Genomic DNA, 276,594 nt, shown 5'->3' with positions numbered 1-276,594 from the left:
AGCTCTTATCCAAATTAATCAAATTATGAATGTAGAAAAGTTCCACCAGATTTTGATCGACCATGTAATACCACGTAGTGTCTGATTGGCTTCAACTTCATTTTTCAGTACGACAATGATCGCAAACATACTGCCAATGTAGTCAAAGTATGCCTGGATGAAACAACGCATCAGTCATGGATTGATCTCTCCAGGGTTCGAACCTCAAGATAATCGAAGCAGTGTGGGATCATCTTGACAGAAAACAAAACAAAAGGCAGCCAGCATCCAAAGAAGAGTCTCGGATGTCTTTCAAGAAGCCTGCAGAACTAAGAAATTACAAGAAAGCTTACCTATTAGAGTTTAAGCTGTGTTGAAGAATGAAAGGCAGCTTTAACTGGACAAAAGGGGAAAAAAATCCCACATTGACAGCTAACTCAAGAGACAAAAAGCATTAGAACTCAAGTCATTACCTTACTTAAGGATAAATAAGTTAATTAATTACATTAATGCATAAGCAGAAAATAACCTACAGTAACTGCTTTGCGATATGGAAGTGCAAAAGACAACTGAAAGGGAGGATAGTTTCTATATATGTGGTTTCTATTAAGGGACAGAGGAACGATAAGAAACGATAAGAAATCAAGGACAAGGAGTGTGGTGTAGATAAGTGAGGAAATCCGATCATTACTACAAATTTAGTTGAAATTTAAATATTTTAACTATGGTGCCTCCTGTGAGGGCTGTCTGTTTTCCACATTCTGCAACGGTAAAATACGACTTAGAGGCGGATATTTGTTTTACTTTATGGGCAACAGTTGTTCTTGCTGTTGACAAAACTCGCCTCATGGTTGACTCTGAGAAAAAAAACTCTTTCCCACAGAGGGGAATAAACTTATTTGAATATGAGCTTTTTTCCACTAAGGCTTATTTTATGGGGAGATGTACTAAATTATTTACCGGGTTACAAGCAACGATAATATCGACTGTTGACTCCTCAGCGTCATCATTTTCTGTCTATTGAGAAAACCCATTGTAAAAGTATTGAAGAAAAAAACTCTACCGCTGTCTCATTCCTCCTTGACCCGCTGTGTGTGTGTGTGTGTGTGTGTGTGTGTGTGTGTGTGTGTGTGTGTGTGTGTGTGTGAAACAAGATCGCCTGTCACGGTAATTATGGTTTGTTTTTCAGTCCCTTGTAAAAGGGACTCTCAAAAGGAAAAGTAGTATTCAAAGAAAAGTATTCACTAAGGGATATTTATTCATTTTTACACATACGGGGTAGGCAGCCTGTAGGTTACAAGTGGATAGAAAGTTCTTCTTTTCATCACAAGCTATGGTGTAGCCTAAAAATGCAATTTGTTGCTAGGCTGATCATCTTAAAGGTTTTTTACTGCGTCTGTATTATAGGAAAATAAAATACTATTGAAAGAAACGGTTCTCTACAGGAAGTCACTCTTTATTCCCATTACAAGCGCCGGTGCAGCTTAAGAAAGTAAAATTACATCCGCTATTGTAAAAAAAAAAAAAAATACAGAGAAAATTGTCATAATATTGAAACAGAATTCAAACTATGAGTTTGCGGAAAACTAACTGCCGCTCTGTCTCTCTATACAGCACAGAGTCAACTGCTGCTGGGCTGCAGAATGAAAGAATCCATCTTGCGTCTCTGCCTTAGAAAATGTGACGGCCTCCTCTCTGCTTTTATTCTCCTCCCTCTAAAAACGTTTTTCTTTTTTTCCAACAACAGGTGGCGCGCTTCTGGGGATTTCCCCCTCCCTTCTCCGGATGCACCGGGGATTTCCCCCTCCCTTCTCCGGATGCAATTCGCCACGCTTAGGGACAGGTGGCGCGCTTCCGGGGTTCCCCCTCCCTTCTCCGGATGCTGGGGGTTTCCCACCCCTCCCTTCTCCGGATGCAATTCGTCACGCTTAGGGGATTAAATTATACACTTCTGGGGGGAGGGGGGAGGTCAAAAGGTCATGATTTGGGTCATCAATCAAATCGGATCAAATTTTGTCATAAGCTGTATGGGAGTATCTCTCTAACCTGAAATGCACTCAGTTTCACCTCTCACCTCACCAGCTAAACCTTGTAACCTTTCCACCAGACCAGAGGCTCATCCTTATGTGTAACAACCTAACTGAAACTATATGTGTAATATACTGAATAAATGTTTTAATCAAGAATCTCTACTAAAAGCTTAATCAAAAGATATAAATGAATAAAAGACAATAATGAATAACCTGGTTATTCAAATAGCATCCTCCCAACAGCTCCTCAAAGTAACTTACACTTAGACTCTGCGTTAGTTTCACTTTCACAAGCACGCTCTGCAAAAGCCTGCGCTTCCTGTCTACTGTGGCACAGAGTGTACTCAGAGTTAGGCCTTTCTTTTATAATGCAATATAATCTGCATATAAACATTTAAGATTATAGATTTAACTCAACAGTTTAAAGTGGTTATAACTGCACCTGTAATAAAGGCTAATTGGGTACCAATATGTTTAAACATCTGAATGCAATATCAATATTAATTATTAATGCAATGGTAATGATGATGATTATAAACAATAGCAGCAAAATATTTCTCTAATCCCCACGCTCCCTCTCTTGGTGACCCTCTTTCCTTGAAAAGAGGACTGTGTCATTGTGAAACTTTATGAGCAGCGTCCTCCTGAAATGCGCTAAAAACATTGTGAGTAACGTCCTCCTCTCTGCTTCTTGATGCTCTCTGGTCGCTATGGTAACGCGTAAATAGTTCTTTCAAAATTAGACACTCGACCACAACACGGGAAAAGACCCAGGGAAACCGACTCAACGGTGTACAGGAGACACTGTACTAGGTTGGTCTACAGCAATCAGAACGTACAACACAATGTACTGTAAAAAAATAAAATAAAATAAAATAAATCAGTGAAACAGTCCGCAAAAGGTGAACCGGGTTATAGTGAGGGACCACTGTACAATAATTTCTAGTAGCACTGCTGATATATGAAATGGTGAGTTTTGAGGTTGTCTTCAAACACGTGCATTGTACTAGAAAAAAGTGTTTGAAGGATTAAAAATGTAAAAAGTAATGACTAGTTTATATTTATGAAAAAACCTTTATGCAGAAAAAGTAGCAAACAAACAAAAACATAACACATGGACACTTTTGCCACAAACAAGCTGAAGGGATGGTGATTTTTTTTTTTAATAAACCCAGAGTGTTAAAAAAAACACTTAGAAACAAATTTATTTATCAGCAGCATGAATAGTAAAAAATACACAATTTCATTTTAGCTGTCAAAGTCGATTTAACTGAATTACGTGTTTCCGGTTAGTGTGGAGGTCGCAATATGGCGCTCCCCAGTGGCTGCAGCCAGATGCTCTTGAAACGAACCCTGACAGCCGAGTGCTCATCTTAGCTAGCTAGGTCTGAGGACCGAGCTAAGGACGGTAGTTACGGATTAGCTTACAAACATGTTTAACTTACCGAAAAAGTGCAGCGAGGTCTCGGGTCCTTCTGTCAGGTAGTCCAGTTTACTGAAGAACACCTCAGGCTGTCAGGTAAAAACACTCGGTCGTGTTTTCGTAAAGTAAACGCTGACCCCAATTTAACATCACGGCGGTAGGAATTAGAATCAAACTTATGGGAAAGGAGACCTCTTGGACATAAATCAGCGTGATGAGAACTATTGAAAACAAAAGAAAGAAACTTTTGAAAAAAATTATCTGAGGAGAATAAATTAATTTTAGTCTGACCCCAGTCCCATCCGCTAACATGGAGAAGGCGGGGTTTATGACCTATACTGCAGCCAGACACCAGGGGGCGATAGAGACGTTTTGGCTTCATTTTTGGGGCGCTGTCGCGTCGTCCATGTTTTCTACAGTCATTGGTCTGTAAGCCTGGAGGCCATTTGTTGAGTTTGCCATGGTCAGGCTGGAGTCATTTTCGAATTCTCTAAACATGAAGAAACAGTTTCATGCAGTGTGTTTGCAGCAGCTTCCTCGTGGTGTGACTGCAGTTAAATTTATTTTTCACCTTTATAGAGGTGACACATTTTAAAACTCGAGTCATCAGTCAGGAATTGATTGTTGTTTATAATTAACCTGCCGAGTGTGGCCTCATTAAATCAGTTTTCAGCAGGGCCGTGCAGAGATGTTTGAGGGGTGGGTGCTCGACCCAGGCTGAAGAACAACAACACACATTCATCAAGACTCTAACATGAATCAGATCACACTGTATCACTGTCATCAGGTGTGTTTTACCTGGTTGGTACACTGTTGGAGGGCAGGCTGTGTTGATCTGAGGCCGAGTCCACAGGAGAGACGCGAGCTGTCAGACAATAACATGCAAAGGTTGGTGACAGCGCTCGGAAACATAAAGATTAGAAAACTGTGGGAAATAAACTGAAACTGGAATATTAGTAGGGATGGTCATGGTATACACACACACACACACAATCCAGTATACTGTATATACTGTAGCCACAAGTTTGCATCATGGTGCTGATCCAGAATCCTTCCCTTTATTCCTACTGCTGTAATAATAAAGTCATAAGAATAAAACAACTAAAGTGTTAAATATAAAATAGTTGAACATAGGCAGAAAGCTGATTAAATGTTTAAACTGTAGCGATCATGTGGCTGCTGTAAAATCAGCATTTTGTCATATTTGAAATATAAATCTAATATAAATCGTAATGTATTTTCTTTAAAAATAGTGTTTTTTTTAATAGTTCATAATTATATTGATGAGGATATTAGATAGTTTTTAGTGTAATATAAGCCCCCCCCCCCCCCAGAAAGTCAGGGAAAGCCCTGTAACTTACTTTAAAACTAAATATGTTCCTGAGACATGACAGGCTTACCCAGTTAGCTAGCAGCTAATGACCCAGACACCTGTGCAGCTAATAAAAGGTAACAGGTAATGTTTGTCGCGCTGTTGCACACACAGCACGCTCATTTGAGTCAATTCGTCAGTCTACACAACACAACGTGGCCATAATAAGCTGATACTGCTGTGTGCTATAGGCTACAGTGTTGACTGGTTTGTGTCGCACCAGTCTCCCAGTTTTTTTTTTGGGGGGTTTTTTTGGGTTTTTTTTTTAAATATTAAACTTTATTAAGAAACAGTATACAGAACATGTATACAATCAGAACAAAATTAACATATGCCAGGGGGTGTAATACAAAGAATTACATACATTCAATAATTTGTAATTACTACAAACAGTAATAGTTTTCACAGCCTTTTCGTTAATTGATCCACGAATCAATTTTATGTAACATAAAACATCATTATAGTAATGTTTAAAATTAGGCTCTTTGTTACTGTATTTGCATTTGTGAAAATAAAATTTAGCTAAGATAACTAACAAGTTTATTATAAAGTAAACATCTTCTTTTTTTTTGCCTTCAAAAGAAACAAAATACAACATTTTCCCGTTTCACAGTAAAGTCTTTGTAGAGATGTCCAGCAATGAATCTACTGAAGTCTTTCCAAAATGTTCTAGCGTATGAACAGATCCAGAAGAGGTGCTGCACAGTCTCAGGATGGCTTCCACAAAATCCACAGTTCACATTTATGTCCCTTTTGAACTTCGTCATGTAATGATTAGCAGGATAAAATTTATGCAGTGTTTTAAATGAGACTTCCTTCACTTTATTCGTTACCAGATACTTGTTAGGAATTGTCCATACTCTTTTCCAGTTAATGTCACTGACAAAGGAATCCCAGTAAGAGACCACATGTGGGATAGTTAGAGATTCTGTCTGGAACAAAGCACGAATATTCTTATTACTTTTACTGTGGTTTGTTAGACAGATTCTTCCTATGTGTGAATCTAAAGGGTTGGGGAGAGAAACAATGATATGCAAGGTTGAATACCTTTAAAAAGCATTATAATACCCGTAGGTATTGCATCAAATAATATGGCATATTCTTTGGGCGTGGCTGGAAATTTATAGGTGTTTAAAAATTCTGAATAAGACATAAGCTGCTCATTAGGATTAAACAGCTGATTCACTAAAACAATCCGTTTCTCAACCCACCTAGAAAAAAATAATGATTTATTTTTATGCACTATGTTCCTGTTATTCCAAATTGGACACGTATGGGGTGTAAAGTTGTGTTTATATATAAGGGACCAAGCTAATAGAACTTGTTTGTGAAACATCGAGAGCTTTTCTGGAAGCTTATCTATATTACAATCACAACCTAAGACAAAACTTAGACCCCCAAACTTAGAGAAAATGTAGTGAGGAATACAATTCCAAATGGATACCGGATTTTTAAGAAAATGTTTAGCCCAATTAATCTTAAATGTATTGTTTAGAGTAGTAAAATCCAAAACATTGAGACCACCGTGTTCATAGTCATTCATCAATACACTTTTTCTGATGTAATGTGTCCCGTTTTTCCAGAGGAAGTTGAAGAGCATTCGGTCGATATCCTTACAAGTTTTGCCGTCCACATGCAGAGAAATTGCTGCATAAGTCAGTCGAGACAGACCTTCTGCTTTTGAGAGCAATACCCTTCCTCTTAAACTTAAATCTCTCTGCAACCATTGATTTAATTTGGTTTGAGATTTTTTAATAATTGGGGGAAAATTTAGTAAAATTCTGTCTTTTGGATCTTTGCAGATAATCAGACCTAAATATGTTGCTTCATTTTTAACTGTTATATTACAAATACTCTGAACATTACACTCTTTGACAGGTAATAACTGACATTTATTTAAGTTTAGGACCAATCCAGACCCTTTTGAGAAATCCTCTATTACACGTAAAGCAATTGGCACTTGGCTGGCATTTTTAAGAAAAATTGTGGTATCATCTGCCAATTGACTGATGACAATCTCTCTGTCTGCTATGTTTATACCTTTCACAGGGCTATTCGAAATATGAGAGGCAAGAATTTGGGTGCAAAGTAAAAAAAGATAAGGGCTAATCGGACCAGTCTCCCAGTTCACAGCTCTACACCAATCAGGCAGTATGGAAATGCGCATGCTCTTTGTGAGCGCGTTCCCAGTTAACCAGTGTGCGCTGACGTCAAGGGTGATCATTGGTTAATGTTAGTCATGTGACTGATGCAAGCCAGATCCTTTTATTTAGTAACACTGTGATTAATAGTGAAATAGTAATAGTATAATAATATAATAATAGAGGACACACTGTTGACCTACTGATCTCCAAGGGCCTGAGCATTTCAAAGGTTACTGTGTCTGATGTGGGCCTGTCTGACCATTAGGCTACTGTGTTTTTGTTGAAAGTAAAATTTCAGCCCACACAAATATGTCAGCAGCAGTGATCACAAAACGGTGTATAACTGAATACAGTAGTGAGATCTTTAACCAGGTCTTCCCATTAGCATCTGGCCTGCCCAAAGGTTCAGTCAATGAGCTTGTCAATAGCTCCCCCTAACAAACTCCCAGAAAGCCTCAGATCAGCTGAAACACTCAGTTTATTTAAATCCAGGTTGAAGACTCACCTGTTCTCAGCTACATTTGAATAAAGCACCAAATCCGCACTGTTCTACTTTTAAGCTTAAATTTCAAAACTTACATTTTAACTACTGATTCTATCTACTGCTCCTTTCTTCTTCTTTTATCCCATTTTAAATGCTTTTTATTTGTTTTTGTTTTTTAATGTCTCTGTAAAGTACTTTGAATCACCTTGCTGTGTTGTGCTATATAAATAAACTTGCTTTGCTTTACACCAGGGGTCGGAAACCCGCGGCTCTTTAGTCCTTATTTTGCGGCTCTGGGTGGTTTGGGAAAATAAATTAGAAGTATTTAGCTGAAGTGTATTTTATTTGTGTTTAGTTCTTTTTAACTTGTAGTTCTAAATTGGGAGATTACTGTGATTTTGAAATATAAAAATAAAATTATATCGTATTATTTTTTTCATCGCTCAAAATAAGCGTCACACTCGCGGAAGCCGGTGTAGCCGCCGAAACGCTGTGCATTTATCGAGACTTTCAACCCCAGGTGGGCCAGTTATGGATCTTCGGATCCACATTATGTCAGCAGCTGTTCTCCACCGTGAACTACGTTAAAAACAAACACCGCTCACGCCTCACAGATGACAGCTTACAGTCCTGCGTGAAGATGAAAGCCTCGTTTTGCAGATGCTGTGCGCAGAGGTTCAGGACCACAAGTCTCATTGTAAACATATCACAGCAGACCCGACGATGCTTGCATGAACAAGCTTTTCAGCATCTCTTTATTGACCGCTTTTCACACACGGTTGCTGTACACATACAGCCGGCTGTAGCTTTGCAGCTCACAGCCCGACACACACCAACACAACAGCAGAGAGAGCACAGACTTTAAGGCGGCGAGGCGTGATTGCGGGTGCCGCTCAGGTGCGTCCGACTTCCATGCAGCGGCACTGCAGACCACGCCCCGCCACACACATTAACCAGGTAAAATACATATTTAGGCAGAATTTTGCAAATATCCATTTTTCATTTTTAGCAGCATAGTACTTTTTTCCAGTTATTTTTTAAAAGTCAGGTCAAGGCTCCAAAAGCACAAAGGCGATATGAGGGTGGCTCACAGCAGCTTTTGTCTGCTGGATCATTTTAGTTCAGCGTCTTTCCTTTGGTTATATTTCTTTAAGAGTTCAAAATGTGTTAATTACATAAATAAAAGGTAATTTTCTCTGTAGCACTTCGTGGATTTCATAAGCAACACACCTTAGTTGCTCCGTGGATTCTTTTAAAAAGCAGTTAAAAACTTTTCTTTTCAAACAAGTGTTACACCCCGGCCTAGGCAACCGGGGTGCAACGCAGGAAAATAAAAATAAGGCAACAACACACGAGAAAAAAACTAATACGGGCTTCCACAAATCGTCCCAAAACGAAAGTTTCCTTAAAGCAAAATATGATATTTATTTACAACACACCACAAGGCGCCAAACTATTTACAACGGGGGGGGGAAGATCACGACCATGACATACAGAAACACAGGGCTTAAATACATAGAAGGAGCAATTAGGGAATGGACCACAGGAGGGAAACACAGCTGGGGCAAATTAGAACTGACGAGACAGGGAAAATGTAAACTGAACACACTACGATAACACAGATTTTCAAAGTAAAGCAGGAAATACATGACAGTCACGCAAAAACAAAACACTGACACACCGAAACGTAACACAAGCCTTTTGTTGTACGTATTTTATATTCTTTACATTATTTACATTTGATCTTTTACATTGTGTATAATGTCTATTGATTGTATTGTTTATTTTAATATTTGTGTGCAGCGCTTTGTGACTGCCTGTCTGTGAAAAGCGCTTAATGAATAAACTTTACTTACTTACTTTAGTTGTTCACACAAAGCATAAAGGTAAAAATAACAACATATACAGTGTTATTTTCACTTAATCAGCTCTGTAGTTAAGGGATCTTTTTATCATTTACGGATTTTAGCTAAAGTCAAGTCTTACCTTTGCAGGAACGATCTAGAAAGAGTGGTCCATGCTTTTATTACTTCACGGCTGGACTACTGTAATTCCCTCTATGCTGGCCTAGATCGTTCCTGTCTACATCGCCTTCAACTGGTGCAGAACGCTGCCGCTCGCCTGTTGACCGGTTCAAAAAAAAGAGACCACATCACTCCGGTTCTCTGCTCTCTCCACTGGCTCCCAGTTGCTTTTAGGATTGATTTTAAAATCTTACTGCTGGCTTTTAAGGTTTTAAATGGCACTGCACCTTCTTACCTGTCAGAACTCCTTAGTACTTATCGCCCCAGGAGATCTTTGAGGTCAGCCGATCTGATGCTTTTAGATGTTCCCAGGTATAAATTAAAGACAAAGGGAGAGAGGGCGTTTGCTGTGGCTGCACCCAGACTGTGGAACAGTTTACCTCCTCACGTCAGATTCTCCAAAAGCCTAGAAACTTTTAAAACTGCTCTTAAAACTCACCTCTTTTCATTGGCTTTTAGAAAGGTTTAATTTATTTGTTTATTTATTTTTTATTTGATCAGCGAGGTGTTTTACGAAATTGTGTTCTATTGTATTTTTATCTGTATTTACTGTACAGCACTTTGGTCAGCCTTGGTTGTTTTTAAATGTGCTCTATAAATAAACTTGACTTGACTTTAGATTTCAAAAAGTATTTGCGGCTCCCAGTTTTCTTTTCCGTGGAAACCGGGTCCAAGTGGCTCTTTGGGTGTTAAAGGTTGCTGAGCCCTGCTTTACACGGATATGAACAGAACTGTTCACCCTGCGGTCCGCTGAGCGGCGCTGCAGTCTGTGGGCGGAGCTGAAAGCTGTGTTTCCGGTTCCGGCCTCCTAGTGTTTTGTTGTGTTGTTCGTCGTTCTGTGGCAGCAGTTTAATTCTCCTCTTCCGCTCTTTACCCGTTCACATGTTCCGCGCTCCAGACAGACATCAGCGGAGTCCCGGAGCTCCACGACCGGCGTCCGGCTGGGGCTTCCCCCGCTCCCCATACGGAGGCTCCTCGCGGAGCTACTCCCCCTACTCTCCGGGATCTCCAGGCTACTCTCCGGGTTCTAATCGAGGATACAGAGACGGATCTCCAGCCGGGTTCGGAAACGGTTCCGGGGGGTTCGGAGATTCTCCGGCCGCGTTCGGCAGCGGCTCGCGCGGTTTCGGGGGTCCGATGCGGCGCAGAGGGGACGGTTTCCGGCGGCCACAGTCCCTCAGTCCAACTTCAGCTCCGAACTTCAAGGTAAGGATCCGAGGCTGGATCAGAACTGGCAGCACTCCCAATCAGACAGCCTGATCGGTACAGATGATCCGTGAGTCATTCATAAGTCCGCCTGATCATTAATAAGATCGATTTCAGGTGACTCTTCTTTGTCTTGGGTGGGGGTCATGATCAGCAAGAGGTCGTCCACCTGAGGACAGGCGGAGGTTGCGGGGAGGGGGGGGGGTCACTCTCACTGTAATCTCAGAGCAGAGAGAAGCAGATGTAGTGAGTGTTTAATAAATAGATGTTAAACCAAAACTTCCTGCAAAGCTGACTCCGTTAGCGAGATTTGTCACGTGACCGAAGTTCTTCAAACAAACTGGGACATGTGAGAGACGTGTGTCTGTGACGTGTTTTAAACGTGTCATTGCTGTGTGTTTCAGTCTTCAGACGCGCCCGTGCAGAAATACTTCAGCCCGTCTATGATGCAGGATCCGTGGAAAAATCTGCAGCCCGTAACCACCGTGGATGCCGCTGCTGCCAGGCAGATCACATGACTGGAAATACTACAAGTGGTGACCACATGACATCACCAGCAAGGATCAATAACTGATGAGACGAACTGAAGTTTTTAGTCAGATGTTTTAACCTTTTTAAAAACTGTTTTTAAACTGTTTGTGAAAAGAAGTTTTAAGTTTTTAAAATATAAAAAGTTAAAATTTTTCTTCAAATCTTCGTTTGTTCTTTAAGCTCTGAAAAGAAAAGGAAAAGGTGATCCGCATCGACTCTGTGCTCTGCATAATTTAAAATGACAAAAGTATGTATGCACATACAAGGAACTGGGCTCTGGTTATTTAAAGAACAACGAGCACACACGATAGCGACAGCAGCAACACTGGGTGTGTAGTGGCAAGAATATGCAGTATGTATGACAGTACAGGGGAGACAATACTAAAAGCCAGGCAATATTACGTTAAGACTGAATTTAATTGTAGGAAAACTCACAGTTAACAGTCCAAACTATGCTTAAAATGAAACTGAGGGGTACGTGGACAAGTTCACATCTGCCTTATCAGAAGTCAATCAAAAACTACATTCATGAAAAATCAACTCTTCTGTTTAACATGAAAAATATGTAAACAATTTAACATTGAGCTCTTACTTATTGAGTACTTTGATTTTAAAATAATAATAATAAAAATGCTCTCTGCAACTTAGAAATAAATCCAAATGAAACAGCTTGAAGGATTCATCCACGTAAACACAGCAACAACATAAAGTGCTAAAAACTACACATGCAGCCCTGCAGTGGAACACTTTGTGCAACCTGAAAAAGGGAATTTACTTATTAAATGTTACATGTTGGAGTGTTTTCTCAGTGCTTACCTTTCAGTTTCCACATTAGTGTGCAGAAATACAAGCTTGTCCATGTGGTCGGCTCTCAGGAATAGGGCAGGGCAATATGGCCAAAAATATTTATCACTAGATATATTTGAAAATTTGTGATAACAATATGACTGACGATATAATTGATGTGAGACAAAATAGATAAACAGACGCAGGAAGTTAACGTGTTGGCACCGTCATACGTGTTCCTGCAGAGCAGGGCTGTTTACCTGTTAGGTCACCACGGTAACCAAATCAAATCACTTTTATTCAAATCAAATCACTTTTATTGTCACATCACATGTGCAGGTACATTGGTACCTGCACATGTGAGTGAAATTCTTGTGTGCGAGCTTCACAAGCAACAGAGTTGTGCAAAATACAATAATGTAAACAAGCAAAATACAAGAATGGCTACATCTGAAACTAATAAATATATGTACAATATATAATAGTATATGCATTTCTGGATGTGTATACTAAATATTTTTCTACGTGTGTGTGTGTGTGTGTGTGTGTGTGTGTGTGTGTGTGTGTGTGTGTGTGTGTGTGTGTGTGTGTGTACACATATTTTACAAATTAAATAGAGTAAACAATGAATAGAATATATAAAATAAAATATACAGAGTGAGACATGTGCAAAACAGTGGCATTACTGTACAGTGTGGAGTGCATAATGTTAAAGTTCCAGTAGTGAAGCTGAGGTGTCTATGACGTGTTCAGCAGTCTGATGGCCTGGTGGAAGAAGCTGTCTCTCAGTCTGCTGGTACGGGACCGGATGCTGCAGAACCTCCTTCCTGATGGAAGCAGTCTGAACAGTTTATGGCTGGGGTGACTGGAGTCCTTGATGATCCTCCCCGCTTTCCTCAGGCACCGCTTCCTGTAGATGTCTTGGAGGGAGGGAAGCTCACCTCCAATTATCCGTTCAGAGCACCGCACTACTCGCTGGAGAGCTTTGCAGTTGTAGGCGGTGCTGTTGCCATACCAGGTGGTGATGCATCCAGTGAGGATGCTCTCAATGGCACAGTGATAGAAGGTCCTGAGGATGCGGGGGCTCATGCCGAATCTTTTCAGTCTCCTGAGAAAGAAGAGGCGCTGCTGCGCCTTCTTCACTGTTTTGTTTGTTTGTGGTCTGCGGTGTGCTGGTTTTCCCTCTAAAGTCTGTGATCGTGTTTAGTCCCTGCCACATACTCCGAGGGTTGTCAAACTGTTGCTCCACCCTGTCCCTGTACTCACGTTTGGCTGCTTTGATCGTCTTCCGGAGTTGGTAATGTGCGTGTTTGTAGTCCGATGTGTTCGCGGAGGCAAAGGCGGTGCTCCGTGCCGCGCGAACATCTCCGTTAATCCAGGGTTTTTGATTTGGGAAGGATTTAACTGTTCTGGATGGGACGACATCTTCCACGCATTTCCTGATAAATCCGCAGACTGAGTCTGTATACTCATCAATGTCCCTAGCAGCCACGTAACCAGTGCCCATCAGCATTTTAAATGAGCTGATTCAGTGTGCCGAACACCAAGCCAAACAGGAAGTCATCTGCTTCAAAGTAAAGGTTCATCCTAACATTCACGCTGGTCACATCATCGATCTACCCGCTGAGGGACGGCTCGAGCTGAACATTGATCATCCTTCACATCAATCACATCTTAAGTGTGATTTCATAGCAGAATGAACACCGTCACTCTCCGTCAATGGTTTAATTGGAATGTTTCCGGGGGGTTTTCTTCTCCCCCGCCCCCCCTCTTTTTTATGCTGCTCACCATTGTCCTTGGTTTCTTTCTTTTTATTTTCTTTCACTACTTCGATCACCTGCTTCCAGACTCATCCACAAACAACATCCTTTATTTCGACACATACGCACAGCACGATCATGCATAGTCATGCGCTCAACAGCAGCACATTTGCATCAGTCAGACAGCGCACACAGTCGTTTAGGATACACACACTTAAGCCAAGCGTACTCATATTAGTAAATATGCATACACATAGTCAAACTCAGGGAGCATCTCGCCACACATTTTTTCTCTCTCTCCTTCTCTTTATTTACGAATAAGTGACGTATTCTCTCCACCTGTCTAAGCAACGCACACAGCATACATCCCTAGTTATACACAGTCATCTATGGGGGCACTGAGGTTTGTTACATGGAATATAAACGGAGCTGGCTCCAGAGAAAAGAGGTTAAAAATATTTAACCAACTCAAAAAACTACAGGCAGATGTTGTCCTATTACAAGAGACCCACAGACCTCTTAGAGGTTCGAATGAACTTAAAACACCTCAGTTTCCTAATGTGTTCTCAGCTTGTTATAATTCTAGACAAAGGGGAGCAGCAATTTTAATACATAAAAATATTAATTTCACAGTACTCGATACAGTTATAGATCCAGAGGGCAGATTCTTAATCATTAAACTATCTATACTTGATAAAAAGCTATGTATTGCAAGTGTATATGGTCCAAATGTTGATGATCCCTCATTCTTTCACGGTTTTTTCAGTGCACTCTCTGAACACTTAGATGGCACACTTGTTCTTGGAGGTGACCTCAACCTTGGACTAAATGAAGACATGGATAGGCTCAATACAGCGGGAACTCAGCGTAATTGGCAGTCCACAAATATAATCAAACAGTATATGAGCGACTTTGGTCTTTGCGATGCATGGCGCTCCCTTCACCCCACCAGTAAGGAATATACTTTTTTCTCACATGTCCATCACTCTTACTCTCGTCTGGATTATTTTTTGGTCAGCAGCTCACTGCTGAGCGAGATTTCAGACACTGAGATTCACCCTATAGCTGTCAGCGATCATGGTCCTGTATCTTTAACACTAATGCACAAGAATAATACTACACCAAGAAAAAACTGGAGATTTAATATATCACTACTTAAAGATGAAGACTTTATTAAATATTTTAAAAAAGAGTGGACTTCATATTTGGACTATAATGACACTCCCGGAATATCTGCTTCTGTTCTATGGGAAGCAGGGAAAGCTGTGATGAGAGGTAAAATAATTTCTTTCTCATCACATAAAAAGAAAAAAGAAAACAAAAATATTCAGGAATTAGAAAAAAACATCAAATCACTAGAAGAAGCCTACGCGTCCCACCAAGATCAGGAAACATTGAACAAAATACGCAAAACAAAACTAGATTTAAATGAGATAATTGATAAAAAAATAAAAAATAAAAATTCTTTGTACAAAGACTACACTTACAAAATAATGAACATGGTAATAAATCCAGTCAATTTCTAGCAAACCAGCTAAAAATAAATAAAGAAAAAAACAACTATATGTGCTGTTCAAGATTCATCTGGGAACACAGTATACAGGGAGTGCAGAATTATTAGGCAAGTTGTATTTCTGAGGAATAATTTTATTATTGAACAACAACCATGTTCTCAATGAACCCAAAAAACTCATTAATATCAAAGCTGAATGTTTTTGGAAGTAGTTTTTAGTTTGTTTTTAGTTTTAGCTATTTTAGGGGGATATCTGTGTGTGCAGGTGACTATTACTGTGCATAATTATTAGGCAACTTAACAAAAAACAAATATATACCCATTTCAATTATTTATTTTTACCAGTGACACCAATATAACATCTCCACATTCACAAATATACATTTCTGACATTCAAAAACAAAAACAAATCAGCGACCAATATAGCCACCTTTCTTTGCAAGGACACTCAAAAGCCTGCCATCCATGGATTCTGTCAGTGTTTTGATCTGTTCACCATCAACATTGCGTGCAGCAGCAACCACAGCCTCCCAGACACTGTTCAGAGAGGTGTACTGTTTTCCCTCCTTGTAAATCTCACATTTGATGATGGACCACAGGTTCTCAATGGGGTTCAGATCAAGTGAACAAGGAGGCCATGTCATTAGTTTTTCTTCTTTTATACCCTTTCTTGCTGTGAAAACTAAGGTCTCTAGTCAGAAGTACCTGACTCTGTGGTATAATTCTCAAACACATAGCCTAAAGCAGATGACTCGTAAGCTGGAGAGGAAATGGCGTGTCACAAATTTAGAGGATCATCATTTAGCCTGGAGAAATAGTTTGCTGCTTTATAAGAAAGCCCTCCGCAAAGCCAGAACATCTTACTATTCATCACTGATTGAAGAAAATAATAGCTCTGTAGCCAGGCTGACAAACAGTCAGAGCTCTGTTGAGCTCTGTTGAGCCAACCATCCCTTTAACGTTAACGTTAACTAGTAATGACTTCATGAACTTCTTCACAGCTAAAATATTTATCATTAGAGAAAAAATTACCAGTAATCATCCCACAGATGTAATATTATCTACAGCTACTCTTAGTACCATTGATGTTAAGTTAGACTCTTTTTCTCCAATTGATCTTTCTGAGTTAACTTCAATAATTACTTCCTCCAAGCCATCAACGTGTCTTTTAGACCCCATTCCTACAAAACTGCTCAAAGAAGTCCTGCCATCAATTAATGCTTCGATCTTAAATATGATCAACCTATCTCTAATAATCAGCTATGTACCACAGGCCTTCAAGCTGGCTGTAGTTAAACCTTTACTCAAAAAGCATCTCTAGACCCAGCAGTCTTAGCTAATTATAGGCCAATCTCCAACCTTCCTTTCATATCAAACATCCTTGAAAGAGTAGTTGTCAAACAGCTAACAGATCATCTGCAGAGGTTTATTTGAAGAGTTTCAGTCAGGTTTCAGAGCTCATCACAGCACAGAAACAGCTTTAGTGAAGATTACAAATGATCTTCTTATGGCCTCTGACAGTGGACTCATCTCTGTGCTTGTCCTGCTAGACCTCAGTGCAGCGTTCGATACTGTCGACCATAATATCCTATTAGAGCAATTAGAACATGCTGTAGGTATTACTGTTGTGGGATTCATCGGGAAACTAGCGGATGATACCGTGGAGACAAAGACTATCACAACGTTTCCCAACCAGAAGCCGTGGGTGGATAAAACCATCCACGACGCTCTGAGATCCCGCACTGCTGCCTACAACACGGGACTCACGACGGGGGACATGGACCTGTACAAAGCCGCGTCATATAACGTGCGGAGGGCGGTGAAAGAGGCGAAGCAGCGCTACGGGAGGAAACTAGAGTCACAACTCCAACAGAGTGACTCTAGGAGCTTGTGGCGGGGACTAAGGACAATAACGGACTATAAAGCACCAACAACCGGTATGACGAACGCGGCCGTGACTCTGGCAGACAAGCTGAACACTTTCTATGCTCGCTTCGAGGCTGCAGCTAAGGACTCCAACAATGCTAGTGCTAGCGGCGCTAACGGCTGCAGACAGGAAGATACTGCCAGCACCGGAAACGTGCTCGTCATCTCCGAGCATGAAGTAAGGAGAGCCTTCAAAAGAGTGAACACCAGGAAAGCAGCAGGACCAGACGGCATCCCAGGTCGTATCCTCAGAGACTGCGCATACCAGCTAGCTCCTGTGTTCACTGAGATATTCAACATCTCTTTATCTCAGTCGGTGATCCCCACATGCTTCAAAGAGTCCATCATTGTTCCTGTCCCGAAGAAACCCCACCCTGCTTCTCTCAATGACTATCGCCCTGTAGCCCTCACCTCAGTAGTGATGAAGTGCTTTGAACGCCTGGTCAGAGACTTCATCATTTCTTCACTACCAGACACACTGGACCCACTACAGTTCGCTTACCGTCCAAATCGTTCCACAGACGATGCAATCTCTCATCTCCTCCACACATCACTCACTCACTTGGACACTAGAAGGGGGAATTATGTTAAAATGCTCTTCATAGACTACAGCTCTGCATTTAACGCCATAATTTCCTCCACACTCACCACCAAGCTGGAGCATCTGGGACTCAGCTCATCTATGTGTCAGTGGATCTCCAACTTCAATTCAATTCAATTCAATTTTATTTATATAGCGCCAAATCACAACAAAAGTCGCCTCAAGGCGCTTCATAGATACAGAGAAAAACCCAACAATCATATGACCCCCTATGAGCAAGCACTTTGGCGACAGTGGGAAGGAAAAACTCCCTTTTAACAGGAAGAAACCTCCGGCAGAACCAGGCTCAGGGAGGGGCGGCCATCTGCTGCGACCGGTTGGGGTGAGAGAAGGAAGACAGGATAAAGACATGCTGTGGAAGAGAGACAGAGATTAATAACAGATATGATTCAATGCAGAGAGGTCTGTTAACACATAGTGAGTGAGAAAGGTGACTGGAAAGGAAAAACTCAATGCATCATGGGAATCCCCCGGCAGCCTATGTCTATTGCAGCATAACTAAGGGAGGATTCAGGGTCACCTGGTCCAGCCCTAACTATATGCTTTAGCAAAAAGGAAAGTTTTAAGCCTAATCTTAAAAGTAGAGATAGTGTCTGTCTCCTGAATCCAAACTGGAAGCTGGTTCCACAGAAGAGGGGCCTGAAAACTGAAGGCTCTGCCTCCCATTCTACTTTTAAATACTCTAGGAACAACAAGTAGGCCTGCAGAGCGAGAGCGGAGCGCTCTAATAGGGTGATATGGTACTACAAGGTCATTAAGATAAGATGGGGCCTGATTATTTAAGACCTTGTATGTGAGGAGCAGGATTTTGAATTCAATTCTGGATTTAACAGGAAGCCAAAACAGGAGAAATCTGCTCTCTTTCTAGTCCCTGTCAGGACTCTTGCTGCAGCATTTTGGATCAGCTGAAGGCTTTTCAGGGAGTTTTTTGGACTTCCTGATAATAATGAATTACAGTCGTCCAGCCTGGAAGTAATAAATGCATGAACTAGTTTTTCAGCGTCACTCTGAGACAGGATATTTCTAATTTTAGAGATGTTGCACAAATGGAAGAATGCAGGCTTACATATTTGTTTAATATGTGCGTTGAAGGACATGTCCTGGTCAAAAATGACTCCAAGGTTCCTCACCGCGTTACTGGAGGCCAAGGTAATGCCATCCAGAGTAAGAATCTGATTAGATACCATATTTCTAAGATTTTCAGGGCCGAGTACAATAACCTCAGTTTGATCTGAATTAAGAAGCAGAAAGTTAGCGGCCATCCAGGTCTTTATGTCTTTAAGACATTCCTGCAGTTTAACTAATTGGTGTGTGTTATCTGGCTTCATGGACAGATAGAGCTGGGTGTCATCAGCATAGCAGTGTAAATGTATGCTATGTCTTCTAATGATACTGCCTAAGGGAAGCATGTATAATGTAAACAGAATTGGTCCTAGCACTGAACCCTGTGGAACTCCATAATTAACCTCAGTGTGTGAAGAGGACTCTCCATTTACATGCACAAACTGGAGTCTATTAGATAGATATGATACAAACCACTGCAGCGCAGCACCTGTAATACCTACAGCATGTTCTAATCGCTCTAATAGGATATTATGATCAACAGTATCGAACGCTGCACTGAGGTCTAGCAGGACAAGCACAGAGATGAGTCCACTGTCAGAGGCCATAAGAACTTCCTAACTGGCAGACCACAGGCAGTAAGGATGGGCGGACATGTCTCAGCCTCCACCACTCTCAGCACTGGAGCCCCCCAGGGGTGTGTTCTGAGCCCCCTGCTGTACTCTTTGTACACATGACTGCGTGGCCACTACCAGCTCCACCACCATCATCAAGTTTGCTGACGACACCGTCGTGGTGGGCCTGATCTCTGATAACAACGAGACGGCCTACCTGAAGGAGATTAGGAATCTGGAGAACTGGTGCCAGAGGAACAACCTCCTTCTAAACGTCAGTAAGACAAAGGAGCTGATAGTGGACTTCAGCACTAAGCAGGAGAGGAACTACCAGACCCCCGTCATCAACGAGTGCCCAGTGGAGAGAGTGGACAGCTTCAAATACCTCAGAGTTCACATCACGCAGGACCTGTCATGGTCCTGTCACATCAACACCGTGGTGAAAAAGGCCCGTCAGCGTCTCTACCACCTCAGACGCTTGAGAGACTTCCAACTGCCCTCCAAGGTGCTCAGGAACTTTTACTCGTGCACCATAGAGAGCATCCTGGCGGGAAACATCTTAACCTGGTTCGGGAACAGCACCATGCAGGACAGACGAGCTCTACAGAGGGTTGTGCGGTCAGCTGAGCGCACCATCCGCTCCGAGCTCCCTGACCTGCACTCAATCTACAGCAGGCGGTGCTGGACCAAGGCCAGGAAGATGGTGAAGGACCTCAGCCATCCCAACAACAGACTGTTCTCTCTGCTGAGGTCAGGAAAGCGATTCCGCTCCCTGAAGACCAACACAGAGAGACTGAGGAGGAGCTTCTTCCCGCAGGCGATACGGTCTCTCAATCACACCACCACACAGTACTGACCCACACATATGGTTCTTACACACACACTGGACTTTCTGGACATTGTTTTCACTTCATCACTTAAATAACTTTAAGCATATTTGCACTGCACAACACATAATGTGGATTGCACAACACTGGACACTATATTCTTCATTTCCAGTTAATACTTGTACAGCTGCTGTTATTGTGTATATATTTATTTATATTTATATTTCTTCATACATTCTTATATAGTTCTATATTGTGTATTTTGTTGTACAGTTATTTTATTTTCAACTTTAATTTATATATTTTATCTTATTCTTTCCCAGTTAAATTTACCCTTCATTCTAATTTGTGTTGTACAGTTATTTCATTTTTAACCTTAATTTATATTTTATTCCTTCTTAGTTAAATTTACCCTTTTTAATTTTTCATATTTATTTCCTATCTTATTCATAGCCTTTTCCTTTTTTGTTTTCTTTAGGTCACGAGCAGTTGTCCAAGCATTTCACTACATATCGTACTGTGTATGACTGTGTACGTGACAAATAAAATTTGAATTTGATTTGAATTTGTATTACAGGTACTGTGCTGCAGTGGTTTGTATCATATCTATCTAATAGACTCCAATTTGTGCATGTAAATGGGGAGTCCTCTTCACACACTGAGGTTAATTATGGAGTTCCACAGGGTTCAGTGCTAGGACCAATTCTGTTTACATTATACATGCTTCCCTTAGGCAGCATCATTAGAAGACATAGCATACATTTACACTGCTATGCAGATGACACCCAGCTCTATCTGTCCATGAAGCCAGATAACACACACCAATGAGTTAAACTGCAGGAATGTCTTAAAGACATAAAGACCTGGATGGCCGCTAACTTTCTGCTTCTTAATTCAGATCAAACTGAGGTTATTGTACTCGGCCCTGAAAACCTTAGAAATATGGTATCTAAGCAGATTCTTACTCTGGATGGCATTACCTTGGCCTCCAGTAACGCTGTGAGGAACCTTGGAGTCATTTTTGACCAGGACATGTCCTTCAACGCACATATTAAACAAATATGTAAGACTGCTTTCTTCCATTTGTGCAACATCTCTAAAGTTAGAAATATCCTGTCTCAGAGTGACGCTGAAAAACTAGTTCATGCATTTATTACTTCCAGGCTGGACGACTGTAATTCATTATTATCAGGAAGTCCTAAAAACTCCCTGAAAAGCCTTCAGCTAATCCAAAATGCTGCAGCAAGAGTCCTGACAGGGACTAGAAAGAGAGAGCAGATTTCTCCTGTTTTGGCTTCCTGTTAAATCCAGTGAACTGGACATGTGTGTGCTTAATAAACTGGCAAATTACAGCAGGATTTTCCTATTCTCGGTCAGAAGGCACAGGTGACTTATATGATGAAAGAGAGGGTCCACAGCAATGAGAATTAGGGTTCCTTTAATCCAAAACATCTCCAGAAGTAAATTCGTGTGAGTATATGTATGTGTGTGGTTCTGTAAAATAACAGAAATTACAATTAGCAAACAATTAAAGTCAACCAAGCTGGTCTAAATAATACAGAAAGGGTTGAACAGAAAGTCTAATTCGAAAATGACTAAACACCACCCCCTGGTGGACACAAATGGGCTGCTGCACAGGGATAGACTCCATCTTTACTTTGGGCAGCTCAGTTCACAAGGGTAGCACCATTTTGGTCAAATCAGCGTGAATATACATTGTCTCGTGGCTACACAAACCGCTGGAAAACTCTATAAAAGCATCACACAATGTACATAGGCAAGTATATGATAAGTTACAACCATAGAACAAACAAATACAAGGCACTTACTTATCATCACGCACACGCACGACACATGTTCAGTACAACAGCCCAGCTCCACCAGCGCTATCACGGTGAACCAGCGCAAACACAAACAAAGGATGGGAGGAATGTACCATCTTAGCAGTGGTTAGAGGGGTCCGTGGAACAGTCTATATACACAAAATCACAGGGGTTTTATACATCCAGAATTCAAAATCCTGCTCCTCACATACAAGGTCTTAAATAATCAGGCCCCATCTTATCTTAATGTCCTTGTAGTACCATATCACCCTATTAGAGCACTTCGCTCTCGCTCTGCAGGCCTACTTGTTGTTCCTAGAGTATTTAAAAGTAGAATGGGAGGCAGAGCCTTCAGTTTTCAGGCCCCTCTTCTGTGGAACCAGCTTCCAGTTTGGATTCAGGAGACAGACACTATCTCTACTTTCAAGATTAGGCTTCAAACTTTCCTTTTTGCTAAAGCATATAGTTAGGGCTGGACCAGGTGACCCTGAATCCTCCCTTAGTTATGCTGCAATAGACATAGGCTGCCGGGGGATTCCCATGATGCATTGAGTTTTTCCTTTCCAGTCACCTTTCTCACTCACTATGTGTTAACAGACCTCTCTGCATTGAATCATATCTGTTATTAACCTCTGTCTCTCTTCCACAGCATGTCTTTATCCTGTCTTCCTTCTCTCACCCCAACCAATCACAGCAGATGGCCCCGCCCCTCCCTGAGCCTGGTTCTGCCAGAGGTTTCTTCCTGTTAAAAGGGAGTTTTTCCTTCCCACTGTCGCCAAAGAGCTTGCTCATAGGGGGTCATATGATTGTTGGGTTTTTCTCTGTATCTATGAAGCGCCTTGAGGCGACTTTTGTTGTGATTTGGCGCTATATAAAGAAAATTGAATTGAATTGAAATAAACGCATTGCTTACACAGAGCATCGTGCCTGGGTCCTCCTTTTCCCACATCCCCACCGTTTGCCCTGCCAAACCGCGACAGAATGATCCCGCCCAGCATTGACCCAGCTGTCTCTGAGGAGAGGCTCAGGAGGGAGGTTATGGACAGAGTTTACAGACTGTGTGAATTGTGGTGGGAGAAACCCGGGGAAGTGGTGCGTCGCGCCATGGAGAGACGGCTACAGGAAACGCTGTTTAAATTCCCCTGTCTGGTGGATTCCCATAATTCAGTTGTCCTGGACTTACTGCTCTCAACCCTCCACCTCCACTCTCCAACTCATCAGCCCAGACAGCTGGTGGATTCACAGCCTGACACACGGAAACGACATTCGCGCCGCCGGCGTTCCTCACCGCAGCCGATTTCCCGGACGTCTCAAGAGCCGGCTGTGGTAATACGTAATAATACAGACAATTTTTCATTTTCCTCACCATCTGTTTGTGTGTCTGCAGTGGACGCTGACGCTGGTGTAAGCCAGCAGGTAGCATCGCCGCCGTCGTCTCATCTGCCTGCAGCCACCATTCTGCCATCTTCTTCACCGCCTGCTACGTCGCCACCCGGACCTGCTCAGCCGCTGCCGCAGGAGCTCAACAAGCCGGAGCTGGAGCTCAGTGAGCCGGGGGAGCCAGCGCCACTGCCGGAGGAGGTCAGCAAGCCGGAGCTGGAGCAGGGCGAGCCGGAGCTCAGCAAGCGGCAGGAGCCCGCACCGCCACCGGAGGAGGGACATGCGCCGCCAGCTGAGGAGCTCGGAGAGCGGGACGAGCCCGCGCTGGCCGCTGAAGACCTCTGCAAGCCAGAGGGACCAGCACGTCCTCCGCAACCAGCAACATGGCTGCCACGTCTACATCCGGCGTGGCCACGTCCTGCACGGCCAGCACATCGGGAATAGTGGGTTGTTACGTCTCCTTGAGGGCAGGAGGGGATAACACAACAACTCCGGAAACAGGTGTTATGAAAAAGGTTTAATGGCAGCGCTGTCACAAAATAAACAACCCAGATTCAAACAACAAATGTGGGGGGAAAAGGGACAGTTAGGTTGTGCCAAAAAAAACACCAAAAAGACAAAACCAAAACTTAGCTGAGCTGAGCTATTATCCTAGAAAAGCAACAAACAGGAGAGAAAGACCCTGAACCTTAACTTAAAACAAGCTCAAAATTACATGGGTGGCACCAACCTACTTACCTAGTGTTTCTAACAAAAAGACTCTATGTGAGTAAGTGTATGGGGTCCCCAAACTTACCTAGTCCACTTTACTCCTACCACAATCATCAAACAAAAGAAAGCCGGCAGGAAAAACGTCACACATGTGCCAAACAATTCAAAGGAGGGAAGAGCACCACACCCAGCCACAGGTGAGTCTCCTTATCAAGGTGTTCACTCCTGGTTTGTCCAATCAGGGCCTCCCTCCTCTAATTAGTTGGACGTCCCCAGATTGACATCAGCCTGCAGTCTGCGACCTAAGGGAACGGCAAACAAAAGGAGAGGGAAAGAAAACATGCAGCCTGCAGACACGTAACATGGGTTGTGCTAAATTGTCGCCTCCCGGAGCTGCCATGCCGCTGCCGCCGGACCCGGGACAGGTTGCCGGAGGAGCAGCGTCGCCGCCACTGGACCCGGGCCAGGCCGCCGGAACCATTTTGCCGCTGCTGCCGGACCCATGGCTGCCCGCAGGAGCTTCAAGGCTGTCACAACTGGACTCAAGGTAGGCCCCCTAAAGCGTCCTACTGCTGTCACGGGACCCGAGGTAGGCCTCCTGAACTCTGTTATTGTTGTTGCCGCCGGGGACTGTTTTGTGGGGGGGTTTCTTTTTTTTTTTTGCACCGCTGTTGGATGCGCGGTCTAACTTTGGGACTGTGACCTGGGAGGGTTTGTTATTTTGTTGTTTTTGCTTGTTTTGGTTCTGAGAGAGAGAGAGCACGGAAAATGGAAGAGCAGCGAGCACGGGGAGTCCAGACACACGGGAGCAGAGACCACAAGACACGGACTTATTGGGAAGGAAGACACGACACGGGAGTCGCGGGAGAGCACGGGGATTTACTGTTATTGTTCCTGTCGTGTTATTCAATTATACGCGGGTCCACTGTACGATTCATAACCCTTGTTTATTTTTTCCCATTCCTGCTCTGCTCCCCACACACCATACCATTACATTCCAAACTCCCCGGTCTCGCCCTCTAGCTGCCGTCAGCCTAACTACACTAACCGGCTGCATTAATATCTACTGTACAATGCAATTACACCACAGTTCCATTCACTATAAATAAATGCACTGCTTATACACAGAGCACCGCGCCTGGGTCCTCCTTTCCCCACATCCCCACGGTTTGCCCTGCCAAACCGTGACAGTTGGGAAGGACTGCACTGAAAAAAATATGTTGTTGGATTTACTTAATTCAATGGTGGACATTTGTTGCACACAGATGTTTTGCTTTGGCAGCAACTTAAACAATTGAGTTAAATTAACACAATTTATTCATGTTCAATAAACCTGTGCAATTTGTGTTGATAAAATGTGACTTAAACATGTTTTGATGAAGTAATTTGAGCTCTTGGAATATTTTAATCCTTCACAATTTTCTCACGTTATCCCAACACGATTCAATAACTTTTACCCAATACTACTTGGTCACTTAAATACTACATGTTATCTTCAAATTACATTTTGCTATTATATTCTAGTATCAAATACACAATTTTCAAATGGAGGCCTTATAACAGATTGTATTGTTCTCTTCCAAGATGGTTGCTGGCATCCACCAGTAACCTTTAAAAACAACATGTCTAATTTCACTGCATTGACAGTAGGTAAAGAATTAAACTGACATTACTCCTCTACTGAATCTATATAAATCAACAGTTAAATAATGTCAGTTCTTCCGTGTTCTCTGGAATCAATCACAGCAAAGAAATTGGACTGTTTCTTTTGAAAAATGTTGGGAAAGAACAATACAAAACATTCTATTTAAGGCCTCTAACGTCAAGATTCAGTTAAACAACAATTATGACTAAACAATTTGAGGTAATGTTAGTTTCCATTAACATTAAATTAGGTTACTGAATTGGCAAACACCTTCCTATTAACACTACCCATTTTACCCCAATAACTAAAGAAATTAGCACTTGCAGGTCAAAACCTTTATTCAAGAGACGCAAAAATAACATTGATACAGTGACTGTCAAAAATTACAGCACTGATCATACTGTGACATCTTGGTTCAAAACAGCATACTTAGAAATATTCAACGTTCTTTACTTCAACTGAATGAAACTGAAAATACCATTTCACACGACCCATATGGGATATTTAGACTGTATAACTGTTCACGCTACATCTCTTCACTAGTAAAAGAAAGAAAAAATACAAAGAGAAATTTAAAAATGCTGCCAAACAGAACTTGTACAGAGCAAAAGGAAAAACAAACAACAACAAAAAACGGCTCGTCCTCATGGCAGTTGCAGAGTATATAAAAATGAACCCTGCGATCCGTTCCTGGAATTGAGCTTCAAAAATGCAGCAGAACAAGTGTGAGATTTAAATGTCCTCTCACCTAGAGCTGGTCACCTCACATGCATAACAGTGAGCTTCGTTGCAGGAGCAGTTTTGTCTTAGTTGTGAGCTTTTCTTGAGAGCTGAGTTGCATCCAACTCCATTACCACCCATTGAATCACCTCAAAAGTGTAGCAGAGTTGTGATGGGTAACTCATGTTGAAGGAATAAAAAAGGTCCAAACAGCATGGCTACTGCAAAGGTCACGTTATCCAGATCTTGAAGAACAACATCAGAAAAGTCATTGCCTGCCGCATCCTCTGGAGACAGATGTTCATTGTGGTTTTCTCAATCTGTGCAGTGGCCTCAGTCAAGTCCTGGTTAAACACAAAACATTTCTTTAAGATTCCTTTTTAAACTCATCTCTTTTGAATCTACCAGTTCTAATGTTAGAGTAATTTAAACCAATGCAAGCAACATAGTAAATAGCTATAGCCAAAGAGTGGCCTGCCATGCTGCCATTCATGGTCTAACAGAGTTTCTAAGAGAGGGTGAAAAACATAATAATTTCAAATGCTTTACATTAGTTTTTGTTAGAAAGACACCGGCCCATCAGAAATCCAGGTTATGTCACTCAGAAGATGTTAGAATTTAGACTTTCAGCCCCACAATTTGGTTAGCTGTTGGTCAGTTGGTCATTTTTTCAAACAAAAGCTAATATAAATATTGGTGGGATTTTCCTTTGTTCATTAGAATGACAAATTTAAAGTTTCTTCACACTGATGTGACCCCTAATACAGGGGTGGGGATGGGGCCTCAAGGGCCGGCGGCCGAGTTCACTACCAGGCCTCATGTGAACTTCAAATTATTAAAGAGGACTACTGGTCCTAACCAGTCCAATGAGGATCAAGTGGATAACTAAATGCATTTTTAAATGTTGCAAAGCCACAATCTACTCATAAAACACTCACCATGAACTCCTGCACCAAGATGTTGCAATTGTCTTTCACACAGATGCGGAGCACTTTGATGAGGGACTCCGAGCATTAATGTCATCCTTGACTATTATAACAAAGAAAACAGAGATTTGTGAACTTTTCAGTAGCACAGAAGAAAATGATCCCAGACAAAAACTCTTGACTTTTTAAACCAGTCAACATGCAACACCAGCATCTACAAAGCAATATCAAAAGTTCCTGTTTGACATCAACTTTATGGATATATAGTTTCCAGAACATTTATTTTTAAAAAAAGATAATTTTTTCTCAGTGGGCCAGTAAATGCATGACGAAAATTATGGCATCCTTTTAGTGGAATCATTACTCACAGGTAATAGTTGACTGTTTCAATGGATGTAGCATAAAAATCTTTTACTGACCTAATGCAATACATATACACTTTGTAGTTAAAGAATTTTAAAGTTCTTACTGTCATTATGGCAGCTACATCCTTTAGCTTTGTGCCCTGTTCCCCCGATCACTTTGCAAACACTTTCAGCAGACTGTCAGAGAGAAACTCAGCTCCGTCAGAAACCTTGACTGTAAAGGCATGGTTGGGATGCACTGGAATGCTGCATTTTATCTGAAATGACATAAAATTATTTTGAAATAACAGCAGGCACTGTGCTTGGTTAATCAGTAATGTTTTGTTGAATAAAAACTGTGTTTCCAGATCTTATGGGATTAAAAAAAAATCCAAAGATGTTTGTTTCTGATTTGCAACCCAACAACCCACAAGTTACAACCTCATTTCAGTTCAAGTGTGCATTAATGCGAGTCCAGTAATCACCTTTCTGGCAATACATACAGGTATAAGTTAAACCTATGGCAGATTTTGGATCTCTCAGTTGTATTAATAGGGTGAGTATGCATGCACCTAATAATTATAAAAAACCTATTATAATTAAGTTACAGAAACGAAAATAGAATATACTTTCTTACCATAACACCTTGAACCCACAATCCATCAGCTGACTCCTGGTGAAATGCAGAATAGAGGTCATCTCTCAATGTGCAGCAAAAAAAACAAAAACAAAAGGACAGCAGGTGAGGGCAGGAGGGGTAGGGATGTAAGCTAGCATAATGCCGCTGATGATATTAGCTAAAGCTGTTCAATGTCCAAAATCTCACTAACACCACGGTGCAGTAAATACACAATGTAACTGAAGAGTCAGTTGACAAATCTATTCACACAGAAAACCAAATTATGTTATGAGTGCCTCGTAATTAGGTTTAATGTGATATTACGGCTCTTGTGCCAAAGACAAATTCAAATGAAAAAGCGCCAATTCTTTGACAACAGATAAAACAGCAAATAAGCTAACGGCTCTTTTTTAGCATGTTACATGGCGACACTCTAGACGTTTAACTACATTTGGCTGAATTATGGTAAAAATGAATTCAAAAAATCAAGACATACCAAAAACGTAGAGTTGGCTGCTCGACTTGACTGAGATGGATGCCTTTTTTAAACCACGATCCAAAGCCCGCGAGATGAAATCACGCGTGGTTTCACGAGATTTAACGTTGCTATCTTATTGACTTACGTCACCTGAACATGATATGAACAATTTAATACACCCTTTCTGCATATCATGTAGTTTTTACACTATATAGTTACATTTAACTTTAAAACATGAGGCAATTGTGTTAAATGCATGCAAGATGCTTACATAAATCCAAGAGATGGCCAGTCCCTTTTTTTCAGTGTGGTGTAACGGGGCGTTTTAATCGTGTGATGTTCCAAGCGGTAAGGACCCACGGAGACTATTTGGACCTCGCAGTCATCTTTTTATTACCGGAACTGGGTCATAAAGAAAAACACTGTTGCCCCCTGGTGGTCAAAACGCTGCTAACCTACTGTTACTTCATAACAAATCATATTACAAGATCCTTTATTCTCCACAGCACAACATGTCTTTGCAAATAAAAACAAGTACTGACTGCTTTATTTTGGTTGCACGAGCTAAAGTTGCTGCTAGTTTCCAAAAGTGAACTTCTTCTGTTGTCTGTTGCATGGGATCACCTGTCTTTAAAGTTAGCATTTGATGCTATGTTGATCTGGTGTCTAGATACATGTGCTCGCAAAAATGTCGTGTTACCCGAGTATTTGACCCTGGCGGTGCAGATTTTACAGACTGCATAGCTCTTGTCATAGTCTTTACTGCCTTCTTTTGTCCTGAATCCAAAAAAGCTGCTGGGGCTGCTGCATCCTGTCCTCTTCAGTCATCAGTGAGCTAGCACTATTTGTCACACATCCACTGTTCTACTTCTCCGTTTGGCAAACTAGCCAGGAACCTCGACGTTCCATCAGAGTGAAGGTGGTGAAAATTGCCAACAACTAGCGGTTGCACCACACAGAAATAAGAAATAAACAATAAATGGATGGACATTCTCAATGAAAATACCAAAACGCTGCTTTTGAACATTGATTCAGTATGACAACACAAAATATGGAGATATTTCTTACATCCCTAGTACCAACACGTACAGCACTTTTAGATTTATGGTGCAAAAGTGGTGGAATAAATTGGTGGTAGATAAGCTGCTACTATAGAGATAGAGCATACACATGAGGACCTGACCATCTGTGAGGGTTCTCAGTCATCCCTGTGGGAGTGTTCCCAATAGGGTCTTGAATCCCCTACCCTTACACAGTTGAGCAGAAAACATGAATCTGTGATGACTCACAGTTTCAGAGACACAGATGATGTCACACAGTCACTATCAAGGTTTATTTATTTATGTGTGTCAATACGTTTTAATCAGCTGCATCCCAGACATGAAGTCATGTCACTTCCTGTCAGCTGGTAACCACCTGATGGTATGCGTGTGTGTGTCACCCCGAACTGCAACCTTTAGGCTGAAGCAGGACACTCTGAAATGCCAAACCTCTGAAACTGTCACCTGATATTACACTGACTGTGTGTGCGTGTGTGTGTGTGCGTGTGTGTGTACTCATGCTGGTGTTGTGCTTTTAAACATCCAGACGTTCTAACAGTCAATAATCTGAAATCTGCAGTCACACCAAAGGCTTGAACACTGAGCAAAACACAAGATGACAGATTAGCGATTTTGAAGCTGAAAGCATCAGGTCCTACATCTTGTTTAAAAACAGTTTCCAGCAGGTCAGCGAGGCGTCGGGATCGTCCCGTGGTTCAGAAGCTGAACTGTGTCAGAGTCTGAGCTCAGATTTTGGTGTTAAAGACTAAGGCTACGTTCACACTGCAGGTGAAAGCGCGTCAAATACGACTTTTTTGACCCTATGCGACCCATATCCGATCATGGTGTGACAGTGTGAACGGCGCAAATCCGATATTTTCAAATCCGATCTGGGTCACTTTCGTATGTGGTGCTGAATCCGATACATATCTGATGTTTTAGAAAGCGACTGCTGTTTGATGGTCACGTTGCATTAAATCCGTCTTTTACATCACTGACACAAGACAGACGCCAATTATCAGCGCCGGAGAAGCGCTCGATAAGACATCGTGAACGCTTCCTGTCCATCCAGTGAAACTGTTGGGAAGACAATGTTGGAGAAACGTGAACATTTTATTTGTACTCTATAATCTGCAGAGTCTGACAGAAATCTGCAACTATCCTTCGAAGCATCGCTCCTCTCTTAAACAGCAATAAGGATCATTATTAGGCCAAATGTAGATAACACAAAAACTTTATAACTTAAAGCAAAACTGGGAAATGTAAACAAGTCTTTATATTAAGGCCATCAGTCAAACATTGTTTGCTCTGGGTCTAAACAGAGTGTGTTGTGTGTGACGCCTTCTTTTGTGCATGCGGCTGCTTTGAGGGTTCACACTAGAGCGCGTTTGCCGTCGCATTTTATTTATCGTGTGAACAAGCAGATAAAAAAATCTGATTTTTAAAAAAATCGGAATTGAGCATTAAAACCTGCAGAGTGAACGCAGCCAAAGTCAGCTTTATTGTCAGAAACCGCATGTACAGATCATGCACAGGAATTTGAAATTGCAATGTTACCACGGCCCTCAGTGTGACACTAAACAACATAAAGATAAAAAAGTAAAAATCTTATAGAGTCCAACACAATCCAAGAATTTGTGTGCACATGGTGTGGGGCAGTCAGTGAAGGGTGGTGGTGGTTCAGAGTGTGTATGTTTGGGGGTTCAGAGGGAAGAGGTGGATGCAGGTCTGGAGTTCATGTGTGAGAGCAGGGAGAGACTTCAGCATCCTGACAACCTGATGGACGAAGTCTCTCAGTCTGCTGGTTCTGGCCTGGAGGCTCTTCAAATTCAAATTCAAATTCAAATTTTATTTGTCACGTACACAGTCATACACAGTACGATATGTAGTGAAATGCTTAGACAACTGCTCGTGACCTAAAAAAAAAAAAGGCTATGAATAAGATAGGAAATAAATATGAAAAATTAAAAAGGGTAAATTTAACTAGGAAGGAATAAAATATAAATTAAGGTTAAAAATGAAATAACTGTACAACACAAATTAGAATGAAGGGTAAATTTAACTGGGAAAGAATAAGATCAATAAATATATAAATATATATATAAATATATATATAAATATATACACAATAACAGCAGCTGTACAAGTATTAACTGGAAATGAAGAATATAATGTCCAGTGTTGTGCAAAACCAAAGTCCAGAAAGTCCAGTGTGTGTGTAAGAACCATATGTGTGGGTCAGTACTGTGTGGTGGTGTGATTGAGAGACCGTATCGCCTGCGGGAAGAAGCTCCTCCTCAGTCTCTCTGTGTTGGTCTTCAGGGAGCGGAATCGCTTTCCTGACCTCAACAGAGAGAACAGTCTGTTGTTGGGATGGCTGAGGTCCTTCACGATCTTCCTGGCCTTGGTCCAGCACCGCCTGCTGTAGATTGAGTGCAGGTCAGGGAGCTCGGAGCGGATGGTGCGCTCAGCTGACCGCACAACCCTCTGTAGAGCTCGTCTGTCCTGCATGGTGCTGTTCCCGAACCAGGTTAAGATGTTTCCCGCCAGGATGCTCTCTATGGTGCACGAGTAAAAGTTCCTGAGCACCTTGGAGGGCAGTTGGAAGTCTCTCAAGCGTCTGAGGTGGTAGAGACGCTGACGGGCCTTTTTCACCACGGTGTTGATGTGACAGGACCATGACAGGTCCTGCGTGATGTGAACTCCGAGGTATTTGAAGCTGTCCACTCTCTCCACTGGGCACTCGTTGGTGACGGGGGTCTGGTAGTTCCTCTCCTGCTTAGTGCTGAAGTCCACTATCAGCTCCTTTGTCTTACTGACGTTTAGAAGGAGGTTGTTCCTCTGGCACCAGTTCTCCAGATTCCTAATCTCCTTCAGGTAGGTTCTAGGTTCTAGGTTCTTTATTATTTGTCACATGCATAGTTATACAAGTATAACACACAGTGAAATGTAGCCTGACACGCTCCTCGACATGTGCAAAAATTGGGGTGTGGGGGGGGGGGGGGGGTGTAGAGGAAGAACATTATATATATATATATATATATATATATATATATATATATACACATATAGTATATACACTGGGTGAATGTGCAGTAGTAGCAGCAAGCAGGTGAATTCTGTACATTAATATGAATAGACATCTGACTATTTTACAGGATAGACAATATAAACATATTTAAAATGAAAGGAATTGAAATGTACATTGTGCCTTGGTTTAGTGTCTGGAAGAGTCCTGACTCAGTCAATTATAGATAATGTGAGAGGGCGTGTGTTTAGGGCACGGATGGCTTGGGGATAGAAGCTCCTCTTGAGTCTCTCTGTCCTTGCCCAGAAGATGCGGAACCTTCTACCAGATTGCAGAGGTTGGAACAGTTTGTTGCCAGGATGGGACGGGTCCTTCAGTATCTGCGCTGCTCTAGTCCGGCATCTCCTGGTGTAGGTGTCCTGAAGCGGGGGGAGAGCAATCCTGCAGCAGCGTTCTGCTGTACGGATCACTCTCTGGAGAGCTTTTTGGTCCTTCACACAGCTGTTCCCGAACCACGATGTCATGTTCTGTGTGAGGATGCTCTCCACAGCGCCTGTATAGAAAATCCTGAGGATCTTTGGAGAGACCCTGAACTTCCTCAGTTGTCGTAGGTGATACAGGCGCTGCCTAGCCTTTTTGGTCTGGACCTGAATGTGGGCAGCCCATGTCAGGTCTGAGGAGATGTGGACACCAAGATACTTGAAGGACTGCACCCTCTCCACTGGAGCTCCATTGATGATGATGGGCTTGTAGTCTCTGTGCTGACCCCTTCTGACCCACCACCAGCTCCTTGGTCTTGCTGACGTTCAGCTGGAGGTGGTTGTCCTGGCACCACGATGCCAGATTCTTCACTTCATCCATGTAGGCCGCCTCATCGTTGTTGGAGATGGCACCCAACACCACTGTGCCGTCAGCAAACTTCACAATGGTGTTGGAGCCATGGGTGGCCACACAGTCTGAAGTGTAGAGGGAGTAGAGCAGTGGCGAGAGGACACATCCCTGAGGTGCTCCTGTGTTGATGGTGATGCTGTTGGAGAAGCACCTGCCCACCCTCACCACCTGAGTTCTGCCAGTGAGGAAGTCCAACACCCATGCACACAGACGGCTGTTAAGTCCCAGATCCCTCAGCATTGTGAACAGTCTGCAGGGCACTATTGTGTTAAACGCTGAACTGTAATCAACAAACAGCATTCGCACATAGTTACCCTGTTTCTTGTCCACGTGGCTGAGAGTGGTGTGTAGGACGTGGGCGATGGCATCCTCTGTGGATCTGTTGGATCTGTAGGCGAACTGCAGCGGATCTGTGGTGTCTGGGATGGAGGAGGAGATGATGTTCTTCAGCAGCCTCTCAAACACCTTCATTACTACCGAGGTCAGTGCAACTGGCCGGTAATCGTTCAGGGATGAGGGTTTGCTGTTCTTGGGCACAGGGATGATGGTGGATCTCGGTAGTCAGGCGGTAGATAGCATTAGCCACCTGGCTAACCTCGAAACGGGCGTAGAACCGATTCAGCTCGTTGGTGAATGCAGAGTCGGCGTTGATCGGCGCAGTGTCCCTGGCTTTGTAGTCCGTAATGGTGCGTAGTCCGTGCCACATACTCCGTGTGTCACCCTGGTGGAAGCGGGAATCCACACGTTCCCGGTACCTGCGTTTGGCATCTCTCACCGCGCGCCGCACGCCGTATGAGGCCGCTTTGTAGGCGCTCATATCGCCAGCGGCGAGACCCGCGTTGTAGGTGGCGGTTCTGGCGTTCACTGCAGTGCGGATCGATCTGTCCATCCACGGTTTCTGGTTTGGGAATGTGGTGACTCTCGCAGTGGGGATAATCTCCTCCGCTAGCATACTGACGAAGCATACTGCTACTTCCGTAAACTCGTTGTTGTCGACTGCGCATGCTCTGAACATGTCCCAGTCTACGTCGTTGAGTGCGTCCTGTAGCGTAGCTTCTGATTGGGCAGTCCACCGTTTTACCTCTCTCGTGGTCACGTCTTCCCTCCGTATGCTTTGTTTATACTGGGGGATGAGGAAGATGGCGTTGTGGTCAGACTTCCCAAAAGCCGGGTGTGAGACAGCTTTGTAGCCCTGCTTGTATGGCGTGTAGCAGTGATCCAAAATCCGATCCCCTCTCGTTGGACACGAGACATGCTGGTAAAAGTTTGGCATGACTTGTCTGAGGTTCGCTTTGTTAAAGTCTCCTGCTACAATGAGGGCTGCGCCCGGGTCCTTGTTTTGAAGCGAGCTCAGCACATCATGTAATTCGGACAAAGCCATACCTGTGTCCGCTTGGGGTGGGATGTAGACCGCCGTGGCGATGACCGAGGTGAACTCACGGGGCAGATAGAAAGGGCGGCACTTAATGCTCAGGAACTCCAGATGTGGCGAGCAGCCGCTGGAGAGAGTAGAAATGCTCCTGGCATCACACCACTTTCTGTTTACCATGAAACACACTCCTCCACCTTTGGTTTTGTTCGACTCTGCCGTTCTGTCCGCGCGGAGCACAAAGAATGAATCCGACGGAGTTACGGCCTGGTCCGGCACGGTGGGGGTCAGCCATGTCTCCGTGAAGCACAGAATGTTGCAGTCCCTCATGTCACGTTGGAAGGTGACCCTTGCTCTTAGGTCATCGAGCTTGTTCTCCATGGATTGTACATTGGCCAGTAGGATACTGGGCAGTGGTGCGCGATGCGCCTGCTGTCTCAGTCTGTTCCTAATACCAGGTAGGCTCAGGTTCAGTCTCTTTCCTCATCGCAGCAAAGTGAAGAAGCTGTTGAATGAATGGGTGGAGTCACCTGTAATGCAGAGGGCTTTCTGGGTGAGGTGGGTGCAGTAGATGTCCTGGAGAGAGGGAAGAGAAGCAGCTGTGAGGATGCTCTCCATGTGCTCATTATGGGGGTTGAGGCTCTCGCACACCCAGGACTTTGGTGCTGCTTACCCTCTCCACAGCAGCACCATTGATGGTTAGTGCAGGGTGTAAGTTCTCCTGAAGTATATGATGATCTCCAACCCAGCATCTGACCAATCACAAAGGGGCATTTCACAGGTCGCATGACCCCTCCTCCACAGAAACGATCCTCGTGAATGCCACCTGCTCCACACGTTATCAAATGGTGACAAAAGAGATCATGAAAATATAGCAGTAAAAATTCTTCAGTTAATCACAACAAACCTTTTAACTCTGGTTAACGGTTTTATCACTGAGCGCACTCAGAGCTGCGGTTGGTTTCTAAGGCGACGGCTGCACAACCTCCCCTCGCAGCTTTGCGCGCTCTCAGCTGCAGACTCGCTGCTGTTTGACAGTAAAGAACAAAGTGAACTCAAATCTGATCTGAGCTCAGCCGGTGCAGCGGACCTGTTTCAGGAGCAGATATTAATGCTGCTCACTGCTGCTGACAGAAATAATAATGAACTTATTATTTATTAAAACATCACACTAGTAAAAACTTCACAGCCTCCGACTGTTCACACACAGAGCTGTGAGGGATCTTCCAGGAATGGCGACAGTATTTTCTGGAGAACTGATTGGTCAGCAGGTGGTGATGGAAACATCAGTAAATCGCCATGTTAAGAAATGAACCACCTTCACAGTCCAGAAGCCCCAAGCTTAACCTTGAAGGTATCCGGATAAGACGAGGTCCTGCGTCACAGTACAGCCTCCAGCTTCAGGTTCAGACCTGTCACAGGTGTTACTGCAGCACAGTTATTATACAGAAATGCATTTAAAGCACTAAACACATTGAAGCCCTGTCAGTTCTGTCTTTGTCTGTAGTCGGAGACCACGGCGAGTTCACAGTGGGAATCTGTGACAGGAAGCAGGAAGCACTTCACAGTTCTCATTCCTGTTCTTGCTTGTTGTTGTTGTTGTTGTATGTCATTGTGTCCACTGTCGTGTGTCAGTCTGAAGGCCAGCTTCAGCTGCTCTAGGGCAGTGTGTCCTCTGCTGTGGTTCCTGCAAATTTCAAACATGCAGCAGTGCAGCCGCTGCCTTGATCACACAGCCTTAGCTAATTATGTTTCCAAGATGCCTTTACTTTCCAAGGCTTTAGAGAGAATTGTTTTCAGTCAACTGAGATGGATGGAATTTTTTTTGTGTGATTTATTTAATTATTTTATTTATATCTTATGTAATTTTATTATTTAGTTCAAATCTACAGCACTTTGTGCTTTATGAATAAAAGTGATGATGATGATGATGCTCTGCTGTTTGTGGATGAGCTGTGTTCATGTTGAAGGTATTCAGGCATGGTCCACAGCTCTGAGGGTATGAACATCACCAACCTCTGAGCTCTGCTTCATGAATCTCTGAATCATCAGCACAGACGATGGAGTCACTGACCTTGTTCTTACCTGCTGACCTGTCTGTTCTTGGCTGTTTGTGTCACCTCTCTCTGTGTCTGTTGATCTTGTTGTTCAAATAAATGTGAACTGAAGAGTCTGGGCCTGTGTAAATTTAAGTTTGAAGCAGACGTATGACCCTTTGTTGACACCTGAGTAACTCTGCTGTGGTTTGAACTGCTGCAGAAGTGTCCTTAAGTCAAACCTGCAGAGCTCAGCTGTGAGTTCTTGTTTGTCTGCAGGACTTGTTTATCTCTGGAAACAATCAGCTTGTCCTCCGCTCCACTTAGCACAGCGAGGAGATGTTTCCCAGCATGCTCTCTGCCCGGTGCAGTCCTGGTGACATCAGCTGTCCTCTCACTGATGTCATGGTTTCATGCGGTAGTGTTTTTTTTTTAGCTGTGTGTGTGTGTGTGTGTGTGTGTGTGTGTGTGTGTGTGTGTGTGTGTGTGTGTGTGTGTGTGTGTGTGTTGCCCTCAGTAGCACTTGATTCACTTCCTGTGAACACCTGAGCTCAGAGCAGCTGCAGGCTGTCACAGATCAGAACACCTGAGACTCACGGGTCTCTGTGGCTCCGCCCCCACCCCTTTAGACAAACGGAAGATTCACATTAGGTACCTATTACCTTGCAGTACTGACCTTTGACCTCTGAGACAGTTTTCTGTCCTATATCAGTTGCTTGTCCACTTAACAACAGCATAACCACAGCCTCACCAAGCTTTAAACTGTGCAGCACTGTCATCGCTCAGTTCCTGGCTGTTCCTCTCAAAGTGGAAACACACACTTCTTCTCATTCTAAATATAAACAGCTGTCCTGTGAGCTGCATGTCATAAACCTGCAGATGAACCACGGCAGAGTTTGATCTGCTGATGAACTGCTGAGACCGACATGAGAAGATGAAGAGGATAATGCTGATGAAGGTGGCGTGGTGGTAGACTTCCTGTGATGTTTGACTTAAGCTTGATAAAATCTTGTGGCAGCTCCTGCAGGCAGACTCCCACTCAGTAGACAAAGTCAGCCTTTTCTCTTTCTCTCTCTCTCTGTTTACTCAAGTAGCTCAGGAAAATGTACTGGTTCATTTCCAGTAACTGATCAGCTGACCAAGAGCAGCGATCATTCAGGCAGGTGATGAGCACAGGTAGGACGGAAGTTTGGAAACGAGGCTCAACAGAACAGTTCCCTGTGGTTTTTTCTTCTTCACCTCTGATTTGGACTTCCTGCAGCTTATATGTTATTTATTCTTATTTCCTGCTGTCTGGTGTAAATGTCAAACAAGCATCTTCACACTGGGCCCTGCAGGAGCCCATCAGAGCTCCTTCAGACCTTTATCAGTCCTTATTCGTCACGGTCCGGGGTCTGTGACCCAGCATTTTGTGTTTTTGAATTATGAATAGTCTTTGATTTCATTGTTATTTCGTTTCTAGTCTCTTAATTTCTGTCTCTGTGCTTCCCCTGAGTTCCTTGTGTCATGTCCAGTGTTGGGACTAACGCGTTATTAAGTAACGCGTTACAGTAACTACGTTATTATTGTGGTAACGAGCACGGTAACTAGTTATTATGCCAAAATCAGGAACGCGTTAGTCGTTACTGGGATTTAGATAGGGTCGTTACTCGTTACTTCGTGTGGTGGCTATCGCGGAGCTTCCACAGATTCAGTAACATTAGCAAGTGGTGGAAGCCAGCAGGTGGATGAGAGAAAGCAACACGTTCTGGGGCTGGAGAAAGGGGATGCAGAAGGAAAAGAGACCCGAGGCAGCCGCCGGTCCAAGTGTGAACTGAACTTCAGGTAAGAAGTTATGACCTGCAGTCTCTCTGGGTCAGATATAAACCAAGTTTAGGTGGAGTACGTAGCACTTTCTACGTAGCACTCATAATTCTTATTCTCATGTATATATCTCATGCACATATCTTTCTTTCTACATAGCACTTTAATTCTTATTGTCTGCACTGAAGCACCGCAGCAATTTCCTAATGTTGTAAACCTCAACATCTGGCAATAAACCCATTCTGATTCTGATTCTGATTCTGAGTTTATTTTCGTTGTGCTGACTTTTTCCGTACTGCGTGCTAGCTAGCATGACGGAGTTTCTATACAGCTGGGTGGTGCTATGAAGTTAATGATGTTGAACTTTATTTTGTTCATAAGTTATTAGAGTTGCCAACCGTCCGTCTGGTATTCAGAGAAAATATTACGCGTTTCTTATTGAGGTGAAAAGGAACAGTTTGTCCCGTAATTCAGCTGCAATGAAAAAGGCACAAAGCTGCAGTTATTCTGTGTCTTTGCTGCACAGCTGCCTCTTCTTCTCTCATTCTCCCCCTCTCTCTCCCGTTTCTACTTCAATCATGAAACTGATCAATGATCAGCTGATCGGCTCTCTTGTTTATTTATCGCCCACTTTGCGCCAGAAAGAGGAAACCAGCGGATGTCGCGCTAAACAACAGCAGCACGTTTAAGCTTGATCAGCTGTTGTTAGAATTTATTTAATATTAATTTCTAGTATCAGCTGATGTTTGCTGGAGCCACAGCTGTAAAGCTGCTGGTCAGGATGTCGGTTTGTATATCTGGTGAGAGGGAAACATGAAGATGAAAGCAGGAGATGTCCTTACTGAATCATCAGAGCTGAACAGGTGATGGAGAAACAGGTTTACCTTTTAGGTGACATGGATGAGTTGAAGTTATGAACTGTTTCTGAGAGACAAATAACACCAGGATCCTTTTCTAAGCAGCTGACAGCTGGTAACTGTGCAGGTGCGGATCTAGCAAAGTTTTGCCAGGGGGGCCAGGTAGGGCATTAACAGGGAGAGGTGGGCACAAAGAAATACTTTTCTATCTTATTCTCATTTCAAATGTCTAGCTTTTAAAAAATAATTATCTGAATCTTACAACAAACGATTGATAGATTGATGCATATATACCATCAAAACAGTGTACATCACTGTCACAACAGTGTTTATTTTCATTCAAAGGCTTTATGATTTTTCCTATAATGGTGTCTAAAATTTCCGGGCCAATTTTCTGTCCCAGTCCAGCCCTGTATCCAGCTCATCTGCAGTCTGGTGTTACCTACATCTTCCTATTCAGAAGGCAGAATTTCCGAGTTCTGAGTACAATCAAAGCACCACGACTGCAGTTTTTGTGTTGGATGTAAAAGGCGCACATGACGCTGTGATGTAGGCTAGAATCATGGCAGCAGTCAATGACGGTCCAGGTGTGGGATTTCTCTCGTGGAAATATGCACAGTATCTTTTTCTTTCTATTGGTAGGTGGCACAGTGCACTTGTGGCAGGTAAGCAAGCTAGAAGACTGCAAAGTTATGGAAGAAACACATTAACAAGAGAATTCTGAGTAAAACCAAAGTTACTTTCCCTAGTAACTAGTTACTTTGAAAGTAACAAGTAACTTGAAGTAACTGAGTTACTTTTGAGAGAAGTAACTAGTAATGTAACTAAGTTACTATTTTAAAGTAACTTACCCAACACTGGTCATGTCTGACCCAGTTGTGTCATGTTTCCTGTTTTACTTTGACAGTCTCGAGTGCCTGCCTTACGTTTCCTGTTTTACTTTTCAGTTTTGCTTCCCCCAGCCTCGTTGTGTGTCATTTCCTCGTTATCCCTCTACAATCATATGACCCCCTCAGAGGGGTCAATTGTGTGTTTAAGCCCTCGTGTTCCTCTGTTTGTCGCCAGATCATCTACGTATTTCCCAGTGCATTTCCTATTTTTCAGTTTTCACATCTCAAGGTTTTAAAGTTGTTTATACATGTTTCTAGTTTCCTTCCTGTTTAGCTTTTGTCAGTGTAGTCATTATCTTACTGCGCTGTGTTTGTGTTTCTTCTGCCTCAACAAAAGGTGTGTTTTCAGTTTAAGTCCGTTGCCAGTGTTTGCATTTGGGTCCACACTCTCTCCACTCCACCCCTTTGCTACTACAGTTAGGTGGAGTGGAGAGTATTGTAATGTAGACCCTACAATAATACATACAGAGAAAAAAACCCAACAATCATATGACCCCCATGAGCAAGCACTTTGGCGAGAGTGGGAAGGAAAAACTCCCTTTTAACAGGAAGAACCAGGCTCAGGGAGGGGCGGGGCCATCTGCTGTGATTGGTTGGGGTGAGAGAAGGAAGACAGAATAAAGACATGCTGTGGAAGAGAGACAGAGGTTAATAACAGATATGATTCAATGCAGAGAGGTCTATTAATACATAGTGAGTGAAGAAGAAACACCCATTGCATCATGGGAATCCCTCAGTAGCCTACACCTATTGCAGCATAACTAAGGGGTGACCGTGGCTCAGGGGGTTGGGAAGCGCATCTGTAACTGGAAGGTTACCAGTTCGATCCCCGGGCTCTCTGTCCTGGTCGTTGTGTCCTTGGGCAAGACACTTTACCCTACTTGCCTACTGGTGATGGCCAGAGGGGCCGATGGCGCGATATGGCAGCCTGGCTTCTGTCAGTCTGCCCCACAACTGTAGCTGCCTCCACCAGTGTATGAATGTGAGAGTGAATGAATAGTGGCATTGTAAAGCGCTTTGGGTGCCTTGAAAAGCGCTATATAAATGCAATTATTATTATAAGGGAGGATTCAGGGTCACCTGATCCAGCCCTAACTATATGCTTTAGCAAAAAGGAAAGTCCTCCATCAGACATCCATCACGATCTCTTCACACCTCAGGACTCTTTTCAGTCATTTGATCCACAGTCTGATTAATCACACATCAGTCAGTAATCAATAACAGGCCCTGATGCCCTTTAATTCAATTTTCTGAACATTGTTTTGTGTTTAAGCTTTGAGTTTTGACTTGAGGCCTCCCCTGTGAGTTTTCATTCTCACTGAGAGTCTGTCAGAGGTTCAGCTTCTCCTTGCTTTCTGTCATCTATCTCCTGTTTCAGTGCTGGATTTTCATATTAAAGCGAGAGTAACAGCATCTTTATTAGAGATGGCACGATACCACTTTTTTATGTCCGATACCGATATCATAAATTTGGATATCTGCTGATACCGATATGAATCCGATATAGTGTTTTTTAATCAACAAAACTGTTTTTTAAATATCTTGCTGCATTTTGTATAAGTTCATACTCAAGTTTAAAACAACAACTACACTAAAGCTATTCTGTTATACCTGTATGCAAAAAAAAATATTTCATAGTTCAGCAATACTGATCAATCTAATAAACTTAAACCTACACCATCCTCCCTATTCTGGTATTTTAAAGAGTACTTAGCATAAATATTAAGCAACCTAACTAATAGGGTTCCAACTCCCAGCAACAACAAAAATAAATAAATAAAAAATAGGGAACCACCCCTCACGCTCCACCTCATGATGCTTAATCGACGTAATCAACCTTAATTTGATGCAGTGTGAAAAAAAAATGCACAGAAATCAATTATTTTTCAAGAAATATTAAATAGATTCAACATCTTTCTTCAACAAAATTGCAGACTGCACAGATGGTACCTTCCCAAAGGAAAAAGTACTATAGCTTACTAGGGTATATATATTAGACTTAATAGTTACTATATACAGTAATTGACTTCTATTCATTTTACTTCAGATTAAAACTTTGGGTGTCAGATAATTATTTATTAAAAGCTAGACATTTTAAATGAGAATAAGAAAGAAAAGTATGTCTTTGTGCCCCCTTTTCCCTGTTAATGCCCTATCGGCCCCCCTGGCTAAACTTTGCTAGATCCGCCCCTGCACAGTTACGTCAGCTGTAGAAAAAGATCCTCGAGTAGAAAGTAATATTAAATACATTCTAACAACAGCTGATCAAGCTTAAACGTGCTGCTGTTGTTCAGCCGCTGGTTTCCTCTTTCTGGTGCAAAGTGGGCCAAAAACAAACAAGAGAGACGGACTCACGACAGAAAAGCCGATCAGCTGATCATTGATCAGTTTCATGATTGAAGTAGCAGCAAGAAGAGGCAGTCGCTCCATATATCGCTTGTTAAGCTTAACGCAGGAATGCTTTACAAACATTCAGAGATGGACTTACACACTTGCTTTACTTCTCTCGGGATAACTTTGTCGGAGATGAAATGCCGGGTTGCTAGCGAAGCTCCAAATGCTATCCAGACCACCACAGGTCCCGCATGCCACAGCCGCTCTATCACGTGATGCATACTGCTCCGACGTGCTAACGTTCTGAGGCGAGTTATAGCGTGTTGCAAGTTTTGTGAGGTGCTTTTGTGATATTTAATGGATCGATTACATTTTTTATTTTTCTCCGATATCCGATCCAGTAATTTAGGTCAGTATCGGACCGATACCGATACGTAATATCGGATCGGTCCATCTCTAATCTTTATGTGGCCATCTCAGGCACAGCAGCCCCACCCACCTGTCCAAACCTTCAGTCAGAAGAAACTGAGTGGAGAGTCAGTATCAGAAGGATCATTTTGAACTGTGAATCATACAAAGCTGCTCTAGAGACCTGGGACAAACATACAGCACTTAAATGAACATGTTTGAGGAATGCTTTGCTGTGATCTATCCTTGTTAGGAACTTGTTCCTATTAAAAATGATCTCTTCCAAAAATATCTCTGTAAATGTCAGCGAGAAACTGTGAGGAAGAGGAGCAGGAGGAGTTTCAGACAATGAAGATTTTTGTAATGGGAGGAGAAAATGTTGCATGACGGTGAGCTGAGGAAACCTGGAGGGTTAGAAGTTGCAGGGATAACGTTTGTGCTCCATCTCCGTCCAACACAGAAACTCGGCAGGGTTCAAAAACCCGTAAAAACTTCAAAATGACAAAGTCCTCATTACAAGTGTTCAGGCTTATTGAGGAGCACTTATTGAGAAGATGTTCATTAAAACAACACATGAAGAAGCTGCCGTCCTCGGTCCAAGTCATTTGACTCCTCCCCCCCTGCTGATGAGGCGGAGCCTAACACCCCCTCCTCAAAGGGAGCGGGGTTTGTGTGACAGACAGAGAGTGGCAGAGAGGGATAGAGCGTCGGAGCTGCTGCTACTCTTTCATCAATAATCAGTCATCGTCATCTGATGCAATTGCTGTCAATAACCTAATAACCTACAGATCCACAGGGGACGGTCTGATCAGCAGCTGGAAGGTAAGACTGCTGGTTTGTGTATTTAAGGTCAGAGTTGGCAAAAACAGCAGATTTAAGAGTGAGGAGAGTGCTTTCAGATTACTAGAGCAGATTTAACGGGATGAAGAGGAGCTTCAGATTAACAAAATCCTTTAAACTGGGCTAAAATATGTTTCTATAATCACACTTCTCCAACGTTGTACGTTTGCTTCATAAAAAGTTCAGAGGGTAACACAAAGAGATGCTCTGCAGCAGCACTCTGAGATAAATCCTTCAAACTGAGCTCATTTACATCGCAGTAATGTTACCAAACTGATCATTGGAAAATGACTGAGTTACATTTTGATTCATTTGTCTCAGGATTTTGTTAAAAATTCAAAGTGAGCTGAGAACTCATTCATGCCCTGATAGAGTTTAATGACATCATCAATATTAAAAGAGAGGACAGGTGCTTACCGTAAACTTTCATTCTCTTTGGCTCAAACGATCCCACCAGCAGCTCCTGCCACTGACATCTTTTTGCTGGCCACGCCTGTTAACCTCAGAGATGAGCTTTCTGCGTCTCCCGAGCATGCTCACTGTAATCATCCTTTCCCTGTGGGAGACGTCCGGCTGCGGGGCAATGACGCTGAACTCCACGGCCCTCCTTCAGGTGTCAGCAAGAACACGAGGAGGGGGAGCGGGTGTCTACTCCACCCAGAGCAGGAGGAGGAGAAGCTGGGTGTGGAACCAGTTCTTCGTCCTGGAGGAGTACACGGGAGACGAGCCGCTCTACATCGGAAAGGTACGAACTGTAGATTTACAGATTTAGTTTAAATGATGGCTCCAGGCCCAGGGCCCGTGCAGGTGCCCGTGCAGGTGCCCGTACCGGTCCGGGCCTACGTCCTGGCTCTGCATCATAGATGTGGGGTTCAGATGTGTCGGTGCGAAGGAGATGTTTCTGTGCAGCTTTGTTGCAGCAGATTTAAAGTGTCTCTGAACCAGAACAGAAACTCGTTTTTGTTCCCAGCAGCAGTTCATAGCTCATACTTTTGTTTTGGATGAGAACTTTAAGCATGTCACAGACCCAGAAGTCCAAACAGAAACCAATAATGAATAAACAAAATTCTTCAGGGAAAAAATTAAGAAACATAAAACTAGCGGTAATTCTACTGAATCTAAAGTGGATTAAAAATATGACAAACTTTAATCAGGAAGTTCTTCTGGGTACTGGATTAGGACTTTTCCAAGAACATCGGATATCAAACTGGTATTTGGAAAGCGTTCATTTGGAGAAAGCCCAAAGACGAAAGGGAACAGAGTGAGGGAACTAAAGGACATCAGGAGGAACTCCACTCTGAGTTTATGGTGTGGATGGATGTACCTGGTGAACCTGGTACAGTGTGGCTGTGGTTCAGGAGTAAGAGTGGGACGTCTCCTAACTGGGAGGTTGATGGTTTAATCCCTGGCGTATACTGAGCTCTTACTTGTCCATTGTACTGTGTGAATGTTAGCAGCACTGAGTCAGGCTTGTAGTAAGAAATGTGGCATAAAAACACCAGTTTGTTGATTGTGCAGTTCAAAGGTCAAAACAGTGAAACAGGTGATGCTTATTTAAAGTGAAACGGGCACATTTGCTTTGTTTCACGGCGAGCTCCACCTTTGAAGGTTCATTTTCTCGAAAATAACAATAAGAAATATTTGTTGTACTCAACTGGTTTCCTGCAGCTCCACTCTGACCTGGATAAAGGTGACGGACAGGTGAGGTACGTCCTGAGCGGCGAAGGAGCAATGTCCATCTTCTCCATTGATGAGGACACCGGAGACATACACACCACCAAAAGCTTGGATCGGGAACAGCAGGCGTACTACACACTGAGAGCTCAGGCTCGAGACCGAAATACCAACCTGCCGCTCGAACCCGAGTCCCAGTTCATCATCAAGGTCCAGGACATCAACGACAACGAGCCCAAGTTCCTGGATGGACCGTATGTGGCCCGGGTGGCTGAGAGGTCACCTGTAGGTGAGTCCAGAACCAGCTTTTGTCTTCACATAGTCCCGTGTGAACAGGCAGATTTCATGTGTGAGTGGAGTTAGCTTTTTTACAGTCCACTCGTTTCTATCTGCACTGAAGTCACCTCAGCTGAACGTGAATTAGATCAGCAGCAATTCAGCAAGCAGAAGCCATTTTCATAGACTTCTGCTTGTAACGTGAAAACCTGATGTCATGCAGGCTTTTAATGTGAAAGTCTGAGGTTGAACAGGCAATGTACAAACCAGAGCTGAGCAGGTTCTTGTTGTGAAACACCTGGATAGGTTTTCTGTCCTCCAGGTGAGTCTCCTGTTGTTGGTCCCATTGCACATGCTCACTAGTGTTGATCCTGAAACGTTAAGACTTCAGTTAAGTCCCTTGGTTTGTTTTATGAAGACACCATCTCAGAATTCACTAGTTGGAGCAAATCCAAATTTAGGTTTGACAGCGTTTCTACGAGACGGCAGCACTCCCTGTTTGAATAAAGTTTGATTTTGTACAGGTACGTCTGTGTTGACCGTGGTGGCGACAGACGCCGATGATCCGACCTATGGAAACTCCGCCCACCTGGTTTACAGCATCCTGCAGGGGCAGCCATATTTCTCTGTGGAGCCAAAGTCAGGTGAGCGTGTGGCTGTGAAACGCAGAGAGCACTTGGTGACGCCACGACCAGTTGGGATTAAACTGCTACAGACCATGACTGACTTTACCCATGAGCGTTTGGCTGCAGAGGTGTCTGTAACCACCTTCGTGTTGAAGGTGACACGGTCACGCCTCCTCTCTGAATCCTCCTTTGCTGCTTCACACATCAGATGTAGTCAGATTGCAGCAGATTAAAGCGGATTAAAGCAGCTTCGGCCTCTTCGCCTGAAGCCGCTTTATTTACTGTGTGTAAATGAGGCCACATGATGTCACGTTCACATCGGTTTGTGTCGGCGCCGCACAACACCTGTGACCTTTTTAATGTCAGCATGTGGATCAATTATGAATGCGTCATGTTGATTATGTCACATTCCGATGTTTGTCATCTGGGCGCTCATGCTCACCTTCAGACTGTGCTAATGTCTCACCTGTCTGCAGGTTTGGTGCGTACAGCCCTGCCCGACATGGACCGGGAGCTGCGGGACCATTACCTGCTGGTCATTCAGGCCAAAGACATGATTGGTCAGATGGGAGGTCTGTCAGGAACCACAACGGTCACTGTGATGCTGACTGATGTCAACGACAACCCACCTCGCTTCCCCCGCAGTGAGTCTCACCTGAGAGCATCCTGTTAACACCTGTTCATTGATATTTGACTCTCTCCTTTTCCTGTCCTTCTGGATTCAAACCTAACAGAGTTTCTTTAGAAATCACAGCTCCTCCCTCTGCCTGCTGGATTTTTAACAGTGAGCCTGCAGAGCGTCGTGACCTTATTCCAACATGATGTCCTGAGATTGCGGAGTGTTACAAGTATTTAGGGTTGTTCTTGACCACAAACTGTGTTTTGAGCCTCATGCTGATGCCACTACCAAACAAGTTCAGCAAAAACTGTTCTTTTTAAGGCAAATGAGATCTTTTAATGTCTTATCTGAAATTTTGTCCTTGTTTTACAGAAGTTTTATTGAATCATTTATCTGCTTGGTTTGGTAACATGACTCTGAAGAACAAGAATCGGTTGGGACTTTGGGTAAAAACTTGCAGCGAACTCTCAGGGCGTTTGGCAAGACGGACTTTTGACCATTTGTAACAAGCATGTGCTGAGGAAGGCTCATTCTGTTAACCGTTTGAACCATCCACTTCACACTGAGTTTGACTTGTTGCCCTCTGGCCGTTGTTTTAGAGTACCTGTGAGGACGACCAAAGACTCCTGGTTTCTTTTATCCCGACTGCAACCTGTCTTCTTAATGGAAAATAAATGTCTTGTGGCTTTTTATTATTGTTTTGTTTATTCTCATTGTTGCACTGGTCACAGGCTGCCTCTCTGACCCAGTGCTTTATTTTGTATTTTTGAGTCTCTTATGTTAAGGTTGTATGATAAGTTCCTTTGTTATTCTTATTTAAGGTTTAGTTGAGTTTTGGTTTGCCATTATTATCATCTGTCTCATGAGTTTTTTAAATTCTGTTTCTTGTCTTTCATGTGTTTTAGGGCTGTATATTGTGTTGTCATGTCTACGTCTCCATGTTTCCTGTTTTATTTTGAAAGAGTCTGGTGCGTTCTTGTTCATTGTGACTTTCCACCTCGGCTGTATCCCAATTCAGGGTCTGCAGCCTTAAAGGCCGCATTTTAAGGCCGATTACGTCACAGCGACGCGCCGAAGGCTGTCCCAATTCAAAGGCTGCTCGAAATGCAGCCCTCAAATGCGTCCTTCATTCCCCTGAATTTTAAGGACGTGGTGGTTTAGACTTCGTGGCCCACCATATCCCAGAATGCATAGCGCGGCGGTGGGTGTGGATAATTTTGCCGAAAAAAACGGCGGATGAGGGGCGGCCGAAGAGTAAACTTTAAGTAAGTACTGAATATGATGTCACTTATTTATGTGCAAATGTTTAATAACGAAGAACCTTAAACATTCCTGTTGGCCACATGTCGGCAAAGTTATGTGACATCAGTGACGTTTGTACTAACTTGGTTTTAAAGCCTTTACTTTGAAATATACGCCGTTCAATAGCTGAGCTTAATCTCACAGAGAATGATCAAAGCTCATGTAGAAACAAACAAATGAACAAAAGATTTTCTCCTTCATTTCTGTCAAACACAGCTGTATGACACGTTTCCAGCTGTTAGTATCATGGTTGCTAAGCAACCTGGGCAGCGCAACGGAGGCTAGACCGTCCCATTTCACAAGCCTCGCACTTCCGGCCTTAGCGGTCTTTGAGTACGCGGCCCTTGAGGATCGTTGAGGCTGCAGACCCTGAATTGGGACACAGCCATTGTGTCAGCTGTTTCCCCATGTGTCCCCACTTCCCCTGATCACCTCCTGTGTATTTACGTCCTCTGTTTTCTGTGTTTCATTGTCAGGTCATCTGTGATCCCCACCATAGTCTCTCATAGTTTTCATGTTTATCTCCTGCCACCAGCCAAATAAAGGCTCGTTTTTTTGTTCACCTGACCTCTCCCTGCTTCTGGGTCCTGTTCACAACACATACCCCGCTGTGACTGCGCTTGCTGTTGCACTAATTTCCCCAGAGACAATAAAGAATTGAATTGAACTGAAGGGGGCGCTGCAGGCACTCATTCAGGCTTCATCCTCTGTGACCCACAGAGAGTTACCAGTTCAGCGTCCCAGAATCCACACTGGTGTCAGCGGTGGTCGCGAAGATCAAAGCTCTGGATGCGGACGCGGGTCCAAACGCTGAGATGGACTACAGGATCCTGGACGGGGATGGACTGGGAACCTTCAGGATGCTCACAGACCCCCACACACAGGAAGGACTGGTCATCCTGATCAAGGTTCTGGATTGTTTGTAGGTCACAGAAATCTCCAGTTTTTGGTTCTGATGTTTCTGTCCACTGTGAACTCTTCCGAGTCTTCTCGGGACGCGTCCCTGTGATCGTTGCATCATCGCGTTAGCACTGGCCTCGTGTGCGTCCCAGAGGACGTCCCTGCTGCTCGGCAGCTGCTCACAGCTGTTTAAATTTAGCTCGCTGCGTCTCTTGCAGATGACATTTTTTTTATTGTTCTGATTTTAGATTCATCGCTCAGATAAAGGTTTCCTTTCTGTTCTCTTCTGTCAGCAGTCGTGTCTGTTCCAGCACAATGAGAATAAATGTGGGTGTCACCTTCACATAATCGCATGACCACGTTTTACTGATGGCCACGCTAGTTTATTCAACCCAGTAACATGACTTACAAAGGAGAACAAAAGTAGATAGGTTTCCAGCTTCGGTCAGTCTGACCTCCATGTGTCGCTGGCTCCAGCGGTGGGCAGCAGATAAATCATCTCCCCGTGTGTAGTTTCAGATCTGGGCACCACTAACTGAAAGCCCTGCTGATATGAAGTCAGATACATCAGGGCCTGAGCCATCCTCCGACTTTTAAACCATTAGCAATACTTCTTGGAAGCTAAGACAGGGAGTTGGAGTGATGTGCTCTGTTTTCTAACTGCAGCCGTCTTTCCAGCCTTAGAGGAAGCCAGTAAGTAGAGCATCGTCATCCCTGTACACACGAATAAGCCTCTCAAGTCTTGCTGGACACATAAAACATCTCAGGCTTGTCTCTGTTAAAGTGCCAACTGTCCACAAAAAGGTCTTTTTGTGACAGAGCCAACTCGTCTGTGTAACCCACCCTGCATTCATGACATAATGGACTGGAGGACTGACCCTCGAGCCTCCATGAGGCATGGAGCTAATTCCTGCCTTCTACCTGTCTGAGAAGCACACCTGAGTTCTCACCTGTACTGAGGTGTAACAGTAACGGGGTCTGTTTTCAGGTGACCATCTTTTAACACATTTATGAGAGCAGCTTCTGTGCTGTGACTGAAACATTCAGCAGTTTGATTAAAAGTCACTTTCCCTTACTGGTAAATTTCATGTTAATGAACACTAAATGCAGCAGGATATAATTTCTGTTCTTTAGCGATGCAGAGAAAACGCCAGCAGGATGTGTAAGACGGCAGAAACATCCTGGTAGCTTCAGTTTTCTTTATACAGAAAATAACTGATTTGAGTTTGTAGGTGAAATAAGCTCCTGAGGTTTTTACCTTCTGATTACGTTGGAGAGCCGTGTTCTCATCTGACTCGCAGCTCTCTTAATAATTACGCTGTAGTTCTTTTCCTATTTGCTGCCAATGTGACGTTTCTAATGTTGTAAGCTGGACCGTGGTGCACAGACTCTGTCATAGCTCTGGCCTCCATTCCCATGAAGGCCCCTCTTGATGAGGTGCAGCTCAAACATCTGTTGGTGTGCTGTCAGGCGGCTCAGCTTTGTAGGAGCATCCACAGCGCTTCAGAAACAGTTAATGCATCGTGGCGTTTTTGTTACGCTAAATATTCAGAAGTACTCGGATCTCCAGGGCGAACAGCCTGCACTCAGAGGCACCTGTGATGTCATGTCCTCCCTCCTCCTCAGACTCTGGACTTTGAGACCAAGACCAGCTACGCTTTACGCGTCGAGGCATCCAATCGCTACATGGACACCCGCTTTCTGTCAGCTGGGCCGTTCAGCGACGTGGCGACAGTCCGGCTGCAGGTGGAGGACGTGAACGAGCCTCCGTGTTTTTCCCCCCGCATCAGCCAGATGGCGGTTTCAGAGGCAGCGCCGGTGGGAACTGAGGTGGGATCGGTTTCAGCTCACGACCCCGACGCCTCAAATTGTCCCATCAGGTAAGACGCGAGGCGGTAAAATCACTGCAAATACATTTCCACCAAAACGCAAAGACAACACCTGTGCTCCTCTGCAGGTACGCCATCGACAGGAAGTCGGACGTGGAGAACTACTTTGACATTGACAGACAATCAGGCGTGATCCGGACGAGCAGACATCTGGACAGAGAGCTGAGCGCTCTGCACAACATCACTGTGCTCGCCACAGAGAGCTGTAAGTCACATGACATCAGTTTGTCTTCCTGCGAGCAGCAGGTGTATCTGACAGGTGTGTCTGTCTCAGTGGATCACACTCAGGTGGGCAAAGCCGTGGTTCTGGTCTCTGTGACAGACGTCAATGACAACGCTCCGAGCTTTCCCGTCGAGTACCAGACATCCGTCTGTGAGGACGCCCAGCCGGGACAGGTGAGGCTCACTTGTGGCTTACAGACAGGTGTTCACAGAAAGGTGAGCGAGTGAGCAGAAGGCGAGTGAGCAGGTGTGTAGACAGACAGGTAAATACAGCTGCTGTGGCTGTGATGTCACTGATATCCGTTATTTAATGAGCATCGTCTGTGAAATCTCTGTAATCTGTTACTGAGATGGATCCAGAAGTCCCTTCTCAGGTCACATGAGCGTTGGTGACTGGATGTGCTTCTGATTTTCTGCCTCTGTTTGACCTTTGACCTTTAGATCATTGTGACGCTGAGCGCCGTGGATTTGGATGAACCTAAGAATGGACATCACTTCCTGTTTTCTTTGGCTGCCAAGGCTGCCTGGAACCAAAGCTTCGTCCTGAGAGACAACAACGGTACAGTCCACCTTAATCAGTATACAGCAGAACTGTGCAGTCCACCTTAAAACCAAAGATAACTTCAATGAAACAGAGCAGCTCTGTGGTGTACATGGACCAGCCTGAATTTAAGGTTTAACGCCTCCTGTGTCAGTGATGTTGTGGCTGGTAGTCACATTGGAACCTGTCACTCATTGGTTCATGAGGAAAATAAGGGCCCTTAAACTGGGTGTAAGGGGATCACTTTAGTGCTGCAACAGTGAATTTTATGTTAACAAGCTGACGTCATGCACCGCCTGTCCTTGTTGTTCACTGGTGGCTACCTGCACTGAAACAGGATCCGCCCGTTAGCCGTAATATTCCCTTTGGAGAGACTTTGTGAGTGAGGACTGTGTGGAGGACGGCCCGTTTGAGTTGTGTGACCTGTCGGTTCAGCGGACCGCCCGGTTGGTGTCCCACGTTGTCCCGTCTGTGTGTGTTTGTCCCTCGTGGTTTCAGCGAACACACTGAGCGGTGCCATCTCTTTCTAACCCATTACCACAAAGCAAAAACCTTCACAGGATCTCCAGCTGCCAATCATCCATGAGCTTCTCGCTGTAGCTCCTCCCACACGTTTTAGTTCTTTGCTTGGCATGGCACCCCCTTAGATAGCACTCTGTGTTCCACCTTAAAAGCTGCTGGTGATGACGTCGATCTGTCTGTCTGTCCTCAGACAACACGGCGTCTGTCCTGACGTGGCGGGCCGGGTTCCTGCAGCGGGAGCGGCCGCTCTACTTCCTGCCGGTGGTGATTTCAGACTGCGGGACTCCGCCTCTCAGCAGCACCAACACGCTGACCGTCACCGTCTGCGAGTGCGATCTTCATGGAAATCGTCGCAGCTGCGTCCAGGAGATGTCAGCGCTGCTGCTGCCAGAAGGCCTCAGCCTCGCCGCTGTTGTCCTCCTCACCGGTCTCCTCACACTGCTGGGTATGACCTGAGACAACGTCGCGCCTCTTCAAGTTAAACTCAGTAAAGTCAGAAACAAGAAGTAGAACCTGGTTGGCTTAGAGCTGATCCAGAACCTCTGTCCATGAGGTAGAATAAAAAAACTAGCTGAAGCTGGAGTAGATCATCAAACTGATGAAACTAGAACCAAATCTGAAGTCACCTGAAAGCAGCGAGCTTTTAGTTTTTCTCCTGTTTTTTATTTTATTGGGTATATTTTATGTTTGTTTTTTATTATTTAGTTCCAGTGTAGAGCATTTTGTGTCAGCTGTGGAGTGCTCTATAAATGATGATGACTTCATTGGGACACTGACGGGCTCAGCTTTCACGTGTCTGCCAGGAACATTACCCCGACCAGCTGTTCTCAGCGTCACCTGTACCATCTTGTCAGGGTTTGGTGGGGTCTGTGAAAACGATCGAATCAGCTGCCAGTCAGACGCTGCATAAGAAAACCTGTAGTGGTCTTTGGAGAATTTCTGACATAGAAAGGGTTACAACAGACGACCTTTTAATGCTCGTCTCTATGGAGATGGGTTTGGGGGGTAGCAGGAGGAGAGAAGCTGCAGAGAGGCGTGTAAGACTGCAACTCTGCTTCCTGGTCCCAACTCTGGATAGTCATATTTTGGGGGGTTTAATAAATTTGTCCATATTTCTAGAAATAAGAGCTGCTCCATCCAAAGTGGGATGGATGCAAGACCAGGTTTCCTCCAGAAGGCTTGCCAATTATCTATGAAGATAGCTGGAAGCTGTTCGTTGGTCTGTAGCAGGGAAGCAAACAACTCTACCAGTGCAGAGAACAACAACAAATATCACACAAGGAGTAAAGTAGGATTCTGATATTGTGTGTGTGGAATTCTGAACCCATGTCACTTTCAGGAAGATGAAAACTTCCACATCCAGGGTCGTGCTGCAGAACTTCATTTAAAATTACTTGACTTTGCCGCCATCACCTCTGCCTTGTAAACTTTTTAAGATGACTCCACCCCTTCGTCTGCCCTTAGGTGTCGCTATGGTAACAGGGGCCATCAGACGCAGAAGGAAGGAGCCTCTGATTATTGACGATGAGCGAGATGTTCGTGAGAATATTGTTTGTTATGACGATGAGGGCGGTGGCGAGGAGGACACCGAGGCCTTCGACATGTTCACGCTGAGACACCTGAACGAGACCAAACAGAGCTACCATGTCACCGCCCCTGAGCCCCCGCCATCCAGGGAAGATAAACACCAACTGTTCCAGGAGTTCATCGAGGACCGGCTCCGGGAGGCCAACCTGGACATGACGGCACCACCCTTTGACTCTGTGCAGACGTACGCTTTGGAGGGCAGCGGGTCAGCTGCTGTGTCGCTGAGCTCGTTTAGCTCGTTAACCTCGCTGGAGTCGGAGCAGAGCTACCACTTCCTGAGTGAGTGGGGGCCAAAGTTTCGGAAGCTTGCAGAACTCTACAAAGACCGCAAGGGAGGTGGTGCCTCATAGAGTGCACGCCTTGCGGCAACAGGTGTGTGGTCTGTTTAGCCCATATGAACTGGATTAGTCCTCACACCAGGAGCTCTGAGCACCCTGAACCAGAGCAGAACCTGTAGAAGTACCGGCAGCTGGACCTGGAACCAGCCAGCTCGAGCTTGAGCTGCCTGACTGGACCTTTACGTAGTTACTGTGAAATATTTCCTGCTGTTGTTATTTCACAATAAAAGCTTGCCAGTGGTGCTGCTTTTATTTTGTAAGCCTGAATGGGTAACAACAGAAATAAAACTGAATTTATGAAAACTGCAGCTGCTGTTTTTACTGCTGTAACACGTCCCAAACGCTCAGCCTCTCCATGCTGACGTCGTCCTGTGACGTATGCACAACTCTGAATTTGGAGGAAAAACTTTTCAGCAAAAATGTTTTTAGTTTGTGACTCACTTTGATTTATTTTTTTTTAAGATTCTGATGAGTCCAGACTGAACCACTGATGGTTCTTCACGTGTGCTCACGTGTGACAAGCTTAGTGGGCGGGGCACAGAGATGCTTTCCACCATACAAAAAACATCTGGTATGTTAAATGGAAAGAGTGTTTGCTGTCCACTGAAACTGAAATGAGTGACTGTGAGTCGCTGCTGGAACAAACCAAGTATTACAGATATAATGCATCTTTTTTTTACCTCCAACTTTATTTCAACAGAAACTTTTAACGACCACCAGCATCATACAACTGTAGTGTAAAATTATCATACAGACAAAGATGGGTGTGTATAATTAAACACATAGGAAGAAATACCGATTAAAGGGGAAAAACAGTGAGAGATACAGTGACGCCAAATAATTAAATAAAGACATTAAAAATATTACAAATATGAATGGTTTTCAAAGTTTTCTTGTTGTGAGGAACAAATTGTAGATTTCTGTTTCTGTGCTGAAAGTCTGAGAACTTCAGATGAGCGAGTCTCTCAGTCAGTCGTTTTGATCAGACGCCGTCAGAAACGAGCGACTTGTTTCCACGAGACCGGAGTAAAGCTAAATGTTTCTATATCGCTCTCATGGGTTTAGAGGTGTTGGATTGTGTGTCCACAGGTGTTTGTACTTTGCGTCGTAATAAAATGACGGTAAAAGGCTCCGCCCACTTCCTATCCATGTCTTACCATGCAACGACTCTGTGAATGGACTGGAGAAGTGTAGTGGTAGAGTCCTCCGTCAGGAATGAGATATGTGTGTCGACTTTTTATTCTCCCTTAAAATTATTATGCCATAACGCTGCCCAGAGCAGCTCTGCTAACAGGTTATGGGCCCAGAGCAGCAGTAAAGAGATCCTGTAACTGCCAAAGGAAGGGCAGCGTTTCCTGAAACCGCAAGTTACCGGCAGGTGTTAAAAGTTTGGCACGATTGAGTGAGTAAGCGTTTTTGTGCATCATGAGCAGACGCACGGCAGAGTCGGGCAGTCGATATTCCTGTTTGCAGTTTGATGGAGATGAAAGGAAATATGAGATATGGGAAACGAAGTTCCTTGGTCATCTCAGACTACAAGGTTTGAAAGATGTCATCTTAAAGGCTGAGGGTGATGAAGAAGCCGATGGTGAAGATGATGACAAAAATGCAGAAGCATATGCAGAGTTGATACAATTTCTGGATGACAAAAGTTTATCGTTAGTTATGAGAGATGCAGTTGATGACGGACGGAAAGCCCTAAAAATTTTGAGAGGTCATTATGCAGGAGTGGGCAAGCCAAGGATCATAAGTCTGTACACCGAACTCACTTCTCTCATAAATGAAAAGAATGAAAGTGTGACGGACTATATTATCCGAGCAGAAGCAATTATCACAGCGTTAAAAAATGCGGGTGAGTCATTAACTGATGGACTTCTGATCGCAATGATAATGAGAGGTCTACCAGAGACGTTTAAACCCCTGATTGTGCACGTTACACAGAGCGAAGCAAAAATCACATTTTCAGAGTTTAAAGTAAAACTCAGAAGTTATGAAGAAACCGAGAGAATGCGTGCGGCTGTAACTGATGACAACGTAATGAGGACAAAAGTGCAATTAGACCAGGATTCTACTTCATGGCGAGCAGATGACCGAAGATCAAAGAATAATGAGATTGTGTGTTTTAAATGTGGACTAAAGGGACACACTGCAAGAACGTGCCGATCCAGAGTATGGTGCAGTTTTTGCCGGAGTAGTACACACAAAGATGCGACCTGTAGAAGGAAGCTAAGACGGGATGAAGCGAGAGGGGTTGTGGAGAAGGACTACGCGTTCAGGACGGGCTCCGAACCCCAGAGGGTCCCGGACGGCGGCCAAGAGATGCTGAATAACCAGCTACTGGTGGATACGGGAGCGACGTCACATATCTTTACGAAGATCGAGAGTTTTAAGACTTTTGATGACACATTTCGACCCGAGGCTCATTGTGTAGAGTTGGCTGACGGAAGGCGGAGCAGAGGAGCTGCAAAGCGGCGAGGAGATGCTGAGATAAGTATGATTGACAGTAAAGGACGCAGTCACAAGGTAACATTGAAACAAGCACTCTACATTCCATCGTTTCCACAGGACATTTTGTCAGTAAAAGCAGCTACTAGTAACGGAGCCACTGTGGTTTTCAAACACGGGGACAGTTTTCTTAAACATGTTGATGGAACAAAATTCCCTATATATGAACACGAGAGACTGTTCTTTATAAACACTGTGCAAGAGTTTGAAGAGAAATGTAATGGATGTTTTGATATGCAAACGTGGCATGAAATTCTAGGACACTGTAATTATGAGGATGTTCAAAATCTGCAAAATGTCGTTGATGGAATGGAAATTAAGGGTAAAATCAACAAAAATATGCAATGTGAAGCCTGTATACAAGGGAAGTTTACTCAAACTAGGAACCGAGAACCAGATGAAAAGGCCAGGGCAGCATTAGAGTTGGTACATACGGATTTAGCTGGTCCGATTACGCCAAACTCTAAAGAAGGGTTTAAGTTTGTTTTGTCGTTTGTTGATGATTATTCAGGTGCAACATTTGTATATAATCTGAAACACAAAAGTGATACAACTCAAGCAACTGAAAGATTTATTGCAGAGGTGGCGTCATATGGGAAAATCAAGTGCATTCGTTCTGATAATGGAACTGAATTTACAAGCAGACAGTTCAGAGATTTATTAAGTAGACACGGCATTAGGCAGGAAACTTCGGCGCCATATTCGCCTCATCAAAACGGAACAGCAGAGAGGAACTGGCGTACACTTTTTGACATGGCGAGATGCATGTTAGTTGAGAGCGAATTGCCAAAGTCTTTATGGCCATATGCAGTACAAACCGCGGGAGTGATTCGGAACCGATGTTTTAACAAACGCACAGGTCAGACAGCGTATAAGATGTTAACTGGAAAAAGACCTGATCTTTCTAGAATGAAAAAATTCGGATCATTGTGCTATGCTTATAAACAAAATAGGGGAAAGCTGGATCCAAGATGCAACAAAGGTGTTTTCTTGGGATATGACAAAAACAGTCCAGCATATTTGATCTATTTCCCAAAAACCGGGAAAGTTGAAAAGCACAGATTGATAAAAATACTAAATCCCGCGACAATGGATCAACAAACACAGAGTGATCAGATGTATGAAGATGAGGTTTATGAATCCAGAAAAGATGGTGAACCCAAACAGACGAAGGATGAGGATATTCCAGATGGTAGTGAAAGCAGTCAAACTGAGTCCGAGGTTAAAACTGAGGATAAAGTAGATGCTGGAGCTACACGTTATCCATCCAGAATCAGAAAGAGACCTGATTATTTGAGTGATTATATCACGGATGTGAAAGAGTGTGAAAATGAACAGATGCAAACCAGTGTTGATTATTGCTACAGATTGTTGTGTGAAATACCCACATCATTTAGCGAAGCTATTGTGTCAAGTGAGTCAAAAGAATGGGAAAGAGCGATGAATGAAGAAATTCAATCCCTTAAGGAGAATGACACATTTACTTTAACCACTTTACCAGAGGGTAAGAAAGCAGTGGGGGGTAAATGGGTTTATGCCGTTAAAAAGAACTCAGACGGATCAGACAGATATAAAGCTCGATTTGTGGCTAAAGGTTTTAGTCAAACAAAAGGAGTTGATTATGAGGAGACTTTTTCACCGACTGCTAACTTATCGAGTGTGAGAGTTTTGATGCAGAAAGTGGTTCAGGATGATATGTTGGTTCACCAGATGGATGTAAAAACCGCCTATCTACACGCACCAATAAATGAAGAAATATATATACAACAACCAGAAGGTTTTGAGACAGAATCAAGTGAGACTAATAAACTGGTGTACAGATTAAAGAAATCACTTTATGGGCTGAAGCAATCGGGTCGTAACTGGAACCAAACCTTACATGACTATTTAAGCAGTTGTGGATTTAGACAAAATATTGCTGATCATTGTGTGTATTCAAAAGAAACTGAAAGTGAAAAAGTAATCATCATAGTGTGGGTGGATGATTTACTCATTGCAGCTAACAATGAAAATGTGCTTTCAGGCGTGAAAGAAATGCTCTCTTCTAAATTCCAAATGAAAGATCTGGGGAAACTTAACCATTTTCTAGGAATAGATTTTATTCAAGAAAAAGAATGTGTCAAAATGTCACAGAAAATATATATTGAGAACATTTTAAAGAGATTTAACATGCAAAACTGTAAGCCAAGGTTAACACCCTGTGAACAGAAATGGACTCATTCTGATAAATCCGAGACATTACCAGATGTGAGGAGATATCGTGAAGCGGTAGGATGTCTTATTTATCTGAGCTATTGTACGCGACCTGATTTAAGCTATGTTGTCAGCAAACTGTCACAACATTTCAATGCGCCAACTGTTGATGATTGGACAGCAGTGAAACATGTTCTGAGGTATCTAAAAGGTAGTCGAGGAAAAGAACTGTGCTTTAGGAAATGTTCAAGTGGAAAACTAGGTCTACAAGCATACAGTGATGCAGATTGGGCATCCGATGTTTCTGATAGACGCAGTATGACAGGTTATTGTGTAAGCCTAAATGAAAATGGTCCTTTGATATCATGGAAAACCAAAAAGCAGACAACTACAGCACTATCAACATGTGAAGCCGAATACATGGCATTAGCAGCAACAGTTCAGGAATGTATGTATTTGACTTATTTGATTCAAGATCTTGATGAGTTTGAGTATGAAACACCTATGATATTGGAGGACAATCAGGGAACAATCGCTTTGTCAAAAGATCCAGTGAACAGACAAAGATGTAAACACATTGATGTGAAATATCATTTTATAAGGTCAGCTGTACATGAAAGGAAAGTGCTCATTGATTACTGTCCAACTGAGTCAATGGTAGCAGATATGATGACGAAACCAGTTTCAAAGTCTAAGTTAGAAAAATTCTCTGTATTTGTGTTTGGAATGTAAGATGTTTTTTCCGGAGGATTGTTTTTCCCCAACCTGTGTACAAGTGGGGGTGTTGGATTGTGTGTCCACAGGTGTTTGTACTTTGCGTCGTAATAAAATGACGGTAAAAGGCTCCGCCCACTTCCTATCCATGTCTTGCCATGCAACGACTCTGTGAATGCACTGGAGAAGTGTAGTGGTAGAGTCCTCCGTCAGGAATGAGATATGTGTGTCGACTTTTTATTCTCCCTTAAAATTATTATGCCATAACGCTGCACAGAGCAGCTCTGCTAACAAGAGGAAGCTCCAACAGGGTAAAACGAAATGACGTCAGTACTCCAACGGGGCGGAGCATAATCACGTGATTGAAGAGGCGCGCGGAGCTGCAGCGGGCCCGCGCGGGGGCGCTGCTCCTCGCAGCCATGAACGCCACAGACGAAGAAGAAGAGCCGGATGTTCCGGACCGTGTGAGGTGGCTGTCGAAGCGATCGGGTGCCCGGGTCTCTATGGTCTCTGTAGCCGGATCCAGGAGCGGGTCCTCGGGGATGGGGCTCCTGCTGGTCTGCTTGGCCCTGCTGGTCTCCGCGGTCCCCCCTCTTAGCGCATGGGACGAGGACCTGGAGCTGCTGGACCTGGTGGAGGAGATCCCGCAGACCTTCTACCAGTTCCTGAACGTGGAGCAGGTCCGTGCCGAGCCGGGTCTGGTTAACTCTTGTCATAATGAAAGATTATTGCGACGATCACAGCTGATAGATCCGTTAGAGAAGGTGATCGATAATCAGACCAGATGTTACCTGATCATGTGTTTTTTAACCTGATCAATAGAACCTGCAGCAGGTGGAGCCAGGTGGGTGGGGAGGCTGTTATTGGTCCGTTATTGGTTGCTTATTAATGTAATGCTGTGTTTCTGAGCATGTGCAGTTCGCACAGCAGCAGGTTGCTCTGTGATGCAGACGGCGGCGGACTCTGACATCAGGCGGCGTTGAGCTGCTCAGAGGAAGTTGGTGTTTTTAAGGGCGATGAAAAAAAAACCACAATGACTCTTCTTCTTCTTTTAATAAACGGGCTGAAGAGGCCTTCTCTGATTGGTCAGCAGGTGCCTTTATCTAGCTTTGACTGATTCTAATGCAGGTGCTCAACATCTGTGACATCACAGGAACCCTGGTGGGAATCAGCTGCGAGAAAGTAAATGTTCAAATAAAGACGAGTCACAGGAAGTTCATCATGTGCAGGTTTTCTCTTAGTTATCTCAAATGCCATCAGAGATGATGTCTGTGGCCACGGTGGTTGTCCGCCGTCTCCGTTAACCCGGGCTCTCTGCCACAGGCTCCGAGTGCCGCCGCTGTGTTTCCTCAGCCCCGTGACAGAGACTCAGCAGCAGATCAGCGTCGTGTTCTACACCATCACACGGGCCTTCATTCACTGCTGTCAGAGCAAACATCACCTGGTCTCAGGTGTCCAACGCTGACCTCTGACCTCTGTCTCTCTTCAGGAGGCGTCGGGAGCAGAGATAAAGAAGGCGTACCGCCGTCTGTCCCTGATTCTGCACCCCGACAAGAACAAGGACGAAAACGCAGAGACACAGTTCAGACAGGTGGGAACAACGACAAACAACAACAACCTTAAACACAACAGCAGCACAAACGACACTCGTGAGACCTGATGACTGTTAGCGTGTGTGTCTTTGCAGCTGGTGGCCATCTATGAAGTCCTGAAGGATGAGGAGAGGCGCCGCAAGTGAGTGTTTACATCTGTTTACGTCAGTCAGTGAGAGCCAATCAGAGCTTGGCGTTCTGACAGGTGTGTGACTCCTCAGGTATGATGACATCCTGCTGAACGGGCTCCCTGATTGGAGGCAGCCGGTGTTTTACTACAGACGGGTGAGGAAGATGAGCAACGTCGAGCTGGGCTTCCTCCTTTTCGTCATCCTCACCGTGGGGCACTACGCCGTCATTTGGTCCATCTACCTGGAGAAACAGCTGGTGAGTTGGCCAATCAGAGCGAGGTCATGGTATATCTGCTGCAGCCAATCCGAAAGGAGCAGATAGAAATAGCCAATGAGGGCCGGTCTTCTGTCTGCAGGATGAGCTGCTAAGTAAGAAGAAGAAGGAGAAGAAGAAGAAGCTGAACTCCAAACCTGCAGAGGAGCTCAGGTGTGTCAGTCAGGAGCGGGCTGACAGGTACGGTGTGACATCATCACCTGTGGAGTTCCTTTGTGTGTGTGTCTGATGTGTGTGTGTGTCTGATGTGTGTGTGTGTGTGTTTCAGAGACCAGGAGCGACCTCATTGGCAGGACATCCTCCCTCTGAAGCTCAGCATCTGGATCTACCTGTCCATTAAGAACCTCCCCCAGGCCGTGCAGGTAAGAGTGGGCTGGTCTCCTCAGTAAGCCATAGCCACAAGGCCTCTGCCTATCAGGACGTGAGGGGGCGCGGGTATGGCAGCAGTCTGGGCCAATCACAAAGCTAGATGTAATTAGAGCGACTGCAGACTGAGCAGCGCTGAGGAAGGAAAAGCTCCACTATAACAATAAAGTTTGGCCTGTTTGAATCCACAGCTGTGAGATGTGCCCACACTGATCAGGGTCACATTTGTGATCTGAGGGATTCTTTAAAGTTTAACGCTCTGGATTCAGAGCAGATCTGACCCCAGCTCAGCCGGTGTTTTAGGACCAGAACAATTAAACTGTAGCAGGATCGTGTCAGATGCTTCACACCCTAATGCTCTAACCACAGTGGGATCTTCCAGGAATGATGACACTATTTTCCAGTGATACGATTGGTCGATGAAACCCCGTCAGAGATGACGACCGTCAGCACAGAACCAGCTGAGCCCCGAGGGCCCTCCTGGGCTTCCTGCTGAAATCAGTGGAGTGTTTCTCTGCAGTTACAAAGCTGTAAATATCACAGCAGATGTTACGGTGTCAAAGAGGCTGGGACACAGGAAAGTAGGTCGCCTCATTGATTTTTGCATTTTATTGCATAGAGCCTCTTTGAAAATATGCTTCAGTCGACAGGAAATATATTCATCATCTGTGCAAAGATTTGTGCTGTGAAGCAGTGAGAGATTACTGTTGATGATAACCAAGCGTTTGGCACATCTGTCAGTTACATTTAGAGATGAAAGCAGAAATGATGGAAGTTTATTTACACACCTAAAAATGTTTGGTTTGAGTGTTTGTCAAGAGTCGCCTCCACTCTCAGGTACACCTTTTCCATTTAAAGTCTGAGCGGCTGTAACTCTGGCTTCTATTGGCCGGTTTGCATGATTGACACCTCTTTTTAATCGTTGAGCCAATAGAATCACGGTATCGTTGTCGTGTTTACGTCAGTTCCATCAATCAGAAGTTGCAACACGAAAAGTACACGTGTTACTAAATTTAAGATCCTCGTCCAATCAAATGTCTGTAACTGGGCAGAAAACTGGATTTTTTTTTAACAGGAAACGGCTCTGAGGCATTGTGGGAGATTGAGTTATTAAGGAAACAAGCTGGATGTTTATTCTGTGAAAGCAACAGGAAAAGTCTGACTTCATGAGCGGTCTGCTTCTGCGGCTGGTTCGGTAAATCTTCGTTGGAGCGTGACGAAACTCGCAGTTTAGGAATTTGTGAAATCTCTGCTTTCAGAAAATGTACTGTTCGCTCGGGTAGCTCGTGCTATCGAGGCTCTGTTCTGCTTGTTTATGGACATTTCATGAAATGATGTGACCGTTAACTGTTTGTTGTTTTCGCTGTTTGGTGTTCGTAGAAACAGTTCATACGAGCTTGTAGCTGAGATTCAGAGGTTCCTGTGGATGCCACACACGCCGGGACTTACACAGCCTGTAACTCCTGTTACAACCGATGTAACGGGAACACACCCTCGGTACCGGTACGCTTTGAGCTGGTTAATGTGGCGATCTTTGGCACAGAGCGGGAAAAGGTGACAGCTGCAAGATAGCGCTGTATCCATGGAAATATGAAAGCTTCCTGTCCCACAGCCTGATGACGTAGCAGTGGAAATCCCTTCTGGTCCCGGCTCTGGTGCTCCTGGTTCTGACCCAGTCTCTCTGTTGCAGGAGGTGAAGCAGTACTATGAGGACTATCAGCAGATGAAGCAGGAGCAGAGAGAGGCTGAAGCTGAGCAGGAAGTGGCTCCACGTAAGAACAGCTGATCAATAATCAGTTTTCAAGCTGCCAGTTTGCCTTCAGAGTGATCAGTAATCAATCAGTAATCGCTGACCCGTCCTCCTAGGAGAGAAGCGGCCGAAGGTAAAGAAGCCGAAGGTGGAGTTTCCCATTTACGAGCCATCGGCAGAGAACCAGAACCACACCCAGAGCTATGACCCGGCCACATCTATCGAGGACATCGAGGAGCAGATGGACGACTGGCTGCAGGACCGCAGAGCCCCCAAGAAGAAGGTTATTGATCGCGTATTGATTGCTCACATCAGGTGTTAAAGAGGACCTGTTCTGGTTCTGTTAAACGCGATCCAGCCTCTGTGAACGCTCTTTGTCTGTCCTCAGGCTGCCGATTGGACTGAAGACGAGCTGAGTCTCCTTAGCAGGTTGATGGTAAAATTCCCAGGTGGAACTCCGGGCCGCTGGGAGAAGATTGTTCATGAGCTGGGTCGATCTGTCAGCGATGTAAGTGTGTTTGGTCTTCACTCTGCTGTGAAGGCTGTCCTGTCATCATCTTCTCCAATCAGTTCAGTTCAATTCAGTTTTATTTACACATAAATCACAACAGTCACCTCAAGGCGCTTTATATTGTAAGGTAGACCCTACAATAATACATACAGAGAAACACCCAGCAATCATATGACCCCCATGAGCACTATGAGCAACAGTGGGAAGGAAAAACTCCCTTTTAACAGGAAGAAACCTCCAGCAGAACCAGGCTCAGGGAGGGGCGGGGGGAGGAAGACGTGCTGTGGAAGAGAGCCAGAGATGAATAATCACTAATAATTAAATACAGAGAGGCGTCATTTAACAGGGACATACTCTCCTGGACCTTCTCTGCTTCCTGTAACAGAGTCTGTTTCTTCTACAGGTGACGGCTAAAGTCAAACAGATGAAAGACAGCGTGAGCCACACCTCAGGTAACTCCGCCCACCTCCAGCTTGCCTTCTGGACAAAAATGTCGCTGCAGTTCAACGTCGATAAACTTTCCAGGTCGTGTTTCTGTGGCGTAGCTTTGATTACTGATTACCGTGAACAAAGTTTGTAGATGACCAAATAAGACGCTGTAAAAATATGTTGTTACATTTTTGACACCAGTGATAATGTCAGTCGTCTCCATATGTGTCCAAGTTCCTTATAGGACAGTCACGTTCTATTCTTTGGTTCTACTGTCGGTTCTGTCCGGTTTCATCAGTCGTACTCCGATTCTCTCGTGTTTCAGGTCTGGTAAAGCTGTCGCAGCTAAAGGCGCCTCCTCTTCCTGTGAAGTCACATAATGTGGACGACAGCATGATGACTCAGAGGGAGGGCGAGGCTTGTGAGGAGGAACAAGAGGAGGAGGTGGAGGCACCGACGGTTCGCAGGAGGAACAGGAAGTGTTCGGATGGGGGGGGGGTGAAGGTCAGAGGTCGTCGGCAGAGAGATTTTGACCCGGCGACGGTGGACGAGGAGGACGCGGAGCCTCAGGCGGAGCCCACCGTGTGGACTCAGAACCAGCAGAAACTGCTGGAACTCGCTCTGCAGCAGTTCCCTCGCGGGACGCCCGAGCGCTGGGACCGCATTGCCAAGGTGGTCCCGGGAAAGAGCAAGGTGAGGTGGGGGCGGGCGAACTTTCGACAAGCGATTGAGAGGCGATCAATAACTTTTATTTTTTTTTATTTATTTATTTTTTTTAGAAAGAGGGGCAATACATATTAATGAACATTTTAACAAATGTAAATATGCCAGATTATAGCCTTGGGCTAATTTCCATCTGCAGACCCTCTGGCAGGTTGGTGTTAAACACAAGTTAGTAAAAACATACAGAGACACTATTTACAGGTCATGTGACAAGGACAAAAACAGTGATCACATTATACTAGAACAAACAATGACAAGGAGAGTGGACACAGGACAGATAACAATAACGGAAACACATCAATTATATTGCACAAACCCCAGTATTGCACATGCCCTGACCGTCGTGATATTGCGTTCACCCATTGCACTAACAGTTGTTTCCCTTTTTGTAATACACTAACTCTTTTTCCCGTCCAATATAAAACATGATTATTAAACATGATTACATGTTTGTGTGTCCCTCAGCCGCCCTTTTAAGTGACTCTTAAAAATGGGTAGACTTGTACTTTCCCTCACTGACAGTGGAAGACTATTCCAGAAGCTCACTCCCTGATATGACAGAGCATCTGTGAAAAGGTGGTCCGCCTGAGTGCCAGTTCACAATCACCTCTAACAGTGGCTCGAGTCAGTCGAGACCCGGCAACACTGCTAGACTTTTGTTTAATAAAATCACTCATTGTTGGAGGCACCAGACCATGTATAACTTTGTATATTAGACAGGCAGATTTAAATAATTTGAAATTAGTAAAATTTAAAAACTTGTATTTTTCTAAAATTTGACAATGGTGACTGACGGATTGTGTGTATCGATTACAGGAGGAGTGCATGATCCGGTATAAGATCCTCGCTGAGCTCATTCAGAAGAGGAAACAAGCCAAGAGCTGATGCAAGGTTATGACTCCACCCCCTCTGGTCAGGTGACCTTCCGCTGCCTCCTGATTGGACAGAATCACAGCACTTAGAGGATTGGACAACGAGGCGACACACACACAGATAACTGATCAGAATATTGATTAGACGTTCTTCCAGACTGAGCATGCTCACAGCATTGATCAGAAATTCTGTGTGATATCAATCGACTGATCGATATTCTGATTTGTGATCATCAGCCGGTCACGCCTTTGCTTTTGGGCCCCACCCTCTGCTGTGTGTGTGTGTGTGTGTGTGTGTGTGTGTGTGTGTGTGTGTGTGTGTGTGTGAAACAGGAAGTGACCTCACAGTCTGATGTGCCTTAATCTCTCTTCAGCCAATCACGTGTTTACTCATCAATAAACAGTATTTATTAGCTGCCTATTTGTTTTTCTTTGACTGAAATATTTACAATAAAACCTTGTTTCGTATTGATTGATTGTCATCGGCACTGATCAGCTCATGAAATAAACGTCTGATTTCTTTTCCTCTTTACCTGTGGTCAATAGTTTGAGTTCTGCTCTTTAACACGTTTTTAAAATATTGATCAAACTCAGTTGATAATGTTGTATTACAATATTATTTTATTGATCATTTTCACAGATCAGTGCCCTGTAGATGCTGAAGTGATCAATAAGGTTATGCTTATTCAATTCCACCGTCAGGCCGCGGTCTGTCTGTGTGTGGTTAACATGTTCCCGTGTCTGAGTGGCTAACTGCCCACAGGTGTGAATGTTTGTCTTCCTCTCTGTGCTAGCAACACCTGACCAGGGTGTTTCTACCTAAGACAGCTGGGATAGGCTTCAGCCGCGAATCAGAATGGATGGATGCATATTTCCATGGTAACCAGGTAACCAACTGACAAAGAAATGAAGCAGCAGGAAGCGCTGTGGAAAGTACAGCGTTTATAGAGATTGACAGACCACGTGACTTTCGCGCATTGCATTGTAGGTACGAGTGGCAACAAAATCAAAACACTGCATCAAGCGCTAGCACCGGTAATCACCTGGGATCACATCCATAACAGCAGCAGTGACCGGAACCTGGTCTGTGCAAGCCTCTCTTATTACGAGCTCTTATTTTCTATTTAAGGTTTGAACTCCGCCTTTGTTCTGAAAATCCTGCCGGAAGCGGCCGGGCTCTTCCTGCCAGCTGAGCAGAGCCGCAGAGGAAAAAACTGCTGTCAGTTAGCGTTAGCATTAGCCTCGCAGATAGCACATTTCTGCCGCGCACACGTCACTGCTGCCGTAAGTAACGTCAAAGTTTCCTTTTAGCTTCTGGACTTTTTAAAAAATATATATATTTAAATGAATTACGTCACAGATCAACGTTTAATACCGGGCTGACGTCATGTTAGCATCATAGCTAACGTTCAAAGGTATGCGAGTTTGTACAGGTGAGTTCATACCTGTACAAACTTCAGCTTTAAGGGTCAAGTAAAGGAAAACCCAAAGCTGTCCAATCAGAGCACCTCAGAAATATCGCCTGCATTCAGATCACGTGGGTAGCTTCAAGAAGAACAAGCCGCACGGTCCAGGTCAAAGGTCACGGGACAGCGATCAATTATCAGTAGTGAATAGACCGGATCAGCAGCGTGTGTGATATAAACACCTGTGTAAGCAGCATGCAGCAGCTGTACAACAGCTGACGTCATCAAACTTTCCTGACCTCTGACCTTTAGGAAGAGCTCTGTGAGTAACGCTTACAGTACAGTATAGATGGGTTAGTCACGAGGTGAGGAAGAATTTGGAGAACTGCCCGACCTTTGATGGGGTGATGCTGAAGGCGCGACCCTGCAGAGGGTTCATGTTTGTTCAGGTTAGCTGAAGTCGACAGATGTGTCTCAATTGTGACGTGGTCGGAGAGCTGCTTCGTTCATTGTAGTGTTTGAATAAGAGGACAACGTCATCAGACTTCATGTGTAATCCACTCAAAGGGTAGAGTTGGGATTATGGCAGCAGTACAAGCTCTGTGCCCCAAAGCTAGGTCTGCGTATCGCTGGTTTCTACAATCTGCAGTTCTGATTCACAAGGTCCTCATTCAATTTAGCCTCAGACAGAAATATTATAATTCATTTATCAGTTATATCCATGTATACAAACAAAGCTGTGAGACTTCATCAGAGGTGTGAGCATCACAGCTTTGTGTCAAAGTAACTGAGGATAAAACATGAAGCAGATGTTCCTGGCCTGGCTTTTTATAGCAGATGACCTTAAAATATTCTGCAGTAGAACAAAAACTGAAGAAAACCATGAATCACCATGTGAACATGAACTGGTGCTGCTGAAGGGAAGCAAAGTTACAGAGGTTTGATTACAGACACAGCTGAGCAGTCATTGAGGTTTACGTGTGTTCAGTACTGTAGAGCAGAAATGGGGCTGTGACGTCAGAGGCCGACACACTGAACACAGCAGCGACTGGTTCATGATGATAGCAGAGCTTTGATGGTAAACTGGTGTGTGAGCACACTGAGAGAGAGAGAGCTGTAGGGCTGTGCGATATGACCAAAATCTCATATCCCGATATAAATCATCTGTCGTCCGATAACGATATAAATCACAAAAATGTAACATATTCTGTGAATCTCGGGCAGCTCGACTTGCATGAAGTGTTTCCAGCTGGGCTTCTAGAGTCCAGTGTTTTAACCGATGCATGAAACGATACATTTTTAGACATAAGTTGTAACAGCCGCCGTTTTCTTTGTGAGTATTTATTACACGGCGTGCTGCGGGGAAAAGCCTGCTCTAACGTTTGAGTCTAAGGTTTATTTTTTTAGCACCTGGCGACTCTTTTTTACTTCTCATCCGTAAACACTCTGCATCTTTCACGTGATTCAGTTTATTTTGAAAAGTCTCAACAGGATCTTGAGCTTTATTGTGAAAGGTGTATGTGGAAAATAAACAAGCGGACACGCGATGGTTGTACCGTTGTTGTTGCTAACGACAACGCATAAAAACAAGCACTTGTCTGTCTGTAGGGTGGTTATATATAAGAGAAAGAGAGAACTTTAAGAAATTAATATAGCCTCTACAGTGACATCAAAGCCATGAAAAAATATTACTGTAAACAGTTTATTTTGCGACACCACGAAACAAACGATAGCGTAAAACGAGAGATGTTTTTATATCATCATCCGATATATATCGTTATATCGAACAGCCCTAGAGAGCTGTGCAGGAAGTAAGAGCCAAACTCCGAGGGGATGAATGAGGATGTTTGAAGCGTACTTTGGATCTTCTTTGGCTGCTGGTTCAGTCAGTTTAGCTCAGCGTGAGGAAACCTGCAGAATCTGTCAGATGTCGACTTTCAGCCCGTCTGTGAACGTCTTTGTGTGGAATGCGTGTACCTGCTGTTTGCTGTTGTTGAAGTAGTTTTGTGAGCTTTAAGCTGAGAATCAAAATACATTTAAAACAGATTCAATGAGTCGATGTCACAAAAACAAACTAAAAATTTTTACTTTTAAACCCACTGTCCCCAACCGTGACAGGCGGTGAGCGTAGAAGGATGGCGATATCAGTGCTAGGTGAAACGAGGCGGAGCAGGTGGTGTCTCGTCAGACGGGCGCCGTACAAAGGTTTTGGGTGTAAACAGAGAGTGAAATAAACACTTACGATGACATCATAAAACAGGTTAGACTGGGTTTAGTCACTGGCTACCTGACTTCCTGTCACTGCAGGTGATCTTCCTGACCTGTGCAGATGAATCGGGAAGATGCACTTTGAATGATTCGTTTGGAGTCGTTATCTTGGCTACAAACAGGAAGTGACCTCTCTGATACGCTCTTTGTCCTCAGGTGTCCTCAGGTGTGATGCAGATGCCATGTCCCTGCAGGCTGTGCTCCAACAGAGGATTAGCTCTGCCCAGCAGCTGCTGCAGCGGGCGGAGACGCTGTGTCTGGGTGTCGAGGGTCACCAGAAGCTGTGTGGGAAACTGCGAGCCGAGCTGCGCTTCCTGCAGCGGGTAGAGGCAGGAGAGGTGCACGTGAAGGAGTCTCACCTGCACAGCACCAACCTCACCCACCTGACAGCCATCGTGGACTCTGCACAGAGTCTGGATGACATCACAGCGCTGCTGCACGTCTTCACCTACCAGGACTCTGCCGGGCACCGCCGCACCCTGGTGGTTGATGTGGTCGCCAACGGGGGACACACTTGGGTGAAGGCAGTGGGCAGGAAGGCGGAGGCTCTTCACAACATCTGGCAGGGGCGGGGCCAGTATGGCGACAAGAGCATCATACGGCAGGCCGAGGACTTCCTGCAGGCAAGCCGCCAGCAGCCTGTACACTACTGCCACCCGCACGTCATCTTCGCCTTCTACAACGGCGTCTCCAGCCCCATGGCTGACCACCTGCGGGACATGGGCGTGTCCGTCCGCGGTGACATCGTGGCTGTGAATGCTGTGGCAACTGAGGAGGAGGAAGAGCAGCACCAGGAGGAGGAGGAGGAGGAGGAACAAGCTGAGGAAGACAAGGATGGTGAGGTGGACGAGGAGGAGGAGGAGGACACGTCAGAGCTCACGCGGGTTGACCGCGGCACAGTGGTGGCCAGCCTGGCGTTCCCAGCACAAGTGCATGTGGAAGAGTGCCGGCGGGTGAATCTGGACATCACGACACTCATCACGTACGTGTCATCGCTCAGCCACGGCCGGTGCCACTTCGCTTTCAGGGAGCATGTGCTGACAGAGCAAGCCGCCCAGGAATGCCGCCAGCAGGTGCTTCCGCAGCTCGACGCTTTTATGGAGGGCAAGGAATTGTTTGCCTGCCGTGCCGCCGTCCACGACTTCCAGGTCATTCTGAACACGCTTGGCGGGCCTGGTGAGAAGGAGCGCGCTCAGAAGCTGCTGGCCCGTCTCCACGTGGTGGATGACCAGCCGTCGGAGCGCACTCTGCACCTCACGCCCAGTGCCAAGATCAACCGCCGTTCACTCATGATCTTTGGCACCGGAGACTGGCTGAGGGCCGTTACCATGACAGCAAACAGCCGCTTTGTGCGGGCGGCAGCCAATCAGGGCGTCCGGTACAGCGTGTTCATCCACCAGCCAAGAGCGCTGACCGAGGGCAAAGAGTGGAGGGCCACACCCGTCTGAGGCCACGCCCACAGTTGACTCATCTGCGGCAGACGGTTTCAATCAATCAGGCTGATCAGACATCAGTGTCAATAAAGCTTGGGTTTAAATTAAAGTTTACATTGTGGAGAAAAAAGGTTTAGTTCAAAGAAAGGAGAGAAAAATGGAAAACTTTAGTTTGAGTCTTTGTGTGGTCACGTGCTGCCTAAACTTCCTGTATATGTATCTGCTCAATAAAGTATATGTACTGATCAATTCACTGAAACCACGAGCCTTTTTAAATAAAGTAACCCTCCAGCTGCGAGGCTATGCCTTTACTCTGAAACTCTGTGGGCGGAAGAGGGCGCGTCTGTTTTTCCAGTCGGGTCAGTTAGCTTGTTAGCATGTGACTGTGGGAGCGGCTGGATGTTCAAGCTCTTCCCCGCTTCTGAGAGGCATTTGTGGGGGAGATGCCGCAGGTCGAGCGGGAGGCGGAGCTCCGCACTCTGACGGAGGTGAGAACGAGACCGTGAAGCTGCCCCTGAGCTTCAAAATCAAACTTTATAAGTCTGATAACAACTTTCTGCTGCTGCTAGCCGGTCAACTGGGGTTAGCTCGGCAGCTACATGCTAAAAGCAAGCTCCTCCTCTTCCTCACTCTGGCTAATGTTTCTTCCTCCTCTTCCTCACTCTGGCTTATCCTTCCTCCTCCTCTTCCTCACTCTGGCTTATCCTTCCTCCTCTTCCTCACTCTGGCTTATCCTTCCTCCTCTTCCTCACTCTGGCTTATCCTTCCTCCTCTTCCTCACTCTGGCTAATGTTTCTTCCTCACTCTGGCTGTTGTCTCTTCCTCACTCTGGCTGTTGTCTCTTCCTCACTCTGGCTGTTGTCTCTTCCTCACTCTGGCTGTTGTCTCTTCCTCACTCTGGCTGTTGTCTCTTCCTCCTCTTCCTCACTCTGGCTGTTGTCTCTTCCTCCTCTTCCTCACTCTGGCTGTTGTCTCTTCCTCCTCTTCCTCACTCTGGCTGTTGTCTCTTCCTCCTCTTCCTCACTCTGGCTCATCTTTCCTTCTCTTCCTCACTCTGGCTCATCTTTCCTTCTCTTCCTTACTCTAGCTAATGTTTCTTCCTCACCCTGGCTAATGCATCCTTATCACTGTGGTTTAATCCTCCTCTTCCTCACTGTCTTCCTCAGTGTGGGTACCTGCATCCAGGTGAGACCCTGTGTGACCTTCACTCGGTTCAGTCTCTGTTCCCTGATCTTCGTCTCTACGTTGATTTTTACTGTGAGTACCTCAGAAATGACTTCCTGTTGTTTTATTTTGTCAGGCCCTTTCTCAACTCTGAAGCGCACGAGTCCGTGATCGCGTTCTCTCGCGATTTGTACAATTGGAACGCCAGCGTACTTGATGATATCACAGGTCTGGAGCCTCTTAATTTAACTGTGATTAATATGTTATGAAGCTTAACTTCAATCACAGCCAAACTGATTTATTCAGGAACAAATAAAACACTGAAATAAACCGAACATTAGTATTTAGAAGTGATCCAAGTATCTTATAGATCGTGTTTAACCTGAGTAGTGAAATCTCTATTAATAAAATCAGTGTACATGCATGCCTTAATAAAAAGCAGGTGAGCTGTTAGAACACTTTTATTTTAGTGGACACTCAAACATTACAGACAGCTGCTGGGGTTTGGAAGAGAACTGAACAAATATTTAAATTATAATCTGATCATTTTGAAACAGCCTTCAGAATCTCCACATATTAACATGCTGGTGAAAAACTTTCCTCCTGAATTGAAACATATCTCAGCCAAAACACAGGAGCAAATAAAACACTGAAATAAACCAAAAAATTGACATTTTGAAGTTACCTGAGAGACTTGTATATCATGTTTAACCTGAGTAGTGAAAGACCACGGGGGGGGGGAACGATGTGCCGGGAGTCCGCTGTTCTCGCCGGCTCTAGTGATCCTCGACCTCGCTGTCTGCTATGGAGCTGGCGGGTCACAGACGTCTCCGAAACGTCGCACGTTCGGAAATATGATATCGTGATAAACCGAGCAGATATTTGAAGCTTACACAGCTACATTCTCGCCTGAAAATAACTTGAAAGTTTATTTTGTGACCCAGAAAGAGGAATATTTAAAAGTTTTTAGCCGCGCTCGTCCACCATTGCCGCGTTTCAGTTTTGGACGAAATGCATTCTGGGATATTTAACTGTACCAAGTCCACACAAGTCACCACCGATGCACGCTCGATAAAACGGGCGGAGCGAGAACACATCCGGGACTTTTTCGCGTTCTCGGCTTGATGCGTACTTTAAATAGGAACAGTACTTGGTCTCCGACTGATGACGTATCACGAGTACGCACAAGTACGCATATTGAGACTTGGCTTGGTAAATCAGGGCGATTTCCTGTTTCAGAATAAGAGTTTGTGTTTCAGGTTTCCCAAATAAACAAAAGAAGAAGTTGTTGTTTCTCGCCGGGACACTTCCTGTTCAGTACGAAGGTGAGCCTCCGAGCTGTCAGCCATGTTGTCTGTTTACTGTTTGTAGTGACATCATGAAGGTCAAGCTGGCGCTTTGGTTTTTATACAGGAAGTGAGTATAATATCCCAGTATGCATCTGGCTCCACGAGACGCACCCATCATCGAGGCCTCGCTGTTATGTTTGCCCATCGGTCTCCATGGTGATAAACCCGACCTGTCCGTGCGTGGACGCTGCCGGGAACATCAGGCTGGACGCGCTCACAAACTGGGCTGAGGTAAGATGTACTGAGCATGCTCAGTGGGGCTGAGTCAGCTGGCTCAGTGGACAGGTCTGACCCAACAGAAAACTAACTATTAGTGAAAATATACCTGAAAACACATGTTTAAGAAGGTGGAGCCTCCACACAGGCAGAAGGTGGAGCTAAAACACACTCTAAACATTATGTTTATGCCACTTATTGCTAGGGCGTGTCCAACCTGTCACTACTCGTGTCAGAGATGAGGCGGGCCTTCCAGAAGGATACCCCCCTTTATAGCAGGTGCCCTGTGCAAACTCCGCCCCCTGCAGGTGAACAGGTGTCAGCTGACAGGTCAGTTCCTCACTGTGTGTTCAGTCAGTGTTTCGGTTACGTAGATGGACTGACGAGAGTGGTTTCTCCTTCTGCAGCCTCCAAAGTCCCCTGCACATCTGCACCTCCTCCTCCCCGCAGCGTCGCCAACTTTCTGAAGTCACCTTCCAAAGTCCCGCCCACTCCAGCCAGCGTGAGCAGAGTGGGGAGGTGAGGGCAGCGAGGTCATACACCGATGAACTGCTGGGGATTGACTTCAGTGCTCTGCCTCTCACCTCCAACCGCCACACCAACCCCTTCCTAAACTCCTCCTCAGGTGAGTCTCAGAAAACACGAACAAGCTCCAGGTGAACGTGAGAAAAGTTGAACCCACCTGGTTCTGGTTCCCGCAGGTACAGAACCCCTCAGCAGGATGATGGGTGAGCTGAGGCTAGATGGAGACTCGTCTGCACGATCTGTCCAATCAGAAGCAGAGCGACGCCGTCCAGTTACGAGACGGCCATCCGCCGCAGCACCCGAGCTACAGCGTCCTCAGAGATCTCAGTTACAAGCGGACCAGGTGAGCCAGACTCTGGCGTCTCGGCAGCTTCTCCAGTCTGTGTCCCGGATGGCGGCGCGGCTCCCTCCGGACCAGGCGGCGGTTTTTCTGTCTCTGATGGCGATGGAGGGGCGGAGCTTCAGTCTGGCCGATGTCTTGGAGGCGGTCCAGATCAACAGAGACTTCGCATCAGCTCTCAGGTTCCTGAGCCACAGCTGCCCCATCTGTCAAGAGCAGGTGTCTTTCAGCAAGGTGAGCCACAGGTTTGAACCGGCCAATCAGAGCGCGCGCAGCCGGCTGATGTTCTTCTTCTCTCTCTGTGTTTCCCCGCAGATCATCACAATGACGCACTGCTCCTGCTTCCTGTGTCAGACGTGCTTCAAGATGTTCTTCACAACGGCCATTAAGGAGCGCAATGTCGATCAGCTGGTCTGCCCTCAGTGTGGCCGACCGGAGGTCAGAGGTCAGGGCGGGCTGGAAGAGTCCATGGACTACTTCAACCTGCTGGATACACAGGTGAGGTGCGTTCCGGCCTAGTTTACGTGGCGATGACCAGTTCTGACACGTGTCTGTTTGTCGGTGTAGATCCGCCACTTTCTGCCTGCCGACGTCCACGAGCTGTTCCAGAGGAAACTCAGAGACCGAGCTCTGCAGGAGATGCCCAACTTCTGCTGGTGTGCTCACGTAAGAACCCGAACGATCTGAGCCTCGCAGTCCAGAAGCTCACAGAAGCAAGAAATGAATACCGCTGCTAGTATCGATACAAACTGTGATCATCTGCTGCGTGACGTTCGGTCCTCAGACCCGCTGTGGGATACTTTTTGTCTCTGCAGCGTGGCTGTCAGAGCCTGTCCTGAGCCATGACTTCATGACAAATAAAATCTTAACCATTAGAGCAGCGGTCTCCAACCTTTTTTGTGCCACGGACCGGTTTATGCCCGACAATATTTTCACGGACCGGCCTTTAAGGTGTCGCGGATAAATACTACAAAATAAAACTAGTACCGGTACCGAAAAAAAGAAGATTTATTCATAACACACGTGAAAAGACCCAGGAAAACAGAGTTAACGATCAAAACGATAACAAAATAACGCTGAAAACCGATAAAAACCCTGAAAACTATACATTTCACACCTGAGCCTCAACTTTCGCGGCCCGGTACCAAACGACTCGACAGGCCTACTTGTTGTTCCTAGAGTATTTAAAAGTAGAATGGGAGGCAGAGCCTTCAGTTTTCAGGCCCCTCTTCTGTGGAACCAGCTTCCAGTTTGGATTCAGGAGACAGACACTATCTCTACTTTCAAGATTAGGCTTCAAACTTTCCTTTTTGCTAAAGCATACACCCAGTGCATCATGGGAAACCCCCAGCAGCCTAGACCTATAGCAGCATAAATAAGGGAGGCTTCAGGGTCACCTGATCCAACCCTGGGTGTTTCTTCTTCACTCACATGTGTTTATACACCCTTCTGTATTTAATCATTAGTGATTATTCATCTCTGGCTCTTCCTCCCCCGACCCCCAACCAAACCCCTGAGCTCTGCCGGAGGTTTCTTCCTGTTATAAGGGAGTTTTGCCTTCCCGCTGTCGCTGAGTGCTTGTTCGTTGGGTTTCTTTGTATTACTGTGGGCCGTTGACCTTACAGAATAAACCTTGTTGAGACGACTGTTGTTTGGTGTTTCAGTGTTCATTCGGGATGCTGCACGAGGCCCAGCGCCTCAGGATGGACTGTCCAAGCTGTAAGAAGAGCACCTGTTCTCAGTGCAGATCACCTGTAAGACACTCTCTCACGCACACACACAGGTGAACCAGCCTCAGATCGGGTCCTGACCACAGTCCCTGTGTTCTGCAGTGGTCCCCCGAGCATCAGGGTCTGTCCTGTGAGCAGTTCCAAGTGTGGCAGCAGCAGAACCAGCCGGACCCTCACAGCACCTCCCAGCTGTACAGCAGCATCGGTACGAACCCAGAACCAGGTCCAGGAGACTCTGAGGGCCTCCTGCAGGACCTGAACCTAATGTTTCACCCCATCACTCAGGTGGTTATAAGCAAGCAGGTAGAAGTGGAAGCAGTCAGCATGTGACTGAAGGCTTTTTTACTCTTGCTGTTTACAAACTAACACACGAGGCCTTCAATCACCGAAAGCGTGACGCTCAGAGGACTTGACCCGGTCCAGTCAACGATCGGCGTGGGTGTTCTCGCCAAAAAACCCAGAAAGCAATGCCTGGGGGCTCTGAGCTGACATGCCGGGACCTGGTCTGTCCTGGTCTCCAGCTGTTCCATTAACGTTTAGCATCCACGAACAGAGGACATGGTGGCTGCTCAGGCGGTAGAGCAGGTCATCCACTGACTGAATGGTGGTGGTTTGATTCCTGGCTTTCCCGTAGTCTGCATGCCAAATATCCTTGGACACCATGTTGCTCTGCGACGCATCCATCGGAGAGTGAATGTGATGCATGTTAGACGCTAACGCTAACAGCTCAGAAAAAGTGCTTGTGTGAATGAAGTATAAGAACATCCGTTTACAAACTGTCCAAATGTTGATTGTGTCCTTCTGGACGTTTCCACCATCAGGTGACTTCTTCAGTGTCAGCTGACTGCAGGTTTCAAGGTTCAAGGTTCTTTATTTGTCACATGCATAGTTATACAAGTATAACACACAGTGAAATGTAGCCTGACACGCTCCTCGACATGTGCAAAAATTGGGGGGGGGGTGTAGAGGAAGAACATTATATATATATATATATATATATATATATACACACACACACACACACACACATTGGGTGAATGTGCAGTAGTAGCAGCAAGCAGGTGAATTCTGTACATTAATATGAATAGACATCTGACTATTTTACAGGATAGACAATATAAACATATTTAAAATTAAAGGAATTGAAATGTACATTGTGCCTTGGTTTAGTGTCTGGAAGAGTCCTGTCTCAGTCAGTTATAGATGATGTGAGAGGGCGGGTGTGTGTGTTTAGGGCACGGATGGCTTGGGGATAGAAGCTCCTCTTGAGTCTCTCTGTCCTTGCCCGGATGATGCGGAACCTTCTACCAGATTGCAGAAGTTGGAACAGTTTGTTGCCAGGATGGGACGGGTCCTTCAGTATCTGCTCTAGTCCGGCATCTCCTGGTGTAGGTGTCCTGAAGCGGGGGGAGAGCAATCCTGCAGCAGCGTTCTGCTGTACGGATCACTCTCTGGAGAGCTTTTTGGTCCTTCACACAGCTGTTCCCAAACCACGATGTCATGTTCTGTGTGAGGATGCTCTCCACAGCGCCTGTATAGAAAATCCTGAGGATCTTTGGAGAGACCCTGAACTTTCTCAGTTGTCGTAGGTGATACAGGCGCTGCCTAGCCTTTTTGGTCTGGACCTGAATGTGGTCAGGTCTGAGGAGATGTGGACACCAAGATACTTGAAGGACTGCACCCTCTCCACTGGAGCTCCATTGATGATGATGGGCTTGTAGTCTCTGTGCTGGCTCCTTCTGAAGTCCACCACCAGCTCCTTGGTCTTGCCGACGTTCAGCTGGAGGTGGTTGTCCTGGCACCACGATGCCAGATTCTTCACTTCATCCATGTAGGCCGCCTCATCGTTGTTGGAGATGGCACCCAACACCACTGTGTCGTCAGCAAACTTCACAATGGTGTTGGAGCCGTGGGTGGCCACACAGTCTGAAGTGTAGACTTCAGACTTATATTAAATATATTATATTTACATAATGGCTGAAACCAGCCCACTGAATGACCAGTGGGCTGTGAGGTCAGTTTATGATCATTAGTAATATGCAGATTGCCACGCCCACTGATCAAAGAGTCCCATTCAACGAGAGTTGGCTGCATTCACAGCATTGTAGGTAGGATGGTGGCCCCCTCCTCAACTCTGAGATGGCCTTACGTCTTTTCACTCGACTCCTCGCTCAAACCAGCGATTTCCCCACCTGGACGAATGAGGTTTAGTCGCACTAAGGCTCAGCCTGGTCCGTCCTGGTCTAACGTTTCCCTCTGTGTCCTCAGAGTGTCCAAACTGCCAGCTGGTCTTCAGCCTGTCCAAAGGGGGGTGTCTCCACTTCACCTGCAGTCAGTGCGGTCATCAGTTCTGCGGCGGCTGCAGTCAGCGCTTCGTTCTGGGCTCGGTGAGTTCCAGCTGTGCTGTGTGTAAGTGGAGCTCCAGGTGTTTGGTCAGAGAGAGATGGATTGTGGGTAACGAGTGTTAGACGACTGAAAGTTGTTCCTCGGTTTCATATTTACATCGTTATCAAACGAGCCAATCACAGCCTCTCACCTTATAAACGGTCTGATTATGAGTAAAGGCACCTGCTCTGATTATTCATCGTGCTGATAATTTGAGTTCTTTAATGTTTTTGAAGTTAACAAGAAAATGGTTCGGCTTCCAGCACCGAAGTTGCCAGGTGCACGAGACAGGTGTGTTAGAGACTTGACACCTGTGTTGTTTAACCTCTGCAGGCCTGTGGCTTCTCTGCAGACTGTACGAGCAAAGGTCTTCATGCTCACCACCCCAGAGACTGCCTGTACTACCTGAGGGACTGGAGCCTGACCCGCCTCCACCTGCTGCTGCAGGTGAGAGCCAGCAGATCAACCTGAGGTGTTCCCAGCTGTTCTGTGATCAGTACTTTACAGGTGTGCTGTCTCCTGTCTCAGCATTACAGAGTGTCTCCCTCCTGGTTGGAACCGCCCAAGGTCAGCTCACCTGACACCGCTCTGCCAGGTGAGACCTCTACCTGTCTACCTGGCATCTCCTTTGTCCTAGAGTCACTGACAGGTGTGTTCCCGTTCCAGCATCCTGTCCAGTGCTGGAGCTGAGAGACGATGGCAGCCAGAGGGAGGAGCCCTGTGGTCGACCTGCGTTACCTGAACACCGAGGATACTGCCAGTAAGACCACAGCTCCCAGTAAAGATGTTCTGCCAGATGTGCGTGGTCTTAGAGGCTCCGCCCCTTTCTCCTGACAGGTCACACTATAAGGAGCGTTTGGTGGAGCTGATTAACCGTTACCATGCTGACCCAGCGGTCCTCTTCAGTCTGGCAGAAATAAAGGCGGAGCTTCAGCGTTGGCATGTTACCGTTCCGACCAGAAAACCCGAGGAGCCAGAGCCACTCTACACTCATCGCCTCCGCATGGTCAGTGACATCACCAGATGGTGTTGTTCGTCATCAACAATGACGTCTGAGATTTATTTTGAAAGTCTGATGCGCTGTTTCAACCATGTTTCTTTTCAGCCAATCACAGTGCAGAATTCTGTCTCTCTGCAGACGCTGACCAATTGCACTCCTCTCAGGAAACAGCGCTGCTCTCCGGTTAAACGCATTAACAACCTCTGTCCTCTGCCCGTCACCGTGCCTGCTGGAGCCCCGCCCCCTCATGTGCTGCTAAGCGATTGACTCCACCCACTCCTAAAGTATGACCTCCCACTACACCCATCAGTTGCTATGACAGGGCGGCCCTGTGTTTTGATTGGCTCAGCACAAATATACTAATTAGGGACCAAATATGAGCAGCCAATCAGAGTTCAGCTAACAAGCTAACGATGGAAGCTGCCAGTTTTAGCATCTGTTAGCATGTCTTGAGCAGACTTCAGGAGGCGGAGTTTGAGCATCCTGTTTTTGTTCGCTGCACTTTACCTGTTTAACCAAGTTTAATGAATAAAAGCTGTCCTAACACACCTCGGCGTCCTGTCTTCCGTTTCCATGGGAAGTTGAGTTTTAACATTAAAAAAAAAAAAAAAAAATTGTTTGAACATTTTTATAGAGAACAGAATATACTGGAGTTTTCTGCCCCAACTCAGCAGGAGCAGATAAACGGGGAGCCAAGGTCGTAGCTTAGGCGCCGTGTGAGAGAAAAGCATGTGAATGTTTAGGCTTTTATGATAAGGTGGAGGCACCAGAGGCTATAAGAGTTTGATTAATGCTCCACCATTTTGAGATCTGAGGCTGTCTGCATACAGTGTCCATCTCCCGCGTGTGTTCATTAAAATCATCGTTTGACTTAACCCGGCCGGACCAGTGTTGTTATTGTGGTTTTTTCTCTTGTCTCCATCCCCAGTATTTTGAACCTTAACAATGGTGACCTGCCGTCAGTCACACAAACACGCGGGTGCTTTCATAGAAAACTTTTATTTAAACTTTCCAAACAGGAAGGTGTGCTCCTCACACCTGTCAGTGTGTGTTTAGCTCTTCTTCGGTGGTGTGGCGTCGTCTCTGGGCAGACTGAAGGGGACGATCGCTTTGACGAGTCGCTCTGTGATTGTTTTGCTGTTAGCGGCGATGATCCTCCTGGACATCAGGTCCACGTCGCCACCTGAACACGGAGACACCGTTAGCTGGAAACACCTGAGCAGGGAAATGTGCTGTTGATGGGTTAGCTTACCATCGACGTCCATCAGCACGCCGCCAGCCTCGGACACGATCAACGACGCGGCAGCCACGTCCCAAACGTGGATCCCGATCTCGTAGTACGCCTCCACACAGCCCGACGCCACCAGACACATGTTGATGGCGGCGGAACCCGCCCCGCGCACCCTGAGACGGATGGACACGTCAGCTATGGGAAAACAAGCGTGCAGTGATGTCAACGTGGCGGCAGCCTTACCCGTGAACGGGGAGGCAGAGGATGTTTCGGAGGCTTTGGAAGATTTTATCAACAACGTCGGCGTCTCTGTCCGATCCAAACTCCGTGGCCACCATCGCCTGTTCCACGGCTGATGACATCACACACAGATAAACAAACAGGTGATCGACCGCCCGCATAAGTGATGTCACTGATTTATTGGTTATCGATTCGCTGAGCGCTGACCTTCCTGCCGGGACACCTGCAGCGGCTCGCCGTTACAGAATGCTCCCTTTCCCCGCCTCGCCGTGAACATCTTGTCCTCCACACAGCTGAAGACAACGCCAAACTCCACCTGAGGGAGGGGAAGAAGAGTAGAGGCCACTGTGAGGTCAACAGGTGAGGTCGTTCATGCTCATCCTCAGGTGGCTTGAACACCTGAAGCTACCTGTTAGTGTTTAGAGAGCGCTGACGTTTTGCCAGCAGGCTCAGTAAACTGATCGCAAGGCCAGTAATGTTGTGGGGATGGAGCTGGACTCGTTAGGGTGGTGTCAGAGAGGCAAAGACAATGATGGATAATACCTCCCACCCACTCCATGACGTGCTACCTACAGGAGCACGCTCAGTGAGAAGCTGAGATTACCCATAATGCACCACACTCATCTGCCTGTACAACTCCATCTAACACACTGTAAACACTGCAGTAGTTACAGCCTTTTGCACACGCTCTTTCTACTCTGATGTTGCTGTTAATCCTTGATATTTATTATTGAGGGATTTCTATATATTAGGGCTATTTCTTAAATCTGTAGCAGTTTCTGTACTGGAGCAGCTGTAACCCACATTACCTGAGGGATTAATAAAGTATGCTGATTCTGATTTTCTCTTTTTAGCTGCCAAATCGCCATGGTAACAGATGCTGAGCACCTCACCTAGTCAGGAGCAGGTGAGGTGCCGCGTTTACTCTTTTGGTCATTTTATATGCTGCAGCAGGTGGAGCACCATCGCTTGCTAACGCGTGTGTGGGAACAGCCACGCCACCTCTCCACCTAAGGAAACACTCCCAGGTGAAGCAGACAGTGGTGATGCTGCGCCTGTGAGCCAGGGCGAAGCTCAACTGAAGAAAGATAAAACCAGAAATGGCGCCACTCTGAAAAGTTTCCACCAGAGGGATGAGACCCGGGCTCAAGTAACCGAGGCTCACCTGAGGCTACGTCTGCACGTACACGGGGATTTTTGAAAACGGAGATTTTCTGTTTTCTTTTCTTTTTTTAAATCCCTTCCACAGACGCAAAAATGAAGGAAAACGCAGCTAGGAACATGCCAAAGCAGCAGTTGGCGATATATTCCTAACCGTGTAGGAATGTTGACCAATCAGAAGCCTGGGTGGGAAAGAGTAAACAAAGTCGGGGCATAGAAGCAGAACTGAGTCCTATGTGTGGAGGGACAGTAACTGTTTGTAAGCATGTAAACTCTGCAGAGAGTAAAATTAACAGTATTTTGTCCAAGTCTGCCATTGTAGAAATTCATTTCACAAAAACATGGCGCACAGTGTGATGTCAAACGAGGCGCACACCTTTGACGCTGCGTTTTCTCCGTGTTCCTCGTCCACATGTAAACGCAAAATCTGAGTTTTTAAAAATCTCCGTTTTCAGTGACCGAAAACGCCGTTTACGTGTGGACGAAAGGTGCAAACGCATAGAAAAATCTGCGTGGGGTTAGCGGCCCCGTTTTCACTTTTCAGTATTTATTGCTGCTCATTAATAAGACAGAAGGATTTCTTATCTGATTAATCGACTACTAAAGTCAGGGCTGCAGCCCTGTGATGTCGCTGCTGATGTCAAAGGTCAGGAGGATGGTGCTGATGTGGACTCAGACCTGTTTGTTGATGGCGAATCCGATGGAAATGGCAACAAAAGGAAACCTGTGAAGGAGAAACAGACACAGGAAGTTAACGTGTTGGCACCGTCATACGTGTTCCTGCAGAGCAGGTCTGTTTACCTGTTAGGTCACCACGGTAACCAGTGCCCATCAGCGTTTTAAATGAGCTGATTCAGTGTGCCGAACACCAAGCCAAACAGGAAGTCATCTGCTTCAAAGTAAAGGTTCATCCTAACGTTCATGATGATCACATCATCGATCTACCCGCTGAGGGACGGCTCGAGCTGAACATTGATCATCCTTCATCGATCTCTCAGTGACTCTCTGATCGATTCCCTCTGAGTCAGTTGGACCAAATAAACCTCAGATCTGGAGGTAATCGATCAGAAGAGCCGTAGACCCCGCCTCACTCTCTGAGTAGAGCAGGGCGATATGGCCAAAAATATTTATCACCATATACATTTGAAAATTTGTGATAACGATATAATTGACACGAGACAAAATGCTTTACAACTCCACAACTTTATTAGTGCAAAAACCCATCAATGTATTTTCACTTCAACAAGCAGCTGTTTTATCTGCATTAAAGTTATATAAAATGTAACAGTGCAAACTCCTCGCTGACAGTTTAACCAAAAAGCATTTCCAGTGGAAACTGGCCGACACATCCTCAGCATAACCATGTATAACATCCACAAAACTTAAAAAGAGGTTAAACACACACAATACGGTAACATTATGTTGAAGCACAGTACGTATCACTCCGCGAGGCTCCGCCTACGATAGCCGTTGTTGTGCCAAAGTAGGTATCCCCGACAGAATTTGTTTCCCCTGTGCTGGGAGCAGGAAGTACTGATGTTTTCATTTTGTGAAAAATTAGCATCGTTACATTACCATTCAGTTTGAGGGTTACAACAGAAAATGATATATTTATTGCTCACGGGGTATCAGATGGGATTATTTTAATAAACCATTAACATTTTGGCTGATAACTATTTTTATTCTCCTGTAACTTCACTATATAAAGAGATAAATCCTCCAAAGTTTCAGGAGTAATGCGTCATAATAAGAAGTGTTTGTGAACGAAAAATCAGCAATGTGGGAGACTGTTTGTCCGTGAGTTACACAGGGGGAACAAATTGTGGCAGGATCAGCCTGATATTATTTGTGTCCCACTATAACTTCGTTGTATAAAGAGCTAAGATCTCAAAAATGTCAGGAGTATCAACAAAATCAACAATGTGGGATACTGTTTGTCCGTGATTTGGACAGTCCAGCGTGTGCTCCCGACGCAGGGGAAACAAATTCTGTCGGGGATACCGAGTTTGGCACGACACCGGCATGTGCGTATGAAAACAAAGGCACTGCGCATGCGCGTTTTACCCATATTCTATCGCCATCTTTCATTTTCCTATCGTTGCCCGACATTACACCGGTGCTACCGTGAACAGTATGGCCCAGCACTATCTCTGAGCGCCCACAGGAAACAAAGAAGCTGCAATGATGATGTCAGAGAGTGCAAACTCACGCGTGAACGAAGTTGGTCGTGCCATCGATGGGGTCGATGATCCAGGTGGGCGAGTCAGAGAGGACGCAGGGCTCACCTGCAGCCACTGACTCCTCCCCTATGAACCTGAATCGCACAGAACAGGTGAAGCCGTTACACGCTGAACGAGGAAGGGCCACGAGACGGCAGCCAGAGATGTTCCAGCAGGTCATCTCTGCTACTCCTCAGCAGCACACAGCTGGATCCCTGAACATCTGGATCTGATCATAACGCTTATCTTTGTAAACTGATGATCAATAATCCGACTGGACATGCACAGAGGGGGTGGAGCTTCATACCTGTGGGTGGGGAACTTTTCCTTCACTGACTGGATGATGAGCTGCTCCACCTTCTGGTCGGTCTGCGTCACTAAATCCACCACCGAACTCTTCGTCATCACTGCCCTGTCACCACGCAGAGCGTCACACACCACCTGATCAAGGCACCAATAACTGATCAATATTTACTCCTGATCAATGCACTGATAGCTTATCAATCAGAAGCTGATCAGCCAATAGTTTCAGTTACTAAGTCTGTCATCTGGGGTTAACCTGAGATTTCAAGATAAAAGCCTTTGTTTCCTCTTTGCGCTCAGAACGTTTCAGAGAAGAAGAAAGTGACTCCACCCCCTCTGTTTTGGAGCGTGCTCAGTAAGTGAAGAAATGGCAGGAAGCGGATTCTGCAGTCGTGACGGCCGTGCGGCTCACTGTCAAGCAGTCGTCAGCTGACCCTGAAGGTCACATGGGCGAGTGACGTTCAGGTGAAAAGAATGAACTTCCTGAGACTCCTCTGTTTCATAATGAAATCACCTGTAGGCCCTGACAGGTGAGTCTCAGGTGGGAAAGAAAAAGGAAGATGACGACTGACCTCTCCAGCTTTTCGTGCCACGGCGACAGCGTGGTCCATGGCGTTCTGCCAGGGGTCAGCCATGTTGGAGGAGGAACTTCCTGTGGAAAGAGGAAAGACTGCGTGAGGTGTGTTCCAATATTCCACTTTGATCAGGAAGGTTCCTCACTGACATACGCTTCAGTTGTCCATACACTAGGGGAAGCAGCTTCAATGCTTCCTTTATGACCTCCTTTAGTAGAGGAGACACTGGACCGTCTTTATGAAAAGGGAGGAGAAAATGGCGTCCCATAATTCGTTATCCATCCGACCATTCATGAAAACATAATCGCAGTAGCCAAAGCGGAGCAGATCATGTAAATTCTAAGTGTTTTTTCTTTTCATTCAGAACCTGTATATATATTTATTTATAGCTTTAATCAGCAGCAGTGAAACTCACAGCTGAACCCTGAGCGTCACATGAAGAACACAGAACGCTGTATGAGCGCAACATTATGATCTATACGAACTGATCAAAGTGTGCTTGTATGATCAGTGATCGTTAGTAATGTCCAGTGTTGGGAAGGTTACTTTAAAATGTATTCCACTACAGATTACAGCACTGCTGAGAAACAGAAGCTGAGTTCACTTCATTTCTGCTGTTTCATGGAAACAGTTACTGAGGACCAATAAGTGGGCTTGCCTCTGAACGCTCAGCGTGACACTGATGAAGCGTTTTGGGACACAAGTTTTAGTAATATCATCATTTTAGCAGTATTGCAGAAAATGTTCCTCCTCCTTTAAAACACCAGAAAGATATGCTTTACAGACTGTTATCGTTTCTATGACCTCCATAAAACAAGAACACACACTGTGGTGAAGCTAGACCAGCCTTTTGTAGTTCGTCTTCTGCACATTGTAGTTTCAACACGCCAGACTTCCTGTTAAAGAGACACCAGTGTAAGGTTGTTCATGTTTCTTTAAGTTCCCCAAGAAGTATGATAAATGTTTTTTCCTGATAAATTTGTTAATACTTTTAGCTAAATTTTTTATCCATAAATGTAAGTTTACTAATAAAACACCATATTTCTGTCATTAACTTAAGGATGTGGAAATGTACATACAATCAATATCAGACTCCACCAACAAAAAGGCTCAAAACCATATATGTATGTGAATTTTTGCGTGTATTCTTATAATTGTTACCTTTTTCTTTACCCCTGGCTTTGTGTGTTCATGTTCTGTTGTTTTGTATACTTCATCTGTTCGTATGTTGTATACTCATTGTTTGTTAAATAAAGTTTAAAAAAAAAAGTGTAAGGTTGTTCCGGTTCTAAGTGCACGCCTCTTCCCTTTTCCTGAGTCCTCAGCAGTTCTCCTTCTCACCTTTGACCTCAGTGACGTTTTCATCGAGGTCAAGGAAGAGCGTCAGGAATAGGAGACATGAGGGACTTCTGGAATGCACCAGGAATGCCCAGAGTCCTCATCATAAGAACCACATCAGTAATCAATAACATCAATCTGGGAGGTGATGGATCGATAATCCAGTAACACCAATCCTGACCTATCACAGCGGGTCCTGAATTGGCCACAGGTGACCGCTAAGTGGCTGTCTCAGCGCGTCCTCTCATCGAGTTTACGGTCACTAACCGAGTATCTACTGATTATCAATGAGCGTTACCTGGTGGCACGTGACGAAGTGTCAAGCGCGCCGACACCTTTCCGTGCGCGTGCCCACCGGCACTGCCGCGCCGTATGAAATCAGCTGATTTCTGAACGGAAGTACTACGCCGCTGATTCCCGCCACAAATTCCAAAACCGGAAGTAAGGCGGCGGATCAACGAGACGTTTCGAAAACAAGTAAAGAGGAACAGCGCGAACCCTGAAAACGCACCTGAGGCTCTCGAGGTCGGTCTGAAGGTAATCCGTAACGGGTTAGCAGCTCCACTTTCGGGTTTCTTCTTCTACGTTCTACGACTGAGCGCTGCCGCCTCCTACTGGACATTGACTGTCACAACAACAACACTAGAAAAGGTTGCATTTCCTGCGAAAATGCAGTGAACGCCGTGTAGTGGAATCTGAAAACAGCAGGACAGCTATCTGTTGAAAACAGGTGTAGAAGCTGAACTCTGCTTTATTTGAAAGACTACACTGAAGACTGTCAAGAAAGCAGATTACATGCAAGCAGGGGAGATGTCCAGCATCTGTCCCATGTAGTGCTCGAACCCTTGCCACCAGATCTCACAGCAGCTGCGCATCCCACTGCGCCAAACCAGTTCTGGTCCCAAACAAAGATATGATGAGAGGAAAAAAACGTGCACTGTGCAGAAGAAGCTAAATGCGCAGAAAAGAGGTGAAAATGCTGAATGTTCAGCAACAAAGAGATAAGGAACCTGAAAATTGTGCTGAAAAGAGGTGAAAAAGCTGAAATTTGTGTGGAAAAGTTTAAACAGTTGAAGTGTTAACTGAAGAAAATGTTGCCATAAGCGGGATTCGAACCCGCGCCTCCTACTCTGAGAACGGCTGCTCATCTCACTGAGCTAAAACACAACTCAGCAGCAAAACTAGTGATCACACTGATAATGTGGTACCTGTCAGCAAAATGGGCCAAAAAATGGCATAAAAAGCTGAATATCTCAAAAAGTATAAAAGTTATCATCACCAAAAGATATAGCAGTGGAAAGCAGAAATAGCAGAACAGTTTAAAGTTTGAATGGTGAAAATCGACTGAAAACTGAGGGAGTAGTTAAGCGGCAAAGAAACGGAGCAACTAGAATAATAAAGGATAAAGAATAAAGAGAAACAGGAACTCAACAGTGTGCCTTTGAGGCATCCACACAAATACACCACTAAAGCCTACTACTACCTACTGGCGTGGCACGGTTTTCAGGGTTTTGCATTAGGTCATAGTACCTGGTACTTTTACGGTACCTGCACAGCCGTAGCTCCGTACTTTATTTCAAACACAGAACATTACAGATCAAAGATCTTGTACATATCCAGATAAGCAATGTTAGAATCACAATCAGCATACTTTGTTAATCCCTCAGGAAACGATGTGGTTTACAGTTGCTCCAGTACAGTAACAGAAACAGACTATTTAACAATACAATATGTTACAGATTTAAGAAAAAGCACAATATATACAAATCACTCAATAATAAATAACAAATCAAATCACTTTTATTGTCACATCACATGTGCAGGTACATTGGTACAGTACATGCAAGTGAAATTCTTGTGTGCGAGCTTCACAAGCAACAGAGGTGTGCAAAATACAATAACGTAAGAACAAGCAAATATAAGAATGGCTACATCTGAGAGTAATAAATATATGTACAATATAAGAGTGTATGCATTACTAAATGTTAATATTAAATGTGTGTGTGTGTGTGTGTGTGTGTGTACACATATTTTACAAATTAAATAGAGTAAACAATAAATAAAATATATAAAATATACAGAGTGAGACATGTGCAAAACAGTGGCGTTACTGTACAGTGTGGAGTGCATAATGTTAAAGTTCCAGTAGTGAAGCTGAGGTGTCTATGACGTGTTCAGCAGTCTGATGGCCTGGTGGAAGAAGCTGTCTCTCAGTCTGCTGGTACGGGACCGGATGCTGCAGAACCTCCTTCCTGATGGAAGCAGTCTGAACAGTTTATGGCTGGGGTGACTGGAGTCCTTGATGATCCTCCCCGCTTTCCTCAGGCAGCGCTTCCTGTAGATGTCTTGGAGGGAGGGAAGCTCACCTCCAATTATCCGTTCAGAGCACCGCACTACTCGCTGGAGAGCTTTGCAGTTGTAGGCGGTGCTGTTGCCATACCAGGTGGTGATGCATCCAGTGAGGATGCTCTCAATGGCACAGTGATAGAAGGTCCTGAGGATGCGGGGGCTCATGCCGAATCTTTTCAGTCTCCTGAGAAAGAAGAGGCGCTGCTGCGCCTTCTTCACTGTTTTGTTTGTGTGTACTGACCACGTAAGATCCTCAGCCAGATGTACACCAAGGAACCGGAAGCTGCTCACTCTCTCCACAGCAGCGCCGTTGATGGTGATGGGGGTGTGTACTTCTCTGCACCTCCGGAAGTCCACTATCAACTCCTTTGTCTTTGCGACGTTGAGGGTGAGATGGTTGTCTTGACACCAGTGGGTCAGGGCGCTGACCTCCTCCCTGTAAGCCGTCTCATCACCGTTGGTGATAAGACCCACCACTGTAGTGTCGTCCGCAAACTTCACAATGATGTTGGAGCTGTTAGTGGCTGTGCAGTCGTAGGTGTAGAGTGAGTACAGGAGAGGGCTCAGTACATCAAGGATTGACAGAGGTGATTATAAATAAGCATCAAGAACACTGACAGGAATATTACAGTAAAATAGAAAAGAGCGTGTGGAAAAGGCTGTAACTATTGCAGTGTTCACAGTGTGTTAGATGGAGGAGTTGCACAGGGAGATGGCCATGGGCAGGAACGACTTCCTGTGTCATTCCATGGTGCATTATGGGTATCTCAGTGAGCGTGCTCCTGTGGCTGACCAGCATGTCATGGAGTGTGTGGGAGGTATTCGCCAGCATCACCTTTATCTTGGACAGCATCCACCTCTCCGACACCACCCTGAGAGAGTCCAGCTCCAGGCAGGTGACATTAAAGATGATATGACACTGATATGAGAAATAAAGGTAAGGGAATGATGTAAAGTAACGCTCTTCGTGGTCACACTCATGAATGTTGTAGTGGAGGAAAAAAGACAAACATAAACAAGTAAAATAAAATAATTCTATTCAAAGAGCAGTTTACAGCAGGGTTGTTTCGCACTAGGGGGCGATAACAGACTAGAGAAAGAGGCTTCTACAGCTTTAATTGCCTTCAGGTTTTGTGATGGTTGAACACACTGAATGTGCTGTTTGAATTCATCTTTAGAGAACATAATGCAGGGTTAGTGCCTCTGAATGTACACTTATGTATATAAAACTTGGCCATAATCAGGTCAGTTATATTTACTGTGTCAGGCTTCTTTTGTAGATCTGTAGTTTTCTGTAAGATGTCCTTCCAAAATAAAGACTTCAGCACTTTGTTCACACTTGTTAATATTCAGATCTAAGCCAGAAGCTCCAGAGAACGCTTTCACTGACTCCAGAGCTGCAACATTTGGTTTTTGTTCTTCAGAATAAGGGTTAGGGTAGTACCACCAGCCAGCTGAGTGATGATCAGACTTCTGTCCAGCAGAGAAATACATTGAATTTTACTGGATCTAATATGGTCTGCTAAGAGTTGGGCGACTAGTAAAAAGAGGTACGGAGAAACAGGCCATCCTTGCCTGATGCCTGTCGACAGATCAGATCTAGGACAGGTTCCACCAGCTAGTGTCACTGAGCTGTTAGCGTTTCTGTAGTCTCTCTGCGGATGAAGTCACTTCCAAAGCCAAGTTTATGTCAGGACTGTGAACTGGTGTTTCACAAAAACCTAAAATAACACGACTCCATTGTCATCAAAAAGTTGACAGTAGTCTAAAATGTCCAGCACTGATCTGATATTGTTGGTTATGTCTGTTAGCCACAAACCTGATTGTGTTCATCTATGAGGGAGCTCGGGACCATTTTGAGCCTCTTTGCTAAAATTAGAGCAAACGTCTTGTAATCATTACTAAGCAGACAAATAGGCGCCAATTATCTCGAAGTAAACGATCTTTATTGGGTTTGCGAATGAGAGAGGGCAGTCCCAACGCGGGCCCAGCTCAGCAGCAAAAACCTGATAAAACTGCAGATAGACCGTCTGTTCCTGGTGATTTGTTATTTTTGAGAAGATTCATCTTCAAAGCTCCCATCGCTTTCTGACAGGTCGTCTAATTTAACTTGAAGATTTGCCAATTCCATTTCTTCTTCCTCTAATAAAGTTTCTGGTCTTTTATTGGAAATAGTGAAAATATTTGCTACAATATTAGCCTCTTAGGCTTTCCTTGAACTTTTTAACAACCATGTTTCAAATTTACAAAGTTATCAGTTCCTTCTAAAATCAGTATCTTTTGTCCAGAACGTGGAGATCAAGTCTTTTATTTCTGTCTGAAACTGATTATTGTTTAATAGTGAGCTATTGGGTTTCCAGTAACCAGAGTTAGTAGCAGGTTCAGAGATGGTGGATATGTTTATTTTAATTGATATAACTTTGTGATCAGTAAATGGTGCAGGGCAGTGATTCTTAACCATGGATATGCCGCCAGCCACACCGTGAGTTTAGTTTTACACCTGTGGACCGCGTGATATCATAAGTTACTAATCAAAGACACCGGGGACTACTCTCACCCATGAAAATCTCAGTTACAATACAGCTCCCCACTGCTTGGTGAGAGGTGTTTAATCAGCTCAATAAGCAAGCAGAAGAAGACGCTGTCTGCCATTTACAGTTAGATATGGAGAAGTTCTTAAAACAAAAGATGAAGATGAAAGTGACAAACGACACTGAGCTGCCGTATCACAGACAGGGCCTGAGACATACAGCATCGGTTTCTGGGAAGAATAAAAAGAGTCCATTTGTCTCTTTGCAACTAGGCGAGTCCACTGATGTCACCATTGCCACCTGACACTGGTTTCTGTTCGTTATTGCTGGGACAGCAGTTTGCATGAAGACTGGCTGTTTTGGAGAGCTACCAACACTCAGGATGTTTCACTGAGAATGACCTGGACTGGCAGAACTGGTGTGCAGTGATGCTGCAGCTTCAATGACTGGCAGCTGTCAGGGCGTCATTATGCTGATTCTTGATCGTGCACCAGAAGCTAGAAACGATGTGACCAGAGTTCCACGAGATGATGGAAGTGAAAACAATCAACTTCATTGAAAACAATGCTGTGAACTCCAGATGTTTTGTGAGGACATGGAAGCAGATCATGTCCAGCTGCTCTACCACAGTGAGGTGAGATGGGACAGGACTGGTCCTCAAGTGTTTGTTTGAACTGAGGAACGAGGTCTTCTCTTATCACACGGAGAAAAGAAAAGAAAACAAAGAAGAAAGGAGTCTCCTCTTAGACATTATCATGCCAACTCAAAGGTCACAGCTGAGCTTGTCTACCTCTGTGACGTTTTCTCACTGCTGAACATCTCACTTCAAGAGAGAAACTTGCTTTGTGGACTAAGAGGGCCCAGGAGAAAACGATGGACATCTTTCCACTTTTGTCCCACACCTCAGAAAACTCCCCTCAGGTGAAGGTCAGTGACTCAGCCTGTCAGCACCTTTCACAACTGACAGAGTCATTTGATGATCCCTGAGAAGGGCATGTGTGGATTTATGGACCCATTTTCTGTGAATACCACGGAAAATGATGTTGCTTTGCCCTCACATCTGGAATCCCAGCTTCGGGAAGTTTCCACCGACAGCACTCTAAAGTTGCAGTGGGGCAAACTGGACCTGGGCTGGAGTCCTGTCTCAAAGGAGTACCCATGTCTGGCACTGAGAGCTGTGAAACGCCTTCTCCCATTCACAACTACACATCTGTGTGAATCAGGATTTTCCATTTAATTCAGTTTTATTTACACAGCGCCAAATCACAACAGCAGTCACCTCAAGGTGCTTTATATTGTAAGGTAGACCCTAGAATAATACATACAGAGAAAAACCCAACAATCATATCACCCCCTGTGAGCAAGCACTTTGGCGACAGTGGGAAGGAAAAACTCCCTTAAACAGGACGAAACCTCTGGTTCAGGGAGGGGCGGGGCCATCTGCTGTGATTGGTTGGGGTGAGAGAAGGAAGACAGGATAAAGACATGCTGTGGAAGAGAGACCGGTTCCATCCTCGACCGTATCGCTCCACGTCAGACACGGTTCGCCACTTTAATGGCCGACTCTGAACCAGTATCAAGAAGGTTAACTCCCTAGCATCGCTCAGCATTTTCAAGCCTGATTGGTGGAGGTGATAACAATGATGCTGGTGGTGATGAAGGTGATTACAGGCATCCTGCTTAAACTGTGAAACAAACAGTGAATGAAGCGTATTTGTTTGTTACCCACAGCAACAGGTGATCAGGATAAGAGCCAGTTCAGAGCGCACAGGTGCATCTACAGTGGACAGACAGCGAGGCACAGGAGGAAGAGGAGGGGAATGAAGAAGACCAAGAACAATCATCACTGATGATATTTAGTCAGCTATTGTAATCCATGTCTGTCCTGTTACTGCAGCCTCTGCTGCTTTTACTGAACTGTAAACATTATTGTAATGTACATAAATCTGGAGTGCCTCTACTGTAAAGTCTCTGTGTCACCTACAGGAAACTACTGCGCGTCTGTTTTAGAGAAACCTGGAAAGGCCCCATGAATACACCGTCACAGATGAAGCAGGCTTTAAACTGGCGAGGGGAAGGCGGAGACGCTGCAGCATAACAGCGGGGTTCTCCTCACGCTTCTGTGGCACACAGGATGTGAACAGCTGGATCACATTCCCAGGGAAGATGTTGCCTGATGTGGATGAGGTGTTCCGACATGACGCTGCAGAATTACCCTCAGCAACTCACAGCGATGTGCTTTCCACGGAGATTTCATTGTGCTGATTTCAGCACTGGCATATCAGTTTGCTAAACACACTTTCAATAAAAACTTCCTGTTAACAACGGCTTTCGCCTTCCGTCTTAAGCTCCGCCTTCCGTCTGATGATCGGCCTGAGCAAGTCTGACATCACCACGGTCATCTGAGAGCTCACACTTGTTTAGTCTAAATCAGTCGTGTGTTCAGAAGGTTTAAGCTCACCAATCAAGAACAGGAACGTTTGCACGCAGATTTTTATTGGTTCATTGATCACAGAAGTGTCACTAATCGCTTTCAATACGTTATCGTCTGCAGCAGCACACTTCCTGTCAGCTGACCTACAGTCTGGTCACACCGGTCGCCCCACACACACACACCTGTGTTGGTCATCATCGTCACGGCTACAGGGGAACGGCCGGATCACCTGAGCAATGCGACTGGCTACGGCGGCGGAACTGGCGGCGATGACTCTTCGGGACATCATGTCAAACTCTGAGCCTGAGGACACACGGACCAATTAGACGACGCCTCGCAGCTAAAAAAGGTGACACGACATCATGCGGCAGATACAGACCATCTGTATCTTTGACAACTCCTCCAGCTTCCCGGACAATGATGGCGGAGGCAGCGATGTCCCAGCAGTGCATCCCGATGTGATAGTAGGCGTCGGCACCGCCTGTCGCCACCTGACACATGTCAACCGCTGCTGTGCCCAGTGCACGCACTCTGAAACACGCAAGCAACAACACGTCAACACAAACGCGAAAAAACAAAAAAGTTCAAAATGCAGACAGAGCTGTGGTCTCTTCCAGGCTCGTTCAAAGAGGAAAGTAGGTCGGTACATGTGTGCCAACAGGTCAGAGAGCATGCAAAGGTCATGTGACCTTCACATCTTTTAAGAAAGCTTTGGGTGTGAAGCCCACAGGAAGGTCGGTTGGACCTGAACACCACACCAACCCCGAGACCGACCTCTGACCTCTCAGCTATTGCTGCACTTCGAGCTGCTCTGTGATGGATCCAATCAGTGATCAATGAAGCGCTCTGAATCCTGATTTTCTTTCTTCTTAATTTCATTGGTGTGCTGATTCAAACTTTATTTATACAGCACACCAATGAAATTAAGAAGAAAGAAAATCAGGATTCAAACCTCAGAGTCAATGCAGGTGCACTGAGCATGCTCAAAAAGCAGGGCCAGGGGGGGCAGGGGGGCCCGGGGGCAGGGCCTTACCCGTGCACAGGAAGCTTCAGCAGTCTGAAGATGTTGGATGTCATGGTGGACAACGCAAGGTCATCACGCTCTGCCCCAATCTCTGTCACCACCACACACTGGCTGATATCTGATTGAGACAAAGGTCAGCGTGAAGCCGGATCCACCTTAAATGCACGCCACACAAGCATGGTGTCCTGTGTGATGTCACCTTCCTGTCCAGAGACGTGCAGTGGCTCTCCGTTCAGGAATGCCCCTCTTCCTCTTTGAGCGTGGAACAGTTTGTCATCAACACAGCTGTACACGATCCCGAACTCCGTCTGAGAACAGCAGTACGAGTCAGTCGGACCACTCTGACCCCCGACCCCGGAGACCGATGGCTCAGCCTACCTGCTTGTTGACAGTGAAGGCGATGGAGATGGCAACAAACGGGAACCTGATGAAAGACAGCAAAGGATCTGTCAGCGCAGTGCTTCCCAAAGCGGGGGGGGTGTAAGAATTTAAAATAAAGGGGGGCCTTGGGAAGCACTGCTCTAACCTCTGTTACCTCGCGTTCTCCGAGGGCAACGACGGTCCTAAGACTTCATGTTTTCAGGTTCTCAAACCTTTGTGGGGTTTTAAACTGGGGACACCGTATGTGTGCGAGTTCATAATGTGGGCGGAGCCACTCACCTGTGGACAAAGTTCACGGTCCCATCAATAGGGTCAATGATCCAGGTGGGGAGATCGGTCAGCTCTACACGCTCACCTGCAGCCACAGACTCCTCCCCGATGAACCTGAGGTCACAGGTGTAATATTATCTACCTGCTAACTTCCTGCCCGCCGTCACTAGGCAGACTTTAAAACAGTTTACAACCTGGGCGTCCAATCTGAATCCAGTTTGTGTAACGGGTCCCTCCCCAGAGTTCATGCTGGATTCATTAGTCGACTGTGACACAATGAAGCAAAATAAAGACAGTGTGACAGTAGAACTCAATAGAACCTGTGCTGAGGATACTGGCTCCTGATGGCAGATAAGATGATCGTCTCAACTCGTTGGTCCGTTTCTGTCACCAGGTCAGCCGGAGAGCTTTTGAGCTTCACTTCCTTCTCCTGTTGGAACGCTGTCAGCACCACCTGGTAGCAAAGACGCAGGTAAAGGCACACAAACGTTTGTGTGCGCGCGTGTCCGTTCATGCACGTGTCTGTGTGCGCGCCTGTGTGTGTAAACTCTGCTCCGTGACATTCCTGAATGTTCCTAGGAAACCTGACCGCTTGCTGAACCGCAGTGTCATCATCACCTGTAGCTGACTGAGCAGCCGTCAGGATTCACACCAGAAGCACCTGTTACAATTAAAAACGCCACACCATGACCTGTGACCTCAGTGCTGTGTTGTGATTGGCTGCTGTGTCACTTACCTTACTGGCCTGTTTGGCAATGGAGATGCCGAAATTCAGACAGTCGGTCCAGTCGGCCATTGTGAGCGAGCGGTGTTGGCGAGGAGGAGGAGCAACACTGAGGACACGAAGAGAAGGAGAGAAAGCAATGAAACCAGAGAGAAAAGAACAAATCAAAAGATGAAAGAAAGAAGAGACTGAAACACACGGCGAGGAGGAGGAGGAGCAGTGTTCACACCTGTGACATGAAGAAGAAAACTGTTGCAAACACCTCAGCTTTTTCCTGTTTTATGCTACAAACAGCCAATCAGAGCTCACCTCCCACCACCTGCAGTACAGCTGACCAATGCTAGCTCTGCTAGGAGCACCAGGCTCCTCCCCTTCATATCAACCTCATGCACTAACACTGAGCGTGCTCAGAATCAGCATCAGGAACAGAGTACAGCACACTGTGGCTGTGTCCCAATTCAGGGTCTGCACGCTGGAAGTACGCATTTTAAGTGCGGTTACGTCACCGCCACGCGACGACGGCTGTTCCAATTCGAAGTGTACTTCAAATGCATACTCCAAATGCGCCGTCGATTTCCCCAAATATCAAGCGTGGTCCGGTGCACGCTTCATGGTCCCATATATCCCACAATTCATAGCGCGGCGGTGGGTGTAGAGAATTTTGCCGCAAAATACGGCAGAAGGGAGCGGCCAGAGGTTTTTTTTTTTCCCAAACTTTATTAAACTTATAAAGCCAACAGTCAGTCATTCCAGTTCAGTTTGTACAGTAGACATACAAGGCAAATAAAAGTAACAATATACAGTACAATGAAATAAGAAGGATAAATAAATAAAGGATAAAAAAGAAAAAAGGGGGGGAATGTGACAGACTTCATAACAACTGTAACGGTCTTTTGCATTTGATGTTTGTTGCATTTGATGTTTGTTGCATTTGATATTTGTTAAGCTGTATGTCTGGATTTTGTTCCTTTACGCCCTCTGGTGGTGAACTGTGTAGGGTACAGCTTTGCTGTTTGGGTCTCCACCCAGCCACTTTTCTTTTGCTAGCGCACATGGTGTCTGCATGCTGCAGCTCACAGTTAGCTCCACACATGGAGAAAATATCGTTTAAGAGTGGAAATAATTGACAAAGACGATGGAAGATAAGGCAATAAGGCCATAAAGGACTATTTAGTACCTCCTGGATGTCAGCTCACGAGGTTTGTGTATTTTAAATGTTTATTTTCTGTAATTAAGGATTTTTGATTGATTGGCACTACGTACAAGAGCGCATTTTGATGTGATGTTTTTGTTTTATTGTTTTGTCCGTGAGCAGTTCTCACAGGTTGCCAAGACCAGAATAAACCCTGTTTTATAACTACATCGTGTGTACGTCAATCCTTGAGGGTGCTACAACAACTTTGTACTTGAAAGTTGTGACAGCTCATTCGTTAAACATTTCTGAATGAATTTCAATCAATGATAAACCTTTTTTATTTGAAGTTAATTTAAGAGAGTTTAAGTAATATTCAATTTCAATCAAAAACAAATTAAATGATGGGGTTGAGTTTTGAAATTTACATTTATGTATGTGGAATTTCCCCAATAAGATGGAGCGGCCGAAGAGTGAACTGTCAAAAGTACTGAATATGACGCCACTTATTTATGTGTAATAATTAAAGTCAGTCTCATATATATATATATATATATATATATATATATATATATATATATATATATATATATATATATATATATATATATATATATATATATATATATATATATATATATATATATATATATGACTGACTTTAACGGGCAGCACGGTGGCACGGTGGTTAGCACTGTTGCCGCACAGCAAGAAGGTCCTGAGTTCAATTCCACCATCAGGCTGGGGTCTTTCTGTGTGGAGTTTGCATGTTCTCCCCGTGTTTGCGTGGGTTCTCTCCGGGTACTCCGGCTTCCTCCCACCGTCCAAAGACATGCAGCTTGTGGGGATAGGTTAATTGATTAATCCAAATTGTCACTAGGTGTGAATGTGAGAGCGAATGGTTGTCTGTCCCTGTGTGTTGGCCCTGCGACAGACTGGTGACCTGTCCAGGGTGTACCCCGCCTCTCGCCCTATGACAGCTGGGATAGGCTCCAGCGCCCCCCGCGACCCTGAAAAGGATAAGCGGAAGCGAATGGATGGATGGATATACATATATATAATATAATTGATCCAACATGGCGGCGCGTGCACACGCAGCGGCTTCTCTCTCTCCCAAACAAACTACTTTTTCGTGTTTTTCGTCCTGTAAGTTGCAGTGTTTTTGTAAGTCTTTGTCGCGTCTATCTGTGTGCAAGCGAGGATATGCCCGAACACTCCTTCTCGACATCAGCAGAAACAAACTTTTTAAGTTAAACTCTGTGGACACCGAGAAGCTGAAAGATCTGGGTCTGCTCCGAAGGCCTACTCAATCACCGACCCCCACTCCCGCACTTCGCCCACAATGGATGCGCCTCAAGTGGTGTGAGAGGAAGCAGAAGAGGGGTAAGCGCGGTGGCATCCGAGCTAGGCTAGCGGCTAGCCCACACAAACCCGCCATCCCCTCTATCGTTCTGGCCAACGTACGCTCGCTAGAAAATAAACTGGACGACATCCGACTGCTACGTTCATCTCAAAGGAATGTAAAGGACTGCTGTGCTTTTGTGTTCACGGAAACATGGCTCAGCGACGGTGTCCCGGACCGCGCCATTCAGCTCGACCAGCTAACATGCTACCGTGCTGACAGAGTCATCGTCGCGGGAGGTAAGACCCGCGGGGGAGGACTTTGTGTTTACATCAATGATGCCTGGTGTCGCGATGCTGTTGCGGTCTGCAAACACTGCTCACCAGTGCTGGAGTTAATGGTTATTAAGTGCCGGCCATTCTATCTACCGAGGGAATATACAGCCATACTCCTGTGCGCTGTGTACATCCCTCCCTCCTCCAATGTCAACAACAGGAATGAGGCACTGAATGAACTGTACCAGCACATCAGTGAGCAGCAGACAGCCCATCCTGATGCTTTTCTCATCCTGGCTGGGGATTTCAATCATGCAGACTTAAAGTGCGTGTTTCCAAAAATACAACAACACATAGACTTTCCAACAAGGGGAAATAACACACTGGACTTTGTTTACACCACCCAGAGAGGAGCTTACAAAGCTTTTCCCCTCCCCCACCTCGGCGCCTCAGACCACATCACTGTCATGCTAATGCCTGCTTACAGACCGCTCGTTAAAACCACCAAACCGGTTCGTAAGCGGATACAAGTGTGGCCAGAGGGGTCTTCAGAGGCTCTACAGGACTGCTTTAATACTACAGACTGGAACATGTTTAAGCAGGCTGCCACCTATAACAACACCACTGACCTCCAGGAGTACGCAGAGACTGTTACAGCCTACATCAACAAGTGTATTGAGGATGTAACAGTCACGAAAACCATAACTGTCCGGGCCAATCAAAAACCATGGATGACAGGAGAGGTCTACAGGCTGCTGAAAGCTCGGAATGTTGCCTTCAGAGATGGAGACGAGGCGAGCCTGAGGACAGCTAGGGCCAACCTTTCCCGTGGCATCAGAGAGGCTAAGAGACAGTACTCCAGGAAAATATCTCATCACTTCAAAGACAGCAGAGACTCACGGAGCCTGTGGCGAGGCATTCAGACCATCACAGATTACAAGCCCCCACCACAGACCTGTGATAGCACTATCCCCCTGCTGAACGAGCTGAACACTTTCTTTGCTCGCTTTGAAGTCCAAAACAGCACCACTGCACAGAAGACCCCACCCCCTCCTGGTGACCAGGTGATGACTCTGTCCCCGGACAGCGTGAGGAGATCCCTCAGCAGGATCAATGCACGTAAAGCTCCGGGTCCTGACAACATTCCTGGTCGTGTACTGAGAGACTGTGCAGTGGAACTCACTGATGTCTTCACAGACATCTTCAACATATCACTCATCCAGGCTGTCGTCCCCACATGTTTTAAAGCCACCACAATCATTCCGGTTCCAAAAAAGTCATCTCCCTCCTGCTTTAATGACTACCGTCCTGTTGCACTTACTCCCATCCTGATGAAGTGCTTCGAACGACTAGTCATGCAACACATCAAGTCTGTCCTGCCCCCCTCCCTGGACCCCTTCCAGTTTGCGTATCGGCCCAACCGCTCAACCGATGATGCCATCTCCACTGCACTCCACTCGGCACTCACACACCTGGACAAAAAAGATTCATATGTTCGAATGCTGTTCATAGACTTCAGTTCAGCATTCAACACTATAATCCCCCAACAGCTCATTCAAAAACTGGTCCAGCTGGGGCTCAACACCTCACTGTGCAACTGGCTGTTGGATTTCCTCACCGGAAGACCTCAAGCAGTACGGGTTGGCAGTAACACATCCAGCACCATCATTTTAAACACGGGGGCCCCGCAGGGATGTGTGCTGAGCCCCCTCCTCTTCACTCTGCTGACCCATGACTGCACTCCATCACACAGCTCCAACCTCTTCATCAAGTTTGCGGACGACACAACGGTGGTGCGTCTCATTAGCAACAGGGATGAGACCGACTACAGAAGTGAGGTGAGACGCCTGGCCACGTGGTGTGCTGACAACAATCTCTCTCTGAATGTGGAGAAGACGAAGGAGATTGTTGTGGACTTCAGGAGAATGCACACCCAACATGCTCCTCTGACCATTGACGGAGTGTCTGTGGAGAGAGTGAGCAGCACCAAGTTCTTGGGTGTGCACATCACAGAGGATCTCTCCTGGACGTACAACACCACAGCACTGGCCAAGAAATCACAGCAGCGTCTCTTCTTTCTCCGCAAACTAAGAAGAGCAGGAGCACCAGCCCCCATCATGTACACTTTCTACAGAGGCACCATCGAGAGCATCCTGTCGTGCTGCATCACTGTGTGGTTTGGAGTTTGTAATGCGTCCTGTCATAGAACCCTCCAACGCATAGTGAGAGCTGCAGAGAGGATCATTGGTGTCTCTCTCCCCTCCCTCCAGGACATTTACAGCACCCGTCTCACTAAAAAAGCCCTTTGCATGGCGGCTGATCCCACGCACCCAATGCAAAGCTTCTTCAAGCTGCTGCCGTCAGGGAGGAGACTGCGGAGTCTCCAGGCCAGGACCAGCAGGCTGAAGGACAGCTTCATCCATCAGGCTGTCAGGAAGCTTAACTCCCTCCCGATTCTGCCCCCTCTCCCCTCTCTCCTCCACGGTCTCACTGAACTCTGTCACACACACACACACACACACACACACACACACACACACACACACACACACACACACACACACACACACTCTGACTCACTCACTGGCCTGCACCAGTTACCAGTCACTTTGTGGAGCATTGGACTGCCATTACCTCATAAGACTTTGTTGTTACACTATCTCTTACCGTACATTACTAAATCTCCATTTGCACTATTTGCACTACTCTGCCTGGTTTACACTCAATGTCACTTACCCATTATATTGTATATTGTATAGCTTTCTTGTTATATGTAAAATTGTATTTATTTAAATTTTTACTTTTTAATTATTTTACTTGCATTTTTAATCACTTTTATATTTAAATATATTTAAATGTTCATTTGCTATTTATCTAGGGATTGAGAGTAACGCAATTTCTATTCTCTGTATGTCCTGTACATGTGGCAGAATCGACAAATAAAGTTGACTTTGACTTTTGACTTTGATATATATATATATATATATATATATATATATATATATATATATATATATATATATAGTGGGGCAAAAAAGTATTTACTCAGCCACCGATTGTGCAAGTTCCCCCACTTAAAATGATGACAGAGGTCAGTAATTTGCACCAGAGGTACACTTCAACTGTGAGAGACAGAATGTGAAAAAAAAATCCATGAATCCACATGGTAGGATTTGTAAAGAATTTATTCGTAAATCAGGGTGGAAAATAAGTATTTGGTCACCTCAAACAAGGAAAATCTCTGGCTCTCACAGACCTGTAACGTCTTCTGTAAGAAGCTTTTCTGTCCCCCACTCGTTACCTGTATGAATGGCACCTGTTTGAACTCATCATCTGTATAAAAGACACCTGTCCACAGCCTCAAACAGTCAGACTCCAAACTCCGCCATGGCCAAGACCAAAGAGCTTTCGAAGGACACCAGGAAAAGTATTGTAGACCTGCACCAGACTGGGAAGAGTGAATCTACAATAGGCAAGCAGCTTGGTGTGAAAAAATCAACTGTGGGAGCAATCATCAGAAAATGGAAGACATACAAGACCACTGATAATCTCCCTCGATCTGGGGCTCCACGCAAGATCTCATCCCGTGGGGTCAAAATGATCATGAGAACGGTGAGCAAAGATCCCAGAACCACACGGGGGGACCTGGTGAATGACCTGCAGAGAGCTGGGACCAAAGTAACAAAGGTCACCATCAGTAACACACTACAACGGCAGGGAATCAAATCCCGCAGTGCCAGACGTGTTCCGCTGCTGAAGCCAGTGCATGTCCAGGCCCGTCTGAAGTTTGCCAGAGAGCACATGGATGATACAGCAGAGGATTGGGAGAATGTCATGTGGTCAGATGAAACCAAAGTAGAACTTTTTGGTATAAACTCAACTCGTCGTGTTTGGAGGAAGAAGAATACTGAGTTGCATCCCAAGAACACCATACCTACTGTGAAGCATGGGGGTGGAAACATCATGCTATGGGGCTGTTTTTCTGCCAAGGGGACAGGACGACTGATCCGTGTTAAGGACAGAATGAATGGGGCCATGTATCGTGAGATTTTGAGCCCAAACCTCCTTCCATCAGTGAGAACTTTGAAGATGAAACGAGGCTGGGTCTTCCAACATGACAATGATCCAAAACACACCGCCCGGGCAACAAAGGAGTGGCTCCGTAAGAAGCATTTGAAAGTCCTGGAGTGGCCTAGCCAGTCTCCAGACCTCAACCCCACAGAAAATCTGTGGCGGGAGTTGAAAGTCCGTGTTGCTCGGCGACAGCCCCAAAACATCACTGCTCTCGAGAAGATCTGCATGGAGGAATGGGCCAAAATACCAGCTACTGTGTGTGCAAACCTGGTAAAGACCAAGGCTGGAGACGGAGCAATACTGGAAGAGCATATGGGAGAAGGACGCAACCCATAACGGCAATGCTCAGTGGCTAGTGGATCTGAGGGCTGACCACAGCGACCTCCCTGAACAGGGTCCAGTAACCATCACAGTGGCAGATATCCAAGAAAGGGTCTCCAGTATGAAGAGTTGGACAGCACCAGGGCCCGACATGGTTCACGCCTACTGGCAGCACAAATGAACCAGCTGCTAGTTAACGAGAGACACCCGGAATGGCTAACCGAAGGTCGGACGGTCCTGATCCCCAAGGACCCCAAGAAGGGACCGGTCCCCTCCAACTACCGACCAATAACCTGCCTCAGCACCACGTGGACGCTCCTGTCAGGCATCATATCGGCTAAGATGAACAGGCACATGGGTCAATACATGAGCGGGACACAGAAAGGGATTGGCAAGAATACCAGAGGCGCAAAACACCAGCTACTGGTAGACAGTCAGCCGAGACTGCAAGACCAGACTGACCAACCTGTGCACTGCCTGGATTGATTACAAGAAGGCCTATGACTCAATGCCCCACAGCTGGATACTGGAATGCTTAGAATTGTACAAGATCAATGGGACCCTAAGAGCCTTCATCAGGAACTCAATGGGGATGTGGCGTACAACACTAGAGGCCAACTCCAAGCCCATAGCACAAGTCACCATCAAGTGCGGGATCTACCAAGGAGATGCTCTGTCCCCACTGCTGTTCTGCATAGGCCTGAACCCCCTCAGTGAGATCATTAACAAGACTGGCTACGGATACCGACTACGGAACGGAGCAGTTGTCAGCCACCTCCTGTACATGGATGACATCAAGCTGTATGCCAAGAGTGAACGAGACATCGATTCACTGATCCACACTACCAGGCTATACAGCAATGACATTGGAATGTCATTCGGACTGGAGAAGTGTAGTCGGATGGTAACAAAGAGAGGGAAGTTAGTCAGAACTGAGGGGATTGAACTACCAGAAGGCAACATTGCAGACATAGAGGACAGTTACAAGTACCTGGGGATCCTGCAGGCGAATGGGAACCATGAAGAGGCCGCTAGAAAAGCTGCAACCACCAAGTACCTGCAGAGGGTCAGGCAAGTCCTGAGGAGTCAGCTGAATGGTAAGAACAAGATCCGGGCCATCAACACGTACGCCCTGCCCGTGATCAGGTACCCTGCTGGGGTAATAGGCTGGCCAAAGGAGGAGATAGAAGCCACTGACATAAAGACAAAAAGCTCCTTACCATGCATGGAGGGTTTCACCCCAAGTCCAGCACCCTGAGGCTGTACGCTAAGCGCAAGGAAGGGGGCCGGGGACTGGTGAGTGTCAGCACCACAGTCCAGGATGAGACAACGAACATCCAAGAATACATTGGGAAGATGGCCCCAACTGACCGAGTGCTCAGTGAATACCTCCGGCAGATAGAGGAGGTGGCTGATATCCAGAAATCTTACCAGTGGACAAAGCTGGACTGAAAGACAGCACAGAGGCACTAATCATGGCAGCACAAGAACAAGCTCTGAGCACAAGATCCATAGAGGCTGGGGTCTATCACACCAGGCAAGACCCCAGGTGCAGGCTGTGTAAAGATGCCCCAGAGACAATCCAGCACATAACAGCAGGGTGCAAGATGCTAGCAGGCAGGGCATACATGGAACGCCATAACCAAGTGGCCGGCATAGTGTACAGGAACATCTGTGCCAAGTATAATCTGGAAGTCCCGAGGTCAAAATGGGAGATGCCCCCAAGGGTGGTGGAGAATGACCGAGCTAAGATCCTGTGGGACTTCCAGATACAGACGGACAAAATGGTGGTGGCTAACCAACTGGACATAGTGGTGGTAGACAAACAGAAGAAGACGGCCGTAGTGATCGATGTAGCGGTTCCGAATGACAGCAATATCAGGAAGAAGGAACACGAGAAGCTGGAGAAATACCAAGGGCTCAGAGAAGAGCTCGAGAGGATGTGGAGGGTGAAGGTAACGGTGGTCCCCGTGGTAATCGGAGCACTAGGTGCGGTGACTCCCAAGCTAGGCGAGTGGCTCCAGCAGATCCCGGGAACAACATCGGAGATCTCTGTCCAGAAGAGCGCAGTCCTGGGAACAGCTAAGATACTGCGCAGGACCCTCAAGCTCCCAGGCCTCTGGTAGAGGACCCGAGCTTGAAGGATAAACCGCCCGCAAGGGCGTGCTGGGTGTTTGTTTTTTTTATATATATATGTACGTGCTTTCTTTATAATGGGCCACAGCTTCAGTCTTTTTTCTTTGTCCTCTTTCATCAGGTCTTCAGTGAACCGCAGATGATTATTTTGAAGGAAAGTATTGTTCTTGGCAGCTTTCCACACCGGATCACGAATTCTCCTTGAGATGAACCGGATGATGATCCCTCTGGGTCTCGGGTCATTTTGTTTTGGTTTCCCCACTCGATGAGCGATGTCTAAGACCTCTGAAAACTTTTCCTTTTCCGCAGGCAGAACCGTTTGGCATATCCCAATCAACTTTGCGCGCACATCGGCTGAAGAGTAACTTAGTAAACTAAGTACTGAATATTATGTCACTTATTTATGTGCAAATATTTAATAACGAAGAACATTAAAACATTACTGTTGGCCACATGTCGGCAAAGTTATGTGACATTAGTGACGTTTGTACTAACTTGGTTTTAAAGCCTTTACTTTAAAATATACGCCGTTCATTAGCTGAGCTTAATCCTACAGAGAATGATCAAAGCTCATGTAGAAACAAACAAATGAACAAAAGATTTTCTCCTTCATTTCTGTCAAACACAGCTGTATGACACGTTTCCAGCTGTTAGTATCATGGTTGCTAGGCAACCTGGGCAGCGCAACAGAGGCTAGACCGTCCCATCTCACAAGCCTCGCACTTCCGGCCTTGGCGGTCTTTAAGTACGCGGCCCTTGAGGATCGTTGAGGCTGCGTACTTTAAGGCTGCAGACCCTGAATTGGGATACAGCCAGAGATGGGCAGTAACGCGTTACTTGTAACGCGTTATTGTAATCTGATTACTTTTTTCAAGTAATGAGTAAAGTAAGGGATTACTATTGCAAAAACGGTAATTAGATTACTGTTACTTTCCCGTAGGAACGCTGCGTTACTGCGTTACTAAAACTGTGATTTTTTGCGAGAATGTCTCACGACAGTGACGTAAGCGAGTGCGCCGCTAGTGACAACAGCTGTGTGCAGATCAACAATGGATCACATATCGATTGTGGGAGAGAGTATGAGCGTGCAGCGTTTAAAGCGTGGAAGTACTGACCTTACTTTGAGTTTGATTCCATAAAAAGTGACAAAAACATTAGTGTCCGTTGTGCGTGGGAAGAAAACTTCTTTTTGCAGCGAAAAAACCCCTAAACTTCCAAACAAGCACCGAGTGCGCAACGAGGTAATGAGAAACTCACAGAGAAACTCGCGGATTCTTCAACTGACCGCTGCGGCACACCTGCACCAGGGTAAACCTCCGCCTACACCACTCCCGCTTTACAGGTGAAAATAGAGCAACAGGACCGCTGATTCTTTGACTTTATTTATTTTCTGCTGTGTTTTACTTGCATCTATTTGAAAGACTGAGTGTAAACACAAAAAATATTTTATATTATGTGCAGAAAATAGGTTTAAATGTTAAACTAATTTCTTCCAGTCAGAGAATGTTGCATATAATTACATTTTTGCTTCATGCATAAAGTTAAAAGATTAAAACTAATAAAACAAGTTAAAAAGAAAGAGACTTTTCCATTTGATTACATTTTGTATGATGGATTATGCAGAAAAAGTAATATTGGGCTGAAAGATCTATCGCTTTATCACCTATTCAGGTTGTAAATTGTGTTTTTAAAAAGTAACTAAGTAACTAAGTAATTAATTACTTTTGAAAATAAGTAATCAGTAAAGTAACGGGATTACTTTTTGGGGGAAGTAATCAGTAATTAGTTACTGATTACTTTTTTCAAGTAACTTGACCAACACTGGATACAGCCTGTGTGTGAGAAGCTTGGGGGCAGACAGACTCTGGAGGTTCAGCCTACGACTCCCAGAGTGCATTTCTCTTCATGTCTGTGCTTCATGGCTGGTGCCATAGCAGCAGAATTATAGAGGGCTTCCTCTGGGCCATTCAGACTGTTTAGGGAGAATTAGCTGAGTGTGAGGATTATGGGTAGTGTAGTGTTTATGACAGCCGGAGGAAGGACTTCCTGTAGGACCTCCGAGTCCTATCTGAAAGGTTTTTTTTACCTTCAGGTGTAAAGAGGCGTCATTGAAGGGAGGGGCTAAACACTGACAGCCCTGTCACATGACTGAGTTTAAAGCACAGGCTCTGCTACAGCTGGCATAAATATAGTTTACGCTTTAAAAGCAGACAGCCCAACTGTAATCTGATTACATTTCATGCTCACATGTGATGGCAGACTGAGATCCAGTCATCAAATGATGTCAGACTGCATTTTAAAGCACCTGAGTATCACCTTAATCAGCCTCAGCAGGTCAACTTGGATCCACAAACCGGGTCCGAGTTCACCTGGACAGAGGGGCGGGTCCAAGGTGAATCCGGATCACAGATTCAGGCTGATCCAGCTCATCTCACAGCGGCTTAAGTTTTCCCAACACTGTTCCCGCACATGACTCATCTTCCTTCGCCATGGCAAATCCAGCTCTCACCACTTATGACTAATCGATGCAGAAGGGGAGGAGTCAGAGGAAGAGGGTGGGGAGGACTTTATTTATAGACCAAACCCAGCGAGGGGGTGGGGCTTCAACCAATGAATAATCAGAGAGCAGTTTGGTCACATGACTCTTGCAAAGACAACACCATCATGGGAAAAAAATCTTTATTCTGTTAATTTGTACAAATAAAGTTTCTGTTGTTCATAAAGTTCACTAGCAGCGGCTCTCAGCTCTGCTCGCTGGTGATTGGCTGTTAGGTGGAGGTTGAGGCAGGAGGCACTCATCATCTGCCCTTCTTCGTCTTGGCCACCTTCTCCTTCCTCTTCTTCACGTGCTTGGGTACTTTGGTTCGACGTTTCTCTCGCTGAGCCTCCTTCACCATCTTCTTCCTCTCCTGAAAGGAAACATGGCGAGACGTGACGTCAGGAACGACGCGCACAACACTTTGACCTCTGACCTGCTGCAGCAGCCATCTTCTTATTAATAACATGACAGTTCCCAGTGCTCAGAAAGACTGTTTGAACCACGTTTTCTGAGCAGTAACCTGCTCCTGCTGCTTCCTGTATGTAGCTCTGTATGTGCGTTTGTTATTTACTCCTCCAGCTACGCCTGTAATCGGCCTTGTGTTTGTACATGTGCCACAAAGCGTTGGCTGCTCCACACGCAGGAGGCAAACACTGAAGAGGAGAAGAAGACTCACACTTCTCAGAAACACCCTTTGATTGTATTTACGTGCCATTTAAGCTCCGCCTCTTTGCTCTTCACCGTGTGTAGACAGACTCATTAAATGATGACATCACTGCTGCTGCCGTGTCATCAGTGTGTTTGTGGGCTTGTCACACGCCACTCATAGACACGCTTCTACTGCAGGTCTATTTTTAGTCATGTTTCCATGACGATCACAGAGCGCTACGAGTTCAAACGAAGCCCTGAAGCAAAAACTGATCATCATCTGCCATTGATCAGTGCTGGACCCGTAAACACGCTCAGCCTCTCTCTGACAAACGGAGGCGCCGCAGACCTTCAGGCTGTCAGCAGTTTAACCTTGCTGGCAGTGGGCGGAGCAACCCCTCCTAGCCTGCTGGTACGTTCAGCTCCGGTATCGTTTGTAAAATCCCAGGTGACATCAGAAAACTGGCCTCTGACCTTGAATTCACAGTCACTTCAAACTCGTTAGACATTTTTGGTGGACATCGTCTCAATCTCGAGTTGTCGCTTTCACAATCTTGGGTGTGCAAACCTCCGCCCACCCAGCAGGGTGTCGACACACCCCACAGTCAGCTGCACCTGACGGCGAAACACTCGCCCCAGCTGTCTTAGCTAATTCTAACCTTCCTTCTGTCGAACAGAAGAGCCAGCTGCACAAACAGATAAACCCCGAACACTGCTGCTGCTGCTTCACCTTTCTGTCCATCTGAGCATCCTCACTTTGCTGCTCCTCCTCCTCTTCTTCCTCCTCTTCTTCCTCCTCTTCCTGTGAGGAGGAGCAGTCGTCCTCCAGGAGAGCGGGAACCTGAGGAGACACCAGACAGGTGAGATCACCTGAGCTGTTGAGGCCCTTTCAGGATCTGATCAGCTCTCCTCGCTGTGGAGCTGTTTAACTGCCTAGAGGGGTTTTAAGATGGCGGCCACAGAGCAAGACCTTCCTCCTAAAATACTCCACGCCCACGCTACGCTAAGGGCCGCCTGACGTGTGACGTACCGTCTGAACTCCAGAGAGGTCCTTCTTCAGCCCTGTCAGCGTCTGATACAGGATCTGAGAGACACAAAATACCTTCATCATCATCGGCATCATCATCACCATCATCAGCATCATCGAGTTCGTGGTCTTACATTGTCATTCTGTCCACTGATGGCCGACTCTTCCTCCTGCGTCCTCACCAGGTCGACGTCACGCTCGTAATGACTCACCTCAGTCAGAGTACGGGGGATGTAGGCCTTTTTAAACACCTGAGGGGTCAGAGGTCAGAAGTGAGACTGGCTCAGAAAGGGCAAACTCATCAGTGTAAGCAGCTGTGAGGCATCACCTCCTCGTCCACACCATCCTGACTCGATCGCTCCTCCGACGTCCTCTCAGCTGCAATCACCATCGCCTGAACAATCAGAGAGAAGTGCGATAAGTGTCAATCAAACAAGTTCTGCACGTTCTTGCAAAAACATGACCCGTGCAGCTGTTAGCACCTTGTCCAGGTACTGGTCAATGTTCTGGCTGGTGATGGACGGGTCAGTGATGAAGTCAAAGAGCTCCCTGACTGTCATCACAGCCACGCCGTGCTTCACAAAGAACTCTGGGAAAGAAGACAGCGCAGTCAGAGGCCAGAGCACGACATCTTCAGAAGAACCTGCTCTTCACTTTCACCTGTTATTCTGAAAGAACCCCTCTCACCATTGATGTTGCTGCAGTCCTTCCGCAGGAACTCCAGGGCGTGAGGATGATCGTGCTCCACCGACTGCGACACATCGATGATGTAAGCGTCTCCGTTGTGATACCTGCAGACAGCCGAAATACATCAAACACACCGAAGGGTCCACAGGAAGTTTACTTTGAAAGAGTCAACTCACAGCATGTTGAACTCGCTGAGGTCGGCGTGGACGAGTCGAGCCTCCTGAAACATCTTCCTCATGTTCTGTATGACCTGCAGGTAGAGCTCCCGAGCCTTCGACTCCGAAAGTGAGGCGTTCTTCAGCAGAGGGGCTGGACTGTCCCATGAATGAAAGAGACAGCGATGAATAAAGGAGAACACAACTCCAGGAAGAGATAAAACTTCTGAGGTGGCCAGCGTATGACCCTGATTTTTTACCTGCTTCCCACGATAGTAGATTTGAACCATGGGTGTGGCATGGAATCACTGCTGGGTGTTTGGTTATTGTAGAATCTAAAATTATGGCTTTTGATACCCTATGCAAGACTTACGACCTCGAGAAACAAGACTTTTTTTGATACTTGCAACTCCGTGACTATATTGGCAAAAGACTGAAGAGCTGTGTCCGTGGAGACTTCTCGATTGTTAATATTTTCATTGATGCTTATGACTCTGGGAGTAACAGAGCCTTGATAAGTAAACTGTATAAATGTCTGACTAAGCTCAAAGGGCACTCAACGATTTACATAAAGCAGAAATGGGAAAAAGAAATGGACATTGTGATTACAGAAGATGGGTGGGCACGGATCTGGGAGACACAGTTTACCACGACTAACTCCAACATGTGGCGGGACTTCTGCTGGAAGAACATTATACGCTATTTCATAACGCCTAAACAGAAGTCTAAATTCAGTGCTACACCTGCATTTTGCTGGAGGAGTTGTGGGGAAGACGTGGCTGATTACGGTCATATATTCTGGTCCTGCCCACTCATACGACCCTTCTGGACGGAAGATGATGTTTATCTTCTGAAAGTTCTCTTGGCTTCTGCGAAGAAGGCCACAACAAAACGCTGGCTCTGTAGAGATCCTCCCACTGTAACACTTTTTACCTCTATAGTGGAAGACGTCAAATTGATGGAATGTATGACTTTCACTCTGCGACTGCAGGGAGATTTGGGAAGGAGACGGTGGAGAAAATGGCTGGACTTTACAGCTTGTGGCAGCACCCTTTAATGCATAGAATTAGTAATGCAGACTTGCTGACGTATGTATGTGTGGATGTGCAGATGTATGTACGGGCGTATGTTATCTTCCCATGACCTCATACTGTTTCTGTTTTTTCTTTTTCTATTTTATCTTGTTGCATAAAAATGTTCCTAAATAAATAAAAAGTGTCAAAAAAACCTGTAAAATCACCTTAAAGTCAGCGTAAGACTCTGCTGATGTGATCGATTATTAATCGGACCGATACTTACACGTTGTCTTTTCCAATGAACCCCATCAGCAGAACGTGGCTTCTGAGGAGGAGAGGTTCTGGGCTCGGGATTCCCGCCGTCTGCAGCCTGAAACACACACACGAGTTCTACTGGGTTCTAGCAATCCGAACAAGTTCTGACAACGGGACAGGTTCCATGTTTTTAACAGGTTATGCAATCAGAGCGGGTCCATGTTATCAGTAAGAGCATCTCTAACGCTTGACACAGGCTTTACTGGGTTCTACCAGTCAGAACCAGTTCTGTTTGGTTCTGGGTGTGGTTACAAAGGTTCTGACCTGATGAGGTTCCTCATCTCCTTCTCTGCCCATGTTCTCACCATCTTCCGGGGGTTTCCTTTACAGTACCCATGACGGAACCTGCAGAATAGAATAGAATAGAATAGAATAGCCTTTATTGTCATTGTACAGAGTACAATGAAATTGGAGTGCCACTCCCTTGGTGCAAGTTTCAATAATAAATATAAATGTAAAATATAAAAAGTACAAAAAAACAATCGTAAGTACTCAAACAATAGTAAGTACGATATATACAGGATAGCAGCATTAATATAATGACAGTATGAATAGCAGCATAATATAATGGCAGTGACTGTATGGAATAGGTTCAATTGTTTTTGTGCTTATTTACTACAGTGGTAGCTCTGGGAAAGAAGCTATCCCTGAATCTGTTTGTCCTGGTTTTATGTGACCTGTACCGTCGGCCTGACGGTAATAGTTCAAACAGTTGGTTGCTGGGGTGAGAGTGGTCCTTGATGATATTGCCAGCTCTGCTGAGGTACCGAGAGTTTGCAGTGACCTCCAGGCTGGGCAGAGAGCAGCCAGTGATCTTCTGGGCTGTGTTGATGACCCTCTGCAGTACTTTCCTGTCTGCAGCTGAGCACCCTGCATACCATGTTGTTATGCCGTACGTTAGGATGCTCTCTATGGTGGCTCTGTAAAATGTCACCAGCAGCCTCTCCTCCAGGTTGTTCCTCCTGAGCACTCTCAGAAAGTGGAGACGCTGCTGGGCCTTTTTAACCACCGCCGTGGTATTTGCAGTCCAGGAGAGGTCATCAGATATCTGCACGCCCAGAAACCTCATGGAGTGTACCCTCTCCACACAGCTCCCGTGGATGTAGAGTGGGGCCGGGTCTGCTCTGCCCTTCCTGAAGTCCAAGATAAGTTCTTTAGTTTTCGTGGTGTTCAGTTGGAGGTTGTTAACTGAACACCACTCAGTCAGTCTGTTGACCTCATCTCTGTAGTCCGACTCATCCCCCCTTGAGATGAGTCCAACCACTGTGGTGTCATCCGCGAACTTTATGATGGTGTTTGAGAGATGGGTAGGGGAGCAGTCGGATGTGTAGAGCATAAACAGGAGGGGACTCAAAACACATCCTTGTGGAGACCCGGTGCTGAGTGTGATGGTGCTGGACCGGTGGGGGCCGAGTCTGACAGACTGTGGTCTATTTGTCAGGAAGTCCTTGATCCAGAGGCAGATGGGGGTGGAGAGTCCCAGGTGAGACAGTTTCTGGACCAGGATCTCCGGGATGATATGATTGAATGCTGAGCTGAAGTCCAGAAAGAGCATTCTCACATAGCTTCCTCGGTGCTCCAGGTGACTCAGCGCAGAGTGGAGTGCTATGGTGATGGCGTCCTCGGTGGAACGATTTGTCCTGTAGGCAAATTGGTGGGGGTCCAGAGTGGGAGGCAGACCGGCCCTGATGTGCTGACAGACCAGTCTCTCAAAGCACTTCATCACTACAGGCGTAAGTGCAACAGGCCTGTAGTCATTTGGGCTGGCCACAGCTGTCTTCTTGGCGATGGGGATGATGGTGGAGGTTTTGAGGCAGGGCGGGACGGTGTTTGATGACAAGGAAAGGTTGAAGATTTTAGTGAAGACTCCGGTCAGTTCGTCAGCACATGCTCTGAGAACCTTTCCATGTATTCCATCAGGACCTGCCAGTTTGTCCAACAGGACAAACTGTTCCTGAAGGAGTCTCCTGCTGTACCTGGAGGCAACAGGAAGTGCTCGTGGTGTACCTGAGCGCTCTTCTTCTGTGGTGCCGGACTCACCTGAACTCCCCGCTGACGTACTTATCGCGGTCTTTGAACAGCAGGATGGACGTCTTGTAGATCTTGATGGCTCTGCTGTCCCCGGCTGCTGTGCTGGCGTGATAAACGTTTGCCTGAGAGGGACGAGTATTGATCAGCGCACGTGTAACTGTTCAGCGCATTGATCGAGCGATTAGTGAATGGTCTGACCTCCTTCCCGGTGCTGATGCAGCCGTTGATCTCGGAGATAATTCCTCGACTCAGCATCTTAAAGAGAATCATTCGAGTTCGAGGGTCTAACACCTGAAGAAGAAGAAAGCATCAGCTGCTTATTGATCTTCACCTTATTGATTATCTTTCACCTCCTGGCATTTCTTTCCTAAAGAACTCAGTAAAAGTGGTAGCATCGCATCACAACAACAGTCGCCTCGAGGTGCTCTAGATTGTAGGCCAGAGCCGCTACAGGAACTCACCTGTTCCACTGTGGCTCGATCTGATTTGTCCCTCACTCTGTACCTGTGGAGAGAAGCCAATCAGGATGTGAGTCACAGCAGGAACACCACGGCTGATGGCAGCATCATCAGCTGCTCTCACACTCACGTGTCGGCTTCTCTCTGTTTCTGCATCGTCGTCACTTTATTGATCACTGAGTCTGCGTAGTTCAGTTTGTCTGCCGGAAAACAAAGACGATCAGTCGATTGAATCGATTCCTGATCATAACTACAAAGCCTACACCGACGTTGGACCAGAGACGCAGACTCGATGATGCTTCACTGGCTCCAGACCTCCACAGCGGCTTATAGCAGGCCGTTGGGTGCAGGTGATCAATCAATACAATCAATACTGACAATCAGCTGTGAGCAGACAGGTCGCTCTGAAAGGCGGATGAAATGCCACATCGATGTCGTTTAAGAGCTTCACGAAACTAAAAAGCTGTGTGTGAGTATGTTCCTGTCTAGCTATCTTTGTGAGGACCAAAATCTGCATTTTGTGTGTGTGTTTCTTACCCAGGTTGATCTTGTGTTCATATTTCCTCAGAGCTTTGTCAGATGGCGTTGATGACGGCAGCTTCTTATTGGACGGATTCTGTCTGTTGGACTGCAGTCGGAGACTCTGTGCACAAAAATAACTCAGGTTATAACGTCTCACACACACACACAGAGAGAGACTGAGGAGGAGCTTCTTCCCGCAGGCGATACGGTCTCTCAATCACACCACCACACAGTACTGACCCACACATATGGTTCTTACACACACACTGGACTTTCTGGACATTGTTTCACTTCATTACTTAAATCACGCTGCTGTTATTGTGTATATATTTATTTATATTTCTTCATACATTCTTATATAGTTCTATATTGTGTATTTTGTTGTACAGTTATTTTATTTTCAACTTTAATTTATATATTTTATCTTATTCTTCCCAGTTAAATTTACCCTTCATTCTAATTTGTGTTGTACAGTTATTTCATTTTTAACCTTAATTTATATTTTATTCCTTCCTAGTTAAATTTACCCTTTTTAATTTTTCATATTTATTTCCTATCTTATTCATAGCCTTTTCCTTTTTTGTTTTCTTTAGGTCACGAGCAGTTGTCCAAGCATTTCACTACATATCGTACTGTGTATGACTGTGTACGTGACAAATAAAATTTGAATTTGAATTTGAGATACAAGAACAAGATGGCGCCGAGTATGGCAGCCTCGTCGCGAGCTCCCCCAAGCAACGGCTTTCTTCTGTGTTTAATTTTACTTTTCCTTTATTTTTTCACGAGCAGCACTTGTCTCCTTGTGTACGACCGACAAACCTTACTGGACATAAAAGACGGTCTTTCTTATAACTTTCCGGAGTTCAAGTTTTGCAACACGGACGCTCCGTTTGCAGACCCCCCATTCATCTCACCTGAGACGCCTTTGTTCTCTGGCCCTGGAGGCCGCAAACGCCGACGCAGAGGGAGAAGATCTGGCGTTCTGGTTCGACTGAGACGGCGCACTTACAGACCACCGTTACCCAGTTTATTACTGGCTAATGTGCAGTCTCTGGAGAACAAGCTGTGCGAGCTTCGGGCACGGATCTCATTCCAGCGAGAGATGCGGGACTGCTGCGTGATCTGCCTCACAGAAACCTGGCTATCGGACAAAGTACCGGACTCCGCAATACAACTACCGGGGTTCTCTGTGCATCGCGCGGACAGGTCACAGGATCTTACTGGGAAAAGTAGAGGCGGTGGTGTGTGTTTCATGATCAACAACAGCTGGTGTGATTATGCGAACGTGCACCCGGTCAAATCCTTCTGCTCACCGGACCTGGAGTACCTGATGATTAAGTGCCGGCCATTCTGGCTACCGAGGGAATTTACAGCAGTGATTATTACGGCTGTTTACATTCTCCCACAAGCCAACACTGACCGAGCACTCAGGGAACTGTACAGCGCGATCAGCAGCGAGGAAACCGCACACCCAGAGGCAGCGTTTATCACAGCCGGAGACTTTAATAAGGGAAACCTGAAGAAAGTCTCACCCAAACTCCATCAACACATCCATTTTAACACTCGTGGAGATCGGCTACTCGACCACTGCTACACCTCTTTCCGGGATGCGTACAAAGCCCTCCCCCGCGCCCCATTCGGCCAATCAGATCACCGCTCCATCCTGCTCCTGCCCACCTACAGGCAGAAGCTGAAACAGGAAGCTCCAACCCGGAGGGCGGTGCACTGTTGGACGGACCAATCGGAGTCTGCGCTGCGGGACTGTTTTGATCACGCGGACTGGGAAATGTTTCACGTGGCTGCTAGGGACATTGATGAATACACAGACTCAGTCTGCGGATTTATCAGGAAATGCGTGGAAGATGTCGTCCCATCCAGAACAGTTAAATCCTTCCCAAATCAAAAACCCTGGATTAACGGAGATGTTCGCGCGGCACTGGCGGCACAGAGCACCGCCTTTGCCTCCGCGAACACATCGGACTACAAACACGCACATTACCAACTCCGGAAGACGATCAAAGCAGCCAAACGTGAGTACAGGGACAGGGTGGAGCAACAGTTTGACAACCCTCGGAGTATGTGGCAGGGACTAAACACGATCACAGACTTTAGAGGGAAAACCAGCACACCGCAGACCACGGCCTCTCTGTGTGAGGATCTAAACGTATTCTACGCTAGATTCGACACAGCGAACACCATGAGACCGGACAGTGTGCGCACCGCGGATGACGTCAGTGCGCACACTGTGTCTGAGGAGGATGTGCGGAGGTGCTTCAGGAAGGTGAACGCACGCAAAGCTACTGGTCCGGACGGGATTCCCGGCCGCGTCCTCAGGTCATGCGCGGCTCAGCTGGCTGGAGTGTTCACGCACATCTTCAACCTTTCCCTCTCTCTGTCTGTAGTCCCAGCCTGCTTCAAAATGGCCACCGTCGTCCCTGTACCCAAATCCTCCACCATCTCCTCATTGAACGACTGGCGACCTGTAGTCCTGACCCCCATCGTCAGCAAATGCTTCGAGAAGCTGGTCAGGGACTTCATCTGCTCTGCACTACCCGACTCACTGGACCCTCTACAGTTTGCATACCGCCACAACAGGTCCACTGATGATGCCATAGCCCTGACACTACACACTGCCCTGTCACACCTGGAGAAGAGAGACACGTATGTGAGGATGCTGTTTGTAGATTACAGCTCAGCATTCAATACCATCGTTCCCTCGAAGCTGGACAGGAAACTGCAGGATCTAGGACTGAGCAGCTCCCTCTGCAGCTGGATCCTTAGCTTCCTGTCTGACAGACGCCAAGTGGTCAGACTGGGCAGCATCACCTCATCCCCCAAATTCAAATTCAAATTTTATTTGTCACGTACACAGTCATACACAGTACGATATGTAGTGAAATGCTTGGACAACTGCTCGTGACCTAAAGAAAACAAAAAAGGAAAAGGCTATGAATAAGATAGGAAATAAATATGAAAAATTAAAAAGTGTAAATTTAACTAGGAAGGAATAAAATATAAATTAAGGTTAAAAATGAAATAACTGTACAACACAAATTAGAATGAAGGGTAAATTTAACTGGGAAGAATAAGATAAAGATAAATATATAAATTAAAGTTGAAAATAAAATAACTGTACAACAAAATACACAATATAGAACTATATAAGAATGTATGAAGAAATATAAATAAATATATACACAATAACAGCAGCTGTACAAGTATTAACTGGAAATGAAGAATATAGTGACCAGTGTTGTGCAAAACCAAAGTCCAGAAAGTCCAGTGTGTGTGTAAGAACCATATGTGTGGGTCAGTACTGTGTGGTGGTGTGATTGAGAGACCGTATCGCCTGTGGGAAGAAGCTCCTCCTCAGTCTCTCTGTGTTGGTCTTCAGGGAGCGGAATCGCTTTCCTGACCTCAACAGAGAGAACAGTCTGTTGTTGGGATGGCTGAGGTCCTTCACGATCTTCCTGGCCTTGGTCCAGCACCGCCTGCTGTAGATTGAGTGCAGGTCAGGGAGCTCGGAGCGGATGGTGCGCTCAGCTGACCGCACAACCCTCTGTAGAGCTCGTCTGTCCTGCATGGTGCTGTTCCCGAACCAGGTTAAGATGTTTCCCGCCAGGATGCTCTCTATGGTGCACGAGTAAAAGTTCCTGAGCACCTTGGAGGGCAGTTGGAAGTCTCTCAAGCATCTGAGGTGGTAGAGACGCTGTCGGGCCTTTTTCACCACGGTGTTGATGTGACAGGACCATGACAGGTCCTGCGTGATGTGAACTCCGAGGTATTTGAAGCTGTCCACTCTCTCCACTGGGCACTCGTTGATGACGGGGGTCTGGTAGTTCCTCTCCTGCTTAGTGCTGAAGTCCACTATCAGCTCCTTTGTCTTACTGACGTTTAGAAGGAGGTTGTTCCTCTGGCACCAGTTCTCCAGATTCCTAATCTCCTTCAGGTAGGCCGTCTCGTTGTTATCAGAGATCAGGCCCACCACGACGGTGTCGTCAGCAAACTTGATGATGGTGGTGGAGCTGGTAGTGGCCACACAGTCATATGTGTACAAAGAGTACAGCAGGGGGCTCAGAACACACCCCTGGGGGGCTCCAGTGCTGAGAGTGGTGGAGGCTGAGACATGTCCGCCCATCCTTACTGCCTGTGGTCTGCCAGTTAGGAAGTTGGAGATCCACTGACACATAGATGAGCTGAGTCCCAGATGCTCCAGCTTGGTGGTGAGTGTGGAGGGAATTATGGTGTTAAATGCAGAGCTGTAGTCTATGAAGAGCATTTTAACATAATTCCCCCTTCTAGTGTCCAAGTGAGTGAGTGATGTGTGGAGGAGATGAACACTGGTGCTCCACAGGGGTGTGTACTGAGCCCTCTCCTGTACTCACTCTACACCTACGACTGCACAGCCACTAACAGCTCCAACATCATTGTGAAGTTTGCGGACGACACTACAGTGGTGGGTCTTATCACCAACGGTGATGAGACGGCTTACAGGGAGGAGGTCAGCGCCCTGACCCACTGGTGTCAAGACAACCATCTCACCCTCAACGTCGCAAAGACAAAGGAGTTGATAGTGGACTTCCGGAGGTGCAGAGAAGTACACACCCCCATCACCATCAACGGCGCTGCTGTGGAGAGAGTGAGCAGCTTCCGGTTCCTTGGCGTACACCTGGCTGAGGATCTTACGTGGTCAGTACACACAAACAAAACAGTGAAGAAGGCGCAGCAGCGCCTCTTCTTTCTCAGGAGACTGAAAAGATTCGGCATGAGCCCCCGCATCCTCAGGACCTTCTATCACTGTGCCATTGAGAGCATCCTCACTGGATGCATCACCACCTGGTATGGCAACAGCACCGCCTACAACTGCAAAGCTCTCCAGCGAGTAGTGCGGTGCTCTGAACGGATAATTGGAGGTGAGCTTCCCTCCCTCCAAGACATCTACAGGAAGCGCTGCCTGAGGAAAGCGGGGAGGATCATCAAGGACTCCAGTCACCCCAGCCATAAACTGTTCAGACTGCTTCCATCAGGAAGGAGGTTCTGCAGCATCCGGTCCCGTACCAGCAGACTGAGAGACAGCTTCTTCCACCAGGCCATCAGACTGCTGAACACGTCATAGACACCTCAGCTTCACTACTGGAACTTCAACATTATGCACTCCACACTGTACAGTAATGCCACTTGTTTTGCACATGTCTCACTCTGTATATTTTATTTATTGTTTACTCTATTTAATTTGTAAAATATGTGTACACACACACACACACACACACACACACACGTAGAAAAATATTTAGTATACACATCCAGAAATGCATACACTATTATATATTGTACATATATTTATTAGTTTCAGATGTAGCCATTCTTGTATTTTGCTTGTTTACATTATTGTATTTTGCACACCTCTGTTGCTTGTGAAGCTCGCACACAAGAATTTCACTCACATGTGCTGTACCAATGTACCTGCACATGTGATGTGACAATAAAAGTGATTTGATTTGATTTCACACACACACACACACACACACACACACACACACACACACACACACACACACACACACACTCTCTTTGGCATCGAGCTAGCACTACAGAAGAGGAGCAACGCTGTCAGCTCATTTCTATTAGCTGACACTTATCAGCTCAACAAACATGCAGTTTGTCTCACAGTGTGTTGCAGCTAAAGGTCCAGCTGCTGTATTTGACAGGGAGAGAAAAGACAGAAAGCTACTTCACTCAGAGATGGAGACAGATTAGAAAGAAGGACAGGAGAGGAAGAAGGACGCTCATTTAAAGCTCACATGGAAGTCCTCGTGGTTTTAAATCTGTCACATTGTGTTTGTTCATAAACCTGCTACTAATCAAACTGAGGCAGACTGTCATTTAAAGGCTGCATGAGAATCCTCTGCAGGATGAACAGGTGAGTTCGCTGCACTGATGGGTTTACAGTAGAGTGTGTGACTGCTGCACAGCGGCTGTGGGTTCATGCTCACAGTTAGCTTATACCAAGGTATGGAGGGCCAGGAGTACCAAAAACAATTAAATAGCCCATTAAATAATTAAATGTTTAAGTAATGAATTAAAATGGACAGAACCCCGACTCAACAATATGAATTTTACATTTGCTCAAATCTGGATGAATCCAGGTGTGTACATCCACAGAGAGCAGCAGGTCAGCTGATCACAGCCTGCACACTAAGAAACTACTGGAGCTCTCAGTGGAAATGACTTTCAGTCTTTCCCCCACACTGAGACATGACAGCTGATTTAAAGGTTCCTCCACCTGCTGAATCCACATTAACCTCTGACTGTACACATATTCCTGTTTGGAAACAAAGTCCCCCTCTACAATGTAGGCAACAGGAAATAGAGACTTGTTTTTATTTCTATGCTTTTTATTCTGATTCAAGCTGTATAAACAAAGATAGACTAAAGTTTGTATTCCCATGAGAACCTTCACAGACATATTTGTATTCCCATCTATCTATCATTTTATAATTATGTTAATATAACGCAAGGTTCAGTTAGCTTTGCACAGAAACAGTCCTCCAAGGAACTACTCATCTCCTCAGTTAGCTCCTCTGTTAGCCCCTGTGTTAGTCCTGCTATTAGTCCCTGTTAGCTCCTCTGTTAGTCACTCTGTTAGTCCCTGTTAGCTCCTCTGTTAGCCCCTCTGTTAGTCCTGCTATTAGTCCCTGTTAGCTCCTCTGTTAGTCCCTCTGTTAGCCACTCTGTTAGTCCTGCTATTAGTCCCTGTTAGCTCCTCTGTTAGTCCCTCTGTTAGCCACTCTGTTAGTCCCTGTTAGCTCCTCTGTTAGCCCCTCTGTTAGTCCTGCTATTAGTCCCTGTTAGCTCCTCTGTTAGTCCCTCTGTTAGCCACTCTGTTAGTCCCTGTTAGCTCTTCTGTTAGTCACTCTGTTAGTCCCTGTTAGCTCCTCTGTTAGCCCCTCTGTTAGTCCTTCTATTAGTCCCTGTTAGCTCCTCTGTTAGTCCTTCTGTTAGCTCCTCTGTTAGCCCCTCTGTTAGTCCCTCTGTTAGCCCCTCTGTTAGTCCTTCTATTAGTCCCTGTTAGCTCCTCTGTTAGTCCTTCTGTTAGCCCCTCTGTTAGTCCTTCTATTAGTCCCTGTTAGCTCCTCTGTTAGTCCTTCTATTAGTCCCTGTTAGCTCCTCTGTTAGTCCCTCTGTTAGCCACTCTATTATTCCCTGTTAGCTCCTCTGTTAGTCCCTCTGTTAGTACTTCTATTAGTCCCTGTTAGCTCCTTTGTTAGTCCCTGTTAGCCCCTCTGTTAGTCCTTCTATTAGTCCCTGTTAGCTCCTCTGTTAGCCCCTCTGTTAGTCCTTCTATTAGTCCCTGTTAGCTCCTCTGTTAGTCCCTCTGTTAGTCCTTCTATTAGTCCCTGTTAGCTCCTCTGTTAGTCCCTCTGTTAGTCCTTCTATTAGTCCCTGTTAGCTCCTCTGTTAGCCCCTCTGTTAGTCCTTCTATTAGTCCCTGTTAGCTCCTCTGTTAGTCCTTCTGTTAGTCCCTGTTAGCTCCTCTGTTAGTCCCTCTGTTAGCCACTCTATTAGTCCCTGTTAGCTCCTCTGTTAGTCCCTCTGTTAGTACTTCTATTAGTCCCTGTTAGCTCCTTTGTTAGTCCCTGTTAGCCCCTCTGTTAGTCCTTCTATTAGTCCCTGTTAGCTCCTGTGTTAGTCCCTGTTAGCCCCTCTGTTAGTCCTTCTATTAGTCCCTGTTAGCTCCTGTGTTAGCTCCTCTGTTAGTCCCTGTTAGCTCCTCTGTTAGCTCCTCTGTTAGCTCCTCTGTTGCATAATCAGGCGTTCAACACATACATCATCAGCTGATCTCCTTTTACACCTGGAAGGCTGTTGGTTCTTCCACCTCTACTCACTTCCTGTCTTACCTGAAAGCCACCCGCTGCCTGGTTATATCTTTTGGCCAGATCTGCTGCTGAGCTCCAGGCCCACTCATCCTCATCATCATCCTCATCCTCCTCCTCCTCACTGAAATCCTGCTGCTCTGATGAAGGCAGTGCATCACTGATGCGAGTCAGCTCCACTGATTTGACGCTGCAGAACAAAAACAAACAAACAACAAAAACACAGTCAGAGCTGCTGAAATCTCTGCGAAAGTTACTCATACAGCAAACAAGATGTAATGATGAAAGAGGAGGCAGCCCTGGTGCCCCGATGGTCAGGAAGGCAGAGGCCCGAGCTGTGAACTGGTCCCCTCTGTGAAGCTATCAGAGCTCCTCTGTGGGTTAAAGTTGTGGTTCTGTTCTTGTGCCCTGAAGCCTGTCGATTGTATTTATGTAGTAAATATTAATGAATTTTACCTGCAAATATTGGCCTGAAACAAGAAGCCCTGATGGTGAGAGGCTGGTTTCTGTATGGGACTGAAACACCAACAGTACGGCCATGGAGACTTACACTGAGTGTGTGTGTGTAAGGTGCGTCAGTAACCGCGACAGAAAAGCTCACACATGAAAGCATCAGAGCATCAGCTGCTGAAACCCAGGCTACACCTGAGCTTACCTGGATAAGACTGAATCCTGCTATGGAGTGGTGACGCGTTACCATGGTGATTTAGCCAGGTACAGCCTCACTGTTTACAGCGCATTATCAAAACAAACAAACGAACTCACCTGTCCTCCTCCGCGTCATCAAACTGCCCAGGTACACACGCCGACTCCGCCATGACATCAAAGCCTCTTACACGTGCACAGGTGAGCGCTGAACCTTCTGGACCGACTGTGCTGCGCCGCTCCTCGTGTTTACGCCACTTCCGTGTTCGACCACGTGACTACGGAGAGCGGCGCGGCTCAGAGGATGACGTCACATCACCTCTACCGATCCCACTCTCAAACACACACACGCGGTAATCTAGCTTTCACCCAACAACAGGTGTTCTGGGAATCCTTTTTTTTTTTTCTTCAATTATTAAACTTTATTAAGAAACAGTATACAGAACATGTATACAACCAGAACAAAATTAACATATGCCAGGGGGTGTAATACAAAGAATTACATACATTCAATAATTTGTAATTACTGAATGTTCGGCTTATCGGTCTGGAAGAGGGTCTGGAAAGTGGTGGCAGCATAAATGATTATGTGATGAAGATACTCGCGGATGGCCTAGGTCTACGAGGGGAGGAATATGAGCTGGAAAGATGCCACAGAAGTACGAGACCACGCCTGGGACCTGGTCAGTCACCTCGAGTCGTGCTGGTGAGATTTCTCCGTTACACTGCACGACAAAAAGTTATCATGACCGCTAAACAGAAGAAAGGAATACTGTGGGAGAACTGTCGTTTGTCATTTTATGAAGATATGACCGCGGAGCGAGCGGCGCAGAGGAAGCTTTTCTCCCCAGAAATTCGTGCGTGAGAACTTTCAGGAAGTGGTGGAGTAAGGGGTTAATAAGCTAAATTACGTGCATGGGAGCGCATCGTTAATAATTTCATAAGACGGGGGCGGGCTCCCTAGGGTGTCGACGGGACAGCAGGAGGACAGCAGTTCACTGTCCACGGGACCATCACGGACCAGAGACAGTTTTGCCCACGGGGCTTTTGCGCTGTCATGTTCCTTTTTTGGACGGCGCTATTTCTTTTTTTATGTTCGTTGTTTTTTATTTTTTTGGTAGAGATTCTATAGGTGAGGTACTGTTCTTGTTTAAACTTATGTTCTGGTTCAAGCAGGGTTATCAGCACAGGTTAAATGGTTATGGGTTGGAAGATATAAGGCTTATAGATACCTTAACATGGCATAGTCATGGGGAATGTGGACGTTAATATTGTGTCATGGAATATAAATGGCTGTGGCACACCAGTCAAAAGAAAAAAAGTGCTTAGCTACCTCAAGTCTCATAATGCTGATATTGCATACATCCAGGAGACGCATTTTGCGAATGAAAATGAAGCATTGAAATTAAAAAGGGATTGGATTGGGAAAGTATTTCATAACTCGAGATCAAGCAAGAGTCGTGGTGTCATGATACTCATTAATAAAAGACTAAACTTTGTATTATTGAAGGAAAGCCGGGATGAAGACGGGCGAGTGTTGGCTCTGCAGGCTCTCATTAATGGAGTTCAGGTTGTTCTGTGCAATATTTACGCCCCAAATAGGGATGAACCTAATTTTATGGATGAGGTTAACAAGATGCTAGGGAACATGAAGGGCCAGATCTTGTTAGGTGGAGACTTTAATAATGTGATGGATGAATATATTGATAGAAGTGCCATTAATGCAACTTCAAGTACTAGAACTGGGACAGCGATAGATGCTTTAAAAGAAGATCTCAGTGTGGTAGATATTTGGAGGCTTGTTCACCCTATGGAAAGAGAATACACCTTTTACTCTCATTCGCATAAGACATATTCCCGAATAGATTATTTTTTGATTTCTAAATCATGTGTCAATTTAGTAGTAAACTGTGACATTGGTGTGATTGCTTTAACAGATCACGCACCAGTAGAATTGCACATAAATCTAAATGTCGAAAAGAACAGACCGGGTAGGTGGAGACTAAACTCAAGCATATTGCAGGACGAAAAATTTGTATCAACCCTAAAAGAGGATATAAGATATTTTTTAGAGGTGAATGTTGGATCTACGGACAGGCTGGCTATTGTATGGGATGCTTTGAAGGCATTTATTCGTGGAAAGTGCATAGGCTATAGTTCTAAGAAAAATAGAGAAGATAAGGAAAAGATAAAAACTTTGGAGGAAAATATAAGTAAATTGGAAAAACAATTAGCAGGAAAATTTGATGATAATAAATTTAAAGAGATTTGCCAGCTTAAATATGATCTTCATAAAATTTATAACAAAAAAGCAGAGTATGCCCTCTTTCGTCTTAAAACTAATTTCTATGAGAATGGTGAAAAGACAGGCAGGCTATTAGCCAGACAACTTAAGCAAATGGACAATCAGAATGTTATTACGGCAGTTAAAAAGGATGATAAATTAGTTACATCTTCTTCAGAGATTAACACAATTTTAAAAATATTTTATCAAGATTTATACACGTCCGATAACAAAGTAAGTATGGATCTGCTGAGTACATACTTTGATAAAATGAAAATACCAAAAATCTCACAAGAGGGTAGGGACAAATTGGAAACTCCACTAACTGAGGTAGAAGTAAAAGAAGCTATCCGTGCAATGAAAGCTGGGAAGTCACCAGGAATAGATGGATTCCCAGCAGAATTTTACCATAAATTTATAGATTTGATATGTCCTTTTCTAACTGAAGTATTACATGAAGCCTTTGAATTTGGACGACTCCCTGCAAGTTTTAATCAGGCAGTAATATCACTAATTCCAAAAGGCGACAAGGATTTAACTGATCCAGGTAATTACAGACCAATAAGTTTAATCAATGTGGATTGCAAAATTCTATCAAAAGTTTTAGCAACAAGGTTGGAGGTTGTAATACCACAAATTATTCATCAAGATCAAGTAGGGTTTATCAAGAATAGATCTGCTTCTGATAATATGAGGAGATTACTACACCTGCTGTGGCTGAATAGAAATAACACAAATCCTGTATTGGCTATATCTTTAGATGCACAGAAAGCTTTTGATAGGGTGGAGTGGAACTTTCTGTTCACAGCCCTGGAAAAGTTTGGAATAGGTGACAATTTTTGCAGATGGATTAGAACCATGTATTCTGGTCCAGAAGCAGCTGTATTTACAAATGGGGTACTTTCTCCTTTTTTTAGTATTTCCAGATCAACACGTCAAGGATGCAATTTAAGCCCATTGCTATTTATAATATTTTTAGAGCCATTAGCTATTCAAATCAGAGAAAATGCAGAGATTAAAGGTGTATTTGGGGGAGGCAGAGAACACAAATTATTCCTGTATGCAGATGATGTGCTGATATTAAACCAAGACCCAACTAATTCTATCACAAAACTATTAGAGGTGATTAATACATACTCAATGTTTTCGGGGTACAAAATTAATTGGCATAAATCAGAGGCGATGCCAGTTTCCCAGGCTTGCAGTCATAACTTTATATCGGGCTTTAACTTTAAGTGGGTGGACAAGGGAATGAAATATCTTGGAATTGAATTGGACCCCAATATTGAGGATATTATGGCTAACAGTATGGGAAAATTATTAAACAAGATCAATAAAAACTTGGGTAAATGGAGTAAACTAAATTTGACATTGTGGGGAAAAGTGAACACAGTTAAAATGGTTGTGGCACCGCTCATCAACTATTATACAGGAATGCTGCCTATGTGTATCCCGCAACGGATGTTGCAAAGCTACAATAATATAATAAAAGATTTTCTTTGGAAGGGTGGTAAACCCCGTATTAACATAAATCGACTGTCCCAATCTAAGAAAGAAGGGGGACTAGCCCTGCCCAATATAGAGTATTATAGTATCTCTTTGGAAATGGCTAGATTAGGCAAACATTGGGCAGGGAAAAATAATATAGACTGGATTTTAATAGAACAAGAGCTTGCATCTCCATTCACACCAATTGATATTTTATCACAAAAAGTGAATAATCACGGTAAGACGCAAAACCCTATTTTGAAATTTTCGAAAATGGTGTGGTTGGAGGGGCATAAGAAATATAAACTTGTGCCATATGTACAGAAGTATGCCTCCTTGTGGTATAACCCTAAAATTAAAATTGGTAAGCAGACTGTTTATTGGACACAATGGTGAGAAGAGGTATCAGAACTGTTAGTGACCTATTTGAAGGGGGTGTTTTCATGTCGTATGAGGATATTAAAAAAAAAAGTTTTGTTTAGAGGGTAACAGTCATTTCTGGAAGTATTTGCAAATAAGAAACTGTTTAAAAGGAGGAGTTACAATAACATGTGAAAGTAACTCGATAGAGAATTTCATGCTACTACCCCCATTTCTGTGCACAGCTGCGAAATGGTATAATATTTGCCCATGGATTAAAAACAATATAAATAAGAGCCTGAAAAAAGTATGCGAAAGGGATCTAGGGCGTACAATGGATGAAGATACATGGGATTCTATATTGTCGAACAATGGATTATACATTAGGGAAGCCAGGGGAAAATTTATTCAATACAAAATTCTTAACAGATACTATTATACTCCTTCAAGGCTGTATAGAATGGGGATTGGTAGAGATGACTTGTGTTGGAAATGCCAAAAAGCCAAAGGTACTCTGATACATGCCCTCTGGGAATGCCCGCTGGTTTTTCCAGTTTGGAACACTGTACTGAATTATTTGCAGGGGTGGACACTTTGTAACCTACCCAGATCACCTAAATTATGTTTACTAGGAGACAAAGGAGAGGTGCCGCAATTAAGTAAACACCAGTTTAGAGTGTTAAGTACCAGGGCCGTGCAGAGAGGTTTAAGGGGGCGGGTGCTCAAAGTTAAAAAGGGGCACATTGAACCAGGCTGAATAACAACAACACACATTCATCAAGAATCTAATATGGGAAGGGCAGGGCTGTGTTGATCTGAGACTGTAGACATTAAAAAGTCCACAGGAGAGATGGTAGCTGATTAAACAAGTGTCATGAGATAATAACAAAATGCAAAGATTGGTGACAGCGCTTGGAACCATAAGGCAACAAAAAACTGTGAGAAATAATTTAGGCTCTGCCCGTGAATCACTCTTTGCTTCTCTTCTTCCTTCCATCATTTCATACATCACTCTCCACTTGCTGTCTATCTGAGAACAAGGCACAACTTGCTATTGCAATAAACTATAATCTAATTATCCACACCTAACAACTCCAGCACTTAATCTATAATAAAATGATGACAGAAAAATGTTATAGCCCTGCCTTTAGTAGCCTCATACAGCTCCTACTGTTTCCTCCTCATGTCCTTACCAGCCATGTCTGCACAATGTTATATCATGAGTAATAATTTAAAATAATCCATATACATAAAACACACACATGCACACACAGTGACATTTTAGACCTTCTTCAGAATACTGTATATACTATGGGCATCATGGTGCTGATCCAGAATCCTTACATTATTATTTATTACTAGAGCTACAATAATAAAGCAATGAGGAGGGGGAAGTAATAAATATGAAATAATGTATTTATGATGATTCCATTTGTTTCACTATCCACTCTGTGCAGGGCAAAGCTTATTACATGTTTAAACTGTAGAGATACAATCATTTTACTGCTGTAACATCCAACTTTTGTCTTATTTAAAATATAAATCTATTATAATCTGCTTCTTAATGTATGTTCTTTAAAATACAGCGTGTTTTTAAATATATTATAATTATAATAATGCACAATTATGTGGACATGCATATTAGATCGTTTTTAGTGAAATATAATCCCCCCAGAAAGGCAGGAAATGCCCAGAAACTTAATTTAAAACTAAACATGTTTCTAAATACTTTAAAACTAAATATGTTTCTAAATACTTTAAAACTAAATATGTTCCCTAAAACGGTGACAGAGCTACAGACCCATGACAGCCAGGTAGCAGCTGTGACCAGCACTACCTGTGCAGTTAATAAAAGGACAGGTAATGTTTGTCGCGCTGTTGCACACACAGCACGCTCGTTTGTTTCAGTTCGTCAGTTGCAACAAGACAGCTTACCAACGTGTACGTAATAAGCTAATACTCCTGTGTGCTATACACTACAGTGTGCGCTGTACACCTACTTACTGGTTGTGTCGCATCAGTCTGTGTCTCTGAGTTAACTTGTGTTTCTCCTACAGCTCCGGACCGGGTTAGGGTTAGCGCGTGCTCTTTGTGAGCTCGTTCCCGGCTTGTAACCAGCGCGTTCGGCCGTCAAGGGCGACCATTGGTTAAATGTGATCATGTGACTGATGCAAGCCAGATCCTTTTATTTAGCAAAACTGTGATTAATAGTTAAATATTATTGTTGAGGGGCACAGACAGGACTCCGCACGCACACACACATAAAAAATAAATAAATAAATAAAAAAAATTTAAAAGTTGCCTCAACAAAAGGGCACTTTGGGCACCCATCAGGAAAGGGGCGGGTGCTCAAGCCCCTCTAGCCCCCCCCCTCTGCACGTCCCTGCCCTCTAGCCCCCCCCCTCTGCACGTCCCTGTTAAGTACTGCATTGGTAACATGTGCCCGTGTCATTTTGGAACACTGGAAGGACTCTCATATTCCAATGCTTAAAATGTGGAAAGACAGAATGATTGGGAATGTTGCATGCGAAAAGATGCTGGGAAAAATACACCATGTGACGGAAGCTGCGCTGGAACAGTGGGACAATTTTTGCACCTACATGTCTACCTGACTTGGACATTTGAGCTTAATACAACATATGTTAAAACCTCACTTGTTTTGTTTTGTTTCGTTGTGTTTTTTTTTTAAATTTATTTATTTATTTTAGTTATTTATCTTGTTTGTTTTTGTTTGTTTGCTTCTTGCTTTTGGTTGTTGCATCTCTGTATTTGCTGTCATAAAATGCAAAATCTAATAAATACTTGAATTATAAAAAAATAATAATTTGTAATTACTACAAACAGTAATAGTTTTCACAGCCTTTTCGTTAATTGATCCACGAATCAATTTTATGTAACATAAAACATCATTATAGTAATGTTTAAAATTAGGTTTTTTGTTACTGTATTTGCATTTGTGAAAATAAAATTTAGCTAAGATAACTAACAAGTTTATTATAAAGTAAACTTCTTCTTTTTTTTGCCTTCGAAAGAAACAAAATACAACATTTTCCCGTTTCACAGTAAAGTCTTTGTAGAGATGTCCAGCAATGAATCTACTGAAGTCTTTCCAAAATGTTCCAGCGCATGAACAGATCCAGAAGAGGTGCTGCACAGTCTCAGGATGGCTTCCACAAAATCCACAGTTCACATTTATGTCCCTTTTGAACTTCGTCATGTAATGATTAGCAGGATAACATTTATGCAATATTTTAAATGAGACTTCCTTCACTTTATTCGTTACCAGATACTTGTTAGGAATTGTCCATACTCTTTTCCAGTTAATGTCACTGACAAAGGAATCCCAGTAAGAGACCACATGTGGGATAGTTAGAGATTCTGTCTGGAACAAAGCACGAATATTCTTATTACTTTTACTGTGGTTTGTTAGACAGATTCTTCCTATGTGTGAATCTAAAGGGTTGGGGAGAGAAACAGATGATATGCAAGGTTGAATACCTTTAAAAAGCATTATAATACCCGTAGGTATTGCATCAAATAATATGGCATATTCTTTGGGTGTGGCTGGAAATTTATAGGTGTTTAAAAATTCTGAATAAGACATAAGCTGCTCATTAGGATTAAACAGCTGATTCACTAAAACAATCCGTTTCTCAACCCACCTAGAAAAAAATAATGATTTATTTTTATGCACTATGTTCCTGTTATTCCAAATTGGACACGTATGGGGTGTAAAGTTGTGTTTATATATAAGGGACCAAGCTAATAGAACTTGTTTGTGAAACATCGAGAGCTTTTCTGGAAGCTTATCTATATTATAATCACAACCTAAGACAAAACTTAGACCCCCAAACTTAGAGAAAATGTAGTGAGGAATACAATTCCAGATGGAGACCTGATTTTTAGGGATATGTTTCGCCCAATTAATCTTAAATGTATTGTTTAGAGTAGTAAAATCCAAAACATTGAGACCACCGTGTTCATAGTCATTCATCAATACACTTTTTCTGATGTAATGTGTCCCGTTTTTCCAGAGGAAGTGGTGTTCTGGGAATCCATCCTACCTGACAAATCATCCTACCCGTTGTTTCTGCGCATGCGTACAACACGAAATTGAGAGGCGAACCATCCTACCTTTGTGAATAACAGCTAGAAAAATTCTCTGACGGGTAAAATTAAGTGCCAAACCATGCTACTTTTGTGAATGTTACCTACAAGCATACTTTATCGGGTAAAATGAAGTGGCAAACCATCCTGGCTTCATGAATATGGGCTACAATCATACTCTGAAGGGTAACGTTGAGAGGCACTCCATCATACCTACTTAAATTCGTGCTGGAATTGCTCTGTGACAGTAGAAATGTGCATAAACTACTTACGGTAGGACGTTTTGCCAAAGTAGGATGGTTTGTCATCCTTGAGGCCACTGCTGTTGTGATTTGGCGCTGTATAAATAAAATTGAATTGAAAATTGAATTGAATAGTGAGAACAGCCAGCGGGGAGAAAGATTGTTTTCAGTCGTGGATCTCACAGATCTGGAGGTGTGGCGATTTGTTTTAATAAGTTCCCAGGCGAGATCATAACTTACAAAGCTGATAGAGAGGGCCATTGGTTGACTGTAGTTTTGAAGTGCAAAGGTATATTTCTAATTGTCATGAATCTTTATGGACATAATAACGAGGGTCAAAATAAAAGTCTATTGGAAAATCTAACAAAAGTTATTTCAGAGTTTAAAGTTATGTACCCCACAGATTACATCCTAGTAGGAGGAGACTGGAACATGACACCAGATGAGTGGATGGACAGATGGCCTCCTCGCTTAGGAAGGAGGCAACAGAATAACATTATTGAGAACGTCTCTAGTGATAATAATTTTACAGACATTTGGAGAAGTTTGAATCCTGGAGTTAAGAGTTATTCATGGTTTAAACCTGATGGAGGAAGCAGGTCAAGAATTGATTATTGGTTAGTGAGCGATTAAATTTTGAGGTGTACTTCACAATCTAAAATCTCCAAAGCACCAACAAGGATGAGACGTAGTAGCAGGGGATATTGGAAATTTAATGCCAGCCTTTTAAATAAGGACGAGTATTGTGATAAAATTAGACATACAATTACAGATATAAAAAATGATGACTCAGTAGTGGGTAATATACAGAAATGGGAATTTGTTAAATTCAAAATCAGAGAATTCACTATAAAATTCTGCAAAGAACTGAACAGGGAAAACGGGAATATGAAAGTAATTTACTTCGTGAAATAACTCAGTGCTGTAGTACAGAAAAACTAAACATGTAAGAGAAGAATAAATTGATGGAGTTACAAACTAAATTAGACGATCTTTATGGTAAATGGTAAATGGCCTGTATTTATATAGCACTTTACTAGTCCCTAAGGACCCCAAAGCGCTTCACATATCCAGTCATCCACCCATTCACATACACATTCACACACTGGTGATGGCAGCTACGTTGTAGCCACAGCCACCCTGGGGCGCACTGACAGAGGCGAGGCTGCCGGACACTGGCGCCACCGGGCCCTCTGACCACCACCAGTAGGCAACGGGTGAAGTGTCTTGCCCAAGGACACAACGACTGAGACTGTCCAAGCCAGGGCTCGAACCGGCAACCTTCCGATTACAAGACGAACTCCCAACTCTTGAGCCACGATCGCCTTACCTAGAGAAAGCCCAGGGTGCCTTTATAAGATCAGAGCCAAATGGATTGAGGCAGGTGAAAAGAACTCATCATATTTTAGTAAGCTGGAAAAGTGTAGACAGCAGAGAAATCTAATCTCAAGCTTGTTGATAAATGGGACTGAATGTAAAGATTTCAGAGAGATTGAAAAGGAAGTCTTCACTTTTTATTCCAAATTGTACTCCTGAGAATATTCAGCAGCTGATTCTGATAGTTTCTTTGATAAGATTCATGATCTCATCCCATGTATTGACAAGCCGTTCAAAGATCTGTGTGATTCAGAGTTTAAAATTGAGGAACTGGATTTGGTGGTCATGAAAATGGCATTAAACAAGTCCCCAGGGACAGATGGACTCACTACTAATTCTTATCATTTCTTCTGGAAGGACCTAAGAACTTTATTGTTTGATGCATTAAAGGAATCGATAGAGAAGAAAGAACTGATGCCGAGCATGAAACAAGGGTTGATAACCCTGATCCCTAAATCGGGCAAGGATAAAAGAATTTTAGACAATTTAAGACCCATCACTGTACTAAACACTGACTATAAGATCCTGTCTGCAGCTGGAGCCGAGAGGCTAAAGAAAGGCATTTCAAACATTATCAGTGAAACACAATCAGGTTTTTTGAAAGGAAGACTAATTCATAACAATATTAGGCTGGTTTTGGATCTCCTTGAGTACAGTGAATTAATCCAAGAGAGAGGATACATCCTGTTCTTGGATTTTTACAAAGCTTTTGACTCAGTTGAACATCCGTTCATATTAAAAACTCTGCAGTCTTTTGGTTTTGAAGAGGAATTTATAAATGTTATAGAGATGCTATATAATGACATCAACAGCTCTGTTTTGCTAGAACATGGTACATGTTCAAGGTTTGAGGTTAATAGAGGGATACGGCAGGGATGTAGCAGCTCACCACTTCTGTTCATCATGGTTGCTGAGCTGTTGTCTATTTTGATTAAAAACAGTCACATTGAGGGGTTAACTGTGATGGGTGAACAGATAATAATCAGTCAGCTGGCAGATGATACCACCCTGTTTCTAAGAAATGAGGACCAGATTCCTTCAGCCTTACAGGCGATCAACCACTTCTCCAAAGCTTCTGGCCTACAGCTGAATATTAATAAATGTGAGATACTAGCTCTGCATGAGTGTCCCCTGCAAGCAATAAATAATATACAGATAAAAAAAGAGGTGAAGTATCTGGGGATAAGACATCAACAGAAAATAAGAATATCTGTGCCAATACAGAAAAGTGTAAGTCGATTTTAAACAGGTGGCTGCAGAGGGACATAAGTCTGTTTGGGAGAATCTTGCTAACCAACATGGACAGTCTGTCCAGACTCATCTATCCAGCCTTTTCTCTGCCCACATCTCCAAAACTAATTCAATCTATAAATAATCTTAATTTTAGGTTCATATGGAGGAACAAATGTCATTATATAAAGAAAAATGATATGATTAAGAATTATGAAGAGGGTGGGGCTAATGCCATTGACTTTGATGTTATGAATGGTGTACTAAAATTGAAATGGTTAAGATCTTTCATTAGGAACAAAAATTCCTTTTGGAACATTATTCCCAGTGTGATTTTTGGCAAAATGGGTGGAATAGACTTTTTGTTACGTTGTGACTTTGATTGCAGTTCGTTACCTGTTAAACTCTCAGCTTTCCATCAGCAGGTCCTTCTCTACTGGAAATTAATCTACAAACATAACTTTACTCCTCACAACACCCCTATATGGAACAACAGGTATATCCGTTTGTGTAGGAAATCTGTGTACGTGGATGAATTCCTTTAATTTTAAATATGTTTATATTGTCTATTCTGTGCCACCGTGCACGGTGGTTAGCACTGTTGCCTCACAGCAAGAAGGTCCTGAGTTCAATTCCACCATCAGGCCGGGGTCTTTCTGTGTGGAGTTTGCATGTTCTCCCCGTGTTTGCGTGGGTTCTCTCCGGGTACTCCGGCTTCCTCCCACCGTCCAAAGACATGCAGCTTGTGGGGATAGGTTAATTGGATAATCCAAATTGTCACTAGGTGTGAATGTGAGTGTGAATGGTTGTCTGTCCCTGTGTGTTTGCCCTGCGACAGACTGGCGACCTGTCCAGGGTGTACCCCGCCTTTCGCCCTATGACAGCTGGGATAGGCTCCAGCGCCCCCCGCGACCCTGAAAAGGATAAGCGGAAGCGAATGCATGGATGTCTATTCTGTAAAATAGTGAGATGTCTATTCTTATTAATGTAGAGAATTCACCTGCTTGCTGCTACTACTGCACATTCACCCAATGTATATACTATACCTTGAACCTTGAATGAAGATCTAAAGGGATTTGGGCTGTAGCTCATTTTATGGATGAGAATGGGGTCTTATTAAAACATGAGACGTTTTGTGACAAATTTGATGTAAGATGTACTGCTAAGAGATATAAATCCCTGATGAAAGCCATCCCAGTCCCTTTGAGATCAAAGATAAAAGAAGATATTGTGCACTCTAAAATTTCTCCTTGACTGAGGCAGCTCTGCATAGCTGGAGTTGAATTTGGTGACAGCAGGTTTACAAACAAGGTGATCAGGAATATTTTGATAAATGAAGTTTGCCCTAATCCAGTTAAAAGAAATTATATTCATAAAGAATTTGAGACCATGGAGGTTAAGGCGATAAGAAAAAAGTATATCTCACTTCCTCTTTCCCCTAAAGTTAAAGAGATTCACTTTAAAATCATTAATGAGGTTTATCCAACCAATGAATTCTTAAGACGGAAATTTAACTTAGACGTGAACGCCTGCGCATTTTGTGAAGATGATGTTGAAAGTCTGGATCACTTGTTTTTCTACTGTGAATCAGTGCACTTCTGGACTGACATGTGGAGCTGGCTACAGTCCAGGAGAATTCAGTTACCACATTTGACGGTGACGGTAATAAAATCTGGAATACTTGCTGAGAATGCAGATTTTGACTTGATGATTAGGACGGTTTTGTTACTGGGAAAAAATTTATTCACAAATGCAGATACTTTGAAGCTAAACCATGTATAAACAGATGGCTGAGAAACTTGTGAATAACAAGAAAGCTCATAAACGTGTTGTATTATTTAATAAGTTTAATCCATGTTCAAAAGAAGCCTCCCTATTTAATGATCATGATTGCCCTTTTTTGTTCATATTATTTGTGCCTTTGGTTTCCTTCAATGACTGTTCTTTCGTTTTTTGTCAACTCTTTTTGGCTTTGTGTTTATTGTTTTCTTTTCTCGTTGTAGCGCTCAGCCGAGGATATTTGAATTAATAATGGTGCCTTGTATGTTATACTGTTGTTTATAAATAAAGTTCATTAAAAAAAAAAGTCTGAACACCGGAATATCCTCCAAAATAAAATCAACGAACATTTCCGGTTCGCTACCGGAAACTTCTAAGCTGAAAAGCCGCGGCCGGAAACACGTGCAGTTAACTCGCAGCCGAAGAAAATGACGTCCTCGGAGCTGGACCGGACTCCGCGGACTCTGTTGGTCTCGGAGAGCTCCAGCTTCTTGGACCCGAAGAACCGGATCAGCGCGCAGGTGCAACAGTTGCACTTCAACCACCAGGTGACGCTCTCACCATTCACCTCTGACCTTTCACCTCCGAGCCGTTAGCTTCACAGCGGTGGGCTCGCGGACGGCTTCATGTTCATTTGATGGAGTGCAAGGAGAGCAGTCACGGGTAGAGCAGGGCTCAGTGTGTGTGTGTGTGTGTGTGTGTAGCAGGGCTCACTGTGTGTGTGTGTGTGTGTGTGTGTGTACGTGTGTGTAGCAGGGCTCACTGTGTGTGTGTGTGTGTGTGTGTGTGTAGCAGGGCTCAGTGTGTGTGTGTGTGTGTGTGTGTGTGTGTGTGTGTGTGTAGCAGGGCTCACTGTGTGTGTGTGTGTGTGTGTGTGTGTGTGTGTGTGTGTAGCAGGGCTCACTGTGTGTGTGTGTGTGTGTGTGTGTGTGTGTGTAGCAGGGCTCACTGTGTGTGTGTGTGTGTGTGTGTGTGTGTGTGTGTGTGTAGCAGGGCTCAGTGTGTGTGTGTGTGTGTGTGTGTGTGTGTGTGTGTAGCAGGGCTCACTGTGTGTGTGTGTGTGTGTGTGTGTGTGTGTGTGTAGCAGGGCTCAGAGTGTGTGTGTGTGTGTGTGTGTGTGTGTAGCAGGGCTCAGTGTGTGTGTGTGTGTGTGTGTGTAGCAGGGCTCAGTGTGTGTGTGTGTGTGTGTGTGTGTGTGTAGCAGGGCTCAGTGTGTGTGTGTGTGTGTGTGTGTGTAGCAGGGCTCAGTGTGTGTGTGTGTGTGTGTGTGTAGCAGGGCTCAGTGTGTGTGTGTGTGTGTGTGTGTAGCAGGGCTCAGTGTGTGTGTGTGTGTGTGTGTGTGTGTGTGTGTGTAGCAGGGCTCACTGTGTGTGTGTGTGTGTGTGTGTGTGTGTGTGTGTGTGTGTAGCAGGGCTCACTGTGTGTGTGTGTGTGTGTGTGTGTGTGTGTGTGTGTGTGTAGCAGGGCTCACTGTGTGTGTGTGTGTGTGTGTGTGTGTGTGTGTGTGTAGCAGGGCTCAGTGTGTGTGTGTGTGTGTGTGTGTGTGTGTGTGTGTGTAGCAGGGCTCACTGTGTGTGTGTGTGTGTGTGTGTGTGTGTGTGTGTGTAGCAGGGCTCAGAGTGTGTGTGTGTGTGTGTGTGTGTGTGTAGCAGGGCTCACTGTGTGTGTGTGTGTGTGTGTGTGTGTGTGTGTGTGTGTGTAGCAGGGCTCAGAGTGTGTGTGTGTGTGTGTGTGTGTGTGTAGCAGGGCTCAGTGTGTGTGTGTGTGTGTGTGTGTAGCAGGGCTCACTGTGTGTGTGTGTGTGTGTGTGTGTGTGTGTGTGTGTGTGTAGCAGGGCTCAGAGTGTGTGTGTGTGTGTGTGTGTGTGTGTAGCAGGGCTCACTGTGTGTGTGTGTGTGTGTGTGTGTGTGTGGCAGGGCTCAGTGTGTGTGTGTGTGTGTAGCAGGGCTCAGTGTGTGTGTGTGTGTGTGTGTGTGTGTGTGTAGCAGGGCTCACTGTGTGTGTGTGTGTGTGTGTGTGTGTGTAGCAGGGCTCAGTGTGTGTGTGTGTGTGTGTGTGTAGCAGGGCTCAGTGTGTGTGTGTGTGTGTGTGTGGCAGGGCTCAGTGTGTGTGTGTGTGTGTAGCAGGGCTCAGTGTGTGTGTGTGTGTGTGTGTGTGTGTGTGTGTGGCAGGGCTCAGTGTGTGTGTGTGTGTGTGTGTGTAGCAGGGCTCAGTGTGTGTGTGTGTGTGTGTGTGTGTGTGTGTAGCAGGGCTCAGTGTGTGTGTGTGTGTGTGTGTGTGTGTGTGTGTGGCAGGGCTCAGTGTGTGTGTGTGTGTGTGTGTGTGTGTGTGTGTGTAGCAGGGCTCAGTGTGTGTGTGTGTGGCAGGGCTCAGTGTGTGTGTGTGTGTGTGTGTGTGTGTGTGTGTAGCAGGGCTCAGTGTGTGTGTGTGTGTGTGTGTGTGTGTGTGTGTGTGTAGCAGGGCTCAGTGTGTGTGTGTGTGTGTGTGTGTGTGTGTGTGTGTGTGTAGCAGGGCTCAGTGTGTGTGTGTGTGTGTGTGTGTGTGTGTAGCAGGGCTCAGTGTGTGTGTGTGTGTGTGTGTGTGTGTGTGTAGCAGGGCTCAGTGTGTGTGTGTGTGTGTGTGTGTGTGTGTGTGTGTGTGTGTGTAGCAGGGCTCAGTGTGTGTGTGTGTGTGTGTAGCAGGGCTCAGTGTGTGTGTGTGTGTGTGTGTAGCAGGGCTCAGTGTGTGTGTGTGTGTGTGTGTGTGTAGCAGGGCTCAGTGTGTGTGTGTGTGTGTGTAGCAGGGCTCAGTGTGTGTGTGTGTGTGTGTGTAGCAGGGCTCAGTGTGTGTGTGTGTGTGTGTGTGTGTGTGTGTGTAGCAGGGCTCACTGTGTGTGTGTGTGTGTGTGTGTGTGTGTGTGTAGCAGGGCTCAGTGTGTGTGTGTGTGTGTGTGTGTGTGTGTGTGTGTAGCAGGGCTCACTGTGTGTGTGTGTGTGTGTGTGTGTGTGTGTGTGTAGCAGGGCTCAGAGTGTGTGTGTGTGTGTGTGTGTGTGTGTAGCAGGGCTCAGTGTGTGTGTGTGTGTGTGTGTGTGTGTGTGTGTGTGTGTGTAGCAGGGCTCAGTGTGTGTGTGTGTGTGTGTGTGTGTGTGTGTGTAGCAGGGCTCACTGTGTGTGTGTGTGTGTGTGTGTGTGTGTGTGTGTGTGTGTAGCAGGGCTCACTGTGTGTGTGTGTGTGTGTGTGTGTGTGTGTGTGTAGCAGGGCTCACTGTGTGTGTGTGTGTGTGTGTGTGTGTGTGTGTGTGTAGCAGGGCTCAGTGTGTGTGTGTGTGTGTGTGTGTGTGTGTGTAGCAGGGCTCACTGTGTGTGTGTGTGTGTGTGTGTGTGTGTGTGTAGCAGGGCTCAGAGTGTGTGTGTGTGTGTGTGTGTGTGTGTAGCAGGGCTCACTGTGTGTGTGTGTGTGTGTGTGTGTGTGTGTGTGTGTGTGTGTAGCAGGGCTCACTGTGTGTGTGTGTGTGTGTGTGTGTGTGTGTGTGTGTGTAGCAGGGCTCACTGTGTGTGTGTGTGTGTGTGTGTGTGTGTAGCAGGGCTCAGTGTGTGTGTGTGTGTGTGTGTGTGTGTGTGTAGCAGGGCTCAGTGTGTGTGTGTGTGTGTGTGTGGCAGGGCTCAGTGTGTGTGTGTGTGTGTAGCAGGGCTCAGTGTGTGTGTGTGTGTGTGTGTGTGTGTGTGTGTGTGTGTGTGTGGCAGGGCTCAGTGTGTGTGTGTGTGTGTGTGTGTAGCAGGGCTCAGTGTGTGTGTGTGTGTGTGTGTGTGTGTGTGTAGCAGGGCTCAGTGTGTGTGTGTGTGTGTGTGTGTGTGTGTGTGTGGCAGGGCTCAGTGTGTGTGTGTGTGTGTGTGTGTGTGTGTGTGTGTAGCAGGGCTCAGTGTGTGTGTGTGTGGCAGGGCTCAGTGTGTGTGTGTGTGTGTGTGTGTGTGTGTGTGTAGCAGGGCTCAGTGTGTGTGTGTGTGTGTGTGTGTGTGTGTGTGTGTGTGTGTGTAGCAGGGCTCAGTGTGTGTGTGTGTGTGTGTGTGTGTGTGTGTGTGTGTAGCAGGGCTCAGTGTGTGTGTGTGTGTGTGTGTGTGTGTGTGTAGCAGGGCTCAGTGTGTGTGTGTGTGTGTGTGTGTGTGTAGCAGGGCTCAGTGTGTGTGTGTGTGTGTGTGTGTGTGTGTGTAGCAGGGCTCAGTGTGTGTGTGTGTGTGTGTGTGTGTGTAGCAGGGCTCAGTGTGTGTGTGTGTGTGTGTGTGTGTGTGTGTGTGTGTAGCAGGGCTCAGTGTGTGTGTGTGTGTGTGTGTGTGTGTGTGTAGCAGGGCTCAGTGTGTGTGTGTGTGTGTGTGTGTGTGTGTGTAGCAGGGCTCAGTGTGTGTGTGTGTGTGTGTGTGTGTGTGTGTGTGTGTGTAGCAGGGCTCAGTGTGTGTGTGTGTGTGTGTGTGTGTGTGTGTGTGTAGCAGGGCTCACTGTGTGTGTGTGTGTAGCAGGGCTCACTGTGTGTGTGTGTGTGTGTGTAGCAGGGCTCAGTGTGTGTGTGTGTGTGTGTGTGTGTGTGTGTGTGTGTGTAGCAGGGCTCAGTGTGTGTGTGTGTGTGTGTGTGTGTGTGTGTGTGTAGCAGGGCTCACTGTGTGTGTGTGTGTAGCAGGGCTCACTGTGTGTGTGTGTGTGTGTGTAGCAGGGCTCACTGTGTGTGTGTGCGTGTAGCAGGCCTCAGTGTGTGGGTGCAGCAGGGCTCACTGTGTGTGTGTGTGTGTGTGTGTGTGTGTGTGTGTGTGTGTGTGTGCAGCAGGGCTCACTGTGTGTGTGTGTGTGTGTGTGTGTGTGTGTGTGTGTGTGTGTGTGTGTGTGTAGCAGGCCTCAGTGTGTGGGTGGAGTGGTCCTGTGTGTGTGTGTGTGTGTGTGGTATCTTTTAGGTTTTATCTGATACCGGTGCCAAACCGGTAATTTTGAAACGGTGCTTAAACGGTGCTTGGAACGTCCTGGGAAAGGTCAAATGATTTGTATCCGTCACTAAAGCTGTTTGTGCTGTGAGGAGCTCTGAAACAGAAACTGATTTTTGAGTGGAGACTATGGATCTGCAGTCCTGACCTCAACCCCACCCAGCACCTGTGGGAGCAGCTCGGGTGGTCTGTGAGCACACTGAGAGGGAGAGAGCTGTGCAGGAAGTCAGAGCCCAAGTCCGAGGGGATGAATGAGGATGTTTGAAGCGTACTTTGGATCTTCTTTGGCTGCTGGTTCAGTCAGTTTAGCTCAGCGTGAGGAAACCTGCAGAATCTGTGAACGATCCACGCTCTGTGTTTACGTCTTTGTGTGGAATGCGTGTACCTGCTGTTTGCTGGTGTTGAAGTAGTTTTGTGAGCTTTAAGCTGAGAACCAAAATACATTTAAAACTGATTCAATGAGTCGATGTCACAATAATCAAACTAAACCAATTAACCAACCTGCTTCCTGGAGTACCCCTGCGTACAGCATCACTTACCATGGTTGATAGGTTTGTAGCATAAACCTATTTGCAGGAACGTTCAAGACAATCCTACTACACAGCAAAGCAAGACACGAGTAGGCAAAGTTCTTCGTGTTACTCATGCATGAGGGAGAGAACCACGACAAACGCTTCGCTTGACCCCAGTCGCTCTCGTCCTCGTAACACAAAGAGTACCATACGAACCCTCGCGGACCCTGAGGTCCTCTGGTGCTGGCCTTTTAATTGTCCCTAAAGTCAGGACACATACTCACGGAGAGGCAGCTTTTCAGTGGTATGGTCCTCGTCTGTGGAACAGCCTGCCGGAGGAGCTCAGGGCCACAGAGAACGTACATGTTTTTAAGAACAGGCTCAAGACCCACCTTTTTAATTTAGCTTTTACTTAGCGTTTATTTATTTTATGCTTATTTATTCTATCCTGTTATTCTATTATTAATTTAGACTTTACCTAATATTTCTTGATTTTATTCTTATTCATTTTTTAATCTTCTTACTCTATTTATATTTATATTGTATCCTGTTCTTATTTACTTTATCGTTTTACCCTGTATATATATCCTATTGTGTCATATCTCCAGTGTTTCCTCGGAGGGGGCTCTCTGCACCGGGGCTGTGATCGACTGGCTGCTGGGTCTCTGGGGGTCCTCTCAGCCTGGCTGGGGGGCTCCTTTGCCTCCCTCCTGCTGTGTGCCCAGCCTGGAGGCTGCGGTCTGTGACCGGCTCCCGGTGCAGACGGCTCCCTGTTATAGTGTTTCCTCACTTGGCTCATGCGAGCCCAGCCCAATTTTTACTCTTTAAGTGTGCGCGTGTGTGGGTGTGGGTGGTATGTGTGTATTCACATCATTTATGTTAATGAGAGTGTGGGGAGTGAGTTGGAGGGTGGGGTGGGCTGCTTTTAACTATGTAAAGCACTTTGTGCTACATTTTTTGTATGAAAAGTGCTTTATAAATAAAGACTGATTGATTGATTGATTGATTGATTGATTGATTGATTGATTGTGTGTGCGCGTGTGTGTCAGAGTGTGACCCCATAAACGACTTCCCTAAACCTGCTGGTCTGGAAGTCCAGCAGTTCATCTAAACAAAAGGCACTTCGCCTAAAACAGACATAGATGTGTTTGCTACACCATATATCAACGAGAGAAGATACGACCTCTTCCCATGACCCCAGGATGTGAGTGTGAATGCCAGAACACGCACACAAAGTCTTTGCAGACTCCTGAGGATCAAACCTCTACCAACATGACGTTGATTATAAAACTAAGCATGTATGATTAGATATTTCTAAGCATAATTGACAATCCAATAATATAAACCTGACAATGGTGATAAACCCCAGGTAGCAGTCGGTGAAGCATCTTCAGAGTACAGAAACCCGGCTGACTCTGAGGTCACCTGAGGTCAGGGCTGGGTGAGGTGAGGAAACATGTTTCAATCCAACCGTGTGTGCCTGACACTGCACTGCTACACTCATCGTTTCTGCTTTGAGTACAAAAAATCTGAATGAATTGAAATATTTGATTTTAACCATCAGCTGTTTCAACTGTGCAGGTGTCTGTGCTGCTTCCTGAGTGTAGCTCCGCCCCCTCTCACCTGGACTCCGTGTTGAACAACTTCAGCAGCTTCTACCTGATCAGGAAGCTGCCGGTGTACGAGCTGTTGGACCGACACTTCCTGGAGACGGCCGTGTACCACGGTAACACACCTGTGCGCACCTGAGCTCCATTCCAGGAAGAGAGTTTGAAAAGAAGCCTCTAAGGTTCCCAAACAGCTGATCAGAGTCAGTTCTGTAATTTTGCCATGGCAACGGGTGAATAAAGAGCACAGGCTCCATGTTAATCCAGAGGAGCAGAAATATGAATCACGTCATCGTCACCAAGTTATTGTGACGTCCGTCTCTGAGTTTCAGCTCTGAACTCTAATTTATATCTACCCATAGCAACAGACTCGCATACACAGGCCCTCACCTGTCCACGCCCTCACCTGTCCACGCCCTCACCTGTCCACGCCCTCACCTGTCCACGCCCTCACTGCGTGACTGTCTGTATTTCAGGTGCCGTGTTCGGTCTGTCCTACAGGACTCGCATCGATGAAGATACCTGCGTCGCACTGATGCCAAACGGTAACGTTTCTTTTTTTGTAAACCAACCTTTATTTCCAACACTCCCATTGACAGTGAACGTCATCGTCACGGGGCGAAACGGTAAACTGAGACAGTGGGCGCGCTCACGCGGACACATGCTCCTCGTTCAGAGGCGTCGCAGAAATGGTTCCTCCAGGAAAACGACAAACTTCGTCTTTACATTCGTAAATGTCTGTCTGCGAAGGCGGAGCGTTACAGGAAGTGACATCAGACCGAAGCGGCAGGTTTTTCACATCTTTGTGGCGACAGGAAGATCCAGAGGAGAACCTGAGCAGAGCTGGAACAAAGTGTTTTCGAGCGTGGAGGCGGGATGCTGTGGCGTTTTTAAATCACACGGTGTCTGTCAGCCATGTGATGTCATAACATAAAGATTTGAAATCACTGATTGGCTTGTTGGATCTGTGCGTATCGCTACGGTTACAACAGCTGTACTACAAGAAGCTGCTGAAGAAAGCTGCAGAGTCGTCAGGGAGCAGGATGAACTTCCAAACAGGATTGCTCCGCCCACCTCTGTAACGGTTCAGAAGAACAGATGTTTGATGAAAGACCCCCCTCCTCTCAGCCGCGGAGATCTGCAGGAGATTGTAGTTGATCCTGATTTGACGAGAACCTCTGACCTTCTGGACTCCATGATATGTGACAGAACTGCTCACAGGAATGCTGCGTGCTGATTGGCCAGTGAAAGATCTCGCTGGTGAGATGAAGATGGAGTCTCATCTGCCCGCTGACTGATGCAGGTTTCAGGTTTCCCTGATGGCGGCAGATTGGTCGCTTGGCAGGTGGTGCGGTTCGTGTTCGGGTTTGTGGAGGGCGGTGTGCAGGAGAGGCGGAGTGCGCCGCCGTCTTTGATGGGTTTGTTCCTCGTTGGGTGATAAAGCCCTCCCACACCGCCCTGTTAGCAGAGACGTAGCTGCACGCTGCGAGGCGGGCCGAGCACACCAATCATCCAGCACTGTACGATGGTTTAACGCTTTCTCACACACGTTACTCCATCATAAACAGTTTCTTACTGAAGCACAACCAGGAGTCCAGGCATCCATCAGCACCTCCACCTTCAGCCGCCGTCACCGTTTGCTGTACTCCCTCCTGTTGTGGAGGAGCCGCTCAGTGAGCCGACGATTGAACTGCAGCTCTCCAAAGTTCTGTCGTTCTCCTGGTCTTTGGTCATTTTCAGACAAAGACCAGATATAAGAGTGTTCTGACTCCGCCTCCTCACTGGCTCGAGAGCTGTCATTGGTCACCTGTCGCCGTCACCTGCTGCCATTTTCCTGAGTAATTAGCGTGACTGCTGATTTAGAGCCAGGGCGCCGTCCTCTAACATCCTGGTGATGTAATCGGTGATGCAATGACAACATGGCAGCGAGCAAAACAAAAATGGATTACATTTTAATGAGCCGCCATCTTTAATCTGGCCTTTCCTCCGACTCAATGACAACACGTTGCTTTTTCTGTAACCTGTGACCTCGGCAGGTGCCTGACTCTGCCTTTTAAAGGAAGTTGCTGTATTGTTCTGTTAGTGCGTACCGCCATAAAGCCGTTGTTCTGACAAAACGTCCTACTTTGGCAAAACGTCCTACCGTAAGTAGTTTATGCACATTTCTGCTGTCACACAGTAATTCCAGCACAAATGTAAGTAGGTATGACGGTTTGCCACTTAACTTTGCCCATCAGAGTATGCTTGTAGCTCACATTCATAAAGGTAGCATGGTTTTACACGTATTTATACCCGTCAGAGTATGTTTCTAGCTCTTATTAACAAAGGTAAGATGGTTCGCCACTGAATTATAGCTGTTAAAGTATGCTTGTACATCACATTCACAAAGGTAGGACGGTTTGGCACATAATTTTACCCATCAGAGTATGTTTGTAGCTTGTATTCACAAAGGTAGGACGGTTCGCCACTGAATTTCGTGTTGAGCATTGCGTAGAAACAACAGGTAGGATGGTTTGTCAGGTAGGATGGATTCCCAGAACACCGTGACCACAGAATCGCAGTGTGGCGGTCTAAAGGGAGCGACAGGTGTGACTCGATCAGTAACCTGTAAATGGTAATCCAATTACTGACTGATGGTAATCAGCTCAGCATGTTTTAGTTGACACAGAAAACTGTCTGCTGCAGGGATGTGACATCACTTCCTGTTTCCTGCTTAAAGTATGCCGTGTGTCTGCAGGTCACCTGACCCTCTCTCTGGATAAAGACTCGTTTGAGATTTTGGGCTTCGAGGGGAAACCGTCCAGATTCAAGCACAGAACTGCCACCAGATTCGGTCTGTCCTCTTCCCGTTTGTAGTCTCATTACTCTGAAACGATATTGTAATCGGATTACATTACATATTAGGGCTGCTCGATTATGGCAAAAATGATAATCACGATTATTTTCACTGAAATTGAGATCTCGATTATTTGACGATATTTATTTAACCCTTAAGACCTACCATAGAACCAAGTCTGCCAGAGCTTATATTATATTTTTACATGCTGTAGTGCCATTGGTGGGAGCATTTCAATTTGCTATACAACTGTTATAGCTCATATTTTAATAATATGTATGCATTAAGTCCATAGTAACTACATTAATTGCAAAAAAGTGCAATAAACTACAAAAAAATTGAAAATCGTTTTTGGTTTTTTTCTACTTGGAGAAATTTAAGAGGTTTATCCCTCAAAACTTTAAATACAAAAAAGTTGCAAAAAATAGTTTACAACAACAGGAAATTTATTTTGAGTGTCTTCATAGTTTTATTTTGGAGATACATTAATTTTTATACACTGCAGGAAAAACAAAAAACAATCCTATGATGCAAATTTGCAAAGAAAACAGCAGGTGCATCAAAATAAACTATTTCCAGCAGTGCAATATGAGTCCTAAGCATCCCAGAAACTATTCAGAAAAGTCAAACATGACTTATAAAAACACCAGTATAGGCTTTTAAGGCCTACAAGTAAAAAAACTACATTTCCGCGAAAATGACGTCACTTCCGGTTTCGGCCAGGAAATAGCGGACATGCGATAGTTCGCGCTGACATCTGTTTCACTGTGGGAAGTGTTACGAACAGCTGATGGATCGGCAAAGCGTGTCTCTGAAATATTATGTTTTTGTTCCTGCAAGCGCTTTTTATGCAGTTTTTGCAAAGCTTTATGTGGAAGGAAACCGTGACCGAGGACAAGCTGATGGCATCAGATGTAAGTACAACTCCTCCGGTTTCATATGCAAAACAAATTATTGCGCTAGCTTACACGGTTCAGGTTCTACAGGGATTTAAAAATAGTTACGCAAAACGGAGCATGCAGCTCTGACCGGCTTTAAAGGGTTAACAATGACTTTAAAAAATAATATAACATAGTGTGCAACACCACTGAAGTTTTTTTTACCTCTCTTTTCAACCAACAGCAGTCACTCTCCTCTCCAAATAACTTCTGCTTAGCTTTCCGAGCTTCCCTCGGGTCCTCTTAATCAGCGGTCTCCAACCTTTTTTGCGCCACGGACGGTTTATGCCCGACAATATTTTCACGGACCGGCCTTTAAGGTGTCACGGATAAATGAGGGAGGGGCTAATAATCGGCTCCGTCATTTTTAATGATCGTTGAAAGCCCAGATCGTAATCGTGATTAAAATTCGATTAATTGAGCAGCCCTATTACATATTATTGATTAGCATATAATTTCATTATTGCTCACCTGTAATCTGATTACTCTGTCTGCTGCAGTGGTATCTGTGGATCTAACTGACAGCAGCATGGCTCCTGGTAGGCGGAGCTACCTGAGGCTCCTCACAGGTCTTAAGTCCCGCCTTCAGCTGCAGACAGACTTCCTGTTATCACATCATCCAGGTGAGTGACCTCATCACCAAGGTTAGCCTGCCGTGTGTTTCCCACAATACTCTGCTCACAGTTCTGTGTTCTTCAGGGGGCGGGGCCTCTCTTCAGCCCCTCCTGTCTCGATGTGATTGGTCGCAGCACAGACCGGAGGTCAACTGCAGCGTTTTGACGGACCTCTCCTGCCCCGCCCCCCGGTCATGTGACCCTCACAGTTTCCTGGAGTGGCTAGGAGCCGTTGACGCTGGCATCAGCTGGTGAGACCTCCTGATGGGCTATGACATCATCGCTGCTGTGTCACGTTTTCAATGTTGACAGTTCTTCTTCTGTGGTGTCAGCGAGAACTCGTCCAGCAGCTTCCTGTCGTCGTTTGTCTGTCCCGAACCGAACACGATACATCGCCACGCTCTGAGCGTGTCCGTGAGCGGGATGCTGCTGCCACACGACATCCACCGTCTGCTGCAGGAGCTTAGGTGATCACCTGTCAGACTCTGTGACCTCTGCCCTCTGTCAGACTGTTCTGACTCACCTGTGCTCACCTGTCCCACAGACGTTACGTGGAGCAGCCTCGGCTGGCGTCCTGGGTGTCCATGACAGTTCGCGGGTTTGCTGACAGTCCGGTATCCTGGAGCAACCACGAGCACGGCTTCCTGAGGGGCGGAGAGAACTTCTACACGCTGATGATGTTCCACGACCACACCTACCAGCTCCACCTCGCCACGGGAGCACATGACGTCTGCCCGCCCTGACGCACCTGCGTACCTGTGCGCGGGCAGAATTTACTCTGATTGGTTTCGTTGTAGAAACGTTTTGATTAAATAAGCTGAGCTGAGGCCACGCCCACTCTGAGACCCTGAGAAACGTGTCGATAAAATGTGCTTGAATAAAGTCAGTCTGATGTCATTGTGTCTGGGGGGTTTCTGATTAGTCTTTGGCGACAGGTTATTGACCACTTCCTGTGTAGCTGACAACGCATCACAACTGAACAATGCACCACAAAAGTAAGAAAGAAGTTCGCCATGACAACGGCTGTGTAGCAAGGAACAGCGAGAGACTCGGACAATATTCGCAGAGGATGACGAGAGAATGGGAAACAGCTGGGAACGCCGCTTACCCTCAGAGTAATGAGAGGAAAGCGCAACTGAACGTGAAACATACGAGACAGACTGAGAATAAAACGGGGACGTGGCTGAGGACACAGGATAACAGAACACGAGGACAGTAGGAGCTCCAAATAACAGTCACAATACAAAACTACTAACGCAGAATCAGAACATGAGGATGTATTCAGGTCAAAAGAAGCAATCAGCCAAACTTGGGCGGAAGCACCGCCTGTGCTCATGAGCAGCGTCGTTCCTCCATTCTGCTCATGGCAGAAAACAAAGTCACGTGATCATCAAACTCTTAAATGCGACCCTCGTTACACCGGCCGTTACACCTCATTACACGGGGCCGAGTGGCCTGTACTGAACAGGACTCAGGTGCAGAAACCCAGAGCAGAGACAGCAGATCATGTAACAATTTATTAGGTTTAAGTGCAAAAAAGAAAACGTAGCAAAGACAAAAAAAACAATAAGACGTGGAGTTTGACGAGGCATGGCCTGGGGAACGTGGCTAGGGCGAGGGAATGAGGCCTGAGATGCGGAGTGGAGCTGAGCAGGGAACAGTCACACTGAAGAGAGAAGATAGAGGAGTTAGGGAGGTGGTGGAGGCAGCTCTGAAGTGGCCAGTTGTAAGAGTAGCAATTCTCACTTGCAGTAGGGGACATGGAGTGTTGAGAGGGGGGTGATGAGAATCCAGGGGAGGCTGAGTGGCGTGGAAAGGCTGGCCTGAGATCCGGGGCTTCAGATGGAGTGTGAGGGCAGGCAGGTGAGGCACAGAGAGATTTTCAGAATGATTGCTTGGTATCCTGAGTCCGGAGGTGGAGCGTGAGCCAAGATGAATACAGCAACTGCAGCACAAGAGAGTCGTGTTAACAAGATAGATCACAGCAAGAACTTGAAGTATAAGGCCTGTTACCAACATGTGTTGATGACGAACTGGCAGTGAATGAACATCAACATGTGGTTTAAATCCCTCTGGCTTGATTGCCTGCAATAGGCCCCAGGTGTGCAGGAGCTGGAGTTGGCCCTGCCCAGGGGCAGATCCCAGGTCAGTTCAGGAGCCTTATGGAAATTCCAGCCACCCACCGCAGACCATTATTTATTTATTTATTTATTAACCTTTATTTAACCAGGAAGATCCCATTGAGATTAAAAACCTCTTTTTCAAGGGAGACCTGGCCAAGATAGGCAGCAGCAGATGTCTCACAGTTACAGAAATTATTCAAACACAGGCAGCAACAACACACATGCAACAATAAGTGAAAGAATACAAATAAAATAAAAATAAAATTCAAATAAAATAAAAAGTCAGTTAAAATGACAATCAATCTAATTGAAACAGTTGCATGTTATGGACTTGGCCTCAAGGATTCGTAGTTTAGATTTAAAATCACTTAATGAAATGAATTCAGTCATTTTCCTTCTGCAGTTTGTTCCAGGCCGAGGGTGCTAAATGGACAAAAGCTCTTTTACCAAGTTCAGTTCGGGCAAATGGAACAGAAAGCAACAAGTAACCATGCGGACGAAGAGAATACCAACCAGCATGTTTCATTACAAGCAGGGAACATATATAAGAAGGCAGCAACCCAAGTATCACCCAAGTACCATGACACCGGCGCAGTGTCGACTGCGATGCCAGTGAGTCTCCATCCTGCTGTGTGCCTGATATTCAGACAGTACCTGAAGGAACTTTGATCCTTTCAGACCCCAGTCCTACGAATCGCACGTCCTACGTCTCGTTCATCCTTCAGGCAGCTGATCTTTAGTAATTAGCCATGCAGAGCTGGTAAAAGTACAGACATTGTGTACTTTAGTAGAAGTACAAATACTGCTGTTAAAAATTACTCCAATAAAAGTACAGATTCAACTTCTTTACTCAAAAGTATAAAAGTACTGGCTCTGAAATGTACTCAGAGTAACAAAGTAGTTCTTTGGAGGTTTCTGTGCAGCTAGCTGAACCCTGTGCTACATTAACACAATGATGACAGATGGAATACAAACTTCAGTCTGTTTATTCTGTGCTTGATACGTGTTGGAGCTGATGGAGCGACACCAACAGTGTTTGCAGTCGCACGTGTTTTTATTTGCACTGTTTCACTGCTTGTAGCACACACACCGGCTAGCTCAGGTCCTAGCACAGCTTTTATCAGGGAGCCATGACCAGGTGACAGAGCTCAGGTGTGTCAGCCTCCCCTGAACCGTGTGTACATATATGTATATCATGTATATTGTGTTGCCTAAGTTGTAGTTGTCCTGGCTGATTTCCATCCTCCACACTGATAGCACACTCTTTGTCTTCTTCCCAGACGGTATACATTTGGTGGTCAATGAATCGCTTCGTCAGTATGGAGGACCAGGAGTGCCAAAATAAATTAAATATTTCATTAAATACATATATTATGAATTAAATGCCCATTCATTTCATTTAAAATATTACATTATTTCTTTCCTTTTTAATTCATTACTTAAACATTTAATTATTTAATGGGCTATTTAATTGTTTTTGGTACTCCTGGCACAAACAAATGAACAAAAGATGTTCTCCTTCATTTCTGTTAAACACAGCTGTATGAAACGTTTCCAGCTGTTAGTATCATGGTTGCTAGGCAACCTGGGCAGCGACGGAGGCTAGACCATCCCATTTCACAAGCCTCGCACTTCCGGCCTTAGCGGTCTTTGAGTACGCGGCCCTTGTGGACTGTTAAGGCTGCAGACCCTGAATTGGGATACAGCCAATGTGACAGATTTAAAACCACGAGGACTTCCATGTGAGCTTTAAATGAGCGTCCTTCTTCCTCTCCTGTCCTTCTTTCTAATCTGTCTCCACCTCTGAGTGAACGTAGCTTTGTCTTTTCTCTCCCTGTCAAATACAGCAGCTGGACCTTTAGCTGCAACACACTGTGAGACAAACTGCATGTTTGTTGAGCTGATAAGTGTCAGCTAATAGAAATGAGCTGACAGCTTGCTCCTCTTCTGTAGTGTTAGCTCGATGCCAAAGAGTGTGTGTGTAAACCCATCACAGTGCAGCAAACTCACCTGTTCATCCTGCAGAGGATTCTCATGCAGCCTTTAAATGACACAGTCAGTCTGCCTCAGTTTGATTAGCAGCAGGTTTATGAACAAACACAATGTGACATAACTATTCTCCTGAAAGTCTCTGAGCTTTTTACCGTTAACGCTGTTTGTAACTGGTATTCCTCAGAGGCTGCTCTCTTTAAAGCGCCTTCAGGAAACAGACCAACACCACGCTGGGAGGTTGTTCAGATTCTTAGCAATCCTTTCCTAACTCCTTATCAACTCTCCTAGCCTTCTTTCCTTGACCTCAATGATATTTTTGCCTAGATCAAGGAAAGGAGGCTCAGACATGCCATAAGTACAGAAAAAAGGATGGACTTTTTGGACCACACCGTGAGTTGACTGAGGTCAAAAGTCCTTTTCTCATGGAAGAGGCACCCCTGCTGAGGGTCATGGCCCTCTCTGTTTACAGTCTGTGCTGATTTCAGGTAACAAACAGAGCCAGACAGCGTCATGTGACACATTCTGAGTTTATTCTGGCAAAGAAACACGGAGACCCTGAGACAGTCAGCCCACCGGCCAGAGGTCACCATTTACCCACAATTCATCGCTGTAGCACCTGTATGCGCCCCCTGCAGGCTAAACAGTCTAGAAGAGCGCGCTGCAACACAACATCTTGACCCCAGGGTCAAAGTCAGGGACAGAAACACTTTATTTAGGGTTAACCCTGACCCCGCATGACCCCAGGTAAACACAACCTCAGGTAAGGAGACAGTCCCACATATAGGTCCCATCAGTCTGTTAGCCTAGCTTAGCTTAGCATGAAAGCTGGCCGCAGGAAATCTGTTAGCTTAGCTTTAATTAGCATACAGGCTAGAAGCAGCGAACCTGTTAGCCAAGCTGAGCCCTGAGGAAGACAGTAAGGCTTCTGCGGGTGGAGAGCCCTCAGTTTGGTCTGTCAGGCTAAATTTAAGTTTGAACTGAAACGTTTAAAATTTCCTAAAACGCCCAGTTTGTCTCCGTGCTCTCCCCATCACTGGGTAACCCCACCCGTCACAGGCTGGCTTCCACAAGGAGCCAACTGAGGCCAAATACAAGCATCACTTTGTCCTTGCCAGATTCCTGCTAACTGGAAAATAAACTATGTCTGATCATTATCATGCTCTGTAGATGCTGCTAGCTTCTGTTAGCATCTATTAGCTTTTATTAGACTACGTTAGCTCCTGTTAGGACTTTTTAGCATCCATGTGCTCCTGTTAGCTTCCATTTGCAACCTTTACCTTCTTTTAGTGCCTGCTAACATCGGTTAGCACCATAATAAACAAAACCAATCCTTCGTCATGAGCTGACAGCTGGCACGGGGGTAAGTTGGGGGTAATTATGCACAAACTATAGCCCTCACAGTCTGATTGCCATGTTTATTATCTTTCTGTCCAGTCCGATGGCATGATGTCATGAGGAGGCGGAGCTTAGAAACAGGAGGTAAACAGAGCATTTAACACGCAGTACAGTGGGAGGAGCATAGAGATCCATGACAGGATGACCGTCAGCGGAGTTGGATCCAAGCCAGCTAACCTTCTGCGGCTAGTTTACAGAGAGCAGAGGAGGCACCGTCCTCAGTCGGACATGTTGGCGTCTTCCGCAGAATCCGCCACGCTTCAGTCAGCGCTCCAAGTCCTGGTCACAGTTCCAGTTGTGGTCCTAGCAGAGCTCGGTCCTCCTCTGCAGGTACTGCAAGATGGCGTCAGTTCCCTGTGAGGAGCCCCAGACCCTCTTCAGGGCTTCACACTCGCGCTCGTTAGCTTGCTCCAGAGCACTGCGACTCGTGTTCCTCATTAGGGCCTTGGACTCCCGCAGGACCTGCAGGACAGGAAGTGACACCACGAAGGACAGAGTCTGTGACTGGAGCAAGTAGATCAATGAGTTTGTGTACTGATCTGTGATCTGAGTGTAGGTGACATCAGTCACAGAGGACAGCACCTGTGGGTGGGTGTGCACCACCACACCAGCCTGGCCCCCTTTTTAAAAAGCCCACAGCTGACCCCGCCCACCTTGAGTTTTAGGCCACCTGATGAGGGTCAGCGTCTGACGTCGGGGTGAAACGCATCACTGTGACATTTCACCGCAGACGCTTCAGTGCTGACCTTTGACCTTAGCCCCACCACATAACCTGTTTGGAGGCTTTAAATAATCAGGACCAGATCTGATCAGGAATCAATACAGTAACCTTGGAAACGTGTGTGTATGTGTGTGTGTGTGAGAAAGAGAGATAGGAACTGACCAGTGAGTCAACGGCGACCAGCTCTTTAATCCGCAGCATCACTTCCTGTGTGAAGGTCCCCGGCCACAGCACCTGAGATACCAGCCCTTTAAGACACGCCTCCTGAGCTGTCAGCTTCCTACCGCTGAGCAGCAGCTCGTTTGCCTGAAACACAGCACAGGAAGTGAGGAGGAGTTGCGAGGCAAACCATGCAGGACATTTAACAGTGCAGGAAGCAGCTGACTGACCGCAGCGAGCCCCATGATGCGAGGGAAGGAGAAGGAGGAGCAGGCGTCGGGCGTCTGGCCGTACGCTGTGTACGGTGTTTGGAACCACGCCTTCTCATTGGCCCACACCACATCACACAGTGGCAGAATGGCGGCGCCGAGGCCAACGGCCGGCCCGTTCACTGCCGCCACGATGGGTTTCCTGAACTGGATGAAGGTGTTGATGAAGGTCCTGAGAAAGAGGGCACAAGGGTCAGAGGTCAAAGCGCCCAGCTCACCGATGCAGCGATTATTCCATCGAGGAATCAGAACAAACAAGCACAAAAACATGGGCTTTTCACAATAAAAGGTTCCAGTTTATCAATGACTCTCTTTGCTCTGACAGTGTAGATGTTAATTACTGTTAACAGCTGACGTCAGCACTGCCGTGGGATGGCGGCACAGCAGAGCGCATCCCCGGCGTTCCAGGTAAAAGGGCTTCAAGAGGAACGAGCAGCAGGAAATACAGGTGCTGGTCATAACATTAGAATATCATCAAAAAGTTGATTTCACCAACTCCATTGAAAAAGTGAAAGATGTTTACGTCCAGTCCACACAGACTGACATATTTCAGGTGTTTCCTTCTCTCAGCCAATGAAAACCCCAGATTCAGCATCTTATCGTGAATATTACTGAAGACCAATACAAACAAAGTGTTTTCAGGAATCGTGGCCAACTGAACAGTCTGAGCATGAGCAGCTCTCGATACATAGCTGGGCTCCTTTTGCCTGAATGACGCAGCAACGCGGCGTGGCTCGATCAGTCTGTGGCGCCGCGCAGGTGTGACGAGAGCCCAGCTTGTTATTATTATTGGTATTTGTCGTGTTTATTATTCTTATCGTACCTTCCATATTTCTGTTGTTCAGCGCTTTGTCAGCCATGTATTGTTTTTAATGTGCTATAAATGAAAATTTGGATGGAATTGGTGAAATAAATCAACTTTTTGATGATATTCTAATGACCAGCACCTGTATATAAAACACGAGCTACGAGACCAGATCTCGGCCGCAGAGGATAACGACAAGCGTGGAGAAATAGGGCGGTGCCACATGACCGAATGAAAACGTCTGTCATATTATACACTACCGTTTGTTTCATGGTGTCATAAAATCTACCGTTTACAGCGAAATGTTTTCATGGGAGCTGAGAATCCAGCATGACCAGGGAAGACGAGGCAGAACCAGGCAGCTCCAAACAGAAGGACCAGTCCACACAAACCCAGGACCTCAGTCCTAAACGGGGGGCCGCCTCTGCAGCAGGGAAACCGTTTGGTTATGAAACGCCTGACACGGACCAGAAAATTGGACTATGCACATTATGGCACAAGCCGGTGCCCACCTCAGACTCAAACACCACAAAGCTCTTCTCAGGAGGATGCAGAGTTTACGGACGAGAAGCAAAAACGAGCCGTCAGGCGCTCCAAGTAAACCTCAGACTCAAACGTCAGAGCAGGCTCCTCCCCGCAGCACGCCGTGGAATAAAGACTCAAAAATGTATCGTTTCACGCAGTCAGAACACTCGACACCCAGCTGGAAACACCGCACATGTCGAGCTACCCGGGGTTCACAGGAAAAGCACATTTAGGGACAGAGATGGTTATCGGGATGTCTTATGTCAGGAGACTGTGGTCATGTGGCACAGCCCGAGGCAGAGGCTTGCTGTGGTTAAAGAAGGACGAGAGGAGGAACCTCCGTCGACGCTGGAGTCAGTGGATCGCTTACTACCACAAAGACTGGAGCTGGACTCAACTGAGCTACAGGTGGGAAGAGCCCATCGCCACGACCACGGCAGCCTGGCAGGAACGTGGGCTTGAAACACCTGCACGTGATTATGCACCCGAGGTTTCAACGCGACAAAGGGAACATGTTGGAGCAAAGGCAGGGCGGAAAGAGAGGATTTCAAACCCTGCTTGCAAAGATGAGGTTTTGGTGAGGTTTGAGGGAATGGTGCTCCATGACTCAACCAGCGACGCTCAAACGCTCGGAGACTTGATTGGAGCGTAGCCGGCGGTTGCCAGGGCGCACAGACAGAAAAACAAGCCTTTCGGGGAAAGCCTGAGTTTTAAACGCTAACAGCAGGAATGTCGGCTGGACACAAACAGAATTTAGCAGCTGACCGAGCAGTAAGGCAGTAAAACAGAGTTGAGCACCAACACTGCTAGAACAATGGCCACTGGCTGGACGCCATTAGAGGGCCCTTCCTATTGGAGGGTGAGAGAGCCCCTGAAGGCCCCACAGCTGGAGGTCAGCACATGTCTTTTTCTTGATCATTTAAAGAGTTCATGTTTTATACAGCTGTAATGTTTACATGTGTATACTGGGTCTACTACTGGCACGATACCAGTCCTTCCTTTTAATGTTAATGGTCTGTCAAACCCGATGAAGTAAAATGAGGAAAGAAAAGCAGCTTAACTACAGGGAACATGACAAACGCATCTTCATCCTGTTATAACAGAGTTATAACAATCCTTCAATTAAGCAAACATCGATGGATGGATTACAGGCGTCCAACTCCTCGAGGGTTATGTATTATTGTAGGGTCTGCCTTACAATATAAAGCACCTTGAGGCGACTGTTGTTGTGATTTGGTGCTGTGTAAATAAAGTTGAATTGAACTGAGGGCCGGTGTCCTGCAGGTTTTAGTCCTTGATCCAACACAGCTGATTTAAATGACCTCCTCAGCATGTCCTAAAGTTGTCCAGAGGCCTGGTAACGAACTCATCGTGTGGTTCAGGTGAGTTGGCCCAGGGTGAGATCTAAATGTGCAGCACAGCGGCCCTCGAGGCCTGGAGTTCCCCACCCCTGCTTTAGAAGATATAAATCTAAGTATTTACAAGTCTGAGGCAGAGCCTTCAGTTTACAGGCCCCTCTTCTGTGAAACCAGCTCCTAGTTTGCAAACAATTGGAGAAAAAACATAAAATGAAAACAACAGTCGAGGATATTAGTTTTAAAAAAAACCTGAATAACAGGAAATACTGAAAAATCGATTTTTTGTGAAGCAAAGCGGTTATAAAGGAGGCTCTCAGTCAAACCATTGGCCCAACATTTAAGACAAAGTATTAATATTCAGGGGAATACTGATTAGCCTGCTATACTGATGGCATTCTGATTTATTTGGGACTACCAGCTAACTCAGTGCCTGTACTGATGCAGGCGTTTGGCTATTCTGGTCAATTACAAAATGAATATAAGACAGGTACTCGATTACACCAGGAGAGAAGATGAAATAGTTACAGAACTATTCGAGTGCCATTATTCACCAGTACAGAGGATACAGTAACACACAAACAATCCATCAGAATGAATCTACCACCCAAGTTATTATATTTATTCCAAACCCGGCGGCAGGAGTGAGTGGGAAACAATCCCACGACTAGGGATGGGTATCGTTTAGGTTTTATCTGATACCGGTGCCAAACCGGTACTTTTGAAACGGTGCCGGTGCTTAAAGAATGGAGAACACAAACTTTGTCCAAAAACCTCTCACGTTCAGCTGTTTTTTTGTAAAAAGATAACAATATTAGCCTTTTCTGCAGCTATGGGGCATATATGGTATCACTCTTGGCTGGAAGCTTAAACAATGGAAAAAACACAAACTTTGTCCTAAACCTCTCATGTTTAACTGTTTCCCACTTTTTCTTTGGTCATTTTAGCCTTTTTGGCCAGGGTGAAGGGAGTATCTGCCATCAAACAAGAAGACAGCCGCATGTAGCTATGATGGTGTTTGCTAGTTCACCTTACATGCATTAATGTAATAACGTGGTTAGCCTACTCAACGTAAATTACACACGAACATTAAGCTACTCACGCAGAGAAGAACGGCTGCTGCTGCATCATCATCCTCATCATTCCTGCTACACTGGCAGGGCTAGGGGCCAGGACTCTCCTCTTCGGGTTTGTGGGGGATGTTGCTAACTCTGGGTCCGATAACAGGCACCACACCCGCAGTAGATGCACTCGGTGCGAGGTCTCGCAGCAAGCTATCAAATACGGCGCATTTCTCGGCTTTTAACAAAACGCTATGCGTCGCCAGGTGTTTCATCAGATTCGAGGTGTTACCTCCTTTGACAGTATCACAGTATCAGCTTAAAGCACTTGTTGCTGCTGAGTTTGCATCTTTTGCTGTGAAGTACAGCCAGACTTTTGACTGCTTCGCCTTGGGCCTTTTTATCTGTAGCTCTGCATAAAAGAACGTACGTACCTGGCCCCGCCTACTATCCTCGGAAACGTAAAATGATTGGCTGGAATCTAAAGTGTGTCACATCTCAGGAAAATAAAGCACCGAAATGTGCGCTGCTTTTCGGTCTGGTCACTACCATTTATGTCAGAACCAGTGCCATCATGGCACCGGATACCGGTACCCATCCCTACCCATGACTGGGACAGAGTGTTGTCCAAATATATCCGGCAGGCTGAGGGAAGAGGAGGGTGGGGCCACAGTTAAGGCCTAAAGAGCTGCAGCTTTACGTGAGACCATGAAGGAAGGCAGCCTACTGCGTTTCTGTAAAAACATCTGTATTTACACACGAGGCTGTTGTCAGAGGAAACCTGCAGACGGATCATTTCTGCCTCGCACACAAACACTCGGCTCTGTAATCGATATAACCAGGAGGACTGGACAACAACACGGGCGCGAGCTATGACATCATTCAGCCCACTGAATGATGTCATAGCTTTTACCCTCAAGCTGCTCGCAGATACGTTTCTACTGCAGGTCTGGTTTTGGCCACGTTTCCATGCCGACGACAGAGCGCTACAGAGTTTAAACGAAGCAAACGTTGGCGTACGTTTGAGTTACTGTATAACGGCTGCAGCCTTAGACGCCGCTCAGCGTTGCCGCGTGTTACCTGATGGTTTCGGCCATTTTGATGCTCTCCTTCTTCCTGTCGTCCGTCAGGCGTCTGATGAAGTACAGGAAGTCCAGTCCGCAGCAAAAAACGCTGCCAACGGCGCCGAGCAGCACCAGCTTACTGTCGTCCGACGCCGCTGTTGCCATGGCGCTCTGGATCTCCTTCATCACCTGACAGGGACGAGACAGAGGTGAATTTCTGGGCATGTGGGGGCAGTCTGACCGCAGGGGCGGGGCCTCACCTCCGGGTTGAGCGTGTTGTTGTCAGAGCTTTTGGTGGACAGCAAGATGTGGGTGAAGCCATCTTGTTTCTTCACCACGATGTCACGGTAACGGTACGCACTCTCCGTCTGACGCACGCTGAAGCGAAGCCGTTTATCGAACGCTGAGCGCTCCTCCAGGCGCCGCTTCCCTGTCACCGTGGTCGCCCCGGCAACAGCACTCTGCAGACCCGACATCCCACCAACGGCGACGCCCTCAATCAGTGGCGAATTTCCTAGAGAGAATGCAGAACATCAGAACGCCCACTTCCTGTCCACAGACAAAACAGCAGGTCATGGGACAACGACCAATCACCAGGAAGGAGGCGGAGTTTACTGTAAAATGAATATGGTTCTCATATATCACTATCAGGCTGAGGCTGTAAGGAGCTCTCCTACTGGCTGTTAGAAACACAGCTGCTCTCACCTGAGCGTGACGCCGCCTCGTAACCGATCAATCAGTCTAAGGATCGATCTGGTGGTCCGGCTGACTGATTACACCATTTGGTAATGGCTGATTGATCAGTAGCATGCTTCCCCCCCCCCTGGGCGGGACTCACCTCTGCCACTGAGCGAGCGCATGGCAGCTGGTGTGATGGGGGCTCGAGGCGGTGGGTTCTGACTGCGGGGTCGGGTCCCCATGCGCGCTCGCTCCTCTCCAGGCCCCAGCTGGATCCCTGACGGCGGTTTCTCCAGCAGAGCGACCTCTGGTGGGACCAGCTGAGCCTCGCCTGCCTCCAGGCTGTGTGCCGCCTCGCTGGGCGACTCCTCGGCGTCTGGGCGGCCATTCATTGGGCTCTTTGGGACCAGGATCTTGATGCCTGTTTTTGACAAGTCCACGCTACGGCGGGCGGGGCCAGCCGGAGACGCCGACATCAGCCCAAAGCTGTCAGCCGGCAGCGGCTGCTGTAGGGGGCGGGGCGGGTTGGCAGGGAGCAACTGAGTTGGGCTCGGAGTAGATCTCGCCTGGTTACGGTCGCCCGAACCGCTTCGGATGTCCGCATCGACGTCACCGCGAGAGGCATGTGGCTTGCAGGGCGCTTTGTGGACGGGGCCCCAGTGAAGGTTAGGCGTGCTGCGTGTAGAGCGCAGCAAGGCGCCGTCTCTGTGGCGCTCGGCGTGCTGGCGGTTGAACTGGTGGACATACGCCATGCACGTGGACAGGTGACTCTCGGGCTCCCAGGTGTCGCCCTCAGCGCCGTACCCTCGCCACCTGACCAGGTACTCGACCCGACCTTTCCTGTTCCTGCGCCGGTCCACAATCCGCTCCACCTGGAGGACACAGAGGGCCAAGCCCACAATAAGCATCACGCCACTACTTTGGTGACGTCACATTGTGACGTATTACAGGTATTGTTCACTAATCAGATCAAAACTTCCTCCGCCGGAGGGCACGGACCACTTCAAGTGTGAGCTCCCAGCAGGCTCGCGAGGACAGTTACAGGGAGAGACCGGAAGGCTAACAGACAGCTACCATTGCGCTAACTGTGCTCACGTGCGGCCCCTCTAGCGACTAGCTGTAGTTTTTCTCTGGACTTCTCTCCAACCGTCTGCCTCGGACTCGATCAGTCGATAACTGCCTAATTTGTTCGACTTTCCTAACTTCATAAACTCCGCCGCTTAGCATGTTAGCATTAGCTCACATTACCTCGTAGAGCTCCTCGGTCGCCATGGAGATGTCCGCGTGCACGGGCAGCTTCAAGAAGCTACTTCAGGGGCGCAGCAACATGAGGGACGGTGTGTGTGTATGTGTGAGTGTCGATCCGCGCGGAGCTGCAGGTGTGTGTGCTCCTGTTGGCTCAGGTAACTATACCCCGGTGTTAGCTGTTAGCACGGTGGCGTCTCACAAGCTTCCGCTCTGACTCTGACCATGACCTTCAAAATAAAAGCCCCACCACGACAGGAAGTGACGTATTGCAGTTTTATGCACTGATGTGTAATTTTCTTTTTATTTGTTTCTAATTTAAATAATTAAAAATGGAAACATGTTTATTTCTGCTATAAAATTTAACCAGCTGGGGCCTCTGCTGACCCTAGAGGAAGTGCAGTATTTGGTACTTCCTGTGTGTGTTTCACGTTTTTTTTTCCACTCTGGGATTCCAAAGGTCAGTTTTCCTTAGTTTTGCAGCCATAGTCAGAGCTGTTTTCAGTTGTCCATACACTAGGGGAAGAAGCTTCAATGCTTCCTTTATGACCTCCTTTAGTAGAGGAGACACTGGACCATCTTTATGAAAAGGGAGGAGAAAATGGCGTCCCATAATTCGTTGTCCATCCGACCATTCATGAAAACATAATCGCAGTAGCCAAAGCGGAGCAGATCATGTAAATGTCCATTCTAAGTGTTTTTTGTTTTCATTCAGAACCTGTATATATATTTATTTACAGCTTTTATCAGCAGCAGTGAAACTCACAGCTGAACCCTGAGCGTCACATGAAGAACACAGAACGCTGTATGAGCGCAACATTATGATCTATACGAACTGATCAAAGTGTGCTTGTATGATCAGTGATCGTTAGTAATGTCCAGTGTTGGGAAGGTTACTTTAAAAATGTATTCCACTACAGATTACAGATTACATGCGCCGCTGCTCTACTCCCTCTACACTTCAGACTGTGTGGCCACCCACGGCTCCAACACCATTGTGAAGTTTGCTGACGACACAGTGGTGTTGGGTGCCATCTCCAACAACAATGAGGCGGCCTACATGGATGAAGTGAAGAATCTGGCATCGTGGTGCCAGGACAACCACCTCCAGCTGAACGTCAGCAAGACCAAGGAGCTGGTGGTGGACTTCAGAAGGGGTCAGCACAGAGACTACAAGCCCATCATCATCAATGGAGCTCCAGTGGAGAGGGTGCAGTCCTTCAAGTATCTTGGTGTCCACATCTCCTCAGACCTGACATGGGCTGCCCACATTCAGGTCCAGACCAAAAAGGCTAGGCAGCGCCTGTATCACCTACGACAACTGAGGAAGTTCAGGGTCTCTCCAAAGATCCTCAGGATTTTCTATACAGGCGCTGTGGAGAGCATCCTCACACAGAACATGACATCGTGGTTCGGGAACAGCTGTGTGAAGGACCAAAAAGCTCTCCAGAGAGTGATCCGTACAGCAGAACGCTGCTGCAGGATTGCTCTCCCCCCGCTTCAGGACACCTACACCAGGAGATGCCGGACTAGAGCAGCGCAGATACTGAAGGACCCGTCCCATCCTGGCAACAAACTGTTCCAACTCCTGCAATCTGGTAGAAGGTTCTGCATCTTCCGGGCAAGGACAGAGAGACTTAAGAGGAGCTTCTATCCCCAAGCCATCCGTGCCCTAAACACACACACCCGCCCTCTCACATTATCTATAACTGACTGAGTCAGGACTCTTCCAGACACTAAACCAAGGCACAATGTACATTTCAATTCCTTTCATTTTAAATATGTTTATATTGTCTATCCTGTAAAATAGTCAGATGTCTATTCATATTAATGTACAGAATTCACCTGCTTGCTGCTACTACTGCACATTCACCCAGTGTATATACTATATATATATAATGTTCTTCCTCTACAGCCCCCCCCCCCAATTTTTTTGCACATGTCGAGGAGCGTGTCAGGCTACATTTCACTGTGTGTTATACTTGTATAACTATGCATGTGACAAATAAAGAACCTTGAACCTTGAACCAAAATGTATTTTGTAACGTATTCTGTTACGTTACTCAATGAGAGTAACTATTTTGAATACTTTGGATTACTTCATATATTATCAAGCTTTTTACAACTACATGAATGAACTATTGCTGTGTGATTTATTACTATTACTGAAGGTTACTCTCCATACCAACACCAACTACATGTTTAAATCTTAATATAAATGAGTAACAGTAGGTGGACATTAGGTAAAGCTGCACTTTTTGCAGCGATCTCGTATAGAAAACTATTCCGCGCGTATATAAATCAGGTCCGCGGCGCCGAACCGTAGTAAAGGGACCTCTGGCTGATACGTCGGGTTCGTGTCGGGCTCGTAGCCAAACACTAGCTTTACTTTGTTGTCTGGGTCACTTTGCTAGCGAGAGACAGAGAGAGGTGATGAAAGGCTGCTCCAACAGAACTTATTGTTTCAGAGGAAACACGAACACAGTGTACAGTCGAGTCTTAACAGCTTACTTTCAGCTGGACTACACTGCCCACGAGGCTACATTCTTTTTATGTGTATTTTATGTGGAGTGAATAAATAAAAGTATATTTACAGTGGCCCCTAGAGACAAAGCACATACAAACTAAAACGCAACGGAAGTGCTCCAGGATGCCAGGGGCCGTGTTGAGCTTTTGTTACCTAGAGGCAAGCCAGGAAGTACCAGCAATCGGATTGGGTGTGTGGTAGTAACAGGTAAATGAAGTTTTGTTTTTAATTATTTGAATATGAAATAAATATATATATACATATATATATAAATATAAATAAATAAGTGTTTGTGTATTAATACAAAAACAATAGACATATGAATTCGATTGTGTAATTTGAGTGATCTAGTAGCTCTGTTTTGGAAGTTAACACTAGAAATGTGTTTTGGAGTTTGTACGTGCTTCGTCTGTAGGGGCCCCCATAAATATTTATACATAAACATACATAAAGAAAACCATGTTTTTTTACATTACTAATTCCTTTTGTGCATAATTTTATATTGTTGCTGATAATTAATTAATTAATTAAAGCAACAAAACAACCTGAAGAGCCGGTTCTCTAAAAAGAGCCGGAAATCCCATCACTAGTGTCCGCTACGTTGAAACGCTCGGGCCGCTCTGCCCGCCACAGTTTCAAACTGGTCATGTGACTGCATGGCCACATCTGATTGGTAAAAAAGTTACCAGAAACGTCACTGGCCGCATGTGTTAAACTAATTATTTTTTTTAAAAAGTAACGAGTTGAATTTTGCAAATGTAGCAGAGTAAAAGTACCGTTTCTTCTTCATAAATGTACTCAAGTAAAAGTAAAAAGTATCGTGCAAAAAAGGTACTTTAAAAGTACATTTTTTTCAAAAACTTACTCAAGTAAATGTAACGGAGTAAATGTAACTCGTTACTACCCACCTCTGCATACAGGGGGCGTCCTGATATAACATGGCAGCCTCATGTTTCCTTCATGTTTTTACCTGCAGCACCGAGGATCTAACACCTGAGCTCAAGGTTTCCCAGCCCAGGGTGGAGTCTGTCTCTGTCTTAGATATGAAGCTAAATAAACACAAGTTATTACAGTTTACAGGAACCGTAGTGACATGGAATAACTTTAACATCATGCAGTTATCTGTAGAGAAGCGTTTGGCTGATCAGAAGAGTGAAATGTTTGTGTCAGATTTGTATTGCTGGATTGTCATTTATGCCTAGAAATATATATTTGTATATGCTTAGAAGTATATAATTGTTTGTCTCATCCTAGGAGGTCTGTAACAACTGTGTAGCATGAAGAGGGGGGTGCGTTCACTCCTCTCCAGAGTGTTCTGGCATAGATCACGCACCCCTCTGGATCATGAGCAAGGTCGTATCTTCTCTTCTGATATATGGTATAGCAAACACACGTATATCTGTTTAAGTCTAAGTGCCTTTGTTTAGATGAGCAGCAGGTTTAGGGAAGTCTTTATGGGGTCACACTCTGACCACACACACACACACACACACACACACACACACACACACACACACACACACACACACACACACACACACACACACACACACACACGGTACTCTTTGTGTGTGTGTAGACGTCATATGTTAATGAACCTATGCATATTCATGTGACCTCAATAAAGAGCAGTGTTACGAGGGAGCGGACGAGAGCGACTGGGGTCAAGCGAAGGAACGGCGTTTGTCCGGTTCTCTCCCGTGCACGAGAAACTCGAAACTTCGCCTGCTCGGTGTTCAATGCTTTTTGCTGTGTAGTTGAATAGTCTTGAACATTCCAGCGAATAGGTTTATGCTACAAACCTCAGTTTGGTGTTCTCGAGTTCTGCAGTCTGATAAAACCGACCTCAGCATCAAATCATTTTACTTGATAAGTCCGGATACTTCTTTCTCCTGTGCTTGAATTTTACTTTTGCGGCAGCATTCATTTCAAAAAGCTTAGCGATAACTGAGTTCCTCTCAGCTGTTCATCAAAACGGTCTACCTTAGTAGTTAACTTTTGTATAGCCTCAACAAGAGCAGAGTCGGATCTTTGTCATGGCTCTTAAGCTTCAAGGCAGGAGCTGTGGACTGGATGCTACTGCTGCCTGCAACCTCCGTGTAGTCGTGTTCACATGTGGAAGAGGCTATACCAGGTTTGTCTTCTTTTCTCGGTCGGCATGTCAGACTTCTGGTTCTGGGGATGTGTTCAACAAAAGAAAACAACATTCGGGGCGAGTAAAGGTGAGGCGACAAACACACACGTGCCCACCATCTTACCGCCAACCTGTAACACCGAGTACTTCCTGTGCGTACCTGTGTTGTAGCGGGACACAGGCTGGTTTGTGTTTGCACTCTGAATGAAACAAAGTTTCATAGAACACATTTTCTTTGCTTTTGTTTTATTGCAGCTGTTCTAACAGAACTTTTTCCATCGATGACTGTGGGATTCAGGCCGAGTTGTCACAGATCAGAGGAAAACGTCCTCGGCTAGGCCGTGATTCTGGATTGGTCTCAGGTCCTCTCGGTAGTCCTTGCCATCAGTCTGACTTCTTCTTGCTTTTTTTGTGGCCTCCCAGCGGAGGCGCTAACAGTGGCGTGCCATCTTCATCGACCACAGTGGGGCGGGCCTTAAAGCACAGGTAGCAGAAGCAGGCGCCGATGGTAAGTGGAAAGGCGACCAGAAAGCAGCCGAGCAGCGGCGCGTGGCTGAAGACGGGCTGTGTACGAGAAACATACAGTCAGACTGATTAAACAGGAAGCAGGATGATGATGATGATGATGTGACTTACTGCCAGCGTGACTCTGGTATCATAAACGAGGCGTCGGACTCGTTGAAGGGCGCCGTTTCCTCCGTGACCCTAAGGCAAAGAGCAGACAGATGTTCAGAATCCAGCAGCTGCTTCCTGTCTGGAGGTGAGCCTCACCTGACTCACCTGCATGCTGCCGTTCAGCACGCCGTCCAGGAAGTCCAGCAGGTTCTGCTCCGTTTGCACAGTGCCAGGGGGCAGGAAGTAGCCATCATTGGACAGATTCACCACGATTAATGTGGGCACAATGATCTCACTGTTGAAAACAATGACAAGTCAGAGGCGTCCAATCAGAGGAGTGAAGCTGATGTCAGAGGTGAAAACTCACCCCATCACCAGGCCGCTGATGTAATCAGAGCCGGCCATGAAGCCGAAGTACATCTCCCTGAAGGGGCGGGGTCAGACAAGAGTGGGCGGAGAAAGGTAGAGAGGGAGTGAGATCGGAGTTCGCGCCCTGTTTCCTGTACTTTTCAGAATAAAAGTCTGACCTGCTGTAGATCTCTCTGTGCTCTGCAGCCACACTTTCCAACAGACTCTTATACCTGAACAGGTGACAGGAAGTGCTTCAGAGCACAGTTGCAGGTAAATTTTACCCTGAAGATGAGTACTTAGATACTTTTTATTATCATTGTGCAGTTGCTTGCACAGCACAATTCGAATGCAAGACCACAAAGATGCAAAAGTAAAGAAAACAACATACAAAGGAAAAAAACAATATAAGTAATATAAGTACACTATATTCATGGTATATGAGTTACAGAAACATTGAGGGGGTGTGTACAAGGACAATAATATAAAATCATAAATAAATAAGGGTGGAGGGGCTATGGTCACTAAGGATGGGACAGTAACTGCACAACCACCAGAATATTGCATAGAGGGAACAGAGAGAGAGCAGATGGGGTTACCTGAGACTTTCTTCACACAGGTGCTTCTCCTCCACCAACGCCAACAGCACCAGCTTACCTGCAGGACAGAGGCGGAGTCACTGCACCTGAGCCAATCAGCAACCAGTGAGTGAAATCCAGGCATTTCAGTGCTTTGTCCCAAACAGACCCGCCTGCTTCCAGTTTCATTATTGTTCAGGTGAACGTCTCCCTGACAGGAAACTCCATGAACAGATGGGTCTGTTTCCAAAGTCAAAGTTGCTCAGTGCTTTGGCTGAAGGTACCTGATGACATCACAGTGCACTCAGGTGTTCTGTGGTACCTGTCTCTCCCATGGCATACAGAGTGTAGCTGTCGATCTGGGAGAAGTTTGGGAATCGTTCTCTGTTAATCCACAACTTCAGGTCCCCGTCACGTTCCTCTGAAAGACAGTAAGCAGCTTGTTTAAGTCAGGTGAAATGCACACAGCAAATGCATGAATTCCCCATGTCAGTCTGATTTGTAACAGAAGCGTTTTCTCAGAAGAGCTGACAGCAGATACAAACCACAAAGCTCCATGTGCACATGACGGAGTTACTAACCACATCAACCACACAAGATGTGAGACATCTTATTTCAAAGGATTCCTCAGTCTGCTTTTACTGCCACAACTTCCAATGACTGTGATCAGTTCAAAGTTCAAGCCTGGATCCTTTTAGCCTAGTTTAACCTGACTTCCATGATGGATCTCATTGTCACACACCTGCACTTCTTCCTGCTGACATTACTCCTCCTACAGATTCTCCCTACTATCAGTCAGTGTCCTTCAGCTGGGTGCACAGTGAGATTCAGCACTGACACAGCTCTGCTACGCTGGTGATGCTCAGCTGTATTTCTGTTAAACCTGAGTGAACACTTTAATGGATCTTCAGACTTCTTCGTTCTCAGTCCTGGTAAACTGAGCTTCTTGTTTGTGGTCCTGATAGCTTCTCTGAGGAGGTTATATCGGTTCCCTCATCAACAATATTAAATATTGGTGTTATTTTATCTATCTGGTCCAGAACTCAGCAGGCAGGACTGACTAAACAATTCTTGTTTCCCTTTGCTGTCTTCATTTTAAAATTGCATTGTTTTTATAGTTAATATTTACAGTTCAGAGCTAAAGTGTGTGCAGGACCATGTATGTTTTAATGTGTGAAGTATGTCTGTGAAGGTTCTCAGTCATCCAGGTCATCGTAGTCTAAGGAGCTTGGAAAGAAAAGCGTCTGGACTTCTTTGAGTTGCTTGAAGACGTTTCACCTCTCACCCTGGCTGATTGTGACCCACACCCCGGCTCATGTGATCAGGTAGAGGATCATCAGGGGGTCCTTTTGTCCCTCTTTGGGGGGAAACTCCCACTGGGTTTAAATCTGGGACTCTCCACCATTTGACCTTAGAACTGAAGAAAATTCTCGGATGAGAGGTGAAACGTCTTCAAGCAACTTAAAGAAGTCCAGACGCTTTTCTTTGCAAGCTCCTTTGACTTTATTGTGTGAAGTTACTGTGTTGTAGCTGTACAACACGATTTTCAATTTTTTTTGTAAAAACAAGTTTTGGTGGCTGAAGACATTTGTGCAGAGCTGTAGCTTTTTTGCTGTTATTTAATATTCCACGAGAAAGAGTTCTGTTGGCCCGTTCATCAAAATTAACTCACCGCTGTAGGTGAAGTAAGTCCCATCTTTAAATACCACCACAGCAGGCAGAGTGGACAGAGACACCGCCTGAAATAAAGACAGATTATCTACAGACTCGGACGCAGATTATCTACAGACACAGATTATCTACAGACACAGATTATCTACGGACGCAGATTATCTACAGACGCAGATTATCTACAGACGCAGATTATCCACAGACGCAGATTATCCACAGATTATCTACGGACACAGATTATCTACGGACTCAGATTATTAGAGTTAGTTTTGAGAGCTCTCGCAAAAGTTCATTGTAATTTTTTTTTCTCCCATGTCCCTTGCGGGGCTCCGTATTATCTACAGACGCAGATTATCTACAGATGCAGATTATCTACAGACGCAGATTATCTACGGACACAGATTATCTACGGACACAGATTATCTACGGACACAGATTATCTACGGACTTGGACGCAGACATGTTCCTCCAGGGTGGGAATGATGAGTATAAACGTGTCTTTTTAAAGGAACACACTGACGTTCCAGGAAAATATTACACCTGCTGCTGGATGTCCACCACATTTTGAAACCTTGTGGACATAGGGGGGATTTTTAAAGTGTTTTAAAAAGTTTTGTCTCAGCATGTGGATAAGGTCAGCTCGATCAGGTGATGGACACGTTTGACCAACAGACGAAAGAGTTTTCTGACCTTCGGTAGGACGTCTCTGCTGGTTGAGAAGAAGTAAGTGTGGACAATCAGCTGCTCAGCGACTGACGTGTAGTTTCCCTGAAACACACCACAGGTCAGTTGTGTGTGTGTGTGTGTGTGTGTGTGTGTGTGTGTGTGTGTGTGTGTGTGTGTGTGTGTGTGTGTGTGTGTGTGTGTGTGTGTGTGTGTGTGTGTGTGTGTGTACCTTTAGCGGTGACGTGGCTCCTACATAAACAAACATGACATCATGGCGGCTCATGGCGTGCTGGAAGAGCTGCACACTACTAAGTGATCGAACCAGCGGCCTGAGCAATAAGACAGATTCCCAATGTGATATCATTGTGACATCACCGTCATGTTAAACATCATTTTCCCTTATTTTGTGTCGGCTGTCTAAACTCACCCAGCAATCCGATTAGCAAAGTCCATTATTCCATCTTTGGTTCTCACGCCTGAATAATTATATTTTATATTCTTCTTTAACCTGGAAACAGGAAACAGCTGGTTAAAGATCTGCAGCATGCCTGCATCACTGTCACACCTGTCACACCTGACCATGGTGTATCTCTGCCTGTTATACCACCTGACTGAGGTGCATCTGATGGTGTAAAATGAAACACCTTGTGGTGTTTGGAGCTGCGGTTTCAGTCAGTGGATCTGATGTGTGTGTGACGTCACAGTGAGGACTTACATAAGGATGGCTGGATACGTTCTGACGCGAAACTCTTTGGCCAAACCTTCAGACAGAGAGAACACATCTGACCTCTGGGCTTTTATTTTGACAGTCACAGACAACAATTTGCTGGTAAATCAGTGCTTTAATTTTTACAGTGACTGACCGGTGTTGGCAGTTGCATCTGATTTGCCGACGTGGACCGGAGAGCCGAGACTCCTATATTCTGATCCAATCTGATGCCAAACCGGATCCAGTTGTTTACAGAACGTACACCAGGGGGTGTAAAACTGCAGCGAGACACGACAGGGGCAGACGACACTCAGAAACACTCAAGAAGTACTCAGAAGATACACAATTGCATGACAAGTACTCTGAAATGAACCGCAATACAGTCTCAGAGGATGTTACTAACGTCCAATATCAGATTTCTCTCTGCTTTCAAAGCAAAATCGCTCTGCTCTGATTGGACCCGACTGTAGGATCAGGTAATCGCTCTGCTCTGATTGGACCCGACTGTGATGCAGGTGGAACGTCACCTGTGTTTTTTGTGCTTTTATCAAACAGAGTCAGTGCGGACGTGTTCTTTATCACGTGGAGTACCGCTCGGCTCCATCCTCAGACTTGTTCAGCTTGCATCTGTTTCCCCTCAGTTACTTAATCTGCAGGTATGCTCAGGTGGCCTCAGATTTCTACTGTCTTTGAACTGAACTTGGATTAAGTCTTTGTTCTTGATCCTAATCATATTTTTTTTTACCCTGGGCAAACAATTACCAATCTGTACAACCTCTTAATCAGTGATCATTGATCACCCCCCACCCCGCCGAGACCATGCAGTGCTTTTCGTGTTCTTGGTTCTTCTTGTTCGGTTGTGTTTTAACGCTGCTGCATTCTGTGTTGCTGCTGCAGACACGTAGTGTTTAGTATTATTATTAATAAGTACAAATAAAAATAAGTACACACATTACACAGAGTAAACTCATCTGTACCTTGATGAGCCAGATTTCATCGTCTCCTTTTGTCTCCATGAAGCTGAAAAGACGATCAATCAGCCTGATTAGTGATTACTGATCATCAACCTAAAGTCAGTTAAATTCAACATTCAGTTTGAACTCACGAATCATCGAGCTCCTCCACGAACGCCGCCGCAGACGCAAACAGCAGCACTGACCACACACACACACACACACACACACACACACACACAAACAAAGGTCCATTAACTTAGTCTCCAGGCCATTTGACCCCGATCCCACTGATCATGCTCTGATACTTCAGGCCTTCGTTCACCTGATACATTGAGTCACATGACTCCATCAGACGTGGAGTATCAATACCTCCAATTAAAACTTTCAGATTAAAGTTTAATCTCACAAACATCAATCTATGATCAGATGATTTGGGGCCGGCTCAGGGGGAAGCTGATTCTTAAAAATGGACTGTATGTGTTATTGTAGGGTCTACCTTACAATATAAAGCACCTTGAGGCGACTGCTGTTATGATTTGGAGCTATATAGATCAATAAAATTGAATTGATTTCAGCTGAAACCAGAAACAGATTCAGACTGTTTTCAGATTAACAGCTCAGTAATCTGACTGTAATCCATCTGTAGGTTCTCGAGTCTCGAGCTGCCCTTTCCTCACACTCTGAAGCTACGATAAAGAGGAAGAAAGTTTGGACGTACCTGAGAGCAGGACTGTGGTCCTCCTGTCCGCCATAATGGCTGAAACTGGATTAACAGCACAGAACTAATCTGCTAACACAGAACACACTGCTAATCTTACAGATTAGCAGGCTGCATTCAATCCACTCAAACTTTATTCACAGCTGCTTCACATCAACAACAAATGCACAGCTGACATTAAAGCTGCAGGAGGCCAGGGGAGACCAGCAGGGGGCACCACTGCACCAGAGGGAGACAGGAAAGAAGGACAGAAGAGGAAAGAGATTTGGAGAAAAGGAAGTGATGAAGAAGAAAGGAGGAGAAAATGGACAAGCGTTTTAATGTTTTCTGCTCTGATCTATCTATCTATCTATCTAGATAGATAGATAGATAGATAGATAGATAGATAGATCGATCGATCAATCTAGGCTCAAACAGAGCTCTGAGGCGTCTGTGAGGTGGGGAGCAGGTGGGCTGCACTAATGACAGTCACACAGATTTAAACCACACAGAGTGGAGGCTAATTGGCTCAAAGAAGGTGGGCAAGAAGATGATTGGACTACAGTGATTTGAATGCAACCATCTGCTGATATTTTTGTTTTTGTGGTGCAGCATGAACGTCAAATGAAAATAACATCATCACCATCATCGTTTATTTATATAGCACTTTAAAAATACACAAGGCCGACCAAAGTGCTGAACAACAGAAACATAACAGATACCATAAGAATAATAAATACGATAAAATAATAAACATAGTGAAAACAATAAAATACAAGTCAGTCAACCACTGAATCAAAAGCCAGTGAATAAAAATGCGTTTTCAATCTGGATTTAAACACCATCACTGATGTCGATCGCCTAATGTGAAGAGGAAGATTAGCTCAGGACCCATGATAGAGAACGCTCGGTCTCCTCTCAGTTTCAACTCTGATTTGGGGACTGAGAGCAACAGCTGCTCAGCTGACCGGAGCGAACGAGTGGGGACATAGGGCTTCAGCAAATCAGACAGATACGCAGGTGCCAGACCATTTAAAGATTTAAAAACCAATAAAAGAACTTTAAAATGAATCCTAAATTCAATTGGAAGCCAGTGCAGGGAGGCCAGAACCAGAGTAATGTGCTCAAATGTCCTTCTACCAGATAAAAACCGTGCCGCAGCATTCTGGACTAGTTGCAGGCGTGTCAGAGTGCCCAGTCCAACCCCTATTAAAAGGGAGTTGCAATAATCCAAGCGTGAGGTTATAAAAGCGTGGATACCAGTCTCCAAGTCACGCCTTGAAAGAAAAGGTTTAACCTTCGACAGACGCCTGAGATGATAGAATGACGATTTCACCACCGCATTCACGTGGCCATCAAGAGTAAGTGCAGAGTCGATTTTTAACCCAAGATTGGTAATCGAGCTCTTCAGGTGAGGGGTCAGAGCAGCAAGGTCAACATCAGGGATATCAGAGGAACGATTCGGGCCAAACAGAATTGCTTCCGTTTTACGTTCATTAAAATTTAAAAAGCTTTGAGCCATCCATGACTTAACATCACTAAGGCAATCAAGCAGGAGTCTAATTTGGGAGCTATCAGAACGACTGAAAGGAAAATAAAGCTGGCAATCATCAGCATATAGATGAAATGAAACTTTATGTTTACGAAAGATCGCACCCAGTGGTGCATGTTCTTAATGTCCCATGTTAAAGAGTTTCTACATGCTTTACAGTACTGTGAAATTAATTTATATAGCATCCACAAATTGTCACTAGTTGATTCTTTACCAGTGTGTGCTTAATAATGAGACTTTACAGGGCGGCTTTCATTTTTTATTTTTGCATATAATTTGGAGCATTACACATCCTGGTTCATTTGAAGGTAAAAAACAACAATCCGGCTTTTTTAACATTTCAGGGTTTGATCTTTAGAAGTTTTGGAGATGTTGATGCTCAAACACTGCTGCAGATTTCAAATTTCAATCACGCCTCACACATCATCATGTTTCTGTGGTAAAAAAAAAAACCTGAAGAAATTTAGCTTGAACTGAACTTTACTGACAAATTAATCAGAAAACCGAATCGATCACAGGAAAATCAATCAATATTCACATGAAGCTCAAGTTTCCAATCAGCTGCGTAACCGTGAGTAACACAGTGATGTCATCACCATCAAAGGCCTGCATCACTCCCTGATCTCATTTCGTCTCTCCATCTGATCAAAACCTTTGACCAGTAAGAGCAGAACCACGAGAGCAGCATCACAGAGGAAGTTTGGCCTCGAGCACGGCACCGTCACATGAACTGGCGTCGGTGTGGCCCACGTGCTGCCTCGGTGTGACGGAGTCCAAGGGGTTAGCGGTGACCTCTGAGAACGCCTGCCTCTCTGATCTTCTGCTCGAGCCGTCAGCATCGCTCTCCATCCAGCACGACTTGCTGTCAGACACTGAGGATAGGCGGTTCTGAGCCTGGTGGCCATTGGTCCTGACGCCGGCATTAAGTCGACCTTTTGGCGAGCTGGTAAAAGTGGTACAGCGAGACGAAGTGGCGCTTGAGCTGAAAGAGGAGCGCAGGTCCTTCTCCTGCAGCCGTAGCACGCTGCGAAGAAAAGGGACATAGTGACCAATGGCAGCGCGGTACTTTGGGTGTGTGATGGCATAGATAATGGGGTTGTGGATGGCAGAGGCCTTGGCGATGACAGCTGGCACCGAGTTCATGTATGGAGTCAGCAGGTGTGCGTAGCCAGCGGTGGCGGTGAGAGCAACCACAGAGTATGGCGACCAGGAAACGATGAAGAGCAGGATTACTCCCAGAGCCACCTTAGCCATTCGCCACTCGCTGCGCAGACGCTCATATGCCTTGTTGACCTCGCCACAGTTCAGCTGCTCTATTTCCCGCCCCGCCTGCTGCACTGCCCGGAAAATGGCAAAGTAGCACGCAGCAATGACAGCGAGCGGGATGAAGAAGACGAAGGAGAACAGCAGGAGGGTGTAAGTGCGTACAGCAGCTGTAAAGCTCATGTAGTCCCAGCTGCAGGATGTCTGCAGGCCTTCAGGGACGTAGGCGCTCCACCCGAAGAACGGCGGCAGACTCCAGCCCAGAGAGTACAGCCACACAACTGCCACCACCACCAACACTCTCTGATGACTCACCCCACCCAGCATCGCCAGAGGACGCGTGATAGCCAGGCAACGGTCCACCGCAATTGCCGTCAGCGTTATCATGGAGGTGATGCCAAAGAGAGCACCGCAGAAGGCGTACAGCTCGCAGGCCAGCTCCCCAAACACCCAGCGGCGATGCAGGCTGGCCACAAAGAAGACTGGAGACTGTGTCAAGGACATCAGGAAGTCGGCGGCCGCCAAGTTAACCACTAGCAGGTTGCTGGGCGACCTCAGCGTCCGACTGCGACAGAACACGTAGATGACCAGAGCGTTTCCCAGCATGCCTGTTACCCCTACCAACAGGATGACTGAGCCAATGATGTAGTGGGCGTGGTCCGGGACATCCACGGTAGGAAACAGGTGAGACTGGGCGTGAGCACTCTGTGTAGGGGCGTGGTCAGGCAGGTGGAGCAGTTTAGACATCCTAACCTGGTGATGGTGCTCAGTGCAGTTTCCACCCAGAGGGCACAGAGCTGACTTCCTGCTCGAGTGGATGTGACTCATTGCGATGGCAGCCGGATGCCGGCAGGACGTCCGTGTGGCGTTAACAGGATTTCCGTCGGATGATGCTGAACGCTAACCGGATCGGTTGGATGTGGGCTCGAGCTCTCTTAGTTGGCTCTGCGTGCCGGCTCGGTCAGGCTGCGGCTCTTTATGTTGGCCTGATCGATGGATGGCGGTGCATTATCGAGTTGACCGATCCATTAACTCTCTGCACTCGGAGAAGAAGTAAACATCTGGATCAGATATGACCTGATTGCTGCAGGTTAATGTGGGCCGTTTCTGAGGTTAATGAGCTTTTAGTGAAAACACAGTCAGATGTTCGTTTATAGGTCACAGTGTTTCCTGTCCAAGTCCTAGAAATGAGCCAAATCATTAAGTCATGCCATTAGTCAAGGACAGAGGGGAAAACGGATGGTTTTGTTTTTCAGCGTTCAGAGCTCAGAGGTCAGTTTGTTCTTCCACTGAAATGGCTCAAAGACACAACCATGAAGAGGAGAGATCTGTGCAGTGTCACAGCGAGACGTCATAATCTCAGTATCTCAATACATTTTATTTGTTGGCGCCCTACTAAACCCAACCATACCAAGCATAAAAGACAAGTAGTAAAAACCAGCATTGGACAACAATACTGGAGTCAATGTCAGAGAGGGTGAGCCAATTTAAACAGATGGGACTCTTCCCCATAGTGGTGAGACGGGCAGAGGGAACAATCGGGTGAACGGCAGATGAAGACCCACGAGAATGAGAGGGAACGGCAACGTGGAGTGACTCACACAAGCAGGGATTGCCCAGGTTAGGGATACGTATGACAGCATTATTCTGAAGCAGAAAGTGGAACGACACCTGAGGAGAGGGCAGGTTGGAGGAGCTGCCACTATCAATGGAAAACCTGTGGGATATGGTTAGAGTGGAAGCTGTGCTGACAAACTTTAGTTTTATTACTACAGAGTTTGAGAAAATAGGAGGAGAGCCATGATTTAACCTCCATGAGGCAGTCACAGAGGGGGATGGGTGGAAGGCTGAAACTGGGTTTGGAGGAAATATACAGCTGAGTGTCATCTGAGGAAAACCGGCAGACACAGGAAGTGAACTTTCAATAATGGAGGAGCAGTCCCAGTACCGAGAAAAGAGTCAATAATGGTGGTAATAAGAGGGACCAGTGAGGTAAGAATAGAAAAATCCTTTAATTTCACACAAGCGGAAACGCTCCTTCATGCATCGAGGATGCAGCAGTCTGTCACTGAAGCAGCTCTGCAGCAACATCTACATGCATGGACTGGGAGACTCTGTCCATCAGAGATGTTATTTTGGCCAGAGTCCTTCTGTCTCCCACCACCCGCACTGGGTCCAGGGTGCATCCCAGAACAGAGCTGGCCTTCCTGATGAGTTTATCCAGCCTCTTCCTCTCAGCTGCTGATAAACTGCTGCTCCAACACACCACACTGTAAAAAATGACAGATGCCACCACAGAGTCATAGAAGGTCTTTAAAAGCGCTCCCTGGACTCCAAATGACCTCAGCCGCCTCAGCAGGTAGAGTCTGCTCTGACCCTTCCTGTAAAGAGCATCAGTGTTGTGGCTCCAGTCCAGTTTATTATTCAGGTGAACACCCAGGTACCTGTACAAGTCCACTATCTCAATGTCCACTCCCTGGATGTTCACCGGTGTCAGTGTGGTGGGTCTGCATCTCTGGAAGTCCACCACCAAGAAAAGCTTAGACTAGGACAGTGGGAAGAGGGTCCCTGGGGAGATGATTTAGACTCTTGAATCATTACTGATACATCTGATACTGAGGGGAGAGTGAAACGTGAACATTAGTAAATGGTAAACAAAGACTACAGATCTCAAGCTGCAGGTGGATACAGAGCTGCAAAGGATACAAGAGAGGGTTAGGTTAGAGAAGGAAAAAATTGTGGAGATGCAGGAATATTGTTAAACAAAGGAACTTTGGGTTACATGCACGAGAATAGAATAAACCACAATAGTATTTAGATTTGGCCGAGGCAGCACAGTTCTTATGAAACAGAATGTGATTATTAAACATTTCTTTCTTAAAGAGGAATTTTGGTTGGCGCCCCTTAGATTTGAGAAACCCAACACGTTCTCACTCCCTAAGCGTAATATTTTACACTCGGTGACAAATCGTCAACATTTTACGCTCTCAGTTACCCAACACGTTCCTAAATGACAACATCGGAAAAAGGAGAACACATGAGAACCCTCTGGACTCAATCTACACATGTTCGTTCATTATCCTAAAATCGCTTTGGAAAACATTATTTTACGCCATTTAACTGCTGGTTAGGGTTATGGATAAGGTTAGGTTTAAGGCTGGAATACATGGCTGGAACATCTATTACCGTGGGACCAAAAATAATAAAAAATAAATAAAAAAAAATGATTACAAATTTTTTTAAAAACATTTTTTAATAAGAGAAGTCAGTGAAACAGTTTGAATGAAAAACAAGAAGACACCATAGATAGAAACACATTTGTGAAAAGCTCCTCATTTATGTCTCTAAAATGTAGACTTAAAGCCGGATGTTTAGAAAGCTTCTCTTTTTTCCTGACAAAATAAATAAATGAATAAATAAATATAACCCGGGTGAAAAAAAGCGACAGTGCAAATTCTCTGTAACCAATCACAGAGCCCCTTACATCTGACCACCTGGATACTTCGCAGTTTTTTTAAGGACCAGAAGACTCACAGAAATGCTATATGTGTTAGCTAATCCGAGAGTTAGCTACAAGCTGCTGAAATATGGGACTGTTCATTTACAGTTACTGTACATGTATATACCATTACCTCTGCCACACAGCATTTTCAGTCATCTGTATTTATTTACTCTACTTTTTTAATAAAAATATATTTTCTTTATTCAATCTCTGTCTTCCTTCCCCCTCCCCAACCAATCACAGCAGATGGCCCCGCCCCTCCCTGAGCCTGGTTCTGCTGGAGGTTTCTTCCTGTTAAAAGGGAGTTTTTCCTTCCCACTGTTGCTCATAGTGCTCATGGGGGTGATATGATTGTTAGGTTTTTCTCTCTATGTATTATTGTAGGGTCTACCTTACGATATAAAGCGCCTTGAGGCGACTGTTGTTGTGATTTGGTGCTGTATAAATAAAACTGAATTGAATTGATTTCGTTTATCTTATGTGCAGTTTTGACCTGCAGAATTTCGCTGCTGGAAGTGAAACTTGAAACAAAGCTAATGTGTGAGCTAACAGGAAATGCAGATGAGGAGTGGAATCTGTTTTTAAATTGTATTTGAAAAAAGATTTTGCTAAAACATGTTTTATTGCACACATTACTGAAGCACAAAGTCTGATGCTCGTTGTCCGTCCCCCTGACGTGTGCTCAGAGTTACGTTTTTGGTTCCTGATTAATCAGAACCTGTTCAGTTCTGGCTAATTTTGAGCACTGAGTCCAGGTGAGCAGCAGGTGAGACATCAGCTGCTTCACTCACGTTGGTCAGTTATTTCCAATGAAAATAGTATTCTAGTATTCACTGATTAATAATCAGCTGACTGTCACAGCCTTATGTGCTCATTGAGGCCTTTTCAAAGTTAAAAAGTGTTTAAGGCCTTCATATTTTCAAAGTAAAGGTCTGAGAGTGAATAAATAAGAACAGAAACTATTTTTTCTAAGCTTTTATTTTCATTAAAAAAGTCCACAAATAAAACTTTGTGCCGAGCCCCGTCACACCAGCGCATGTTCAGAACGCAGCTTGCTGGGAGGGGGCGTGGTGTCTGCGGACATGTCTCAGCAGCAGCTGGCGGTCCGGGCTCGAGTAGTCGCACTGTTGACATGGGAACGCCTCACCAGTGTGATGGCGACGAGCATGGAGATCCAAACTCTTCTTCTGGATGCTGTTGAGAAAAACAAAAACAGGGCTACCGATTGCTTTAGTAATCTATCAGTTTTTCCACAGATTAATCAGATCACACATCAATACTGATCAATAATGAATCCTGACACAGGTGTTTCAGGACGAACTGCTCATTGGTTTCCAAACTGCAAACAACATCCGTGAAAACACAGATAAACCCTTCGATTTATGAGTCACATTCAATTTAATTTTCTATTATTCGAAATACTCGAGCAGCAGTTTGTGGGAGCACAGGTGTGCACCAGGTGTGTGTCAGGTGCGTGTCAGGTGTGTTACCTGCTGTAGTCACAGTGCTGACACCTGTACGGTTTCTCCTGGCTGTGAGTCCTGTAGTGTCGGAGCAGAGAGCTGCGATCGATGGACGCATACGGACACTCTGCACACCTGTACGGCTTCTCACCTGAGATCACACACGGGACGCACAACGTCACCTGACAGTCACATGACAAGGGCTCTCAGCTTTCTGTGTGTTACCTGTGTGAGTGCTAGTGTGTGTGTGTGTGTTACCTGTGTGAGTGCTAGTGTGTGTGTGTGTGTGTGTGTGTGTGTTACCGGTGTGAGTCCTCAGGTGTGTGTGTGTGTTACCTGTGTGAGTCCTCAGGTGTGTGTGTGTTACCCGTGTGAGTCCTCAGGTGTGTGTGTGTGTGTGTGTGTGTTACCCGTGTGAGTCCTCAGGTGTGTGTGTGTGTTACCTGTGTGAGTCCTCAGGTGTGTGTGTGTGTGTGTGTGTGTGTGTGTGTGTGTTACCCGTGTGAGTCCTCAGGTGTGTGTGTGTGTGTGTGTGTGTGTGTTACCGGTGTGAGTCCTCAGGTGTGTGTGTGTGTTACCTGTGTGAGTCCTCAGGTGTGTGTGTGTGTGTGTGTGTGTTACCGGTGTGAGTCCTCAGGTGTGTGTGTGTTACCCGTGTGAGTCCTCAGGTGTGTGTGTGTTACCTGTGTGAGTCCTCAGGTGTGTGTGTGTTACCCGTGTGAGTCCTCAGGTGTGTGTGTGTGTGTGTGTGTGTTACCCGTGTGAGTCTTCAGGTGTGTGTGTGTGTTACCGGTGTGAGTCCTCAGGTGTGTGTGTGTGTGTGTTACCCGTGTGAGTCCTCAGGTGTGTGTGTGTGTGTGTGTGTGTGTTACCCGTGTGAGTCCTCAGGTGTGTGTGTGTGTGTGTTACCGGTGTGAGTCCTCAGGTGTGTGTGTGTGTGTGTGTGTGTGTGTGTTACCTGTGTGAGTCTTCAGGTGTGTGTTCCCTGTGTGAGTCCTCAGCTGTGTGTGTTACCTGTGTGAGTCCTCAGGTGTTGCAGCAGTGAGGCCTTCAGCCGGCTGCTGTAGGAGCAGTGAGGACAGGTGAACGGTTTCTCTCCCCCATGAACGCCCAGGTGACGCCTCAGAGTCAGTTTAGAGGAGAACTTCCTGCTGAGAAGAAATGCCATGACATCACCAGGTCACGTGACTCTGTGCAGTGAGGGATTATGGGTAACGTGGTTACCTGTGGCACAGCGAGCAGCTGAAGCCCGTCTGCTTCCCGCTCTCTGCTGTCAGCTGCTCGCCGTCTCCGTTCGTCCTCCTTGTGGTTTTCCTCGTGGTCTCCATGGTGACCGGCCGTGATGCGGCCCGAGCTCTGCTGGCCTGCCTGAAAACAAACACGCACACAGGCTGTGTTCCGATTGGCTGACAGACATTCAAACTGGTTTTTAATCATTTCAGATTCTCTTAGTTCATGGTTTTCCTCCCACTTTCTTAAAGTCAACAGCAACAACTCGGAGCTTCTCCCGGTCGGCTCCAGATGATGGCTATCCAGAGCTAACTGTTTTTCTGTTACTATCAAGAACTCATCAGTTTCTACCTCTCCCTCTGTGAAAAGTTTGGCTGTCATTCTTGACAGTGCACTATCCTTTAACTCTCACTCGCTCAGCATATTTCCAACTCCGCCCCTTCTTCACTCCACATGCGCCTGCTACCCTCGTCCACAGTTACCTGTCGGATCGACTACTGTAACTCGCTCTTACACAAAAATCCATCAACAAGCTTCAGCGTGTCCAGAACGCTGCTGCCCGCATTATTACTAGGACTCACCACTATTCTGAAGCAGCTTCACTGGCCGGCGGTTAAACTTCGCATTAATTTTAAAATACTCCTCTGTACATTTAAGGCAATTCATTCTCTCCACCCACCATACCTCTCTGGTTCGGTACAGATCTCCATCCCATCCTGGTGCCTCAGATCCTCCTCTTCCTGTTCCTTCCTCTCGTCTTGTTTCTATGGGGGACTTTTAGTCGCTCTGCCCCTCCACTTTGGAATCCCCCCCCGACCTCAGAAACATCACCTCATTCCCCTTTTTTAAAGTCCACCTTCTAAACCCACCTGTTCAAGACAGCCTACTGTAGAGAACCTCTCCATGCTCTTAAACTTTCTTTTATTATCACGTTTATTTCCTGGTTTTATGCCTCTTTTATTTGCTGTACAGTGTCCCTTTTAAATAAAATGTATTATTATTATTATTATTATTATTACTATTGTTATTATTACCTGTCAAGAAGCTCCGCCTCCTTACGCTTTGCACGTCCAATCAGCTGGCTCCTCCATCCATCTGCAGAAAACTGATCAGTGTTAGTGTTCTTATTGATTACTGATCGATGGTACAGAGCTGGGCACTCACTGTGTTTCCGTGGTTCTTCAGGAGCGCTTCTCAGCGTGCTGTTTTCGAACTTCCTGTGACAGACCGCAACCGCGGTTTTCTTCTTCTTCTCTTCCCGCTCCCTCCTCCTTTTCCTCCTCTGGCTACAGCGGCTCCTCCAGTGATGCTCCACCTCCTCCCAACTGTCGGCCATCCAGTTGCAGCGCACGCAGCCGAAACCGCCGCTGGCACGGTGTGACCTGACATGGATATCAAGCAGCCGCCGCGACGGCAGTTTTAATGGGCAGAGCAGACACAGCAGGCTGGGGGGCGGAGCCTTCGCTTTGTTGTTGGCACTGCTGTCATGTGGTTGCGTGAGCTGTGTGGACGGTGAGGAAGAAGGAAGAGGAGGAGCTCTGACTGCAGAGATCCGACACAGCCCAAGGGTCATCAGGTGGGCGGACTGCGCCAACTCCTCCTGGGAGGCGGGGGTGTCGGCCAGAGAGGATAAAGTGCTCCCCTTCAGAGTGAAGATGGAGGAGTCCTCCTCCTGCTCCTCTTCCTCTTCCTCAAAGAGTGTGGTGACCTGCATACAAACCACAAGATTAAGGTGTGGCTACCAGGTGTAAGGACATCTTCAGAATAAAATAAGATAAATAAATCAAAAAATAAATACATTTCAACTTAATTTGAAAAGCTAAATCATAAATAACCGTCTGACTATGAACTTCATATTGTTTCACCTTTTAAAATAAAAGCTCAAAATCATTCTGTTCTCTGTGTGTGTGTGAGGTTATCACCTCACAGGTGTGGGCCACCTGCAGCCCGCCCTCACTGCTGATGTCACAGGTAGCCGGGCTCAGGTTGTCCAGCATGTTGTAGAGCAGGAAGTCCTCATCTTCGTCACTCTCCTTTAGCTGATAGGGTGACGCTCCCTGCTGGAGCCCCGCCTCTGCCCCGTCCAGATAGGCGTTGGGGCGGTGCGTGAGCAGCAGGTGGCTGTTAATGGAGGCTTTGATGGAACAGGTGAACTGACAGAGCTTACAGCGATAAAGCTCCACCAGGAAGGACTCCACTAGCCCCGCCCCCACGCCCTCCACCTCAGCACAGTACAGGCTGGAGCTCACAGCTCCGCCCCCCAACTGCAGGGTCACAGGGCTGATGTCACGGTACCGCTGCTTCACCCACGACATCGCTATGACATCACCATGACATCACGGTGTGAGGTCCGTCCTTTGGCCCTGCTGGGACACAGTCAGTGTAAATAGGATTTATCTAAAAAAAAAACGCCTGAATTCAAACACTGACCAATCAGAGCGCAGCAGAACCGAACATCCGTCCAGATATCAGCAGCAGTCTTCGTTATGCTACTTTATTCCACAGTCCCAGTACTCTGACTACTCTGAGTACTTAGAGTACCAACCCCTCTGCTTGATGACGAAACGTACGTTAAGCGGAATGATTGGCTGATCTAGGGCAGCGCGTTCGCCATCCGCTTTAGCTAGGCTCGCGCGGGAAATGCAAAGACGCGGAGAAGGCTAGCAGGCTAACGGTGTTTCAGAGCAGGAACGAATCGATACGTCACTAATAGATCAATAAATGAGCTCCCAGGTGAGACTGCGGAGCGTCTCACTAAAACTCACCTGCTCCTCTTTGTTTACATCCGCTCCTATTTCTTCTTCTACGGCTTATTCGGCTCCTCGGAGCCCGCCGGCCGCTCTGCTGCCCCCAGAGGAGGCTTTAAAACCGACAGCACAGAGCTCAGGCGAGAGCACGAACCACACCGGCTCCCTGTTTTCAGGATTACACAAAATCTGTCGGACGTCACACTGTTCAGATTATCAGATTACATGAGATTAACTTCAGTTCACTCTTTCACAATAAAAGCTCCAAAAGTTTTGTTTGTTTTAGTTTAAATCTGGCTTTTAAGTCCAGCGTAACTTTTGCACTGTCCACTCCTGCTGTGACAAATCAAATTTCCCACGTGTGGGACTAATAAAGGTTATCTTATCTTATCTTATCTTTATAACATTTATTTGTTTTTATGTCAGATGATGCTGGGGGGGTCACATGTCTCTATGGTAACCATATGCGTTAACAGCAGAAGAGAAATGAGGAGAAAATCAGGTCACGTGACCTGGCTGTTTTTTCCTGTCTAACAGGAAGTGTTTGACAGACGTCAGTGAAACAGGAATCAGCCGCATAGCGTGACAGCAAGTTCACACTGTGCAGTGTTGCATGACAAGCTGTGACCGCACACTCACAGACACATACACACGTGTTTGCCCACGTTGGTGGTCCTCAGAGCGCTTCTCTCTGTTACATAATCAAGAAGGTTTATCCATAAACTGCAGGAATGTCTTAAAGACATAAAGACCTGGATGGCCGCTAACTTTCTGCTTCTTAATTCAGATCAAACTGAGGTTATTGTACTCGGCCCTGAAAACCTTAGAAATATGGTATCTAAGCAGATTCTTACTCTGGATGGCATTACCTTGGCCTCCAGTAACGCTGTGAGGAACCTTGGAGTCATGTTTGACCAGGACATGTCCTTCAACGCACATATTAAACAAATATGTAAGACTGCATTCTTCCATTTGTGCAACATCTCTAAAGTTAGAAATATCCTGTCTCAGAGTGACGCTGAAAAACTAGTTCATGCATTTATTACTTCCAGGCTGGACGACTGTAATTCATTATTATCAGGAAGTCCTAAAAACTCACTGAAAAGCCTTCAGCTGATCCAAAATGCTGCAGCAAGAGTCCTGACAGGGACTAGAAAGAGAGAGCATATTTCTCCTGTTTTGGCTTCCTGTTAAATCCAGAATTCAAAATCCTGCTCCTCACATACAAGGAGCAGATCTTAAATAATCAGGCCCCATCTTATCTTAATGACCTTGTAGTACCATATCACCCTATTAGAGCACTTCGCTCTCGCTCTGCAGGCCTACTTGTTGTTCCTAGAGTATTTAAAAGTAGAATGGGAGGCAGAGCCTTCAGTTTTCAGGCCCCTCTTCTGTGGAACCAGCTTCCAGTTTGGATTCAGGAGACAGACACTATCTCTACTTTTAAGATTAGGCTTCAAACTTTCCTCTTTGCTAAAGCATATAGTTAGGGCTGGACCAGGTGACCCTGAATCCTCCCTTAGTTATGCTGCAATAGACGTAGGCTGCCGGGGGATTCCCAGTGAATCAGGCTCAGTCCCTCCCTAATCCTGGTTCTGTTTTAGAGGGAGTTCTTCCGCCTCACTGATTGCGGAGGGGGTGGTGTGGATGTTGGGGTCATCTCTCTGTACTGGGGGTTGTTACCGGTCAGTATGAAGCACGTGTTGTGCACAGGTGACATGATGTGAACTGTGTCCCGGTTTTGTGCTTTCACAGGCTGAAGGTGTGCAGGAGCCCTTTAAGGTAATGTGCTCACAAGTCACGGAAACTGCTGCCAGTCTGTGTTTGTCACCTTAAACAGGAAGTAGAGATAAGCAGAGAAGAACAACATGTTCAGTGTGTGTGACCACAGATACCTCAGTACTACTACCACTCCAGCTGGTACAACACTTCTCACTGCAGATGTGAGGCACCGTGTCGGCCCGGAGCGAGGGGGGGAGGGGGGCGTTTAGGTCAGAGCGAGACAGTCGTGGGTTGTCTCTGATATTAGGGAATGTTTGTTGTCATGGATACAGTGGTCGGCAGGCAGTGAGAGTGATGTTTGAAACAGGAAACGATTTAAATGTGTGTAGTTTTGGTTCAGCGTGGCAGGATGATTCATACAAAGCCCAACAAATCTGACCCCCCCCCCAACACTTACACTCATTCTGGGAAGAAGTGTGCCCCCCTCCAGGTGCACAGACCAGGGCCGAATGTCATCATTTCTTCAGTGTGTTTAGCTTTAGCTTTGTGACTTTGTTGTTTTTAAATATTTGTTTGGGCGGCTTTATTTTGAAGGCTACAGTGAAGAGTGACAGGAAAGCAGAGGGACGAGATGCGGCAAAGGGCCGCGGGTTGGATTCAAACCCAGGCCGGCCGCTTTCAGCCATGCGGCCACCTGTGAATGTCGTCTTTGATTGCTCAGGTAGAAAGTTGTACAAGTCAAACTGCACCCAGATCAGTTTCACACCCAGGCGGATCTGTGAGTATAACCTGCAGCAGCTTCGTGTCTGTGACACAGAGCAGCAGAAACCTGAGGAAATGTCACCAACTGCATTCTGGGTAACCTCTCAGGCTTCACCATGTGAGCCCGGGCGAGTCCCGGTGTGTGACGCTGCTTCTGTTTTCAGTTCTTAGGAGCTCCCGGGTTCAGCCAGCTGATTTTCCCCGACTTCCTCTTTGTGGTGTCCGAGCTTCTCTTTTCATTTTCCTTTAAACTCTCCTCAAAACAGCTCAGCACCTACAAAAGGCCTCCTTTGTACCACAGTGCTGTGCAGAAGTCATCTCCTTACATGTTGCTGTGATACATGGAAATATCAGCCAATAGCAGAGTTTGTACAACTCTAACCAGCTGTAAGTAAATATTTGTTGTTATTCTCAAGGGTTCGGATTCAGGATCATTGGATTCTGGGGGTCTAACATTCAGGGATGTTGATGCGTTCGTGCTCACTGTCTACTCGTTATGAAATCGTAGCCACTCCTCTTAGACAGCTGATGTAACTTCTGCTTTCATACGTCACTTTTGTGGTCTAACGGACTTAGAGTGCAAAAAGCGCCAAACAGCGAGACACACCAGAGACGACGAGACGCCTGACGGTGAGTCCACGCCTGTCTGTCTGTGTCTGGTCTTTGTTTCATGGGGAAAGCGGCGAGCTGCAGACTTTGATTTCCGAGCGCAGTGTAAAGATGTTTTTCACTTCATCATTAACCATCCCATAATAGTCTAGTTGTGAGCAGATCTCAGATCGCCTCACCACAGACTCTGAGATTTCAGATGATGTTTCTGGTTTTAGTGGTTCTAACAGGCACACGACGATAAATAACTGCTCGTACTGCAGCACTTTTAATTTCTCTTTGCTATTTTGGGACCCGATGAATGTAAAACACAGAATTACCAGATTTGTGTTTCTGGGAAAAATGAGATCCACATATGAGGACTTTCATTTTACATTTCTATAGAACAGTAGCAGCATAATGTCCTGTAAGTGGATATCAGGCTCCTGTAGAGCAAAATTTAGTATTTTGGTCTAAATAACCCAAAATGTGACGTCCACATATGTGGACGCAGGTCCTAGGAGGACCAGGATATTTGTGACTCACAGACACGTCTGGAGAATTTAAAGTACTCTGGGATCAGTAAAATTATTAATACTACAGTCTTAAATGACCCAAACACTCAAAGTTAGGTACTCTGTGTGCAGACCTATGTGAGACGAAGAGCTTAAACTTTAAAGTGGTCAAACCGAGGACTCATTTTTATGCCTGAAACATTCAAACAGTCGAGTTTTCAGTGTTTGAGCACGTGATCCGCTTTAATCCTCAGCTTCATTTAAAGAAACGAGTTCTTTAATGTCTGTGAGTTTGACGGTTACACGTTTCACAGCACTTATATTCGCCCCAAGGCTTTTATTTTGGTAAAGCTATTGTACGGGGGTACTTTTATAGTGTAGGATCAGGGCTCAGTAGTACTATTTAAAAGTACAATACAGTTTGTAACAGAGTAACAGAGTAAAAGTACTTCAAAGAGAGTAAAAATATGTCCTTTGTCCTACACTGACTAAAAACAACGTGCAGAAAGTGAAGCAACACAGACATGAGTCAACAGCAACAACGTCACAAACTACAAAAAGCATGTGACCAGCGAGCGTAGGAGGAGCGGCGCCAGGCGGCTTTAGCTTGTTCTTTTATTTTGTTTCCTCTTTTTGGAGGTTTTGTTTGTGTGAAACTCGCTGCACCTTTTCTAACCCGAACACCTGTGTTTGTAGATGGATGACCTTTTCACCATGAATGTGACCTCCATGGATGACATCATCACAACAATGATCACAGAGGTAACGAACCCTGATTATTTATTGATTTATCCAAGTATGTATCAGCAGAGTGCTCAGGTGTGCTCAGGTGTGCTGTCTCTGTCCATCAGGAGCCGTCTGCTTTCAATCCCTCGGCCACCTCTGACAACTATGACTACTCAGGGGACTACGGAGACGACTTGCTGTGCGACCGGGAGTCGGTGCGGGTGTTCAGGAGTCACTATGAGCCACCGCTCTTCTGGATGATCGCCCTGGTGGGCGGAGCCGGGAACCTGGCCGTGGTGTGGATCTACCTGAACTTCCGGCGCCGGCTGAAGACGATGACCGACGTGTACCTGCTGAACCTGGCCGTGGCCGACCTGCTGTTCCTGGTCACGCTGCCGCTGTGGGCGGCCGAGGCGTCGCACAGCTGGATCTTCGGCACCTCCCTCTGCAAAATAAACTCCGCCCTCTACAAGGTGAACCTGTTTAGCAGCATGTTGCTGCTTACCTGCATTAGCGTGGACCGTTACATTGCCATCGTGCAGACCACAAAGGCGCACAACTCGCAGGTGGAGCGCCTGCGCTGCAGCCGTTTGGTGTGCGCGGGGGTGTGGCTGCTTGCACTGCTCCTTGCCACGCCCGAGCTGGTATTTGCTGCCCCCGCAAAGGTGGAAGGGAGGACGCAGGAGTACTGCCGTATGGTGTTCCCGACCCACCTGGGGAACAACACCAAGATCCTGGTACTGTCCCTGCAGGTGAGCATGGGCTTCTGCCTGCCCTTCATCGTCATGGCCTTCTGTTACAGCGTCATCGTCGCCACGCTGCTCAAGACCCAGGGCTTCCAGAAGCACAAGGCCATGCGTGTCATCCTGGCGGTGGTGGTGGCGTTCGTTGTGTCGCAGCTGCCTTACAACAGCGTGCTGGTGATGGAGGCGGTGCAGGCCTCCAACATCACCATCACGAACTGCGATCACCTGAAGGCCTTTGATAAGGCGGGGCAGGTGCTGAAGAGTCTGGCCTACATGCACGCCTGCCTCAACCCCTTCCTCTACGTCTTCGTGGGCTCACGGTTCCGCCGTGACGTGGTGCACCTGCTGCGCTGCTGCCGCTGCGTGCCACCCGTCACCAAGATTCAGCTGTCCACCAAGTCCAGCAGGAGCCCGCTGAGCTCCACCCGAGCCTCGGTGATGTCTGACAGCGAAACCTCGCAGGCGCTGTCGCTGTAGAAACCGTCACCGCGTAACTTCCTGTTTGTGCCAGGGCAGCTGTACAGCAGACGCCTCGATCGCAGGAAGAGTTTTTAAGAAGCTTTGATTCAACACATGTGCTGCTTCACCCTAACATCCACCCACAGACAGTCATAGCCCGCTCACCTGAGAACACCTTCACCTCAGAGCACAGGACAGGTGGAGGCTGGGCGCGCCTGCTGGTTACAGCTTTTACAGTTTTGGGGAAAACAAAAAGAAACCTTTGTAATGAGAATGTAAAACCTCCACATCATTTTCTGAGCCAGGACTTTTCCAGGTGTTTCCAGGACTTTTCAGGGCTTGCTTGTACAGTAAACATGAAGCTGTTTTTAAATGTGACGTTTTAGCTGCTGTATCAGAGACGGGACCGGTCTCCTCGCTGCGTTTGAACAGAAACTGAGCCAAAGCTGAAATGTGACTAATGCTGTATATAACCCTGTTTGTGTGTTTGTGTGTTTGTGTGAGTGTGTGTGCGTCACACCAATGTAAATGTTTTGGTTTTCTGAGTTATGAAAATAAAGTGTGAGAGAAAAACGGGGAAGTTGATGAAACGCTGTCGCACTCTTTTCTTCACATCCTTCCTTCTCTCATCCTGTTTATGATCTTTGTTCTGCAAACACACCTCAGCAGCTTCACTGCACACACAGCAGTGAACAAGTACAACACACACAGCTACTCTTAGTACCATTGATGTTAAGTTAGACTCTTTTCCTCCAATTGATCTTTCTGAGTTAACTTCAATAATTACTTCCTCCAAACCATCAACGTGTCTTTTAGACCCCATTCCTACAAAACTGCTCAAAGAAGTCCTGCCATTAATTAATGCTTCGATCTTAAATATGATCAACCTATCTCTAATAATCAGCTATGTACCACAGGCCTTCAAGCTAGCTGTAGTTAAACCTTTACTCAAAAAGCATCTCTAGACCCAGCAGTCTTAGCTAATTATAGGCCAATCTCCAACCTTCCTTTATATCAAACATCCTTGAAAGAGTAGTTGTCAAACAGCTAACAGATCATCTGCAGAGGTTTATTTGAAGAGTTTCAGTCAGGTTTCAGAGCTCAGCACAGCACAGAAACAGCTTTAGTGAAGGTTACAAATGATCTTCTTATGGCCTCTGACAGTGGACTCATCTCTGTGCTTGTCCTGCTAGACCTCAGTGCAGCGTTCGATACTGTCGACCATAATATCCTATTAGAGCGATTAGAACATGCTGTAGGTATTACAGGTACTGTGCTGCAGTGGTTTGTATCATATCTATCTAATAGACTCCAGTTTGTGCATGTAAATGGAGAGTCCTCTTCACACACTAAGGTTAATTATGGAGTTCCACAGGGTTCAGTGCTAGGACCAGTTCTGTTTCAGGGCTCTGCAGATGAATGAGTCTGAGAGAACAGACGAGACATCTGTGAGACGCCATCGTCTTATTTTACTCTTGTTTTTACAGCGGGGATTGCGACATGTCTCTTTCTCTAACCTCAAAATCATTACATCACATCCTCTCTGAGGCTCAGTGATGGGAGGCTGAGAAAAAGGAAGCTGACCTCAGGTCTGTGTGGTGTCATGTTCTCATGGGTCACTGGGACAAAAACAAAATGTGACAGACAGAGAAGTGAAAACCAGAAAAGCTCGCTGACTGGCACGCCACAGTGCTCAAACGCAAAGGTCAGGCCTGTTCCAGGATCCTGCTGCGAGCTGAGGTGTTGATCCCAGAAGAAAACAGCCAGCCGCCCTCACAGAGGAAGTGCTAAGCCCCGCCCATCACACTGGTCAGAGGGCTTTGAACCAAGAAACTGCCGCCTCTTATCACTCATTAGTCACGTTGCCCACTCACGCAACACGTGCACGCTAACACAGTCAGTGTGTGTGTGTTCTCACTGTGACCACAGAGCACATACATCTGCACTGCCCCTGCTGAACATCTGGCCAACATGTGGCCCACATCTGCAGCTCTGGGCCACAGTTGGGTGTGCGGTCGCAGCTGTGCCTCACGTGGGCCAGGAGTCAGGTGCTTTGTGACATCTGGGTCATGCAAACATGACCTCTGGGCCATGAGGGGCACAGTTACCTGAGCTCTGAGCGGCCAGGTGCTGTAAACAGCTGAGAGGACCAGTTCACCCGAGCGTCACTTACATGCGGTGCTTCCTTTAACGACTGACGACGCTCTGCTGTGCTTGGCTCAGTGGCGCCACCGCCGACTTTTTATCTTTGACGTTGTTTATAGATGCAGATCTGAGCGTGCTCAGAACCTGGACCAGAAAGAGTCCGACGCTGGAAACTACTATCCTATGAACTGGATCTCTGATTGATGATGACTTACTGTGGTTTAAGGCGTGTCCCACCTGACCATTGCAGGTGTTCCTGCAGCTCCCTGCTGTCGTAATAAGTCAAGCACAGTTAGGAGGTCGAGGCTGAGTTTGATCTCCAAAAGCTTCCTCAAATCTATCCAGAGCAGCTGAATCTTCACTCACACTGCAAACACGTGTTCCTCCAGCTTCAGGTGATATTCCCAGGTACGACACCGTGATCCACAAACGCAGCTTTCTGTCCGAGGTGGATCTAAAGGATGGGAGCAGACATTTGTCTTGAAAGGTTTGGAGGACGGCGCTGCAGCAGGTTTCTAAAGGGATTCATGGTTGGAATCTGGACACCAGAAACCAGAGTTCAGATTAAAGGTGTTTGGAAGCTGAAAGTGATGACTGGGTCTGCTTTACAGGGTGGATGAGACGGGCTTTTACCCTCAGAAGTCCAACGCATCTTTTAGCAGCTGGGAAACTTTCAACTGCTGCGTTGGCATTCACCACTTCCTGCCAACCGCAAAGCACTTCCTGCTGAGATTCAGCACAAACAATCTGACAAAACCTGAACAGACGGCCCAGGTGTTTCCACGCAGACAAACAGCTCTGTGTTTGCTGCCATGGTAACGGCCCGGCGACAAACACTCAAAGATTACACGAAGCTAAAAACGGCTGGGCCAACATCTGCCAGCTAGCGAGACGATGCGAAGGGTTCAGGTCTCTGTGAGAGACTGTGAGGGCAAAACAGCGACGAAGAAGCAGTGACTGCGTCCTCTACAGGAGCACAGCAGAGAGGCCGAACCACTGCATGAACTCCTCCACCTTCTCTGAGCTTACGGTGGAATGAGGCTGGGAGGAAGCTGCAGTTTGACCAATCAGGAGCAGTGTGGGGGGCGTGGGGATTAGCACGCATGCAGGTGTAACTGGAACACCTGTGAAGGCCTTAATGCTGAAGCACACCTGCAGGTTCAGGAGCAGCCGCTGCCTTTCAGACCTGAATGCGTCTGCCTCAGTTCAGCCCGAGCTCCGCCCACTAAAACCCCTGGAGCTTTAGGAACCCAACGACACCACGACAACATCTGGCTTCAAACAAGAAACCATGCTGCTGAAACTTTATTTAAACATGTAGATTAAACTTTATTACCTTCATGAATAATGGCGTTGCCTTCATTTTTGTGCTCGTGTGTCATGTTTTGAGGGTTTTCCCAGGAAACATGAAGAACAAGTCTGTTTATCAAAACAGGAAGTTTATTCATCGCAGCTGTTTCTACTAAACTTTATTTAAAGAGTTCTTTACCTGTTTAACAGCAGATATTCTTTATTGATCTGAAACAGCAGTGATGATCTAACCCTCATCTGCTCTCTGTTTATAAACAGTGTGTGTGTGTGTGTGTGTGTGTGTGTGTGTGTGTGTGTCATGTGACCCAGACAGGCTTCAGGACCCTTCCTGCCCCCCCCCGCGTGCTCGCTCTGCTGCCTCAGCTCTTTCAGACTCTTTGTTTCAACAAAAGCTCCAAACACAAACGCTGGCTGAACAAAAGCAGCCATGTTTCCAGAGCAGCCATCCTCGCATAAATCCCGGTAGCGAGCGGGTCTGAGCGGTTTGACACTGGCAGGTGCTGATCGTCATGCCTCTGCCCCGACGCCGCTCATCCTTCCTCGGACAGACGGCCGCCGAGCGTCCACCCTCTGCCTCCTGCGGGAGAATGGGCTCGGCAGGCACCTCTGCCCCTCGCGGCGTCTTTGTAGGCTCCACCCCACCAGCGAGTGTCCCCTCTGGCCTGGGGACGCGGGTGTCACGGCGAGCTCTGGGCATCAGCAGCGTGTTCCTGCAGGGGATGAGGAGCAGCACAACACCAGTGCTGCCCCGAGGCAGCGAGCGAGCAGCGGGGAGCGGTGCGGCGGCAGCGGGACTGAACAGCTGTTTGATGGAATACCGCGACAAAGTGAGAGCGCTGGAACAGCTGAACCAACAGCTGGAGGAGCAGATCCGCCTCTGCCTGGACCGCAAGGCCTCGAGCGCCGGAGCTTGGGGACCCCTCAGGAGGGAGTGGGAGGAGGTTTACAGACAGGTGAGGGGGAGGGTCTAAACACCTGGCTCCATCTCCACACCATCCTTCATCCTATCGGCATGCTGCTCTCTGAGGTCAAAGGTCAACTCAGGCCTCTCCTTTCTTAGATCGTGGTGACAGTGACGCGTACGGTCCACGTGCCTCGCCTAAAAAATCCTAAAATACAAAAGTCACCTGAGGCAAAAAAGTGAACCTAAAAAGTGTGCACGAGCAGCCGTGCACGAGCAGCCACGTTACGTCAGCTGATTCCTCCACAGATAAACATGTTCTGAGGTGTGAGAACAGAAACTAAGTATTCGGTGTTTGAGTCTTGCTGCTGTTTTTATTGGATCACCTGAGATCAGGTTAGGCTGCGGGGGCGTTACACTAAAGGTAACGCGTGGAGATAACGATGCCCCCCGCTGGCTGCAGCCACTCTCAGCTCTGTTTTCCCACACTCTGTGCAGGTCAGTGAAGCCATCCTGGACAACGCCCGGCTGATGCTGCAGACAGAGAACGTGCAGGCCAACGCTGAGGATTTCAAGGACAGGTCAGAGGTCAAACTCACACTGTGATCAGCAGTGAGCTGAAATGTGGCAGTGATCAGTGACAGACCTTCTGTCAGTAAACAGCAGCGTGAATGTGAAGTGATGGTTTCTTTTGGTCTCAGGTGATCACATGGTGCCCTTGTGTGGCTGCTGGAGGGTACAGCAGACACAATCATCAACCACATTATTCATTATTTTTAAACACTGATCATAGACTTTATCTAAAAAACAACCCCAACATGGAGCATCTGGTGATCAATAACCAGCCTCCTGCCCTGTGAGTCTCTCCTCCATGTTGTCCTGCGGCTGGTGGTCCTAGTTCTGCTCAGGAACCAGGACCATCAGCTGCAGGCATAGTGACTGTGGCTCCCCCTGCAGGTTCGAGAACGAGCAACCGTTCCGTCGGGCAGTGGAGGAGGAGATTAGCTCGCTGTACAAAGTGATTGATGAGGCGAACCTGACGAAGGCGGAGCTTGAGGAGCAGATGGAGAACATGAGGGCGGAGCTACGCAGTCTGGAGCACAACCATGAGCAGGTCCCACCAAACTCTGTTCAAAAATCTCCCAATTTAAGCTGCGGCAGCAGATGATGTCACCATTTAGAGAAAGGCTGAAAAACTAAATCTTAGAATTTAAGCTTTTTTAAGTAAAAAAAAGTAGAATAAGAAGAGTGACAGCAGCCACACAGTAGAGTCAGAAGTGTGACAGCGGAGACACAGTAGAGTCAGAAGAGTGACAGCAGCCACACAGTAGAGTCAGAAGAGTGACAGCGGAGACACAGTAGAGTGAGAGTAGAGTCAGAAGAGTGACAGCAGCCACACATTAGAGTCAGAAGTGTGACAGCGGAGACACAGTAGTCAGAAGAGTGACAGCGGAGACACAGTAGAGTGAGAGTAGAATCAGAAGACTGACAGCAGACACACAGTAGAGTCAGAGTAAAGTCAGAAGAGTGACAGCGGAGACACAGTAGAGTCAGAAGAGTGACAGCGGAGACACAGTAGAGTCAGAGTAGAGCCAGAAGAGTGACAGCGGAGACACAGTAGAGTCAGAGTAGAGTCAGAAGAGTGACAGCGGAGACACAGTAGAGTCAGAGTAGAGTCAGAAGAGTGACAGCGGAGACACAGTAGAGTGAGAGTAGAATCAGAAGACTGACAGCAGACACACAGTAGAGTCAGAGTAAAGTCAGAAGAGTGACAGCGGAGACACAGTAGAGTCAGAAGAGTGACAGCGGAGACACAGTAGAGTCAGAGTAGAGCCAGAAGAGTGACAGCGGAGACACAGTAGAGTCAGAGTAGAGTCAGAAGAGTGACAGCGGAGACACAGTAGAGTCAGAGTAGAGCCAGAAGAGTGACAGCGGAGACACAGTAGAGTCAGAGTAGAGCCAGAAGAGTGACAGCGGAGACACAGTAGAGTCAGAGTAGAGTCAGAAGAGTGACAGCGGAGACACAGTAGAGTCAGAGTAGAGCCAGAAGAGTGACAGCGGAGACACAGTAGAGTCAGAGTAGAGTCAGAAGAGTGACAGCGGAGACACAGTAGAGTCAGAGTAGAGCCAGAAGAGTGACAGCGGAGACACAGTAAAGTCAGAGTAGACTCAGAGCACGTGTGGCAGGTGTGATCTTCCTTTAGCTGGCTAAGGTCATGTGAGCTGACCACTTCTTCTCTGAGCAGGATGTGCGGATCCTGTACAGTCAGATGGCGGGACGTGATGTGGACGAGCCCGACGCGCCCATAGAAACCAGTCTGGACCAGATCTTGGCCTATATCAGGAGCCACTGGGAGAAAGTGATGGAGAAGAGCAGGGCTGAGACTGATACCTACCTGGACTGTAAAGTAAGGTCCTCTCACCTGCACAGGTGTGCCAAGGTGTGTGTGTGTGGGCGTGTCTGACCTGTGGCGGTGTGTGTCCTGCAGGAGGCACAGTGCGTGAGCAGCAAGCTGAGTCCAGAGGAGGAACAGGTGGAGGCGCTGAAGGCTGAGTGCAGTGACACCGGCTGTAAGATCCAGAGTCTGCAGGCGGAGACCGAGTCTATCAGAGCCCTGGTGAGCCACATGGCAAGCAAGATCTGCACAGATCAATAAGCGATCAATAACCTGATCGAGTTCCCACTAACTGGTTAAATACACTCTCTGCAGAAACGCGGTCTGGAGAACTCGCTGAGCGACGCCCGTCACTGGCACGACATGGAGCTCCAGAATCTCGGCTCGGTGGTGGCCAAGCTGGAGGCGGAGCTAGCCGACATACGCAGTGAAATCGAACAGCAGCGTCGCGACTACGACACGTTGCTGAGCAACAAGCAACGGCTAGAGCAGGAGATCGACTTGTACCACGGCATCCTGGACGGCGAGGAGAACCGCTTCGAGACGCTGTGAGTCGTCGACACAGAACACAGACGTTACCAGAGCAAGCCTGGTCATTAGTCAGCGCACACACCTGCTAATCAGTAACATCCCATCAGAATCCTCTCAGCAGTCACATCTTTTTGTCTTCTTAGGCATGGCAAATTTATTTGTATAGCACAATTCAACAACAAAGTGATTCAAAGTGCTTTACAGAGACATTAGAAACAAAAACAAATAAAAAGCATGGAGCATTCTTAGATACGAAGATGTTTTTATGTGTGTGTGTATAAGAGGTGTGCGCATGTGCACGTGTCTGCATGCATGCGTTTGTGTGTGCGGGGGGGGGACTTACTCTAAAGGTCACAGAGTGCCTCGTACACTCGGTCATGTGACCAAGCATTCACGGGAGCGCGTGATGGATTTCCCTTAAATTTGATTAAAATCAGGGTTCATACCTCAACACAGAGCAGAGGTCAGAGGTCACAGCAATGATGTCACAGTAATGTCACAGCATAACAGCCTCCTGCTACAGTTTGTAGAAAACACACATTTATATATTTGTGTCAGTGTTCATAAATTCTCACAGGAATTTCTGTTATTACTTCAGCCCACCTGCAGGGGGTGGGGCCGCACTTTGGGACTGATGTAGACGTTTCCAGAATCAGCTGATGAAGGATGTCGGCACTGCGAGCAACACGAAATATGAATTAGACTCAGTCTGACTGTTAAAGGAGATTCTGGGTAAAACTAACACAAACACTTACCTGTCCAGGTGTTCAGATCTCCACTCAGAGCCCGAGGGAGCTGCTGCTCCAGACTCCAGGAGCAACCCTCCAGGATCTCCAGGACCTGCAGCACAGTGACCCCAGAGGAAAGCCTGAGCAGGCTGACCCGGTCTACCTGTGCAGGTGTGGAGGATGCTGGAAGTGCAGTGTGCGTTTCAGCTGCTCGGTGTGGATGTGACGTGTTGTAACGGTCTTCAGGTGAACCTGCCGAGAACACCTGAGGACCCGCCTGAGCCCGACTGGACCTGAGACTCGTGTTGCTCTGTGTTAATAAAAGTGAATGTGACGGTGCATTCAGGAGCTCCTTGTTTCTTTCAAACTCAAATAAAGGTGTGAGAATGACGTCAGCGTGTCACAGAACGCCCTTGACTATATGCAGAGCTCCCGCCCTCCAGCCGGCGCTCACAGCTCCGAAGCATCAACACCAACTTTGCGCAGGAGTGAGCACATCTCAGCTCGTCCTGGTGGTGCTTGTCATTTTGTGTGAGGGTGGTGCCTCACAGGGGTGCAGTGATGGCTGACGGCCTCGCCGAATCCCCCGGTAAGAACAGAGAGGAAACAAAGTTTCTGTAGAAGGTTCCTGATAGCGAGGACATGACTCCGCCCATCCCCCGCCTGAGAATAAACCTTCGTTGAGGATCAATAACTGATTCAAAGAGAAAATAATAAACTATTTAAAACGCAACGCGTTCTGACAATGGCGTCGCCACAGGTCACTGAGAGGGCAACAGGTCCGAGTCATTTCCTGGTCTCCGCCCCTTCCTGTCCAAAAGCAAACATGCCCAAAAACACAAAGTTGTGCTAATTTTTTGCTTAGATGTCATAATCAATAACGGATTATTGTCAGAAACAAAGAGACAGAAATAAACTTTATTAACCAAACTTCTCTTTATTGATCCACAACAAAACAAATCAATCATAAGTTAATCAATACAAATAAAACCCACTGATGATGAGGCTGAGCGTCCAATCAGAGATCAGCAGGAAGTAAACAGTGACTGACGGATTCTAAGCACGGAGATCAATGACACGATCGACTGGACCGCTCTCTGCAGGCTGCGACCAATCAGAGTGCGATGCCCCCAGAGTGCGCTAAACTCCGCCTCCAGCTGTTCAACATACATCTGTCTACTGAGCGTGCTCCATCGCTTATCCGCTGACGCAAATGCAGATGTCAATAAGTAAGGGGGCGTGTCCACCACGGCTGGCGCAAATGATGCCACACCCCATCCAGCCAATCGCCCTGGAGGGGCGGCGCAACCACCACACGGACCCTCATTGGTTACTGCAGTATGGGTGACCCTTTGACGAGCGTTTCGGATGCATCAGCCGAGCAGCAGCAGGTATCTGCAGCCCGCCTGTGCATCGCAGCGAAAGCAACGTTAAAGACTGCACGCTACATAACATCACTTCCTGTGGAAAGCTGGAGAACCATGTTTTGTCACGTGAGAATGAGTTTATTAATATCTCTGGGGGCGCAACACGTTCCTCAAACGAGCTTCCTGTGCAGCCTGCAGAGGGCGGGGTTCCTGTGTTGCTGGCGTTTTGTATTGATCGCTCCCATCAATTACAGCTGATCGATGACAGTTCGAGAAACCGTTAAGGAAGGACTTCCTGTCCGAATCAGCAGCTTGGTTTGTTTGGGAGGAAGTCACTTCCAGTTGCTTGTGTCCATCCAGTAAGAAATCAGTAATCAATAATCAGTAATCAATCGTTCCACACACGCTAACAGAATAATGTTAGCAGCTAGCCTCTGCTGCTAGCTCTACAGTTTTTCCCATGATTCCGCAGGTGCGGCGTCATTTTGCAAGCCTGAGCACAGCCATCGTACCGATAAAGCTGCAGGGACGCCGCCGCGGGGTGTGCTCCCGCCTGCCGCCGTCAGTAAATCACGAGTCCTCGGGCTGTGATAGGTGGTTTAGGCGGGCTGCAAGGGGATGCAGCCCACGCCTACACCCCCCTCGTGGCACACCATGGGTGCCATGAAGGACCAGCGGTTCGTGTCGGGGTTGTACATCTCCACGGAGCTGAGATTGGATTGTCCGTCGTACCCGCCTACGGCGTACAGACGCCCCGACGTGGACACCAGGGACACCCTGCTGCGCCGCGTGTTCATGGCCACCAGGAGGCTCCACTGTCCAGATGCTGAGCTGAACACCTCGGCGCCGCTCAGGAAGCCTGAGCCATCATACCCCCCCGCCACGTACATGTGGCTGCCGAGCGCCGCCGCCCCATGACGGCATCGCTTATTCAGCATTGGTGCCGCCGGGTGCCAGCGGTTAGTGTGGTGGTTGTAGTACTCCACCTGCAGGGGCGGAGCAAAAACAGAGATAAACAGATAAATTGTGTAAAACTACGGGTAACGTTTCCACCCCTCAGTTTTAGGCTCCACCCTAAAACTCACTGTGTTGAAGATCTGCAGACCGTCATGGCCGCCCGAGACAACGATCCGGCCATCAAAAACCGTCACGCCCGCGGCGCTGCGGCTCGCACTCATCTCTGTCACCACAGTCCACCTGGAGAGAACGGTAACATAAGCACCGCCATGTTAACGAGGACGCCGACCTGAGCTGAGATCTGAGCATGCTCAAGGTGAGCCAGGACGGCTTTCTTCTTTGAAGCGTACTTTGGATCTTCTTTGGCTGCTGGTTCAGTCAGTTTAGCTCAGCGTGAGGAAACCTGCAGAATCTGTGAACGATCCACGCTCTGTGTTTACGTCTTTGTGTGGAATTACTTTTAAACCCACTCCTACTGAGGAAGCAGCGGGTCACATGACCCACACAGCCCTCGCTGATCACGCGGCGCTGTTAGCCGTAATGCTCGGGTTACACAGAATCGAAGGATTAAAGGTGGAACGACTCCTCACCTGTCTGCTTCCGGGGAGTAGCACTCCACCGAGTTCAGAGACGACTTTCCATCGTAGCCGCCGCACACAAAGATCCGCCCATCAATCACAACCGTTCCCATGGCGCTGAGGATGACAACACAGCTCGTTACATCAGCGGGGTTTATTGATCACAGTGTCTGTTGGAGTCAAACTGCTACATGTTGTCATTGTGTTACTTAAAATCGTAAAGTCTTAGTTCAAGCAGCCGGATCAAAGACACTCCTTTGTCTCTGAGCACGTCTCCAGCCACTCTGTGCTGGGGGGGGTTTGATTAGGCCCACGCCATCGTGTTGTAAGCTTCCTGCTTTTATGATCCTTTTGGCGAGCAGATCACACACACACACCATAGGGGGGTTTACGAGGGGAGGTGCTTGTGTTGTGTAAACTGTAACTATCATGGGAATAAAAGGCTACGAGGAAGCTGCTCTTTGAAGGAGCTGGTTGGAGGCAGGTGAGGAGCGTTGAGCTCCAACAGCTGCTTCTGACCAAGCTAGCGAGTAAAAGACCGAAGATGTTCTGTCTTGTCTTCGTCCTTCACGAGAATAAGTTTCTAAAATAGCCTTAGTAAGCGCAGACTCAACAGTGTCGATCAGTCTGTCGATCAGTCTGTCGATCAGCCTGTCGATCAGCGCGTCGATCAGTCTGTCGATCAGCGCATCAATCAGCGAGTCGATCAGCGCGTCGATCAGTCTGTCGATCAGTCTGTCGATCAGCGAGTCGATCAGCGCATCAATCAGCGAGTCGATCAGCGCGTCGATCAGTCTGTCGATCAGCGAGTCGATCAGCGCGTCAATCAGCGCATCGATCAGCGAGTCGATCAGCGCGTCGATCAGTCTGTCGATCAGTCTGTCGATCAGCGAGTCGATCAGCGCATCAATCAGCGAGTCGATCAGCGCGTCGATCAGCCTGTCGATCAGCGAGTCGATCAGCGCGTCGATCAGTCTGTCGATCAGCGCGTCGATCAGCGAGTCGATCAGCGCATCAATCAGCGAGTCGATCAGCGCGTCGATCAGTCTGTCGATCAGCGAGTCGATCAGCGCGTCGATCAGTCTGTCGATCAGCGCGTCGATCAGCGCGTCAATCAGCGCGTCGATCAGCGCGTCGATCAGTCTGTCGATCAGTCTGTCGATCAGTCTGTCGATCAGCGCGTCGATCAGCGCGTCGATCAGCGAGTCGATCAGCCTGTCGATCAGCGTGTCGATCAGCGAGTCGATCAGCGAGTCGATCAGCCTGTCGATCAGCGAGTCGATCAGCGAGTCGATCAGCGAGTCGATCAGTCTGTCGATCAGCGCGTCGATCAGCGAGTCGATCAGTCTGTCGATCAGCGCGTCGATCAGTCTGTCGATCAGCGAGTCGATCAGTCTGTCGATCAGCGAGTCGATCAGCCTGTCGATCAGCGCGTCGATCAGTCTGTCGATCAGCGCGTCGATCAGTCTGTCGATCAGGGCGTCGATCAGCGCGTCGATCAGCGTGTCGATCAGCGAGTCGATCAGTCTGTCGATCAGTCTGTCGATCAGCGAGTCGATCAGCGAGTCGATCAGCCTGTCGATCAGCCTGTCGATCAGTCTGTCGATCAGCGAGTCGATCAGCGTGTCGATCAGTCTGTCGATCAGCGAGTCGATCAGCGAGTCGATCACCGAGTCGATCAGCGTGTCGATCAGCGTGTCGATCAGTCTGTCGATCAGCGTGTCGATCACCCTGTCGATCAGCGAGTCGATCAGCGAGTCGATCAGCGTGTCGATCAGCGAGTCGATCAGGCTGTCGATCAGCGTGTCGATCAGCGTGTCGATCAGCGAGTGGATCAGTCTGTCGATCAACGAGTCAATCAGCGAGTGGATCAGTCTGTCGATCAGCGAGTCGATCAGCGAGTCGATCAGCCTGTCGATCAGCCTGTCGATCAGTGTGTCGATCAGCGAGTCGATCAGCGTGTCGATCAGCGAGTCGATCAGCGTGTCGATCAGCGAGTCGATCAGCGTATCGATCAGCGAGTCAATCAGTGTGTCGATCAGCGAGTCGATCAGTGTATTGATCAGCGAGTCGATCAGTGTATCGATCAGCGTATCGATCAGTGTATTGATCAGCGTGTCGATCAGTCTGTCGATCAGCGCGTCGATCAGCGAGTCGATCAGCCTGTCGATCAGCGAGTCGATCAGCGCGTCGATCAGTCTGTCGATCAGCGTGTCGATCAGCGCGTCGATCAGCGAGTCGATCAGCGTGTCGATCAGCGTATCGATCAGTCTGTCGATCAGCGTATCGATCAGTCTGTCGATCAGCGTGTCGATCAGTCTGTCGATTAGCGAGTCGATCAGTCTGTCGATCAGCATGTCGATCAGCATGTCGATCAGCGAGTCGATCAGCGTGTCGATCAGCGTATCGATCAGTCTGTCGATCAGTCTGTCGATCAGCGTATCGATCAGCGTGTCGGTCAGTCTGTCGATCAGTCTGTCGATCAGCGTATCGATCAGCGTGTCGATCAGTGTATCGATCAGGGTATCGATCAGCGTGTCGATCAGCGAGTCAATCAGCGTATCGATCAGCGTGTCGATCAGTGTGTCGATCAGCGTATCGATCAGTGTATTGATCAGCAAGTCGATCAGCGAGTCGATCAGTGTATCGATCAGCGAGTCGATCAGCGAGTCAGTCGATCAGCGTGTCGATCAGTGTATCGATCAGCGAGTTGATCAGCGTATCGATCAGTGTATCGATCAGCGAGTTGATCAGCGTATCGATCAGTGTATCGATCAGCGAGTCGATCAGCGTATTGATCAGCGAGTCGATCAGCGTGTCGATCAGTGTATCGATCAGCGTATCGATCAGTGTATTGATCAGCGAGTCGATCAGTGTACTAACCTGCGCTGGCTGTTCATGCTCGACACGCGCGTCCAGTTGTCTGTCTCGGGGTTGTAAACTTCCACCGTGCTGAGCCGCGATTGGCCGTCGTATCCCCCAATGGCATACAGCAGCCCATTAACAACGGCCACACCCACCCTGCTGCGAGCTGTCCTCATTGGCTGGCAGCGCTCCCAGAAGTTTCCAATTGGATCGAACACCTCGACGACATTTAAGGAGTCGCCTGCGGGAGAAGAAGAGTCTGTCAGCTGCACGGAGCGTGCAGACACGCTGCCTCAGGTGAGCGGCGTACCTGAGCTGTTGAGGCCTCCCACCGCATAGATGAGCCCTGTGATGGACGTGCAGCACCTCTGCCTGGTTTTAAAGGTGGGCAGGTGAGGGCGGCGCTCCGGCATCAGGTGGAAGTCCTTGGCTTCATCCACTAAATCCCTGACAAGAAATACAGCTGGACATTAACCCCGCCCAGAAACGATCACACAGGTAAGATGTGAAGCCGAGGCCTCGCTGCATCTCACCTGCACTTGTGGCAGCAGCGTATGAGCTCATCCTGCTGGACGCGGTCCGACAGGAACTCGGGTCGACACAGAGGAAGTCGCACCTTTGACAGCAGCTCGGGCAGCAGCGTCTCCCTGCGGTCCTGGTCGTGATGGACCCACGCCAGCACCGCCTCAAACACCTGCACAGGTACCACACGAGGAGCACAGTGAGAGCATGAAGACAACGTGTTTAATACAAGAGCTCATTTTTCACGCCGTGACTCAAGAGGTGAGCCTTGGTATGTGGCACACCTGTGACAGGTAAGCCGCTAAAGCTCGCCAACGGCTCGGTCGAGTCCATCACACTCGAGTTGCTGAAACATGGCCGAGGTTTACCTTTACGAAGGACACCTGACAGGTGTGACCCAATCACCTGCTCGCCCCTACAGTTTCACTCTGCGAGGGCGGGGCTTAGCAGCCTGCTTTTATTTTTGGTTTCTGTTCTTTAATTTGGTTTCCTCTCTCCTGACAGCTCTCTTCCTGTCACTCGGGTCAAAGGTCACCGTCTCCCCCGATGTGCTCTACCTGCACAGCTGTGCTGTGACCTTGTGTGAGTGACTATGATGAAGTCACAGCTGTTCTCTGATGCTTCACGCCACCGCCCTCAGGTGAGGCGACTCACCTGCTCTTCGGCCTTCACGTTGAGTTCGTCGCAGCCGACGAGCTCCAGCAACTCCTCCGTCCTGAGGCCCAGGAACTCCTCGGACAGTGACACCTCCACAAAGTGCTGGTGCAGGAAGCTGTTCGCCGAGTCGTACAGCGTCGTGCACATCATTGTCTCGGCGAACTGACGCACGCCGAGGCAGTTCTTCGGGTGTAACCTGCAAGCAAACATGCCATTAGCTCGCCTAAACGTAAGCTCTAGGGAGCGTGCGATCTGAGCGTGTGCAGCAGGGTGGGACTGACCTCTCCTGCAGGAAAGAGCAGCAGGCGTCTTTGACATTCTGAAGCTGCAGGAAGCTCGAGCCAATCAGGAGAGACTGCACGTTCTGCTGGTCGATGGCGACATGCCCGCTGTACGCGAAGTTTATCAGAGCCTCCAGAGCGCTGCAACACACCCACAGTGGTTACTATAGTTACTATGGTCACACAGTTACTGACATTTTGTTAAATCAATTAAAATATTGCAGGAATGCAGCGAACACGACGGACCGCCATCCTGAGACGCTGACAGAACAAACGTACGTTACATCAGCTCAGCGGAAAAAACACGCAGCACAGCGTTGAGCCTGCGTCACACACTGACCTCAGATCAGTGTGTGACGCCTGTGCTTCATGTTCTGTTTTTATTTATGCAGTCGCCTCAAGGCGCTTTATATTGTAAGGTCGACCCTACAATAACACATACAGATAAAAACCCAACAATCACATGACCCCCAGTGAGCAGGCAGGAACCAGGCTCAGGGAGGGGCGGGGCCATCTGCTGTGACAGGTTGGGGTGAGAGAAGGAAGACAGGATAAAGACATGCTGTGGAAGAGAGACAGAGATTAATAACAGATATGATTCAATGCAGAGAGGTCTGTTAATACATAGTGAGTGAGAAAGGTGACTGGAAAGGAAAAACTCAGTGCATCATGGGAATCCCCGGCAGCCTACGTCTATTGCAGCATAACTAAGGGAGGATTCAGGGTCACCTGGTCCAGCCCTAACTATATGCTTTAGCAAAAAGGAAAGTTTGAAGCCTAATCTTGAAAGTAGAGATAGTGTCTGTCTCCTGAATCCAAACTGGAAGCTGGTTCCACAGAAGAGGGGCCTGAAAACTGAAGGCTCTGCCTCCCATTCTACTTTTAAATACTCTAGGAACAACAAGTAGGCCTGCAGAGCGAGAGCGAAGTGCTCTAATAGGGTGATATGGTACTACAAGGTCATTAAGATAAGATGGGGCCTGATTATTTAAGACCTTGTATGTGAGGAGCAGGATTTTGAATTCTGGATTTAACAGGAAGCCAAAACAGGAGAAATCTGCTCTCTCTTTCTAGTCCCTGTCAGGACTCTTGCTGCAGCATTTTGGATCAGCTGAAGGCTTTTCAGGGAGTTTTTAGGACTTCCTGATAATAATGAATTACAGTCGTCCAGCCTGGAAGTAATAAATGCATGAACTAGTTTTTCAGCGTCACTCTGAGACAGGATATTTCTAATTTTAGAGATGTTGCGCAAATGGAAGAAAGCAGTCTTACATATTTGTTTAATATGTGCGTTGAAGGACATGTCCTGGTCAAAAATGACTCCAAGGTTCCTCACAGTGTTACTGGAGGCCAAGGTAATGCCATCCAGAGTAAGAATCTGCTTAGATACCATATTTCTAAGATTTTCAGGGCCGAGTACAATAACCTCAGTTTGATCTGAATTAAGAAGCAGAAAGTTAGCGGCCATCCAGGTCTTTATGTCTTTAAGACATTCCTGCAGTTTAACTCATTGGTGTGTGTTATCTGGCTTCATGGACAGATACAGCTGGGTGTCATCGGCATAGCAGTGTAAATGTATGCTCTGTCAGGGCTCCAGAGTGCAACTTAATTTCTCAATGGTGCGACTAAAAAAATGCCGTTCAGTACAAAAAAGTCTCTGCAACTCTAAAAGTCACCGTGTGGTCAACAACAGACACACATTACGGGGCGGGACCTCTTTGATTGACTGTGGTCCAGACCTGTAGTCCTTCGTGTGTACGTTTGAAAGTGCAGGCGGATTGAAAGAGGTGAGTAGCTTGAATGAAGCGATATCGATTCATTAAATCCTGAATCGAATTTCGTATTTAAACACCAGAATCTGAAGTCAGAGCTCACAAAACTATTTCAAGCAAACAGCTTGTAAATGAGAGCTGGCGTTGTGCCAAAAACCGATTTCCAGTGTTTCCGTGTGTTTTTTATGTGTAACATCTCCATGTATGTTGCTAAATAGACTTCGGTGAGCAGGTATCACACAGGGGTTATATATAAAATTTTAAAATTACCTGCTTCTCAAGTATCTTTATAACGGTGTTCTTGTAATTACATTATAGTCAACCGGGTCCCTTTTGTCCACTTGAAAGATTTTTACAGAACTATTGTTGCATTTGTTGCAGTTTCTGTCGTCCTCTTGACCAGATCACTCTTAAAAAAGACGTTTTTAAAGTCAACCGTTTTTTTAAACTGCATAAATAAACTGTTTGTTTTTTAATTTAACTGCGTTCCAACAAGAAAGTCTCGTTTCTGCTGTTTAATAACGAAGAAATGTAACATTTTTAAATTCCAAATTACAATCTCTGAGCTGTGTCTGTGATCAAACCTCTGTAACTTTGCTTCCCTTCAGCAGCACCAGTTCATGTTCACATGGTGATTCATGGTTTTCTTCAGTTTTTGTTCTGCTGCAGAATATTTTAAGGTCATCTGCTATAAAAAGCCAGGCCAGGAACATCTGCTTCATGTTTTATCCTCAGTTACTTTGACACAAAGCTGTGATGCTCACACCTCTGATGAAGTCTCACAGCTTTGTTTGTATACATGGATATAACTGATAAATGATCAGAATGATAATATTTGTCTGAGGCTAAATTGAATCAAATCGAATGGATTATAGGAATCAGTGATGATGCCCAGGGCAGCCTAGGCCCGACAGAAGTGGATGTAGCTGTGAGTAATGAGAAAAGATGAAAAGAACAACTGGTAACTTTTTCATGAAAGCCTGATCCGTCTGAAATTCATAGCCAGCTCTGACACGGAGCCATCAATCTCTGAATGCTGAAAAAGCAGCAGTGTGTCCAGAAAACAAGTGTCCTCTCTGCCCACGGCCCAGCAAACAGGTCGTCAGAGGAGCCGAGGTGATGATTACGTTTAACATTGTCTACAATATTATCAAAGAGTGCCAACGCACTTTAAGCATAAGCACAAGATTGTTAGTTAATCATTTACAAATCAATATTGTCTGTATGGACAGCAATTTTTTTTTTAAAGTGCAAAACTGCGGTGTTCATCGATTTGGGTGAAAAATTTGGGTGCACCAGTGCAACCCTGACAAAAAGTTAGTCTAGAGCCCTGGATGTCTTCTAATGATACTGCCTAAGGGAAGCATGTATAATGTAAACAGAATTGGTCCTAGCACTGAACCCTGTGGAACTCCATAATTAACCTCAGTGTGTGAAGAGGACTCTCCATTTACATGCACAAACTGGAGTCTATTAGATAGATATGATACAAACCACTGCAGCACAGTACCTGTAATACCTACAGCATGTTCTAATCGCTCTAATAGGATATTATGGTCGACAGTATCGAACGCTGCACTGAGGTCTAGCAGGACAAGCACAGAGATGAGTCCACTGTCAGAGGCCATAAGAAGATCATTTGTAACCTTCACTAAAGCTGTTTCTGTGCTGTGATGAGCTCTGAAACCTGACTGAAACTCTTCAAATAAACCTCTGCAGATGATCTGTTAGCTGTTTGACAACTACTCTTTCAAGGATGTTTGATATGAAAGGAAGGTTGGAGATTGGCCTATAATTAGCTAAGACTGCTGGGTCTAGAGATGCTTTTTGAGTAAAGGTTTAACTACAGCCAGCTTGAAGGCCTGTGGTACATAGCTGATCATTAGAGATAGGTTGATCATATTTAAGATCGAAGAATTAATTAATGGCAGGACTTCTTTGAGCAGTTTTGTAGGAATGGGGTCTAAAAGACACGTTGAAGGTTTGGAGGAAGTAATTATTGAAGTTAACTCAGAAAGATCAATTAGAGAAAAAGAGTCTAACTTAACATCAATGGTACTAAGAGTAGCTGTAGATAATATTACATCTGTGGGATGATTACTGGTAATTTTTTCTCTAATGATTAAAATGTTATTTGTGAAGAATAGGGATGGGTATCGAAAACCGGTTCTTGTTGAGAACCGGTTCCCACTGTTTCAATTCCTTGGAATCATTTGCCACTTTTAAAAACGATTCCCTTATCGATTCCAGTCGCCCCGAATGACGTCATCACGTTGAGTAGCGTCTTTTACCCAGTAGGAAACACGGCGCCTGAGCGGCTCAAACGCTCAAAAGTTTGGTTACACTTTATGAGAAAGGATGACAACAGGGCAACTTGCAATACTTGCAAAGTAGATATTTCATCAAAGGGAGGAAACACTACGAATATGCAAAAGCATTTGCTCAAAAAACACGCGATTGCTTTCAACGAATGTCGTGTTTTTGATCCGCTCCGGACTAGCGAAGCTCAACCCAGCAGCAGCGGTAGCGTTTCCACGTCCTCTCCCGTTAATACTGCAGGTAACTAATCAATTAGCATTGCATATTAGGTTAGCGCGATTTACCTTATTACAAAACCTGCCATTACTGTGCATTTAGGTGACCATGATGAGACAGACAGAGTCTGGCTCAGATGCTGGCAGTTCTCGCTGCAGTCTACCGGTAGCGTCTCCTTTCAGGCAGGATAGACGAACGTCACCGAGCAGAGACTCAGTTTGTGGTCAAAGGCTTGCACCCGTTTGCCACAGCAGATGATTTTCAGTAAGTGAATGTGTTTAATTGTAGGCAGGGACATTACTGGATATTCTTGTGTAATTGCTACAGAATAATTTATGTTAAACTTTGTTATTGCTACAGAAGAATATTTATTTTATTATTTTACATTTACATTTTTTTTCCTGGGGACCCTGTGACACCCCATTGAAGAGCCGTAGGCTGTGAATCTCTTAAGATCTCACTGTTGGGTTTGTAAGGCCATGTTACTCCTAAATTTCTATCTTGTTCAAAGAGAAGATATAAAACACAGTTCTAAGCTAATCGACTTTAGTGTTCTCCTTTTTTAAAAAAAAAGAATCGATAAGAGAATCGATAAGGAATCGAATCGTTAAAATCTTATCAATACCCATCCCTAGTGAAGAAGTTCATGAAGTCATTACTAGTTAACGTTAAAGGGATGGTTGGCTCAACAGAGCTCTGACTGTTTGTCAGCCTGGCTACAGAGCTGAAGAGAAACCTGGGGTTGTTCTTATTTTCTTCAATCAGTGATGAATAGTAAGATGTTCTGGCTTTGTGGAGGGCTTTCTTATAAAGCAGCAAACTATTTCTGCAGGCTAAATGATGATCCTCTAAATTTGTGACACGCCATTTCCTCTCCAGATTACGAGTCATCTGCTTTAGGCTACGTGTAGAGCTGGGCGATATGGCCTAAAATCCATATCACGGTACAATTTGAAGCATGTGCGGTAACGATATATATATCGCGATATATTCTTTTCTTCTGTATAACATATTTGACACACTATAAAGGCACACTTAAAATAATTAAATTTTCTTAAAAATCGAGAGTGCGCCTTATGTATGAATTCTGGTTGTGTTTACTGACCTTGAACCGATTTTATATGATACATGGAGCTCAAAAATCTGTCAAAAATGTTTTAGTACGACTTTGGTTGCTGCGGCGCCGCTTGATGGATTGTCGGAGCATTACGGCTGCTGTAGTCAGGAGCCTTGCGGAGTAATCTGGGTCCTAAACTCCGTCCGTTTCAGGTCCCAAAGTCACATGATCACTGTGGCATTACTGAGAGTTAAACTGTCTACAGTCTTTCATCTTTAATAAGATGATCTGCGTTGCTGATTTACCAGGTGTAACAATTAAGTTTAACATCCAGGCATCCATGAAACAGAATTTATTAAATTTAATAGAATTAGAAGTTAGCTCGCTAGCTTCCATCTAAACATGATAGGATTAACGGAGATGTTCGGGCGGCACGGAGCACCGCCTTTGCCTCCGTGAACACATCGGACTACAAACACGCACATTACCAACTCCGGAAGACGATCAAAGCAGCCAAACGTGAGTACAGGGACAGGGTGGAGCAACAGTTTGACAACCCTCGGAGTATGTGGCAGGGACTAAACACGATCACAGACTTTAGAGGGAAAACCAGCACACCGCAGACCACGGCCTCTCTGTGTGAGGATCTAAACGTATTCTACGCTAGATTCGACGCAGCGAACACCATGAGACCGGACAGTGTGCGCACCGCGGATGACGTCAGTGCGCACACTGTGTCTGAGGAGGATGTGCGGAAGTGCTTCAGGAAGGTGAACGCACGCAAAGCTACTGGTCCGGACGGGATTCCCGGCCGCGTCCTCAGGTCATGCGCGGCTCAGCTGGCTGGAGTGTTCACGCACATCTTCAACCTTTCCCTCTCTCTGTCTGTAGTCCCAGCCTGCTTCAAAATGGCCACCGTCGTCCCTGTACCCAAATCCTCCACCGTCTCCTCATTGAACGACTGGCGACCTGTAGCCCTGACCCCCATCGTAAGCAAATGCTTCGAGAAGCTGGTCAGGGACTTCATCTGCTCTGCACTACCCGACTCACTGGACCCTCTACAGTTTGCATACCGCCACAACAGGTCCACTGATGATGCCATAGCCCTGACACTACATACTGCCCTGTCACACCTGGAGAAGAGAGACACGTATGTGAGGATGCTGTTTGTAGATTACAGCCCAGCATTCAATACCATCGTTCCCTCGAAGCTGGACAGGAAACTGCAGGATCTAGGACTGAGCAGCTCCCTCTGCAGCTGGATCCTTAGCTTCCTGTCTGACAGACGCCAAGTGGTCAGACTGGGCAGCATCACCTCATCCCCCATCACACTGAACACTGGTGCTCCACAGGGGTGTGTACTGAGCCCTCTCCTGTACTCACTCTACACCTACGACTGCACAGCCACTAACAACTCCAACATCATTGTGAAGTTTGCGGACGACACTACAGTGGTGGGTCTTATCACCAACGGTGATGAGACGGCTTACAGGGAGGAGGTCAGCGCCCTGACCCACTGGTGTCAAGACAACCATCTCACCCTCAACGTCGCAAAGACAAAGGAGTTGATAGTGGACTTCCGGAGGTGCAGAGAAGTACACACCCCCATCACCATCAACGGCGCTGCTGTGGAGAGAGTGAGCAGCTTCCGGTTCCTTGGTGTACATCTGGCTGAGGATCTTACGTGGTCAGTACACACAAACAAAACAGTGAAGAAGGCGCAGCAGCGCCTCTTCTTTCTCAGGAGACTGAAAAGATTCGGCATGAGCCCCCGCATCCTCAGGACCTTCTATCACTGTGCCATTGAGAGCATCCTCACTGGATGCATCACCATCTGGTATGGCAACAGCACCGCCTACAACTGCAAAGCTCTCCAGCGAGTAGTGCGGTGCTCTGAACGGATAATTGGAGGTGAGCTTCCCTCCCTCCAAGACATCTACAGGAAGCGGTGCCTGAGGAAAGCGGGGAGGATCATCAAGGACTCCAGTCACCCCAGCCATAAACTGTTCAGACTGCTTCCATCAGGAAGGAGGTTCTGCAGCATCCGGTCCCGTACCAGCAGACTGAGAGACAGCTTCTTCCACCAGGCCATCAGACTGCTGAACACGTCATAGACACCTCAGCTTCACTACTGGAACTTTAACATTATGCACTCCATACTGTACAGTAACGCCACTGTTTTGCACATGTCTCACTCTGTATATTTTATTTTATATATTCTATTCATTGTTTACTCTATTTAATTTGTAAAATATGTGTACACACACACACACACACACACACACACATGTAGAAAAATATTTAGTATACACATCCAGAAATGCATATACTATTATATATTGTACATATATTTATTAGTTTCAGATGTAGCCATTCTTGTATTTTGCTTGTTTACGTTATTATTTTGCACAACTCTGCTGCTTGTGAAGCTCGCACACAAGAATTTCACTCACATGTGCTGTACCAATGTACCTGCACATGTGATGTGACAATAAAAGTGATTTGATTTAATATAGCATGTTCTGACTGAGAGATTTCTGAAGTATTCAAACGTACAGCTCTGCTGTCACGTCCAACATAAATGAAGACAGAAAACTAAACAGCAGTGACGTTTGTAGGGTTACTGAAGTTGGGCTAGCTGGTATATAATGATGTGCTACGTGATCGCTAGCGACACAGCTATGTTAGCATAACATTAGCACAGTGAAGCTGGAGGATGAACGCCAACTTTTTTCTACTCGATAAAAGTTAACGTGAGGGTTCCCGATGGTTAGAGACAAATGCAGTCGCATGGCAGGATGCTGTAAACGGACCAAACTTCAGCCAGGAGAACAACTGAGATAATCCATCCACAATACGAGGTTAGTCATTCATATACTGCTGCATGGGAATAAAGCAGTTGTTAGGGAATTCAGCATTAATGAATCAATGGTAGGGAAGTGGAGGAAGCGCAGTTTTTGGCTTTCCCCATATTCCAAAAGTGCTTCATCTCTTTGCCATTACTGTTGCCAGGCATAATTTACAGATGATGTTGTTTGCAGTCGCTGCAATGCTTTCGACCAAAACAGGCGCAGCTCGATGACACCATCAGCATGCGCTATCATGGTAGTGCGGTATAGTAAAAATCTCTACCATTGGCCAAATTTATATCGTTTCCACCGTATACCATTTATACCGCCCACCCCTCTACGTGTTTGAGAATTATACCACGGAGTAGAGCAGGGCGACATGACCAAAAATATTTATCACGATATACATTTGAAAATTTGCGATAACGATATAATTGACACGAGACAAAATGCTTTACAACTCCACAACTTTATTAGTGCAAAAACCCATCAATGTATTTTCACTTCAACAAGCAGCTGTTTTATCTGCATTAAAGTTATATAAAATGTAACAGTGCAAATTCCTCGCTGACAGTTTAACCAAAAAGCATTTCCAGTGGAAACTGGCCGACACATCCTCAGCATAACCATGTATAACATCCACAAAACTTAAAAAGAGGTTAAACACACACAATACGGTAACATTATGTTGAAGCACAGTACGTATCACTCCGCGAGGCCCCGCCTACGATAGCCGTAATGCTCCCACAATCCATCAAGCGCTGCGGCTTCGTAGCTCAGCAAAGTCGTACTGAAACATCTGACAGATTTTTGAGCGCCGTGCACATAAAATCGTTTCGAGGTCAGTAAACACAACCAGAGTTCATACATGAGGCACACGGGATTATAAGGGGCTCTGTCGACTTTCAGACAAATCAAAGGATTGATTTTAAGTGCGCCGTATTTTCCAAACAACACGGTAATAACGACGGCCCGCTAGCATGCGCTACCAAAAATAGTGCTTTGTTGTGTATCTGATGGACGAAAGCCAAACCAGTTCCACACCAGTGAAGCTGCAGCATTCTTACAAACCAGTTCTGGTTCATCGTTTCATTCAACGATCGGCTTTCGCTCTTCTCGTTCTGCGTCGCCTCCATGTGCGTATGAAAACAAAGGCACTGCGCATGCGCGTTTTACCCATATTCTATCGCCATGTTTCATTTTCCTATCGTTGCCCAACATTACACCGGTGTTACTGTGAACGGTATGATATGGCCCAGCCCTACCACGGAGTCAGGTACTTCTGATTAGAGGCCTTAGTTTTCACAGGAGCTACAGTATCCAGAGTTGTACGTAGTGAGGAGGTGAAATTATTAACAAGATGATCGACCTCTGTTGGAGCAGCGTTCAGGTAGCTGCTCTGTGTTGGTACAGGGCACTGAAGATGATAACAGTGGGTGGATTATATTCTTAAACTGAGTTACAGTCTGACAGTTATAATTCTGCTCTCAGACATCTGTACAGGTGTGAGCGTACCTGGGGTCCATGCCCTGCATCAGGATCTCATCCTGTTTACACTCCACCATGTCGTTGGTGAACATGGCGTGGAAGTACGGGATGGAGGCCGCCAACACGATCCGGTGAGCGCTGAACTTGTGATCCCCGACCTGAGGACAGACACACTGATTAACACACTCACCTGTTACTCACCTGTCGCTATGACGATAATAGAAAACTGAAAACAGCTACATCTGAGGGATGTGCCCTTAAACACTCACAGAACCACTCCTCGCTAGTCAGCCAATAAGACTTTGGCTTCACAGCAAGCCCCACCCCCCACTTATCAGGTAAAACAACAAGGTGATTGCGTTCCTTCACCCTCTGAAACACACGCGTTTCAACAGGAAGTAGATTTCAGGGTTCAGCATAACTCTGTCAGCTGACGCCATCGATGATGTTTCCACTAGCTTCAGCGTAACGCGCAGCCAATCAGATTCCTTCATCCAACCAGCCAAGTCTGCCTGCATCATTGAATCAGTCTGACTTCCTTTTAAACTTCTGCAGGTCACCTGAGAGTGGACAGGTGAGAACGTGCTGCTTTACTTGCAGGACACCATTTGTCCTGGGAGACTCAGCACCTTGCTTACTGAGCCGTTAAGAGGATCAATGCTGAGCTGCAGGCACAGGACGCAGCGCAGGTGAAAACGTTTCTCGGTTGCACCTGAACACCTCAGAAGCACACCTGGATCATGTGATGCTGACAATGAGCACCCCGCTCCATTACCTGCTACCATAGAACCAGGCCCTGATGGGGAGGGGTGGAGCCACTGAGAGCTTCTTCCTGCTGTAGGGGTTAGGGTTAAGGTCCCGCCCCTCCCTCACCTGGCGGACATGTTTGGAACAAAGAGAAATCACGTATCTGCTCACCTGCTTACGCCACAACGCTGCTAAAAGGCTCCGCCCCTTCTGTGCTGCCTGAGCTCAACTGCGTACGTCACACAACTTCTACCTTCCTCCAGGTGGATTACACACCTGACCTCCAGCCCTGGTGTTAAGAACTGACCGCTCTGACCGGAAGCCGCTTCGCCGCCTTGCCCCTGGGGCTCCCAGGCAGTTCATAGCTCAGCCTATGACGTCACTATCTGATAATCCGCGTTAGCTTGTTAGCATGCCTTAGCTCACTCTGTTAGCTTGGAGGCTAATGTCAGCCTCGCACGCCGCCTCGCTCACCTTGAGCGTGACGTCACAGAGTTTCCCCTGACGTCGGATCTCCTCCATGACGACATAACCTCGTGCCGGCAGGTCGTGCACTGAGAAGTGGACCAAATCCTCGAGCTCTTCGCACAGGACGTCGCCCATCGTCAGCGGGAGCGCGCGGACTGGACCCTGCGAGCCGCCGTACCCAGCGTCAAAGCTGCTTTCACAATAAGAGGGATCACTTCCGCTGAGATGAGACTTCAAAATAAAAGCTTCTAAAGCCTTTCATTTGTGGTTATTGATGAGTGATTACTCATTTATTTGGCCTTAATGTTTGTTTTTGTCAGGATTTAATGAATGTATCAGGTGTTGGCCCTGAGGAGCATCAGCTCAGCTCACGTGACTACAGTGACATCAGAGATGATGTCATGAATGACTTTATGATTGGTGACATGCAGCTGTGAATGGGAGCACAACATCGTAATTATTTAGTGAAAGCTGATTGGCTGAGAGATAAACAGCCTGAACACATCAGAGAGTAAACTAACAAACCGATCTTGAGCCTGCAGTTCCTCCAGCATTCAGCAGAGGGAGCACTGAGTCAGTCCTCATAGACTCCTGTGTTAAAATTCAAATGTTTTGGCCTTTGTAGATAATTTCCCCTTCATAACAACTGCACAATGACTGGATTCAGCAGAAGGGAGGACACATTTTTAACTCACCTCTTTGCATTGATAGGTGCATGGCCTGACAGGTGGATGGTGACAAAACTCACTATAGCTGCTACGTGTCTGCTAGACTTCACCTCAGCTAACTGGAAACTCTGAGCTAGACCTCTGAACTGTGTTTAATGAGATTATCTGACCAATAAGATTGCTGCTGTGACCATCTAAGGATTCTGATTGGATGTTACTGATAAGGTGTATGTGTATGCTAAGCTAGCTAGCAGACAACTGGCTGACAACTCCACCCAGTCCTCCAAATATGGTCACCACAGGAAACAAACATGGCAGCAGGTAATGTTACAGTCTTTTATACAGTCTGGCCTCAGTGATGTCACCCAATTATGGGTGCTTCCAAGGTCGCCAATTTGGCTGAAAAAACTTGAAGGTGGCGAGGAGGGGCGGGCCTGATTGTGAACCCACATGCTCACTGGCTAACGCCCTGTGACTGCCACCTGTCGAGGGTTTGGAGTGAGTGGGTTCCTGGCCATTACCCAATGATTATGCAGCTTCACCACTTTGAAATACAGGCTGTGTCCCAATTCAGGGTCTGCAGCCTTAAAGTACGCAGCCTCAACGATCCTCAAAGGCCGCGTACTTAAAGACCGCCAAGGCCGGAACTGCAAGGCTTGTGAGATGGGACGGTCTAGCCTCCGTTGCGCTGCCCAGGTTGCCTAGCAACCATGATACTAACAGCTGGAAACGTGTCATACAGCTGTGTTTGACAGAAATGAAGGAGAAAATCTTTTGTTTGTTTGTTTGTTTCTACATGAGCTTTGATCATTCTCTGTAAGATTAAGCTCAGCTATTGAACGGCGTATATTTTAAAGTAAAGGCTTTAAAACCAAGTTAGTACAAACGTCACTGATGTCACATAACTTTGCCGACATGTGGCCAACAGTAATGTTTAATGTTCTTCGTTATTAAACATTTGCACATAAATAAGTGACATAATATTCAGTACTTACTTAAAGTTTACTCTTCGGCCGCCCCTCATCCGCTGTTTTTTTTCGGCAAAATTATCCACACCCACCGCCGCGCTATGCATTCTGGGATATGTTGGGCCACGAAGTCTACACCGCCACATCCTTAAAATTCAGGGAAATGAAGGACGCACTTCAGGGCTGCATTTCGAGCAGCCTTTGAATTGGGACAGCCTTCGTCGCGTCGCTGTGACGTAATCGGCCTTAAAATGCGGCCTTTAAGGCTGCAGACCCTGAATTGGGATACAGCCAGTGTTACGTAAAACTGAGCCCACAACCTCAGCAGGATGTTTTTACACAGGTCAAAGGTCAGAAAGCTGCCTTACCAAAGCTACTGCCCCCTGGTGGCCTTCAGACAGAATGCAGGCTTTGTCCGTGCCCATGCTTCTTCCTCCAGAGTGATGAAGGTGAGCTCAGGTCTTTCCTGAACATTCAGCAGACAGCTGATTACTTCCTGTACTCAAACACCTCGTCTGCTTTCTATTATCTTTTATTATCAAACAGATTTTTGCACTCAACTGCCGACCAATCAGAGAGCAGCTTCACACAAACAAAACAGCAGAAAAAAAAAAAAAGAGTTTTATTCACAAGTTTCGGTGTTTGACCTTCAAACCCCGAAGAGCACCTGAACGCAGCACCGCCTCTGAGGCTCAAAGTTGCTCAGAGACTGGGATCATGTGACTCCTCGGGACAAGCGGGAGACGGCCTGAGAGTGGATGATGCTGTGGTGCGTTCAGGTTTAGTCAGTTTGTTAGACTCCAGGTGTTTCTCTTGTGAGGCTGTGAACAAAAGGCTGAACATCTGGAAGAACACAGGTGACGTCACATCTGGTCCACAGTTGCTTCATGTTTCAGCTCCGGCCGGCTCACCATTGTACAGAAGGTCCCTGAAGGCACCGCGGCCGTGTAACTGGGTCAGAACCCAGACAGGAAGTTACTGTTCAACTTACTGATCTGTGGGTCCTGGTTCCTGGACGTCAGGTCCAGTTTTTCCTTCCTGCTGGTGATTGTTTTTGTGTGTTTCAAACCAAATCTTTACGCCTCACTCTCAGGGTGTCGGTGCCGCGGCCCTGCCCAGTGTTCTAAGGAGAAGGGGCGTGGCAGTTAGTAGAACGCGATCGACAACGTTTCTAATCGCGCCAATCCAAAATCCGTTTTTAAAAAAAAAAAATTCAGTAAATGAAACTCGTCAATACACAGTTTGTCCAGCAGGGCGGCTCCACTGGCACCATCTACAGTGGGTGGAGTCGAGCGTGACATCACTCAATGAAACTGCTGACAAACTGATATCAGACCATGTAAATCAGTTGAGCTCTTAACGTTAGCACGGAGCTCATGGTACATTTTTAACTGACGCCCTCTGTGTCCCGTTTCTGTTACCATGGAAACGAAGGACATCGTGTTAGGAAAGCAGTGGCTGTAAGAAACGGCGAGGCGGCGAGCAGCTGAAACATGAGAAGCAGCTGCTTCGTCCTTTGACCCTGCACAGAAACACTGGAGCAGAGGACGCGGAGACGTTTCCCTGGAGACAAACACCGATGAAAAACAGACAAGTTAGAAAGAGCCCGCTATGCTACGCTCCCCGACGAGCGTGCTCTACGCCGACAGGTCCCCGTTGTCGAAGCGTTCCTGGTCGTAAACCTCAGCGACCACCTTCCTGCCGCCGAACCAGCGGTGGTTCAGCGCCTGGATGGCTCTGTTCATCTCGGCAGCTTCTGAGAACTCCACAAAGATCTTGACGATGACTTCGGCGTCGTCCTCCTCTCCCTGACGCTCCTGATAGATAATGACTCGCTTCACCTGGCCGAACTTCCCGCACTCCTCGGTGACCTCGCCCTCCAGGTCGTCGTCGATGTCATCGGGCCCGACCATGTTCCTCAAAACCATGACGGTGGACTGAAAGGAGATACGACAGGTCACGACCACTAGAACCAACGATTCGCCATTAGGGGTGGGTGGGACTGAAGCGTACCTCCTGCTTGCGCAGCAGCTTCCTCATCACCATGTGTCGGGCGCTGCTGCCGCTGATGCTCATGTGCTCCTGGTCGCTCAGCGGCTCCATGGCGCCGTCCTGCTGCACCTCCTGCTGACGCTCCTCCTCCTCTTTCTTCTTTGGATCAGCACCAAAGGAAACCGTCTGTGTTGGGGGCGTGGCCAGCACAGGGTTCACCAAGCCCACCTGAGGCACACCAGGTCTCACTGGGGTCACACCTGAAACAGGAAGCAGGAAGTGTTACCTGTTGGAGCACCTTTTATTGGTTAGCATCTTTGGATGAGCCTGGCTTCAAAATAAAGAGAGGTGAGACGTGTGGGCGGAGAAGACTGCCCCAAACTCAAGATGTGATGTCATGTGGGTGGAGCCTGTGTGTGTGTGTTGACAGGGCTCAGGTGTTCCTACCTGTGATGACACCTGGAGCCTGGTGGGCCATGACAGCCTGAGGGAGGCCTCCGAGCTGCTGGGACAGGAGCGCCGGTCCAGCCAGCGCTCCGAGCACCGATGCTCCCACCGCCTCCTGAACGCACCACAGAACATAATCAGTACAGCTGTCTCAAACACTACAATCCTGTACTACAGGAAACACTACATACCACTGCTTCTGTGCACATACAGGCAGAAAAACTACCGCACTGCATCTACTACACTTCTTAGAGCATGTTCCTGTGCCTTGTCTCTGGGGGGGGCGGAGCTCCCTGAGTTACCTGAGCTGTGATCTTTGCGGTGGCGACGGCAGCAGCCATGGCGGCGGCAGTGGGCAGTCCACCAGACGTTGTTGGTGTGAGAAGGGGCATGGGTGGCGTCACGGCTTTGCCCACGCGCAGGTACTGACCACCCAGGTCGAACAGGTTCATGGAGGCGACGGCGTCCTGGGCCGACTGAGCCTTCTCATACTCTGCACGCAGGAAATGAGCAGACCGCCGTCAGAAGTCCCACCTACATCACACAGAGCCCCACCCTGAACAGAGCTGTCTGTCAGCTGACAGGGAGCCCAGGTGTTCAGGTGTCACACCTGGGCTCCCCGTCAGCTGACAGGGCTAACTGAGCCTAACAAACCCTTAAAATGAAGTCGACCCGTCAGGCTGAGTTGCTATGGAAACAGATTGGTGAATCCAAACATGAGAACCGCAAGGGGGTGGGTCACTGACCCTGGGTGCACCTGAGAGGGTCCACACCCCTCTGCGTCTTCCCTGTTAAAGCTTTCACGCCGCGGCGGAGCCGATCGGCCGCTCACCGATGAAGCCGTAGCCTTTGTGCCGGCCCGTGGTCGGCTCGCGGGCCAGCATGCACGACTTGATCTTTCCAAAGGCCTCGAACACACTCTTGATGTCATCGTCGGAGAGGTCGGGGTGCACTGACGCCACGTAGATCCTGTTGAAGGCACGCGCTTCCTCCGCCAGCTGGTCGATGATTGGCTGAGCCTGGCCGATGTTGCTGGGCCTCCCGACCTGCGAGACAGCGAGAAGGGAAACTCAAAACCCGGCTCAGAGTCAGAGGAGGCGGGGCTTCATCATCAGCTGGACTCACCTTGATGTTCCGTCCTCCGAGGACAACTGAGTTCATCTGCTCCAGTGCAAGCTGCGCTGCTTCAGGCATCTCGTATTCCACGAAGGCGAAGCCCTGCAGGTGCCATGGCAACGGTTAGACCCGCCCACCTCAGAGTGTGGTGTGTGTGTTTTATATGAGTGTGTGTGTATGTGTGACCTTGTGCTTCATGGTCACAGAGTCCCAGGACATGTCGATGCTTTTGATTGGTCCAAAGGGGGCGAAGGCCTGCCTGATGGTGTCCTCTCCGAGTTCGTAGTAAATGGATCCAACGTACACGCGACACATGATGGCGAGCGCTCTCTGCCGCTGAGCCGCCACCTGAACAGACACACAGAAAGCAGAGAAGAAGAATCAGCCAGCAGCTCGCCGCTCAGCAAGGAGGCGCTGCACGCTGTTACTCACCGATTGCAGAGGAGACAGAGCGTCGCCCAAACCCATCGTCAGAGACGCCATCTGAGACACACATGAGAGAAAAGGTTCAGTGTGACGAAGCACAGGGGCGGAGCCAAGTCTGCACCCACTGCAGATGAAAAACACGAGTCAGCAGAAGTGTTCGTCAGAGCGGTGAGGCCAAGGGAGGTGAGAACCGGGGGCGGCCGTGGGCGGGGCTCAGTTTTGACCCATCGCAGCAGCCCATCGTTCTGTAACCACGTCACCAGACTTGTCGCGCTGACTTAAACGTCACAGACGCGCTGATGACGTGACGTTTGAGCGACGCGTGAAACCAATGGAGAGAAAGCGCGTGTTTGCTGACTCAGTGCAACACAACTGTCAGATTACACGTTTAACCTCCTCGGACCTGCGTCCACATGTGACGTCACATTTTGGGTTATTTAGACCAAAATACTCAACTTTGCTCTACATGGGCCTGATTTCCACCTACGAGGACGTTATGCTGCTACTGTTCTATCGACATTTTAAATGAAGATCCTCATATGTGGCTCTGATTTTTCTTAAAAACCAAAATAAGGTTAAAAAAAAAAATCTGGTAATTTGGGCCCCAATCAGCCCGAATATCAAAGAGAAATTAAAAATGCTGCCGTGGAAGAGTTCAGGTCTCAGGAGGTTAAATAAAGTTTAAATCAAGGTTTCATTTGCATCACGTTCCTCGCGTGTGTTTGATCTTTGTGAGTCTTTTTTTGCCTTTCTGTGAAAGTTTTGTATCAATAAAATATTTTCTGACACCATGACGGCTCCATGATGTGGTGAATCCAAAACTAATAATCAATATCAGACTCCCCTCAGTGGCTGCCCGATTAATGCTTCAGCTCACCTGGGTGAGCGGGTCTGACTCCCACCGTGTGACTGCTGTTACCTATGCTGTTCCCTCTGACGCCCCGCCCCCTGAGCACACTTGTGAGGATACCTGCAGGTTGGTGATCTGCTGCTGCTGAGCCAGAGTCTGCTTGACGAGGACGCTCTTGATGCTCTGCTCCATTGCGTACTTCTTCGCCTGCACACAAACAGCCAATCACAGCTCGCCAGTCACAACAGCACGTGTGTGTGTGTGTGTGTGTGTGTGTTTATAGACCTTCTGCAGCGCCTCCGCCTGGTTGGGGGTGAGCGGTGGCAGCCCCAGCTTGGTGGTGGTGCTCTGTCCATTCTCCATGATGAGAGCCGGCCCTCCCTGTCAGAGATCAATACTGACTGATTAGCGATCAATCGCACAGACGATCAATCACAGCTGTTCTCTTCACGCTGTCAGAGGCTGCACCCATCCTAAACTTCACCCATACCCATCAGTCTGTGACATCACCTCAGACACAGCTGATGCCCCGCCTCCACTCACAGAGCTAAACAAACCTCCACTTAACGACTCTTCTTCTGCGTGGGTTTTTATTGTTTCCTTCATGCTGAACACAAACTTTATCATCATCGGTACGAGTGCAGCCACACAGGTGAGACCTTCACCTGCGCAGGTGAGGTCAGGCTGAACAGCCACAGAGACTCACACTCAGCTCCAACCACACCAGCAACCTGATTGACTGATGATCATGTTCTATTCAGAGTGCTGTAACAGGTGACCTGGATCAGCGTAGTGTACATCAAACAGTAGCAGTGGAAACAGAGGAGGAGGTCGTCGAGGCAACGGTGTACCTGCTGCTCGGTCTGTGGCGTTCTGTCAAATTCGGGGACCGCGGTGTAGGTTCGTGTGCCGCATTTTCCTCGTTTGTGGTTTTGATTTTTTTAGGACACTCAGTTCACCTGATCTCAGGTGAGCAGGTACGAACAGGTCTGCTACTCCAGGATCATCAGCATCTTTAGAATAACACACCTGTATCTTCATGTGTTCATTTCTAATGTGGAACTTCACCTGCGTACAGGTGATGATCAGTTCCCACAGTGATACACTCAGGTGAGAAGTGAACCACCTTCTCAGTACAGGTGAGCGAAACTACCACCGTGGACGGTAAGTTGGCACTTTAACCCTCCTAGGTTGTTAGCTTAGCATCAGCAGCTAGCAGAACCGTCCAGAACTTCCGTGCTAACAGTTAGCCTAGCTGAGCCGCGCGCACACCGTTGATCACAGAGAACCGATCAGCGGCTGATCGATTAATCGACCTCTGCGGTCGGTTCCGGTCAGTCTGTGGTGTCGAACCGATTGTGTTACGGAGCACGCGCCGAGGGTCCCTGCTGTTAGCATTAGCTTAGCTTCGTGTTTCCATCCAGGCACATTTCGGATCGTACCGCAGAAACGGCCGCCGCCATACAGCTGCTCCCGCGCTGCTCTCCCCGCTCTCCGCTCGCTTCGGTTCGGATGGTTCTGCGCTCGGAGTCCCCGCAGTCCGCACCGCGGCTCCGGCTGACGTCACTTCCTCTGACAGAAGAGTGTTTGAACAAACGACAACTTCAGGAGCTGAAGCCGGAAGCAGGACCAGTTTTTTCTCAGAACTTTATGGAGGAGACAAAATTATATTACAATGGAACGGCGTGTCAAATTAAACAACTAAGATACATATCAACATTAAAAGGAGAGAGAAGAAAAGGAAATAAAAAATAAATTAAAGAAAAAAGAAAAGGAAAAAAGCGAGAGATACAGTGACACTGAATAATTAAACAAGGACATTAAATATAGTACAAACATTTACAGTTTTTAAAGCTTTTTTTGTTGTGAGAGGAGCAAATTGTATTCACATAGAGTTCAATTTCTTTCCTAAAAGTGAGAAAGTGAGGTTCCTTGCTTGAAAACTTACATTTATGGATATGGCATTTGGCGAGGATTAAAATCAGATTAATAAGGTAAAAAGCATTCGAGTCTTTCCTGCTAAAGTCAGTGTAACCAAATAACACATTTTGGTAAAAAAGCACAAAATTTGATAAGATGTTCTTAGAGATGAAAACAGCAATATCTTTCCACAAAATCTGCGTAGAGGTACGAGACCAGAGTAGATGTGAGCAGGTCTCTGGGGCGATCTTACAGAAGGAGCAAAGAGTATCTATATCCCTCTTATATTTTGAAGGAAGCATTTAACAGGGTAAAATCTATGAATTAGCTTAAATAAAATTTCCTTCCCTTTGTTAGTAAGGAGGAATTTTTGTGGCAAACACCAAACTTTTTTTCCCAGTCAATGTCCTTGACAAAATTAGACCAGAAAGAAATGGAAGGAGGAATAGAGACAAGTGGCTCTTGAAAAAGAGACCTAATCTTGGCATTCACACCTTTACAAGAGGAGAAACAAATCTGACCTAAAGGAGTCTCTCAGGACAGAGCGGGACAAGAACAGGAGTGGGGAGGCAGTGGTATTTCTAAACAACATGGACAGAGCAGACGGTATGGCATCAAAACCAATACAAAACTCCCTTGGGGATACTGGGATGTTATATCCGGATAGGAACTCTGAGTAATTGTATAATAAGCCTGCGTTATTGAATAGTTGACTTAGCAGAAGAATACCATTATTAAACCAGTTTTCAAAGAACAGCGACTTGTAAAGAGTGTTAGTTGTTCCAAATATAAAACCTTTGTGGAGAAAAGTTGTGTTTATAGATTAAGGACTATGCCAAAAGAGCTTGTTGATGAACGTTTGAGAGTTTCATTGGGATTTTCTGAATATTGTAGTTACAGAGAAGAATAAAGTCCAAGCTACCCAAATGTGAAAAGATAGGATGAGAAATTAAGTTCCAGATGGAGTTTGGGTTTTTGAGATGTTTTTTAATCCAATTTATTTTGAAAGTGTAATTTAGGGAGCTGAAAGACCAACATCTAACTACAGAAGAGTGCCAGAGATGGATGACGGGTGATGATGATGGCGGAATACAAGAACACAACAATAAAAATAATAAAATTAAAATATTAGAAGTCCAAAATGTAATGTATTTTAATTTCCTTTGTGTTTTCAAGGTCTTTAACTGTGGCACTGTGTTTGTTGCAGAAGTGTTTAATATAGGCTTTGCAGTCTGTCCATCATTTTGTATGAATAGGAATTTTCCCCAAGAGCAGCAGAGGTCGGAGGAAGTAGGTAGTGAATTAAATCTTTCCCTTCAAAACAGACTTTAAGTTCGAGTTTTTGGTTTATTGGTCTGTCTGTAATAATAAACATCATTCTGAAAGAGTCTGGCATTTATACACATGGATACAACAGGTGACAAACAGCTTCAGTGTGGAAGTGACACAAACAACAAGAATAGTTCTCAAGCTTAAACCTCTCCAGTGTCCGTATGATGAAGTACTTTAAATGAAGCTCCACTAACTTTGTTGCTTAAGCAGAATTTCCCTCCATGAATTTGGCTCCATTTAAATTCTCCACATAAAGAAGTCCAACAGGATTGTGTAGGTTTGTTTATCTCTACACCACTCTCTCAAAGGTTTGTACATGTGAGTTGGTGCACTAAGTGTAATTCCCACATTGCCACATGGATAGACGGATCTAAAAATAGCCAGCTGGAATGTTAATGGACTGAATAATGTAATTAAGAAAAAGACCGTTTTAACATCACCCTAACCCTGGAACGGGCAAAAGTGCAGGGCTGTCGGTTCTGAGTCATAAAACTTTGTCTTAACTTCACTGAGGCAAAAGTAGATAAGGAGGGTAGATATAAACTAGTACGTGGACAATTATTAGATACACCAGTAATTTTATGTAATATTTATGCTCCCAATTCAGACACGCCTACGCTTTTCATCATTTATCACAGCTTCTTTTGGAATCGCACGGTGCACAAACAATAGTAGGCGCAGACTTCAACCAAATACTAGACTGAGACCAGGATTTCTCAAAAGTGGTAGGTGGCGTTTGAATGTGTCCTTACTGTTATTACTAAAATGATCAGGGATGACATCTAATTTTTAAGGAGACAAGAGGTTGAGAGGACACTACATTGGCTATGAAAGCGTATTTGAGAGGGAGGATCAGTTCCTTTGCTTCCTTTAAGAAGAAGACAGGCAATGAAAATATCACCACACTGGAGTCTGAGCCAAAAACCCTCGGGCACAAGGATAGGGCTATGCTAAATAAAACCAGTACTGCTAAACAGAAGTTGGACACACTGTGTAATAAAAAGGCAGGATGCGCTCTGCTTCGTACAAACCAGCCATCCTTTAAATGTCGCGTTTCTTTGGAAACATTTAGCTCTACCATCAAAGCTTTGATCACATTGTTACTTTGTTAAAGACGTCCTGTCCGCACCACCTCATACTCAGCATCACCAACTCGCCGTTTGACCATGAAGGCTCTTTTCCACTCGGCGAGTAACTTTGAGCCTGAAGTGTGTAGCGTTGCTCTCAGGTCCAGGACATACCAAGCCTCGCGTTTAGAGGGGCTTGGACCCTCCTCTCAGTTAGTGAAACGGTGCGCAGCAGCACTGCTTCCAGACATCGCGCTGCATAATCCACCAGATTACCAGCCAGGCCTACATGAAGACTGTACTCTCATATTCTTACAGCACGTCCCACCAGGGGGAGAACACTGCTCCCATCCTCACCTGGTTCCTCTGTGCACACACAGTTCAGTCTCGTTTACCTCCTCTGTGTGTGTTTACAGGAAGTGTGTGTGTTATTGATCACACGGAGCGGTGATTGGTGATCGATCAGTTTCTCTGACTTTATTTAAACATGTCAAACACATTTACACATTTATTCCATTATGAAACAGCATGCTAGCAACAACTAATCAATATCTCATCTCTGAGCAGCCTCCAGCAGCACGTTACCATGGTGATGATGAGTGATTTCATGGATGGAGCAGAACGCCGTCGATAGTCTCGGATCAATAAATACGCGATGTTCTACACAGGAAACGTTCTTTAGGTCTTCAGGTTCCACCCTGGCCCTGCTGAAGTTCATCAGGAGGCCTCAGAAGGCTCTCCGGCAGGAGGACAGAACCCGGAGGAACTTCTAGAAGGGCATTCCTCCGGAGATCTGCCGGGCCACCTGCTCGTCCGGGGTCTCCTCCCGCTCCGGCCTCCTCTCCTGGTTCCAGTCCTTCAGACCCTCGGGCAGCGTCGTGTCTTCGTCCTCGCCGCCGGTTCCTTCCACGAACTCCTCATAAGTCGACTTCTCAGCGAAGGGCCGTTTGCCGAGCAGCTCCACCATGTCGTTCTTATCCAGAACCTCCTTCTCCAGTAGCCGCTGCGCCACCTGCCAACGCCACAGAGGACAGGTGAGCACAGAATGATCACGGGCAGAAGCACGCAGGACCCTGCTCCGCAGAACTGAACCAGAACCGCCCAGAGCCTCGTGACTCAGTGGCTTTCTGAGGCACGTAGAACACAGCTGAGCCTACCTTCTCCACCTCGGCCTTCTTGTCGTTGAGGAGTTGCTGTGTTCTCTGGTACGCTTCGCTGATCAGGGTTCTGACCTCGGTATCGATGAGGCGGGCCGTGGCCTCGCTGTACGGCTTCTCCAGAACCATCTCGCCCTGGCGCGGCAGGTCGAAGGACACCTGGCCCACCTTCGGGTTCATCCCAAACTGAACGATCTGCAGGAGAACACAAGGAGGAGGTCAGACCGAGCAGAACCCCCACAGGAACAACTTCATTTCCAAAACCTGCACTAACAAAAACACGACTGGAGCTCATCAAAGAGCCAAAGCTTCGAGGTTCACGTCTCCCCCCGAACTCGGCTTTAAAGGTTCTCGTTCGAACGTCATCCTGAGACTTACAGTGAAGGCTAACACCTGCAACACCTCTCAGGTATCACACCTGCCTCACACAGCCTGAGGCTGTTAAGCCTCTGGAAATAGGTTGATTCTGTTCATTTGAAGGTATCGTCTTCATCGGGTGACTCCTTCAGTCTCAGCTGACTGCAGGTTGCAGTCTTATTGGACATCTGCACAAAGACCGACACCTGACGACCAATGGGCTGTCAGGTCAGTTTATGATCATTAATATGCAAACTGTCACGACCACTCATCAACAGCCACTGATCAATGTCCATGAGTGGCGTCCACAGAGAGCCGGGGAATGGCTGCAATCACAGCATTGTAGCATGGTGACAGGTTAGGCCCCCTCACACGTCATGTAAATGCCCATTGTTCCATCAGTGGTGCTGCAGTCAGGCGTTGTGCAGATGTCCTGTTTATAAGGTTGAAACCTGCATTCAGCTGAGACTGACGGAGTCACCTGATGATGATGAAACGTCCAGATGATTGAGCTTCAAGACTCTGGCTTACGGCTAAACTGTGGATCCAAATGCTGGCGACTCTTTCTCAGGTGTTTCTAAAGTTAAACCTGAGAGGCTCATTCTGATTCATGCACTCGGCCCAAACTACACAGAGCTTTAAGACTTCTGGAGGCGCCGTGGATCAGAGCTGCCGTGGATCAGAGCTCTCTGCTGCTGTGCTTTTAACATGAAAGCCCCAAACAGAGAAGCCCCTCAAAATAAACAGCTGATGAAGAAGAACGGTACTAATCACTCCGATGATGGCGTCGGCGGTGTGCAAAGAGAAAACACCCGTATCGACGGCTCACCTGGGCGTAGGCGCTTTGCGTCACCTTTCGCAGGTCGTCCTGAGCGCCCGTGGTGATCCGGCCGAAGAAGATCTCCTCCGAGACTCGGCCCCCCAGAGTCATGCACATGCGGTCCAGCAGCTGCTCCTTCGTGTACAGGTACTGCTCTTTGGGCAGGTACTGCGCGTAGCCCAGACCCTTCCCTCTGGGGATGATGGACACCTGTGCAGGTCACAACACAAACTGATGAGTCTGCACCAGCCCCCATTCAAATTTCACTCAATTGTGCAGCTACAGCACCGCGGCGATCGAGTCACCTTCAGCAGCGGATCGGCATGCTCCAGGAACCATCCGGCTACGGCGTGCCCGGCCTCATGATACGCCACCGTCTTCTTCTCCTCGGGCTGCAGGACCTGAGTCTTTTTCTCCAGGCCTTCAGACGGGAAGAGACGCTGTATGAAATCACCCTGCAGCCAACGCCACGCTCCAACATTCGAACTCTCGCACTCACCTCCGATGACCCTCTCGATGGCCTGCTCGAAGTGCTTCTGGCTGATAGCGTCTGAAAGGTGGCGAGCGGCAATCAGAGCCGCCTCGTTACAAACGTTGGCGATGTCGGCACCTGATTGGAGGAGAGCGGGGAGGACAAAGGTGTGTCTTGGACCAAGCAGGTGCACAAAGTCTGAAACGACATTCAGCAGCGCTTACCTGAAAATCCAGGTGTGAGGGCGGCCATCTTCCTGGCCAGAGAGTCTTTGTCCATGTCAGGCTCGAGCTTCAGAGGCCGCAGGTGGACTTTAAAGATGGACGCCCGACCTTTGATGTCAGGAGGGCCTTAGAGGAGAAGGATATCACCTGATTGTGACCTCACACGAGCTCATATGGAAGATGTACACGGCTCGCCTGGCGCTCTGACTCACCGATGTAGATCTGCCTGTCGAAGCGGCCGGGTCTCATCAGCGCCGGGTCCAGGATGTCGGGTCTGTTGGTTCCCGCCAGGACGACCACGTTGGTGGCGGTGTTGAAGCCTGCGGCGCAGAAAGCAGTGAGCTATCGCCATGTCTTCATCATTACAAAGCTGAGTTTAGCTCCACCCACCGTCCATCTCTACCAGCAGCTGGTTCAGCGTGTTCTCCTGCTCACTCTGACCGCCAAAGTTGCCCCGCCCCCTTTTGCGCCCCACAGCGTCGATCTCGTCAATGAAGAGGATGCAGGGGGCGTTCTTCCTGGCCATGACGAAGAGATCTCTCACCTGGGAAGGAAATGACATCAGCTCCAATGCCAGACTCCTCCCCCAACAGAGCCACGTGATTTTGAACACGTTGGCAAACAGGAAGTGAGGTAACCACAGTTAGTAAAACACACTCACCCTGGCGGGGCCGACGCCCACAAACATCTCCAGGAACTCGGAGCCGTTGACGGTGATGAAGGGCACGTTTGCCTCGCCCGCCGTTGCTTTGGCGAGAAGCGTTTTTCCAGTGCCAGGAGGACCGGTCAAGATGGCGCCCTGCTCACAGACATCAACATAAACGCCATCAGTGGTGACCCTACAGGCCCCGCCCACACCTCACAGTTTTATCTTTGGCTGAATGGTGGCACTGACCATCTGACCTGTGTCATAACCCCGCCCCCTTCGACTCTCACCTTGGGGATCTTGGCGCCGAGGTCCTGGTACTGTTTGGGGTTCTTCAGGAAGTTCACGAACTCCATGATCTCCAGCTTGGCCTCCTCGCAGCCCGCCACGTCTTTGAACTTCACGTCGATTTCGTCTTTCAGAATCTTCGCCGTTGTCTCGCTGACGCTGAACAGCCCGCCCATCCCCCGGCCAGGACGTCCCGCCCCTGCCGGTCCTCGCCGCAGCATGAAGAGTAGGAAGCCAATGATGAGCACGGTGGGGAGCATGCTCAGTAGGAACGTGCTAGAAGAGGGAGACAGGCGTGGTTAGAGGTGTAGGCCTGAGGTGGAGCTGAGGCCAGAGGTCGTGCTCGTACCCGTCGCTCTCGGTGGAGTAGACCACGGGCAGCCTGTTCTCGCCCTCGATGCCGAGCTCGTACTGCGCCGTCTCCAGGTTCCTCTCAAACGTGTCCACGCTGCCGATGTTGAACCAGACGTACTGCTGCGAGACACACACGAGAACCCGCTCAGAACCGAGCGCGGCGCCTAGAACGCTGCTCTGCAGACAGAAACACACTCACCCCGTCCGCCGGCGTCTTCCCCGCAGAGAAAACCACCTTCACGTAGCGCTTGTTCACCACCTCCAACCGATCCACCTGCCGAAGATGCACAGCAGCGGTCAGCTTCCTGTTTGTACATCATCAGGTCCAAACGTTTTAAACTTGGTTTGAGGAACCACTGTAACCAGCTTTGACCTGATTGGTTTTTCATGTCTGCGTGACAGAGTTCATTCAGGAAGTGGAGTTACGGGACAGTCACACCAGCGCCCCCTGGTGTTCCTGCCCCATTACTCCATGGGAACGTGCAACTATTCAAAAAATGGCTGCATTTCACCTGCCGCAGAGACACGACCACTTTACTTTCAGAGCGTCTGACGACATCATCGTGAACTAAGAGGCCCAGCGGCCGTCCTCACCACGCCTTTGGACAGGTAGTTGTTGACAAAGTCTTTCCAGGTGACCTCGCGTCCTCCGTCCCTCAGGAAGAAGTAGTAAGTGACGGTGGTCCAGAACGCCACCCCGCTCAGGAAGTACATCCGGAATTCCCTATCGTCCCAGGGCACCTCCCCCTGAAACAGACAACAGCTGAGACCAGAGCTCACTTACACCTGGACAGGTAAGAGGTGACAGGAGGAGAGAATGACCTTCTGCAGACGGCTGTACCAGTGTGACTCATCCTTACGACCTCCTCGCTTTCCCCCGCCGCTGCTGCCACCTGCTCCCCCCCCTCCTCCCGTTGACCTCCCCGATGCTCTCTGTGAGTTAGCGGGTTTGGATTCTGAGAAAAATAAAAATAAAAATCTGGGACTCAAACAGCAACAAACATCAAAACATCCACCTGACGGAGCGTCGGGTGAACAAGAACAGAGAGACATTCAGCAGGCAGACACCATCTCTACTTTTAAGATTCAAACTTTCCTTTTTGCTAAAGCATATAGTTAGGGTTACAGTAAAGGGCAGTAGAGGTCAGTCGAGGTCAGCAGAGAGCAGTAGAGGTCAGTAGATTTCAGTAGAGGTCAGTAAAGAGCAGGAGAGGTCAGTAGAGAGCAGTAGAGGTCAGTAGAGAGCAGTAGAGGTCAGAGGTCAGTAAAGAGCAGTAGAGGTCAGTAGAGAGCAGTAGAGGTCAGAGGTCAGTAGAGAGCAGTAGAGGTCAGTAGATTTCAGTAGAGGTCAGGGGTCAGTAGAGAGCAGCAGAGGTCAGTAAAGAGCAGGAGAGGTCAGTAGAGAGCAGGAGAGGTCAGTAGAGAGCAGTAGAGGTCAGTAGATTTCAGTAGAGGTCAGGGGTCAGTAGAGAGCAGCAGAGGTCAGTAAAGAGCAGGAGAGGTCAGTAAAGAGCAGTAGAGGTCAGTAGAGAGCAGGAGAGGTCAGTAGAGAGCAGTAGAGGTCAGTAGAGAGCAGTAGAGAGCAGTAGAGAGCAGTAGAGGTCAGTAGAGAGCCGTAGAGGTCAGTAGATTTCAGTAGAGGTCAGGGGTCAGTAGAGAGCAGTAGAGGTCAGTAGAGAGCAGTAGAGGTCAGAGGTCAGTAGAGAGCAGTAGAGGTCAGTAGAGAGCAGTAGAGGTCAGTAAAGAGCAGTAGAGAGCAGTAGAGGTCAGTAAAGAGCAGGAGAGGTCAGTAAAGAGCAGGAGAGGTCAGTAAAGAGCAGTAGAGGTCAGGGGTCAGTAGAGAGCAGCAGAGGTCAGTAAAGAGCAGGAGAGGTCAGTAAAGAGCAGTAGAGGTCAGTAGAGAGCAGGAGAGGTCAGTAGAGAGCAGTAGAGGTCAGTAGAGAGCAGTAGAGAGCAGTAGAGGTCAGTAGAGAGCCGTAGAGGTCAGTAGAGGTCAGGGGTCAGTAGAGAGCAGCAGAGGTCAGTAAAGAGCAGGAGAGGTCAGTAAAGAGCAGTAGAGGTCAGTAGAGAGCAGGAGAGGTCAGTAGAGAGCAGGAGAGGTCAGTAGAGAGCAGTAGAGAGCAGGAGAGGTCAGTAGATTTCAGTAGAGGTCAGAGGTCAGTAGAGAGCAGTAGAGGTCAGTAGATTTCAGTAGAGGTCAGGGGTCAGTAGAGAGCAGAGGTCAGTAGAGAGCAGTAGAGGTCAGTAGAGAGCAGTAGAGGTCAGGGGTCAGTAGAGAGCAGAGGTCAGTAGAGAGCAGTAGAGGTCAGTAAAGAGCAGTAGAGAGCAGTAGAGGTCAGTAGAGAGCAGTAGAGGTCAGAGGTCAGTAGAGAGCAGTAGAGGTCAGAGGTCAGTAGAGAGCAGTAGAGGTCAGTAGAGAGCATTAAAGGTCAGTAGATTTCAGGTTTCTACCTTTGGCTGCAGCTTCAGCTTCGGAGTGTTTCTGCGTTTTCTGACTGTCTGGAAAATATTTCTCGAAACCTGAAGAAAGAAAGCAGATTGTACAGGAAGTGACATCACACACAGATGAGGGCATCACAGCTGATCTACCAGAGCCATTCCACTTCCTATTAAACTCAGCAGGGGGCGCTATAGAAACAGCTCAGTGATCACAACACCCCCGTAGAACAGGAAGGCCACACGAGGGCGGGTCTAAATTTGATTAGCCGGTACCTTTTGGAGGTTTAGAGCTCAGCCTCCTGTAGGCTCCCAGCAGGTCACTCAACAGGCTCCGCCCACTCTGCACCTGTGCTGTGGTTGAAGATGTTACCTGAGTGAACAGACAGGTCAGCAGATCAGAGTACATAGTGCTGAAGGCGCTGACATCATGGTTCGATCAGTCTGCCTGAAGTTTAACAGGAAGTTTGCAACCCCTTCTCTTCTGTATGTGGCGGCGTGGCGGTCTAACCTGCGTCACGTTTCACCAGTTTCAGGTAAAACAGCCTCAAACTGACACACCTGAGTTCACCTTTGTTTCTTTGGTGGACTCCAGGATGTTAATACATTCTGTTGGCTAACCTGACAAACATTTCCCGCTGCTTCTTTGCTGAGTGATGACCTCACAGCGAGCAGCATCTTTGACTACGCAGAGCTTTGCATGGAGGAAGAGAAGACTTCCTGTCAGCTGATTTTAATGACTGTTCAGAGAACATTACTTTGAAACACATCAAAAACACTCATCCTGCTTCAGGCTGCTGTTCCCAGGTATGACTCCATAAACAGCAGCTTCTGTAGCGACGAATCGGAGTGCCAAGCAGCTCCATTGGCTGCCTGTACACAACACAGGAAGTTAAAGCCAACACCTAATGAACGCCATCATAATCAGGTCTCCTGAGACACTACAGGTGTAGTAACCATGGTGACTGTGATGGAGCCCAAAGCTCTTTGGAGGCAGCTGATACTCCTCAGCTCAGAGTGTTCGTAGTCACCGCTTACATTGTTATGCGAATATTCACACAGTCACCTGATTGGTTAGTTGTGTGAGTCTGAGTTGCCGTAGGCGTTTTCTCAGTCTATGTCTCAGGCGGTTGTACCTGTGCAGGTGTTCTGCCTCGACTACTGTCCGCTTACAAAGATCCGAGGGATCCAGGACTATTCCCCATTGGTCAGGGGTTACTGATGTCATATCCTCTAACTTCTCCAGCATCAGTTACCATGGAGATGAAGAGATAAGAAGTGAACCGCCACTTTAACGCAGGTGTACATTGTACACCTGTCTGTAGCTGGTATCAGTGCACTTCCTGTTTGTTTATGGCAAGCTTGCAGCCAGCTGCCCCTGCGGGTCCCGCGGCCTTCGCGCAGCCTCAGCCCAGAGTTCGGCCTCCCGCTGGCTCTGGGCTCCGGACTGCGGGATTAGCCTCTTAGCATGTTAGCCCCGTCGTGCACCTACCAGCCTGGCCGGAGCTCCGGAGGGCGGCAGCAGGCGGAAAAGGCCGCGGCAGCCCGCCGACAGCCGCAGGTAGCGGTGAGCCATCCTCCGGCTCTCTCACGCTGATGCGAGCCGAGCTAAACGCGTTTCAAGTTCACCCCAGTTGCTCCGTGACAGCAACGCGCCGACATGTTTACCTGCAGCTCTTCTTCGTCTACTACCTTGTTGCTGACTCCGCCCTCTGGCGCCCCCTGCGGCCGCTAAGGAGCCGCAAACAACCTTTTAGAAGAAGCATAGAGAAGGATCTCCACAACAACTATGCAGGGTTCAATATTTTCTGCATTTTTCCGTGCGCAAATATATTTTTATGGCTTAAAAACAAACAAAAAGATCATGAAACAGCTCCCAGTTAAACAAACTGTAACACAACATTTTTTTTCAGCTATTTATTAATACGTAACTTTTATGTATATATATATATGCCTTTATATATTGTGCTATTCGTAGTTAGTGTATTGTCTGTCTCTGTTAATGTTTGTTTATAATGGAGCATTGTAACGAAAAATAATTTCCCCTAGGGATCAATAAGTATTCTGACACTCACACACGAGTCAAACCCTGTTAAACATGCTGATGAGTTAGTGTCAGATTCCTAATCAGAAACTCTTTTATTTCAAGCTTTCCAGTGTGACTGAACATTAATCATAAACTGCTGCTCCCTTCATGCTCACATTTCTGCTCAGGGCTGCAGATCAAAAGACACCGAACTGAAACTCAAACACATGAATCCAGGCAGGAGCGCTGACCTCTGACCTCTAAGTGATCCGGCTACACAAGGGGGATCACTTTTAAAGGTCGCTTATTACTGGGCACACGGACTACGCCCTACAGAAATAGATTATTAACATGCAATAAACGTCTTCAGCTGATGCGGTTACAACATGAATATATTTAAAAACAATAAAATCACACAGAGCCGCTCCCGGCTACAGCCGCCTGGGGGCGCTGTCGGCCTCTCCTCCAGGTGCATGCCGGGTAGAGCAGGATGGCGTCCCCGTCTGTGAGGAGGATCGGAGCGGCTGACCGCGGACTGTCTCCCCGCTGATCCCGCACTCTCTGTGGCCTCAGGACCTTCAGGAGCGTAGCTGCGGCCTTTCTGAGCCATGAGGTAAACTCTCCCGCTCTGTCACGCGCTCATCGGTTGGGGAGCGCGCGCCGTGACCTGCGTACAACCCGGCGAGTCCCCCGCTTCCCGGCGGGCTAACAGCGGCTAGTAGAAGGTAGCATGCTAACAGCCCTGCAGACGGAAGCCACAGTATCTTAGCTTAGCTTAGCTTAACTTAGTTTATACCTAGCCTGCTCTCCCCGGATTGGTAAGCAGCAGCTGCAGGTTTGATGAACTGATGCTATCCGCCGCTAGCTCCGGCTTTCAGCGGGGTCAGCCGGCTAGCTTTGCCAGCTGTCCGGCAGCCTGCTGGCGCACAGCCCGAGGAGCCTACTTTCCATCCCTGAAGGCTATTTAAAGCATGACATCATATTTTTATGACGTAGCGAGTGACGTTGTTGTGACCCCACGGGCACTTTAGCAGATTTGGGGTTAAAGGACAATGCTGGATGTTAAATGCTAATGTTAGCAAGTGGGCCTGACTTCAGGTGACAGGAGGACAGCTAGGGGGCGTGGTCTGCGAGGAGCTCATTGACTGTCAGGTGATCGGGGGAGGGTTCACTAGGTGCCCCTGCTGGGCAGGTTCAGGGTCTCTCATGCTCAGTTCATTTTTGGTGTTTGTTCTGCAGGTGTGGGTGTGATGAGAGCACCTAGTGGTAATCAGTTAGCGTGTTCACTCAGACGTTATCTGGACAGGTGAGTGTTACTGTAGGACAGTAACACGATTTTCACATCAGGTCTGCATGCCAACAAATACACAATATACTAAATGGTTGTGTGGTCCTGTGTGTGTGAGAGAGAGAGGGAGTGAAAAGATGCCACCTGGTGGTGACAGTCAGCAGCTACAAGCTCACCATTTCCTCAGCTTAGATCTGAAAGACGCCAAATGTGGTTTCAAACCGGCGGTTTGTGCACGTTCACACACACGTGACAGGTGTGCCCCGTCATGCTCACACACACACCGGTAACCCTGGGTCTCCTGACAAGAGCTGGGTGGTTTATTGGCTTTAACACGCTGGAAATGGATAGCATGTACGACTGCTGAACGTTCGGGTGACAAGTGAGCTGGAAGAGAGCAGGGAACGATGGCGTGGAGCGGGAGATCAAAAATAAAAGTTATTGTTTTTAACACTCGGGTTCACTTCAGCTCTTTGGGTGTTAGAACTCACGGACTAACAACAGCATGAGCAGAGCGGCTGTAGCTGAGACTTCGAACACTGCCCCCATCTGACTGCAGAACTCTCTGCAGGCAGGCAGTGAATGCCTCGCTTTGCTCAGCCTGAAATCCTGCTTCTCGCATCTGATGAGATGTGCTTGTCAGTTGTTGATGTAACCAGGATTAGGGGTATACATGGTGCAGTGGGGCGGGGCATAGAGCAGTTGTCAGACAGGAAGAGACTCTCTTTGTTCATGCAGCTTCACCTATGATGCAACTTTAGGGTTGGACCTGCCTGATGCGGGGAGGGGCCTTGTTAGGACAGAATGTGCATTTTTAGGATCTGTCAGAATTTGCTCCGCCCATCAGGCGCGACCTGCTGCTTATTTGTACCTGTGTGTCTCTGCAGGTGCGCTGCGCCGATGTCTGCAGGCGGTCTGGCTGTTGGACTATGCTGCGTTTGTCCACTGGGTGGCGCCTCCTGAGCCGAGCTCGCCACCTCCCTCCCTGCCTCCCCCGCCCTGCTGCTCAGTCTGTCGCCATGTATGCCGCCCGCCTGTATGGCACTGCGGGGGGAGGAGGAGGGGGTGGTGGAGGGGGCGGGGTAAAACAGGGGCGGAGGCCAGGACTATCTGTGCTCGAGGTGCCTCACCCCCATGCAGCCCCACCTCCCCCTGCCTTCCCATTGTACCAGGGTCGCCCCGACGCCCACCGAGGAGCACAATTCCACTACCACCCGCAGCCCCATCACCTGGCTGCACCCCCGCTGCCCCCCCATTTCCAGCACCACGGCGCCTTCCACGCATACGGGGGTGGCGGGCCCGCAGGAGGCGCTGCCAATAGCAAGAAGAAGACGTGGAACTTCATCCACGAGAAGATGAGCTACGACACGTTCTTCACCATGAAGCGGCTGATCGAGCGCTCACGGCGGCCCGACGAGGTGCTGCGCTGGGTCACCCAGAACCCCGCCAAGATCTCCCACAACCACTACCCCGTCGCCCTGCAGAAGATCGGACAGCTGCTGCAGGCCACGCCCCCCGTCCGCGCCAGCAGCAGTGAGACCGACAGCGAGGCCTCCGGAGTGGAGGGCGATGCCCGACAGATCCTGGAGCATCAGGACTTCCGGACGCTCTGCAACGCCATCGTCAGCGACTGCGCCAAGTTCGACAACTTCAGCATCGTGAACTGCTTGTACGCCGTCGCCGCGCTCGGTGAGTCGCTGCGTGACGCTCAGACACACGCCCGCTATCACCCGCAGCGACGCCACTCACCTTTATCTGACCCCTCACAGGTCTGCCCAGCGACTCTGAGGTGGTGCAGGTTCTGGAGGTGGAGTCTCAGGCCCGGCTGAACCAGTTCAACCAGAAGGACGTGTCGATGGTGTTCAGCTCCAGCATGAAGCTCCACCCGGGCAGCCAGCACCCGCTCACGGAGGCCTGCCTGGCCGGCCTAGAGAAAAACCTGGAGCGAGAGCGCCACCCGCAGACGCTCTTCCTGCTGCTCTCCTACTACAGGCTCAAATGGCGGTCAATGCAACCGCAGGAAGCTGCCGGCGCTAACAACGGCACGCCTAACCCTGAACAGCTGGTCGCCAACAGGTGAGAACGCGCGTTACCTGGGTTGTTGTTTCTGGTACCCGTGCTGAGGTTTGCGATGTTGGCGCCGTGGCAGCGGTTAACTGCACGTGTGCGTCTGTCCTCAGGAAGATCCTGCGTCTGGTCAAACACACGCTGGCGAGTGTGAGCGGCGTTCGAGACCAGGAGATGGCGCTGCTGGACGAGATGCTGGCAGCGTGCGCCCGTGAGGCGAGTAACAAGAGTCTGGAGCTGATCTTCAGCTCTCACCTGTTCTACCAGAACAGACAGGAGAGGTTCATCAGCAGCTTGGCAGGTGGGTCGCTTCACCCTCATCCCTCGCCATCGAACACGTGGCCATTGCTGTCTCAGCTGTTCAGGTGACTCCGCCTCTGCTGACTCACCTTAACTAGTAACATGTTTCTCTCCAACAGAGGAGTTACCAAAGAAGGTGGACAGCATCACGCCCTACACGATGGCGCTGATCGCCAAATACATCGCCCGCCATCGGCTGAGAGAAACCCGCCTGCTCGACACCATCGCCGAATTTCTGGTGAAGAAGGCGGAATATCTGGACAGTAAGGTGAGGCCGGTCTGGTGGTCACGTGACCTTGAGAGCGGCGCACAGGACTGCAGGTGTGTTTGTGTGTGTCCTCAGGTGATCCAGAAGCTCGTGTTCCCGTTCAGCCGGATGAGCTACCGTCCTTCCAATGAGCAGCAGTTCTTCTCCCGGCTGGAAGAGGTGGTGGAGCTGAAGGCGCTCAGCTCGCCGCTCGCCACGGTCAACATCCTCATGTCTCTGTTCCAGCTCGGACATTTCCCCGGCCTGGTCCTCCACCGGGTCTTCTCCTCCGCCTTTATCAGCAACGTCACCAGTGAGTACGGCCAACATGAACCCAACTTTCCAACTGACCGGTCGGGATGGGAATATTTAAAAAGTTATTACTCAGATAACACTTTTCCTAAAAGTAATGCAGCATGTTACTTAGTTAGTTCCAGGATAACGGCGTTCGTTATCCTACTCGTTACGTTACTTTGATGTTTCTCTGTAAAATGATCTGAAACACACCATCATCATCCTTATTTAACAACGTAAACCTGAGGCTACACAAACAACACAAACTCTATCCTGCTGAGGACACCCGCACAAAAAGAGGCTTTAAAACGGTTGTCATGGTGATTCTACTGTAGAAACATGAACAGGTAAAGGCTGCAGCCTGACTGCTGAAGTTCAGGCTCTGGCTGCTGGGATGGAGTCTGCATACACTCAGCTTTAACGTCACTCTGAGTTAGCATGCTGTCCGACTAGCTTAGCGTTAGCATGCTGTCCGACTAGCTTAGCGTTAGCATGCTGTATACATGAAAACTTGATGATTTTTAAGTTTTGTTTTTTCTGTTGTTATTTCAATTATATTTGCATGTTCGAAATAAAAAATTATATCTATCTAAAATCAGCTGATTGTAGTGAGAGTGCAAGAACCAATAGGCAGGAGGACTAATGAGTCCAAGGACCTGGACTACTGGTCGATTCCCTATCGACTGGTTACACCGTCCACTGTGACTGGTTTGCGACTCATAATATTGATCCTGTTCTAGCCATTGACTGATTACCAGTACCAGGTTAGCCAGTGTGACCAGTGTGCTGCTTTCCCCGCAGACAGCCCCTATGCTCTCATCGTCAGGCGATACTTGTCTCTGTTGGACGCCGCTGTCGAGCTGGAGTACCGCGACTACACAGGGCCGCGACTGCAGGACGCACACAAGGTTCTGATGTTTGACCACGCCCTCACGGCTGACGAGGTCAACCGCAAGTACAGGTAACACCTGCACACTGACCCTCTTGGTTGGTGTAAACAGAGTCTGTTAGCGTCCACCTCACCAGGCCGAGGTCAGTTCAGCTCAAACTCATCAGGATTAGAAAGCACCGACAGGTGTGCTCAACACCAAAGCGACCAGAATACCAGACAGCAGCTGAGCTCTGATTGGTCTGTTCTCTGTCAGTTATAAAGGTCTGGTGGCTGAGGCTCTGCGGCAGCTGGTTGGAGAACATAACTACAAACAGGATGAGGTCCTCCCCCCGGGATACTACACAGGTGGGACACACCTGCGCACACAACCTCTCACCTGGATATTTGGAGCTCCAACGATTTTAAAACATATGGGGGGGGGGGCTGGCTCAGCTGACAAACATGGCGATCATCGTGCAGTGTTTGGCTGGTTGGTTTGGTTCGGCCTGGCTTCACTCATGCTCCACCCACATGTGTTCTGCTTGATCAGCCAATTACAGAGCTACTTCCTTTCAAACTAACTGAGATGCTCCTCCCGTATTTCTGATGCTGTTGGCAAAAGTTAAAATGTTTCATTAGACGCCGCTGACCTTCAGCTGTGGTCTACTTCCTGTTGCTTAAACAGAAAGTTACATTTTAGACAAGCAGCCTTCACATGCGTACGTAGTTCAAAGGTCAAACGCATGTGTGTGTGTGTGTGTTAGGAGCTGGGTCACAGAGGGGCGGAGCCGTCAGCTGCCCCTGCATGTTACTGTTGTGTTGCTACCTGTAATGTGATTACTCTTCTCTCCAGACTTCCTGTTGTGGATGGACACTTCCGGGCGGGTTCTTCCCATCCGCACTGGAGCCGGCCTCTCTCTGACTGTCGTTCCTCCGTCCTGTGTTGTTGTGGCGTCTAAGCCTGCTGATGCAGCGGTTGCCGCAGTTACCTCTGACTTCCAGAAGTTCTCTCCGTTCGTGGCGATGGAGGAGGGCGCCGAGCACTCGTGTCAGGTTGGTGAGGGGATGGTCGGGGCAATGGAGCCGCGGGCCTTCCTGCCCCATCACATCCGCGGCACGCCGGGCACCGCGCCCCACCCGGGCCACCCACAGGCGGGGACCAATGGCAGCACGGTGAACTACGGGCCGTACTACGTCCCGGCGGGGGAGTACTACTCAAGCCTGGCCAAAGAGCACTCGCTGGAGAGTCAGGATAGCTCCACCCTCAGCAGCCCGCCCTCGGACGGCCTGGCTCCGCCCACCACCCAGCCGCCCGCGGGGGCCAGTGCCCCGGACTCTCTGTTCCAGTTTTCCATTGGGAAGATCCTGGAAGACGAGGGTGGCACGGGAGCCCCGAGGCCGGACCACGAGCTTGGGGGATTCTACAAAGGAGTGACGTACGCCGAGGGGGCTGACAGACCGCCCCTGTCGCCACCGCCGCTCCACCCCCCTGAGCAGCCAGACCCCGACGGCCTCCCCGCAGACCAGAGGCAGATCCGGAGGTAAGTCAAACTCTGAGCCTGTGCAGAATTAGTAGCGCCTGCCGCCACTAACGCCACCCTGCTGTGCTCTCTGCAGGGTCATCATGTCCGTCAATGATAAGTGGCACTACTGCCACAACTCTGAGGTCCTGGTGGGCTCCCGTGCCATGAGAGACCGCCACCTGAGGTTGCTGGGATATGTCATCCTGCAGGTGAGTCGGTTTTGCCATCAAGCAGTGATGTTAAAGAAACAATTACAGAGAGAAAAGATATAGGCTCCAACACCTGACGACGTTAATGCTATTGTCCACTGACTGTTGATTAGCCACATTTAGCACCTTTCAACTGCTGACTGAAGGAGATCAGAGCTGAAGTATCAGTGCCTGTTTTATCCGGACACAGCAGTGTTTGGCTCCAGAATGATCGATCAAACATACCAACGCCGTCACTGAAGCCCGCCGCCGGTCTGCTGTCAGTCTGTCTGAGATTAGCCTGTCAGTCTGATATCGGTCTGCCGTGGGTCTGATTATATGGAGTCCAGTTTTTGCTGCTCTTGACCAAAAGGTTTCTCACGTGTGGGACTAATGAAGCTGTGTCTTGTCTTAGTTGGCTTCCTGCTCTGTGGGAAATAACGCGGACAAGTTTGCGCTGCAATGGTTTATAATCAGAAATGATCTGCAAACGTTCGATAAGTCTCTGAGACTGTGCACAGAGCGGCTGCCTGCCATCAGGCTGTTTGCATTTGCCCGTGACTCAGTGTGGATACGTCACCACACACAGTATCACGGTGTGCTGTGATTCTGTCCACTTTACCTGATGACAGTCCCCCATGGCTTCCCCGAACCAAAGTCCTGATAAAGAACCTGCTCACACTGAAACAACCGCGTGAGTCAACTGCTGCAATAAAGAAGAAAACATGTGGGCGGGTCTGTTGTGCCCCAGTCGTGCGTTTGGGCACCACTGTAAACGACGCACGACAGACCTGCCACGTCTTCAGTACGCTTCTTTATTGCAGCTGTCGATTTGCGCGCGTAAACACATCAACCACAGGACCCAGTTTATTCTGTTTTAAGCCGGCGAAGCGTGAGTGGGGATGCTGCTCAGGTGTGTCCGCCTCAGCCGCGCCGCTGACCACACCCCGCCGCAGCCAATAAGACTGAACAGTATTAAACTAAATGATATATTTTCCATCTCTGTTCACAAGTTTCTGGATTTCAAATTCACGTTTGTTTAACTTGTTGCTCGTTTGAAGACGTGCTGCAGACGAGTGAAGCAGCGCGGTGACAAACGTTACAAACAGCTGTTTAAAACAAAAATGACTGAAGGATTCATTGTGAACGACTTTATGTAAATAAAGCTGCAGCTCGGCCTTTGTGTCGTCGTTTTGTTTAGATGGGGGCGTTACCTATAGCTCTGCAGCTAACCAGCACGTAGAAGCTGGTCCAGCTTCAGTAACCACGCAAACCTCACGGCTCACTCGTGTCCAAAGAGACAGACCAGCTGACCGTTTGGACGCCATCAATCCCTCAGTCAAAGCGGGCTCATCTAGCTGGCTAACGCCATTAAACTTCAGAAACTTCATTTGGCCCTGCCCACTGCCGCCAAATAACATCAGGCCAGATAGTTTGAGCTGCTGTGATTGGTTGGTTTAAACTTCTGGTTTCCTCTGAGATAAAACGTCTGTTTTTGTAAATGTGATAGGGTTTAACGCTTGTTCCGTAAGCTCCTCCCATCACGGTCATGTGACGTGCTGTTTCCTGTCTCTTCAGCTGCCGTACCACGAGCTGGAGAAGCTGAATGGCATCGAGGAGGTGAAGCAGTACCTGCACAAGAAGCTGCTGGACGTCACGCTATGACGTCCTGACAGAGCGTGCGTCCTGTCTGATGTCAGAGGTCATGGTTACCTGGTGACGTCCCGTTGGAGCTGCACAAGAAGGAGTTCCAACCAAACTGTTCATTTTTCATAGCGTTTAAGAACTGATTCCTTATCAATAAACAGATCAGTTAATCAATACAAACACCATCAGATCGATTATTGATCAGCTGACAGGATGCTGCTGTTTTCTGGGCAGTCTCTAACACAGGCGCGTCTCACCTGGGGGGGCATCTGTGATCATGTGACTATCAGCACTGAGGACAATGGGACTGTTGTTCTGAGACCTCATTGGTCGCCCTGCGAATGATCTCACTCGTTTTTTTTCCTGGATGGGGAGGGCAGTCCCTTTTATAAGGTGTGGCAACTATGGCAACAGTGATGCATGTGTGGGACTGTTTTATAAGTGGGGGGTGGGGGTCACAGAGCAGGGGATGATGGGAACTGTAGTGTGCCAAAGGTCTGAAGGACAGTGCTTAGTGTTTGGGTCAAAGGTCAGATTATTTATTTGTGTGTGAGGTGATTGACAGATGTTTGTTTATATTCTATAAATCTATTAAAGCTGAGATGAACGCAAACTGTGTCCTCACTGACTGACGGGGTCAAAGGTCATCATGTGGTCACATGACAAAACGACACCAGAGATGAGAAAAAAGTGCATTTATTAATAATTTGAGGTGGGCGGCTGAACCCTGAACTGCTGCTCATTGCGCCCCCACCTGCCAAACTGTACAAACCCCGCCCCCTGCCCTGCCTTCACCATTTTGTGAAAAGGACACTTGAGAGCCCACCTGAGCTTTGCTCCGCCCATCTGCTAAAAACCAACACACACTCGATAAAAAACAAACACGAGTAACAAAAGGCTCCGCCCTCTTCAGAGGAAGGCGGGAGGGGCCAGTGCCGCATAACATCCTCTCATTGGTCTGCCAGGATGATTGGTCTGTGAGGAGGTGTGGCCTGCACAGCCTGTCCTCTCCAATGAGGAGGAAAGGGTGGATCTAGTCTGTGTCGGAGTCACTGGATTCCTCAGAGGAGCTCTGGTCTTCATCGTCCTCGTCTTCCTCATCGTCGTTCTGAGAAAGAACAGGAAGTGGTCACAAAACAGGAAGTTCTATATCCTGCAACACATGAAGGGACGGATGGATGAAAAGGGCACCGCCCACAAGGTCATTTATCAATATTTATATAAAAATGTACTTTCAAATAAAACAGGATATTGTCTCTGCTGGACTGGTGATGAACACCGTGGTCAGTCAGCCTTCACTCGTGTCTCCATGAACACGTGACTGACCTCATCGTCATCGCTGTCTGTGCTTCCTGACGTCTCGTCGTCTTCGTCAGAGTCCGATGACTCGCTCTTCTCCTCTTCCTCATCCGAGTCAGACATGTCCTGCTGGGATATGGACAGACCCTGTTCACCACCACAAACGGCACATGAAATTTAGCCCGGCCCCCAGCCTTTCTGACTAAGTAGCTGTCGTTACCTTGGCTCGGTACGCCATCGCCCTCTTGCTCACCGCCACTCCGGGTGTCGCAGCTCTTGAGCTTCCCGCCTTCCCCTTCGCAGTCACGCGGACTTTAGCTGCGGGGCTGCTGCGAACTTTGGCGGTGCTGCGACGTTTCTAAACAAACAAACAAAGGTTAGCGCTGTAACGCACGGACAGGTGAGGCGGCGTGAGAGACTCACCGAAGACGAGATCTCCTTGTAGACGGCGCGGTCCTGAGGAGACAGAGACTGAGAAGGGAAACGGCATGTTAACGACCAGCAGGGGGCGACAAACCTTTTACTAATATTTCATTCATTTGTCAGCGGAGGCGGAGTCATCGTGCCTCACCTTGACCCAGGCCTCCAGCTCTGCCTTGTACTCCACCTGCTGCTCCTCTACCAGCTTCTTGTACTTGTCCTTCTGGCTCTGGCTCAGCTTCTGCCAGCGTTTCCCGATCTCCACCATCCGCTCCTTCAGGCTGAAGTGGTTCAGCTCGCCATTGGTCAGCAGCTCCTGGGAGAACATCTGGTAGCCGCTCCTATTGGACAGAGACAGCAGTGAAACAGAGCGAGGCGACCGTGACAACGCGGCTGACCGCCAATGTTTCAATAAAGGTTTTTGAATCGGAGGCACAGACTCACACTGGAGGCTTCTTCGGCTCGCCGTCAAACTTGGGCTTCCGCTGACCCCCCGCTGGAGTCCTCATCTCCAACAGCTCCCTCTGCAGGACACCCACAGTCAGTACTAGAGATGGACCGATCCGATATTACGTATCGGTTAGATACTGACGTAAATTACTGGATCGGATATCGGAGAGAAATAAAAAATGTAATCGACCCATTAAATATCACAAAAGCACCTCACAAAACTTGCGACACGGAGTAACTCGGCTCATAACTGTAGCACGTCAGAGCAGTATGCATCACATGATAGAGCGGCTGTGTGTATTTGTAGCCTCGCTACCAAACCAGCATTTCATCTCTGAGGAAGTGATCCCAGAGAGAAGTAAAGCAAGTGTGCAAGTTCATCTCTGAATGTTTGTAAAGCATTCCAGCGTTACGTTTAACAGCCGATATATGGAGCGACTGCCTCTTGTTTGTTTTTGGCCCACTTTGAGCCAGAAAGAGGAAACCAGCGGCTGAACAACAGCAGCAGGTTTAAGCTTGATCAGCTGTTGTTAGAATGTATTTAATATTACTTTCTACTCCAGGATCTTTTTCTACAGCTGACGTAACTGTGCAGGGGCGGATCTAGCAAAGTTTAGCCAGGGGGGCCGATAGGGCATGAACAGGGAAAAGGGGCACAAAGACATACTTTTCTTTCTTATTCTCATTTACAATGTCGAGCTTTTAATAAATAATTATCCAAATCTTACAACCAAAGTTTTAATCTGATGTAAAATGTATAGAAGTCCATTACTGTATATAGTAACTGTTAAGTCTAATATACCCTAGTAAGCTATAGTACTTTTTCCATCTGTGCAGTCTGCAGCTGTAACCCTAACCCTGTAGAAGAAAGATGTTGAATCTATTTAATTACTCTTGAAAAATAATTTAATTCTGTGCATTTTTTTTTTCACACTGCATCAAATTAAAGTTGATTACGTCGATTAAGCATCATGAGGTGGAGGGTGGGGTGGGGGTTCCCTTTTTTAATTTATTTTTTTCTGGGAGTTTGCACTGTTGCTGCAGTTGCTTACTCTTTAAAACACCAGAGTAGGGAGGATGCTGCAGGTTTAAGTTTATTAGATTGATCAGTTTTGCTGAACTATGAAATGTTTTGGCTGCAGTGCATTTTTTGCATACAAGTGTAACAGAATAGCTTCAGTGTTGTTTAGTTTGTTTGTTTTTAACTTGAGTATGAACTCATACAAAATGCAGCAAGATATTAAAAAACACTATATCGGATTCATATCGGTATCGGCCGATATCCAAATTTAAGTATATCGGTATCGGACATAAAAAAGTGGTATCGTGCCATCTCTAGTCAGTACAACAAAACACAGCAGGGGGAGGAGCTAGACACAAAGAAGGGCACTAACTAGGGGAGCAAAGAGGGTGGAGCCATAACCAAACAGGAGTCATGTGAATGTAAAAGCAGCTGTTGTTGACATGCTAGCAGCTGCACTGACTGCAACTGGAAACCAGTGACAGGGAGCTAGAAGGTACAGGAGGAGGAACAGTAGTCCCAGTGGCAACGAGAGGAGGAGGGTGTAATTACCGTGGCGAGGAACCCACGGTAATTACACCAAACATCTGATTGTTGGGTTTTGATTGTAGGGCCAACCCAATCCGAAGCGCCCTGAGGAGACTGTTGTTGTCATTTGGTGCTGTATAAATAAAACTGAATTGAATTGAAGACACCGTGAGCTAACAGCTAAAGTAGCATGAACCCCCCGCGCTCCCACCCAAAATGGCCCCCTCTCTAACGCGGTACGTTAGCAGTGCGTTACTTTGTTTCTTCTTCGGATACATTTTCCTCTAAAGAAAGGGGGAGAAAAAACTTCCCGTTTGGCGGCGGATATCAGCGCCGAACCTCGTAACGTTTCTGGTCTTCTGCCGCCTTCTTGATCCACAGAATCTTCTCCTTCTTCTCCATCGAGTTCCACGCCATGTCCATCGCTGCCTGGGCCTTCCTGCGGTCACTCTGTGGGTTGTGTCACATGACACTCAGTGACGGTACGGAGAGTTTTTACCTGCCATTTACTGCACGCGCTCCTTACTCTGTATTTAGCCAGGTAGTCGCCAATCACGCTATGCTGCCACATCTCCGCCGCCGTCTTTGGTGTCTCTGGAAGCTTTGCTGCTGCCGTCTTTTTCCCGTCCCGTCTTTCTTTTGGCGGTCCAGCAGGGACCCACGGCTCAGACTCCGCCTCCCGACACCGCTCCTATTTAAAGAACACAAAAATGTGTTCAGACAGTTTCTGGTGATGTTGCAGATGGCGCCGGCTCGGCAGGTTGGTTACATCACCGTTCAGACTGAGCGCCCAATAAACAGGCAGTAAAAGAAGAGCCAGGCGCACCTTGACTGATGGAGACTTGGCTCTGTGGGGGCTTGAGGCCACGCCTGCACCCAATTTGGCCCCACCCATTTTCTCCTCAGTCATGACTCTGTCACGTTCCTCCTCTGGAAGACTCTGAGAAAGAAGCAGAGGTTACTTCCTGTTTCCTGTAGTTTAAGCAGCAGCTCTGGAGCCTCAGTGGACAGGATCAAACATGACAGCCAATCACAACGTGCCTTATTATTGTACGATCTACTGTACAAATTAAAGCGCCTCGAGGCGACTGCTGTATAAATAAAAGTGAATTGAATTGAGGACCATCTGTTGTATGAAACAAGTAGTTTTAAAAGCTAGCTAGTTAGCCAATCAGCCTGCACTGTCACAGTTAGACCCCGCCCCATCCCGTTAATTCCAACCATGAAGGTGAAAGTGTAAATACAGCCCCGCCCATCGCTGTCCTGTCTGTGGGCGTTTCCTCTCGCTCTTCAAGGCGCTCTGAGGTCTTACCTCCAGGAAGCGCTGCAGGTCGATGTCATACTGCTTCTTTTTCTGTGGAGACAAAGTTGAGGTTAGAGAGAGGTCAGAGGTCGGAGGTCAGAGCGGTGCCGTCGCTCACCTGCTCGCAGCGTTTCTGGAACATGTCCTTCTCCTTCTGCGTCATCATCTTCCACTGTTTGCTGCACAGCACCATGCGCTCCGTGCTCGGCACGTCCTTCATGTTCACCATCAGCTCAGCGCAGTACAGCGAGTACCCATTACTGCGAAACACAGGTACAACACGCAGTACAGCGAGTACCCATTACTGCGAAACACAGGTACAACACGCAGTACAGCGAGTACCCATTACTGCGAAACACAGGTACAACACGCAGTACAGCGAGTACCCATTACTGCGAAACACAGGTACAACACGCAGTACAGCGAGTACCCATTACTGCGAAACACAGGTACAACACGCAGTACAGCGAGTACCCGTTACTGCGAAACACAGGTACAACACGCAGTACAGCGAGTACCCGTTACTGCGAAACACAGGTACAACACGCAGTACAGTGAGTCTGGGATTGGTGGTTGCCAGGATGACGGAGTCAGGCTCCACCCCTTAGGTCCAGTCAAAGGAATTGTTCACGCTTCAGCACACGGACACACTTTTATGTTTCATGCACGGAGTCCTGACCTCCAGCACAGGACATCTGACCTCACGATGCTCTTCTGGAAGAACGGTCACAAATTCCCACAAACACTCCTAAACCTGTGGAAATCCTTCCAGAGGTGCAGCTGTTACAGCTGCAGCGGGCCGACATCATGTTACACTCACGCTCTGCCGTCAGGAGGTCAGGTGACGTTACCTGATGTCACCTGACCTCCTGACTTCTAAAACCGGTTTATCGGTTATACTGTAAATTGTGCTGAGTGAGATAATAAGACACAGAAGGCGTCACTCTGACCAACATGTAGCGTTTACACAGCTTTTGATGCGAGCCACAGAAAGTGAGCTGAGACTGATGCGCACTGTGACTAGATAACAGCTGAACCAATCAGAGAAGAGAGAGGACAGGACGCACCTGTGAGGACGCTGTGATGAACATTTCACTTATTCAAACAAACGCTCTTCCTTTGCTGCAGCTGTTCACTGTAACGGCAAACAGGAGCTTTCTTCTTCTACTACTGAGAGGGAAGCTGGAGGGAGCCGGAGTAGGCAAACAGCTGCCTGCATGGACCATCGACTACCTTACCAACAGACCACAGTATGTGAGGCTCCATGACTGTGTGTCCGAGGTGGTAATCACGGGGGCGCCACGGGGCACGGTTCACCTTTCCTGTTCAGCCTTCACATTTCAGACTTCGGACGATTGCCATCTACAGAAGTTCTCAGATGATACAGCCATCATTGGATGCATATCAGACAGGAATGATCAGGAATACAGGGGGGTCATCAGTGACTTTGTTGGCTGGTGTGAGACCAACGTACTCCAAATCAACGCCGGCAAGACAAAGGAGATGATCATAGACTTCAGGAGGAAGTCACCCCCTGCAACACCGGTGAACATCCGAGGGAAAGACACTGAGATAGTGGACTCTTATAAGTACCTGGGTGTTCACCTCAACAATAAACTGGACTGGACAACAAATACAGACGTCCTGTATAAGAAGGGCCAGAGGCGACTCCACCTGCTGAGGAGACTGAGGTCCTTCGCAGTCTGCAGGACTCTGTTAAGGACATACTATGACACTGTGGTAGCATCTGCCCTTTTCTATGCAGTGGCCTGCTGGGGGAGTGGATGCACGGACAGGGACAGGAGCAGGATTGACAAACTGGTGCGGAGGTCTAGCTCCGTGCTGGGATGCCCCCTGGAGTCTGTGGAGGTGGTTGGTGAGGGGAGGACGTTAGTAAAGCTGACATCCATCATGAACAACCCACATCACCCACTGCATGAGTCTGTGAGTGGGCTGAGCAGCTCCTTTAGTCAGAGACTGAAACACAGGAAGCTGCAGGAAGGAGCGCTTTCACAGATCATTCATCCCAACAGCAGTTAGACTATAACTCCTCAATCACGATGTCATGAGTCACTGGACACTGTGAACATCCACGGTCACCACTTCATGCATAATGGACCCTCCATGTGTACGGACATGTGCAGGTATATATGTATGTATGTGTGTGTGTGTACATGTCTATAAACAGGAATAGTAGTGGTACAATAGTTATGTCAATCTATATAGTTTATGTCTTCCATATTTCCAACCATATCCATAATCACATACTGTGTATGCTACCATTGTATATAGTGTATTATCTGACTTTTTTCATTGATTGTACTTATTTGTATTGTTGTATTTCCTTCATGTATCTGTACCTGAGCTGAGGTGACGCAAAAATTTCCCCGTCGTGGGATCAATAAAGTCTTATCTTATCTTACAGTAATGAAACCTTTGATCTCAGCCTGAATCATCTGAATAAAATAATAAATGTCGTCTTTTGTCAAAGCTTTAAAAATGAGAAAGTTGGACATGTGAACTTCTGAGGGACGCGACCTCTCGGCCGTAGCTGCGGCAGGGTTAGCGTGAACATGTCAGCGCAGACTCACGGGGGAGGTTTGGTCGGCCGCCCGTCGAACTTGTCTTTCAGCTGTCTCTCGGCTTTGGTGAGGACGGAGCGCACGTGATCGTCCGAGTTCACGTCTGGATGAGCTTCCAGGTACACCCTCATGCTGTCCTAAAACAGGAAGTGCAGTCGTGAGACCCGGCGGTGAGACTTTCAGTTTCAGCCCAGATCATCATCACATCGCCCACACGTCCCAGAAGCTGTTACAAACACCGGAGCTGGTGTCGGCTCGCTTCCAGGACTCGTGTCGTGATGATGGTTCAGGTGAAACGCTGAGGCCGAAGCGCCTGCTTCCCGTCTCTCTGGTACCTCGTAATCTTTTTGGAGCTCCAGCGCCTTGCTGATCCACTTCAGTCTCCTCTTGTCGGACAGCTGGGACCACTGTCTCCTCAGAGCATCCTTCAGCTCCTTTTGACTCACCTGAAACAGAAACACAGTCGTGAGGATGCAGAGACGGGTCCTGACAACGCTCCGGGCCTCGAACCGGCAGCAGGTCTACGAGCTACCGCCGTGAAACTCTCCGCAGACGCCATGACAACACGTGAAATCAGAGCAGCGAGGAGCCGAAATGAAGTTTTGTATGATCACGAGCAGGACGCCTCCTGCGGGGACAAAGGAGCTGCCTACACGGCAGGCGTGATTCTGGCCCGTCTATGAACTCTGACCTTTTCTTCTTTCCATAGTTTCAGGTGGATTCGGCTCAGCTGATTGGCTGGGCCACCTCTAGAAGACTCTCGGAGAACTCGTCTGTCTGAACCCTTGAGAGGAGCACGTGATGGTTTCAGCCGTCATGAGACGTTTCCACGGTGATGACTCACCTTCCTGTTGGGACCGAACCAGCCGATGCGCGCGGAGCGGCAGGACGCCGCACGTCTCTGCACCTGCCTGGCTTCATGCGCCCTTTTCTCATCATCACACAAAACTTCATTCATGGACGTGCGGGTTGGACGTGTTACCTAAGGTTGACTATATCGACCATCGCCGATGGGCGGAGCCTTTCACCGGTTGTTTTTACAACAGCGATGTGTTTATGTGCACCGGTCTGTGAAGCTAAGAGAAGCAGTCAACGCAAACAATCATAGCGCCGTTTGAACGGCGGCGACTCGTTTGCTCCGAGCTCAGAAAAGACTAACATGTGATTTCAAACGGCCACGCTGGTCTCAGTGGCTGCTTTGTCCACTCGGTGTTTATCTTTGCACACTCGACCCAAGGATGATCAAACAGTGTCTATATTCACACTGGAACTAAAGGAGGTCGAATATTCCCTCCAAACATAACGCGTGCACAATTCTGTCGCTCCGCCCATCTAAAAGTCTGTGCGTTTGGTCTGTTTCACATACGGCCCAACGACATCTCCTTTAGGAACACGTTTGCTTGTTTTACCTGCTGCGCGGTGGTTTGCGCGGAGCGGTCGAGCCCTCCGATTGGACCGGTGCAGAGCTGCTGCGGCTGCACCGGCGGCACAAAGACATGCATGTGTGTGCTGAGCGCGTACCTCAGGGTGCAGCTTCATGTAGGTCTTCTTCTCGTGGTTGTACCACAGCTGTTGGGGGGTTTTGGGTTTCTCCGGCAGGTCCGACTTCTTCCTCTCCTCGATCAGCTCGGGGTGCTCCTCCCTGCGATCAGCTGACATTAGCCATGTGTGCGCCAACACCGTGACCAACACTGCTACATGTAACAGGAAGTAGAACTCACTTGAATCGAGCCATGTTCTTCTCGAAGTCTTCTTTCTCACGCTGGAACTCTGTGATGTACTTTTGCTGCGGAAGGACAAACAAACATGTGTTTGGTTTTTCGGGACTCGAACACGGACACAACTGCGACCTCGGGTTGTGCTGCTGAGCGCACCTTCTTCTTGTCGGGCAGCTCCTTGTACTTCTTGGACAGGATCTTGGTGAGGTCCAGGTTGCTCATCTCTGGATGGATTTTGGCGTATTTGGCTCGTTTCTCCATAAAGAAGCGAAAGTATGGCGTCAGAGGCTTCTTTGGGAAATCTGGGTGAGTCTGCACACGAGAGAGGGCAAAGGTCACAGGTGAACCAGCACATGTCCCAGCAGGTTCTGGCTCCAGAAGGCCTCACCTTCAGTTTCTTGCCTTTATACGGGTTCTTCACGAACTCGATGGCGTCCACGATGAGCTCCGTCATTGTTCGGTACTTCCTGACCTGAAACACAGACTCAGGTCAGTTGAACCGTCAAAACCGAAAAGCTTTAAATCAACACAGCGATGGCTCAGAGGCGTGGTCTTTGGCCAGCGTACCTCAGACGAGACTTTCTGCCACTTCTGGCGACACATCTCGCCGGTGAAGCCGCCAAAACAAACTTTCTCCCAATCAAAGTGCGACTCGGTGGTTTTGTACTTCATGGCGTCTCCGTCAGGCAACACGGTGCGAATCCTCTCCAGCAGAGTCAGACAGTCCTCCTTACTCCAGTCATCTGAGCAGGGAGACAGCGGTCAGGGCAGGGCCGGCGAGGGCGCGTGCCCCACGGCCGAACGTCACAGAAAAACACGTTCGTACGTTTTCACAAAAATCGCCACAATGGTCGTCTGTGAGGACGAAGGTGCACACGGGTGTAACGCTGCAAACACGCAGCTTCAGGCAAACCGACAGTCTGCCCCCCGTCACATCTGAACGCTCACTGGAAGCACTTACACGCTCATTCCAAGTGTCATCAACTTCCTGTGTGGACGCTGCTTTAGCAGAGTTCCCGCGGGCCTACATGAACTGACAGGCGAGTACCTGAACACCTGACAGCGCTAACAGCAGGTCGGCTTACCTGGTTCAGTCTTGACCCTGGCGCTCTGAGCCGTGGAGACGCTGCTGCTGCCGTTCATCCTGCAGTGACCGACGGAGGAGGCTCCGCCCCTCCCTCTGAAACACAAAATCAAACAGGTTTACTGCGGCAGGAAGTGCTCACGTGACCATCAGTACGGCTCAGCTTGTGTACTTCCTGTTTCTGCCGGTGTGGGGCAGCGCCGAGGCCAACAACACCTGATCCAATGCCCTGTTCTGGCTCCACAGGGGACGCTCTCGAGCTCATCCTTTAGCCGAGCGAAACCAGCCCGACTGCAAGAGGCGTCGTCTGAAACGGGCGCCGTGACAGAGGACGCCCTGTCCTAAATCCTAAATCACTAAAGGACCAATGCGGGTGTTTTAAATCAGTGTCAGGTGAGAAAGGCTGCAGGAGCAAAGGGGGCTGGATTTAATGTGACCGTGTTTTTACGGCGCCCCCTGCTGACCTGCGCAGCGTTTTCACACGTTTGGCTCTCTGTAGCTCAGAGGAGGCGGGCTTTTGGGGGGGGAGTCACTCGCCTGTGACACGGCTAGAAGTAAGTGGAGCGTGAGTCACTGAGCAGAATATGTCGCCTGATCACCTGACACGTCACCTGATCCCTGCTGCCCCGCTGTAGGCTAACACGTTGAAGGTCAGTGACATCACCTGTTACTGTATAGAATGTACCAGGTGTATTTATAGAGGATGACAGCTGGCCGCCACCACACTTTCACACCTTCATCTTCTCACTGCCCAATCAGCTTGCAGCTCACACCATGGCGGCCCAACAGTATGCGAACTTCCTGAAGGCTTCTTTTCATTTACAGAAATCAATCTGAGCGTGCCCAGAAACGAGATTCTGCACACGCAGTGAGGACACTGTGTTTAAGAGTCCTCCAGGTGTGGCATGCAGAAAGGCTCCAGAGCGCCACCCTGAGTGATAAAAACGTCAATGCACACTTTAAGGTCTGTGTATGAAGCCACGCCCCCACACCTGGGCACCATCACCTGTAGTCTGATTCTTCCAAAGATGCAGCTGCTCTTCGGAGTTCACACATCTGTGGCGACATGGCGGATTCTGATCCTTCGCCACTGGACAAAAAATGATGACTGAGGGGTCTGCAGCTGCCTGCACAGGTGTGATCGGAGTGCACACCCACTCACAGTCACAGCACCAGCTACAGGGCACAGAATAGCCAATCAGAATGTTTCACCTGCAGCAGCTTCACTGTGAGGGTGCCCACCTGTGTGCACCACAGGCATCATTTGAATGACCTCAGACTGACGTGCACCTCAACTGTCCTCACCTGGCTGAGCATTAAACTCACGTGACATCACCACACCAGTGTAACCACAGAGGTAACCGGAAACAGTGTGTGTTTGGTGACATTGCTGATGATCGATTCTCAGACAGGAGCTGATCTCTCACACACACCGGTGCCATTCTGCAGACGGTCCCCGGGTTCTGGGTCCGGACGGCCGGGGAGCTGGGCTCGGCCCGGTAAGCTCTCCGGACCGCCAGCGTCTAGCTGCCCGGTAATGGCGTCCATCCTCCGGCAGGAGTCAGCACGTAGCTTCCGCTGCCACGAACCGCCGAACCGAGCGCGAAGGTTTCCCGGTGAAACCTGTCTGAGCGACGCGGAGACCAAACCGGAACAAACCGGATGAAACCGGATAAAAGACCCGAGCTAAAGTCTCCGGACGGCACACGCGGAGCGTTTAACGGCTTTAATCCGACAAAATGATGACACGTAAAAAGGTCGAGCTCGAGTCTACCCGCGGTGCAGGAGCACCAGAACCCCCGAACCCTTTACCCGCAGAACCGGAGCTTTGTGCGGGCGGGACGGGCTGCAGCTGCCCCACAAGCCTCCGCTGCAAAGCCGCCATGAATGTTGTGGCGACTCGGGGACGAGCGAGCAGAAAAACCCAGAAATGCGTTTAAAATCGGAACCTGGCGCTTACCTGCTGGTTCGGACAGAAAGCCGGGGTGATTCTGCACGGCACCGTGCCGGTTCGGCTGCTTTCGGAACCGTGGAAGTGTGTTTTTTTCAGCCGTAAACCCCGGGGAGTCAGGTCGAAACGAATCCGACAAAAGGAGCGTCTAGTCCGGTATGAAACTCCGCCCAGCGCCGCAGGGGGAGGAACTCCGGGGGAAAACATGAGGACAAAGGCGGAGGATGAAACCAGAGACAGCGGCCACAGCGGCAGCCAGCCCCGCGGAGCCGCAGCACACGCACTCTTTAACGGACGCTATTTTACATTTACGCCGTTTTCACTCAAACCCAACTGCGACTGCGTGGTCCGAGCCCTCTCCGCCACCCTCTCCGGGTCCAGATGCTGAACCGGTGGGAGGCCCGGGGACCGCCGGCTGGCCCCGGCAGAGATGCGGCCGGGGGCCCGCGGAGCACAGCGGATGCTCCGAGAGGAAACCGTCGGTGCTGCCAGCAGCTCGGGGCTCCCTCCACAGCCCGGCGCGGTGCTGATCGCGGGTTGAGAGGCGGCAGAGGAGCCCGCTAAGAGCAGCCGAGTCCCCGTGATCAGTGACGTCATCATCTGAATCCGCACCTGCCGCAGGTGGGGTGAGGTGGTTCTGCTGTTTGTCCTAATAAACTTTTTTTTATTTAGAATAAAAACAGCCTTTATTTTGAGTTCTTGTGACTTTAATTCTGGAGTAAACTCGGAGGACCCTGCCACCTGAGGTGAGGACAGGTGCACTGGGCCTCACCTGTGGGACTCTCAGAGGTCTGAGCTGGGGTCCGGGTTCTGGTGGACTGTGGAGCCCTCACAAACACAGCCAGTGGCCCCTGAGCGCCACTGCTGGCCCGGATGTTCAGCACGTTAAAGCGACAGTGTTGGGGTAATGACGTCATCCTGACTAACAGCGCGTGCAGCAGCCTCTCTAACTTTGAAGGGTCAGGCTGTGCACGTGGACACCCCAGGATGAGCCACCAATCAGCTGATCAGGTGTCTGCAGCTGTCAGAGCCTCAACATCCTCAAGAGGAAACACTGCAGACTGATCGATCGGCTCACTGACCGATCAACTGGTTGATTGAGCGGACCCACAAAGTTGAAACTCACATATTTCACAGGACTTTGTGCAGAATTTACACTCACAGCCACTTTATTAGGTACACCTCCTCCTCACAGCTGCTTCGTCTGCTCCCTGGGGCCCGGAAACACCGGTCTCCTAAATCATCATTCTGATGCTTCATTTGAACCTCAGCGGCTCCTCTTCATCACCCTTCATAATCCTGCTACCCTGTGATTGGCTGGTGAGATATCTGAGTTGAACAGATGCACCTAATAAAGTGACTGTAAATAAAATTAGTGTATTGTATTCATGCATCTTAATATATGTTTGTATTTAGTGTGTTTGAACATGTTTCTGTGGGTGAAGTGAACCTCTTGCTGTTAAATCAGCTTGTCTTCTCTCTCACACAGACACACAGGCACTCCTAAAGCTTAATCACCAACAGCATCATGCTCTTATTTTGAAATGTGGCAGCAGGTCATGGTCAGGGTTCCTTCTTAGTACCTGAGCCTGTCACACAGCAGCGTCACGCAGGTGATGCTGATTGGATAATCTGGCTGCGAGCTCAGTTGAGCACCAGTCAGACTTCCTGTGTGTCAGCTGTCGTTCGGAAGCTTATTTTGGTCACTTTTTGTTTTGTTTCATTTATTAAAAACTTTATTCGGATCTGATCTCGAACTTGTTTCTTCTTCTTTGCTTTTTGTTCTGTACCGTTTGAAACTGTTACACTGCTTGTTTCTTTCCACAATACACACCCCTCGTCTCCACAATACACACCCCTCGTCCAAAGGCAGCCTGTCACAACGCGCTCCATCCGGAGATGGACCCCAGAAAAGGAGGATGCTCTGAGAGACTGCTATGACACCACAGACTGGGATGTGCTCCTGAGCCCACATGGTGAGGACATAGAGGGGGCGACACACTGTCTTACAGACTACCTCAACTTTTGTGTGGACACAGTCGCCCCTGCTAAGACGGTACGGTGTTATCCTAATAACAAACCGTGGGTAACACAGGAAGTCAAAGCTGTCCTCAACATGAAGAAGAAGGCTTTCAGGAGCAAAGTGAAGGAGGAGATGAAAGCAGCACAGCGGGAGGTGAAACGCTGCCTGAGGGAAGCAAAGGACACCTACAGGAGGAAGGTGGAGCAGAAGTTGGAGAGGAACAATATGAGGGAGGTCTGGAATGGTGTGAAAACCATCACAGGCCACAACACCAAGAAAAGCACAGTGGGGGGGACTGTGGAGAAGGCAAACGAACTCAACAACTTCAACAGGTTTGACCAGCCCACAACCCCCCCACCCTCACCCTCACCTTCACTACAGAGTCCTCCCCCCACTCTCCTGCCTCCCTCGCTTCCCCCCCTTCCTGACACCATGACACCCCCCTCCTCCAATCCCTCTCTCAGCAGCAAGACATCTCCCCCCCTCCCCTCCTCCCAAACATCTCCCAGTGTCACAGTGGATCAGGTCAGGAGGCAACTGAGGAAGCTTCGCCCCAGAAAGGCAGCAGGCCCAGACAAGGTGTGTCCTAGGATGCTAAAGGCGTGTGCTGCTGAACTTGGGGAGCCGCTACAACGAGTCTTCAACCTCAGTCTGCGACTGGGGAGAGTGCCCGCCCTATGGAAGACATCCTGCATCGTCCCGGTCCCCAAAAAGAACCGGCCCAATGAGCTGAATGACTTCCGACCGGTGGCACTGACGTCACATCTTATGAAGACTCTAGAGCGGCTCTTCCTCAACCTCCTCCGACCACAGGTACAACATGCCCAGGACCCACTACAGTTTGCATACAAGGCGGGTGTCGGAGTGGAGGATGCCATCCTGTACCTCCTACACAGAGCCCACTCACACCTGGATGGGGGAAAAGGCACGGTCAGGATCCTGTTTCTTGACTTTTCCAGTGCCTTTAACACCATCCGGCCCTGTATGCTTCAGGAAAAACTGAACAGGATGGAGGTGGACCCCTGCCTGGTGGCTTGGATCTCCGACTACCTCACCGACAGACCACAGTACGTCAGGCTGAAGGACATCACGTCTGACACAGTGGTCAGCAGCACAGGAGCACCACAGGGAACTGTGCTGTCCCCTCTTCTCTTCACCCTGTACACCTCTGACTTCTGCTACAACTCTGAATTATGCCACATTCAGAAGTTTGCAGATGACACGGCCATCATGGGGTGTATCTGGGATGATCAGGAAGAGGAGTACAGAAGTCTGGTGAGGAACTTTGTCGCATGGAGTCACACAAACCACCTGCAACTCAACACCTCAAAGACTAAGGAACTGGTTGTGGACTTCGGGAGGTCCAGAGAAGGTCCACTGCCGGTTCAGATAGAGGGGGAGGAGGTGGAGGTGGTCAACAAGTACAAGTACCTCGGGCTGTGGGTGGACAATAAACTGGACTGGTCATGCAACACAGAGCACCTGTATAAAAAAGCCCAAAGCCGACTGTACTTCCTCAGGAGGCTGAGGTCTTTTAACATCTGCAGGAAGCTCCTGAGGATGTTTTACCAGTCGGTGGTTGCTGGAGTACTTTTCTATGCTGTGGTGTGCTGGGGGAGCAGCACAGCAAAGAGGGACTCATCCAGGCTGGAGAAACTGATCAGGAGGGCTAGCTCTGTGGTCGGCATGAAGCTGGACACTCTGGTGACAGTGGCAGAGAAAAGGACATTAAAGAAACTGATGGACATTATGGACAATGCTGGGCATCCTCTGCACACGGCCATAAACAACCAGAAGAGTCTGTTCAGTGACAGGTTGCTTCTCCCAAAGACAAGAACTAACAGACTTAAAAACTCCTTTGTCCCACACGCCATCAGACTGTTTAACTCCTCTCTGGAGGGGAGAGGGAGGGGAAACAGGAGGACAAAGGAGGGGAACAACTAAGCTGTAGTGCCTCTTCACCTCACTGTGCAATACCTTTGTTAAAAGTCAACAGTGCAATAGACTCAATACTTGAAATGTGCAATTCACTTGTATTTTTATTTTTTATTCCTATTTATTCTATTTATCCCCTTTGTATATTTTATTTATATTTGTCTCTGTATTTATATATATATATGTGTGTGTGTGTGTGTGTGTGTGTGTGTGTATGTGTGTATATATATATATATATATATATATATATATATATATATATATATATATATATATAACAATTCTGTAACTGTAACTTCGGTCGTTGCTGTGCTTTTTGGAAGTCGAATTTCCCAGAGGAACCCACCCGAGGGATTAATAAAGTTCTATCTTATCTCTTATCTCTTATCTTATCTTTCTTCTGGTTACGTCATAAGGATAATCGCGACCAACAGAAATATGCATGCGCAGCCTCCACTGGAGGGTGATGGTTTTACAAAACCAAAGGAAAACAGGAGAGAGGAGACGGTTATATCCTGACTTAGATTTGGGCATGCTGGTTTGAACAGCACATTGTTTTTAATGAGAAAACACTGCACAGGGGAGCGTGACTGCACCAGAGAAGAAGAAACAATAGAACATGTTTTAGTGCATTGTCAGAAATATGCTCGGTGAGATGAAATTGAAACTGGACTTGGTTGATATAAGAACTGGCGAAGTTATCAGGTCATATTTTGTTTTTTAAGGCAGACTCGTTTGTCTGGGAGGATTTGATTCATTTTTGACATTCAGTTCACACTCCACACCAGTTGGTGGCGGTAATGTACCATTTTGCTATTTGCCAACTGCCAATAAACAATATAAAGAAGAAGAAGGATCCGCTGGGTCCGCCGCGGAGCACAGCAGTAGAAGAAGAAGCGGCAGCAGGAAGTGATGCGGCTGTTAGCCTGCAGGCTAACGGGGAGGACATGAAGCTCCTGGACTGAACGTGAGTGACCGTCGACTCCTCGCGTCTCTGCGGAGACTCAGACTATAGGTCAGTGGCTCCCTGGGAGCGCGAGTTGTTAGCGCGTATCTTAGCGTAGCGGTTAGCTGTTAGCTCGGACTTTAGCGGAGCTGATTCAGGTGCGCCCGGGTGGCTCAAATGCCCGGATCTTCCGGTGAAACGCAACCAACAACTGGTGCCGTAACAAGGCCGCGGAGATAGGTGAGCAAATACCTGAGCAGAGAGCGTCAAAAATACACTTGATTAACAACCGGATCAATCATGGATCGATACCTGCTGACGGCACACAGGAAACCGGAAGTTAGCGTTGTGTAATGGCTTTTCATTCCACTGGTTGGACAGCCATGCAGGAAGTGACGTGCGAACCGTCAGGGGAGCTTTTCCTCTGAGTGTGTTTCCCCAAGATAAAGTCCCAGAGGTCACCCTGTGGTATGTGTAGTGGGGGGACAGGATGCTTGCTCTGATTGGACTAAACTGGGCGCAGGTGTAATGTAGAGGCGGAACTTTGACGTTTGCTGGGATTTTATCACGTTACAGGTGATCAGCTGCAGGTGTCCTGCAGATGTCCTGCAGATGTTCAGACGTTGGTTTCGCTCGTGTGTCTGAGCCGTCAGCTCGCTTTGAGTTAGGAAGTAACTCTGTCGACCTGAGAGAGGAGCTCACCTGCTCGTAGTACTCTCACAGTATTGTATGTATCACCACACAGTACTGCGATACTGTCGTGTGACATTGGAGCTGTGGGACACCTGCCCCTAAAGGTTTTTTTTTCTTTCTTTCCCTAGTTCTTAAAAAGCTTCAGTCATGCTGGAGTGAAAGGATAAGTGAGGGGTTCTCAGGTAAACAAGAAGTGTGTGTATATACCTGAAGCTAAGCTCCGCCCTCTCCCTACAGGTGTGTGAGCTGTGCTGACCTTGGCGGCGATGGCGCTGATCGAAGGTGTCGGTGATGAGGTGACGCTGCTGTTCGCCGCTCTGCTGCTGCTAACGGTGCTGCTGCTCGCCTGGATCTCCACCCGCACATCCGAGCCCCCTGAACACCTGTTCACAGGCTCCTCCCCTTTACAGAGGCCTGGGCAAGCCCAGCAGGACACGCCCTTTTCATCCACCGCCGCCTCCTCATCCCCCTACCCACCATCCTCAACCTCCACGTTCTCCATGTCCTCGTCCTCACCTTCCTCCTCTGTGAACGACAGCTTCCTGACAGAGGCTCCCCCCACACTAGAGGATGGACAGGTGGGAGGGGACGGGGTGAGGCGCAGAGGAGGAGACGGGGAGGGCGCAGCGTCTCAGCGGAATATGGTGGTCAGACTCAAGTTCCTCAACGACACGGAGAGGATGGCGCAGGTCCAACCGCAGGACACCGTCGGGTACATCAAGAGGTACGAGTACTGCATGTAATACTGCATAGTAGAGGAGTTTCGGTAAACCTGAAGCTCCTCCTCCTGGCTGTGCTTTTGGACCCGTTTGCTGACCTCTGACCTCTGACCCTGCAGGACCTACTTTGCGGGGCAGGAGCATCAGGTGCGTCTCATCTATCAGGGCCAGCTGCTGCAAGACGACGCGCAGACACTCGCCTCGCTGAACCTCGCTCATAACTGCGTGCTGCATTGCCACATCTCGCAGCACGCGGCGCGGGGGGCGGCGGGGGGCCAGCGGGCGGGAGACCAGGTGCGCGTGGCGCTGAACGTGGGCAGCCTGATGGTCCCACTGCTCGTGCTCATGCTGTCCGTGCTGTGGTACTGTCAGATCCAGTACCGCCAGTTCTTCACCGCCCCCGCCACCGCCTCGCTGGTCGGGGTCACCATCCTCCTCAGCCTGGTGGCCTTTGGCGTCTACCGTCGCTAGCCTCCCATGGGCCGGCGGGGGGTATGAGACGCTACCTGCAGTTAGTGTTTGTTTCTGTTGCCATGGAGACGTCGTGAGGACAGAGACTCTTATCATTAGATCACACGTTTATCTTCATCATCAGCGTGCCTCTTTGATTTCTGTGGGAGGCACAGACACACCTGTGTGTGTGTGTGTGTGTGTGTGTGTGTGTGTGTGTGTGTGTGTGTGTGTGTGTGTGTGTGTGAGAAAGTTTCAGCTTTTGGAGAAAATCTATTAAACCTTTAATTTATCCCGTGGTGTCTGAGTGTGTGTGTCACACCTATACAGGTGATTCTGAGGGTGGAGCTGCTGCAGTCACATGGCTGGTTGGCATCATCTGATTGGCTGGGCGGTCAGCGTTGGGGAATACAGATTTTTCCTTAGCGACAGGTGGTTGCTAAGCAGTCTCTAACCATCCAGGATCAGCTGATAATGGAGTCCATTTCCAGGGTGAAGATTATTATATGGGCTCTTATGTTTGACCTTTGACCCTCTGTGTAGCAGGAAGTGTGTAATGTTACAAAATAAAGTTGGATACAAAATGCTCAGAATGAAAGAAGTCATGTGACGACCTCAGACCTTTTCTATAATGTGATTGGTCGGAGCTGCTGCTTTGACATGTTCACAGGTCACGGCTCTGTAAATCCAGATCCTGACGACTTGAACCAAAGTCACGAGGAGACGACGGCGAAACCTCAAAACTGTCAAAGTCGCCGACGTCACATCAGCGGCACGAACTCCTCAAATACAACATGTCGAAGAAGACGGAGAGGTGCACAGTGTGGCCCAAAGTTAGGAGCAGGAAGACTGACCATCAGGTTATCAGGTCATTATCAAACCTACAAGCAAATATTAGAAATTCAGCTCCAGTTTGAATTTACTGTCAAAAACTTCAATCAGAGATCAGTAAGTGAAGAAATAACAGAAGTGAAGACGCACGTTTCTAAAATATAAACGATTGTTGTAATAAACCCGAGCCCACTCACAATGACAGACAGTATGAAACTAGATGAGTTACAGATCTCGGGTCTGGAGTTAAGAGGAGGAGAACAATGTGGTCCTGTGCACAGGTTCAAACAGCTGATGGTTGGTGGTGTAGCAACGCCACCTGCGCAGCTCGAGATTCTCGACTGATTCCTTCGTGTTCCTACAGTAGACTTCAGAGACACGTGTGAAGATCAAATAACCACCACAGAAGCTGATGCAGCGATTGGACGTCCTTCTAACAGAGCCCAGGCTGGACGGCCTCACAGGAGATTTCTACAAACGTTTCTGGGAACACATCGACGGCCTTTTACATCGAGTATCGGTAAGAATGTTTCAGACTTCCACGCTGCTGCCCACAATGAGACCCGGACTTATCGCCTCAATTCCAAAGCCCAACGAGGAGACTAAGAAACTCCGAATGTCTTCACTGCTCGTCTTTAGATAGCTCTGTCATGTCCCGTTTCAGAAACGCAGTCAGGTCTCTTCACAGGAGGATCGGTTCACAGTGACAGAGCAGTGCTGGATACAGGAAGCTGATAAAGACGATGGATTGTTACAAAGCCTTCGACTCAGCCTTGATAAAGTCCTTGAACACTTTTGGAGTTAAATTCAGAAACGTGATTTGTGTTTGTACCACATTATTAGCAGTTGTGTCGTTGTACCCGATGGTACCAACCCTAGCTTTAAAGCTAATGTTGGAATCTCTCCATATGGATTCATATTGGTCACCAAGATGTTGGCGATTCATCTTCAAAAGTTCAATGACATAAAAACATTTAATGTTTTAGCCACAGATATTATGATAAGTCAACAGATGACACAGCAATATTATAAAAGATAAACTCCAAGATCCACTAACTATTGAAAAATTGCTGTCTCAGGCATCTGCACTACTACTATTGTCATTAGTACTATTAACATTACTATTATATCATCTGGTTTAACATTAAACGTTAGAGAATGTGAAGTCCTTGCTGTACCTGATGCAGCAGAAACAGATGTTTGTAACATTCCTGTTAACTCCAAAATGAGATATTTGGGAATCTCACAAAGGACCAAAAACAAAATCAGTCGTTGACGTGGAGAACAAACTGAACTCATGGCTTCAAAGAGATCGATCCATGGTGGGCAGAATTTATCCAACAAATATGGAAAGTTTATCCAGATGTATCTTCCTGACAAACGCTTCAGCCTCATTGCATGAAAAACGGCTGCTTGATCAAAGATGGTAAAGATGGAGGTTTGAAAGCCACAGACATCCACAGCCTGAACGGGACCTCAAAAATAAACATCAAAGATGATGATCCTGGTACTCTGGTCCAAACGAGTTATTCAGTGGCCTGAACTTTCTCCTTATCACACTCTCCTATCTGTGAAACAGCTGCGGCTGTGACCCCGACACTGGTGCCACAGCTTCAGAGGTCAGAGTTCAAATCTATGCTTGCGCTCGCTCACCTGTGCACTGCACACACAGGTGAGATCGTACCTGACCAGCGCCTGTTCAGCCCGAGCTTCAACATTTACCTTCGTCACCGACCCGCACACACGGGGCTTTTATTTTGATCATTTGTTTGATATTTTGACATCAAACACCTGCACAGGTAAGCAGGCAGGAGGTCTGCAGGTGGAGTTCTGGAAGGCCAAGTGTGGGCATCAACACTGAAACACACAAACACGCCATGGATACAGCTGATCACATGACCTCTACAGTTTACAGGATAACTAATCAGATATCAATAACAGTGATGTCACCCGATCAATACGAGCTGATGGAGGCTCTTTCTTCTTTTCCTGAATGACTTTCTGTAGATTGTTTACGTGATGGATACAAACAAGCTCACCTCCAGCTGTGCAGCCAGATGTTGGGCTGTAGCAGGACGGTCTCTGTGTGGGGGAGGGGTGAGGAAGACGAGGAACCTTCGCTCAGCTGCCTGCTGCAGACTGCCACCAAACACACAGACCAGGCTTTTACTTTGAAAGGTTTGACAGGCCGACTAGTCTGTTAGTGGGCGTGTTCTGCTTCAGTCACACCTGCCACAGGTGTTTGTCAGTGACATCACTGGACGCCGAGTGTGACGTGGCGCTTCATAATGAATCGGGTTCACTTCCTGTGAGCGGATGAAGGACAGCAGAGAGTCTCCAGGTGACTCACCTGTATGCTGAGTCTGTCCAGTGCCTCGACCTGAAACAGACACGCACGGCTGTACAGCTGGCCAATGAACAGGTCTGGACAGGTGAGCCTTTGCCTCTCTCTGGAAGTCCTTCAGGGTGGGCGGAGTCACAGCTGTCAGCCGTATGTAAGGAACTCCTGAAACACCAACCTTCTGTCGCTCCACCATAGCTGAGAATATGTGTTGAGCCCCACCCTCAGAAGCTCCGCCTCTTCTTTCACCTGTGTCACACGATCAACTCCTGTTCCAGCACAGAGACACACTCTGGATTTTGCCGCAGAGACACCTGCAGAGGCACGTACGGGTGAGCCGGACAGAAAGGGAGAGATGAGTGAGAGAACAGGTGTGCATGCAAGAGCGATATCAGGTCACCTGGTAGTTGCCATTGCAACTCACAGATATCCTGAGCGGCAGACTTGCTGCGACGTAAACATCGCTGATGATGGTGCTCATGAGGTGTGACAGGCCGCCGCCCCCTGACCCTTCAAATACACTTCCTGTTTCCTGTAGCTGCAGACTGACTTCAAACAATGTAGCCCCAGTGCCACCAGGTGAGTCTACCTGTGGGTTTGTGCCGTCAGACAGGAAGCGCAGCGCTCAGTGCAGCAGCTGGAACAGCCCGTCCTGCACGCAGCCGTTGACATAGTCCAAGCACTTGGTCTGCTCTGTACAGACTCCTGTTCACCTGGGGACAGGTAACAAAGGTGCTTCAGAAGCTGGACCTAAAGCACCTCCTACAGGTGCTGTGTTACCTGAGTTAACCTGAGCAGCTCTTGTCCCTCCTCTTCGATGCGTCTGCAGGTCTCCTTTGAAGCTCTGCCCTCCAACAGTGAGTCACGTGAGCGCTACAGCAAGTGAAGCTCCGCCCACCCCTGTAAAGACACACACCTGAGTACAGGTGAAATGATGGCAGAGTCTAGGCTGAGGGTTGAAGCTTACCTGTGTGAGGTGTGCGATGGCTTCCATGTTGTCTCTGGCCTCCATCACACTAGAGTGGAGGTCCAACACCAGCTCTACCTGCAGCTGCACACCTGGACACACACACAGGTGTAATAATGGACCCGCTCCACCATGTTTTTGTGCCTATGATATCATGTGATATATGTCACCTGTGATGCTCCAGGTGTTCCTCTCCAGCTCTGACAGGGTCGGGTTCAGGCGGTTCAGCTGGTCCTGGATCAGAGGAAGCTCCGCCTGCAGAATGCCAAGCACCACCTGAAATTGGACCAAGTCACATGTCACTTGAACTTCCCCCCTACACCTGCAGCTTCAGAGCTTTGGAGCTCTGTGAGTTGAGCGGGCGGAGCTTCATGTCTGTCTCTGCTCTTTTATCTCAGTTACCTCAGCACCGCCTGCACATGTACACACAGGTGAGGTGAGAGGTCCCCCCGGTACACCTGACCTCAGACCCCAGCTTCAGTACCAGCCAGTCAGAGGCCAGCAGACAGGTGTGCGTGCTCTGTGTCTGACTCACCTTGAGGCTGCAGCCGAGCTCGAGCTCAGCGAGGATGAATTTGGCACCTGAATCCAGCTCACAGCTCCACTCTGACCTCACGGTGTCTCTGAAGTCCTACAGAAGGTCCATGAGCTCCTCAGACCTCTGCTGGACCAGCCGGGACTCTCCTGAGTCAGCACACCTGAACAGGACACAGCTGTTACCTGCCGAGTCCAGCGGCCAGGACAAATGCAGAGTTCATCCAAAGGTCACCAGCAGTCAGCATCATCTGACCAACTATTGTTGTCCATTCCACGGACTAACCTCAAATCTCGTGGTGATAGATCCTTCTCTGTGGCAGGTCCCAGACTTTGGAATAGTCTCCCCTTTAATATTAGATCTGCTCAAACTCTTGAGCAATTTAAATCTTTACTAAAGACACACTTTTACGCTCTGGCTTTTAACACATTATGACCCAAGCATTTTGGATTTATCTGAATTAGTTAGTATTGTTTCAATTCTTCTATTTTATTGTTATTATTGTATTACACTGTAGTTTTTAATTTTATTGTTATTGTTAAGCACTTTGTGCAGCATCGGCTGTTGGAAATGTGCTATATAAATAAATCTGACCTTGACCTTGACCTTGACTGAACCAGATCAGACTGGACTGAACTGGATCAGACTGGAGCAGTCCTTTACCGCGGACAGCGGCTCCCCGCAGTCCTCCGGGGCCTGGCTAAGCACAGACACCAGCCACCAGTCCAGGTCAGACACCTGCAGCTGGAACTGATCCAGGTGGAGCTGAAAGCTCTGAAGGGGAGGAGTCACAGCGATGCAGGAAGCACCTCACAATAGCAGGCCGAACCCAGGTGGTCCTCGGGGTCGGTGGGGTTGCACCTGAGGTTGGACAGGTGCGTCATGTGACCCAGGAAGTCCTGGTAAGCCTCCTGAACCACATCGGTCCACTTCCTGCCTCTGACCACGCCCAGGACTGTCTCATTCAGCACGTACAGCTGCAGACTGGAGCAGAACACTTCCTGTTAGAAAGGGCAGGCATTAATCAGCAGGAAGTGATGTCACATGTCACAAGTGTTTAGTCTCAATGTCTCTCTGCATCCCAGCATGCACTGCTTTGAAGGACACAGGGCATTGGTATGAGCAGGTGTGATGATGAGTTCAGGTGATTACGGCAGCGCTAACATTATGACTTGCAGGTTTTGGACTCATCTCATTGGCTGTTTGTTGTAGGCGGATGTCAGTGCCACGACCTTCTCTGTGCTGGACCCAACGACCAGAGCTGATGTGAGGAGGTCTGGGACATGACCAATAGGGGGCGCACTCGCACAGCGCGATCTTGGAGGAGATCGCGTCAAACAGAATCGTGCGACACGTGACACGAGCAGCGGCGTGAACCTTTGACAAGCTTTACTTTTGTCTGATTAGCCACATGAAAATCCAAGATGGTGGCCATTTTTCAGGGCTGCTGCTGGATGACGTGAAGGTTCCATAGTTGGTGCTTCCAAAGAGACCAATCCTGATGCAGGAATCCAGACACTAGCTCCGCCCACTCCACCACCGTGCTGTCACAGTCATGGAGATTATAGTCTGACAGCTTCCTGATAGCAGCCATGACTTCCTGTCAGCAGAGGTTCGTCTGTGCACACACACACACACACACACACACTGTGTGTGACTAGTACTGTAAAGTAAGTAAAGCGCTATACAAATACAGGCCATTTACCATTTTACTGGTCACACATCGCTGTCGGGCCGTCACCTGTGTCGAGGTCCAGGCTGATGCTGATGAGCGTGAAGCTCCTGATTGGCTCCAGCTGCCCGTCTACTTTGACCTCCATGTGTGCGTCTGTCTGTTTTGCAACCGGGTGATGATGATGATGGTGGTGGTGGAAGTTCTGCCACCAAGGACCGCTCCATACATCGTAAAGCATAAATTCATTAACAGAGTTTGATCCCATGTGTCCGAGTAAACAAACATGAACGATTACCAATCAAATCAGCCAGGAAGAACATCCACGAGGGAAAATATGACCTCGTTAACATACCACTCCAGCCTTTCAACATCATGAAAAAACATTTGACATCATTTTTCAGAAACATCGGAGCTTAAAAAGATTTTTATCAGACTTACACATTTCATATTTTCACGCATTTTCAAAAGCAAGTGGTTCATGAACGCTGAATGACACGGCCGCTAATGAGCTGGCGTGAGGCTGTCCACCCTCCGGCACATAAACAGTCATGTTACCAAATCACAACAGTAAAGGTAATGCATTATAATCTGATTGAAATTTGATCTGTGACAAACAGAGGGCTTCACTGTTTCAGTAACAGCATGCACCTCCATCAGACAGCTGAGCTGTTTAAGAGAAACACTGACAGAGGCAGTAATCATGGCAGCTCTGAGCTCAAGATCCACGAAGCTGGGGTCTGTCAGACCGGGCAAGACCACAGGTGCAGGGATGGAGACGCCCCCCGGGTGGTAGTTAGCTAAGATCCTGTGGGACTTCCAGATACAGACAGACAAGCTGGTGATGGCTAACCAGCCGGACGTAGTGGTGGTGGAGAAGCAGAGGAAGACGGCTGTAGTGATACCAACATCAGGAAGAAGGAATATGAGAAGCTGCAGAAGAACCAAGTGCTCAGAGAAGAGCTGGAGGGTGAAGGTAGCAATGGTCCCAGTGTGGTGACTCCTGAGCCAGGTGAGTGGCTCCAGCAGATCGCAGGAACAACATCGGAGATCTCTGTCCAGAAGAGCGCAGTCCTAGGAACAGCTGAGATACTGCAGGACCCTCAGGCTCCCAGGCCTCTGGTAGAGGACACGAGCGTGAAGCCTGCTGGGCGAGAGCGGATCAATACTTTGTTTATACTTTATTATTACTTCAGTCTTTATGTTAATCAATTAATTGATGTTCTTTTTTTATCCTATACCCAAATTATATTCTTGTTTTTTATTTATTCCTTCTGTTATCTATTATGAGTACCTGCGTCTCCCGGGGTGCAGTATCACTTTCTTCCACCGGATGGAGCCAGATCGTCCTTTAGCTCAGGCCTACCACGAGCTGGCGGTAGTTCACTGAAGTGCGACGAGCCGAATGTGTTCAAACAGAAGTCACATTTACAGCCCTGTGTGCTCGCCGTCGCTCCACGGCAGCAATAACAGCCACACAGTGCGAATATATACCAACAGCTCAACTATGAATATGCAGAATATCACAGAGGTGCATTGTGGGTAATCCCAGTCTGTCTGAATGGGAAAATCAATTCCTCGATTGGACTTTCACACCAACACAAAGGTGACGTCACAAAACAACTATTTCCTTTTTTAATTACTCCGACTGTTAACAATTCTCTGACAGCCGCCGATCGGTCGCTCGTGACGGGATTTTTAACCAAACTGAAGCGTTAACAACACCAAATGGTTCCTGCCTTTCCATTTGGGCCGCCTTGGTTCTCTTTATCCAGTCGATGGTCTTTGTCGGCACCAGTTTGTTGGTTCTTTCATGAGAGAAGACACGATCTTCTGTTAAACCTATTAAGCTGTTAAAGGTTGGAGTGTCTGTTCCTCAGCTCAGCAGGGACAAAGAGCGCCACCCCCAGGCTGTAAGCAATCTTAATGTGATTGGTTAACTGGGTCAAACTGGGTCTCGGCTCATCTCCGCCCCCTGTGGCCATATGAAGAGCACTCTTCCCACTTCACCATGGCAACCGTCTCTTGTCCTCCAGTCAGCCCTGCAGAGAGGGAGAGAGAGCACCTACACCTGGAGGTGCAGCTTTATTTTGGTGGACCCAGTGTGCTCCACCTCCGCGGTGTGCGGTAGGGCTCCGTCAGCACTGGTGTAAGAACAAGATAGAAATGTGTGATTTCAATTGTGAGGGAGAAATTAAAAATACTGAGGTGAAAGAGCAAAAACAGGTTGCAACATGAGCTCCTGCATCTCTGTCCAGTCTGTTCTTTGGTGTGCGAACTCAAGCTTCAATAATCAGTCTTTGCTGCAGCTCATCTGATAAAATGACTGAGGTGGAGGAAACAGTGGTGCTGCGATGCTTGCTGCATGGACCAGAGACACTGAGAGTCCAGGTGAGACGTGCCAGTACCCACGGCACAGTCCCTTTCAACAGCAGGCTGCATGTTTGCTCATTCAGACTTGGGACAGACTGCAAAGGGTCTGCAAATACAGTCCCCATCAGAAGTTCACGACCACCTGAAAAATCACCAAAAACCATATTTGCATGGTTGGATCTTTGCGAGGTTCCAAAAACAAGGTTCAAAGGTGTTTTGTCTCACTCCCATTTCTTCTTGTTGCAGGTTGAAGCTCGACTTGGAACTTCGTTAAGATCCAAACATGCAAAATATGATTTTTGGTGGTCTTAAACTTTTGATCGTACATTCTGGGTGAAGGCGACAGTAAGCAGACCTCCATGCTGGATCGACCAGTGGCCCATGCTGTCTCACCTGAGAAGGGTTAATGAGGCCTTGCTGTGGAGCCGCTCGTGCTTCTGTGGACATTCAGTTTGGGGAAAGTGTCCACGCTGTTGTCTTGTGGATGTGGACGGCGTCTTTGTGGATTTTAACGACAGAGGAATGTTAGTCGTAGTCTAAGGAGCTCAGAAAGAAAAGCGTCTGGACTTCTTTAAGTTTCTTAAAGACGTTTCATCCGAGAAACTTCTTCAGTTCTAAGAGCGACTGGTAGAGAGTCCCAGATTTAACCCTGTGGGAGGGTCCCCAAGAGAGTCGGACACTCGTCTCTTATCTCTGGTTCTGTTCCATCTTCTCTTAAAACTCAACAATAACTCCCGTACAGGTAAAGAATGGTTCAGACCCTCCAATCTAAATCATTTCAGGCCAGTTTCAAATCTGCCTTCATGGCCAAAATTCTTTAAAAGATGGTGGCTGCACAGGTTCATGGACACCTCACTGGAAATAACTAACGAACAGTTTCACTCTGGCTCCCGTTCTTCTCACAGGAACAGCTCAGGTAAAAGTCCCCAATGATCTTCTGCTTGCAGCTGACTCTGGACTCATCTCCATGCTCATCCTTGACCTTGCAGCAGCATCTATTGGCATCAATGTCACAGCACTCGCCTGGTTTACCTCTTATCTGAATTGTTATTATTATAAGAGAGAGACCACATCAGAGAGCGCTATGGTTTCATCTGGATCTTGTCAGTGAGGTTGGTGGAGTTGATGCAGTGTTTTCCCCACGGTGGGTGCTGGGATGGTGGGAAGGTGTTTGGAAATGTTGTAAGTGGCTGAGTTTATGCTGCTAACAGAGGCTGTGTCCCGATTCAGGGTCTGCAGCCTTAAAGGCCGCATTTTAAGGCCGATTACGTCACAGCGACGCGACGAAGGCTGTCCCAATTCAAAGCTCGAAATGCGGCCCTCAAACGCGTCCTTCGTCTCCCTGCATTTTAAGGACGTGGCGGTGTAGACTTCATTAATATGTGTGCACGCCATATAAACACTGGAAGGTGTGATGGAAAAACAACTTTAATAAAGAAACAATATTGAACAATGAGTATAATAAAGTAGTGACTGCAAAGTAAAGTGAATCGCCTGGTGGTGAGGTGTGGAGCTTGCCATGTGTGGCAAACCTCAGAAACAAAACTACACAGCAGAAAAACAAAGTTGTTTTACTTTGTCGATGTGCAGGGACGAAGCAGCGACAGGTGGGTTACAGGATTTCCAGTGACTGAATATTTTCACATTTTTGTCATCCATCAATTTTATCACCTATGTGCAAGTTGTCATGGAAACTGATGAGCAGCCACTGATCAATGATCTCTGATCAACAATGTTGCTTCAGTGCTGCTGCCCTAACGACAGCTCCAGGCGGCTTCGCGGCGTTCTCTCTGATTAAGTTTCAGCGTCATCGTGACGATCTCACGCCGTCATCGATCGCAGAGCCTCTTTGAACTCATCGGTCCTTCCAGCTGATGCAGCATTTACCTGCAGGACGGGTCTGACACAGCGAGCAGCGAACAGTCATCCATCAGTGCTGACGGTCTCCACTGAACACGAGCACAGTGATGCTTTTCTTCAGTGGCTCCGCCCACACACCGAAGGATGAGTTTCGAGCAGCTTTTGTGGCGATCGGCCGTGAGAGAGGCAGCGCTCCCTCCTCGGGTCCCTCACACTCTGAAACCTCAGCTGCATTTCAGCACTTTCACCTGTGCAGCCAGTCACCGCCCACTTTCAGACAGGCACCGATACAGGTGTGGTGCTCGGACACCTCGGCTGTGGTTTGGCTTTTGGAGTCTAGTAGAGACGCTTTATTAGAGACCAGTGAAAACCAGCACTCATCCTTTTAATGGTGGCAGCGCTGAGTCACACAGGTAATGTGTCACATGATCTTCTGCCATTTTTAGTAAAGGAATATGATTCAGTCAGCTACGAGGGCCTGGCTGAAACATGTAATGTGACCGGACTGTGGTGGTGTTTAACGTCAGAGACAAAACTGTGGATTTATCTCAGTGGGTGAGGTGCTGTGACGTGGATGAGAGCTTATCTGCGAGTGTGTTTGTGGGTTTCAGATGAAGAGCATCATCAGTGCGTGCCTTTGTCTTCTGGTCTGTGTTCGATGTCTACAGCAGGCGGCCGGCTCGTCTGCAGAGCGTCCAAAACTCTGCAGTCACACCGCTGACTCGCTCAAACAGAGGAGCTCAGTAACTCCTGTCATCAGCCGCTACGCTGGCTGCCGACCGTCTGTGTGGGTGTGAAGTGGTCAGACTCAGCGTCCAGGAGGGCGGTAGGGAAGCAGACATTTCAGGTTTACAGTGGACCCTATCATACGTGAAACTCAACAAAACTTCCACCCAAGGTAACAAAACTCAAAAGGATTTGGTGACACAGCTCACCTCTGCTCTCTCACCTGACTCTGGCAGAGACTGACTGTACACAGGGCCAATTAATCTCACTTCAATTAGTCCGGCAAGCTGAGGGACCTAAACCTCTACACAGATGACTGAAAATGGCAAAAACCTCCTCACACATTTACACAAACGGCTCTATTTATGAAAAAAGAGACCTTGAAACAAACAAAAGGAAGGATGTCTGTGGTAGAAGAAACCCCTCCTCTTGATGTCACGTCTGACATCAGCAGCACTTTGAAATGAGGCCTCTCCTCACACCTGACCCTCATGAAGACTGAAAGAAAGAACAAAGTATAAACAAATCTGTAACAAAGAAACAGCAGCGACAGACTGCTCACACAAACAAACCCGGGACAGTTACTGTGACGAATCACAGCAAACACAGAGACAGAGGGCTGTGCAAAAGCAAGTGGGCACACCTGGGACGAGTGGAGAGCATCCACAGGGTTTGAACACTTCTGTTTGGACTGCTTCATACCTGAATGAAGGCTGGGACCACTCGCTCACAGCAACGTTTCATTCATGCAATTCATTCTTTTTCATTTTAAGTTTCTAACTTGATGTTCGAGTAATGATCTATCATACGTATCAGCTACAGTAAAGGTTGTACTGCACGTGCAGTCAGCAATGCATTTCACATCGTTCCATAATCGTACATACGTAACCGTTTCTGCTAAGCAAGAAGAGACTTCCAGCTCTACATGCATCATGTCTGCCTGCTGCTTGTGTCTGTTCCACCCTGCTGTGATCCTGGGCTGTGTTATGGGATGTTGTCTGCAGCTGATAAAGCCTGTTTGATGTGTTATAAATCAAGTGTTTTATGATCTTGTGGGACGGACTGTGAAGTGATTTAAGGCCTGTGTGTGATTGTTGATGTTCATGCACAGGCTGCTGCACCCGAGGCCTCGCTGTTTCAGGCGCTGCTCGGTGTGGGCTAGGGCTGGGTATCGTCACTGATTTCTAGAATTGATTCAATTCCGATTCACAAGGTCCCAAATCGATTCGATCCACGATTCGATTTAATTCGATTCGATTCGATTTAAATCTGGGAAATTTTGACAGTCAGAAGTATAATTCAGATCAGAACATTTACATATTTTTGTATCTATAAAAAGGAAGCTGACACTCGCAAGACTTT

The 276,594-nt window shown here is 47.1% G+C and overlaps 22 protein-coding genes and 1 long non-coding RNA gene across 56 annotated transcripts; 11 read left to right on the top strand and 12 right to left on the bottom strand.

Annotated features, from left to right (window-relative positions):
- Positions 1–10,234: 10,234 nt before the first annotated feature.
- mplkip (M-phase specific PLK1 interacting protein) lies at positions 10,235–11,354 on the top strand. Its single transcript, XM_086271950.1, has 2 exons — positions 10,235–10,662; positions 11,067–11,354. The coding sequence occupies exons 1-2, from the start codon at positions 10,339–10,341 to the stop codon at positions 11,178–11,180; spliced, it is 438 nt and encodes a 145-aa protein (XP_086128076.1). The 5' UTR covers positions 10,235–10,338; the 3' UTR covers positions 11,181–11,354.
- Positions 11,355–22,949: 11,595 nt separating this feature from the next.
- LOC147307515 (uncharacterized) lies at positions 22,950–25,394 on the top strand. Its single transcript, XM_086271914.1, has one exon. It carries the CDS (start codon positions 23,087–23,089, stop codon positions 23,927–23,929), a length of 843 nt encoding a protein of 280 aa, XP_086128040.1. The 5' UTR covers positions 22,950–23,086; the 3' UTR covers positions 23,930–25,394.
- A 466-nt stretch (positions 25,395–25,860) lies between these two features.
- LOC147307514 (uncharacterized) lies at positions 25,861–29,228 on the bottom strand. 2 transcript variants are annotated; one of them, XR_015126032.1, is made up of 5 exons: positions 28,947–29,228; positions 28,469–28,532; positions 27,957–28,109; positions 27,500–27,590; positions 25,861–26,905 (listed from the first exon to the last, which is right to left on the bottom strand). It is a non-coding gene; the product is annotated as an uncharacterized LOC147307514 (long non-coding RNA). The 2 variants fall into 2 exon arrangements; XR_015126031.1 differs by having other exon boundaries at positions 25,864–26,905; positions 28,469–28,504.
- A 13,291-nt stretch (positions 29,229–42,519) lies between these two features.
- LOC147307513 (cadherin-7-like) lies at positions 42,520–55,531 on the top strand. Of its 4 annotated transcripts, none has more exons than XM_086271713.1 (13): positions 42,520–44,406; positions 44,885–45,169; positions 46,093–46,387; positions 46,899–47,018; positions 47,477–47,644; positions 48,525–48,587; positions 49,642–49,829; positions 51,448–51,701; positions 51,779–51,915; positions 51,985–52,106; positions 52,374–52,491; positions 53,186–53,440; positions 54,460–55,531. In XM_086271713.1, exons 2-13 carry the CDS (start codon positions 44,933–44,935, stop codon positions 54,930–54,932), a joined length of 2,430 nt encoding a protein of 809 aa, XP_086127839.1. In that variant the 5' UTR covers positions 42,520–44,406; positions 44,885–44,932; the 3' UTR covers positions 54,933–55,531. The 4 variants fall into 4 exon arrangements, with proteins under 4 accessions (XP_086127839.1, XP_086127840.1, XP_086127842.1 ...); XM_086271714.1 differs by having other exon boundaries at positions 44,882–45,169; XM_086271716.1 differs by lacking the exon at positions 48,525–48,587 and having other exon boundaries at positions 44,239–44,406; positions 44,882–45,169; positions 51,779–52,106.
- A 5,202-nt stretch (positions 55,532–60,733) lies between these two features.
- dnajc1 (DnaJ (Hsp40) homolog, subfamily C, member 1) lies at positions 60,734–67,512 on the top strand. 2 transcript variants are annotated; one of them, XM_086271761.1, is made up of 12 exons: positions 60,736–61,012; positions 61,822–61,923; positions 62,020–62,066; positions 62,146–62,311; positions 62,412–62,509; positions 62,598–62,691; positions 64,386–64,467; positions 64,562–64,728; positions 64,834–64,953; positions 65,360–65,408; positions 65,711–66,078; positions 66,925–67,512. In XM_086271761.1, exons 1-12 carry the CDS (start codon positions 60,752–60,754, stop codon positions 66,991–66,993), a joined length of 1,623 nt encoding a protein of 540 aa, XP_086127887.1. In that variant the 5' UTR covers positions 60,736–60,751; the 3' UTR covers positions 66,994–67,512. The 2 variants fall into 2 exon arrangements, with proteins under 2 accessions (XP_086127888.1, XP_086127887.1); XM_086271762.1 differs by lacking the exon at positions 66,925–67,512 and having other exon boundaries at positions 60,734–61,012; positions 65,360–65,481; positions 65,711–65,888.
- A 391-nt stretch (positions 67,513–67,903) lies between these two features.
- On the top strand, positions 67,904–72,336 carry lg18h7orf25 (linkage group 18 C7orf25 homolog). Of its 3 annotated transcripts, none has more exons than XM_086271827.1 (2): positions 67,904–67,968; positions 70,811–72,336. In XM_086271827.1, the coding sequence occupies exon 2, from the start codon at positions 70,837–70,839 to the stop codon at positions 72,100–72,102; it is 1,266 nt and encodes a 421-aa protein (XP_086127953.1). In that variant the 5' UTR covers positions 67,904–67,968; positions 70,811–70,836; the 3' UTR covers positions 72,103–72,336. The 3 variants fall into 3 exon arrangements, with proteins under 3 accessions (XP_086127953.1, XP_086127952.1, XP_086127951.1); XM_086271826.1 differs by lacking the exon at positions 67,904–67,968 and adding an exon at positions 67,979–68,063; XM_086271825.1 differs by lacking the exon at positions 67,904–67,968 and adding an exon at positions 68,115–68,264.
- A 57-nt stretch (positions 72,337–72,393) lies between these two features.
- LOC147307510 (E3 ubiquitin-protein ligase RNF31) lies at positions 72,394–81,637 on the top strand. Of its 2 annotated transcripts, none has more exons than XM_086271721.1 (17): positions 72,394–72,575; positions 73,254–73,344; positions 74,511–74,576; positions 74,665–74,831; positions 75,022–75,146; positions 75,224–75,441; positions 75,518–75,915; positions 75,997–76,179; positions 76,249–76,347; positions 77,346–77,435; positions 77,514–77,616; positions 79,680–79,798; positions 80,130–80,243; positions 80,325–80,391; positions 80,463–80,556; positions 80,634–80,802; positions 80,902–81,637. In XM_086271721.1, the coding sequence occupies exons 1-17, from the start codon at positions 72,531–72,533 to the stop codon at positions 81,061–81,063; spliced, it is 2,310 nt and encodes a 769-aa protein (XP_086127847.1). In that variant the 5' UTR covers positions 72,394–72,530; the 3' UTR covers positions 81,064–81,637. The 2 variants fall into 2 exon arrangements, with proteins under 2 accessions (XP_086127847.1, XP_086127848.1); XM_086271722.1 differs by having other exon boundaries at positions 80,935–81,631.
- A 139-nt stretch (positions 81,638–81,776) lies between these two features.
- Positions 81,777–88,476, bottom strand: LOC147307509 (inositol monophosphatase 1-like). Of its 5 annotated transcripts, XM_086271911.1 has the most exons (10): positions 87,687–87,816; positions 87,353–87,421; positions 86,523–86,602; positions 85,955–86,088; positions 85,638–85,742; positions 84,107–84,152; positions 82,475–82,583; positions 82,271–82,379; positions 82,049–82,200; positions 81,777–81,979 (listed from the first exon to the last, which is right to left on the bottom strand). In XM_086271911.1, the coding sequence occupies exons 3-10, from the start codon at positions 86,583–86,585 to the stop codon at positions 81,849–81,851; spliced, it is 849 nt and encodes a 282-aa protein (XP_086128037.1). In that variant the 5' UTR covers positions 86,586–86,602; positions 87,353–87,421; positions 87,687–87,816; the 3' UTR covers positions 81,777–81,848. The 5 variants fall into 5 exon arrangements, with proteins under 5 accessions (XP_086128037.1, XP_086128034.1, XP_086128036.1 ...); XM_086271908.1 differs by lacking the exons at positions 87,353–87,421; positions 87,687–87,816 and adding an exon at positions 88,375–88,476; XM_086271910.1 differs by lacking the exons at positions 87,353–87,421; positions 87,687–87,816 and adding an exon at positions 88,162–88,295.
- A 6,748-nt stretch (positions 88,477–95,224) lies between these two features.
- On the bottom strand, positions 95,225–97,842 carry LOC147307508 (inositol monophosphatase 1-like). 2 transcript variants are annotated; one of them, XM_086271907.1, is made up of 9 exons: positions 97,806–97,842; positions 97,589–97,685; positions 97,173–97,306; positions 96,862–96,966; positions 96,580–96,625; positions 96,401–96,509; positions 96,211–96,319; positions 95,557–95,708; positions 95,225–95,480 (listed from the first exon to the last, which is right to left on the bottom strand). In XM_086271907.1, exons 2-9 carry the CDS (start codon positions 97,646–97,648, stop codon positions 95,332–95,334), a joined length of 864 nt encoding a protein of 287 aa, XP_086128033.1. In that variant the 5' UTR covers positions 97,649–97,685; positions 97,806–97,842; the 3' UTR covers positions 95,225–95,331. The 2 variants fall into 2 exon arrangements, with proteins under 2 accessions (XP_086128033.1, XP_086128032.1); XM_086271906.1 differs by having other exon boundaries at positions 97,776–97,813.
- Positions 97,843–109,518: 11,676 nt separating this feature from the next.
- Positions 109,519–125,082, bottom strand: riok1 (RIO kinase 1 (yeast)). Its single transcript, XM_086271763.1, has 17 exons — positions 124,894–125,082; positions 124,153–124,318; positions 116,270–116,375; positions 115,863–115,932; positions 115,736–115,778; positions 115,473–115,565; positions 115,284–115,396; positions 113,508–113,588; positions 113,212–113,298; positions 111,934–112,071; positions 111,758–111,861; positions 111,553–111,659; positions 111,399–111,464; positions 111,205–111,321; positions 111,074–111,127; positions 110,774–110,884; positions 109,519–109,765 (listed from the first exon to the last, which is right to left on the bottom strand). Exons 1-17 carry the CDS (start codon positions 124,944–124,946, stop codon positions 109,655–109,657), a joined length of 1,620 nt encoding a protein of 539 aa, XP_086127889.1. The 5' UTR covers positions 124,947–125,082; the 3' UTR covers positions 109,519–109,654.
- Positions 125,083–138,032: 12,950 nt separating this feature from the next.
- On the top strand, positions 138,033–150,378 carry rpp40 (ribonuclease P/MRP 40 subunit). Its single transcript, XM_086271871.1, has 8 exons — positions 138,033–138,188; positions 144,678–144,822; positions 145,180–145,248; positions 147,441–147,536; positions 148,978–149,100; positions 149,177–149,342; positions 149,424–149,558; positions 149,636–150,378. The coding sequence occupies exons 1-8, from the start codon at positions 138,069–138,071 to the stop codon at positions 149,832–149,834; spliced, it is 1,053 nt and encodes a 350-aa protein (XP_086127997.1). The 5' UTR covers positions 138,033–138,068; the 3' UTR covers positions 149,835–150,378.
- Positions 150,379–150,593: 215 nt separating this feature from the next.
- On the bottom strand, positions 150,594–162,721 carry cdyl (chromodomain protein, Y-like). Of its 3 annotated transcripts, none has more exons than XR_015126026.1 (8): positions 162,487–162,721; positions 161,399–162,110; positions 160,821–161,074; positions 160,577–160,749; positions 155,712–155,922; positions 155,485–155,628; positions 150,838–155,063; positions 150,594–150,757 (listed from the first exon to the last, which is right to left on the bottom strand). XR_015126026.1 is itself a non-coding variant. In XM_086271757.1 (7 exons), the coding sequence occupies exons 1-7, from the start codon at positions 162,508–162,510 to the stop codon at positions 154,905–154,907; spliced, it is 1,677 nt and encodes a 558-aa protein (XP_086127883.1). In that variant the 5' UTR covers positions 162,511–162,721; the 3' UTR covers positions 150,594–154,904. The 3 variants fall into 3 exon arrangements, 1 of the variants encoding a protein (XP_086127883.1); XR_015126027.1 differs by lacking the exon at positions 162,487–162,721 and adding an exon at positions 162,238–162,474; XM_086271757.1 differs by having other exon boundaries at positions 150,594–155,063.
- Positions 162,722–167,373: 4,652 nt separating this feature from the next.
- On the bottom strand, positions 167,374–173,512 carry LOC147307504 (protein disulfide-isomerase tmx3a-like). Its single transcript, XM_086271822.1, has 16 exons — positions 173,406–173,512; positions 172,837–172,885; positions 172,709–172,751; positions 171,886–172,009; positions 171,738–171,783; positions 171,450–171,530; positions 171,252–171,351; positions 171,047–171,124; positions 170,358–170,424; positions 169,008–169,106; positions 168,707–168,764; positions 168,287–168,340; positions 168,127–168,183; positions 167,925–168,054; positions 167,781–167,849; positions 167,374–167,708 (listed from the first exon to the last, which is right to left on the bottom strand). Exons 1-16 carry the CDS (start codon positions 173,437–173,439, stop codon positions 167,529–167,531), a joined length of 1,269 nt encoding a protein of 422 aa, XP_086127948.1. The 5' UTR covers positions 173,440–173,512; the 3' UTR covers positions 167,374–167,528.
- A 487-nt stretch (positions 173,513–173,999) lies between these two features.
- opn4.1 (opsin 4.1) lies at positions 174,000–177,190 on the bottom strand. Its single transcript, XM_086271805.1, has one exon. The coding sequence runs from the start codon at positions 177,025–177,027 to the stop codon at positions 175,624–175,626; it is 1,404 nt and encodes a 467-aa protein (XP_086127931.1). The 5' UTR covers positions 177,028–177,190; the 3' UTR covers positions 174,000–175,623.
- Positions 177,191–180,644: 3,454 nt separating this feature from the next.
- LOC147307502 (uncharacterized) lies at positions 180,645–186,149 on the bottom strand. 8 transcript variants are annotated; one of them, XM_086271774.1, is made up of 8 exons: positions 185,160–186,149; positions 184,317–184,760; positions 183,559–184,102; positions 183,429–183,489; positions 182,389–182,532; positions 182,179–182,315; positions 181,192–181,315; positions 180,645–180,919 (listed from the first exon to the last, which is right to left on the bottom strand). In XM_086271774.1, exons 2-8 carry the CDS (start codon positions 184,707–184,709, stop codon positions 180,742–180,744), a joined length of 1,581 nt encoding a protein of 526 aa, XP_086127900.1. In that variant the 5' UTR covers positions 184,710–184,760; positions 185,160–186,149; the 3' UTR covers positions 180,645–180,741. The 8 variants fall into 8 exon arrangements, with proteins under 8 accessions (XP_086127900.1, XP_086127899.1, XP_086127902.1 ...); XM_086271773.1 differs by having other exon boundaries at positions 184,317–184,757; positions 185,160–186,148; XM_086271776.1 differs by lacking the exon at positions 185,160–186,149 and adding an exon at positions 184,825–185,153.
- Positions 186,150–187,314: 1,165 nt separating this feature from the next.
- ccr9a (chemokine (C-C motif) receptor 9a) lies at positions 187,315–191,239 on the top strand. Its single transcript, XM_086271853.1, has 3 exons — positions 187,315–188,255; positions 189,425–189,490; positions 189,580–191,239. Exons 2-3 carry the CDS (start codon positions 189,425–189,427, stop codon positions 190,675–190,677), a joined length of 1,164 nt encoding a protein of 387 aa, XP_086127979.1. The 5' UTR covers positions 187,315–188,255; the 3' UTR covers positions 190,678–191,239.
- A 3,287-nt stretch (positions 191,240–194,526) lies between these two features.
- Positions 194,527–199,012, top strand: bfsp2 (beaded filament structural protein 2, phakinin). The gene is made up of 7 exons (XM_086271815.1): positions 194,527–195,068; positions 195,515–195,597; positions 195,974–196,130; positions 197,263–197,424; positions 197,506–197,634; positions 197,728–197,960; positions 198,707–199,012. The coding sequence occupies exons 1-7, from the start codon at positions 194,625–194,627 to the stop codon at positions 198,795–198,797; spliced, it is 1,299 nt and encodes a 432-aa protein (XP_086127941.1). The 5' UTR covers positions 194,527–194,624; the 3' UTR covers positions 198,798–199,012.
- A 571-nt stretch (positions 199,013–199,583) lies between these two features.
- Positions 199,584–218,827, bottom strand: klhl18 (kelch-like family member 18). 4 transcript variants are annotated; one of them, XM_086271741.1, is made up of 10 exons: positions 218,478–218,827; positions 215,627–215,757; positions 205,899–206,039; positions 205,615–205,813; positions 204,972–205,132; positions 204,749–204,885; positions 204,457–204,679; positions 201,586–201,690; positions 201,124–201,235; positions 199,584–201,024 (listed from the first exon to the last, which is right to left on the bottom strand). In XM_086271741.1, exons 2-10 carry the CDS (start codon positions 215,689–215,691, stop codon positions 200,638–200,640), a joined length of 1,530 nt encoding a protein of 509 aa, XP_086127867.1. In that variant the 5' UTR covers positions 215,692–215,757; positions 218,478–218,827; the 3' UTR covers positions 199,584–200,637. The 4 variants fall into 4 exon arrangements, with proteins under 4 accessions (XP_086127867.1, XP_086127866.1, XP_086127868.1 ...); XM_086271740.1 differs by lacking the exon at positions 218,478–218,827 and adding an exon at positions 216,821–217,016; XM_086271742.1 differs by lacking the exon at positions 218,478–218,827 and adding an exon at positions 216,518–216,730.
- Positions 218,828–218,964: 137 nt separating this feature from the next.
- On the bottom strand, positions 218,965–224,875 carry puf60a (poly-U binding splicing factor a). 2 transcript variants are annotated; one of them, XM_086271782.1, is made up of 11 exons: positions 224,724–224,875; positions 223,567–223,662; positions 223,402–223,488; positions 222,438–222,488; positions 222,192–222,353; positions 222,015–222,107; positions 221,722–221,935; positions 221,192–221,382; positions 220,890–221,004; positions 220,464–220,702; positions 218,965–220,387 (listed from the first exon to the last, which is right to left on the bottom strand). In XM_086271782.1, the coding sequence occupies exons 1-11, from the start codon at positions 224,742–224,744 to the stop codon at positions 220,088–220,090; spliced, it is 1,569 nt and encodes a 522-aa protein (XP_086127908.1). In that variant the 5' UTR covers positions 224,745–224,875; the 3' UTR covers positions 218,965–220,087. The 2 variants fall into 2 exon arrangements, with proteins under 2 accessions (XP_086127908.1, XP_086127909.1); XM_086271783.1 differs by lacking the exon at positions 224,724–224,875 and adding an exon at positions 224,133–224,697.
- A 3,176-nt stretch (positions 224,876–228,051) lies between these two features.
- Positions 228,052–236,062, bottom strand: afg3l2 (AFG3-like AAA ATPase 2). 3 transcript variants are annotated; one of them, XM_086271719.1, is made up of 17 exons: positions 235,847–236,062; positions 234,631–234,727; positions 234,370–234,438; positions 232,741–232,874; positions 232,513–232,665; positions 232,118–232,192; positions 231,914–232,035; positions 231,567–231,840; positions 231,292–231,429; positions 231,021–231,174; positions 230,843–230,950; positions 230,631–230,756; positions 230,434–230,544; positions 230,240–230,355; positions 229,944–230,144; positions 228,758–228,952; positions 228,052–228,612 (listed from the first exon to the last, which is right to left on the bottom strand). In XM_086271719.1, exons 1-17 carry the CDS (start codon positions 235,928–235,930, stop codon positions 228,370–228,372), a joined length of 2,400 nt encoding a protein of 799 aa, XP_086127845.1. In that variant the 5' UTR covers positions 235,931–236,062; the 3' UTR covers positions 228,052–228,369. The 3 variants fall into 3 exon arrangements, with proteins under 3 accessions (XP_086127845.1, XP_086127844.1, XP_086127846.1); XM_086271718.1 differs by having other exon boundaries at positions 231,914–232,038; positions 235,847–236,061; XM_086271720.1 differs by lacking the exon at positions 235,847–236,062 and adding an exon at positions 235,421–235,618 and having other exon boundaries at positions 231,914–232,038.
- Positions 236,063–236,817: 755 nt separating this feature from the next.
- fastk (Fas-activated serine/threonine kinase) lies at positions 236,818–245,435 on the top strand. 3 transcript variants are annotated; one of them, XM_086271694.1, is made up of 11 exons: positions 236,818–236,993; positions 238,556–239,357; positions 239,438–239,744; positions 239,849–240,036; positions 240,155–240,303; positions 240,379–240,595; positions 241,378–241,537; positions 241,722–241,813; positions 242,301–242,988; positions 243,065–243,179; positions 244,737–245,435. In XM_086271694.1, exons 2-11 carry the CDS (start codon positions 238,598–238,600, stop codon positions 244,821–244,823), a joined length of 2,763 nt encoding a protein of 920 aa, XP_086127820.1. In that variant the 5' UTR covers positions 236,818–236,993; positions 238,556–238,597; the 3' UTR covers positions 244,824–245,435. The 3 variants fall into 3 exon arrangements, with proteins under 3 accessions (XP_086127820.1, XP_086127821.1, XP_086127822.1); XM_086271695.1 differs by lacking the exon at positions 236,818–236,993 and adding an exon at positions 237,037–237,105; XM_086271696.1 differs by lacking the exon at positions 236,818–236,993 and adding an exon at positions 237,091–237,198.
- Positions 245,436–245,485: 50 nt separating this feature from the next.
- Positions 245,486–258,436, bottom strand: ubtfl (upstream binding transcription factor, like). 2 transcript variants are annotated; one of them, XM_086271730.1, is made up of 20 exons: positions 258,324–258,436; positions 255,212–255,306; positions 254,694–254,869; positions 254,515–254,598; positions 254,283–254,438; positions 254,130–254,194; positions 253,930–254,050; positions 252,744–252,854; positions 252,418–252,545; positions 249,945–250,086; positions 249,836–249,877; positions 249,350–249,463; positions 249,050–249,214; positions 248,863–248,973; positions 246,969–247,048; positions 246,676–246,865; positions 246,528–246,575; positions 246,325–246,462; positions 246,132–246,233; positions 245,486–245,913 (listed from the first exon to the last, which is right to left on the bottom strand). In XM_086271730.1, exons 1-20 carry the CDS (start codon positions 258,419–258,421, stop codon positions 245,839–245,841), a joined length of 2,241 nt encoding a protein of 746 aa, XP_086127856.1. In that variant the 5' UTR covers positions 258,422–258,436; the 3' UTR covers positions 245,486–245,838. The 2 variants fall into 2 exon arrangements, with proteins under 2 accessions (XP_086127856.1, XP_086127855.1); XM_086271729.1 differs by lacking the exon at positions 258,324–258,436 and adding an exon at positions 257,171–257,717.
- A 3,524-nt stretch (positions 258,437–261,960) lies between these two features.
- tmub1 (transmembrane and ubiquitin-like domain containing 1) lies at positions 261,961–264,222 on the top strand. 3 transcript variants are annotated; one of them, XM_086271917.1, is made up of 3 exons: positions 261,961–262,086; positions 262,996–263,482; positions 263,597–264,222. In XM_086271917.1, the coding sequence occupies exons 2-3, from the start codon at positions 263,025–263,027 to the stop codon at positions 263,946–263,948; spliced, it is 810 nt and encodes a 269-aa protein (XP_086128043.1). In that variant the 5' UTR covers positions 261,961–262,086; positions 262,996–263,024; the 3' UTR covers positions 263,949–264,222. The 3 variants fall into 3 exon arrangements, with proteins under 3 accessions (XP_086128043.1, XP_086128044.1, XP_086128045.1); XM_086271918.1 differs by having other exon boundaries at positions 261,991–262,134; XM_086271919.1 differs by lacking the exon at positions 261,961–262,086 and adding an exon at positions 262,170–262,305.
- The last annotated feature ends 12,372 nt before the right edge of the window (positions 264,223–276,594 follow it).

The sequence above is a fragment of the Aulonocara sp. 'chitande type north' Nkhata Bay genome, linkage group LG18 (genome assembly GCF_057382095.1).
Source record: "Aulonocara sp. 'chitande type north' Nkhata Bay isolate Kocher_YH1m ecotype deep benthic linkage group LG18, A_spYH_male_GT1.1, whole genome shotgun sequence".
In the NCBI taxonomy this organism is placed as follows: Eukaryota; Metazoa; Chordata; class Actinopteri; order Cichliformes; family Cichlidae; genus Aulonocara; species Aulonocara sp. 'chitande type north' Nkhata Bay.
The sequence above is the reverse complement of the archived record's forward strand: the minus strand, read 5'-3'. Positions and strand labels throughout refer to the sequence as shown.

Excerpts from the sequence above, each read along its gene's own strand:
- mplkip (XM_086271950.1), top strand. The coding sequence starts at position 10,339 with ATGTTCCGCGCTCCAGACAGACATCAGCGGAGTCCCGGAGCTCCACGA. Across the intron at positions 10,663-11,066 it reads CTTCAGCTCCGAACTTCAAG|TCTTCAGACGCGCCCGTGCA; the intron begins GTAAGGATCCGA and ends TGTGTGTTTCAG.
- LOC147307515 (XM_086271914.1), top strand. The coding sequence starts at position 23,087 with ATGATCCCGCCCAGCATTGACCCAGCTGTCTCTGAGGAGAGGCTCAGG.
- LOC147307513 (XM_086271716.1), top strand. The coding sequence starts at position 44,933 with ATGAGCTTTCTGCGTCTCCCGAGCATGCTCACTGTAATCATCCTTTCC. Across the intron at positions 46,388-46,898 it reads GGCTGAGAGGTCACCTGTAG|GTACGTCTGTGTTGACCGTG; the intron begins GTGAGTCCAGAA and ends GATTTTGTACAG. Across the intron at positions 49,830-51,447 it reads GACTGGTCATCCTGATCAAG|ACTCTGGACTTTGAGACCAA; the intron begins GTTCTGGATTGT and ends CCTCCTCCTCAG.
- dnajc1 (XM_086271761.1), top strand. The coding sequence starts at position 60,752 with ATGAACGCCACAGACGAAGAAGAAGAGCCGGATGTTCCGGACCGTGTG. Across the intron at positions 61,013-61,821 it reads AGTTCCTGAACGTGGAGCAG|GAGGCGTCGGGAGCAGAGAT; the intron begins GTCCGTGCCGAG and ends GTCTCTCTTCAG. Across the intron at positions 66,079-66,924 it reads TGGTCCCGGGAAAGAGCAAG|GAGGAGTGCATGATCCGGTA; the intron begins GTGAGGTGGGGG and ends TATCGATTACAG.
- lg18h7orf25 (XM_086271827.1), top strand. The coding sequence starts at position 70,837 with ATGTCCCTGCAGGCTGTGCTCCAACAGAGGATTAGCTCTGCCCAGCAG.
- LOC147307510 (XM_086271721.1), top strand. The coding sequence starts at position 72,531 with ATGCCGCAGGTCGAGCGGGAGGCGGAGCTCCGCACTCTGACGGAG. Across the intron at positions 74,832-75,021 it reads CGCTCACAAACTGGGCTGAG|GGCGTGTCCAACCTGTCACT; the intron begins GTAAGATGTACT and ends ACTTATTGCTAG. Across the intron at positions 75,147-75,223 it reads GAACAGGTGTCAGCTGACAG|CCTCCAAAGTCCCCTGCACA; the intron begins GTCAGTTCCTCA and ends CTCCTTCTGCAG.
- LOC147307509 (XM_086271908.1), bottom strand. The coding sequence starts at position 86,585 with ATGGCTGACCCCTGGCAGAACGCCATGGACCACGCTGTCGCCGTGGCA. Across the intron at positions 84,153-85,637 it reads ACGACCAACTTCGTTCACGC|GTTTCCTTTTGTTGCCATTT; the intron begins GTGAGTTTGCAC and ends TCTCCTTCACAG. Across the intron at positions 82,584-84,106 it reads GATTCGCCATCAACAAACAG|GTGGAGTTTGGCGTTGTCTT; the intron begins GTCTGAGTCCAC and ends CCCCTCCCTCAG.
- LOC147307508 (XM_086271907.1), bottom strand. The coding sequence starts at position 97,648 with ATGGCCGACTGGACCGACTGTCTGAATTTCGGCATCTCCATTGCCAAA. Across the intron at positions 96,967-97,172 it reads AGCCAGTATCCTCAGCACAG|GTTCATCGGGGAGGAGTCTG; the intron begins GTTCTATTGAGT and ends CTGTGACCTCAG. Across the intron at positions 96,626-96,861 it reads ACCGTGAACTTTGTCCACAG|GTTCCCGTTTGTTGCCATCT; the intron begins GTGAGTGGCTCC and ends GTCTTTCATCAG.
- riok1 (XM_086271763.1), bottom strand. The coding sequence starts at position 124,946 with ATGGCGGAGTCGGCGTGTGTACCTGGGCAGTTTGATGACGCGGAGGAG. Across the intron at positions 111,862-111,933 it reads CTCAGCGAGTTCAACATGCT|GTATCACAACGGAGACGCTT; the intron begins GTGAGTTGACTC and ends GGCTGTCTGCAG. Across the intron at positions 111,465-111,552 it reads TTGACCAGTACCTGGACAAG|GCGATGGTGATTGCAGCTGA; the intron begins GTGCTAACAGCT and ends CTGATTGTTCAG.
- rpp40 (XM_086271871.1), top strand. The coding sequence starts at position 138,069 with ATGACGTCCTCGGAGCTGGACCGGACTCCGCGGACTCTGTTGGTCTCG. Across the intron at positions 138,189-144,677 it reads AGTTGCACTTCAACCACCAG|GTGTCTGTGCTGCTTCCTGA; the intron begins GTGACGCTCTCA and ends TCAACTGTGCAG. Across the intron at positions 149,101-149,176 it reads CCTGTTATCACATCATCCAG|GGGGCGGGGCCTCTCTTCAG; the intron begins GTGAGTGACCTC and ends TGTGTTCTTCAG.
- cdyl (XM_086271757.1), bottom strand. The coding sequence starts at position 162,510 with ATGGCGACCGAGGAGCTCTACGAG. Across the intron at positions 162,111-162,486 it reads CGACCGAGGAGCTCTACGAG|GTGGAGCGGATTGTGGACCG; the intron begins GTAATGTGAGCT and ends TGTGTCCTCCAG. Across the intron at positions 161,075-161,398 it reads GCGCTCGCTCAGTGGCAGAG|GAAATTCGCCACTGATTGAG; the intron begins GTGAGTCCCGCC and ends CATTCTCTCTAG.
- LOC147307504 (XM_086271822.1), bottom strand. The coding sequence starts at position 173,439 with ATGGCGGACAGGAGGACCACAGTCCTGCTCTCAG. Across the intron at positions 172,752-172,836 it reads GTGGAGGAGCTCGATGATTC|CTTCATGGAGACAAAAGGAG; the intron begins GTGAGTTCAAAC and ends TCGTCTTTTCAG. Across the intron at positions 168,341-168,706 it reads CTGTGTGAAGAAAGTCTCAG|GTATAAGAGTCTGTTGGAAA; the intron begins GTAACCCCATCT and ends TCACCTGTTCAG.
- opn4.1 (XM_086271805.1), bottom strand. The coding sequence starts at position 177,027 with ATGAGTCACATCCACTCGAGCAGGAAGTCAGCTCTGTGCCCTCTGGGT.
- LOC147307502 (XM_086271774.1), bottom strand. The coding sequence starts at position 184,709 with ATGTCGTGGGTGAAGCAGCGGTACCGTGACATCAGCCCTGTGACCCTG. Across the intron at positions 182,316-182,388 it reads AGCTGCTCGCTGTGCCACAG|CAGGAAGTTCTCCTCTAAAC; the intron begins GTAACCACGTTA and ends ATTTCTTCTCAG. Across the intron at positions 180,920-181,191 it reads CAGCACTGTGACTACAGCAG|CCCTGTTTTTGTTTTTCTCA; the intron begins GTAACACACCTG and ends AGCAATCGGTAG.
- ccr9a (XM_086271853.1), top strand. The coding sequence starts at position 189,425 with ATGGATGACCTTTTCACCATGAATGTGACCTCCATGGATGACATCATC. Across the intron at positions 189,491-189,579 it reads TCACAACAATGATCACAGAG|GAGCCGTCTGCTTTCAATCC; the intron begins GTAACGAACCCT and ends TCTGTCCATCAG.
- bfsp2 (XM_086271815.1), top strand. The coding sequence starts at position 194,625 with ATGCCTCTGCCCCGACGCCGCTCATCCTTCCTCGGACAGACGGCCGCC. Across the intron at positions 195,598-195,973 it reads GCTGAGGATTTCAAGGACAG|GTTCGAGAACGAGCAACCGT; the intron begins GTCAGAGGTCAA and ends CTCCCCCTGCAG. Across the intron at positions 196,131-197,262 it reads TGGAGCACAACCATGAGCAG|GATGTGCGGATCCTGTACAG; the intron begins GTCCCACCAAAC and ends TTCTCTGAGCAG.
- klhl18 (XM_086271740.1), bottom strand. The coding sequence starts at position 216,949 with ATGGGCGACGTCCTGTGCGAAGAGCTCGAGGATTTGGTCCACTTCTCA. Across the intron at positions 206,040-215,626 it reads ATGCAGGGCATGGACCCCAG|CGCTCTGGAGGCTCTGATAA; the intron begins GTACGCTCACAC and ends GGTGTGTTGCAG. Across the intron at positions 204,886-204,971 it reads CGCTGCTGCCACAAGTGCAG|GGATTTAGTGGATGAAGCCA; the intron begins GTGAGATGCAGC and ends ATTTCTTGTCAG.
- puf60a (XM_086271782.1), bottom strand. The coding sequence starts at position 224,744 with ATGGCGGCGGCCGTTTCTGCG. Across the intron at positions 223,663-224,723 it reads TGGCGGCGGCCGTTTCTGCG|GGAGGGCCGGCTCTCATCAT; the intron begins GTACGATCCGAA and ends GATCTCTGACAG. Across the intron at positions 223,489-223,566 it reads AGGCGGAGGCGCTGCAGAAG|GCGAAGAAGTACGCAATGGA; the intron begins GTCTATAAACAC and ends GTTTGTGTGCAG.
- afg3l2 (XM_086271720.1), bottom strand. The coding sequence starts at position 235,603 with ATGCTGGAGAAGTTAGAGGATATGACATCAGTAACCCCTGACCAATGG. Across the intron at positions 231,841-231,913 it reads TACTCCACCGAGAGCGACGG|CACGTTCCTACTGAGCATGC; the intron begins GTACGAGCACGA and ends TCCCTCTTCTAG. Across the intron at positions 228,953-229,943 it reads CGCAAAGCGCCTACGCCCAG|ATCGTTCAGTTTGGGATGAA; the intron begins GTGAGCCGTCGA and ends GTTCTCCTGCAG.
- fastk (XM_086271694.1), top strand. The coding sequence starts at position 238,598 with ATGCTGCGTTTGTCCACTGGGTGGCGCCTCCTGAGCCGAGCTCGCCAC. Across the intron at positions 240,037-240,154 it reads GTTCATCAGCAGCTTGGCAG|AGGAGTTACCAAAGAAGGTG; the intron begins GTGGGTCGCTTC and ends TCTCTCCAACAG. Across the intron at positions 241,538-241,721 it reads GAGGTCAACCGCAAGTACAG|TTATAAAGGTCTGGTGGCTG; the intron begins GTAACACCTGCA and ends GTTCTCTGTCAG.
- ubtfl (XM_086271730.1), bottom strand. The coding sequence starts at position 258,421 with ATGAAGCATCAGAATGATGATTTAGGAGACCGGTGTTTCCGGGCCCCA. Across the intron at positions 254,051-254,129 it reads AAGAACATGGCTCGATTCAA|GGAGGAGCACCCCGAGCTGA; the intron begins GTGAGTTCTACT and ends AGCTGATCGCAG. Across the intron at positions 248,974-249,049 it reads ACTACCTGGCTAAATACAGA|AGTGACCGCAGGAAGGCCCA; the intron begins GTAAGGAGCGCG and ends CACAACCCACAG.
- tmub1 (XM_086271917.1), top strand. The coding sequence starts at position 263,025 with ATGGCGCTGATCGAAGGTGTCGGTGATGAGGTGACGCTGCTGTTCGCC. Across the intron at positions 263,483-263,596 it reads ACCGTCGGGTACATCAAGAG|GACCTACTTTGCGGGGCAGG; the intron begins GTACGAGTACTG and ends CTGACCCTGCAG.